Source organism: Aotus nancymaae, unplaced genomic scaffold (genome assembly GCF_030222135.1).
Source record: "Aotus nancymaae isolate 86718 unplaced genomic scaffold, 86718_ANA_hifiasm-v0.15.2.pri h1tg000003l, whole genome shotgun sequence".
Classification (NCBI taxonomy): domain Eukaryota; kingdom Metazoa; phylum Chordata; class Mammalia; order Primates; family Aotidae; genus Aotus; species Aotus nancymaae.
Genome location: NW_026988414.1, coordinates 67,014,737 through 67,303,094, shown reverse-complemented (window position 1 = coordinate 67,303,094; position 288,358 = coordinate 67,014,737). Strand labels below are relative to the sequence as shown.

General features: G+C 47.4%; 2 protein-coding genes and 1 long non-coding RNA gene across 5 annotated transcripts; 1 reads left to right on the top strand and 2 right to left on the bottom strand.

Annotated features, from left to right (window-relative positions):
* Window positions 1–118,790: 118,790 nt before the first annotated feature.
* ITGA11 (integrin subunit alpha 11) lies at window positions 118,791–272,746 on the top strand. Its single transcript, XM_064382029.1, has 30 exons — window positions 118,791–118,849; window positions 148,179–148,290; window positions 193,695–193,795; window positions 198,153–198,244; window positions 201,059–201,173; window positions 204,115–204,242; window positions 205,374–205,522; window positions 211,555–211,699; window positions 212,171–212,336; window positions 214,046–214,116; window positions 223,712–223,856; window positions 230,126–230,274; window positions 234,179–234,319; window positions 234,596–234,799; window positions 235,543–235,673; window positions 238,506–238,672; window positions 239,949–240,091; window positions 241,424–241,534; window positions 244,573–244,658; window positions 245,505–245,712; window positions 248,834–248,932; window positions 250,723–250,799; window positions 252,915–253,004; window positions 253,912–254,002; window positions 254,939–255,052; window positions 255,255–255,341; window positions 256,703–256,813; window positions 256,956–257,051; window positions 260,394–260,507; window positions 261,128–272,746. Exons 1-30 carry the CDS (start codon window positions 118,798–118,800, stop codon window positions 261,197–261,199), a joined length of 3,567 nt encoding a protein of 1,188 aa, XP_064238099.1. The 5' UTR covers window positions 118,791–118,797; the 3' UTR covers window positions 261,200–272,746.
* Window positions 255,167–268,942, bottom strand: LOC105716597 (uncharacterized). Of its 3 annotated transcripts, none has more exons than XR_010344376.1 (6): window positions 268,055–268,942; window positions 263,823–266,279; window positions 262,549–262,733; window positions 259,688–259,810; window positions 258,414–259,179; window positions 255,167–257,197 (listed from the first exon to the last, which is right to left on the bottom strand). It is a non-coding gene; the product is annotated as an uncharacterized LOC105716597 (long non-coding RNA). The 3 variants fall into 3 exon arrangements; XR_010344377.1 differs by having other exon boundaries at window positions 258,414–258,584; XR_010344378.1 differs by lacking the exon at window positions 259,688–259,810 and having other exon boundaries at window positions 258,414–258,584.
* FEM1B (fem-1 homolog B) lies at window positions 269,621–287,216 on the bottom strand. Its single transcript, XM_012451358.2, has 2 exons — window positions 286,294–287,216; window positions 269,621–275,721 (listed from the first exon to the last, which is right to left on the bottom strand). Exons 1-2 carry the CDS (start codon window positions 286,539–286,541, stop codon window positions 274,086–274,088), a joined length of 1,884 nt encoding a protein of 627 aa, XP_012306781.1. The 5' UTR covers window positions 286,542–287,216; the 3' UTR covers window positions 269,621–274,085.
* Window positions 287,217–288,358: the final 1,142 nt, after the last annotated feature.

Genomic DNA, 288,358 nt, shown 5'->3' with positions numbered 1-288,358 from the left:
ACAAGCGCTACACTCTCGGAATGTCTGATGTAAGGGAAGAAAATCGGACCATCCTAAGGAGGCTCCCCTTTTGAGGGAAAAATATAACTCCTGTACAGGGAGCTAAGTCTCAGGAGAAGAGGAAGTGAGGGAGCAGCACAATCTTGCCTGGAAGGTGAGGGCGAGATTGCAAGGGTAGCTAGGCCTTTGCACCAGGACCTTTGCTCCTTCCTTCAAGGCTTCCCCACCTGCACCCCGGAGTCTACCCAGTGCTCACCACCCAAAGCCTCCTTCTGTGTAGTCCTGGGACTCCACGAGCCCACTTCTTCCAAACTGGATGTCCCTGATAGACGCCAGGGAGGCACGGGAAGGGGTGGCTGGAGGACTACATCATTAAAGACTTTCTCCTCAGTTCCTGGGCCCCAGTACCCATTGGGTAGGAGCTTGACCCAGTTGGCCTGCCTTTAGGGTAGAGAAGGACAAGGCTGCGGGGGGATAGGGCACTTACAGCCCTCCCCCGAGTCATCCACATTCATACGCATGTGCACACACTCATGACACACACTCGTGGTCATGCTCACAGGCACCCATTTACTACATACACATTCCCACGCACACAGGCTCACGAAGCACACTAGCTGGATAACCGTGGCCTCATATACTCAGACCCACGGAAGCATGCTCCGCTCACACAGGCACACGGCCCTGCACATATTTGCATACTTGTCTACACTCTTTCAGCCCTGTACACGATGACAGACAGATCACAGTCACAACAAATCCTGTACACGCTCCCACCCTCTCTCAGGCTCTGGGTGTGCATGTTTCTCTGCGTGTTCTCCCACTGTCTGTATCTGCATGTCTGTCCATCCTCCACCTTCCCACCCAGCTGTCTGCCTCCCTCCCTGCAGCAAGATTGAGGGAGGAGGGGCTGGCCTGGTTTCCTCGACAACCAGGGACCCTCTACCTGTCCTGCTGGGCCCCAGTTGGCTGGAAGGAGAAGGTGCTGGGAGGCAGCGTTGGCTTGTCCAGGCACTTGCTCTGAGTGGGACTCGGGGAGAGGGCAGGGAGAGTGGGGAGGGAGGGATGGGTGACCATCTGGACCGGGGAGCATGAGCTGCAGGCACTGCCCAAGTGCTCCGAAATGGCAGATGGGCATCACTGTGCCTGGAGGAGCTGGGGGGGGGGCAGCCCAGCATAGCATATGCAGGAGCTCCCCCACTGCCCCAGCCCAGCCCTCTCCCAGCCCCTCCCCCTTACCTCCCGAGCACCTTCAGGCCTGACTGATGCTGGAAAAAGCCCTCTTCAAGCTCCCTTTCCTGGGACCCAGCCAGTATTGAGAGGTAAAGTTGTGCTGGGGCATAGGGGATGGGGGGTGGGGGACACACACCCCTTAACAACCACCAGAGCTCTATGCTGTCTGCGTGTCATTCCCTTGGGGGAAACGCAGCTCCTCCTAAATTCCCATTTTGGATCCTATCCCTGGAGGCTACTAGGGAAAATTACCCTGGCTGTGCCATGGGAAACTCAGAAGCGTGGTTCTAATTTGCACAAGTCCCACAAGATGGTGAGGAGAGCTGTGGCTCCGCGTCCTCTCAGCCCCTTGGGTTGTGCAGGCTTTTCCCTAGTACAGAATCCACTAGGAAGACGACCGGCTTATGCCTAGCATCCTGCCCTCAAGGTCCTGAAAGCTGGCCCTTAAAGGCAGGGGACTAGGGAGGACAGCTGGAGGGGGCCCCGACCAGCAAGAAGCAGAGAGGAGGAAGATGGGTTGCGTGTGGATGGTGCTTCCAGAGACAAGAGGCTGCACACCACGGCTGCTGGTGTTTCCCTTCAAGAAAGAACCTGCAGGCCAGGTGCAGTGGCTCAGGCCTGTAATCCCAACACTTTGGGAAGCGGAGGCTGGAGGATCACTTGAGGCCAGGAGTTCGGGACCAGCCTGGGCAACATAGTGAGACCCTGTCTCTACCAAAAATTTTAAAAATTAGCTGGGCATAGTGGCATGCACCTGTAGTCCCAGCTACTCCAGAGGCTGGGGTGGGAGGATCGCTTGAGCCCACGAGTTTAAGGCTGCAGTTTGAGCCATGATTGCACCACTGCATTCCAGCCTGGATGACAGAGTGAGATCCTGTCTCAGAAGAAAGAAAGAAAAGAAAGAAAGAGAAAGTAAGAGGAAGGAGGAAGGAAGGAAAAAGAGAAAGAAAAGAAAGAAAAAGAGAAAGAAAAAGAAAAAGAAAGCATAACAAAAAAATAAAGGAAGGAAGGAAAAAGAGAAGGAAAGAGAAAGAAAAAACAGTGAAAGAAAAAGGAAGAAAGAAAGAAGAAAGGAAGGAAGGAAAAAGAAAAAAGAAAGAGAAAGAAAAAAGGAGGAAGGAAAAACAGAAAAGAAAGAAAGAAAAAGAGGAAGGAAGGAAGGCAGGCAGGAAGGAAGGCAGGAAGGAAGGAAACAATGAATGAACTTGCAGACCAGCTGTAGGGAGCGCAGTGAGCAGCCTCCAGCACCTCCCGTCTGGCACACTCAATGTCCGGATCTTCCCAGGCAGCCCCCAGCCAATGCCTGAGCACCGCACGGGTGCAAGTGCCCGGCCACGTCATCCCATCGCGGGACTCTTCAAACCGGCAGTCTCCACCCGGATCTCCCTGCTGGGCTGGCAGAGACTTGGTCAGATCTGCATCGCCGTCTGAGGCGCTCTCCGCCAATCGTCCTTACACAGGTTTAAATCCCCAACAAACCTATTGCACTCCTAACGCCATCCCAGCGTCTGCTTACCAGAAGACCTCAACCCGCACAGATGCCAGGAGCCTCACGCCGTGTGCTCTCCGCGCGCGCGCGCGTTTGCGGGAGACGTGCTGCCTCCGAGGAAGAAAGCAGACCGCGCCCCCTGGTGGGCACCCCGTGGAGCTGCACGTGGAGCGGTCTAGGGCGCTGCAGCCTCAGACAGTTCCCTGGGAGAACCCCAGAGAGCACTGCACCAACTGGGAAACGGAGGCCCAGACAGGGAAAGGGTTAAGATGGAAAAAGACCGGGGCATCTTACCATCAGCACGCTTGTTTCCCCTGCTCCCTGTCTGGTTCCTGCAGCTTTTCCCGCGGGCCGGCTTAGCAGGGTCAACTTTGCCCTCCCCGCCCCCACCCTAGCCCCCGCCCCGCCATGCTCCCTTCTAGGTTTCCGGGCCCCAGACTGGGGCAGGGATTCTGCTTGCATGAGTGCTCCCTACCATTCAGATGCGCGGGGGTCTTCTGAGCGCACTTTAAGCACGATTGACCAGAACTTCTAAAATGGATGCCTCGGAGGCGTTTAATTCTGAGGGACGAGAGTGTCCCACACTCTCTGAAGGCTGTCTCTCTTCCTGCCAGTGGACAGGGGAATTAACCGGCTGATTATTTTTTCTTATGCAAATGCTCTCTGCAAAGCCAAGCCCAGGGTAATTTCTACCTCCGATTTTTAATGAAATGCGCTGTCACTTTGCAATAGCCCTGACGCCACTGAGCCAGGCCAGCTCCGTGCCCCTCTGGGGTGCCACTCTCCTGGCAATGCCTGGCCACATCTCGCACCTTTCTAGGCACTCACCCCTCCCAAGCAGGAAGAATGGCGTTTAGCACGTGGTAGGAGCTCGGTAAATATCTACTGATTAAAACTGAAGATGGTAAGGTAGGGAAAGAGAAACACGCTCATTCCTATGTGGCCGGCGTGGGTCGCCTCCTCACCCACGATCTCATTTTATTTCTCACAACACCTCCCTGCGGTGTGCATCAGGACTGGAGATGAAGGAACTGAGGTCGGAGAAGGGATGCAGCTTGTTCAGTTACTCAGCAAGTCAAGGCAGGGCCGGGACTTGGCCTGAAGTGGTTCCTTGCGCCTCTCCTGCAGCCTCCACAGAAGTCTAGGAAGGAGGCTGGTGGCCCCGTGTCCACCCACACTCCCCTTTATATCACAGACGACATCTGTCTGGAGTCAACAGGGAGAGAGGCCTGCATGGTGGCTCACACTTGTAATCCCAGCACTTTGAGAGGCTGGGGTGAGAGGATTGCTTGAGCCCAGGAATTTGAGACCAGCGCGAGCAACAAAGTAAGGCCTCATTTCTACAAAAAATAGTAAGTCACCTGGGGAATAGTGACGCATGCCCGTGGTCCCAGCTTCTCAGGAGGCTGAGGCAGGAAGGAGGATTGCTTAAGCTTGGGAGGTCATCGAGGCTGCAGTGAGCTGTGATTGTGCCACTGCACTCCAGCCTGGCTAACAGAGCGAGCTCCAGTCTTTAAAAAAAAATAAGTGGAGGGGAAGGGAATTTTTGCTCCCCCACCGTACCCTCACCTTCCCAGCCATCTGGGGTTCCATCAGGACCCCTGGGCCCACCAGGCAGGGGCAGCAGCAGACAGCTTCCTGAGAAGCTGAGCTTGGGTGTAGAGTGTTTGCTCCCTGCGGGGCTCACCAGCCCCCCCGTGTAGCCCTGCAGTGGGTCAGGGCACCAGCCTCACCTGTCAGTTTCTCGTCTGCCCTCCCACAGGCTGGCCCAGCTCACTGACTCAGACCTCCCAAAGCCTCTGTGCCCTTGCCTACCCTCCCAGTCATGCCACTGCCAGGCTGCCCTGCCTGCCATTGGGTTAAGGGATCCCCTAACTGTCAAAACACCCCAAAGGCCTATCACAGTGCCCAGTGCCCTTCATTTACCTTAAGATGTGTGTTGGGGCCTTCCAAAGTTTAACTGGACAGATGTAATATATTACCTGGGAGGTGTGGACCGCCACCAGGGCCTCGTGCTGAGTGGTGCTGGCAACCCTCACGCCCGTCATTTGCTGCACCCCCTCTTACCTAGCTCCTGAAAGATCATGACTGAGGCCATGGAGTCCCCATTAGCATGATGCAAACTGACGTCAGGCTGCCTGGGCTTTCATCCTGGCATTGCCACCTTGCAGCTCTGTGACCTTGGGCATTTCCTTAACCTCTCTGCGCTTCCAAGTGATGATGAATGGAATGGTTGCATGTAAAGTGCTTAGCACAGTGTCTGGCCTGTGTGAGGCCTCACTGCTGCTCTGATTAGCATGCTGCCTTCCGTTTGTGAAGCTGGGTATACCCAAGGCACACTGAGGTTTCCATTCCTGCTCTGCCATTTTTCAGATGTATGACTTTGGATAGATTGGCCCCCAAACCTCAGCTTTTTTTTTTTTTTTTTTTTAAGATGGTGTTTTGCTCTTATTGCCCAGGCTGGAGTGCAGTGGCGTGATCTCCGCTAACCCCAACCTCCACCTCCCAGGTTTAACCTCAGCCTCCTGAGTAGCTGGGATTATAGGTGTGCGCCACCATGCCTGACTAATTTTTGTATTTTTAGTAAAGATAGGGTTTAGCCATGTTGGTCAGGCTGGTCTTGGGCTCCTGACCTCGTGATCCACCCTCCTCAGCCTCCCAAAGTGCTTGGATTACAGACATGAGCCACCGTGCCCGGCAAACCTCAGCTTTTTTATGACCTTGGATAGATTGGCCCCTGAACCTCAGCTCTGCTATGACCGTGGATAGACTGGCCCCTGAACTCTGGCCTTGTTATGACTTTGGATAGATTGACCCTTGAACCTCAGCTTTGTTATGACCTTGGGTAGATTGGCTGCTCAAGCTCAGGTTTGATGTGACCTTGGATAGATTGGCCCCTGAATCTTAACCCTCCCAAGGTTCTGTTCAGAATTAAGCTCTGTAATATAACACTCTGTGTATCCCTTTCCTCTGCTGGGGGAAGTGCAGGCAGGGCAGGGTCCTGTGTTGAGCTGTGTACTCCCACCACCTCCTGGCAGAGGCAAGTAGGCTTTGCATTTTCTTACCCGAGGGGACATTTATGGCCAAACCAAAGCAGAAGTTCCCAGCAATAGCCATCTCTACCTTTTGACTTTCATTTTGCCAAAGCTGGAAGCCTGTGAAAGGGAGTGGTCATGCTGAGTCCTTGGGTGAGGTCGGAAGGGGGCTGATTATGACAGAAGGGAGACAGACTGGGGTGGGGGAGGAAGATTCTCGTGAGTCCCCTCCTCACCAGGAAGGGAAAAGAGGCCCATGGATCCCACAAGGAGAACTCTAGGAGGTGGCCAGGGCTTCGCAGAGGTGGCGCCATGACAAGGTCACGTGGGCTTGGGCAGTGAGGCCCTCAGCAGCCACGGTCACGAGTGAGTCCCTCAGGTCCTGGTGAGATCTGGGAGCCAGAGGAAAAAACCCTGAACAACAACCAAGTGGCCTTTCTTACCAGTGCGGGATGTATTCTCCGCAGAGTAGAGAAGATTTGGTGGAAATAGAGTGGGACTCCCCCACACCTGAGTTTGGGACTGGGCTTCAGCTCCGCACACCAAGCCCTTGTGCTCGGTGGGGCTGCCTTTGGGGGTCCTTTCGACCCTACATCCCTGGCCTGAGTGCTGTGGGTCCTGGCGTTATCAGCCTTGCATTGAAGGACCTTGTGGGTGTGGCCGACCCTCTAGCTGGGAAGCGGAACTCCTCCATGGTTTCACATCTGTATCAATGAAGGGAACGTGGGTGAGGAGCTACAGGGACTTGTTCGTGGCTGGAGAAGGGGAGGTGTGCCTCCAGCAATGACCCCACCCGGCTGTTGGTTGGAAGCCTGGGAGAGTCCTGCCACACTCACTCCCTGCCACTGGCCGGCGCTCCGAGAGGCGTGGGCAGTGCTCTTCCCAGCGGCCCCAGTGCCCATCACCCGTCTTTCTTCCTGTCCCTGTCATCCTGTGATGACCAGGCATTGTGGGAAGGTGGAGAGCTGGGTGGCTCTCCCTTCTTCTGTTCTTCCCTCCTTCCTCTGCCTGACCCTGTCCTCATCCTGTCTCTGGGTCTGTCCTCACCTCACCTTGTCCTGAGCCAGGCACTGCGTGAAGGGTGGGGACAAGTGGATTCTCTTCCTTCCTTCTCTGAATGCAGCTTCTCTTTGTGCCCACAACGAACCTTTCCAGTTCTGACAGTTCCAGACCATCTCCCACAGCTCCCAGGTCACACAGAGGGAGGGGCTGCATGGCCGGCCGCGGCCCTGGAGGCTGGCCCTGCTCATTTTGAAGCTTGGCCCCCAGCACGGACCCTCCTGTGGGACCCCAACACCTGCCCCCCTCCTCCCTGGCTCTGCCAGCTGGAATCAAAGCAGCATCAGAGAGAGGGTGCTCCCCGCCAGACGTCTCTGCGTTCTCCATGGGGAATGTGACCACATCAACTGCAGAGCAAAGTCATTTTCTCATTTTCTTCTGTAACAATTTAATATCATACATGGTTCATCAAGATGCAGACACAGAAATCTCCTACGACCACATCAAGTAACCTGGGCCCCTCCCCAGCATCCGGCACCCACAGACACCTGCCGGCAGCAGCAGAGAGTAAGGGGTGAGTCCCAGTCACAGGCTGCCACAGCCCATGGAGCAGGCAGCCTTCCCTCCCCCTGCCCAGCCCCCAGCCTCGGGGTGGGTAAGCAGTGGTTTGCCAGTCAGGGGCTGTGAGCTCTGATGTGACTTTGACGTAAGTGGTTTGGGAGCTCATTTTCTCAGTCCCTCTATTTGCTCATTTGCAAAAGAGGAGGCCTGGACTAGAGCCCTCTCCAGCCTTGGTGTGAGGGGACCAAGGAGGAAGCGAGCGAGGGTTTGTGCGTGGAGAACACACCTGGTTGGGGACAAGATGGCAGGGCCGTGCCTCCATCAGGACCCACTTTTCCCAGTCACCTGGGCAGGGGGTTTAACACAGCATCACTCCTCCTCTCCCAGTGCAGGGGAGGAACACCCGGCGTGGGGGTCAGGCAGCTACTCACGCAGCTAGGATGGAGCCCTGAGCGTGTGTGACCAATACCCACATCCTGCTGCTTCTCAGCCAGTCCCCCGCCAAGCTGAGCCGAGTCTATTTTGCAGGCAGCTTCCTTTTGCAAGGCACCCTCAGACCCTCCCGACGACCCGGCAGGAAGCAGGGCTGGCCGCAGGATGCTGGGTCACAGGCAGGGACTGAAGCTCGGGAACCAGGTGACTGACCTAGGATGGGGAGCAGAAAGCCAGGGAGCAGGGTCTGGACGAGGACTTCACGTGGAAAGTGAGGCTGCTGGGGCGCCAGCTTGGAGGGCGAAGCTGGGCTCAGCTCACACAGCCAGCGGGCTCAGCCATTGGCCAGCAATTCTGTCCTGCTTCCCCCACACAGACAGTGCCACGGGCCTTCTGAGACAAAGTCTCCAATGGCCGTGAGTGGGGGTCCTTGGCCCCAGGAGAGAGTTGGTGCCCCTGAAGAGCGAGCTACAACGTGGCCTGCCTAGGTGCTGGGCAGTGTGGGAAAGGGGCCGCCCACCCCAGTCCCAGCCCCAGCCCCAGCCAGGGGGTAGGGTGGGCCAGGGAGAGCCACCACAGTGCAATCCACTCCTCTCGGCACTCACACACCCCTGGGGATGGTGTCATGTTTTGGAGTCAGACAGGCCTGGCTTCAAATCCCTCCGCTGCCTTTCCCTGGCTGTTGAGGGTGGCCTTGTCTGACCCTGGCTGCACACCCTGGGGGCCTCTCCCTGCAGCCCTGGAGTTTGATTCTCTGGGAGGAGCCCAGGCCCCGCCCCTTCTTAGTCATGGGACTTGGGCAACTGACCTGTCGTCTCACTCAGCCGCTGAGCCTCGGTTTCCTCATGTATAAAGAAGTGAGAACAGCATCTTTTTAAAGAAGTGAATGAGAAGATTAAACCGATGATGCGGGTGAAGGGCCCAGTACTGGCCTGGCATGTGGGGAGAGGGTGAGAGATGGTGGGGCAGGGGGGCTGTTACTCTGCACATGAGGAGACCGAGGCCCAGCAGTCGTAGGACCTCACATGGGTCATTTCAGGTGCCCATCTTCTGGCTAGGTCTGCAAAAGGAAGGTGCTGGGCTGGAGGGCTGCCTGGGGGAGGAGGTAAAAGATCAGCTCAGGCTCTGGCAGCTGGAGGTTCTCCAGGTGGGATTCCCTGGTTTCCAGATAAACATCTACCCTCTTTGGGGTTGGCTTGGGGCCCTCAGCGGAGCTTGGGTGGGATTTCTGCTTAATATTACATCCACCTGCCCCACGTCCCAAGGCCGGGATCCTTGGAGGGGCCTTCCACAATGGGCACCTGAGTCCAATCCCCTCGATTTCGGCTGCTCATCTCCCCAAATATGACCAATGTCGCCACCTACTGGCAAAGCCAAAATCTGTGTTACTTGGCTCCTCTCTGTCTCCCCATACTCAGGTGGTACCAGGGCCTGACAAGCCCACTTACTGAGCCCTCCCCACAGGGGGCCCTGTCGCTGCCTCTCCAGCCTGTGTTTGCTGTGCTGTGAGCATCTTCTTCCTGGACTACTGCTCAGCCTCCAACGTGGTCTCCCCATCCATTCTTGCCCCGTAATCCTTTCTCCTTTCAAAAGCCAATGACCCTCCTAAGATTCCAATAAGACTGACTCAGCCAGCCCCCACTCATAACCTTCCATGGCTCTCCATTGCTCTCAGGGACACATCCAAACCCTTTTGATCTGGGTCCTGCCCTCGCCTCCTTCCTCCTCTCTGAGACCTTCATCTCCTCTCCCCAGCAAAATCTTCACTGTGCTGCTCGCGGGGCATAAACCCTCCAGGGGCAGTCCTGCTTCTGGCCTCTGCCCAGGCTGATGCCTCTGCTGCTTTGCTGGACTCACTCCTAGTTCTTTTTCTTTTTCTTTTTCTTTTTCGAGACAGAGTCTCATTCTGTCGCCAGGCACCAGGCTGGAGTGCAGTGGCACAATCTCGGCTCACCGCAACCTCCGCCTCCCAGGTTCAAGCAATTCTCCTGCCTCAGCCTCCCGAGTAGCTGGGACTACAGGCACACTCCACCATGCCCAGCTAATTTTTGTATTTTTAGTAGAGACAGGGTTTCACCATGTTGGCCAGGATGGTCTCGATCTCTTGACCTCATGATCCCCCCGCCTCGGCCTCCCAAAGTGCTGGGATTACAGGCTTGAGCCACTGTGCCCGGCCATCAGTCCTAGTTCTTTAAAACTCTTCTAGACATCACCTCCTCCAAGAAGCCTTCCACCTGTAACACATGACCACACACGTGGTGGTTTAAAACAACACAAACTTATTCTCCTACAGTTCTGGAGGCCAGAAGACTAGGATGAGTGTTATGGGGCTGAAACCAAGGTGTCGGCAGGGCTGCATTCCTCCTGGGTGGTTCGGGGGAGAATCTTACCCTTGCTTTTTTTGGCTTCTCAGGCTGCCTGCATGCCTGGCTCTGTCTGGGCCCTTCCTTGCATCACTCCAGCCTCTCGCTTCCGTCACTCTCCTCGCTCTCCGACCCTCCTGCCTCCTTGTTATAAAGATCTTGTGATTACATTTAGGGCGACCCAGATAATCTGGGGTAATCTCTCCATCTCAGGATCCTAACTGAATCACATCTGTGGAGTTCCTTTTGCTACATCAGGTAATGTTTGCAGTTTCTGGGGATTAGGACAAAGACGTCTTTGCTGGGAGCATCATTCAGCCAGCCACCCCTCTTTCTCCCAAGCATGGATGTGATGCCTTTCTTCTGTGCGTACATGGCCCCTGAGATTTCCTCTCTGTTGTACACATCCACGTCCACCTGTGTGTAACTGTCCTTTGACTGGTCTGACTCCCCTGCTGGTCCCAGTTGCAGGGACTGAGCTGTCCTGTGTGCCCGTGTTCCTGGGGCCTGGCGCAGCACCTGGAATAGAAGCACCATGGGCTGAATGTTGGATGAACACATGTGTGTCTCTCTGGCTTCTTCAGTCACCTGAAGACTGACAGCAAGAAGCGCAGCTCTGAGGCAGCCTCTGCCACTACCACATGTGGGCTGTCCGTGCAGAGGTGCGTGCAGAGGTGTGGAAGCCTGGTCAGGCTCCCGGCTTCCTTCCTGTCTGCTCCCAGGAGGCAGTGACCCCAGCAATCCAATAGGTTGGGAGGACTTTTTGAGAAAATGTCTGCCGGCAGGATCAGTGATGTTGAGATCAGAGGGGCTGATGATTTGGGTTAACTGAAGGAAGCACGTGATTCTGTGATGAGGAGTGATGGAGAAGGCAGGGGACGAGGCAGGGAGGGTCTTCATCATGGTACAGGGGTCTCACATGTGTGCAGGAGGCTGTCTGCAATGGGGGAGGAAGTGGCTCCAGCCAGCTGGTGCTAAAAAGACTGGATAGTCGTAGGCACACACTCTGCACACAGACTCCCTCTGATGGGGTTGTCACCGAGGCAACAGATAAAGCTGGTTACCCAGCAACAAGGCCCTGCCCCTCATTCCTATGGCCATAGCTGCCCCTTGGGAGTTTTATGCCCTTTCTAGATTGCACCAGTGTTTAGATGGAACCAGATCTGCTCCGTGTCCAAACACCAAGGGTGAGCAGGTGAACGGGGGTCCTTTTGTGATTGCTGGGGTCAAAGGTCATGGACTAGGCAACAGAAGAGATGGGGGCCAAGGTGTCCCAGGCAGGGAGAGGAAAACAAAGGGATGTTTTGGCCTCATGTTTCCTGGGTGCTTTAGTTTCTCCACGTTTACTGAAGTGCAGCGGGAAAAATGCCAGTCTGGGATCAGGAGACCTGGTTCCAGGGCCTGGATCTCCCTCTCACTTGCTCAGCATTTTGAGCAAACAGCTTCCCCTCCTTGGTCCTCAGTTTCCCTATCTGTGAGAGGACACTTTGGGGAAGCTGATGACCGAGGCCCCTTCTGAGTTCCAGAACCTCAGGGGTGGAGAAGGAGCAGGCAGCCCTGTGCTCCCTGCCAGGGCTCTGCCCACCCCACCCACCCATCCTTGCGGCCACATCCAGGTCGGATCTATGGGAAGAGAGGGGACGGTGGGCCACTGGCTCTGGGCCTCGCTTCCATGAAGAACCCCAAATAGACTTTAGATCTCATCACTGAAGAAGCTTTTAAGAGTCATTGTCATGTTTTATAAGTGAAAAGTATTGTCATTATAGACATTAAAAATAAACTGCAGTCTTTGTAACCCTATTTGCCATTTTTCATTTAAAAAATATACCTTAGTCTAAAGGATGGAAGGTGCCAGGCCTCTGTCCATCTTCAAGAGCCCTGGTTCCTACTGCCCAGCATCCCTCACAGGGGCCCTGGGGTTCTGGGCTGCCTTCTGTGGAAGCAGGAAGTGACACAGACCTTCAGAGGAGTGAGGTGGTCAGTCAGAGCCAGGGCTGCGGGCACAGGAGGGGCCGAGTGTTGAGGAGACTCACTCCTCAGGAGCGAGGAGGCTGGGGAGGCCCAGCTTGGGGAGAGCTTCGGGGAACAGCTGCAGTGAGTCACACCTCTGCACACACAGCCCAGTGGGGACTTTGAGGCAAGGCTCTCGAAGGTGAGATGAGCTACCCTTATGCCAGGTTGGGCCTGGGCCTGCAGGGAGGATCCCCGGGTGCCATTAGTGGGGTTTCCTAGTTTCCGGCCCTTTAAGAGTTAGGGGTGAGGTAGGCTGGAGGTCAGGCACTCACACAGAATGAGTCCCTGAGAGCATCCTGGCTCCATGCTGTGTGAGCTGCCCCTCTCTCCATCACGCCTTAGCTTCTCCCCACTGCACCCCTGTCTGCCCACTTCAGACACTGAGTGCTGGGAAAGGCTGAGTGAAGACCCCCATTCAGGGTCACCCGTGGGCTGTCAGACTGGGCCCTTTTCCCCCCAGAGTCAGGAACCTCCTCTCCACCAAGACACCCACCCAGTGTGCTGCGCGAAGCTGGTCATCTCAACCTCTCTGAGGATCCCGCGCCCATCCTGGGGGTGGGTGGGGTAGCCCATAGGTGGGAGGGAGACTGGAGGTGTGGGGAGACTCAGGTGCCCCCCTCTAGGAGGCAGGTGGACTGGTTTGAGTCCTGGCTCTCTCATGGCTGAAGAAACACAGTTTGCCCATTTTAGTCTTGGGGACCCCCTTTGGGAAACGAAGAGGCTGGACCCTCCAGAGCTCCCTTCATCTCAGATGTGCTCTGGCTTCAAAGCCACCACCTACCTGCCTCTCGGAGAAAACCTTCCCGCAGAGCGCCTGGGGGAGATTTGTTCTGAGACACCACCACCTGCTGGACATTCTGGGTAGGACGCCTCTCCCTTAGGTGATCCCAGAATCCCAGAACTCAGGGGCGACAGTAATAATGGCTCCTAAAAAGTACCATTGCACTTTCCATGCTTTGTATACTCGGATCATTTCATTCAGTCCTTACAATCGGCCACAAGAGATGGGTGCTATCGTGATTCAATGTTATAGATGGTGAAACTGAGCTTCAGAGAGGTTAAACAACTTGCCTAAACTGGTCGGGGTGTGGTTGAAATTCAATGTTGTCATTCTGACTCCTTAGCTCCTAAGATCACTAACCAGGCCTCTGGCTTTCAGAAGAGGTCCTGACGCCCGTGGTGAGTGACTTGCCAAAACGTCATGGCAAGTCAGTAACAAAGCTGGGAAACAGCCTAAATCAGCTAGCTGGGGAATTACATCCCGGGGGTTCTTTTAAGCTTGTCTTCGGGGTCTGGCTCACTCTGTATTTTCATGCTGGTAAGAAAGAAGCAGCTTCAAATCTGCCCAGGCAAGCGGGTTTCTCCTTAGAGCACCCCATTGCACCTGAGGCCCCGCCCCCTCCGGCCCCGCCCCTTGGCTGACTCTCCCTTCTCCCAGGACTGGAAGACCTATCAAGTGTGGTTTGCAGCCCCCAGGAAGCAGGAAGCAAGGAGCTTGCCAAGATTGAGAGAAGCTAAAGAACTTGCCCAGGTCACCAGCAACTTTCTTGTTTTATTTTTATTTATTTATTTATTTTGACACATAGTCTTGCTCTTTTGCCCGGGCTGGAGTGCAGTGGCGCAATCTCGGCTCACTGCAACCTCCGTCTTCCTGGTTCAAGCGATTCTTTTGCCTCAGCCTCCCGAGTAGATGGGATTACAGGAGCACGCCACCACGCCCGGCTAATTTTTTTTTTTTTTTTTTTTTGTATTTTTAGTAGAGACAGTATTAATTTTTTTTGTCTTTTTTTTTTAAATGACCATTTACAGTATATCTCCAGGTCACAGGGCATGCTGTGTAGTGTGTAGCTCTTTGAGAATTTGCTTTAGCACTTTCAAATTTTGTCAGTCTTCCTTCCTGGAGTTTACGTTGGGGTCTTCCATGATCTGAGGTTTTTGGGGCTTTTTTTGTTTGGTTGGTTGGTTGTGTGTTTTTTTGTCTTTTTGTTTGTTTGTTTCGAGACGAGGTTTCTCGCTCATTGCCCAGGCTGGAGTACAATGGCTCAGTCTCGGCTCACTGCAATCTCCGCCTCCTGGGTTCAAGCGATTCTCCTGCCTCAGCCTCCCAAGTAGTTGGGACTACAGGTGCGCGCCACCACGCCCAGCTAATTTTTGTATTTTCAATAGAGATGGGGTTTCACCATGTTGGCCAGGCTGCTCTCGAACTCCTGACCTCAAGGGATCTGCCCCACCTTGGCCTACCAAGCTGCTGGGATTACAGGCGTGAGCCACTGTGCTCAGCCACCAGCAATTTTATGCAGCAGCAGGGACCAGAATGTAGTGACCCAGCTTCCAGCCCAGGGCTTTTCCCATTCCATCGTCCCCATGGTCCCTGCACCCTGACCCACAGGAGGCCTAGGCTGGATCAACCAGGGCTTAGCAAGGGCCAAAGTGGGAGCAAGAGAGAAGGAGCTGGAAGTCCATGCTCAAGAGAGTAGGAGGTTTTGGTGCCGCAAGAACAGACACATTAAAACAACCAACCAATCCATAAAAAGACAAACAACCCTTGGGCACGGGGGCTCATGCCTGTAAGCCCTTTGGGAAGCTGAGGCAGGTGGATCACGAGGTCAAGAGATTGAGACCATCCTGGCCAACATGGTGAAACCCCGTCTCTACTGAAAATACAAAAATTAGCTGGGTGTGGTGGTGTGCACCTGCAGTCTCAACTACTCTGGAGGCTGAGACAGGAAAATCGCTTGAACCCAGGAGGCAGAGATTGCGGTGAGCCGAAATCACGTTACTGCACTCCCGCCTGGGTGACAGAGCAAGAACTTTGTCTCAAAAAAAAAAAAGACAAAAAAACAACCAACTAACCAAACAAACAAACAAAAAACAAACCAAAAACCCCAGATCATGGAAGATCATCGTAAACTCCAGGAAGGAAGACTGACGAAATTTGAAAGTGCTAAAGCAAATTCTCAAAGAGCTACACACTACACAGCATGCCCTGTGACCTGGAGATACACTGTAAATGGTCATTAAAAAAAAAAAAGACCAGGTAATATACCAATACATGAACAGTGGTTGCTTCTGAGTTATAGAATTGTGTTTTTTTCCTTTTCTTGACAGTATGTATATATTTTCTAATTTTTCTGTATTGCTCATATAATAAGAAAAAAATTATTTGTAAAAAGGAAGGAAGAAGGGAATCTCTTTATGATTCAGAAAAGAGGAGAAAGAATTTCTGAAACAAAGCATAAACCAATAAGAACAAATTTAACAAGCTAAAGATATTTGCCACTTATATAATCGACAAGGAATTGTGATATGATATATAAAGAAATTCTGTCAATCAATAAGAAAAATATATATAGCTTAATATAAAAAGGGCTAAGAATATGTATAGGTAATTTGCAGAAAGGGAAATCTAAGTCATCAATAAGCATGTGAAAAGTTGTTCAGCCTCACTGGTTGTACGATATCTCATTCATCATGTTGGCAAGAATGGAAAAGTCTGAAAGTATTGAGTATCTGGAAAGATTTGGAGACATTAATACTCTCATAAGCTGCTGGGAGGAGTGTAAATTAGTAAGACCACTCTGGGGAGAAATTTGGCAATAACTAGTAAATTTGCAAATGCGCATAGCAGTTTCATTTTGATATATATTCCTAGAGAAACTCTCGTATGTATGCACAGGGAGATGTACATGCTGTGGTGTGCTGGAGCCGACTTGTACAGCTTGCAAGACTGAGAGTGTTCAATTCTTCCCAACTCTGCATTTAGTGATGTCCTGTTGGCAGCTTGAAATCAGTCATGGCAGGACTATTTCAAGAGAGCTGACGGTTAAATATCTGCCAGCACGCCACGACAAATTGATTCTTCGCAGCTTTTATTTTAAGAGAAAAGCATTGGCTGGTCTAATGTAGACTAGCCATTAGTAGAAGAACAGGCAAGTAAAATGTAGTATTCTTATTCTATAAAATAGTGTGCAGAATTGAAAAGAAAATAATTAGATGTATGTATCAACACAGACTGATTTTTAAACACACACACACACACACACACACACTTTGAAATGGAGTCCCATTCTGTCACCCAGGCTGTAGTGCAGTGGTATGATCTTGGCTCACTGCAACCTCCACCTCCCCGATTCCAGTGGTTCTCCTGCCTCAGCCTCTCGAGTAGTTGGCATTAGAGGCATGCGCCACCACACCAGGCTAATTTTTGTATTTTTAGTAGACACAGGGTTTCACCATGTTGGCCAGGCTGGTTTCAAACTCTGACCTCAAGTGATCCACCCACTTCAGACTTCCAAAGTGCTGGGATTACAGGCATGAACCACCATGCCTGGCCAAAAACATACTTTTAAGCTAAGAAAGTGAGTGACTGAATGAAATATTCCATAAGATATGACTATGTAGATTGAAAGTAGTATTTAATATTATTGGAACATATGTCTGTATGTAAAATAACTTTTAAATTGACTGGGAGAATAAATACCAAATTTGCCATGCTAGTTGTCTTTAGGGAGAGAAGGGCTGTAGGAAGGAGATAGAAGACTTTATCTGAGGAGTTTTATTTCTTTCATTAATTTGTATAATAAGTAATGCTGGCAAAATATTAACAACTGTCCTTGTAGATGATAGAGTTGAGCGTGTTCGTGACAGTCTCTGTATTTTCTGTATTTTTAAAAAGGAAGCAGTTGTGTAAACTTTCTTGCTCTATTTATGATTACTATAATTAGGGAGGCTATGATTATGGGTACAATTAATTTATACAGAGTCTCTTTATTATGAAGCATACTTCCAGAACCGTTGAGTTTCTCTATGTGATTTGCCTTTATCTTAAGAACACCAAGGAAGATTATAACTAATCAGGCTGCTCTCTTTGCACTGGCTGGTAGGAAGCTCAGCTGCAGCTATTTGGCCTACCTCTAGAAATTATACTGGATCTCCCATTTGCATTGACCTCATTCCTTGTTTTACCTTCTCTTTCTTACTCTCACGTTCCCTTTACCGTGATTTCTGCATTTATTTGTTTTATAGTTTGTATCATATTTAAATTTAGACACTGCTTTGAGTCTTTTCTATAATGAAGCTGGTCATAAATTACTTTTCAGATCCATCAGGTATGTAAGATGGGATCTAACAGGATGAGGAGAAAGTCTCCTGAGTGCTCACTTAAAACATTAACTAATTTTAGGGGAGCATTCCCTCCTCTACAGAGCCAGGAGACGGAGTGAACAGAAGGTTGCAAATACCAGTTAAGATCAAGGCTAAGGTCAGCAGAAGAAAAGGCTATCATAAGACCAGAGGGGGCAGGTAGAAGGCAGGATCAGGAGCATAACAAGGCCACACTCATCATTCATTTATTCATTCACTCATTCATTCATTTAGTAACTATTGGGCACCAGGCACCAGGTCAGAGGTAGGCAGGCTGCAAGGGAGGAAGAAAATGTACTGACCTGGGCAGGGGAGGCAGGCCAGGCAGAAGGCCAACGGCAGCTCCATCTAGACACCCCAGGGTCTAGAATTACCAAAACCCAGCTGGGGAAAACCCACACAGAATAGCCAGATGATCTGGGCTGGAGGTGGCTGGTTGTTCTCACTCTGACAGGACTCCCCGTGGGCCCCTGGAAATCTTGGAATCCCTTGAGGTAGCTAAGCCAGGATTCAAATTTACAGACACTCGTTCCACACACAACCCAAACTGGTGCCTGGTATTGCAAAGGTGAGAAAACAGAAAAGATTGCAACTAGATGGTGGAATCTTAAGGCAACTACTGGGAAGCAAATCACTCACTTGGAGCAAATCACTCAATGTCCCTGAGATGAACTTCGTTTGCAAAATGGATACTACAATTCCTTGACTGGTCAATCTCTTGACTGCAGATGTGCAGGTAAGAGGACTGGAATATAATGGCCCATCCACAGGAGAGTGGTTTTCTAGCATGAAGAAGCGCCAAGTCAATTTTCTACCCAAGCAACTAGGGCGATGATGACAACCCACTGTTGGTTTCCTGCCCTCTGCAGTGAGTGACGTGAGTTGGCAAAAGAGGGAGGGCAGAGCAATGTGGGGTCTAGGGGTTTAGGAGACGCTGTGCTGAGCAAATGAGTCCCTTTGGGAGGAAATGCCAATCTCGGAGTGCCATTGGCCTTGACAGTTTTCCTGGGCCCTGGCACAGCTTTCCACTGCTTTCCCAAAGCCATACCCTTGAGGCTGGGGACTGGCTACACCCCCCTGATGGCAGCTCCTGCCGTCCCCAGGGCCACCCCCAGCCTCCCAGCCATGCCCCATTTACCCAGGCTCTTCCCACTACTGCACTGGACAATGGTAGTTTCTGTTCCAAGGAGCACTTCTGCCAGGACCTAAGGAAGGGGAGGCCTCTTTGGCTCCTTCAAATGCCATCCTGACTGTTGCCCAGTCCCCCTCTCCCAGTATTACCCCCTCCTGCCTCCCTGTTCCAGGCAGGGGTACGAAGGGAGGGGCTCTGAGACTGGTCCTGGAGCCTGGGGCCTAGCTTCAGGGAGCTTCCAGGATGATGAGAGGCCAATGGGGAACCCCCTTCTTGATCTCAAGAACTTTAAAATGTGGAGAGCAACCACACAACACACAACTCAATTCGAAGAACTGAATTTCCCACCAGGGGATGACAGAGGCTGAAGCTAGGGCAGGGGGTATAGTAGGAAGGCCATGAACTTTGGAGTCATGCAAATTTGGGATCTGACATTTATAATGCCACACGCCTTTCCATAGCAATACACATTAAAAAGTGAGAATAAATGAATTAAACACCCGTGTTGAAAAATTAGGGGAAAAACTCATGAAGGCTCCACGGCAAGGTTTTCTGAGGAGGGACGTCTACCATCTCCCACTTTCTCCTCCAGCCTGTGTCACTCTCAGACAGGCCCAGCCCTGCAGGCTTCATGTGGGGCGTGGGTGTCTATGGACACCGATTCCCACCTGTGTGAGAATGCGCCTTGCAGTCTTCCAACTGCAGAGAGCATAACCGATCCATTTGCTGTGCCCAGTGTTCTACTATTGTCAAAGCAGAAGAATAAGACCTCAGGTACATAGCATGCAGCCACTGATTTGGTGAATACGGTTTTTTTGTTTGTTTGTTTGTTTTTTCTATTCTGGTTAGAAAAGAGGATAGGAAACAGTTCACACTCAGTTGGGAACGATAAACTATTCATTGATGGTTTTGCTCTAGGACTGTAGGAACTGTCCCACTCACTGCCATGATACAGGCTGAAGATAACTGTACCACCTAGTCATCCTCAGAATCTCACACGACATCAGGGAGATGACATTACGTGTCTGGACAGGACCAGCCAGAAGTGGCAGATACGCTGGAGGCATTGGTAAGATACACGAGCTCCCAAGAGTGGAAGATAAACTCTAGAAGGATTCAGGGACCTGCCACTTCAGTGAAGTTGAGGGGTTCGGTGGTCAGGAGCTGTACTGAGATACCCTCTCCAAAATAAAAGACAAACTCTGCATCTTGCATCTTCTACCACAATGGGGGAAGCACAGCCTCAGATAGATCTCTGCATTCTGGAGGCCACACGTTTCACGTCAAGGAATATTGCTTTAGCACATATCCCGGGTAGCTGAGAAGACAGCAAGGGGTGGGACCCAGAGAAGGAGAACATTCTGCAGCAGATCCAGGCCAGGGTACAATCAGCCCTCTGTCTTGGGTCATATGATCTGGCAGATCCTATAGTGTTGGAGATGTTTGTGGTGGGAGAAGACGCTGCATGGAGCTTACGGCAAGCTCCAGGACAGAGGCAGAATGAAGACCTGGGCATCCTGAAGCAAAGCCCCGTAAGCCACAGCAGAGAATGACACTCCTTTTGTGAAACAGCTCCTGGCTGGCCTGTCATGAACTCTGGTAGAGATGGAACACTTGATCACTGGAGACCAGGTGACCCTTTGCCTGGAACTGCGAATTATGATCTGTGTTTTGTTCATTCCTGCAAATCATAAAGTCAGACCAAGAGTGATCCATTGTTAGAGAGAAGTGGTACGTCTAGATCAAGTTGGAGCAGGACCAGAGGCATGAGTAAGTTGCAGAAGCAGGCAGTCAGTCTCGACTCCCACATCACCTACCCACCTTGTACCAATGATCCTCTCCTAAATAGCACAAAGTTGTGTGTGTGTGTGTGTGTGTGTGTGTGCGCGTGTGTTGGGGGGTGTTCCCGTATGACTAGCAACCAGCTGAAAAGGAAGGAAAAATCTTGAGTGTGGTTAAAGATGGATCAAGTTAATATGTGGATACAAAGAGAAAAGAGATAGTGGCTGTACTACGGTCACATTCAAGGTGACTCTGAAAGACAGTGGGGAGGGAGTATCTTTCCGATGGATGGAGTTGTGATAAGTGCACCTGGTCCCCTTTGTATAGTGGGAGAAGCAGTCTAGAGTGAGAATATATACAGATTGTTGGGCATTGGCCAATGCCCTTGCCATCTGGTCAGGTGTGTGGCAGATCAAAGACAAGGACGTGTGGGGAGTGGTACATGAATGGGCATGTAGAGTAGGTATGGAGTATGAAGACTGCCATATGAAAGGTTAGTGCCCACCAAGAAACATCCACCACGGAAGAAGCACTGAACAGCCCAGTGGACAGAATGACCTGGACAGTCAACACTCACCATCCTTATCACTGGCATCCCAGAGCCAGCATGACAGGCCCGGGAGCAGATTGGCTGTGATGGCAGAGACCTGAGGCTGCTATTGGGCAGGCCAATGACATGGGCTCCCACCTACCCAAGACTGATCTAGCTCCTGCCACTTCTGAATGTCCAACTTGTCCATAATGAAGAACCAACATTAAACCCTTGAAATGGCATTGTTTCCTGAGGAGACCAACTGGCCCCTGGTGGTAAGCTGACCGCATCAGGATCCTCTCATCCTGGAAGATGCAGGAGGTCATCCTCTGCGTCCTCCGCCTGGAACAGGATGGATACCACCACATGGTCTTCAAACACAGTGTTTCTCCCCTAGTTGAAGCAGGGCTCTTTGAGGGCACAGATGAGTCCTAGTGAGTAGCTCAGACCCTGGCAAAAACCAGGGACTCAGTCCGTGTGTGCAGGGTGGATGGGCCAATAGACATTAAATGATGGCTAGTGTCACATGCCCATGCACGCACACTGCATATTGTTACATCTTGTTACTCTTCCCAGTAGCCCTCTGGGGAAGATATCATCAGTATCTCCCTTTTACAGATGAGGAAACTGCGCCAGAGAGAGAGATTGTCACTTGCTCAGGAGATATAGGGCTGGGTGTGGATCCACAGTGGGCCATCAGCACCTCTGCTCTGATCACTGCACAGTTGTCTGTCTACAGAGCTTGGGGAAGGAAGGCATGGGTGGGCTGGGGTGGTCACCAAGGCGGGGTCTGAGGTGCTCCTTAGATAATCAGAGGAAGGACTGGGGACAGATACTCTAGGCAGAGAAGCACATGACCAGTCCAGCAGACAGCTTGGTCTGAGTAGAGGAGTTGGGAGGGCTAAGGGCCAGGATCTGGAGTCCTGGTGGGGCTTCATCCTGTCGCCTGGGCAGCATGGGAGGCTGCTGGGCAGGAGGCTGGACAGGGTGAAGCCTGGTTTGGTCAGTCACTGCAGTGTGCATCAGGAGGATGGATGAAGGGACTAGGGCAGGAAGGACAGAAGGAAGATGTCTGCAGCTGTCTCGGGGGAGGAATGGAGATCCTGAGCTCAGAGGCAGGCTCGGGAGTTGATAGAAGTTGATTAACTCAAGAGTCATTACAAAGGACGCCTCTTCTGGAGGCAAACAGGAGGGTCTGTCTGTATGGGAATCATGGACTCTGCTCCTGGGAAATTGACCTTGCTGGCCTTAGAGCTGCAGTTTTTAGTTATTCTCACAAGCCCCTGGGGTGGGAGGAGGAAGGAGGGAACAGGGTAGGAAGATGAGAGTTGGGGGTTCACCAGCCCCCGTGCTCTTAGTGTCTGTCTCTGCAATGTCAGGAATGGGCTCAGACACCAAGATAAACAATGCGTTGACCTGGCCCAGGCTGAGAATGATGCTGATAGTGACTATGAATCAGCCCTAGGCTTTGGTCCAGGAGAGAGAGCCATTTCCCAGTCAGGGGGAAGGGAGCAAGCCAATCACTGCTCTGGAAATTTCCACTCACATTATCTCCCTCTGACAGGGGAGCAAACTGAGGGCTCCAGAGGGGACATGACTTGTTCAAGGTCACATAGCCGGCGAGAGCCAGTATTTGAAAATGCAACCCACTGTCTTGCAGGCCAGAGTCACTGCAACTTGTGGGGATTTCAGCCCAAGCAAGGCCCCGCCTCCCTGTTGGAATCCTTCCTGAGTTGTCTCCACCAGTCTAACCTGATGCTTTTTGGACTCACGTTGCCTGGAGCAAGGCATTCCTTTTCAATACATCGGGGGCTGACTCAGCAAGTCACACTTTGATTGCTAATTGTCAGAGCTAGAGCAGAGATAACAAAGGGAAGCACACACACCACCTGGGTGGGCGCTAGGGCTGCCGGAAACGCTCCCATCTCCCTCCTTCCTGGCACGTGGTAGCACTGCACACCTCTGCTCTTTTTGGAAGTCAAGTGAAACCGTATGACTTGCCCTCAACTATAAAAATGTGAGCAGAGGTGACAAATGACCCTTCTGGGCGGAAGCTTTAAGAGTCATAGTTGGCTATGTCTCTTTCCTGCTTGCAGGGATGAAAACAGGAGTTGTGACGGAGTCACAGGTGGTCTGGGCGCTGAGTGACTCCCATGAGGGAGCCCCTCCCTTCTGCTCCATATTGAAGCCAGAAATAAACTCTTACTGATTTTAAGGGGGGTTGTTGTTAGCACAGGTTAATCTAGCCTATTCTGACTGACACAGAAATTTGTACTTAAAATTGGAGTGCTGTTTTTTTTTTTTTTTTGAGATGGAATTTTGCTCCTGTTGCCCAGGCTGGAGTGCAATGACACGATCTCGGCTCATCACAACCTCTGTCTCCCGGATTCAAGTGATTCTCCTGCCTCAGCCTCCAGGGTAGCTGGGATTACAGGCATGCGCCACCACGTCTGGCTAATTTTTGTCTTTTTAGTAGAGACATGGTTTCTCCATGTTGGTCAGGCTGCTCTCGAACTCGCAACCTCAGGTGATCTGCCCACCTCAGCCTCCCAAATTGCTGAAATTACAGGTGTGAGCCACCACACCTGGCCCAGAAGTGGAGTGCTATTAAAGCAAATGAAAAACAATGAAAAGATGCAGTATTCTCTTAGAGATTCAGTGGCAGCAACGAGGAACTGACGTCGGAGGCTGGAGCATTTGGTGAAACTCTCACCTGTAACCACTCGAAGTGTATGCAGTGAAAGAAGTGTGAAGACAGAAATTTAGTAGTGTGGTTTGCTTGCTGTTGGCTGCATTTGGCAAAGTGCTGCGAACAAGAGATGAGCTCAGAAATTGACTAGGGATGGGTCAGCCTAATACATGAGTGCTTATGATAGGATCAAATTTGGATCCTCTGAGGTCTTTTGCTCCCAGCCAAGAAGAAGTAAGAGACTGGATTTACTGGCCCACCTGAAACAACTAAAAATATGAAACAATGATTCTCAAGACACCAGACCTCAGGCAACAAAGTCATCCCTGAGACGCAACAAACAAATGAGATAGGCTCTCTGACTGCCCCAACCTGCTGCCTTGAGAGAGTTTCCAGGCAACGCTGCAGGGAGAAGGAACACAGGCGAGTCCCAGAGGACCCCCTCGGTTGAGAAGATGGAAGGAACTGAATGTAAGGAGGCCCGGGCTGTCTGAGTTCTCAGGGCACAGGACTGGAGCAGACAGAGTCACATAGAGGAAGGACTCCAAAGAGCCACCAAAGGTCTCCCTCAGGCATTTAGCAGAGTTCCAATCAGCACCTGCATGTGGGGAAGCCCCATGCGCCAGCAAAAGAACCACACAAAAGGTTAGAAGAGATAGTACCAGACGCTCATGCGGGGCCAGGAATAGTAACTGTTCTCCAGCCAGACTGCCAAACCTCATAACTCTTAGGGCACTGGGCAAAGCACTCAGAAGGATCTTGCTTTAGTGGTTGGGGATGATTAGCTCTAGATGATGTTTTTGCTAAGTCACCACTGGCCCTATGATGATGGTATTGACTGCAGTGATACAGATGCCTTCGGGTTCAGCTTATTATCACCTTGTGTTGTGTGATGATCCAACTTCCCCATCACTTTTTCCTCTATCCAAACTACTGTAAAGCCTTTGCTCATATAGCATTTTTGATGTCACTGGGTGTGAACTCATTTATGAACTCACTCCTTCTAATGCTAGTCCTTAAAAATAAAATAGTACCACTTGGTGCCAATAGGACTCTTACTCAAATGAACATGATGACCCTGAAATCACATTATGGTCCTTAGTTATAAGATGTTAATTAGACCAATGATTTTCTTTCTTTTCCTTTTTTTTTTTTTTTTTTTTCTTTGAGGCAGCGTCTGGCTCCATTACCCAGGCTGGAATCCAGTGACACCATTTTGGCTCACTGCAGCCTCCGCCTTCCAGGCTCAAGGCACCCTCCCACCTCAGCCTCCCGAGTAGCTGTGACTACAGGCACACACCACCACAACACCCGGCTAACTTTTTAATATTTTTTTATAGAGATGGGGTTTTATAATATTGCCCAGGCTGGTGTCGAACTACTGAGCTCAAACTATTTGCCCGCCTTGGCTTCCCAAAGTGTTGGGATTACAGGTGCGAGCCACCATGCCCCTGCTGAGGATCTGAAAAGTCACTGCTATTTTCATAATCCTAACAAATGAGTGCCTCTTTTTTACTGTGTTAAAATGTGCACTGATGGTGTAAAAGCAAAGATGGATAAAACTGCTGGTGCTTTTAGCATGAATCAGGACAGACGATACTGACAGTCACTGACTCTGTGTGTGTGTGTGTGTGTGTGTGTGTGTACCACCATACACTTGCAGTTAAAAAAAAAAAGTCAATTTTACTTAAGAATGTTCTTGATGAGGCAGTTAAAATGATTCATGTTATTAAATATTGACCCTTGAGTACGTGCCACTTTACTCTTCTAATTCAGTGTGACAGAGTGGGAAAATGTAGGCGTGATGATTGTTTAAACGAAAGGGACTGGTGGGATTGAGCTGTGAGCCAAACCATGCACATTTTTCACTGAACACTCGTTTTACTTGAAAAGCAGATAAGGTAAAGTTAATCAGACTTGCGTATTTGGCAGACATTATCTTGAACATAAATGAAAGGAGCCCCCCACTTCAAGGAAAAGAATTGACAATCGTTGTTGCCAATTATAAAATTCAAAATTTCAAGTGCAAATTAGAATTTGGGAAAACTTGCATTTGCCGCTGTGGGATTGACAGCTTCCCAATACATTGTGATGGGTAGTGAAGTTAAATAATGCTGTTTTTTAAATATTGTATAATTAAATGTGTCAACATTTGGAAGATCTACATAATTTAGTGAACCAATGTTTTCCAAGTGATCAATGTATGATGTTTCAAAATCATGCACAGGCAAAAATCCATTTAAAGTGCAAGGTTGATAAATGGTTTTAATATTACAGAGGATGAGAAACATACTGATGCGATTTCAAATTCCACATTGCAACTAATCTTTAAGAAACTCCTACTCGTTGAGTTTTGGTGCATAGTTAATGGAGAATATCTACAATTATCTTCAAAAGCTGTTAAAACACTCCTCCCTTTTCCAACTACACACTTGTGAAAAGCCAGATTTTCTTTATATATTTTAACAAAAACAACATATCACGATAGATTGACTGCAAAAGCAGGAAGGAGAATCCAGCTATCTTCTCTTAACCAAACAGCAAAAAGATTTCCAAAACAATGTGACTCATTTTATTACTTTTGTTTGTTTGGGAAAATACAAATATTTTGATTAAAATATGTTAATACATAATACATTTAATGCTATTTTTTAAAATGCATTAAGTATTTCAAAATTTCATTTTTCTATTTGATAAATAATATTATTATTACTATTATTTATTTGAAACAGGGTCTCGCTCTGTTACACAGGCAAACTCAATCTCAGCTCACTGCAGCCTCAACCTCCCAGGCTCAAGTGATCTTCTCACCTATGCCCCCTGAGTAGCTGGGACTACAGGCACACATTGCCATGACCGGCTATATATATATATATATTTTTTTTTTTTTGTATTTTTAGTAGAGATGGAGTTTTGCCGTGTTGCCCAGGCTTGTCTCGAGCTCCTGGGTTCCAAGTGATCTGCCTGCCTCAGCCTCCCAAAGTGCTGGGATTACAGGTGTGAGCCACTGCAACTGCCATGATAATTATTCATAGGCATATCTCATATATTCCACTTATCAATTTACAGACTCTCAGTTCCAAATTTATCCTTCACTACCAGCTCTGCAAAAGTGCAGCTGGGCCCATTAAATATTTTTCTTCTGCGGGCTGGCACAGTGGTAAGCTTTGTCCATTGTCAGTTGGAGGTGCTACAGAGATACAGCAGAAAGAAGGGATTTTCCTCCCACTGTGTTTTCTTGACAGGCTACAGGCTCCTGCAGCTTGTGGCTTCTCTAGTGCCCAGCTCTGCTGCCTTGTGACTAGCCTTTATCATTTGGTTACTGGACTGTATCTAATGCCTCTAGATGCCTGTGGGCATTAAGTAGCTTAATACAATTCAATTATAATGCAAATATTTGAATTTTGACACAAGAATTGAGATGTAAAAGTGTGATTACCATTCTGTGGTATAAAAATGAAAACGGATTGATGGTATTTCAAACCATAAACACTTTGGGACTTCAGCCAACTGACCTCTTAGAAATGAAGATTCTCTGGCCATATCCCTTCTCCAGGCTGCTGGAATGACACCTCTTTAGCGTATGAGAAGTCTGAATAGGTCCAGGGATCCTCTTCTTCCCCTCCAGTAGGTCTAGGCAGGTTGGGAGATGACAATAAAGCTGAGGGTTTTTTTGTTGTTATATTAATAAATCTGTGAGTTTCTTCTCTCTAGGTAAAAGCTTGTTCATTTAAAGTGAACTTGAAGACTGAACTTTAATCAAAATAATGAACTCAATGGACCAAAATGGGGCCAAATCAGCTGGCACAATGTGAGCTCTGACCATACAGAGAATAAAGGAGAGCAATTCATACATCGAAGCCACCGCAGACTCCAGCAGTAGATACCAGGGCAACACCCAGGACCTCTTCACAGTTACCAGCCCAGGGAACACCCAGGACCAGGCCCACTGCAGTTGAGGCCAGCGGTTCCAGGGGACACATACTGTGTCAGCCTGAAGCACCATCTCTCCTGTACTGCCACATCCTGTGTATTTTTACCTGATGAAGCCAAGCATAACTTTGAAAATAGACATTATTTTATGCAATTAAAAGTTACTGGGGAGCAGGTGGGCCTCCTGGAAAGATAGGGCTACTCTCCTCTTTCTTTGCACACACCAAGAGTGTCAGCGAAGGCAGAGAGAAAAAAAAGGAGAAAGGAAAATATGCATTGGTATAAATTAAATTGTAGGATTTCTTTATTTCTTTATTTCTTTTTTGAAACAGAGTCTTGCTCTGTCACCCAGGCTGGAGTGCAATGGCACGATCTTGGCTCACCGCAACCTCTGCCTCCCAGGTTCAAGCAATTCTCCTGTCTCAGCCTCCTGAGTAGCTGTGATTACAGGTGCATGCCACCATGCCAGCTAATTTTTGTATTTTTAGTAGACACTGGGTTTCATCATGTTGGTGAGGCTGGTCTTGAACTCCTGATCTCGTGATCCGCCCACCTCGGCCTCCCAAAGTGCTGGATCACAGGTGTGAGCCACTGCACCTGGCCTAAATTGTAGGAGCTTCTGTCACCCAATGGATAGTGATTTGAAGGAGCTCAGGTCAATTACTAGAGAAAAAAACAAAATTATATATTTCTGTGAACATTTAAAGGTAACATAAGTAAATGTCTGACCTTGCTACTTGGATATACTTCATTGTTCCACCTAAATGATACCCACTGTTATGAATAAGGCTCCTCCCCACACACCAGAGAGCTGATGCTCAATAGATATTTATTAAATGGAAGTTACTAAACTCCAACCAGATATTTTATAGCAGGTGTTGGCAAACCTTTTCTGTACAGGGCCAGATAGTAAATATTTTAGGTTTTCCCACATATAATCCCTGTATCAACTACTCAAGTCTGCTGTTATGGCTTAAAGGCAGCCACAGACAATATGTAAACAAGGCCATGTTCCAAGAAAACTTTATTTAAACACCGCATGTTCTCACTTATAAGTGGGAGCTGAACAATGTGAACACATGGGCACAGGGAGGGGAATGACAGCCACTGGGGCCTATGGGGGAGATGGGGGGAGGGAGAGCATCAGGAAAAATGGCTGACGCATGCTGGGCTTCATATCTAGGAAATGGGTTGACAGGTGCAGCAAATCACCATAGCACACCTTTACCTATGTAACAAACCTGCACACCCTGCACATGTACCCTGGAACTTAAAAAAAAATTAGCAAAAGACCCCAAAACTTTATTTACAAAAACAAGCAGTGGGCCAGTCTGACCCATGGGCTGTAGTTTGCTAACCTCTGCTCTAAGTCATAATAATAGCAGCCAGAGTGCCCATGCTATTGCCTAATAGTCTCTGGAGAATAATGGCCTCTCCTCTTTCATCCTCCAGATCGCACATGACTGCCCTCACAGCCAACTCGAATCCAGAACCAGCCTGAAGGGAATTCTGGGAAATGTAGTTCTTGGCTTCTCCTCTTCAAGAGGATGGCAGTGATGCTAAATTGACAACAGGTAATCCAGCATACCAAGGTGTCTGAATCAACTAAGATTTATAGGCCAAGGTGCCAGGATGATAAAAACCAAGTCTCAGAATCACCTATTGTTCTTTGGATTAAAACACTAGATTAGGCTTGCATGTGAGTGACACAGAATCCAAAATAGAAGTGCTTCAATGAGGCAATTTAATTCTGTCTCATATCAGGTAGGTTTGGGGTGGTGTTCCATAATGGCAGGAGCTCAAGCTCCTTCAATCTCAATACTCCACCATTTGTGGCTTCCCTGTCAACACCACTTCCTGGCTCCAGGTGGCTGCAGGAAGTAGGCCAACATTCCAGCCAATAGGAAGGAGGAAGGGCTGAGGACGGGCATAGCCCCTCAATCTACAAATATTTTCCAGAAAGTGTCTCTGCCACTTCTGTTTCCATGTCATTGGCCAGATCTTAGTCACAACAAGGACAAACAGCTGCAAGACAGGATGAGAAATTGAGTTTTTATTTCAGTTTTTATTCAGAAATTTAGTTTTTAGCTGGCCATGTCACAGCTAAAAATCAGTGGTCTCTGACCAAGGAAGAAAAAACAAATACTAAAACGCTATCAGTGGTCTTTCACATACCAAGGTATCACAATCACACTTTGCAAAGGCTAAGATTCTGAAACCACATCACGTTATTACAGGCCAATGTTTCATAGTTGCATCATATTCTTACTGGCCAATGTTCTGAGATGCTGTGCTATTATAGACCAGGGATTCTGAATCACTTAAGATTCTCATTGGCCAAGGTTCTAGAATTAAATAGCAGTTTTTCAGGCCAAGATTCCAAAGTCACATAAGATTCCTACAAGCCAAGATTCAAAATCACAAAACCTAATAAACCAACTTTGCAAATCACATGAGATTTTTGTGATCAAGCATTCAGAAATATATGAGATTTCTACAGAACAAGTTTTAAAACTTATGCAAGATTCCTACCGGGCAAAGTACATGGAAATCAAGATTCCAAAATTAAACTGAATGTCTTGTAGACTAGGCTTCCAGACTCACAATATTCTTGTAGAGCAAGTTTCTGAAGCCATCTAGTGTAATTATAGTGCTATTCTGACAGCTATGATCCTGGAATCAAGCATATTTCTTTCAAGCCAAGGTTTCAGAATCACATAATGTTTTAATAAACCAAGTTTTCAGAACCATGTAAGTTTATTATAAGTTTGCAGAAGCACACAAGGTTACAAAATGGCATAACATTATTAAAAGCCAAAATTGCAAATCACATATCATTTTTACAGGTCAATGTTCCAGAATCACCTGAAGTTCTTTCAACCATTGTATCTAGAAATATACAGTATTCCTAGAGCCTAATGTTCCGTAACTCCATACAATTCTTACAAACCAAGTTTCCAGAATCAAATGTTCTTAAATAACCTGGGTTCTTGAATCCTACATAATTCCTGCAGATGGTATTCCTGATCTCTGGTTCCTAAGTTTCCCAAATGAACTAGCAATTGAAGTTGACTGTGTCTTCTTCCAAATTAGGATTCACAAAATACTACCTTTCTCAATGCTAGTGGCAGGTGCTCTCCCTCTCGGGAATTCCAACTATTGCATAACATAACAGATTCTAGAAATGTCCTGTGAGAGGCAGGAGGACCAAAGTGGTATCAACACCATATGAAAGCTTAATAATAATAATAATTAGAACAACATTTATTCAGTGCCTACCATGTGCCTCATATGAAGTTCCTGACATACTTCATCTAATTTAACCATATGTCCATCTCAATAGATGCAGAGAAAGTATTTGAAAAAACTCAGTGGTGATTTATGATTAAAATTACTAATGAACTAGGAATAGAAGAAAACGTCCTCAGCTTGATAAAGAGAATATATGAAAATCCTACTACCTGATAAAGGGAATCTGTTAAAGATAAAAGACTGTATGGTTTCCTTCCAATGTCAGAAACAAGACAAACTATCTGCTTTTATTACTTCTATTCAACATTGTCCTAAAGATCTTATCCAGTGCAATAGGCAAGACAAAGAAATAAAAGACATATGAATTGGAAAGTAAGAAATAAACTGTCTTCATTAGCAGACAACATAATTGTATACACAGGAAGTTCAAAGGAATATATGTTTTTAAAGGTATGAGAACTCATAAGTGACTTGGTGACTTTAAGATGACAGGATGTAAGACCAATAAGTAAAGATCAGCTGATTTTTTTTCTACTAACAACAATAGCTAGAAATAAAAATCTACAAAATACCATTTACAGTAACATCAAGTAATAGGAAAAACTTTGGGATAAATTTGACAAAATGTGTGTAAGATCTATACTTTGAAAACTACAAAATACTGCTGAGAGAAATTTTAAAAGAACTAAATAAAGGGAGAGCTATACTATGTTCATGGATTGGAGCATTGCTAGAATGTTAATCCACTTTATATTGATTGATAAAATTTCAGAGGAAAAGTAATTGACAAGCTTATTGTAAAATTTATATGTAAAAGATTTAGAAAATCCACAACGATTTTGAAAAAGAAAAACAAAGTTGGAGGACTTATATTACCCTATTTCTGTGCTTATTAATAAGCTACAGTAATGAAGAGTGGGGCACTGGCATCAAATTTGTTATACAGATCAATAGAACAGAATAAAGAATCAAAAATAGACTTACAGATACATTGGTCGATTGATTGTTAACAAATTTCAATAAAGGAAAAAAGAATCTTCAACAAATGGCACTGGAATAATTAGATATTCATATGGGGAAAAAAATAAATCTCACATAAAAATGAACCCAAAATAGGAAAAAGGTCTAAAGGTGGAAGATAAAACTATTAAACTGTCAGGAAAAAAAGGAGAAAATCTTTTTAACTTTGGGGTAAGCAAGAATTCCCTAGCTGGGAAAGAAAAATAAAAAAAAACACAAAAGAAAAGATCAATAATTTGATCATTCTATTAGTTTGCTAAGGCTTCCACAATAGAATACCACAGACTGGGTAACTTACATTACAGTTACTTGTTGGGGGCTGTAAGTCCAAGATCAAGGGGCCAGCAGGTTTGGTTTCTACTGAGGCCTCTCTCTTTGGTTTTCAAACAGATGCTTTCTCACTGTGTCCTCCCATGGCCTTTTCTCTATGCATGCACCTCTGTGGTGTCTCTTCCTCTTTTTGTAAGGAAATCAATCCTATTGTATTAGCGCCCTACCCTGTGCTCTCATTTAATCTCGCTTACCCCCTTCAAGACCCTATCTTCAAACACAGGCACACTGGAGGTTAGAGCTTCAACATATGAATTTTGGGGGAAAATGATTCTGTCGAAAACAGAACTTTAAGTTGGTGCATTCCACTAGGTACATATACACAAAGACACTATATTTTAATAAAGTAAATAAAGTAATCTTTATTAAAATTTAAAACTTCTGCTCTTTGAAAAACATCTTCAATAAAGGATGAGACAAGCCATAGGCAGGGAGGAAATACTCGTATAGCTGACAAAAGCTATATGTAAAGGAACATTATATCCTGAATTTATAAAGAACTCTCAGAACTCAATAATAACAAAAATTTGAAAAATGCTCAATAGATTTAAAAAGATGGTTCTTGAAAGAAGATGCATGAATGGCCAATAAGCATATGAAAAGATGTTCAGTGTCATTAGTCATTCTGGACATGAAAACCTAAACCACAGTGAGATATAACTGCACACCCATTAGAATAATGTTAGTACTTACAAGCTGACAATTCAAGAACTGGAAGGATGTGGAGCATTGCTGGTGACAGTCTAAAATGTTATAGCCCCTTCAGGAAAGTTTAGAAATTTCTTGTAAACTTAAATATACATTTATCATATGACCCAGCAATTCATATGACTCCTAGGCATTGACTCAAGAGAAATGAAAACAGTCTGTACAAAGACCCATCTGTGATTGTTATAACACCTTAATAAAATCCAAAAACTAAAACCAGCCAAACTGTACATACATAAACTTGTGAGTGGATAAATAAATTGTGGTATGTGCATACAATGGAATCAGGCTTAACCATAAAAAGTGACAAGTGATACATGCAACCACACGGATAAATCTCAAAATAATTACGCTGAATGAAAGAAACCAGGTATGAAAGAGTATATACTTATGATTTCATTCACTAGAAACTTCAAAAATAACAAATCTATGTTCCAGTGACAAAAAGCTGATTGGTGGTTGTCTTAAGCTGATTGTAAGAATGATTGATTGGGACAGAACATGTGCCAACTTTTGGCAGAGAAGAAGTGTTTTGTATCTTTATTTTGATGTTGCACGTGAGTGTATACATTTGTAAAAATTCATTGCACTGTCAACTTAAGCTGGCACATTTAACACATACTTTAATAAAGTCAATAAAGTTAATTAAAATTATTTTTTTTTAATCCAGAAAGCCAAGTTTGACTCTTTACCCAGTAGCTCATTCTGTAAGCAAAGCTGACAATTTTGACCCTTGTGGGGGGGTTTTGGTTTCTGTGCTGGGGATAGATATGAATTAGGCTGAATTTGGGACAAGAGTTTGGAGATTTGTATTGAGTGAGCAAGTAACAGAAATTGCATTTCTACTTTTTAACAAATGAAAAACATTTTCACTAAACCCTGCAAGCTCTGTCAAGAATTGAGTTAGTCCTCAGCTGGGTAAGTTACAAAGCCTTCTTGAGTCCTCCCATGACCCAGAATAAGGGGAAGCTGTCCTTTTCCAAATTTTGACAGACTCACTAGTAATTTGCTTCAAAAAATCTGTAGTTCTTCCTGACTTTTCCAGCAATGTTTCACAGAAAGCTCTTCTTTTCTTTTCAAAATGCTTCAGAATTTACTTTGAAAACGAAGTTTGTATCTGCCTCCTGCCCCCCACCGGAATTTTGAGTGACTTATTTCAGAAATGGCTTCAATTTACATGCCTGTCATTTTAGACCATAATAAGCTGCATTAACTGTTGTATGATGTCAGTTTGCTTTATTTTTGTTTTTGGGGTTTTTAAGGGGGAATGGGAGGGGACGTTAAGCTGCCTGTCTGAGAGTGGCAGATTTGGCTGATTTAGTTATACCCAGATGTGCCTAAATATAAGACAGAGAAGAATAAATACTGAGTAGGAGTTTTAGTGAATTTATGTTGTACTTCTCATAAATTCCTGCGGGTTCCTTTGGCACCAGAATTTAATTTATTATTCTCTGTTCCTTTTTAAGTAAAATCTGATGCAACAGTTAAGGGCCAGTGTCAGGCTGGGAGTCTCTGCCTCTGATCAGCTGCTGCAACATAATATAAATCAATTCAGCAAGTAATGCCAGAACATCTACTATAAACTTAGACCTTTAGTGAGTCCTGTGGAGTGTTCAGGAAAAGGTTCTGGCTTCCGGGAGCCCACAGTGGAAAAGAAGCATGAATGGTGACTAGACTTTGAGCTGGAAGAACTAAGTTTTAGTTAGGATTCCCCTACCTAATTACCAGCCTTAGAAGAATTTATTTAACTTCTTTGTTAAAGAAATTTTTATGAGCTTCGATGTCTTCAGTCGCAAAATGGAAAAAATGATCTCTACTTATTCCACAGTATCAGGGCAGGGTTCAAAGAAGGAAATGCTTAGGACGGCACTTTAAAAAATGCACATGTCATAAAATGGTGACGTTCATTTATTAGAGTATGATTGGGGAGATAAGCCCAAGACACCTCAGCAAAAAGTTCATGAAAGGATTTGTGATTTAGTTGTTTATTTTCTCACAGAACAGCAAAAAGGGATTAGGGAAAACAATAGATTTTATTAACATTAAAATCACAATCATTAAAACAAGATTTTCAAAGCTATAAGAGTTATATTTTTACTTCTGGTTACAATAAAGTAACTTGCATCAGACCAAAGTTTCTACTGAAATGAAATTTCGTTCTTCTTGCCCAGGCTGGAGTGCAATGGCGTGATCTCGGCTCACCGCAATCTTTGCCTCCCAGGTTGAAACGATTCTCCTGCCTCAGCCTCCAAAGTAGCTGGGATTACAGGCATGCATCACCACGCCTGGCTAATTTTTTTGTATTTTTAGTAGAGACAAGGTTTCTCCATGTTGGTCAGGCTGGTCTCAAACTCCTGACCTCAGGTGATCCGCCTGCTTCGGCCTCCCAAAGTGCTGGGATTATAAGAGTGAGCCACCGCACCTGGCCAATTTTTTTTTTTTTTAAAACAGGGTTTTGTTCTGCTGTCCAGGCTGGAGTGCAGTGGCACAATTATAGTTCACTGCAGCCTCCATCTCCTGGGCTTAAGCAATCCTCCCATCTCAGCCTCCCAAGTAGTTGGGGCCACAAGCATGTACCACCATATCCACCTAGCTTTTAAATTTTTATAGAGATGAGGTCTCACTATGTTGCCCAGGCTGGTAATTCCTGGGCTCAAGCAATCCTCCCGTCTTGGTATCCCAAAGTGCTTGGATTACAGGCATGAGCCAGTGTGCCCAGCCTTAGAAAAAAATATTTTTAAAAATCTCTTTGAAGAGTTGTAGGAGCCATTACTTGAGGGGCCAAGATTTTGGAGAAAAAAAGAAAATTCCTTGAAAGATCTCAACATTTGGGCCGGGCACGGTGGCTCATGCCTATAATCCCAACACTTTGGGAGGCTGAGGCAGGCAGATCACGAGGTCAAGAGATCAAGACTATCCTGGCCAACATGGTGAAACCCAGTCTCTACTAATAATACAAAAATTAGCTGGGTATGGTGGCATGTGCCTGTAGTCCCAGCTATTCGGGATACTGAGGCAGGAGAATCACTTGAATCTGGGAGGTGGAGGTTGCAGTGAGCTGAGATTGTGCCTTTGCACTCCAGCATGGAGACAGAGCAAGACTCTGTCTCAAAAAAAAAGATCTCAACATTTGGTCATCCCTTTTCCCCTTGGGATGTGGGAGGCTGCAGGGCCTGGTAGGGTTTACCCACATAGAGACAGAGAAGCCAGCAGAGCTTTAGACTATCTCACAGAGCAGAGAAACAAAAAAAGACAGTTCTAGGCTCTCAAGGCAGCTGACTTGAGAGCCAAGGTCCAGGAGACAGTGGAGGCACAGAAAACTAAACCTGACAGTTGGCATTTTTCTACTTGAGATATTTGTCAGTTCTTGGCTGTGCAGGGTGGAACGCTAATAAACTAAACAAAAGGCAGCTGGGAAAACTTTCACAGTCTCTGGGAGACAAAAATTTGAATTTAGGACCAGTACAGTGGCTCATGCCTATAATCCCAGCATTTGGGGAGGCCAAGGAGGGAGGATTGCTTGAGCCCAGGAGTTCAAGACCAGCCTGGACAACACAGGGAGACTCCCATCTCTACAAAAAAGTAAAAGATTAGCTAGGCATGGTGTAGTGTGCCTGTGGTCCTAGCTACTTGGGAGGCTGAGGTGGGAGGATCACATTGAGCATGGGAGGTGGAGGTTGCAGTGAGCTGCGATTATGCCACTCTGCTCCATCCAGCCTGGGTGACAGAGTGAGACCCTATGGAAAGAGAGAGAAAGAAAGAAAGAGAGAGAGAAAGAGAGAAGAGGAAGGAACGAAAGAAAGGAAAAGAAGGAAGGAGAAAGGAAAAAAAGAGAAAAAGAGAAAGAGAGGGAGGAAGGAAGGAAAGAAAGAAAGAAGGAAAAGAAGGAAGGAAGGAAATAATTTAGGATTTTTTAAGAATGAGTGACCCACACAAGAAACATCCCTGGACCTAGAAACACTGAAAATCTGTACTCTTGGAGGAAAATTGACCAGAGAAAGAACAAATTTGTAAAGACTAAAACCAACTTCAGATCAGTTCAGTCCTTGATTGAATTGAGGTAGACAAACAGCCCCTACTCTAACTGCTTGCCAGAGAATAGAAAGAATCCTCTACAGAAGAAGATGCCATCATCCAAAGCCTCCACAAGTTTTAATATAAACTCTCCAGCATTCAATAAAAAATATTAAGTATACCAAGTTACAAGACCAAGAGAAAAAACAGGCAGGAAAAACCAGCAGGGAAAACAAACCCATATGCGACTTAGCTATTAAAGTTATCAGACATTAAAACAACTCTGATTAATATGCTCATAAAAAGATATAACAAGATGAAGAATTTTGCTTGGGAACAACAATCTATTTTTAAAAATCAAACAAATTCCAAAACTAAAAGGGAATATAATTGATGAAATTAAGAATTCAATAGATGGCTCAACAACAGAGTGGCACAGCTGAGGAGGATTAGTTAAGTTGCATGTAAGAGACATAGAAGACTCGGTTGAGGGTTCAAATATTCATACAATTGGAGTCTCAGAAGAAGAGAGAAGAATGGAGAAGAAGTGGTATTTAAAGAGATACAGAAATAATGACTAAGAATTTTCCAACAATGCCAAGACATCAAGCTAGAGATTCAAGAGTGCTACAGAGTCCAAGCAGGATAAATAGAAAGAAAATCACATCAGGCCGGGCGCGGTGGCTCACGCCTGTAATCCCAGCACTTTGGGAGGCCGAGGCGGGTGGATCACGAGGTCAAGAGATCGAGACCATCCTGGTCAACACGGTGAAACCCCGTCTCTACTAAAAATACAAAAAATTAGCTGAGCATGGTGGCGCATGCTTGTAATCCCAGCTACTCAGGAGGCTGAGGCAGGAGAATTGCTTGAACCCAGGAGGCAGAGGTTGCAGTGAGCTGAGATCGCGCCATTGCACTCCAGCCTGGGTAACAAGGGTGAAACTCCGTCTCAAAAAAAAAAAAAAAAGAAAGAAAAGAAAAGAAAATCACATCTAGAAACAGCACTGCAAATCTTTGAAATTATAGGATATTCTTTAAAGGAGTCCATGGGGCCAGGTGCAGTGGGTCATGCCTGCAATCCCAGCACACTGGGAGGCTGAGGTGGGAGGATGGCTTGAGTCTAGGAGTTTAAGACCAGCCTGGGCAACATAGGGAGACCTTGTCTCTACAAAATATTTTACAAATTAGCCAGGTGTGGTGGCACATGCCTTATCTGTAGTCACATCTACTCGAGAGGGAGGGGAGTTGCTTGAGCCTGGGAGGTCAAGGCTGCAGTGAGCCATGCTCACGCCACTGCACTCCAGCCTGGGTGACAAAGTGAGATTCTGTCAAAAAAGAAAGAAAGAAAGAAAAGAAACAAGTCCATGGTGAAAAGACACATACCTTCAAAAGCACAACAAAAAGACGAAAGCCAGAAGACAACGGAATGACATCTTCAGATTTCTAAAATAAACATACTTGACCATCTAGAATTCTATACCCAGTGAAGAAACTTTCAAAATGTAGGTAAAATAAAATTATTTCCAGACAGGCAAGAGCCAGGAGAATTCAGCACCAGTAGACAGGCATTAACATAAACACTAAAATGAGTTTTTCAGGCAAAAGTAAAATGACCCCACATGGTAAAAAGGAAACGTAAGAAGGAATGAAGAACAACAGAAAGTGAAACACGTGGGTGCATCTAAATAGACATTGACTTTACAAGAACATAATGTAATGTGACATTCAAAACATATACAGAACCAAAATGTGTGACAATAATAGCACAAAAGGAGGGGGAAGGAGTTAAAGCGTTCCAAGCTTGTCGCATTGTCCAGAATTTACAGAAGTCCTACTTTATATTAGACTCCAATGAGTAATCTATGGCAATCTCTAAAATAATAGTAAAAGAATGTAAAACTGACAAGCTAACGGGGGAGATGGAATAATGAAAAATATCATTCATTCAAAAGAAGGCAAGAAAAGGAAACATAAAACAGGTAAGAAAAATAGAAAACAAATAGCAAAGATGGCAGATGTAAAACTAATCAACCGAAGAGCTCAACACTCCAGTTAAATGTAAATGAATTCAATACTCCATTTAAAAGACAAACTTTTTTTTTTTTTTTTTTTTGAGATAGAGTCTTGCTCTGTTACCCAGGCTGGAGTGCAGTGGCACGATGTTGGCTCACTGCAACCTCTGCCTCCCAGGTTCAAGCGATTCCCCTGCCTCAGCCTCCAAGTAGCTGGGATTACAGATGAGCACCACCACGCATAGCTAATTTTTGTATTTTTTTTCAGTGGATACTGGGTTTTGCCTTGTTGGCCAGGCTGGTCTCAATCTCCTGACTTCAGATGATCCACTCGCCTCAGTTTCCCAAAGTGCTGGGATTACAGGCATGAGCTACTGGGCCCTGCCCTCTTAGGACTAGATTTTTAAATAATATGCTGTTTACAAGGGTCTTTAAATATTAAGTTGAACCACATTAATGTGCTGATATTCAACCACATTTGACTTATAAAAATAGCAGTTTCTTATAGTTTAACCCAAAATGAGGGCATAGTGAAGCTGAGTGTGAGGCAATCCTGGACCCCGCATGCTCTGCTTTGATCCTGTATGTGCAGGTTCAGGCCTGGAACAAGGCAACTTTTATCTGAAATCACTGTCTAGAGAGCAGAGGCCCAGCCCAGGCTCCTCCTCATAAACTAGAGGTCTTCCCAGGTACTCAACCAGGGATCTGGAGTCCTAGGGTGTGAGGGGCCAAGAGCAGACGACTTGCTCTGGGTCTTGCTTAATGTTTATGGCTGTCAAGAAAAGAAGCCTCTTTCCTTCAGCAGCCCCCACCCCTGCTCCCTCTCCATCAGAAAGGAGCAAGGGAGGGCATCACAGCGTCCCCAGGAAGCCCCTGGGGAGCCCTAGGGTAGCGATCAGCCCAAAGCCTGTTTCTCCGGCCACAGCCGAAGCTGTGCCCAGAAGGCCCCAAGTCTGGCAGCAAAAGTGCAGTGCTACTGATTGGACTCAGCTTGGAAGGCAGAAGCTGGATGCTGCTTCCCAGGCAGCAAAGGGGGAAGAGAGCCAAAGGGAAGGGGAGAGAAGAGAGCAGGGAGAAGGTAGGAGGGCTGAAAATGGAAATGGGCAGGGAACAGAAAATGGAGTGGGAGTGGGCAAGACAGAAGGCAGGGAATGAGGACAGGGGAGGGGAGAAGAAAGGAGAAGGAAGCAGAGAAAGAAAAGCTCGGTCCTCATCCCTGCCACCCACACCTTTCATGAGCTGCCTCAGGATGATTTGCATTTTACCAGGGATGGTGCCTGGAATCCTAAAGCATGAAGCATTCATGATGGTATTTCAGGCACAGCACTCTCAAATGCAGGAGACTGCCCTCAATCCACATCTTGGAGGCCTCTAGCTTCCCTGCTGAGGCTTAGGATTCACTCCAGGAAGCCGGAGCCTACCCTCTGGCAGCTGAGAGCTAGAAATGGGAGAAGCTTTTCTTGCGTGTTTTCAAAAGGCTTTGCTCTTTCAAAACAACTTCTTTTCCACGAGGACCTTGAAACCCAGAATGACTCCCAAAGGATAAAACTACCTCCCCACAGCCCTGTGTTCTAGATCGCAAAAACTTCTCTTGACCTGGGACCTTGGGCTCAGACCCTCCCCTGGCCTTATGAGGGCACATAGAGTTTGAGGAATATCATTCTACAGTCAGGACAACTAGATTAATAATAAATCACCATTCAGCATGTATGGTTTGGCTCGGAGGCTGTTCTGGGGATGGTGACTCAAGGTAAAAGAATCTGCCTTAATGGTTTTTCTGATGGTCTCAGTCCTGTGTTTTCATGATTCTGGCCCTCAGAGACACCCCTTTGCTCCTCACCTCTCCAGGCCTTTAGCCAGGACCAGCCTCCTCTCCCTGGGCCCTCAGACTCTAGGACTTAAGCTGGTCTGTGGCCTGAGAGGCTGGATGGAGGAGGCGGTCCCTCCTGTCTGGAGGAGGAGCAGTAAACACTGCCCAGCTGCAGAACAGGGCGCTCCAGCAGGGCCAGGCGGCAAGGCAAAGGTGGATTTCCAAGTGGAAGGCAGTCAGAACTATGTTGGAATCCACCTCCAGAGTCACGGAATTTTTTTTTAAATGTCCTTTTCCAACACATACTTTGAAAAAATATTTAAGGGCAGGGGAAATTAATTAGGGTCCTTTGTGCTGGAATCACCTTCCACAGCGTTCCTTTAGCAAGTAAAGTAAAAATAGAACATGTGAGTGTTTGAAAATGCACTGCACACAGAGCTCATATTTAAGAGCCCAGCTAGGCATGACTATTCAAACAGGAAGAATGGAGTTAATTATTTCCATCACTGCAGGAGGGAAACAGTGGCGGTCTTCTGGGGTCGTTGGAAACAGCCTGAACACTGGAAAAACCCGTGGGAGGCTGGGAGGAGAAGCCTTTCCAAGGGACAGACCCTGCTTGTGCCCCTTAGAATAATCATCACTTTTGTCCTAACTTTGTTACTGATGAGGAGTCAGGAAATCAGGAAAAATGAGTGGAGAAAAGGAAAGAGTTTGGAGGTTATTAAAAATCCCTCCTATTTATGCAACAATTTGACTTCTTTTTTTTTTTTTTTTGAACACATTTTCCCATTCATTTGCTCCTCAACTAACCCCCGGGAAGCAGGCTTGGTAGGCATTTCCATTTTCTATAAATGAGAATGCTTGATGAGTCTGAAGTCACACAAAGATGTCACTGGCTGGCTGAGTAAGGCCCAGAAGTCAGGTGGTCTGACTCTCACCTGGCAAAATTTCAGTGTGACACAGTGGTGTGAGTGTGGGCTTCGGAGCCAGGAACATCTGAGATGAGGTCTGGCAAGCCACTCCTGCTCTCAGCCTTGGTTTCCAGATCTGTGACAGTTTTCCTGAGACTTTAGAGCCTACATAGTTTCCCTTTTAAGGGTTGTCCTGAAGATGAAGTGAAATGATTTGTCTAAATAATTAAGCACAGTGCATGGCCAATAACAAGCATTTGGTCAGCTGTTGTTATAATTGTTATCATTATGCTGTGATGAGGATATCAGGAGAATACTCTGGAGAAGGGAAGGATAAAGCAGCCATCAGAAACACTCCACACAGAGGCAACCAGTGTCATGGCACAAGTCCTCAAGCAGGAGTCATGTGACCTTGGGTAAATCATACAATCTTTAAGACTCCACATTCTCATCTGTAAAATGGGGATCATGATACCTTCTCTGGCCAAGGTAAGGCCATGTGTTTACCATGCCATTTCTGCTTCCTGGGTTCACAGTAGAAACGACATTTTCCAGCTCCCTTGTGAGACCAAGAGCCCTGTAATGATCACCCTTTGTAGTCATTGTCATTGTCATCAACATCATCGCCATCCCCCACCCTGTAATAGCACCTTACAGTTTTCACAGTAGATTTCCACATTTGATCCCATTTCATTCTTACAGAAATTCTGATTCCTATTTTATAAACAAGAAAACATAAGTTTGAAGAGAGCAAATGACTTTGCCCACTCTATGGAGGTAGAAGTAGGACTTGAACACAGGACCCTTGCCTCCGCAAAGCAGTGACCCTGGGTAGCACACTGGGGCATCTTCAGACTTGCCCTAAACAGACACATTTTCCTCCATGGCGTCTCCTCTCTTCCTAGGTTAGCCCCCCAGCTAGCTTCTAGGGAGGTAGGTGGGGACGGGGGGCACCTAGCTCTGGGTGAGCTGGGCAGGGCTGCCTCCCAGCAGGGCTACCTTGCTGTGTCGGAAGCAGAGTGATAGGCAGCCCCAGGCCTCTAAGTGGAGCCCATATGAGAGGCAGTGCCAAGGTTTGCCATGGCCTGGGGTGCTAAGAGGGATCTGCCAGAGCATATGCTGTAAGGACAGCCAGAACAAAAGCTGTCTAGGCAAAGGGATCAGGTGTGGGGCTCCCTGCACAGGGTGGGGCGGGGAGAGCTGCTCATCGGGCCAAGGCTGGCCTCAGGTCCCACATGGGCTGCTCTCTGGTCCGTGGTTCCAGCCACACATTGACTCCTAACCCTGGCTATGGAATGACCTCAACCCTGGCCACAAACGAACCCTTAAAACCAGGCACAAACCAGCTCCAAACCTCAGCACAGGCTGACCACAAACCCAGTTACAGTTACCCCACCAAGAGACTGACTCCAAGCATGAACCATACTTGAATATTGATCCCAATCCTCAAAGGCTACTCCTCACTGCCATGAACTAACCGCTCACTGACCGCAAACTGACGTCTAACCCTGGCCCCAGAGTGGTTTATTGTACTCTGGCCAGACTCACCCTAGATCAGCAGCTCTCAAGCATATGCCATTGGTCACACAAGCCAGAGGGGACAGGTGGGTCAGCCCAGCACATCTTCTCTCAGAACACTTAGACTCCCATAGGGCTGGGGAGGGAGACCCAGGGTCATCTCTGTAAATGGATATATAACCGGAATCGTACAATTTGGTTTTTCATTTCTGTTTGATAATACTTGGTACCTTCCTTATATTACCATATTTCAATTATAAGAAGCACATTTTAACATTTCTGTAATGAGGGTGTGTTTATAATCATCAATGAATCCTTGTGAGTTACTGCTGGCCTGGTGGCTGCTTTGATGTTATTAGACATGTAGGAATCTGTCCGTGGCTGTTCATGTCATTGGCACTTCAACTGAGCACTGTTTTTCATGGTTGGTACCACAGATACTCAGCTCAATTACTGTTTAAAGTATCTTTTAAAAACAACAACTGTTATTTGACATTTAAACAAAAAGGTACTATGCTCAGAGAAAGGCATGGTAAGAGGGCAGCAGATGGTACTTTGATTTTAGTGAAAGAAGTTGGAAGAATGATAATAATTTTCCCATTTTCTTTCACGTAACAACTGAATGTTTTGCAAGATCCAAGAAACTCTATATGGAGTGTATAAGGAAAGCATAGATGATTTCACTTATGCCCTAGTTACAGCTCTTCATAAAATATTAGTAAGTTATTTTTAAAATAGCCAATCATGACTAAGAAACATTTATTCCAGGAATTTAAGAATGGTCCAGTATAAGAAAATCCATCCATGTATTTCACCACATTAATAAACTTAGGGAGAAAAATCACATGATATCTCAACAGATGCAAAAAAGTATTTGATAAGTTTAACATCTCTTTGTGATAAAAACTCTCAGATACTAAAAACAGACAAGAAATTCTTTAACTTGAGCATGGCTCTCTACTAAGATCCTACAGCAAATAAACTTAAGAAAATGTTTAAAATTTTAGATACATTTTTCTTATGTTTAGGTCCAAGACAGGAATGACTGCTATTATCCAATATAGTACTTGAGGGCCTGGCCAATGCGATAAAATAAGAAAAGGAAAGGAGGATTGTAATATAACTATTGTAATGGAAGAGATAAACCTATCAATTGTGGATAATATCATGATCTACAAATAAAAACTAACCATCGCACACAACTTATAGAACTGCAATAAATAGTTCTTCAAGAGAGATGGTTAGAAGATCAACCTAGGAAATTCATTAGCACTTCTCTAAAATAGCAACAAATTATAAAAGTAGAAAATAAACTTCTAGCCAAAATAACAGCAAATTTACAAATCATCTAGAGAAGTGTACTATTAACAAGACATTTGTGGATCAAATTGTAAAACTTTATAACAAAGATAAATACTAGCTGGATGTAAAAGGTAAATCTAAAAAATATATAGAAGACATACTAAGAATAGTAAGACGGTCTCAGAATATCTGTGATTGGGGGAACGCATTTGTATGCAAGGTCCCAAAGGTACAAACTTTTAAAAGGGAAAAGCAATGATTTGTCTACATCAAAATTAGCATTTTTTGTTCAATAAATAATACCATGTACAAAGTTAAATTAATGATAACTTGGGAGAAAATAGTTTAAATGACTAAAATAGACTAGATCTGGAAAAAGACATAAGAAACTCTTGCAAATCAATGAGATGTCAAAACCCAATGTCAATCAAGAAATTGGGAAAGGAGATAAATAAACAACTCACAGAAGAAAAATGCCAAATGGTGAGAAGTATTTGAAGTGATACTTGAACTCATGGCCCTCAGAGAAATGCAACTTCAGACAAATATGACATGCCTCCTTATACTCATGCTACTGACAAAAATGAGAAAGTCAGATCATCTCAAATATTGATGGCAAGGTCGGGGAACAGGAGCCACAATGCCTTGCTGGAGGGATTGTAACTGGGGGGCATCTATTCTGAAGACCAGCCTAGTAGTACTTAGTGAACGAATTGTGTGCATTGCTCAGAGGCCAACAACTGCACTTCTGGGCATACAAGAAGTGTGTAGAAACTCTTTTACAAGTCCATGAAAGAAATGCTTGATGACGTTCACCTCAGACATGTTGGTGGCCCAGAACATTGGTGCAAATCTTAGTGTTCTAAGTAGATTGTGGCTGATGCGTACTCTGCAGCACATAGAGCACTAGGGAGAGATTTTAAAAACTTAGCTTTGAGAGAACAATGTAAGGAAATGTAAGAGCTAATATACAATAACATTATGTCAGTGAAAAACATATACACATAAAAGCACTGTATATTTCCCTTGTATCTAAAAACATATTAAATATCTAAAGACATGTATTGAATACATTGGAATGGGGTCAATGTGAGGAGGGGAATTAGATCAGTTTGGGGGACAAAAGCAAAAAGTGAAACAAAACAAGATAGGGGATGTGTTTTCCTATTGCTGTCATAACAAATTTCCACAAAATTAATGGCTTAACACAAAACAAATTTATCACCTTTCAAGTGCTGGAGGTCAGAAATACAAAATCAGTGTCACTGGGCTAAGGTCAACCTGTCGCCAGGGCTGACTCCTTCTGGAGGCTCTGAGAAAACACTGACTTCCTTGTCTTTGCCTTTACTTGTAGAGGCTGCCTATATTTCTTGGCAGATGACTGCTTTCCTCCCCTCTCTAGCCAGCAGTATCACTTTGTCTCATCTCCCTGTCTGACTCTTAGCCTCCGGCCTCCCCGTTTTAAGAACTCTTGTGATTGTAAACGTGTGCTCTGAATGAAGAGACCCCCTAAACAGGCTTTGTGTGTGCAACAAGGCTGTTTATTCACCCGGTGCAAGTGGGCTGAGTTCGAAAAGAGAGTCAGTGGAGGGTGGTGGGATAGGAGTTCGTTTTATAGGTTTGGGGTAGGCCATGGAAAGTTATGGAAGTTACAGTTCAGGGAGGCTTTTGCAAGCTGGGAGGGGGTCATAGGGTCTGGAGTCATGAGGTTGACCAAGGTTGGTTACAAAGACCAGTTGCCTTATCAGTTGAGGCAGGAATAAGGAACAATAGAGGAATGTCTCAAAGTTAATTAGGTGCCACAGGGGTTGACCATTCTTCTCCTTTTTGTGGTTTTCCAATTACTTCAGACTTTCTAGTTCCAGGAACTCATCTGGAGTGTACGTGCAGGTCACAGAGGTTACCATGGCATAGTCCATGGTGCAGTCAGTCAGTCTAAAAGACCTTACAATGATGACACTGGGCCCACCCTGATGATCCAGTATCATCTCCCATCCTTCACTTAATCATGTCAGCAAAGTTTGTTTTGCTGTATGAATGAATACATTCCCAGGTCTCAGCTTGAACAGAGAGGCAGAGAGAGATAATTCAACCTCTCTCTACCTTTTTATTCCACTCAAGCCCTCAACAGGTTGAACAATGTAGACACTGAGGGGGGCCATCTGCTTTGCTGAGCCCAACAATTCAAATGCTAATCTCTACCAGAAACGCCCTTATAGACACATCCCCAAATAATATCTAACCAGGTATCTGGTGTGCATGTGTTCCCCAAAAGTTCATATGTTGGAAACTGAATCCCTCTGCTCTCATGAATGAATTAATGGGTTAATGAGAGCTCTCTCTACCTTGTGAATGGATTAATGTCAAGGTCACAGGAGTGGATTTGTTATTAGGAGTGGATTGCTTATCAAAGTAAGCTCTCTCTGACTCTCTGGCACTTGACCTCTTGCCATGTGATGCCCTCTGCCATATTATAATGCAGCAGGAAGGTCCTCACCAGATGCCTGTGCCATGCTCTTGGACCTTCCAGCCTCCAGAACCATGAGCTGAATAAACTTTTCTTTATGAATTACCCAGTTTCAGCTGTCAATTGAAAAAAAAATGACAAGACAAGTCCCAATCACTTAAGGCTGTTTATTTGCCAAAGTTAAGGACACATGCCCAGGAGACAGGTCTATGCCTTTCTCTGAAGATGATTTTGAGAGCTTCAAATTTAAACAGGAAGGGATGAGATATTGAGAAGTACACAATTTTCATGTAAGAGGGGGTAGGGAAAAATAGTCATTCATGCCTTTGTCTGGCTCAGTGAATCTGCATTTTTTTTTTTTTTACTAAAGATAACATAGACAAATGGGGTAGAGGAAAAATGCAGGGAATCTGCATTTTTACATAAGATAACATGGACAAAATGGGACCAGAGAACATTCAGATATGCATTTGTTTCTGGTGGGCAGAGCGGGGGTGACTGCACCTGTAAAGATAAGCTATCAATTTACATTACCATGGTGAAATTTTAACAGAAACACTTTAGGGTGAAGATCTTGGTGCTTACTAGGAATTTCCTTGTGGGAAAATTATGGGAGAGGCATGTAGCTTTTTATCTTGTAGCCATCTTATTTAGGAACCAAAAAATGGGGAGGCAGGTTTGTGTGACCCAGTTCCCAGCTTAACTTTTCCCTTTGGCTGAAGGAATTTCCTTTCACACAGGTTTTCTGATATAGCAACAGAAAACAGACTAAAACATCTGGGCATCCCATGCGCCAGTCAAGTTGACACATAAAATTAACCATCATTGGCTCCAAGCAGTGGAACTTGCAGAGCAGCCTGGCAGGAGGAGAAGCAGTAGATGCCCTGTCCTGGGAGTCAGAATGTAAAGGGGGATGCTGGCCACACCTGGAGAATCAGGGCTGAGGCTGGGCTGCATTTGTCGGGGGACTGAGCCGGGGTGGGGGTGGGGGGGTGGGCGGGGGCGGGTGCCTTCTGGCTGGATGCCTAGTTTACAGGAATTGGATCGGGCCCTGAGGCCTCTAGGAAGGTGGAAAAGGCCTCAGGGAGCCTGGCGTGGGGATTCTGGGACTCTGAGGTGATGGCGTTGGAAGGCAGAGAGCCGCTGCACACAGGAGCTGGAAGATAGGCCTTGGGGCCTGTAAATATCATTATCCCAAAGAGAGGTATCTGGCTGTCCAGAATTTGCAAATCTTTTGATGAAAACTAACCTGTTCATGCTTCAAGAATTTGCTGGCTGGCTCTGCAGCAGCCCACTCCTGCTTCTTCCCTGGGGATGGAGTTTCCTGCAGAACCAGGCCAGGTGTGGGCCGTTGAGGATGAACAGGAGGGGTGGTGAGCTGCTGTTTAAGGAGCGTGAACTAGATGGGGGTTGGGCACAGCCTCTGTGGCCTGAACTGGCTCCAGAACTCAGAGTGGACGTTAACATCTACTTGGAAAAGACAAAGAAAAATCCCTGCTGGCAATTTACAGAAACCTGAAATTCAGTGGAGCAAAACGAAGAGGAAAGGTACATGAAGGCGGTAGGTCAGATGGGAACTGGAGCCTGCATAGCAGCAAAGATGATGGGCGGTGTCCTGAAAGATACTGGCTGTTTATTTCTTCAAGCCTTTGCTTCCACAGTTCCTCCCGCTCTTACGTCCTTCCTGCCTCTCTCTGACCAAATCCTTCAGTTTTTCAAGGCCTTGCTTAAAAGCTACCCCATTTAAGGAGATCTACCTTATTCCCTAGACTCTCCCATTGGTGCACTCTGAATAGGTCACTTGTAAGAGCAAATAGACACACCCAGGAAACGCATGGCCAGCCCCACCAAGGACTCTCCAGTGCAAGCCCACATTACTCTCACAACTACAGGTTCTGTCAGTTTTAATCCCCAAATCCTCCCACCTTCCATCTGCTCAGAGCAGAAGCACCGTCTTCACCCTGTCCCTGTGTTAAACACATGCTCTGAATGAAGAGACCCCTCTAAACAGGCTTTGTGTGATTCACCCAGGTGCGGGCAGGCTGAGTCTAAAAAGAGTCAGTGGAGGGTGGTGGGATAGGAGTTGGTTTTACAGGTTTAGGGTAGGCAGTGGAAAGTTACAGAAGTTACAGTTCAGGGAGGCTTTTTGCAAGCTGGAAGGGGGTCATAGCGTCAGGAGTCACGAGGTTGACCAAGGTCGGTTACAAAGGTCAGTTGCCTTATCAGTTGAGGTGGGAATAAGGAACAATAGAAGAATGTCTCAAAGTTAATTAGGTGCTGTAGGGGTTGGTCATATATTCTCCTGTTTGTGGTTTTCCAGTTACTTCAGACTTTCTAGTTCCAGGAACTCATCTGGAGTGTATGTGCAGCTCACAGAGGTTACCATGCCATCCACGGCATGGTCAGTTGGTCTAAAAGACCTTACACCCTGTAGAGTTCAAGGAGCTCTGCAGTTGGGCTATGAACATCTAAGCTTCTTGGCTGAGTGTCCAGTCTAATGGAAATATGACATTACCATTCACAGTTCTAACTTCTCTGAATCGTACCCTTCACCTGCCCCCTTTTTTGACCCCAAACACCTCTGGGTCCCTGCAGTAGCCATCCTCCAAGATAGCCCAATGGCCTGCCTTCTCACAGCCACACCTGCCATGGTCTCCTCCCCCTCAGTACCAGGATTGGTCTGTGTGAACAATAGAGGATGGCAGGCCTGAAGGTGGGAGGCTTCCAAAATTCAGTTCTACGAGACACTACAACTTCCTTCTTCGTGTCCCTCCCTCGCTCAGTCATCGTTCACTTTCAGGGAAGCCAGCTGCCATCTCGTGGAGCAGGAGGGACTGAAGCCTCCTGCTGACAGAAGGTGAGACTGGAGGAGCTCCCCCAGCATCCCACAAGCCCTGGGAAAACAGCTGCCCTGGAGACAGCCTGACCTAATGAGAGGCCCCGGGCAGAGCCACCACTGAGCCGCCCCCAGATTGCTGTCTCTGGGAAACTGTGGGAGACAAGAAATGTTCACTGTTTTAGGCTGCTGAGTTCTGGGTGATTTTTATGCAGCATTAAAGAGTTAACACGGGGGTTTGGGCTTGCCAGGGAGTGCACATTCAGCTGCTAGCACAGGGAAGAGGGGAGGAAGGGAGGGAGGGGAGATTTTACTTCCCGGGCTGGCGGTGTGATTGGGAAGAAGCCCCAGCTCTGGCTTTGTTCCCGTGCAGTGGCAGCAGCCCCTGCAGATGCAGGGCCCTGGCTGAGTGTGTGGGGCGTTTTCCTGGCCAAGGCCTAGTTTTGCATCACCACTCCATGGGAAAGGCACCCCTTTTTGGGGTGGTGATGACCCATGCTCAGTAAATCGCAGTTGCTACTGTAACGGACTGTGCTATGCTCCTGGTTTGGGCCTCTCTGAGATTTTCTTTGGTAGGAGGGTGTCAGGTTGCTGTAGGTTCTGGAAGGTCCAGCTGTTCAGAGCAGGCTGGGCAAGCATTGCCAGAGTCCACCGCTGTGGGGAGGCTGCCATGGGCTGAGTGAGGCAGGTGTTTGTTGCACGGGGCACTGCAGGGTTTACCAGCGCAGTGAGTCCATGGCCGTCTTGCAAGTGAGACCAATGGGTCAGGGAAGAAAGAAGCCAGGCCTGCTCAGTGGGCTCATCATCTGCACCCAGGCTCACCAGGCCCCTGAGCTCTGCAGGGCAGCTAGCCCTTGCCTGGTGAGACGGGGGATCCTAGAGGACACAGAGCCAGCCCGTGTTATGGGTGAAGGGGTCTGCAGCACTGTGGCCAAGCAAAGTTGGAACTGATAGCCACAGGGTCTGGCCCTGTGCACAGGCCTGTCATGGCAGGGCCAGTTGTCCAGCCCTCCTCCACGCTGGTCTGAGAAGACGTTTCCAACTGTGGCACTGTGTGGCAGTGAGGACCCTTTCAGTCGCTGGTGGAAGGAACCCAGCTCAAAGTTGTTAATAGATATTAAGGAAGACCAACATGCTTAGAGCGTGCATTTGCTTCAGGTACATGAGCTCACTTAATCCTCACAACAGCCTAGAGGCAGACGTTCTTACTTCCATTTCACGGATGAGAAAGAGGAGTCAGAGGGTGGGCTTAGCTCAGATCTCACTGCTGGCAAGTAATAGAGCAAGAGTTGGCCAAGGCAAGCTGGCTCCACACCCATGTCCTTAATCCCCAGTGAGAGGAAAATCCAGACAGAGAGCTTTCTTCAAGGAAGGCTGCATCTAGAGGCTCAAACCATACCCCTAGTGCCCACTTCCCTTGCCATCCCTCACTGGCCCTTGGCATGGCTGCAGTCTCTGCCAGGCCTCTCCAGGTGGTGGCCACCAGCTGCTCAACACCTACAGTACCCTCTGTGCAAAGAAGGTTCCAGAAGTCAGTCTCTTTGGGCTCCTGGGGTCACATGCTCCCTCCCAGCCGCCTCTACAGCCCAGGGCATCTGATGCTTTAAAGGGCCAGAATCGGGTCACAGCCTTCACCTGGGAGCCAGGTCTGGCATCAGAACCTGAGAATCTTGTAACCTGGGCGAACAGGTGTCACACAGGCAAACAGCATATGTGCCTGAAACAGTATCATTTACTACCAGTATTTTTTAAAGGCAGGGAGTGGGTAGAGGAGGGGATCTAACACCACCGTTAAATAATGTTGTAGAAGCACACACACCGCACTGTGCCTCCAGCCTAACATGATAGCTCTTTTTCCTCTTGGTCTTTCCCTCCAGGCCTTGTCTGCCCGCACGCATCCTTTTTCTTTTTATTGTACTTTAGGTTCTGGGGTACCTGTGCAGATCATGCAAGATTGTTGCATAGGTACATTCACGGCAAGGTGGTTTGCTGCCTCCATCCCCCCATCACCTATATCTGACGTTTCTCCCCATGTTATCCCTCCCCACCCTCCCTCCCACTATCCCTCCCCCCCACTCTCCCTCCCCTAGCCCCACCAACGGACCCCGGTGTGTGATGCTTCCCTCTCTGTGTCCATGCTGCACACATCTTTTGAGGTAGTTAGAAATGACAGTCCAATTCTCTGGCCTCAGGAGAGAGCTTGAGAAATGATAGTTAGCCTGGGACGGTGACTGATTCCTTTCATAAAAGACTTTGGGAGGCCAAGGCGGGTGGATCATGAGGTCAGGAGATTGAAACCATCCTGGCTAACATGGTGAAACCCCTGTCTTTGCTGAAAATACAAAACATTAGCCGGACATGGTGGCATGTGCCTGTAGTCCCAGCTACTTGGGAGGCTAAGGCAGGAGAATCGCTTGAACCCAGGAGGCGGAGGTTGCAGTGAGCCGAGATCACACCACTGCACTCCAGCCTGGGCAACAGAGCAAGACTCTGTCTCAAAAAAAAAAAAGAGAGAGAGAGAGAAAGAAAGGAATCTTCTCACTCTGGGCCTCTGATGCAACCCTACTGTTGCATGTTGGGTGTTTGGGGTTTGCTTTCTAGTGTTGGGATCCTGTCCTGTGGCTCTGGGACAATGAGGGCAGGTTGCTTCTGCAGTGCTGGGATGAATGAGGCTGGGAAGTGCTGGGTGGTAGCGCTACCTGGACCTCCCCACACCCCATGCCAGGCTCCTGGGCAGGGGTGGCCCTTACCTGTGAGCTTGCAATGTGAGACCCTGCTGGGCACTTGCCTGGGATCAGCTCTCAATCCCTGGTCTGCAAGCTGCTGGCTGAGACCATTTTGAAGCTGAGTGTCACGGCAGGAATAGGAAGCGTGGTGCCCTTTCTATCCTCCAAGCACTGCACAAAGCCTTCTGCCACACTGTTTCACTGAGGTCTCGTGTCCATGCTGCCACACGGGGATGTACTGTTATTACCTGTCTCACATGAGGAAACTCAGCCCAGAGAGTTAAGCAACACCATCAAAGTTACAGAGTTAGGGAAGGCGCAGCCCTGGTTCCAACCCCAGCAGTCAGAGCCCACATCCACAGCCACTTTGAGACGGGGAGCAGAGGTGAAAGGGCACGGGCTGCTCAGAGCTATATCCAAGCTTTGCTACTGACTGGCTCTGCGCTGGTTACTCAAAATCTCTGTGCCTTAGCTTCCTCATGGGTAAAATGCGGGTAACTTTAGTGCCACTTCATAGGGTTATTATGAGGGTACATGAATTAATGCCCATAAAACACATAGACTCTGGCCAGGCATAAAGTAAGTGCTCAGTAAATGCTAGCTGTTAGTACACAGTGTTGCAAAATTTGCACCAAAGGGGCTGAGTGCCCTGTTCTAACAGAACACTGTCCCTGACACAGGTGGGAGTGCAGGAAGGAGAGATAGACCCAGAGATACGTGGGTGGGATGACAGACAGGTAGGGTGAACTCTAAAGCAAGGCAGACCATGATTTATTCTGATAAACCTATCAAATGGGTCATCAGAGACAAAGAAGTTGCTCAATTCTGGGTAGAGATCTGGAAGGGCTTCAAGGAAGAGGCAACTTTTGACTTGGACTTTGATAGAACCATGTAGGAAGATGAGGTGGAGACATTTGAAGCACAGACAAAGAGGTAAATAAGGTGGATGGGAGTGTTAGATCTTGGCACGTGGCGAGAGGAGGCTCAGTGCTGGGATAAGAGGAGGGAGGAGAGAGAGATGGGAGGAAATAGGGGAGGAACTCTGAATGTCCAGCAGAGACCCCCACCAGGATCTTAGGAGTGCTTGCTCAGAGGGGTGGGCTGCCTGGTAGCGGACAGGGTGTTTATGATGAAGCCCTTCAGCCTGGGCCGAGCTTACTGCCACCCCCGTCTCTGAGAACTCAGGGCTCGTGGGCTTCAGAGGCCCGTCCAGTGCCACCTGGGTGGGCTGCGCTGCTTGGCACAGGATCACTGGCATCCCCCACTGTGCAGTGCCCAGGAGGGAAAGCAATCACTCCACTCAGACTTGATCCCTCTACCAGGCCCCTTTCCTGAACAAAGCCAGCATTTACGGTTCGGCCACGCTGGGGTAGGGTTACCCGGGCTGTTTATGGCTTGGGATAGAGCATTTTCCTGGAGAGCAGAAGTCCCTTCCTGTCCTGTTTGAAAGCTATTTGGACCTTTGGAAAGGGTCTGGGCGATGGCATTTTGCCCTTAAAAATACAGTGAAGACTAGAACCTGGAAGGAATTCTGATGAAGTCATTCCTCCTTCCCAAGAGCTGATTAGGTCCTGATGCCACTCCCAGGTTTCAGAAATTTGGGAAGCCCTCAGAGAGTAGCAATTTCAAGTCAGGAGAAGCTGTCATCCAGGACAGGGACCCACAGCATCACAGCAGCAGGCCAGCCTGCTGGGATCGGCGAAGAGAGCTCCAGGTCCTCGCCATGTGTGCCCGGCGTCCCTCTCCTCTCTGGCCCAGATGCTTCTATGAAGGAAGATGAGGCTGATGGACTGCTGAGCTCTCAGGCCCTCCTTGTGGCCTTCTGAAACCCCTTCAGGCCAGCACGGGAGGGCATGGGGAGAATTTCCAGCTGTGTCCACCCTGTTAGTGGGAATCATGGCAGGTCTTTTGGCTCAGAGACTCATCTCATGTCCCTGTGGGCTGCCCAAGAATCCAAAGGCGGGGGGAAGATGGGCGACCTGTAGTTCCCCTGGTCCTCGCCAGAGCATGCCCCCAAGCTGTCCTCACCTCCTACTGCACTGTGTGATTTGAGGGGCTCCAGAAAACCTTTCCATTCCCAAATTGTTCCTCCAAACCCTGCATGGGCCTGCTCTGGGGGCCAGAGATTCCCGTGGTCAGACTCACAACTCAAGGTCCAGGGTCGGTGTCTCCAGAAGGCTCCTCTTCCAAGTAGGCATTCCATGCCAGGAAAGAGCAAGGGTGGATTTGGGGCAGGGGACTGGGTGAAGAAGGCAGAGCCTGGGAGGATCTGGCAAACTCAGGAAAGAGGGAGTTTGGAGAAGCCTTTTGAGCAGAGTTTCAAATCTGCAGGATGCTGAGAAGTGGAGAAGAGAGGAGTGGAAGCAAGCAAGGGAGGGAAGAAACAGAAACTTGAGGAAAGAAGCCGAGAGGCTGAGAACCAGGAGGCAGGAGGCTGGAAAGGGGGAGGTCAGAAGGAGGGAGTGGGAAGGGATGGAAGGGAGTATCCGGGGAAGCGGGAGAGGAGAAGGCAGAAAGGGCAGCTCCGGGACCCTGGCCCACCCACTCTCCTAGGTGCAGCCATGGTAGGTCTTGGGGTGCAACCTCACAGGACACTTCTCCCCTGGGGTCTGGGCCAGAGACTTTCCTCACTCACTTTTTGATCTGGGCCTGGTGGGAGCTTTTTATCTCCGTCATCAACCCACCAGTTTATTACCCGCAATCAGCCCCTCTTTCCCTTGGGAGGGGGTGGGGAGGAGGAAGGGGGCCGCTCTCCTCCCATGGAGATGTCACAGGTGGTGTTCTGTGGTTCTTTCTACACCTCTTTTCCCCATTTCTCATTCCTATGTCTCAGCCTGAAATTCCACCATGAGCTCTTCCATCTTTTGGTATTAAGATACTATTTCCTAATCAGAATATAAGTATTCCCAGGAAAGTACAGCTCATTAACTCTGGGGCAGACACTTCATTACCTATCTGACAGGCACACACACACAACACACACTCATACACACACTCCAGGCCTGCAGCGCCCAGTAGCGTAGGCATGTTACTCTGTATTACAAAGGACAGTCACTGCAGAAAATGCTACTGTGCAGCTCTGCTCTAGACTGTTGCCAGGGCCCTTACCTTGCTTAGGTACTCACCTTCCCATGTGTTCTGGAGGGTGATGCCCAGCCCCAGGCCCACCCTAGGAGAGGACATTGATTCGTCTAAGCCAGTCTTGGTCATTCTTTCCCCTTTGCCAGTGATGCGTTTAATCTGAGCATGTGATACAGCTCTAGCCAATGAGTCATAAAGGGGAGGGGACTAGCGACTGGAAAAGCTTCCTCGTGAATATAAAGAGACACACGGCAGGAAACACCCTGCTTCTTCTCTGAGCTCATTCTGCCTGCATGAATCCCCTGGAACTGCTGCATGCATCCTCCTGCTTGCTCATGGTGGCACTGAGCCCTGTATTCACTAACCCTTGGGACTAGACTGCTTGTGTGTGATGTCACATTTTTCCCTCAGGTTTTAGATATATATTACCTGTAGCCAAAAGCATCCTAAGAAATATAAGTTTTTAATGTAAGTATTAAAAGGCTTTCAAGAAGGCTGAGAAATAGGGACTGACTGATCCAGGTACACGATGGATGTTTACATGGGGAGGCAAATTTGGTCTCTGTTGCCCAGGCTGGAGGGCAGTGGTGCGATCACGGCTCACCTCAGCTTCAACCGCCTGAGCTCAAGCAATCTTCCTGCCTCAGCATCCCAAGTAGCTGGTACCACAGGTGCGCACAACCATGCCTGGCTAATTTTTTGTACTTTTTGTGGAGACGGGGTTTCACCATGTTGCCCAGGCTGGTCTTGAACTTCTTGGCTCAAATGATCTGCCTGCCTCAGTTTCCCAAAGTGTTGAGATTACAAGTGTGAGCCACTGCACCTGGCCTCAGTGGCAAATATTTGATTTCTGGCGAACATTAATGGACCACTTAATGGACGAACATTAAACTTAGAACAAACAGAGATAAGATCTAGACCTGACTCTCCCCGCACTGTAGCCTTGGACAAGTCAAATATTATCTCTGAGTGTTCCCACCTGTGAAGTGCAGAGGATAACACATCCTTCTTAAGAAAGGAATGGGATGGCCTGGTACAGTGGCTCACACCTGTAATCCCAGCACTTTGGGAGGCCAAGGTGGGCAGATCACTTCAGGTCAGGAGTTCGAGACCAGCCTGGACAACGTGGTGAAACCCCATCTCTACTAAAAATACAAAAATTAGCCTGGCGTGGCAGCAGGCACCTGTAATCCCAGCTACTTGGAAAATTGAGGCAGGAGAATCACTAGAACCTGGGAGACACAGGTTGCAGTGAAACAAGATCTCACCACTGCACTCCAGTCTGGTTGACAGAGTGAGGCTCTGTCTCAAAAAAAAAAAAAAAAGAAAGGAATGGCATGGGGTGTAAGGCAAGTATTATTACTACTGATATTAATATTTTCTTTCCGGCCGGGCACAGTGGCTCACACCTGTAATCCCAGCACTTTGGGAGGCTGAGGCAGGCAGATCACAAGGTTAGGAATTTGAGACCAGCCTGGCCAACATAGTGAAACCCTGTCTCTACTAAAAATACAAAAAAAATTAGCTGGGCATGGTGGCGCGTGCCTGTAATCCCAGATACACAGGAGGCTGAGGCAGGAGAATTGCCTGAACCCAGGAGGCGGAGGTTGCGGTGAGCCGAGATCGCGCCATTGCACTCCAGCCTGGGTAACAAGAGCGAAACTCCGTCTCAAAAAAAAAAAAAAAAAAATACAAAAATTAGCCAGGTGTGGTAGTGGGCGCCTGTAGTCCCAGCTACTTGGGAGGCTGAGTCAGGAGAATCATTTGAGCCTAGGAGGTGGAGGTTGCAGTGAGCCGAGATCGCGCCTGGGAGACCAAGTGAGACCAAGTCTCGAAAATGAAAAATTCCCTTTCCTTTGTACAGTTGACAAATCATTTAGTTATCTGATCTATAAAGACCCTATTGAGATGGGAATTACTGCCCTCATTTCAAAGAAGAGGACATCGAGGCCCGGAGCGCCTCAGGATTTTGCCCAAGGTCACAGCTCTTGAGTTGCAGAGCTGGGATCTGTAGCTAACATCAAATCCAGGGTGCTGTCTACTCTGACCTGGGAGGGCGTGAGTGGCATTCATGCACTGTTTGGAGTGAGTTAGATTCAGGCTCTGTCCAACCGATGCTTAGTAGCTGAAAACCAGCCTCTAGAAAGAGGTCAAGATTGGGGAAGAGGCGGAAGCTTGCAAGGTCTGGAGGGCTGGCTCCACTGAAGGATAACCTAAGGAAAGCAGGCAGGCGAGCCAGCCCAGGTGCTAGGCCATGTGAATGTGCATGGGCCACCGCATCCAGGCTTGGGGGCTGGCACCTTCGGGTGTCTAGTGTTGAGAAAAGAGCATTGGGAAACCAGAGTTCAATTCCCAACTCTGACCTTTCTAGCTGTGTGATGGTGGGCAAGCTCCTTAACCTCTCTGAGCCTCAGTTTCCCCACCTATAGGATGGAAACAATAATTCTTGCCCATCCCACATTGATATTACACAGGTCAAATGAGGTGCTTTATGGATCATAAAGCTTTAGAGAAATATAAGCAATTGCTTGAAGGGGGAAGAACATCGAGGAAGAAGAGCTATGTATGTTGGCAGACAAGGCACAAGACCTCTGCTTTGGCGGGGTTTGGGTCCTGCTTTGGGGTCATCAGGACTTATCCCAGTTCCAGGACAAATAGTTTGCCTGGAAAGCGTTGACAAAGAGCCAGAGCCCACTGAAGGGCAGCTGATTAAAAACCAACCTGGTGAGGCTCTGCCGCCGTTAATGAGGTGTGATTCTGAAAGGGCAAGACCTGGGTGGATTCTGCAAAAAGCCTGTTGGCTTTGATCCCCCTTCTCCTATAAAATGTTATTTCTGCTCTTGGCCCCTCAAATTCCTAGACGGACGAATCAGTCTGGGCTGCCTGTGGAATTTGCAAAGAATGAGTTTTCAAAAAAACCACGCTTGGGAACAATAGTTACCAGAAGTGTCTGGGTCTCAGAGGAAAAACAAACACATTTACCCCAGTCTGCAAGTGTTTACCAAGCATCCTTCCACCTAATGCCTTCCCCCATGCTGACACCTAACATGAGGCATGTCATTTAATGAGGAGGTAGTTTATCCTGTGCTTCTGAGCCACAAAAAGTAAAACACCACCAGACACAGCAGCCACTGGCTTGGAGCAGATTCCCCACATCCCCTTCCCTAGGGAATGAATGGCCTCAGTAGCAGCTGGGCCCAGACCTCAGGGTCTGCCAATTGGGAGGGACAGCAGTTAACTTGCCTTTTACCTATTTTTACATTTTTTAATTTAAATTTTGATTTTAATTAAAGCAATGTATGTTTTTAGTTTTAAAAAGCCAAATAGGGCCAGGTGCAGTGGCTCACGCCCGTAATCCCAGCACTTTGGGAGGCTGAGGTGGGAGGATTACCTGAGGTCAGGAGTTCGAGACCAACCTGGCCAACATGCTGAAAACCCATAGCTGGGTGTGGTGGCACATGCCTGTAGTCCCAGCTCCTGAGGAGGCTGAGGCAAGAGAATTGTTTGAACCTGGGAGGCAGAGGCTGTAGTGAGCTGAGATCATGCCAGTGCACTCCAGCCTGGGTAACAGAGCAAAACTTTGTCTCAAAATAAATAAATAAATAAATAAATAAAATAAAAAGTCAAATAGTACCATAAAATTTATAAGAAAAACAACAGTCCTCTGTATTCACCCCTCCCCATCCACAAGAGGCAATCATTTTTAACACCTTTTGGAGTATTTCACTGCATATTTCTATATAACAAGCTTGTAATTCTGACCCTTGATTTTTTTCTGTTTTCCTTTCATTATTTTTTTAAATTGACAAGTAAAAATTATGTATATTTATAGTATACAACATGACATTTTGTATACATATACACTGTGGAATGGCTAAATCAAGCTAACATATGCATTATCTCACATGCTTGTTTTTGTGGTGAGAACACTTAAAAATCTACTCTCAGCACTTTTCAAGTGTACAGTATACTGTTATTAACTATGCGCCATGATGTACAATAAGCCTCTTGAATTTATTTCTCCTGTCTAATTGAAATTTTGTGTTCTTTGACCAACATGACCCCAATCTCCTCAACCCCCAGCCCTTGTTAACCATCATTTCAAACTCTGTTTCTATGAGTTTGACTTTTTTAGGTTTCGCCTATAAATGAGATCATGCGTTATTTGTCTCTCTGTGCCTGGGTGGTTTCTCTTACCATAATGTCCTCCAGGTTCATTCATGTTGTTGCAAACATCAGGATTTCCTTCCTTTTCATGGCTGAATAGTATTCCATTGTTTTCTTCATCTATTCATCCATTGAGGGATACAAGTTGACCCCATTGAAGGAAACACATATATTCCTTTCTGGAACACTGGCGATTGTCAAGCTAAAGAAGATTAAAACACAGGGGGACACTCTGCCCTCCCTCTGCTTGCCTAATAGTGATTTACGGGGGCAGGTCTTCCTGCCCTCCTCCCTGCCTTTTGCTCCCTAATGAGGGGCTTCTTTCCAATGCTTGCTTGTCAACTCAGAGAGAGCAGTGCCAGAAGGTCGAGCAGACTTTACTCTTCCCATAAATTTACCTTCCCACATTTTCCTCCTTTTGGAAGCCAGCGGCTGCTCTCTTCTTTGTCTTGTCACTATAGGATTTATGGCTACTTTAAAAAATACTTTTTAAGTAAGGCCCCTAAGCCACTGCCTTGAGAGAGAAATATTCCCTCTCCCCTGTGATGGGTACAGCACACACCAATACACTTCTGCTGGTTTTCTCTTGCTAATTTCAATTTTGTTTACAGGAGAGCATCTCAGATAAGAAGCTATGAAGGAAAAAAAAGAAATTCTATTTTCTCCCCTACATTCTATCTTGGCCATTGTGAATCATGCTGTAATGAACATGGGAATGCAGATATCTTATCAGCATTGATTCTTGACTTTTCGTTTTTTGACATTAGCTGTAACTGTCAAAGATGATAGCTTAGCTCTCTTATACTTCTCCCCTAATTCTAACATACACATACATACACATGTGTGCACACACATGCACATGTGCACATGCAGACACACTTCCCAGACTCTCATCCTTTCCATATGATTGTATCACAGTTTTTACCTGTCTCTTATTCAGTATTGACATGATTATGATCATATAAATATTGTTCACAGCTGAGCCACCTAGTGTACTATGACTATATCTTCTTTCTTTTAAACAGCTTTTGTTTTTTCAGTTAATAATTACTTTTCCCTTTAATCTGTTTACTCTCTAGGAACCTATGATTAATTTAGCCCTTAACTTTGTCCAGAACTGTAAACATTTCTCTATGGAGTTAAATACACTGTGTAAGCTTAGGTTCCTGTTTCCTGGAGCCATTTCTATTGAAACCTTCTGTCCACCTGCTCCCTCTAAACCAGATACATGCTAAGCCTCTGTAGATCTGTCATCAACAATGACAGGACAATTCAGATAAACAGATTTGAGAACAACAGCCTATGATGGTTAATTTTATGTGTCAACTTGACTCGCCAAGGATGCCCAGATTAAATATTATTTGTGGGTGCCTCTGTGAGTATGTTTCTAGATAAGGTTAGCATTTGAACCAGTGGGCTCAGGAAAGTGGATTGCACTCGCCAATGTGGGTCTGAATCATCTTTTTGTTCTGAGAACAAAAAGGCGAAGGAAAAAGAATTTGCCCTTTTGCTTCCTGCCTGCCTGTTGATCTGGGACATCTCATTTCATCTTCTGTGTCCCTTGGACTGGGATTTATACCATCAGCTCCCCCAGTTCTCAGGCTGTTGGACTTGGACTGAAATATACCCCTGGCTTTCCTGGATCTCCAGCTTGCAGACCGCAGACTGTGGGACTTGTCAGTCTCCATGATTGTGTGAGCCAATTCCTCATAGTCAATCAATCAGTCCTTCTGGTTCTGCTCCTCTGGAGAACCCCGACTAATACACTACCTTGATAAGCAGATTCTACATGGGTAGGAACAGAGTGTGAGGGCCAAATAGAGAGTAGCCTACTAGCAATGTGTTCTTCAGAAGAAATGCAAGGTGTTGGCTAGGAGTCAGGAGGTTATAATGAGTATGTTATAATCAGGTTGGCTGGGAATGGAGAGTAGGTAAGTGTTCTTTCTGACTATGGAAATCAGAAGGCTTCCCAGTGGAGGTGATGTGTGAGCTAGGCTTCGGGTGACTAGTAAGATTTCGATATATAGAGAAATGGAAAATGCACAACTCAATTGGAACAGAGGAAGCATTCTGAGGAAGGGAGCAGAGACTGGAAAGTGAACTGTAAGGAGTGGTGTGTGCTGCCAGAGCACAACACAAGAGGAACTCATGTGCTGGGAAATGAGGCTGGAAGGGCAGCCGCTGAGCCTGGTCCCAGAGGGGAAGACATGCACCCAAGGAGTGCGTGCAAGTGATGGAGGTACCATTCATTCTATTCTAATCATCTCGTGTGCTCTGGCAAAGAGTCTGCGCTTTATCCTTGCTAACATGGAGCCACTGAATATCAAGATTGTGAGCAACAGTGTCCCTCTGCTGCGAAACAGGACACACAAGGAGAGGGTGGAAGGGAGAATTCAAGCAAAGCCAGGAGCTGGAGGATAGCCTCTGGCTCTGTAAAATGGAGTGTGCAAAAAATGTGCTGTTATTTTCTGAAAGTCTGTCTTGTTTATCATTGTGTCCCCAGGACCCAGATACAGTGGGGTTTTGGTGACTGTCTGATGAAAGAATGCATCTTTGAAGAGGCTGGAAGCCTCCCTAGGCAGACGGTACAGCCATTGACCCAGGAGTGTCCCCCAACTCACACACACACAGATTTTCAGCCCCTTTCCTGAAGACTGGAGAATCTTCCACTCTCCGTGGTCACCTCACCTTCCACAAGCACTGTCTGTGCCTTTGTCTGGCACCATCTCTTCCATAAGCTTGGGCTTTCTCAGAAGTCTGAAAAGAAGATTGCTTCCAACACACTTCCCTCTCATCTTTGCACACAGCCCTGCAGAGAGGGAGATCAAAAGTCCAGCTTCAGTCTCAGAGTGGGAGAAAACTCGATGGGAAAAATGAAAGCCAAATAGACCTCATCCTCCTGATTCTTCCACAGAGCAAAAGCAAACACGAATCGGTATCTGCGCACTCAGCCCCGTGTCTGGCACGTGGTGGGTTCTCCAGCCTTTCCATTGTTATTTGTAGCTGCTGCTAAGTCTGTCTGAGTTCACCAAAGGGGCCAGCCTTGGACCCTCCCTCACTGTCTGACCTCCTTCCCTTCCCTATCTGTCAGCGGCAGAGACTGGGATTGATGCCAGTATCAGGGTCAGTGCTCCTGGCCACCCTGTTGAGGTCTTCACTGGCCTGACCTCTCTGCACGCTCCACTGAGCCCCAGGGAGACGTTTATGAGGTCACCTCTGGCGAAGGTTTTTCTAGACACTCCCCTCCACATCCTCCTTTCCTTGAGTCAAAGCAACCCGTGATTCAGCCTCCAGGGAAGAGGAGTGAAGAGCAGCTTTGGAAACAGCCTGCAGGGCAGGAGGCAAGAGGCCGGCAGCAGGACTGCCCGAGCACTGACGGGGCACAGGCAGCAGGTGGGAGCTTTGCTTCTAGACACAGACAGATCACAGATCAAATGCCTGTTCTCTGCAACTTACCAGTTTTGTGAGCCCTTGGATAGTTCTAACCCTCTTTGAGTCTCAATTTTCTCATTTCTAAATTGAGATTCGTAGTCCCTAACTTTTGGGTAGCTGGAAGTTTAAAGTGGACGAATGCCGGTCCCTGAACGATGTTTTTACTGGTCTGCGGTGAGATAAAAATAGAAATGGAGAGTAAGGGTTCAAAAACTTCTACAGCACTTTAAAAATGCCTGACATCCAGGCACAGGCTCCATGGACTTGTCTCATTGAACAGGATGGAGACCAAAATATTGCTCTTCACTGGACTGAAAATGCGTTTTAAAAACAAAAATCCTGGTTCTTTACCACCAATAGTTTGGGAGGCACCATCACGAAGAATCTAGATACCCAATAAACACATGATGATCAGAACACGGGAGTGCTGAGTGGCACTGGGTTTGGTGTGGTTCCTCTCTCCCCAGGCTGTCCGGGTTGGTCTATGGCAACCTCATCCTTCCTTTTGTGAGATCTGCTCTGCACCTGTCACTGGGCTCGGGACAGGAGAGTCACATCACCTTTGACTCATGCCTCCAGCTCAGCCCTCACATCCAACCAGTTGCCAAGTTCTGCCTCCCCTAGAGCCAGTGTGTTTCCCATTTCTGCCTCCTTCCCTCCAGCCCCTCTGGCCCCAATAGGACACAGATCCTTGCCACCAGTAGGATGGTGATGGCCTCCTACACATGCTCTCTGCATCCTGACCCTCCCACTCAACTCCATCCTCCACACTGCCTGCAGAGGGAGTAAATGTTTTTATTCAAATAAACTCATTTGAGAAGAGTTTTCTGTTTACAGAAAACTTGCAAAGATAATACAGAGTTCCCATAGACACTTCACCCAGTTTCCCCTATTGTTAAATGCTTCCATGCATTTTCCATGACTAATGAACCAACACTGATACATTACTATTAGCTAAACTCCATACGTGTTTGGGTACCATCAATTTTGTTGTCCTTTTTCTGTTCCAGGATCCCATCCAGGACTCATTGCATTTAGTTATTATGTCTGCCCAGCCCTCTCTAGTCTGTGACTGTTTTCCAAGAGAGGGAGTATTTCAAAGCAGACCTCACAGGTTTCCACTGTGCTACAACCTCAGTGGCTCCCCCATTGGCTTACATGACCTGGCCCACACGACTCACACCTCTTCTTCCATTCACTGTATTCTTCACCCATCCTGAGGCCAACATACAGACAGCCCTGTGTGGGGCTTGGCTCCTGTAACTTTCCCAGGCATGACTTCCTCTTTCCTGCTCAGTATATGAAAATCCTTCTTGTCGTTCAAGAATTAGCTGGAATAAAATCTTAGCCTTCCTGACCATCTCCACCTGGCTGCCCCATGGCTCGCTGCTTTTTCCTCTATTTACATGGATTCTGTTCTACTGCCAAGTCTTTCTCCTCACTAGACATAAATCCTCATAAGCCAGGTGGCTGTAGCATAGTGGCTATGCAGCAGGAGAAATCCGACTATGTTACATTGGGCAAATGTCTCATCGTCTCTGACTCAATTTCCTCATCTGTAAAATGTGGCCAAAGATACATACATATCTCTAAGCGTTGAGGTAAGAGCTAACATAACCAATGTGTTACATACTAAATCCTAAACAAATGGTTATAGAATCAACCTAAGTGCCCATCCGTGGATGAATGGGTGAAGCAAATGTGGTACATATGCACAGTGGAATAGTACTCAGCCATAGAAAACAATGAAATCCTTTCGTCTGCCAGTAACATGGATGGAACTGGATGTCATTACATTCGGGGAAATAAGCCAAGCCCTGAAAGATAAATATTGCATGTTCTCATTCATGTGGGAGCTGAAAAGTGGATCTCATGAAAGAAGAGAGTAGATTTGTGGTTACCAGAGGCCTGGAAGAGGATGGAGGAGGGGGGAGATAGACAGAAGTTGATCAATGGGTACCATACACACTTAGGTAGAAGAAATAAGACCTTAGGTTCGATAGATAAGCAGGGTGACTATAATTAACGTTGTTATACATTTCAGCTGGAAGATAACAATTCTAATGTTCCCAGCAGAAAGAAAGGATAAATGTTTAAGGTGATGGATAGCCCTGATTTGATCTTTACACATTTTATGAATGTATCAAAATATATCATGTACCCTCAAAACGTGTACAAATATTGTGTCAGTTAAAAATTTTTTTAATTGAAAAAATGGTATAGTTATATTACTGTCATAGTTACTACTTTTGCATGTGCCTCAGCCCCTCTGTGCAGAGGCTGGCACATAAAAGGCAATCAGAAATTGAATTTGGGTGGGTGCTGTAGCTCACACCTGTAAACCCAGCACTTTTGGAAGTCGAGGCAGAAGAGTTGCTTGAGCCGAGGAGTTTAAGACCAGCCTGGGCAACATAGTGAGACCCCATCTCTTAAAAATAATTTCATGGTGATGTGCACCTGTAATCCCAGCTACTGGAATGCTGAGGTGGGAGGATCCCTGGAGCCCAGGAAATCGAGGCTGCAGTGCGTTATGATTGTGCCACTGCACTCCAGCCTAAGTCACAGAATGAGACCTCATCTCTAAAAAATAAGTTTAAGGAAAGAATTGAATTTTACTTAAAAGCTCCATCACTCCACGAAGGCTTTTAGCATTTCTACAGAAAACCCACCAAAGGAAAGGGCAATGCTAAATCCCATGGAATAAATCACAAATGGCGGAATTTCAGGCAGCAGCAGAAGACATATTTGGGGAAAAAGCATTTCCTGTCTCTGCTCCTAGAGTCACGCCCATCTGCATTCAGCCATGAATCCTGGCCACAGAGTCCTTTAGTGCAGCTACCCTGGCCCTAGAGAATCCTAACCAACTCCACAACAATGCAGCTGGAACTGATTCCCATGATCACAGTGTGAGCAATTGTCTCTAGGGCAAAATTACCCAGACAATACAGAAGTCAGCTTTGGAGACTGACACACAGGCTCTGTTTGGGCAGACATGGCCAGCAGAGTTTCCAGTCACACAGGCACACTGCTGTCGTTAGTCATCAGATGTCAGTGAGAAAGAGGCCCTTGGACATTACCTTGGTGGACAGATGAGAAAACGGAGGCCCAGAGAGCAAAAGGGCATTTCCCAGCCTCAGTTGCCATCCATCCATTTATTTGTTAACCCATTCATTCCATAAACACTTGAGGAACATCTTTTCTGAACCAGATCCCATGCCATTGGAGACAAAATGATGAATGTGATTTTACAGTTTAAAAAATGCAGCCCAGGCTCAGTGGTGCAGAGACGTCTCCAGGATTCCTTTCTGGCAACCTCCCCCCGCCTTGGGGGTAGAGTGACTTAGCTTGCTGTGGAAGGTGCATGAATGGTTCTGGTCAATCTGCTATGGAGCCTGAATCTCCCAACAGGTGCCATTCCTTCCAGTTAAAGCTTTGACTCCTCATTAGCCACGGTCCAACAATTCTCTTCACTACCCTTAATCCATTCTCTGCCCTTCCATGTGCCCTGTGCCAACTGTATTCACCCCTAGGACCCTAGCATCTAGAACAGCGCCAGCACATGGGAGGTGATACGGCGTGGCTCTGTGTCCCCACCCAAATCTCACCTTGTAACTCCCAGAATTCCCACGTGTGTGGGTGGGACCTGGTGGGAGATGACTGAATCATGGGGGCAGGTCTTTCCCTCACTGTTCTTATGATAGTGAATGGGTCTCACCGGATCTGATGGTTTTTAAAATGGGAGTTTCCCTGCACAAGCTCTCTCTTTGCCTGCTGGCATCCATGTAAGACATGACTTGCTCCTCCTTGCCTTCTGCCATGATTGTGAGGCTTCCTTACAATCCATTAAGTTCATTAAATCTCTTTCTTTTGCAAATTGTCCAGTCTCGGGTATGTCTTTATCAGCAGTGTGAGAAGAGACTAATACAGGAGGTGCTCCATAAATATTTGCCAAGCTAATGGAAATGCTCTCAATAGCACAATGCAAGTACTGGAACCAGTAGCAAGCTTCCAGGACCAGAAAGGTCACATGTGGTTGTGTTCAGTCAGCGTAGCTGCTAGGGCGGGCCTGGGTTCAAATCTCAACCCAGCTTCTGACTAGACAACTAGTCAGGTGATGGAGGGAAAGCCACTTCCCTTCTGCAAGCCTCAGTTTCCTCCTCTGCCTCACAAGATTAAATGAGATAGTGCTTCCTAAAACACCTGGCATTTTGTGTACCTGTCACGCAAGGGATACCAATACAACAATTTGGTTACATTTGGCTTTTGTTGCTTAGTTTGTTCTTACATAGACGGGCAGCTTGACGTTAGGGAAGAACAGGGACAGAAAATAGATTCCATCCAGTGGCTTTCTGAAAATTCTCCATTGTTATCAGCCACTGAGAATTTGGGACTGTTTGTTATCACAACGTTACCTAGTCTATACTGACTAATACAGGGGCACTTTGCGAATCTGATGGGAGTTCAGACCACGAGACAACTGCATATTCATGCAAAATTAAGAATCTCTCAGCTTTAATGTCTTGAGATTTCACTGTGTTTCTAAGATCCTTGATGTCCCACAGCCTCCTCTTCTCAGCCTTGGAATCTGAGGCACCTGGGTTGTAAGTGGTGCTGCGTTGGGGTTCACAAACGTTCACAAGGCTGGGATGTGGCAGAGTGGAGCTGACCTTGACACTGTGGAGCAAGGCCCACGTGTGCAAATGAGTCATGAGCTGAGAGGAAAGAGCTTGAGCCTGAGCTTGGTTTTTTTCTTTTTCTGATGATTTCTTGAGTCTGAGCTTGCTTGCCAGATGCTTTCACTAGCCTAAGCTTGTTTCGTCAATGCTTTCTGCTGCCAGCTACTTTATAGCCCCTCCTGTGTGACAGCATCTTGCCATCAAAGGGCTGCAGAAGAAGGGGTGCTTGTTGCTATTGTGAGCAAACACTGCATAAACAATCGGCTCACATGTGTGTCCCAGAGCATATGACCAATGACCTGGAGAACTCTCAGGCTGTGGGGTGGAGAGAAGGCCATTCTGAGGTCAACTGAAACCTCACTTGAGGGGCAGTTCCGTAGACGGGAATGAGGAGAGAGTCATGGCCACAGCCACAGGGCCAGGGAGAGAGTCATAACTGCCAGACGGAGCTGAGGATAGAGGGGCTTCAGCAGCACGAACAGTCCACACTCAGCCAGAGTTACTCTTGAACCCTCTCTGGGACACACATTTCTCTCTGGCTGAAAGGCTGAGTGCTCCAGGGCCAGCTGTGAGGTCAGACAGCCACTCAGGGATGTCTCTGACCACTAAAGGGTGTGTACTTCAGAGCAGTGAAGGGTGGGATGGGGGCAGGGGAAGAAAGGACCCTGGCCTGGGGGTCAGGCCTCTTGGTTCAAATCCCAGACTCACCACCAGCCTCATGGGGAATCTGGGGCTGTGCTGCCCCTCTCTGAGCATCTCATTATGTGGGCCCCTGATAGCTTTGAGGGGCAGAGGACCCCTCTTCCAGGCCTAGGGTCAGAGCTGGCTTCTCCAGAGTTGGCAAGTGGCCGACTGACTTCTCCAAAGTTGGCAAGTGACTGGGGCTTGAGCACCTCTTCCTGTCAGAGGCTCACACCTCTGTCCCTGGGCAGGAGCCACTCTCTGCACTATGGAAGCCTCCCTGCTCCCCAGCATCTTCCCCACTGGTTATTATTATTCAATGCAGGAAGCGGAGGCCAGTCACCTGTAATTTCAACAGCCACAAAAGACCTGAGGTTCCATCATCAGAACTCCACCCCCTAGGAAAGATGCAGTGTTTCCTGTAAAATGCAAGTGCTCCTGGGCAGAGGTAGCTCCTGAAGCCACGATCAGTTATGTACACCTTAGTGGGAGCTGATTAACAGACCTTTCACAAGAGTCAGCTGACAGGGAGCACACTGGGGCAAAAGGGAAGAGGAAAACTTGGGTGCCTGGAGGAAAGGAACAAATGTGAGTGGGAGCATGGTAATAACACAGATAATAGCAGACGTTTACACATCGCGCCTGTGTGCCAGGCACTGTTCTAAGCACTGGATAGGTAGACAGTTAAGTGGAGAGAGAGAGAGAGAGAGAGAGATGGATGGATAGATGGATGGATAGAGGGATAGATGGATGGATGGATGAATGGATGGATGGATGGATGGAAAGAGACAGACAGACAGACAGATAGATAGGTTTACTCATTTAGTTCTGGCAATTGTAAATCAGGAAATGGAGGCCCAGAAAGTTCATGTGTGCTGGTCTTTGCCCTCCAGACCCACCCTCCACCTTTATTCTCCCTGCTCTGTGCCCTGAGGGCTGATCTCTGCCCTCAACGTTACCCACTGCCTTGTCCTCTGGCTTCCAATTGGACTTAGTCCAGAGGGGCGTTGGCAGGAGTACGAGGGGTCAGAGTATTTGCCCAGCTCCCTTCCTGCCAGCCTTCGCTTTAGCAGAGCTGCTTTCCTCTTCCTCTGGCCACAGGTCTCACCCTCGGCCCCTCTCCCAAGGCTCCAGCTGTCACCACTTTCCTCACATGACCCTCGCTCCTTGCTCCTGACCCCTTGGGTCCCAGAGGTGACACAACCTTCTGGGGCGGCCCCATGCTTTGTGAGTTCTGCACACACCTCTGTAAATAGCCCCTCCTGCAATCTCTGCTCAAACATCAATTTCCTGTGGGACCCTGCTCAACATCACTCACCTGGTAAGAGGCAGAGGTTGAATTCAAACCCTGGCCATCCAGCTGAAGGCTGTTGGGAGCCTCTCAGCCACGATGCCCATGCCTCTCATCAGTTATCGTTGGCAACTCCTGGGCCTGCTGTGCACCAGGGTCTCTGTGCATTGCTCTATGGAATGGGATCCCATAGGACTTGGGTCCTGGGGTTAGTGTCTGTGATAGAACGTGGCATTTGTGACTTTACACATCAGTTGCGCTCAGCAGGATGGACTTACCTGATGTTCACAGGCCTGAAACTGACCAAGGGTCTGGAATCTTCCTGACACTTGTCTTGTCCTCAGTCCTAACTGCGTCTTGAGCACTCAGCCATATTTGAGCACAATAGCCACATCTGAGCACAATAACCATGTCAAAGACGAAAATCAGACCAGGCTCCTTGCTTTACCAAGGGGGAAACTGAGGCCCAAAAAGGGGTGTAGCTTGGGCCAGGTCGCCTGGCTCCATATGCCAGAGGAGGCATACAGCTCTGGGCAGGAAGGATGACTGTTTCCGTAGGAGAGCACCAAACGCAAGGCTGGCAGGAGGGGTTGGAGCTCAGCATCCTCGCCGCCGCTGACATTCCAAGCCTCCTCCGTAGGAAGCTGTGTTTGGAGCCCAAACGCTGGTAACTGGGAGAAGGCAGTGACTCATGAACCAACACTGTTTTTGTTTTTCCTCTTTCTTAAAAATCTCAACTACTGGCTATTTTTATTTCAGAGCCAGATTTGATTTCGTGGTTTTCTCTCTCCCCTTCTGGGATTTTTTGCCCTATTGCCACAGAAACCCTGGGCCCCTTCCCCAGCTGTCATGAAAGTGCCTGAGTGATGGTCAGAGAGATGACCGGAGGGGCCCACCAGCCGCCACAGCGGCAGCAGCCAAGGCGGGACTGAGCCTCCACACCCCACATCTCACTTGTGGCCAGCCCGGGACGCCTGCCTCTCCTGCCCTGTGGTGCTGCTGTCCTCACATGACCCCTCAGTCCCCCGACATGTGAGTCTCCTGGGGACCCGGACCTGCAGCTCCTCACTCAGCCTCTGCCTGGGCACCCCTCCCACCAGAAAGTCTCCTCCACAGGCCCCGGCCTGCCGCCCTCCCCACAGACACCCCCTGGTCTCCCAGCCTCCCCACCTCTAAGCTCTTCACTTGTGTTCTTCCTCCTCATGGCTACCAAAGTCATTTTTCACGTCTAATTTTTATTTAACCAAAATATCACGTAAGCACATTATTTTCAAAAATAGTGCTACAAATTCAGGAATGCAAACTAGGACTATAAATAAGCTGTCTTTTTCTCTCTTTCTCTCTTCCCTCCCTCCCTCCCTCTCTTCCTTCCTTCCTCTCTTTTTCTTTTTCTTTCTTTCTTCTTTCTTTCTTTCTTTCCTTCCTCTTTCTTTGTTTTTCTTTTTCTTTCTGTCTTTCTTTCCTTCCTTCTCTCCTTCCTTCCTTCTTTCCTTCTCTCTTTCCTCCTTTCTTCTTTATCTCTCTCTCTTTTTGTTCTTTCTTCATTCAAAGTCTTGCTCTGTTGCCCAGGCTACAGTGCAGTGATACAATCATAGCTCACTGTCGCGTTGATTTCCTGGGCTCAAGTAATCCTCCTGCCTCAGCCTCCCTAGAAGCTGGGATCACAGGAGTATGCCACCATACCTGGCTAACTTAAAAATTTTTTTAGAGATGGGGGTCTCACTATGTTGTCCAGGCTGGTCCTGAATTCCTAGTTCCATTCCACCTCAGCCTCCCAAAGTGCTGAGACTACAGGCATGAGTCACCACACCCCGCCAGAAATGAACTTTCTTAATCTGATAAAAGAGTACCTAAAAAATCCTACCGCAGACGTGATACTTGGAGTACCATCGAGAATGAGACCGGCATGGTTGCATTGCCACCTTTATTCATCACTGTACAGCAGGTCTTAATCACTGACATAAAAAGGGCAGACAAAAAGGTATGCAGGGGCCAGAACACATTTCCTAAATTCCCAATATTGTAAAAACAGTTTTAATTATTTTATTACTTAAAAAATAATATAAACTACCTCAAATCCTTAGAGGGAGCAAGGTAGGTGTGGAAATTAAAGATGCCACCAATTCTTTGCCGCTGCTCTGAGTCCAATTTCTCTCTCCTTGAAGCTGGGCTGGCTTTAGGGACCTGCTTGGGCAGAACATGGTAGAAGTGATGGACTGGGACATAAGAAACCTTGAGAATTTCACCTGACCCTCACTGTCTCTGGGAGCCCTGAGCCATGATAGAAGAAGTCCTTCCTGTATTGAAGATCCCCGAGACCTCCATTACTGGAAAGGGCATGTGTCGATGCTCAGACCAACAGTCCAAACTGAGCTCAGTCTGCCAACTCGCCATGCCAAGATGCCAGAGGCGTATGTGAATGAGGCCCTTCTAGACCCGCTGATAGCTCATCACCCAGCTGACTGAGTAACCTCCACCAACTTCAGGCCGAACACAGAACTGCTGATTTGAACTCTGCCTAGATTTCTTGGCCCACAGAACAAGAAGATATGATTAAAAGGCAATTACTTAAGCCCCTACGTTTTGTAATTTGTTTGACAACAAAAGATAACTGGAATATAGATGTAACAAACAGTGAAAACTGTAGCTTCTACATAAAGATATACATGGATATTTTCTTCTTTTTTTTTCTATTTTAATTGGTTTTAGAACTGGAGTCTCACTCCGTGGCTAGAGTGCAGCAGAGTAATCATAGCTTACTGGAGCCTCAAACTCCTGGGCTCAATCCATCCTCCCACTCCAGCCTCCTGAGTAGCTGAGACTATAGTCATAAGCCGTCGTGCCTGCCTGATATCTTCTCTTTTACAAAAATTCATGAAAAGCTCCTGCCCCCTCGACCCTTGATTCCTCTCCCTGATAAGAACCAACTTTCAATTCTTTTAGCTCTTTCTTCTGGTTTTGATTTCCAAGTTTTTAAAAATAAATACATATGTGTTTATAATGTTATTACTTGAATTACTTGTTTTTACAGAATCTCTTCACTTCCTGTCCTGGTAGTCTGGGATTTATCACTTTACCTGTGACTCTCCCACTTCCTTTATTCCCATATTTCCAAAATCACACATTTTAATTAAATCAGTAAGCAGCATTTCTGTTACTATACCTGTGTAGAAATTATTCCTACACAGGTCACGTCGTGACTATGTTTATTTCCTTTGGTGTTTAACTCTTTCTCACCCGTTAGACCTGGCCCTCGGGATTCCTGTGCTGGCCTTCCTCTGACTGCACCTCTCCAGAGAGGTTGAGGAACTCCCAGGGCCAAAGGGATGTCCTTACCTGGGGCCCCACGCCTCCTCTCTAGTCACACTTTGAGTCCCTGAGACTCCTGAATTCCCTGATCAAATGTCCACAGGCCCATTGCCAGGAAGTCCTCCCCAGAACCACCCCTCCTTAGGAGGGCACACACCCCTGGCCCCTAAAGGAGGTCAAGAGGTGGGTGCGTTCTGGAGGGGTGTAGACAGACTGGAACCTGAAGGCCAATGTGTCCCCACACACGTGCACCAGGACCCTCAGGAGGTAAGACATGGAGACCAGCCTCTCCAGGAGCCTGCCCTTGGTCTTGTGCAGGGCCAGCATTAGAATGAACAGCTTTCTCCCTGTCCCCACCCGCCTCCATTGACTTGGTTTTCTAAATTCCCACAGCCATTTCTCCATGGTGTTCCAGACATATCTGTCAAGTGTCTATCAGTGATTTCAACAGATGCACTGGTACCTCAAACCATCTCATCCATCCATTTCATTTCCCCTTTTTGTGCAAAAAAAAAAAACACCAAAAAACTAAAGAATAAACACTCAATAACGACTAGGTGCCAGGCAGTGTGCCCAGTGCTGGAGCAGGTGCGATGCATAAGGTCGGCTCCTGTCCTCAGGAAGCTTGCAATCTGGTGAGAAGGAAATAAAGTTTGAGGTTATCTCCTGAAGCCTACTGCTGCAGGATTTTTCCTTGGCTCAGCTAAAGACGGGGTTCTTTGTCCCATGACCATGAAAATTCAGGCTCTCGAACAATTCGAATGGTGAGTAGAGAGGGTTTTATTGGGTGAAAAGGAAGAAAGGAGAGAAACAGGGACTCTCACTAGGCTAGTCTCCCTTGCTGGAGGGCTTTTGCTGGCAGCTTGAATCCCAGATTCTACACGGGAAGAGGAGGGGCCAGGGTCCTCCTTGCCGCAAATGGTGCAAACTTCCTCAGACTCCACCCCAGGGCTGGAGTTCCTTGGGGGACCCGCTCCCACCTGGCTGTCTCACTCCCTACACAGGTCCAGGCTCCCAGAGTGGCTGGGGGCACCAAGATACATAAAGACAGGCAGAACGGGATACACGGTGGGATGCTTTCATCCTGGGAATCCATAAACTTCTTCATGTAAAATTTGTTCAAATTGAATGGGAAAAACATAAAACCAACAGGAGAGATAGAAGTGAGCTGTTTATGGAACCCTATAAACAGGGGCGGCTCAGAACACAACGTGAAAATCACTTTTCCAGGCTATTATACCAAGGGGTTTATAGCCATGTCACCTTTTTTGCAACTAGAAGCACCAAATAGGAATGCGCTTTTGCTTCTTTCTCCATGCATGAGTTGAAATTAAGGCAAGGCTTCATTTACCCAGGGGGACAGAGGTTCTCTACCCTACCTTAACTCAAAGCAGAAAATGGCTAATAGCAGGTGCAAGCAAGGGGTTAGCACCCCTCTGGGGGCTGTTTGATCAGGGGAGTGGGCTTCTATGTTCCTCAAATTATATCATGAAGACAACCACCTACTCCAAAAAGCACCAGGCACCCTGTCTGGTACCCATCTCTCCATCTTTTCCTCCATTTACTCACTCAGCTCATACATTTGGGGAGCACCAGGTTGTCAAGGTTCTCTGTTAGGTGTTTGGGACTACTGCGGTGAACCAGATACCCGCCCTGGGGTCAGTGAAGAAGATAAGGCCTGTGCCACAAGAGAGGCACTGGTAGAGTGTTACGGAACTCAGAAAGGGAAGAAATCCCTGCCAGCTGAAGGAATCAGGGAAGGATCCTCGTGGGAGACGGCACTGAAGCTAAGTGTTGAAGTCTGGTGGGACCTGGGCATGGGGAATCAGAAGAAGTCCATTTCAGGTCAAGGCCCTGGTTGGGGAAGACCCAAGGTTCTTTTCTGCCAGCCAGAGCACAGTGGGAATGGAGCGGGTGGAGCAGTGGTGAAATACACCCTCTCAAAGCTGCCCCGAACTGAGGCCCAACTGGACAACGCCTGGCTCATATGTGTGCCTGTGTCACCTGGGACCATTTTCCAACATTTGCCATGTGTGCAACCTGTCCAATCAACTCAAGTGAGAGCACCCCAAGGACCAGGACTATTTCATCTTCCATGGAGACAAGCCACTGCACGGAGGTGGAGCATGATAAACGCTTGCTTGCTTCTTCGTTCATGCAACAGACGTTTATTGGGCACCTACTATATATCAGCCTCCATTCTAAGCACTGGAATAGAGCAACGAACAGAAGAGACGCGGCCCCGCCCCTGTGGCACTGACGAGGCAGTGAAAGCTGCAGGCACAGGCTCTTTTCCGGCTTGCTAGACTATTGTTCTCCAACTCACCGTGAGGACTGAGAAGAACAAACAAGGGTTCTCATCCGAGCTCTCTGCTTAGCTGTGCGGCTCAGGGAAAGCTCTGTTACGCCTCTGAGTTTGCATCCTTGTTGATAAAAACAAGGTGTTCATGATCCCACCCCACGCTGGGGCTACCATGGAATGACGTGGGGATAGAACAGTCTGTGAGACGTACCCAGCACGGTGCCCGGGCCTTGTGGTACCTCTGCTTTACAAATATTAGTCCCTTTCCCTGCCCCACGCTAAGGCCTCGGTTTTCTCATCTTTATAATGAGGCCAGTTCGGGCCAGAGCCTCTGCTCTCAGAAGTGCTTCCCGTAGCTGTAACACTCTGTGATTTCAAAATTCCAAAAAGGCAGGAGCAGTGGGAGGGCTTGTGTGTTATTCCTCACAGTCAGTCAGCCCCCGTATGAAGTCACCTCGCCTCCCTGGCACTCCTCAGGTTTTCCCTTTATGAGGTTTGGGACCTGCCAACTCCTTTAAGCCACACCGGCTGCTGCTTTGCGTGTAAATGACTTTACCATCCGCGAGCGCAGCTTAACCGTCCCCCTGCAATCCCGCGGGAAGGAAAACGGCCCCTTCTTGTGCAACCCTGTCTGGAGAGACAGACAGCAAATGAGCACAGCTAAAAATATTACATTTTCATGTGTGGTGGGGGGCCAAGGGGGGGTTGTGGGAAGGTGGGTGACATTCCAACATGCTCTGGATTTTTATTTGTGTTTTGCTAGGAATATAAAAAATAAGAACACAAGAGTGGCAGCTCGGGCCGCTGTGAATCCATCCCACAGTGCTCTCCGTCCAGGATTCTGAAATGTCCTCCTCCTCCTTCCTAGATAATGCACCCAGCCTCAAGGTTCCAGCCAACCCCATTAGTGAACAACATCGCTTCCTGCCCAGACTCCCTCAGATCTCACCTTCTGGCTTTTTGGAGATTTACTGCTAATGGCAGCAACTGTGACCTTCAGAGCAATGTTCTTGGACACTGGCACAGCCTCACCACAGGGAGACCTGGACATAGGAAGGATTGATCCCCACCCACCCAAACTCCATAGCCAATGCCTGCCGTCTCAGAGCTCCCCCTGGGACCAGGCTGAGCATGGGACTTCACATGCCATGGAACACTTGCTTAGCTTCTTCCCCTAGCCAATCCTGTCTCATCCACTTCCTTAGCACTCCTCCATGGGAGCACACCCCAGACCAATCCATGGCACCTGAATGTTGGCTCCGGGTCTGCTCCTGGTAGAAGCCCGCCTATGACGCCTGTCCTTCAGGCGTCCATCCTGACTCCAGACCAGCTGCCTTTTCTGCACTTTCCTGGCGGCCAGGCCATCACAGCCTGGCCTTTCCATTATGGCAGCAGGAAGAGTCCAAGCACTCCCTTTCCATGGGCTCTAACCCTCTTCTCCAGTCACTCATCCAGCAATTCTCAGGGTGCAGCACCAGGATGACCGGGGTGTTTGTAAAAAGAAGATCTGCGTTGTGATCAGACTGCCCACTCCTCAGGTTGTTCTTAAGCACTCTATAATCCTGTCTAGGAGATTCTTGAAATATTCCTTATCTCTGTTGCCAGACTGCAAGCTCCTTGAAAAATAATAACTAGTTTTGTGCAAAACGCTTCGATATTCATCAAGCCATTTGATCCTTCCATCCACACCATGTATCCCACACCCCAAAATGTGTTAATATCCCTTTTGTAGAAAACACAGCTCGAGAGAGTATTGAATAGGTGGTCTAGATGGCCTCTCAGGTCTCCTCTAAGTATAACCTTTTAATCTGTTCTTTTCTAATCTTCTCTATGACTCTACCCAAATTAATCAACCAATTAGCAATGGGGAAAGGATCACAGATCTATGTGCTGATCTATTAAGTACAACAATCCAATGAAATTGCTATTATTATTACTTATTTTATTATTAATACTTTATTATTATTTATTTTAGAAATAACACAACAGGCTCAACGTGGTTAAAGGAAGTAATAATCATGACTTTTTCAAGTGCCAGTGACAGAAACCTCTTTCAAATTAGCATAAGTAAAAAGGGATATTAATTTCAGTATTTTCCTTGAGGCCTGGCTGGATCTAGGAACACTAATAATGTGAAGTTACTGCTTCTTCCAGGTGGCTGAGGAAGAAGATTCTAGGCAGTTCCTTGTGATTCTTAGGGTCTGTGGCTCCAGAGGAAAAGAAGGTGCCCTTTCTTATGGCTCTTGGGGGGGAAGGAGGAAGAGGAAGAGGCAGCTTGAGGAAGACTCTCTTTAATCTTGCCTTGATCACAGCCTGATACCAGAATCAGTCATTCTGGCTAGATCAGTGAGTCCCTGATTGGCCTGACCACAGCCCTGTGGCCATACTTGGCCATCAAGGACAGGTCAGCCCCGTCTTAATCACAGGGAGTCGAGGAGAGAAAGAGGGAAGACCATGGCACTGAGTTAGAAGTGACTTACCAAAGGCCAAGGAGTTAGTAAGTGATAAAGTTGAGATTTGAACCCAGGTGCTCTGTCTTGATGCTGAGGGTTGATTTCATTATACCACAGCTGTGATCCACAATGCCTGTCCAGTACTAGGGGCATCTCATGGTCAACATCTGCAGCCATGACACCCACTAAATCTATAGGACATCTTTAACCTTTCAACTCACTTTGACCAACGCTCTCTTTTTCTCCATCCCCAGAAAACTGCAAGACATGTAGACTAATTGTAGATTCATATGCAGTTCTGAAACAATACTGGGAGATCCCAGGTATCCTTTACTCAGTTTCCCCTAATGGTAACTATGGTATGCTATCACAGCCAGGAAATTGGCACTGGTATAGCCAAGATGTTTCCCACCACAAGGATCTCCCATGATGCTCTTTTATAGCCACGCCCACCTCTTTCCTATCCTCGCCTCTTCCTTAACCCCTGGAAACCACTAGAGAATCTGTTCTCCATTTCTATAATTTTGTCATTTAAAGAATGCCATATAAATGGAATCGTATGATCTATAACTTTTTGGGATTGAGTTTTTTCACTCAGCATAATTCTCTGGGGATTCAGCCAGTTGCTGCGTGTATCAATGGCTCATTCCTTCTCCTTGCTGAATAATATCCCATGATCTGGATGTACCACAGTTTGTTTAACCATTCATTTACCTGCTAAAGGACATCTGGATTGTTTCCAGTTTGGGGCTATTACCTATAAAACTGCTGTAAACATTCATGTATAGTTTTCGTGTGAACGTGAGTCTTCATTTTTCTGGGATAAATGCCCAGGAGTGCAATTGCTGGGTCATATGGAGTTGCATGCCTAATTTTTAAAGAAATTGCCAAACTTTTTTAGAATAGCTGTACCATTTTTTTTTTCATTCTCACCAGATTTGTATGCATGAGCCAGTCTCTCAGTACTAACATTTTTTATGTTAGCCGTTCTGAAAGTTGAATAGTGTTGTCTCATTGTAGTTTTAACTGCATTACCTTAATGGCTAATGATGATGTGCCTCTTTGCCATCTGCATGTCCTCTTTGGTGAAATGTCTGGGCACGTCTTTTGCCCTTTCCTAACTGGATTGTTTGAATATTTTACTGTTGAGTTTTGAGGACTTTATTTCAGATACTAGTCCTTCGTCCGTGATGTGGTTTGCAAGTATTTTCTCCCAGTCTATAGTTTTTCACCCACTTAGCAGGGTATTTTTCAGAGTAAAAGTTTTTAATTTTGATGAGGTCTATGTATTAGGCCATTCTTACGTTGCTATAAAAAATATCTAAGACTGGATAATTTATAAGAGATTTAATTATCTCATAGTTCTGCAGGCTATACAGGAAGCGTGATGCCAGCATCTGCTTCTGGTGAGAGTCCAGGAAGCTTTTCCTCATGGTGGAAATCGAAGCAGGAGCAGACACTTCACATGGAGAAAACAGGAGCAGGGAGGGAGGAGGGGCCACACACTCCTACATTAGCAGATCTCATGAGACCTCAGTCACTATGGTAAGGACAGCACCAAGCCATGAGGGATCTGCCCCCATGACCCAGACACCTCCCACCAGGTCCCACCTCCAATGCTGGAGAGTACATCTCACCCTGAGATCTGGAGGGAACATCCAAACTGTATCAGTACAAATGATACATTTCCCTTTTTATGGATCATGCTTTTGGTGTCAAACCCAGGGACACTTTTTTTTAAAGCCCTAGATCACAAAGGTTTCCCCCATGCTTTTTTCTAGAAGTTTTCTCATTTTATGCTTTGCATTTAAGCAATTTTTGTATAAGGTGTGAGGTTTATAACAAGTTTCCCCCGTTTTGGCCTATGGATATTCAGTCACCCCAGCACCATTTATTGAAAAGGCAACTCTTTCTCTATTGAATTTTTGCATCTATGTTCGTCATGGATACTGGCCTGAAGTTTTCTTTTTTTGTTGAGTCTCTGCCGGGTTTTGGTATCAGGATGACGTTGGTCTCATAAAATGATTTGGGAAGGATTCTCTCCTTTTGGATTGTTTGGAATAGTTTCAGAAGGAATGGTACCAGCTCCTCTTTATATGACTGGTAGAATTCAGCTGTGAATCTGTCTGGACCTGGACTTTTTTTAATTGGTAGGCTATTAATTGCTGCCTCAGCTTCAGCCCTTGTTATTGGTCTATTCAAGGTTTCGACTTCTTCCTGGTTTAGGCTTGGGAAGGTGCAAGTGTCCAGGAATTTATCCATTTCTTCCAGGTTTACTGGTTTATGTGCATAGAGTTGTTTGTAGTAATCTCTGATGGTAGTTTGTATTTCTGTGGAATCTGTGGTGATATCCCCTTTATTGTTTTTTATTGCATCTATTTGATTCTTCTCCCTTTTTTTGTTTTATTAATCTGGCTAGTGGTCTATTTTGTTGATCTTTTCAAAAAACCAGCTCCTGGCTTTATTGATTTTTTGAAGGTCTTTTTTTTGTGTCTCTATCTCCTTCATTTCTGCTCTGATCTTAGTTATTTCTTGTCTTCTGCTAGGTTTTGAGGTTTTTTTATTATCTTGCTCCTCTAGCTCTTTCAATTTGATCATAAGTTGTCAATTTTAGACCTTTCCTTGCTTCTTATGTGGGCATTTATTGCTATAAATTTTCCTCTAGACACTGCTTTAAATGTGTCCCAGAGATTTTGGTACATTGTATCTTCATTCTTGTTGGTTTCGAAGAACATCTTTATTTCTGACTTCATTTCATTGTTTATCCAGTTGACATTCAGGAGCCGGTTGTTCAGTTTCCATGAAGCTGTGCGGTTCTGAGTCAGTTTCTTAATTCTGAGTTCTAATTTGATTGCCCTGTGGTCTGATTAGACTGTTTGTTATGATTTCTGTTCTTCTGCATTTGCTGAGGAGTGATTTACTTCCAATTATGTGGTGAATTTTAGAGTAGGTGCAATGCAGTGCTGAGAAGAATGTATATTCTGTGGATTTGGGGTGGAGAGTTCTGTAGATGTCTATTAGGTCTGCTTGGTCCAGATCTGAGTTCAAGTCCTGGATATCCTTGTTAATTTTCTGTCTCGTTGATTTGTCTAATATTGACAGTGGAGTGTTAAAGTCTCCCACTATTATTGTGTGGGAGTCTAAGTCTCTTTGTAGGTAGTTAAGAACTTGCTTTATGTATCTGGGTGCTCCTGTATTGGGTGCATGTATATTGAGGATAGTTAGCTCTTCTTGATGCATTGATCCTTTTACCATTATGTAATGCCCTTCTTTGTCTCTTTTGATCTTTGTTGGTTTAAAGTCCATTTTATCAGAGACTAGGATTGCAACTCCTGCTTTTTTTTTTTTGCTCTCCATTTGCTTGATAAATCTTCCTCCATCCCTTTATTTTGAGCTTATGTGTGTGTCCTTGTACATGAGATGGGTTTCCTGAATATAGCACCCCAATTGGTCTTGACTTTTTATCCAATTTGCCAGTCTGTGTCTTTCGATTGGGGCATTTAGCCCATTTACATTTAAGATTAATATTGTTATGTGTGAATTTGATCCTGCCATTTTGATGCTAGCTGGATATTTTGCCCATTAGTTGACACATTTTTTTCATTGTGTCAATGGTCTTTACCATTTGGTATGTTTTTGGAGTGGCTGGTACTGGTTGTTCCTTTCTATGTTTAGTGTTTCTTTCAGGAGCTCTTGTAAGGCAGGCCTGGTGGTGACAAAAATCTCTCATCAATTGCTTGTCCATAAAGGATTTTCTTTCTTCTTCACTTATGAAGCTTAATTTGGCTGGATATGAAATTCTAGGTTGAAAGTTCTTTTCTTTAAGGATGTTGAATATTGGCCCCCACTCTATTCTGGCTTGTAAGTTTTCTGCCGAGAGATCCACTGTGAGTCTGATGGGCTTCCCTTTGTGGGTGACTCGACCTTTATGGCTGCCCTTAGCATTTTTTCCTTTATTTCGACCCTGGTGAATCTGATGATTATGTGCCTTGGGGTTGCTCTTCTTGAGGAATATTTTTGTGGTGTTCTCTGTATTTCCTGGACATGAATGGTGGCCTGGCTTGCTAGGTTGGGGAAGTTCTTCTGGATAATATCCTGAAGAGTGTTTTCCAGCTTGGATTCATTCACTCTGTCACATTCAGGTACGCCTATCAAACGTAGATTATGTCTTTTCACATAATCCCATATTTCTTGGAGGCTTTCTTCATTTCTTTTCACTCTTTTCTCTCTATTCTTGCCTTCTCATTTTATTTCATTGAGTTCATCTCCAATCTCTGATATCCTGTCTTCTGCTTGGTCGATTCGGCTATTGAAACTTGTGTATGCTTCATGAAGTTCTCATGCTGTGTTTTTCAGCTCCATCAAGTCATTTATATTCTTCTCTAAGCTGTTTATTCTAGTTAGCATCTCATCTAACCTTTTTTCTAGGTTCTTAGTTTCTTTGCATTGGGTTAGCACATGTTCTTTTAGCTCTGAGAAGTTCATTATTACCCACCTTCTGAAACCTGTTTCTGTCAGTTGATCAGATTCATTCTCCATCCATTTTTGATCCCTAGCTGGTGAGGAGTTGTGATCCTTTGGAGGAGGAGAGGCATTCTGGTTTTTGGTGTTTTCACCCTTTTTGCGCTGGTTTCTTCCTATCTTAGTGGATTTTTCTACCTGTGGTCTTTGTACTTGGTGACTTTCGGATGGGGTCTCTGAGTGGACGTCCTTTTTGTTAATGATGAAGTTATTTATTTCTGTTTCTTAGTTTTCCTTCTAACAGGCCCCTCTGCTGCAGGACTGCTGGAGGTTCACTCCAGACCCTGCTCACCTGGGGATCACCTGCAGGGGCTGCAGAACAGTAAGGGTTGCTGCCAGTTTCTTCTTCTGTTATCTTCGTCCCAGAAGGGTAGCTGCCAGATGTCGGCCTGAGTTCTCGTTTATGAGGTGTCTCTTTGGGTATACAGGGGTCGGGGAGCTGCTTGAGGGACAGTCTGTCCTTTATAGGAGCTCCAGTGCTGTGCTGGGAGCTCCATTGTTCCATGCAGAGATGCTGGGCAGGTACATTTAAGTCTGCCTCAGCGGAATGCATAACTGCCTCTTTACCCAGGTGCTCTGTCCTAGGAAGGTCGGCTTTATTTATAAGTTCCTGTCATGCTGCTGCCTTTTTTCATAGATGCCCTGCCCCGTATGGAGTAGTCTAGTCACAGTCTGCAAGCAGAGGTGTTGCTGAGCTGCCGCAGGCTCTGCCCAGCTGCTGTGTGAACTGCCTCGGTAGTGGTGGTCACGCTACCCCCACTGAGCTGCACCATCCTGGGTCCAGCTGCGCTTGCTGTGAAACTCTCAATCCAGAGCATTTCAGATTGCTTGTTTTGTCGGGGTGGTACCTGCTGAGCCAGATCACCTGGCTCCCTGCCTCTGCCCCCTCCCTTTCAGTTAAATGGGCGGCTCTGTCTTCCCAGGCATTCCAGGCGCCAGTTGAAACGGCCGCCCAGATTTGTGTGAGTTTCTGTACGCCATCCCGGCACTGGCTGAAACTGCCTTGCTGAAAACTCATGGCGCTTTTCGGCCAGGAATCTCCTGGTCTGTGGGCAGTGAAAATTTATTTGGAAATGCGGTGGGCACTCACCCTCCGCATTGTTCTTGCTGGGAACTGCACTCCGGAGCTGTTCGTCTTTGGCCATCTTGGATCCTCCCCCTTACTCAAAAGGTAGCACATTTTATATGCCTTTTGTGCCTTGATGATTGTCACTTAAAAATGTCTTCTGGAATTAATTCCGTATCAGTTCATAGAGGTCTTCCCCCGCCCGTTTTTTACAGTGGTGTAGTACTCACTCTCTCAGATTGCCATGGAGAGTATAAAACAGTTTGTGGCCAGGTGCAGTGGCTTATGCCTGTAATCCCAGCACTTTGGGAGGCTGAGGCAAAATGATTGCCTGAGCCGAGAAGTTTGAGAACAGCCTGGCAACATAGGCTGTTTTTACCAAAACTACAAAAATTAGCCAGGCGTGGTGGCGCATTTTTGTAGTCCCAGCTACTCGGGAGATGAGGTTGGTGGATCACTTGAGCCTGGCAGGTTGAGGCTGCAGTGAGGCTGGTACTGGTTGATCCTTTCTATGTTTAGTGCTGCTTTCAGGAGCTCTTGTAAGGCAGGCCTGGTGGTGACAATATCTCTCAGCAATTGCTTGTCCATAAAGGATTTTCTTTCTCCTTTGCTTATGAAGCTTAGTTTGGCTGGATATGAAATTCTAAATTGAAAGTTCTTTTCTTTAAGGATGTTGAATATTGGCCCCCACTCTCTTCTGGCTTGTAGGGATTCTGCCGAGAGATCCGCTGTGAGTCTGATGGGCTTGCCTTTGTGGGTAACCCGACCTTTCTCTCTGGCTGCCCTTAACATTTTTTCCTTCATTTCAACCCTGATGAATCTGATGATTATGTGCCTTGGGTTTGCTCTTCTTGAGGATTATCTTTGTGCTGTTCTCTGCATTTTCTGGACTTAAATGGTGGCCTGACTTGCTAGGTTGGGGAAGTTCTGCTGGATAATATCCTGAAGAGTGTTTTTCAGCTTGGATTCATTCACTCTGTCACATTCAGGTACACCTATCAAACATAGATTATGTCTTTTCACATAATCCCATATTTCTTGGAGGCTTTCTTCATTTCTTTTCACTCTTTTTTCTCTATTCTTGTATTCTTGTTTTATTTCATTGAATTGATTTTCAATCTCTGATATCCTTTCTTCTGCTTGGTCGATTCAGCTATTGAAACTTGTGTATGCTTCACTAAGTTCTCATGCTGTGTTTTTCAGCCCCATCAAGTCATTTATGTTCTTCTCTAAGCTGTTTATTCTAGTTAGCATCTCATCTAACCTTTTTTCTAGGTTCTTAGTTTCTTTGCATTGGGTTAGCACATGTTCTTTTAGCTCTGAGAAGTTCATTATTATCCACCTTCTGAAGCCTGTTTCTGTCAGTTGATCAGATTCATTCTCCATCCATCTTTGATCCCTAGCTGGTGAGGAGTTGTGATCCTTTGGAGGAGGAGAGGCATTCTGGTTTTTAGTGTTTTCATCCTTTTTGCACTGGTTTTAAATAAAATAAAAAGATAATTCAGACTTCACTCTGGCATGGGGTTTTCAAACTGTGTTTCATGAGGGTAGTTTGAAAAAAGCAGCTTCGCAACCTGTTACTAGATAAAAGTAAAACTTCAGCCAAATTAAATTTAAAGGAGTTTAATTGAGCAATGAATGATTCATGAATCAGACAGCCACCTGAGCCAGAGTAGAAATGGGAGACAGAGCCACCCATTCAACTGAAAGGGAAGGGGCTGAGACAGGGAGCCAGGTGATCTGGCTCGGCAGATACCACCCCCACAAAACAAGCAATCTGAAACGCTCTGGATTAAGAGTTTTGCAGCAAGTGCAGCTGGACCCAGGACAGTAGTCGGGGAACCATCCATTACCAAGGCAGTCTGCCACTACCAAGGCAGTTCACACAGCAGCTGGGCAGAGCCTGCGGCAGCTCAGCAATGCCTCTGCTTGCAGACTGTGACTAGAGTACTCCATGCGGGATCACCTGAGGTCAAGAGTTCGAGACCAGCCTGGCCAACATGGGGAAACCCCGTCTCTAATAAAAATACAAAAAGATTAGCCAGGCATGGTGGCAGGCACCTATAATCCCAGCTACATGGGAGGCTGAGGCAGGAGAATCACTTGAACCCAGGAGGCGGAGGTTGCAGTGAGCTGAGATCACGCCACCCTCACTCTAGACAGGGCAACAAGAGCAGGACTCCGCCTCAAAAAAAAAAAAAAAAAAAAAAAAAAAGATGTGGCCGGGTGCAGTGGCTCACACCTATAATCTCAGCGTTTTGAGAGGCCAAGGTGGGCAGATCACAAGGTCAGCAGTTCGAGACCAGCCTGACCAATATGGTGAAATCCCATCTCTACTAAAAATACAAAAATTAGCTGGGCATGGTAGCGGGTGCCTGTAATCCCAGCTACACGGGAGGTTGAGGCAGGAGAATCACTTGAACCTGGGAGGCAGTGATTATAGGGAGCCAAATTGTGCCATTGCACTCCAGCCCCGGCAACAGTGTGAGATTCTGTCTCAAATAAATAAATAAATAAATAAATAAATAATGCAGGACCCACACTTTCAGTGACATCCCCTGAGGGGAGTCTCAGGGAGCCCTGTGGATGTGGGGTGGTGCTGGCACTGCCAGGGCAGAGGCTACAGATGCCCTGCATGGCTGGGCCACTGCTTCCTCCTGCATGCTCAGCAGAGAATGCCTCAGCCTTGCAGAGCCCACACGACAGAGGGGCTCTAAAACTGAAGCCTCAATAGCTTTGCTGCCAATCACCTCTGGAACCAGGGCTTGTGACTAGGCCAGTTCTGCTCCTCTGAGGTCACAAAACCCTAAGGGATGGCATTGGTAGTGGTTGCTGTGTCTCTCTGGGGCACCCAAAGGTGGACAAACTGCAGCTTGGTTGTGTCACTGAGAGCACGAGAGAAGCCAGGCTCAGTGACCCCAGCCTTGCTTTCTTGAGTCATTTACTCAAATATTTGGTGAGCATCTACTATGTGCCTGGGTCTGTGCTGGGAACTGGGGTACAGTGGACCTGATGGAGCTAATCTCTTCCCTATGGGAGCTTCCTTCAGAGAAGAAGGCATTGGTTTAAGTCTGGGCACACTTGCCTGTCAGAGTTAAGTGTCCCCAACCTTAGGCCTCCTCCGGCTTCTGCTTTTCCTCCCTCAAACCATCATGTGTCTGTTCCATGCACACTGGACACATTGGTCCATTTACTCCTGGGTTCCTGGTGCCCAGCACAAAGCTGGCATCAGCGCATTTGTTGAATGGAGCGAGCTGACCAGAAAAACCCAGGACAGGGAGACGTGGAGGCAATATGATAATGAAGGAAATTGAACTAGGACTTTCGCAGTCACCTTAGGAACGTCCCCAGCTTGTTCTGAGTTCTGAAACCAGCCACATGCAAAGTGGCTCTCTCTCGCTTCTGTCTTCACAGTGCAGGCAGCAGGGAGAATCTGATCTGCTGGCTCTTTCCTGGGGAGAGGGAGTGGGTGAAAGAAAGAGCGTGGTCTGGTGGTTGGGAGCAGGCAGTGCTAGATTCAGATCTCTGCTGCACTACTCTCTGTCCTGCGGCCTCCCTGAGTCTCACACAGCCACAGGCTCATTCTCTGCAAAAGATGACAGATGCCAGGCACAGTAGCATCTCCTGGAATAACATCTGGGAGGCCACACAACTAGAAAGTCCACAGAGGTTCAGTACAAGATCCCAGCTCTACTGGGCATGCAAAGCCTCTCTGCTCTCAGGCCTGACCTTGCACTACGAGTGAGCTTCAGGAGGGCTGGGCTCATCCTTACCCCCATGTATCCTTAGCATCTAGAACAGGGTCTGGTGCACAGCCAGGACAAGATAAATATTTATCCAAAGATGAAAAGATTATACTGCAGAAATAGAATAAATACAAAATTTTATTGTCAAAAATGACACGTCACTAGACTTGTTGCTTTGGTTAAAACGACTTCCTGGCTATAAAACATCTGGCCTCAAAAATGTGTTTTCCACTTTTCAGGAGGACTAAATGCCAGTTCAGTGCTATTTGAAGAGCTCTCTCCTTTGCTGTTTCTATTATTACTAATTCACTGTGAAATGTTCAATTGCAGACTAGAGAAGTAGAGAGCTGGCCCGGAATGAGATTGTCAGCTCTGCTCACATGGCAGAAAGCTGCAAATATTCCCCCTCCTTTCACTTCTATACTTCAGATGTCCCAAACCAACCTGCCAGCAGTATTTATCACCCTGCCTTCCCTCCAAGCCACCCTTAGGAATCTCAGCATAACAAAGGAAGGAGGGTGACCTTGTGTATGTGAGTGCGTGTGTGAATGTGTGTGTGTGAATATGCCTGAGTGTGTGACACTTCTCTCCCCATAAGGTATTCAGAACCCAGGCTTCACCTGGACCTCCTGTGAGCTCTGGAACCACGTTCTCCACTCTGTCATACCACAGTTGCCAGGAGAAGGGCCCAAGCACCATGTCCAGTAGACCTGGAACGCCATAAGGACGACCCAGACCTGCAGATTATCTGCCTGGAGTTTCCCCAGCCCTGTCCAGGTGGCCTGGACCCACACAAAAGCCCTGTCTCCCTGGAAATGTGGCTGTATTGCTCACTTCCCTAAATATCAGGTACCCCTTCCTCAACTTGGCATTCTCTTCTCTCTTTATTCCCATACCCCCAGCTGCAGCTACTACCAGCCTATGTGGGCCAGCAGTCTACTGCAGGAGTCCTTGCCTCCTCTGGTCTCACATAAGATCCAGCCTTTCCTCAGTCCCTACTCACCTTTAGAGTCTTCCACTTCCGCCTCCCTCCTCCACCCTGGGACTTCTCCTTTATGACCTCCTCACAGGTCATCCCTCTCTGTTGTTATTCCTTAACCCTACATCCTATTGCATCCTTTTGTTTTGTTTTGTTTTGTTTTGTTTTGTGTTTGAGACACAGTCTCACTCTGTTGCCCAGGCTGGAGTACAATGGTGTGATCTTGGTTCACTGCAACCTCTGCCTCCTGGGTTTAAGCAATTATCCTGCCTCAGCGTCCTGAGTAGCTGGGATTACAGTCACCCGCTACCACGCCCAGCTAATTTTTGTATTTTTAGTAGAGATGGGGTTTCACCATATTGGTCGGGCTGGTCTTGAACTGCTGACCTTGTGATCTGCCCACCTTGGCCTCCCAAAGTGCTGAGATTATAGGTGTGAGCCACTGCGCCTGGCCACATCTTTTTTTTTTTTTTTTTTTTTGAGGCAGAGGCCTGCTCTTGTTGCTCAGGCTGGAGTGAGGATGGCACGATCTCAGCTCACTGTAACCTCCGCTCCTGGGTTCAAGTGATTCTCCTGCCTCAGCCTCCCACGTAGCTGGGATTATAAGTGTCTGCCACTATGCCTGGCAAATCTTTTTGTATTTTTATTAGAGACAGGGTTTCCCCATGTTGGCCAGGCTGGTCTCAAACTCCTGACCTCAGGTGATCCACCCGCCTCAGCCTCCCAAAGTGCTGGAATTGCAGGTGTGAGCCACCGTGCCTGGCCTCATTGCATCTTACTGCACCAAAGTAATGAACATCACTCATCTGCTGGTGTCTCTTTTCTTCCTCTTTGTCCTTGTGGGATTATTCCTTTTCTACTATAAGGTAAGCTCCATGAGGGTCTATTTTACTCATCAAAGTCTCCCCAGTGCCTGGCATAAAGTAGGGGCTCAGTAAATATTATTGAACACCAACAAATGCATAGTCTGGTTGAGCAACTGGCCAGTGGGTTTGGAATTAGTTCAATTCATCAGCTTCTGAAGCATTTTTGGAAATCCCAGTAGCTCCAGAAATAATGTTACTAAGGCCTCAGGAAAGGAACATTCTATTACTTGATAAACAACTACCAACTCCATCAAGAATTTCATCCTTCTTTAGCCAAATCCACTTGGGGAGAAAGAGCAATAGAATGTGCCAGGTGTCCCCATTTTACCAGGTACATCTCTGGTTTCCTTAAGAGCTCTGGTTTGCAGTTTTGACTGGGCATCATAATTCCTGGAGAGTTTGTTTATTCCTGAGCTCTGTACCCAGAGGCTTGGCTTTCCTAGATCTGGGATGAAGCCCAGAATCTGCATTTTAATAATCTCCCTATCCAATTTAAAAGCGAGTGGCAATCTCCCATCTCAATTTGAAATACTATATCTTAGAGTTTATAGTAGCAAATGGAAATTCAGAAAAGATATGACCTGTCATGAAGGAGGCTAAGGGAAGTCAGTTGATAAACCAAGCATCACACATTCTCAGGAGCCACAGCTGAAGAAAGGACATTATGAAAGCTGAAAGGACAGACAGACACACAGCCAAGAATGAATCGCAGAATAAACTGATGAATGCTTTTTAAAGGAAATGGATGTGAGTTCTTAAGGATTTGTTTTGTGAAGCAGAATATGGACTTCATAGGTATTTCCCCAGGGGGTATGAGTTACAGGGAAACAGATTTCAGCTCAGCAGAAGAAAGAATTTTATCACAGACTCACCCTGCAATATACTGGGTTAAAAGATTTGCTTGAAGATTGGCACATCACGTGACCTGTGTTGGAGGCTCTTGGACCACAGGCGTTTGGTACCAGGCAGACTCAGCATTTCCTTCTCCCACACTACACATCTTGTATGGGCACTCATTCCAGGCCACACAGGGTGCGAGGCACCGGGGATATAGGAATGGGCAAAAGCAGACAAGCTCCCTGCTCTCATGGAGGAGACAGAAAATCAAATAACCACACAGACAAACATGCAATTGCACCGTGACTGCTGTGATAAGGAGGTTTGTGGTACTATGAGGGCAGTAGAGCCTGAAGGCCTGGGACTGAACTGGGTTTGGAGACCCAGAGACCAAGGTCTGAGGTTGAGCAGGTGCTGGTCAGGTAACAGATGGGGAAGAACGCTCTGTGCAGAGAGAACGACTGGAACAAGGGCCCTGCAACGGGAGGGAGTGTGGCCCTGGAGAACTGGCTGAAGCCTGGTGAGGCCTGAGCAGCCATCGGGGTGGCATATGGCCTACAAGAAGCTGGGGTTAAGTGAGCTGGCCAGGCAGGTATCATGACAGAGACAATTCTCGAGAGTAGTATGGAGCCGTTGGGTTTTAACAGGGAGACCAGACAAGTCAAAACAGATTTACATCTCAGGAAGCAAACTCTGGCTTCAGTGTGGGATAAAGACAAAGGGGGACTAGTGGGGACATGGTGAGTCCTGCTGGGCAGTGACTATATGGGCCAGGGCCATCACCGTAGAGATGATGGTGGCAGTGCCAAGGTCTTTTAGGACACCGGGTCTCCCCTCACCAGCCCGAGTCCTCCGTCCCTTCTGCAGGGCACTGGGGCCCCAGAAGGGATGGTTAGCTTATTGTCCCACCTAAGAAAGCAGTAGGTACCTGAAGGCAGTACAAAGTCCCTGTTTTGTCCTCCGAAGACCATCTCCTCTTTGGCTCAGCTCAGGCATTCTGTGAAATGGTGGGGGAGTGGAGGAGGGTGAAGAAGAGAGGCAAGTTCTCTAATTTCTGGGCCATTTTCCCATTTTTTTGTGGGAAAGTGCCCTGCAGTTATCTGCATAGACTGTCAGATTGTCTGGCAGAAACCCCAGCCGGGGCCCTCTGGGGAGAAGAAATGCATGATTCAGCCAGTGGAATGGAACCAGAAAGGTTTGCAATTGATGAGGGAGGCCGGAGGGAGGCTGGCGGAAGTGTAGGGAGTGAGGGGTATGGATTCCTCCAGGCAAGAGAGCTCTGGGGAGCAGGACAGGAGACTGCGAGGAGACCCCAGGCAGGCCAAGCAGAGGGCGGACTCCTGAGCACTACTTCCCGGAGGCAGAGTTGTGCCACCAGGGAGCCAAGAAATAATAAGATAGGACTGATCAAGTGACTGATTCAGCAGTGGGGTTGCTCTTGGTCCAAGCCCAGCCTAGAAATTACAGGCCTGGGTTGCAGCTTCCGGGACAGCTACTGGAATCAGGGGCCTGCTGGTGATTGTGGTCAACAGCCACACGGCCCTGCCTTGCCTTCCTGGGCCATGGTCATCTCTGATTGGGGGAGGAGCTCTTGCTCACGGACCAGACTGGAGAGCTGCTCCCACGGAGGCCCTGCCAGGTTGCCCCAGCAGCACAGATGTCAGGGAACACTCCATCCACTCAGCACTGCAAAAACTAGCCTGGCCTCACCTGAGTCTACAAGACAAGGATGGGAAATTCAAAATCTCCATGCATGGTGGTTGTGAAAATGCAGGTCTTCAGGAGTGCTGTCATGTGCAGAGGAGACAAAAAGCGGCTTTCTAATCCTGGCTCTGCCATTGCTGTAGGACTTTAGAAAATTCACTCCCCCTTTCTGAGCCTCAGTTTCCCAATCTGGAAATGGAGACAATTGTATCCACCCTGGCTCACAAGACTTGGGATGGCCAAATTGCAACACTTTGAACAAAAAAAAGTAAGACTGTAATGACTAACTTCCATCACACGTGCTCATCGTCACAGTCCATCTGACTTTCCACCCTATTGTAGAGATGAGAAAGCTGAGGTCATGGAAGTTAAGTGTCTTGATTAAGATCTAGTGGATGGTGAGAGGCTGAGCCAGCATTCTACACCCATCCACCGATCCCAAGACCATGGTTTCCTCCACCACCCCCACAGCTGCCTGTGGGTTATTCTGGAGCCAATTTGCATTTAAAGAGGTTTTTACAAAATATTAGTTCCGAAATTCAGAACCAGAGAGAACAGTTGCCTTGTTAATTTTCAGACCTAAAAGTAAGACACAGTCAGCTCCCAGCAACTTCTCCGTGAACTCCAACCAAATAAAATACCTGAAGCTTTGCCCTGCAAAAGCTTTGAAACAGGAGCAGCGAGGTTAGAGCTGGGTGGGTTTTTTTGTTTTGTTTGTGTGTTTGTTTTGTTTTCGTGGAGATCACGCAGAGCAGGAACTGTAGAGATCGGGTACTTGCCCTCCACCCATCTTACAGATAAGGAAACTGAGGTCTATAGAAGACAGGACCCAGTGTGGTGTCACTCGTCCAGTTAGAGGCAGAGCTAGGATGAGACCTTGAGTCTTTCTTATTCTCCATATGATGCTCTTTCCAAAATGGCAACTGCCTCATATATTAATCGCATGTGGCTGGGTGGTCTGAGCGGGTGAGGGGTGAGACTTTCAAGAAGCCCTTCAACAGGTTGCAGGGAATCCTGGTCTCTGCTGGGTGCAAAGACCTCTTTACATGCAGATTCAAGGCCCATCCTTACCCCATTGGGTCTCGTCACCTATCCTATCATCCCTCATCTCCCCAGCTCTAACTTTATGCTCTGGCCTGGAGGGCTTCTCACCAGCCAGCCACCACCTTCACCCACCCCTCTCTATCCCCTGCCTCAGTTTCCCCCATTGCTGCCATCCTTCCCACATATCTAATTTTACTCTGCTTTTAAGGGAGACATTGTACCTGCTCCATGAAGCTTATTTTAGGTTCTCCAGCCCCCCTGCCTTTTCTGAACCATGATAACATGATGATTATTATTATAGTCAAGATTTAGGGAGACTTAGTACATGCTAAATGCTGTGCTAAGAGATCACATCGTGTAAATCCTAGGTGCATTACTGCTCCCCAGTGGGTACATACATATGTATGGGGTGTGATCACCACCTCATCATTAGGCTACTCTAATGAGCACCCTTGGCTGCACCGTGACAGCCAAATAAGCATTGTCAATGCCAGTAGCCTCTGGCGCATGCTCCCTTGGGAAATTAGACCAGGGCAGTAGTAAGCCAAGTGACCTTCAGAGACAGATCGGTCCCCACATCAGCAAAACTGAGTCATGTCCTGATGGAAAGGTCCAAAGAAAGAATGTGTAGGTCAGATCGGGGACGGGCTGGCTGATCACAGAAGAGTGAAGAAAGATGATGTGCCCAGATCAACACTGGCAGTGCCCAAGAGGGCAGAGGAGAGGCAGCCCTTGCCCGTGGACTGGCCACATTGCCATTCACATAACAAATCCATGTCATTCAGTCTCTTGTCGTTCATTCATTCACTGGCCATGCCTGTGCCAGGCACTCCTCTAGGGTCTAGGATTGGTTGGCTCATGGAACAGATGGGTTTCCCTTGCATGTATCACATGTGTAACTTTATTTTTAGTGGCTTCTTGGTTGTATCTCACCTTCATGGTTGGGCTTTAAGCTCTCTTCTGTTCCATGCTGTATCACCACTGCCCAGGATGGAATCTTCTCCTCGGTAGCAACTGATAAACGTTTGTTGGTTGCATGAAGGACAGGTCACCGCTATTGAGGAGAGAGAGGCAGGACATTTTATCAATGACCATGAGCATGCAACCTCACTGCAAGGCCACCCAGGTGTGACAGGGATATGCCTGCTCCACTTGAGCACACGAGGCCACTTCCTGATGGTAATAGTGGCCCTCACTCAGTCCCCTTTCAGGGAGGCAATGTGAGCACCCCAGCGTGAGTGCTGAGTCGTCCTTGCAGGTGAATAATGCAGTATTTAGGTTTATTCCTCAGATTCACAAGCTTTATTCACGAGAATACCCTCTCCCACACCAAGAGGCTCTGGCTGGGGGCCACAGGAATGTGCCTGGTTGAGAGGCCTCGTGCTGACAGCTCCCCTGAGGCCTTCCAGGGGGCGGCCAGTCAGCAGATCCCAGAGACCACCCCTGAGGCCAGCCTGGCATGGAACCTTTCTGTTGGAATGTCCACACCAACAATGGGTACACTGTAGCTCCCCAGCCTGGAGCACCGCCGCATCTGTGCTTAATCCTCCATCACTTCCGCAGAGCAGGAGACCATCTGGGCAGAGGACTCTGGGAGGTCATCCTAATCCAACTCCCTCATTTTATAGTAATTATCTATTATGATATACATCGTACATAATGGGAGTGCACAGAGACAGGCATACAGTTTATACAGTCACCATGTACACATCCCCTGAACTAGGAAAAGAAACAGTGCTGACATATTAGAATGTCCCCCTGCCCCCAACATTCCCTGTAGTCACTTCCAGCCTCCACACACCAGAGGCAACCATATCTTGGTTCTTAGTTAACCAGTCTTTACTTTTAAAAATAGTTTTACCAGCAGGGCACTGTGGCTCACGCCTGTAATCCCAGTGCTTTGGGAGGCCAGGACAGGAGGATTGCTTGAGGCCAGGAGCTCATGACCAGCCTGGGAAACATAGTGAGACCACCAACTCTACAGTAAAAAAATTTAAAAGTAGCCAGATGTGGTGGTGTGCGCCTGTGGTCCCAGCTACTGTGGAGGCTGAGGTAGGAGGATCGCTTGAGTCCAGGAGGTTGAGCCTGCAGTGAACCATGGTTGCACCACTGCACTTCAGCCTGGGTGACAGAGGAAGACCCCATCTCATAAACAAGTAAGGAATTAAGTTTTACCTTTTGATATGTATTTTTTATTATGATTGAGATGTAACTCACATTTCCTAAAATTTACCCTTTTACAATGAACAATTCAGTGGTGCTTAGTATATCCCCACAGTGTGCAACCATCACCACTATGTACCTGCAGATCATTTTTATCACCCTCCCAAAACAAGCCATGCCCTCATCAGCAGTCACTCTTCGTTCCCCTCTCCCCATATCTCCCGGCAACCACTAATCTGGCTTTCCATCGCTATTTGCCTACTCCAGAAAGTTCATATAAGCAGAATCAGATGATGTGTGGTGTTCTGTGACTGGGTTCTTTTACTTAGCATAATTTTTCAGGGATCATTCACGTTGCAACAGATGTCAGTGTTGGATTATGAAACACATCAATTTGTGATAATAGTTACATGACTGTGGTTGTCAAAAGTCATGAAAGTATGCATTAAAATGGGTACTTTTTAAAAATAAAATGGAAATAAATTGAATTGTGCTGTAGGAATTATTCCATGACTTACTGCTTTCACCCAGCATTGTTTTGACATTCATGTGTGTTTTTACACAGCTGTAGTTTGTTCACTCCACCTCTGTATAGCATTTCCTTGTTTGAACATGCTGGAATTTATTCTACAGCTGATGGACATTTGCACTGTTTTTCTTTGAGGGCTAGTACAAACAATTCTACTACGAACATTCTTTAAAGTGGTCCCTGGTGCACGTGGACAAAAGAGCCTTTATAAGAGGAACTTGAGTCATAGGGTTTTTGCATGTTCAACTCTACTAGCAAAATTATTTTCCAAATAGTTTCATCAATTTATACTCCCATTGGCAATGGAAGATGAGTTCCATGCCTCCATATCCTCACCAATACTTGGTGTTGTCAGACTTTTTAATTTTTACCTGTCTCATTAGGGTGTAATTTTGTATCTCGTGGCTTTCACTTGCATTTCCCTCATTACTAATGAAGTTGACCCTCTTTTCCTACACTTGTAAGTCATTTATATCTCCTATAAAATCTGTTTATATCTTTTGCCTTTTTAAATTGTCATTATTTTCTTGTTGATTCTTGTTTATATACTCTAGATGCTACTCAATCTTTTGTTACTTTTATGTGTTTCAACTCTCTTCTCCTAGTTTGTGGCATGTCTTTTTATTCTCCTCATGGGGTCTCTTGAATGACAAGATTCTTAATTTTAATATAGTTACATTTATCAATCTTTGTCTTTATGGTTTGTATTTATTGTGCTTTACTTAAGGAATCTTTTCCTACCCTGAAGTCATAAATATATTCTCTTATATAACTTTCCAATAGTTTTATAGTTTTTCCTTTTATATTTAAGCCTTTATTCCATCTGGAATTGATTTTTGTGTATTATATAAGGTAGGAATCTAATTCCCCCCTTTTTGTCCATATGGATAACCAATTGTCCTAGCACTGCACATCTGCAGCATCTGGTCTGTCATATATCAAGCTTCTACATATGTGAGGCTTTATTTCTGGGCTGACTTTTTCATTTCATTTCTATGCTAATATCACACTGCCTTAATTACCATATCATTGTGATAAATCCTGATACCTGGCCTGGTAAATCCACCACTGGTTTGATGATTCTTTTTAAAATCAGAATGTGTTGGCTATTCTTGACCATTTTGCTCTCCCATATAAATCTGAGAATCAGCTCGTTAAAGAAAATAATATTGTTGAGATTTTAATTGGAATTACATTAAATTTACATACCAACTTAGAGACAAATGACATCATGATGATATTATGTCTTCCTATCCAAGAACATGGTCTATCTCTTCATTTATTTAGATCTTCTTTAATGTCTTTCAATAACATTTCACAATTTTATTAAGGGCTAGCCCATCTCTGTTAGATTATTCCTAGATTTTTTTTTTTGGCTCTTTTCATATTTGGTAATTTTTCAACTTTTAAATTGATATACATTAGTAAAATACATATATCATAAGAGCCCACTGAATTGCTACAAACTGAACACACCCATTTATATAGCACCCAGATTAAGAAATAGACTATCAGCTGGGCGTGGTGGCTCACACCTGTAATCCCAGCACTTTGGGAGGCTGAGGGGGGCAGATCACCTGAGGTCAGGAGTTTGAGACCAGTCTGACCAATATGGTAAAACCCCATCTCTACTAAAAATACAAAAATTAGTCGGGCATTCTGGCAGGTGCCTGTAATTTCAGCTACTTGGGGGGCTGAGGCAGGAGAATCACTTGAGCCGGAGAGGTGGAGGTTGCAGTGAGCCGAGATCACGCCATTGCACTCCAGCCTGGGCGACAGAGCCAGGCTCTGTCTCAAAGAAAAAAAAAAGAAATAGACTATTAATAGCATCCCATAAATCCTTCAGGTCCTTTGCCAGTCACTAGAGCCTCCAGGGGTAAGCACTAACCCAACTCCTTCTCACCCAACTAAGTATCAATTTATCTCACCCATTTGTGAACTTCATTTAAATGAAATTACATGTATATACTCTTTGAGACCTGACTTCTTTACTCAACATGATATTTGTGAGATTTACTCCTATTGTTATGTGTTACTGTAGACCACTCACTCTCATTTCAACACAGTATTACATTGTGTGAAAATGCCACAATGTATTTATCCATTCTTCTGTTCATAAGTACTTAGTAGTTTCTAGCTAGGGGTTATTATAAATAGTATGGTTAAAAACATTCTAGTCCATATCTTCCGGGAATATATTCTGGAGCGGAATTCCTATTATGTCTAACTGTGGGAGACACTGCACTGCCCAAGAGTTTTCCAGAGTGACTGTACCAGTTGACATTCCCACCAGCAATGCAAGAGCGTTCTGGATACCTGTTATCCTTGCCATCAATCCACATTTTCTGTCTTTCTCATTTCAATATTCCAGCAGGGATGAAGCTGTATCTCATGTGTGTCTGTGTTCAAAGTGCTTTATTGAGACATAATTTACATACAGTAAAGTTCACCCACTTCAAGTATACAACCCAATGGTTTTTAGTTTATTTATAGAGTTTTGCAACCATCATCACATTCTAATTTTAGAACATTTTCACCGTCCCCAAAATCAAAAAGAAATCTTGCAACCCATTAGCAATCACTCCCCATTCTTCCTCCATTTGCTCCTCTTTCTATTTCAGCCCTGGGCATCACTAACCTAATTTATCTCCATGGATTTACCTATCCTAGATATTTCATAAACATGTAATTGTAAAATATGTAGTCCTTTATGACTGGCTTCTTTCACTTATATATATATATATATATATATATATATATATATATATATATTATAAGTGAAATTCATTTCTATGCTAATATCACACTGCCTTAATTACCGTATCATTAATTACCATATATATCATGATATAATATATTTATCAGTACTTCGTTCCTTTGTATTGCCAAATAATATTCCGTTGTATGGATGTGCTGCATTTAATTTATCCATTCATCAGCTGATGGACAGGACGCTTGTGTCTTTTCTGCTTTGGGCTATTACAAATAACTCTGTTATGAACACACATGTATAAGCTTTTGTGTGGATATGTTTTCATTTCTGTTGAATAGTTTCTGTGAATAGAATTCTAGATCATACGGTAAACCCACCAGGAATTGTCAAACTGTTTTCACAGTTCCTGCAACATTTTCACTTTCCAGTCCCAGCAGCAATGTATGAGGATCCCAATTTCTCCATATTCTTGCCAATACTTGTTATTATCTATTTTTATCATTAGTCTAGCGGATGTGAAGGGATATCTCATTGTGATTTTGGTTGGCATTTCCCTAATGATTAGCAATGTTGAGCATTTTCGCTGTGCTTATTAGTTATTCGTATGTCTTCTTTGGAGAAATGCGATTCGAATCCTTAACCCATTCAAGAAATTAGGTTATATGTCTTTATTATTACAGTTGAATTGTGATTTTTTTAATGTATTCTGAATACAAGTCACTTATCAGATTTATAATTTTCTTTTTTTTTTTTAATTGTACTTTAGGTTCTGGGGTACATGTGCAGAACATGCAGGATTGTTGCATAGGTACACACGTGGCAATAGGTTTGCTGCTTCCATCCCCCCATCACCTACATCTGGCATTTCTCCCCATGTTATCCCTTCCCAACCTCCCCACCCCACCGCACTGTCCCTCCCTTGGCCCCCTGCAACAGACCCCAGTGTGTGATGCTCCCCTCCCTGTGTCCATGTATTCTCATTGTTCAACATCCGCCTATGAGTGAGAACATATGGTGTTTGATTTTCTATTCTTGTGTCAGTTTGCTGAGAATTATGGTTTCAGATTTATAATTTTCAAAATTTGTCCCATTCTGTGAATTGTGTTTTACTTTCTTGATGATGTCCTTGGAATCTCAAGGGTTTCAATCTTGTTAAATTCCAACTTAATCTGTTTTACCATTTGTGCTTTTGGAGCCACATCTAAGAAATACCTGATTGATCCAAGGTCACAAAGATTTATGTCCATGTTTTCTTCTGAGTTACACAGTTTTAGCTCTTACATTTAGGTCTATGATACACTTCAACTCAATTTTTGCGTATATGTGAGATAAGGATCGAAATTTATTCTCATCTTGGTTTTGATTTGGAAAATCCTTTTGAAGTGACTGGTTCATCATATACTTTACCCATTTATTAATCGATATGTTTGTTTTTTTCTTACTGATTTGTAGATGTTCTTTATATAATCTGGATATGAGTACTTTGTTGGATAACCCATTTTGTGGGTTACATTTCCACTCTCCTGATGGTGCCTTTTGCTAAATAGAAGTTCTGATTTTTAGATGGTTTGATTTATCATTTTTTCTTTTATGATTTGTGCCCTGTTTAAAAAAATCATTGCCTACTTCAAGACCATAAAAATATTCTGTAATATTTTCCTCTAATCTCTTTATTGTTTTGTCTTTTCTATAATCCCTCTGGATTTGTCTTTGTATATGTTTAAAGTAGTGAGCCAATCATACCTGTAATCCCAGCACTTTGAGAGGCCAAGGCAGGCAGATCACAAGGTCAGGAGTTCAAGACCAGCCTGGCCAATATGCTGAAACCCTGTCTCTACTAAAAAAAAACAAAAAAAGGCTGGGTATGGTGGCACACACCTGTAGTCCCAGCTTCTTGGGAGGCTGAGGCAGAAAAATCGCTTGAACCTGAGAGGTGGAGGTTGCAGTGAGCCAAGATCGTGCCACTGCACTCCAGCCTAGGGTGACAGAGCAAGACTCTATCTCAAAAAAAAAAAAGGTAGCCAAATACATTTTTTTTACATGTAGGTAATCAATCAACCTAGCACCATTTATTGAAATGACAATCCCTTCTCATGCAACACTATAGCATGTCCTTTATCATAACAACTAACAGAATCTTTATGAATCTGTTCATGGGCTTTCTTATCTGTTCCATGGGTCTGTTTGTATGTCTACGACACTGCGGTAACTACTATAGCTTTATGATAGCTTGTTACCCGGTAGTGAAACTTCTTCAGTTTAGTTGTTAGAGATTGTTTTAAATATTTTAGATCTTTTGTATTTGTAAGTGAATTTTAGAAGCAAGTTGTTTATGTTCACCAAACATATACATACACACTGATTTTGATTGGAGTTATATTGAATTTATATATTAATTTGGAAAAACTGACATTTTTACAATAATGAATCTTTCCATTTTCAATCTGTGAACATGGCATGTTTCTCCCTTCACTTAGGACTTTTAAACTTTTTCTCAATAATGTTGTGTAGTTTTCAGAATAGATCTTGCACACATTTTGTGAGACTTATTCCTAAGCGGTTGGTGTTTCTTGATACTAATGTAAATTGTGTCCCTTTAAAGTGCCATTTCCTCTTTGTTTCTGAGCTATAGAAAGAAAATAGATTTCCAAAAGTTAACTTTGTATACAACAGCCTAGCTGAGTTCACTTATTAATTTCAATAGTTCGTACATTCTTTTCTGATTTTCTAGCTCTACATTCATGTCATCTGTGAATACAATTTTCTCTCTTTCCAATTCTTGTACCTTTTATTTCTTTTTCTTGTCTAAGTACTTGGTAGGACCTTCAGTACTACGTTGTAGAGATGAGATAGCAGGCTTCCTCTTCTTGTTACTAATCCAGGGAGAAAGTATACAGTATTTTATTTCTAAGCATGAGGTTTGCAGTAAGGACTTTGAAAAGATACTTTTAGCAATGTAATGATGTTTCCTCCTATTTCTAGTTTGATATGAGATTTTATCATAAATAGGTACTGAATTTTGTCAAATGTACTTTCTGAATCTATTAAGATGATCATAAGATTTTTCTGTTTTCATTTTGTAATATTGTAAATTATACTAATTGTTCTATTTTTGTTTTATGAGGTTTTCAGCTTTATTGAGGCTTAAGGGACAAAAAAATTATACGTTCTCAAGGTGTATAGCATGACTTTTTATATACATACACATTGTGAAATGATTACCACAATCAGGCTAACATATCCATCCTCCCACATAGTCACAGTTTTCAAGTGTGTATGATAAGAACACTTAACATCAAATTTCTTAGCAAATTTCAAGTATATAGTATAGTATTATTAATATCACTATGCTGTGCAAGTGATCTTCAGAATTTATTTATCCAGCATAACTGAACCTTTGTACTTTTTGACAAATGCCTCCCATTTCCTTCACCTCCTAGCCACTGACAGCTACCATTCTATTCTCTGCATCTATGTGTTTGACTTTTTTAGATTTCACCTGTGAGATCATTCAGTATTTGTTTTCCTGTTCTGGCCTATTTCACTTAGCATCATGTCCTCCAGGCTCATCCATGTTGTTGCAAGTGGCAGAATTTCCTTCTTTTTTAATACTGAATAATTCCATGTCTCTCTCTCTCTCTCTCTCTCACACACACACACACACACACACACACACACACACACTGCATTTTCTTTGTCCATTTGTCCATTGACAGACACAGGTTATGACTATTTTGAATAATGCCATGATGAACGTGAGCATGCAGATAACTCTTCAAGGTACTTACTTCATTTTCTTTGGATATATACCCAGAAGTGGGATGGATGGATCATATAGCAGTTATGTAATTGTATGCAGAGATTTCATACTGAATGGCTGTACCAATTTACATTCCCACCAACAGTGTACAAATGTTCCCTTTTCTCCACATCCTCACCGACCCTTCTTATCTCATCTTTCTGATAACAGTCATTCTAACAGGTATGTCTCTGTGGTTTTGATTTGGGTTCCTCTGATGATTAGTGGTGCTGAGCACCTCTCCATATATGTGTTGGCTATTTGTATCTCTTCTTTTGAGAAATGTCTACTCAGGTTCTTAGCCCATATTTTAATGGTTTTGTTGTTGTTGTTATTGAGTTGTTTGAGTTCCTTACATATTTTGGATATGAACTCCTTATCAGATATATAGTTAGCAGATATTTCATCTCATTTCATAGATTGCCTTTCACTCTGTTGTCTCTTTTGCTGTGCAGAAGATTTTAGGTTTGATACAATCTCACCTGTCCATTTTTGTTTTTAGTGTCTATGCTTTTGGTGTCATGTTCCAAAAAAGTAGTGTCCAGACCAACATCAAGAAGCTTTTCTCCTATGTTTTCTTCTAGTAATTTAATCGTTTCAAGTCTTACATTTAAGCCTTTAATCTGTTTTGAGTTGATTTTGGTATATGGTGTGAGATAAAGATTCAATTTCATTCTTCTTCATATGAATAGCCAGTTTTCTCAACACAATTTATGGAAAGAAAGAGAATATTCTTTCCCCATTGTCTGTTCTTGGCACCCTTGTTAAAGATCAGTTGACTGTAGATACAAGGGTTATTTTTGTTCTCTTTATTTTTTTGGTTTATATGTCTGTTTTTATGCCAGTACAATACAGTTTCAGTTACCATAGTTTTATAATATAGTTTGAAATTGGGCAATGTGATGCCTCCAGCTTTGCCTTGGCTATTCAGAGTCTTTTGTAATTTTATATGAATTTTAGGATTTTTTTTTTCCTATGTCTGTAAAGAATACCCCTGAGATTTTGATAGTGGTCGCATTGAATGTTTACCACTTTGGGTAGTTTGGACATTTAAACAATATGAATTATTCCAGTCCAAGAACACAGAATGCCTCTCCATTTATCTGCACCTTCAATTTCCTTCATCAATGTTTTATAAATTTCAGTGTACAAGTCTTTCACCTCACTGGTTAGGTCTAACTAAAAATTCCTAAGCATTTTATTCTTTTCGCTGCTCTTGTTAATGAGATTGCTTTCCTAATTTTCTTTTCAGAGAGATTATTGCTTGTGTAGAAACACAACTGATTTTTGCATGTTGACTTGGTGTCCTGCAGCTTTAATGAAATTATTAGTTCTAACAGATTTGTTGTCGTTCTTAAGTCTTTAGGATTTTCTACATATAAAGTTATGTCATCTGCAAACAAGAGATCATTTTACCTTTTTTCTCTCATTCAGATTTGATTGCTTGTTATTTATTTTTCTTGTCTCATTGCTCTTGTCTCATTGCTCCAGTACTATGTTTAATAGAAATGGTGAGAATGGGTGAAGTTTCCTTGGGTGGCTAAACAGATGAACGGATTTCACATTTCTGAACTTCAACTTTCTCATCTGAAATTTCTCATCTCCATGTACCTTGCTAGAGGCAGTTTTTCAAAGAGGTTAAAATAATTAACTTAGGAACCAGATTAACTAGGCTTAAATTCTGGCTCCACCAATCACGTAACCTTGAACAATTTCCTTAACACTCTATGACTGAGTTTTGCCATTATAAAATGAGGTCTAAATGACTTAACATATATAAGCACTCAATGATGTTAGCCATTATTATTTATTTGCATGGTTATTTTTGAAGAACATATTAGAATGCATATGTACAAGACCCTAGAGGATTGTGGAATGAGTGGTGGGTCTTTGGTGATGTCCCACTTCTCCCATCAATCATTTGAGATGGACACTGCCGGCTGCCTGCCCAAAAACCATTCTGCTCCTTCTCTCTTCCTTCCTAACAGAGCCTAAATTTTGTTAAGGAATTCGCCTCTCCTACAGACAACTAGAAGAAACACGGCCCCATCCCCAGCCACAAACACTGTCCATCAGGTGATTCTCTAAGTCTATCAGGTGATTTTATTCCCTTTGCCAATGACTGGTACAAGCAATGGGATTCAATTCTGTCCAGTGAAAAGTGAGGAGAAGTGTGCCAGGGGCTTCTGGGGAGTTTCCCTTTTTTCCTCTGGATGTCACCATGATGGACGTATTTCAGTGGAACACTAGCTGCTGTCTTGTACCAGCCAGAGGACTATGAAAGAGCAGAAGAGGAGCCAGGGTTGTGATAATCTCTGTTTAAGGTTCCTCTCCCTCTGCACTTCTATCAGGGATAATACACTCACTCATTATTTAAGCCCATTTGTGTTCAGTTTTCTGGTTCTTGCAGACAAAGCATCATAACTGATATAATTCTTCTTGTATTTGGCACTCTTACCCTCTTCCTATTGCAATCGATAGTTCTCAATTTTCCTCTCAATCTCTCAGGCATTTCAGTTGTAGCTTTTTTTTTCTTTTAATTTGTCCTTCTCTCTGTCTAGACATTAAACTTTTTGAGAAAGGGAGGGTGTTTGTGCTCCCTAGATCAGTGCCTGGGACATAGCATACACCCAACAAATATTTGATGAATGAATGAATGAACCAATCTCCTAGTCCTCAAGTTGTTCTTAGATAAGACAGAATAAAATCACTATGCCAGCAGTAGTTGGTTTTGAATTGGAAATTCTAGAAGATTCGCCAAAAAATTCTTGCTGAGTTTTACGAGATATTATTAAAGGCCATCATTAGGAAATGACATTGTCATATTTTGAATTTCGCTTCCAAGTTTGGCAGCTTGAGTAATCTAAGTAAATTCTTCCTCTAAAGGGAACTTGAAAAACTGGACAAAATATTTTCCAAAACTCATCTCGGAAGAATGAGAAAACTATTAAGGTAGCAGAAAAAAATTGTTGGACTGAGATGTGAAAGAGAAAGGAAACTGAAAGATGTAAGCCTGGCATTTGGGGTTGCTTTTGCCCTGGAGGCATTTGCAAATCTGGAAGATGCAGCTGAGACTGGGAAACATTTTTGACAATATTTGTGGGTAGGAGAAAAAGTTGTACTTCAGGTTCTGCCAAAGTGGGGATCACAGTAAATCCTTAACACCTTAAACTCTAAAGGGTCATTCTCTAAGAGTGAGAGGGACCCATCAGTACACCAGTCATCTCATAGACTGTGACCCAACCTTTAAACATCTGGGTACCCAAGAAAATCTCAGTTCCTACAATATTATTAACAGGATTAAGGTGATCTGAGTGGTCTCAAGAACGTAGCCAAGCAAATAGTTCTCTTTGGAAGATAAAATTCAAGTTCTCAATGTATTTTTCACAAATAATTTTCAAGTATAATGACCTATGCACAAAGATAACGAGGAAACAACATACAATGTAAATAAATCATGAGGACTCCAGTTTCTCAGATCCAGACTTTAAAATAAAAATTTGTACTGTGTTTGAGGAGATGAAAGACAAGATTTAAAATTTTAACAGAGAATTTATAGAGAACCAGATGGGAAATTTTAAACTAAAAAATTAAATAATCAAAATTAAGAACTTAAAAAATAGATTTTGACTCAGCTAAGGAAGACTTAATAAGTTGAAAGATAGGGAACAAACCAGAGGAAGAACAAACTGAAAAATGCAAGGAGAGGATAAGACACAATAAAACATGGTTAGAAATTCTGACAAGTGTTTAGCTGGAGTTCCAGCGGTAGCAGAGAGAGAAAATGGGATGGTCACAATGTTTGGAGAGGTAATGACGGAGAATTGTCCTAAACTGATGAAAGGTTTAAATCCACAGATAAAAGAAGCCAAAATGACCAGGTGCGGTGGCTCATGCCTATAATCCCAGCACTTTGGGAGGCAGAGGCAGGTGGATCACAAGGTCAAGAGATCAAGCCCATCCTGGTCAACATGGTGAAACCTCGTCTCTACTAAAAACACAAAAATTAGCTGGGCATAGTAGCACACGCCTGTAGTCCCAGCTACTCGGGAGGCTGAGGCAGGAGAATTGCTTGAACCCAGGAGGCAGAGGTTGCAGTGAGCCAAGATCGCGCCATTGCACTCCAGCCCGGGTAACAAGAACGAAACTCTGTCTCAAAAAAAAAAAAAAAAGGAAGCCAAATTAATCTCAGGAAAATAAGTAAAAATAAACCCACAACATACCAAAGTTTCTCTAAACCAAAATTAAAAAGAAAAATCTTAAAGGCAGCTAGAAGGGGGAAAAAGACATTTTACTTTCAAAGGAGCAATGATTAAACTAAAAACGGGCTTCTCAACTAAAACAAGAATCAGAAGACAATGAAATGATAGTTTCGATGGGTTAAAAGAAAAAACAGTGCTGGTCTAGAATTTTATGCCCAGAGAAAATATCCTTCAGAAATAAAAGTGAAATAATGGCATTTTCACACAAACAAGAATGAAGAGAATTTGATACCAGAAACTCTGGTCCTAAAGAAAACACTAAGTAATATTCTTCTGGCAGAAGAAAAATGATTTCATATGGAAAGTCAAAGAGGCAAGAAAAGCAAGAAAAATAGTAAATATGTGGATAATTCTAAATTTTGACTGGCTGCAAAAAAATAATGTCTCCTGGTGTTTAAAATATAGGGAGAATAAACAAAAATACTTGTTTCTGAATCAGGAGGGCAGCAACTGTGGTGTAAATGTTCTGATATGCTTGCAGTGTCTGAGAGGAGGATAAAATTAATATTAGCACTTCAGCAAGCTGGAATCTCAAGGAATAGCAGAGAGAAAATAGAATAACTACAAATGATCTATCCAAAAGAAATGAAGAAAGAAAAAGGATCATGAAAGACAAATAGAAAATTCTAAGATAGTAGAAGTATAAAGGCAATAGAATTAAATGTAAATAAACTAAGTGCTCCAAATAAATTGAAGAGATTAAATTTAAAAAGTTATATGCTGCTTACATGAGATAGGTCTAAAACACAGATATAGGAAGGTTGAAAGGAAAAGAATGGGAAATGGCAGACAGTCCATGCAAACACTAACCCAAAAAAAGCATTTAGTGATGCTTTCTGCCTTTCAGTCTACTTTGATATGGTTATGATATGGTTATCAGACAAAGTAGACTGAAAGGCAAAAAGCATTACTAAAGATAAAGACACCTGTAATAATAAAAGGTTCAAGTCACTAAGGAGATATGACAATTCAAAATCTGGATATATCTAACTACTTAGCCTAAGCATCTATAAAGCACAAATCGACAGAGACAGAACTACAAGGAGGGACACAATTCTACGATCTTTGTGGGAGATGATTTTGTTTTTTATATTTGTATAATAGCGCTTTGTTACTATGTGCCAAGCACTTTCCCCAACATGTCACATGTGCTCGCTCACTGAACCCTCGCGAGTGTGGCGTGCGGTAGGTACCCTCACTTACTAGGTGAGCATTCTGAAGCACCGAAAGCTTAAGTAACTTGCCCAAAGTCACAGAACTGGTAAAGTATCAGGGCTGAGATTTGAAACCAAGCGTTCTAGCTCCAGAGTGTTACTGGCATGCAGCGGGAGACATTAACCGTATTCTCTTAGTGACTGCAAAAGCACACAGGCAAAACATGATCAAGGCAGGAGGTTTGGGCGTAGTCCTATATTATGACGGTAGCTCTTCTAAGCCCAAATTTTATGGCACAATAATGTCTCATAGTGGATTGTCATGAGGTTGAAATGAGATCACATGTTTCTAAACTGGAAAATGCTGTAAAAAATGTTACTTCTGTTGCTTTACTCTTGATCTCCTACTTTATTTTCTTTCTAGGTGATTTTATGTTTGCAGTATCCACTTTCGTTATCATCCCTTCACATCCCTATTGATAAATTGTTGTATCACAGTTTATACAGCTGAGTATCAAAATGTTTGTGTAAATAGAATCTGAGTTAAACACATTAAAGGGTCACATACTGATGATACTTTGGCATTTTTTAAATCCCACGTGTTGTGTGATTCCACTTCTAGGATATCAATACAGACTTAATGAAGGATGGAATGACCGGAGAGCTGGTGTGGGACCCTATGCAAGTCCCTGACCTTCTCAAGCCCATTGTAAACTGCCCACTGCCTTCAAGGAGAGTTACAGGAGACATAATTGGGAAAGCCCCTTGAATTAGATACAGAGCTAAACAAATGTCAGGCATTGTTAAGAATCTCAAAATGATATGGAGAGTTCAACTAGTCTGTTGCCTGCTGTTTCATATGTTGTTAATAATAATAGCTAACATTTATTGAGAGCTTGTCACGTGGCAGGCACCGTGCCTAGCTGCACTTCATCTCTTCCTCACAGTGACCCAAGATGCAGAGTGGTCAAGGGCACTGCAGCCAGATTGCTGGAACACCATCTCCAGGCCCCACCACATTACCAGCCAAGCGTCCTTTCGTGCCTCAGTTTCTTCATCTATAAAATGAGAATCACAATAGCGCCAACTTCATAGAGCTGTGATTATCGGATGAGTTAATGTTATGTCAAGTGCTTAGAAGTGCTTCTGGCACTTGCTAAGTTCTCTGTGAGAGCTTGCTATTTTATCACTTGTTTTATAGGTAGTAAATGGCTACAAGTAAATGGCAAGTCACCCAGCTATCGAGGGGCCAGGCTGGGATTCTAATCCAGGTCTCTCTGACCACACAGCCTACATTTAACTACTAAACTTCCTACTCAGCAGCCCCAGGAGCAACTTCAGAGGCCATCAGACATTTGCAGAGCCTGTTTTGAGGCTCTGCAAAGACCAGGAAAATGCTATCTCCATTTCCCTTGCAACAGTCGCCCAAATGATACTTGATTTTTAGCCTTAACTGAAGGGGACACTCCCAAGAGGCCTTAAGCCCAACACTTGCACCCACATTTTTCTCACTAATGCTCAGCAGAGAAAAAACTACTCACAGAAGCATTTGTTACCCAAACATTAACGAAAACACCCACATACATCATACCTTCTCCCCTCCTCCACACCACCACTTGGCCTCTGCCCCCAGCTGCAAATTGCTTGGGATATGTTTATTTCTGAGACATGCTTGGGGATGAGCAGCAGCAGCTGGGGCAGTCTGGGAGAACCTTCCCTGGAAAAACAAGAATGTTGTCCTCTTTGCAGAAGTAAGTGTAGACAAGCAGTCTCTCAGCCTAGCAGGCATTTGATCACAGGAACAAGACCAGCCCTTCAATCCTGTGACAGAAGGGGAAGGAGAGGATGGCTGCATCCTTTTTATCTTCTGGCCACGGGGCTAGTGAGGCTGACTAACAAGGCTGGCTGGAGGTGGAGATTAGCTAGTGGGTTTCATTAGTGCTCATTGTCAAACCTTTTTACGGTTTGTCTTGTGTTGTGCTCTTCTCCTCTTTGACTTCCAAGATCAGTTATGCAACTTGTGATATTCAGAAATTCCTGCATGCCCTTCCAGACCGAGGACACCAGCCCAGAAGGCCAGGACCAGCTCCCAGCTAAATGGAGAAACAGAACATGATAATTTTCATCATCCCCTCAGCTGCCTTTCTAAAGGTCTGCTTTCTCCTCCTGGGCCCTGGAGCTGCACAAGGGCTGGTGCTCCTGACCCACACTCCCTGCAAAATCATATCCTTTCTCTTCCCTATTAAAACTCCTCCTCTGCTCAGGGACCCTGGGGAGGAAAAGGATGTGATAAATAAGTTCACGCTGTAGGTGAATGCTGATATTAGTTTAATAGGTTAATCGACTTCCCAAAGGGGATATTCTTTGTCAAGGAGGGTACCCGGAGCCAGAACTCAAACGGCAGAGTTTCCGGCATTCCCAGACATCCCAAGTGCTTGGGCAGATGTGAGCAAGTCGGGAGCCTGTAGAATCAGCATAGTTTGGAGGCACTATCAGTGTTCCTCCCACATCCCCGGGGTTCAAATCCTGACTCTGCCACTTTATAACTATGAAAATTGGAGCAAGTTGCTTCACTTTTCTAAACCATTTGCCTTAGGTTGGACTTTCTTGAAAGTAGCCTCTGATACAAGGGCTTAAGTGTAAGTTGTCTTTTTGGAGGAAGTGATCCCAGAGAGCACTGGCAAAGCAATGAGGAAATAAGACAAGGAAGGAAGCTGATAAGCGTGGAGCAGTGAACAGGTCACCACTCTGGGTGGCTGGGGTGCAATCCCACTGCACACTGTTGGGAGACTGTTGGAGAACACCCCTCAGAGTGCTCCCTTGGAGAGGAGGGAGCTGGGGTGCTTATCCACCAGCTCCCATCAGTTATTGGTTGAGGACTGCTCCTATTAATGCCCCACCACTCCCAGTCACTGGGTGGTGCTCTAGGGGCTGGAGAACACCTTCAGGCTTGTAGCTGGAGACTATAGGGTCTGGCTTCCACAGGAATGGTGAATGCCAAGGAAATATATTGGAATGTTGACAGAGACTCAATGCCATCCATTCAGTGGGAATAAAAAGACCCACTGCATGCCGAGGGATGAAATGAGGTCAGGGAGAGCATGCAGCACAGTGCCTGGTCCATGGACAGGTCTCATCAATCATGGTTGTAGGTCCTGTTATTCATATTCCGGGGATGCTGAGTACTAGCAAGAAGGGAGTACGTGGTTTGTTTTGGAGAGAGGCAGGAAAGAAAATGAGGAAGGCAGGAGTAAGCCCCCATTAAATAAGGCCTTGAAGGACAGCCAGGGCACAGATTTGATCCTGTGAGCAGCAGGGCTGGGAGGTGGTGCAGGGCACTCGGGTGAGCAGACGGTATGGGCACCTGGGGAGCCCAAGGTGGGGAAAGGCAGCATCTTTATGGGGGCCCAAGCACCCCAGCTCCCTCCCCTCCAAGGGAGCACTCTGAGGGGTGTTCTCCAACAGTCTCCCAACAGTGTGCAGTGGGATTGCACCCCAGCCACCCAGAGTGGTGACCTGTTCACTGCTCCACGCTTATCAGCTTCCTTCCTTGTCTTATTTCCCCATTACCTTGCCAGTGCTCTCTGGGATCACTTCCTCCAAAAGACAACTTACTCTTAAGCCCTTGTATCAGAGTCTACTTCCAAGAAAGCCCAACCTACGGCAAATGGTTTAGAAAAGTGAAGCAACTTGCTCCAATTTTCATAATGAGAAAGTGGCAGAGTCAGGATTTGAACCCCGGGGATGTGGGAGGAACACTGATAGTACCTCCAAACCTTGCTGATTCTACAGGCTCCCGACTTGCTCACATCTGCCCAAGCACTTGGGATGTCTCGGAATGTTGGAAACTCTGCCATTTGAGTTTCTGGCTCTGGGTACATTCCTTGAAATCACAAGATGCCTTTGGGGACTGTAAGGAGGCATCTGAAAAATGACCCATGAGGTAGTGACAACTCCCTCACAGAATCTTCCTTAACTTGGTAGAAAGGCCACAGGTTTCTGTCCTGACTGCTGTGGACACAGTCCAGCCCTAGTCTCCTCCATCTCCTTCAAAAATCTCCAGAGGCTTCTCATTACCTACCAAATGAAAGCCATACTCCTCATTATGGCATTAAAAATCCCCCACAATGTGACCCCAAATTATTTTTTAACTCTTATCTTTTATCACTCCTTTCCCCCCAAAAAATAATTTGATCAGCCCCAACGTAATGAAAAAAATTAAAATGTAAAAACTTTATAAAATGTAAAAAGCTTTATTTATAACCAGAGAGTGTCTGCCAGGGGCTCTGTCCCTGGCATTTGAGACATGGCTGCTATGACTCATAACTCTTAGGCAACATCTGAAAGTGGGAGAAAGAACCATGAGAATCCAACACTGCTCTGAGAAATAAAGGAAAAAGGTATCTTCAAACATGTAGAGTCATCTGTACATTTGAGGTTTACTTAAGGAAACGTTTCTCTTCCTCAGCATGGATTTGGATTGTGCTGGATCTGAAGAATATTGTTTATTATTGGTGCGTGCGTGCGTGCGTGTGTGTGTGTGTGTGTGTGTCTTCCCGTCATGCCCACTGAAAGCCCACAGAGAGGGGGCAAATGTATACCTTGCTTCCTCTGCCAATGGAGAGACTTATAATTGACCAGACTTAGACCAAAGAAGTGGCTTCCAAGGGAGTCAGGAGTCAGGAACCATGAGGCAAACTTCCTTTCTCCAGAGGGAGTTTACCCTTACTCTTAAAGGGGCGGGAACCTGAAACGGGTTTACTCTGTTCTCACACTTCCGCCACCTCTAACTATTCCTCACTCCCTGGAAACAGATCAAATGCTTACTCTTTTGCACAGAGTCTGGTATGTTTGCACTTCCTCTACTTAGAATGTTCACTTCACCTCTGAAAAACTCCTACTTCCAAGGCCCCCTCAGAGGTAACTTCCTTCTCTGGCCCTCCTATGTGCTTCTCTGTTCACACTTCTATTTAAGCCCTTAGCACAGTCCCATTTACTGTCCAGTGCCAAAAAGCAGTGAAGCCAGTGGTTAGGAGCTTGGGATCTGGGATCAGACAAGACCAGGTTCAAATCCTGGGTCCTCCTTTTACAAGTTCTGAAAGCTTACCTCTCTGAGCCTCAAGTTCTTCCTCTGTAAAAGGTGGATAGTAATTATACTACTCTGTAGGGCTGTCATAAGATTAAAGGAAATAGGAGGACAGCATCCCGCACAATAAGTGATCGATAAATGGGAGGCGTTGTTTTGATTATTACTGCTCATGTTTGTCTCCTCTCCTAGATTTGGAGCTTTGTGGAGAGGCAAGAACACATCTGGTTGGTCCCTCCATCCCCAGCAGGGTGCCCGGTAAATGCATTAATAGAATGGCTCAACTCCTGCTCCCCTGCCAGTCTGCACCCTTGGCCCCGAACCCTATGCATTGTGGGAATTCCTCAGTCTGCTGCTGCATGCCTTGTTTAATATCATGACTGTTCCCCAAGACAGTCTTCTTTACCCCTGTGCACCACATCCAGACCCTCACTTTCACGGCTTCTCCCAGACATCTCAGCCCAGCCCAGGACCAGGATGGAAGTCCTGAAACCCCCCTGGGTGGTGCTGAGGACTGAAAAAACAATACAAGAGTTGCCGTTAGCTTATATTAAGTGCTCAGTTGAAGGTATTCTTCACGTTGTAGTGACATTCTATTCTGATGTGGCTCTTCCAGTCTGGTACAATGTCAAGGGTTTAGCCCACCTAAACCCCATCAGAAATGACCTCTCATCTGGAACTTTGACTGACACCTCTAGACTTTTAAAGCAATTTGTATTCTCTCATACCCTTTGACATACTTTTTCTTCAAAGAGATGTTTCCCTATCCATCCTGCGTGTCTTTCTGTACTGTTCTCCTTCCCTTTGATATCTTCACTGCAAATGTTGTACATATTTGTGGCTTGAGAAATGGAGATCACAAAATAACTTTCCAGATTCAGTATAGATTGTGTACAGGGCTTGATCCTTGTAGAAATTCCAGTCACTGACCTGCAGGCACAGGATTAGGAAGAATGGCGGCATCCACCCGGCTTGAACATTTTGAATTCGACTTTGAAGTGGCTGGGACAAACACACGCTACTGGTATAAACACACTTCTTCAAAGTTAACCCGCTTCACTTTGCTGTTGGGGATGAGACCTGGCACGATGAATAAAAACCAAAAGGCACCCTCTAAGCCCACTTGTGCATGACAAACGCAGCCACCTCCTATCACAGAAGTCATTGGTCCAGAATGGTGGCACGCATCATTCAAACAGCAGATAACAAGGCAATCTGGTGGCTTTTTTTTTTTTTTTTTGCCTTTTGCCTTTGGAATTTATTATATCGCTTTTTGGCAGAAGATATGCCTTCTCAGTAACTGTAAGTTTGCTTAAGTTTATCTTTGAAAAAAAGTTTGCATTTCCTAAGCACAAACCGACAGATAGTACAGGGAGGAAGCAAGATCCATGGGGGGCCTGTGAGGGCAGAAAGGAGCCCAGAAGCCAGGGAGTGCCTCAAGGTGGAGCCCCCATGCTGATTATGGAGACTGGCTGCATTGGGGGTACCCAGGAGCAGGGCAGAGAAGGGCGAAGAGAAATAACCAGAGTGGGAGAGAGGGGGGAGTGTTGGAGAAGAAAGTTGGGGAAAGTGAGGCAGACAGCCTAAGATAGACTCAGGGAGACCAGTTCATCCCAGTTTGCCAGAGACTGTCCCCCAGTGTTGACACTGACATCCTGCATTCTAGAAAACCTCTCAGTCCCAGGCAAACAAGGACAATGGATCACCCGAGGTCAGAGAGGTGAAAAACTCAGAGAAAGGGTAGAAAGAGAGAGGCACTTCTCTGAAATGAGTGCAGATCAGGCCACCCCAAGAACTTTTCTGGAAGAAGAGTGCATTGGGACCAGGCATGGTGGCTCCTGCCAATAATCCCAGCACTTTGGGAAGACAAGGCAGGTGGATCACTTGAGGTCAGAAGTTCAAGACCAGCCTGGCCAACATGGTGAAACCCCATCTCTACAAACACACACACACACACACACACACACACACACACAAATTAGCCAGGCATGGTGGTGGGTGCCTGTAATCCCAGCTACTGAGGCAGGAGAATCACTTGAACCCAGGAGGCAGCAGAGGTTGCAGTGAGCCAAGATCGCGCCACTGCACTCCAGCCTGGGCAACAGAGCAAGACTCCGTCTCAAAAAAGATTTAAACAAAGAGTGTATTGGTCCTAACTAAGCCAAGGCCTCTGCCGTCAGTGCTCTAGCCCACTGCTAGGTTCCTTTAGAGAAGACAGCAGCTCCTCGCTTTCCCTACCTAGAGAAGCCAAGCTCCTCCCAGAGGAGCGTGCTCAGACTGAAAGCTTGGGAGCCGCAGGAGCTGCCCATAGGACCTGTCTCTGAGCTGACCATGCTCACACAGTCTTTGCTTAAAATACCTGCTTCCTCCACCCAGTTGGGATGTTGAGATTAGTTCTCAATCTGCTATCCGAATGTCTGGGTTCCAGTCTCAGTTCTGCCACATAGATGCTGTGGAATCTTGGGTGAATCTATTGCTACTTTGAGTTTAGATTTTTTGGAAACTATGGATTTGTCTGTCCCATATACTTTGCCATCCCCCTTTTTCTGGTTTCTTTAGGAAAGTCCTCTCCTATAATATGTGGTTCTGGTGGGGCTGTCAGTCATGGCGCCTTTCTCCTCTGAAGTCATGGGGCTGGGTGTGTGTCCCAGACTGAGCTAACTATAGCACCGTATCCTTTAGACACTAGGACTGGTTCAGGGGTGGGCATGAACCAAAGCCCTAGACTTTTCTGCTGGATCTAGGAAGGGAAGGCTATCTCTCTCCCTTTAGAATCTATAAAGTATAAGCTTGGAACTGCTAGACAGGCAGAAAAACTCTTCTGCTGCAGGAAAGGGAAATGGAGTGAAGCAAAACTAAGAGAAGACAGAGAGAGAGCAGTAACATTGATCTGAGACCCTTGATCCAGCCATACCTGCAGACAGAACACCTTTGCACTTCCTAGTTACACGATCTTTTACATTGTATTTTCTGCTTCAGTTTGATTGTGTTGAATTTGTCACTTGCAACTGAAAGGATCTTCAACTACACGATTTCTTTATCTATAAAAAATAAATACAATTTCGTACAAGACTGTTGAGTATTAAATTAGATCATGGGTGTGAAAGGGATTTTTTTTTTTTTTTTTTTTTTTTTGAGACGGAGTCTCGCTCTTGTTACCCAGGCTGGAGTGCAATGGCGCGATCTCGGCTCACCGCAACCTCCGCCTCCTGGGTTCAGGCAATTCTCCTGCCTCAGCCTCCTGAGTAGCTGGGATTACAGGCACGCGCCACCGTGCCCAGCTAATTTTTTTGTATTAGTAGAGACGGGGTTTCACCATGTTGACCAGGATGGTCTCGATCTCTTGACCTCGTGATCCACCCGCCTCGGCCTCCCAAAGTGCTGGGATTACAGGCTTGAGCCACCGCGCCCGGCCGTGAAAGGGATTTTAAAAATAGTAAAACACTGTACATAGCACTCACACATTGTTGGTAGGAATGTAAAATGATGCAGCAACCGTGGAAAACAGTTTGGCAGTTCCTCAAAACATTAAACATAAAATTACTATATGACCAGCAATTCCACTCCTAGGTGTATACCCAGGAGAACTGAAAACATACATTCATACAAAAACTTGTATGAACATTCTGCTAACATTATGCTACTATGTTCACGAATGGTAGAATTGTTATCAGCAAGACCAGCAGCACAATGTCATAGCCACATTATTCATCATAACCCAAAGTGGAAACACCCAAATATGCATCATCTGATGAATGGATAAACGTCCATACGATGGAATGTTACTTGGCAATCAAAGGAAATGAAATACCGATGCATGCTGCAACATGGTGGAACCTTGGAAACACCATGCTAAGGAAAAGAAGCCACATTCAAAAGGTCATGTGTTGCATGATTTCATTTGTATGAAATGTCCAGAATAGGCAAATCCATAGAGACAGAAAATAGATTTGTGGTTGCCAGGGGCTGCTGGGAAGGAAGGGGGAGTGTCTGCTCACGGTTACAGGGTTTCTTTTCGGGGTGATAAAAATATTGTGAAATTAGTGTGGATGGTTTTACAATCTTGTGAGCATACTAAAAACTACTGGATTCTATGGTACATGTTATGGCATGTGAATAAATCAGTTAAAATGCTGTATACATGCAAAGAGTTATTACTATTATTATTATTATTCAACAGAAACCGTAGCTTTCAGAAAGCCCTTCACCCAATTCTCTGCAGTTCTTTAGCCTTAGAGTGTGGATTGTGCATTTGTCACTCATATGCTGTTGCCTTGGGTGCGATTTAAATACTGTCTGATAATGATGAAATAATAAATGATTTAAAATATATTAATAAATAATAGATTATGATTAGATAAATAAGTATGTGGTTACGTCTAGTCTCCTCGGCTCCATCACCAGCTCCCTAGTGCAGGCTGCAGGGCACAGGGGCATAGTAGGCACTCTGTAGGATTTGTTGAAAGAACAAATGAAGGCATACCTCTCCCCTCACCCTCCCATGTTACACAAAAGCACACATAGCGATCCTCTGGACCCCCATTCCCCAAGCCCCTGTGAGGATGGTGAAGGTGAATGAATGGTAGAATTGTTACCAGCAAGACCAGCAGCAGCGCAGCCAGGACAGCCACCACAGCGCGCCCTTTCAGCAAGCAGCGTGCAGACTCTGAGCGCAAGCTGCAGACCACCCACATGTCAGAGGTGCCCAGGGCGCCCACCAGCACTCCCTGATCCTTGGGGACTTTGCAGTCTTTGCACGTGCTCCAGGTTATTCTGACACACCTGGAGATTTGTGCAAGGCAGGGACATGGGCTGCAGCCCATTCCCTAGCTGTGAGCGTGTTCTACATTCAACTCAACTGGCTTAAACTCAGCTCAATAAAGGGGACTCACTGTCACATAACTAGTAAGTCCCAAGGGGAACAGGGTAAAGGGGTGACTTCATTCAAGGGTTCAACAAGATTCTCCATTCTGTCATCCAGTGTCCACCTCGTCCCAAGGCCAGATCCTCCTTCCCTACCCTGACCCCGTGAACTTCTGAGACTACAAAGTTCCTTGTCCCAGCCTAGGAGAGGAGGCAGGAGAGGGAGAGAGGGAGACGGGAGGAGAGAGAGTTAGTTCATCTGTCTGTTCTAAGAGCTCTTTTAGAAAAGCAAGAAAGCTTGCTTCCTGGACAATGTTTTTCTTTAGGCTTTCTGAAACTATGGGCTGGGAAGGGTAACACACTGATTCATTTTAGCCTGACCTGCATACCTCCCTCCACACACACACACCCCAGGGATGGAATCACCTTCCCTGAGTCTGTGGCTGAGTGGGAGAGGTGAAGATACTGAAGTAAAAACCCAGATAGCCACCCGAAAGAGAGTGAGGTTGGTAATCAAACACAATGCCACATCACTCATGTGAACCTGGACCTTCTCAAACTCCAGCTTATCTTCAGGGGCCCTGACTGAGCAGCACCCCCTCTGGGAAGCCCTTCCAATACCTCCCAGATAGAAAACTCCATCCTCTGTGCACCCACACACCACCTGTACTCACTTATCCATCCACCCACCCACCTACTTGGTTCCTGGGTGTTGGGGGCTGAGTACTCCATTGTGAACCGGAGATTTCTACCCTGATGGTGTTTTCAGTCTGCACAGGAGAGAAGAGTTAATCAAATGATCACACCAATTGATGTCTAGCTTCTCCACTAATTACAACGAAAAAAAAATGAGGGAGAGCAGGATGGGGACTATCAGCATGTGTCTGCGACCCCACCTGGTGAGGATGGTAATTGGGGTGAAAGAAGGCTTGCCTGAGAAAGTAGGGGAAGGGTGCTCTGCTGTGGCTTTCCCTGCACCCTGACCTTCCTACCCTCTGCCTCAGCTTCCACCATTGCTGGAAAGGCCAGCCTCAGTATGTGGGATGGAGGTCCAGAGCCTGGATTTAAAGCTCTTGAGATACATGTGCATTGAATTTAACTGTCAGTGATTACAAGGGGGAAAGAAGGTGGCAGGGTTCCAAAGAAGAGCTTCGTGCTATGTTAAGAGCGGGTGCGCAGTGCACCTGGGTGCTTTGGAATGCCTCAGGTGTGGAGGTTTGGGGAGGATGGCAGTGGAGGCGAATCTGCACGTGTTCCAGGGTCAGGAGAAACACTGTAGCCTCTGCAATTCAAGCTTCAGGGTGCAAGGAGACACGGGGATGTCTCAGAATGGACCTTTGAGGGACATCCACTCACTTGGCCAAGGGGACCTGAGTTTTAGCAGGTGTTCCTGAGCCAGCTCGCGTGCTCTGAGTTTTGTGGAGCGCTTTTCACTGAGAAATGGGAATAGAAACCACTTTTCCTGAGCAGAATCTGACTGAGGCGGTTGGTGCTACACTGCTGAGGGGGTTCCCAGGAGCGGTTCTCTGGAGTATTCGCCGGAGGATGAGGTCGGGTCGGAGAAGGAGCGCTGCGGAGGCGCGTCGAGTCAGCGCGCCGCCTGCCCAGGTGGCAGAGCGGCCGAAACTGGCCGGGAGCCCGAGCCGGCGTGGTGTCCGAGGCCCCTCCTCGCGGCTCGAACCCTCCCACTTCCTCTGAATGAGCCGCAGCTGTCAGGGAGCCGCGCGCCTCGCGCAGTGCAGGCTGCAGGCGCCGCGCCGAGAAGGCTGCCGCTCTGGCTCGCCGCCCCCCGCCGCTGCTGCACACCGGACCCCGCCGCCGCGCCGCGGGACATGGACCTGCCCAGGGGCCTGGTGGTGGCCTGGGCGCTCAGCCTGTGGCCAGGTACGTGCCCAAACTCTGCCTCCCTTTGACTCTCAGAGTCTCTCCCTGGGCCCTCGGGGCTTGGATCCAGCAGCCAGGACCAGGACGCGACGCGCCTCCTAGGGTCAGACCTTGGCTGCTCTTGGGGACGTTGGTCCCCAAGGGACTGGCCGCAGTCTAGCGGTTCTGTCAAGCTCAGCAAAAGAGGGCGGTGCGCGGAGGCTATTGAGAGCCGGGACTCTTTGGTGTGTTTGGGAGGAGTTGAAGAGGCTAGAGTTGAAAAGCGCCCTGATCTGGTGGCACTCCTGGGTGCCTCCAAGGGCCACGCCCGGGTTCCCGCACCGCTGCCAGGGGCACTCGGATGTGCCGGGAGCTCCGAGGGCGCGCGGCCACGACTGGGGAAGCGGACAGAACGCGCCGAGCGAGCGTGCCCCGGCTGCCATCCTGCCTGGCGCCGGGGAAGCATCTCAAAGTTTGGAGACCGGGCGCGGCGGCCCCGGAGGGCTAGGGAGTGGGGGTGGGGGCTGCCCAGAGTCCCCCGGGCAGAAGACAGAGCAATTTCCCGGGGCGATGGCCCGTAGGCGGGGGCTAGCCCTCATCGGCCCGGCCAGCAGCGGCGGGACGCAGCCGCGCAGCACAGGACCCCCGGAAACGTTACCTGACACTCGGGGTAGGGACCCGGCATCGCTTCCCAACCCGCGCTCGGAATTATGCAATTATTCAATAATCTGGGGAAAGCCGCCGTCTCCTAGACGCGCGCCGCCGCCTAATGCACTCCAGGTGTAGGGGCGCAGCAGGAACCTCCGGCCCGAGGGGCGCGCGGCCGGTAGCTGGAGGCCAGCCCTGGGTTCTCCGCCGAAGGGTACCCGGGCCCGGTCGTCCCACACCGGGCACCCCAGCCCCACCCTCCACGAGGGGCGGCCGCCGGTGATGCTGTTCTGCAGAAGGCGGCCAAGTGCTCCGGCAAGGGCTAGCGCCTCGGGTACTGGCCGGGTGTGGGTGCTCGACCTGGCCTCTCCTTCTACGTGGGCTCCAGTCCCAAGCTGGGGCCGGTAGTGGGGGACAGATGCAGTGGTAGCGGTAGAGGCGCCCTCAGGGAGCTCAGGTGGAGACCCTCATCCCGACTGCCGGATAAGGATCTCCACCTGAGCTCCCTGAGGGCACCTCTCCCGCTTGCCCCAGTGTCGGCTTACAGAGGAGCTTCTCAGAGGGCCCATGGCTGAAAGGGCCTCTGGCTAGTGGAATCCTAGAGTCGCAGTTTAAAGCAATCATTGGTGCACTGAGTTGTAGGGGGCTTGGAGGGGAAAGCAAGGGAAGAACTGCCACCAGGCCAACATGCATCTAGAAGCCAGCTGCAGCAGGGGGCCAAACCCATCTAGGTGTATTTAGACCGGAGGGGAGAGGCTTCTCCAGGACCTGTCCTCCTATCATGAGGAGATCCAGCCACAAGAAAAGAGGTGCACTCCTGTGTGATTCCAGATAGGTGGCTCCGTCAGAACCTCGGGAAGGAGTGGCTGCCTTAGGGGCTAGGGACCGCCTGGACCTCAGGAAGCTAAGAGCAATGGCTTTGGAATCAGACCTGGCTTCCACTTGGCTCTGCACCCCGCTAGCTGTTCGATCTCGGACTGGTTATGCAACCTTTCCAACAGGTTTCCTTATATGAGGAATGGAGATACAAATTCTGAGTCCGTAAAGTTGTCAGAATGCTGTAAGGCACGTAAGAAAGGCCCTAAACACAGGGCTGGGTGCGCAGTAGTCTTTAATCAATGGTTGTTAATGTTGTTTGTTACTCAAGGAGGAGGAGGGGAGGAACAAAGACTTTAAAGGACCTCTGAAGACAGGATTTGTGAGTCAGAGCTCCGCTTATATGGCGAAAACACTCCTGAGTTATGTCTGGTCAGTTGCGTTGTTGAAATATGGGATTCATTAAACATATCAATCAATGTTGGAACAACGACATCCGCTAGCAAGGAGCTGGGGGTGGGGCCCAAGCATGTGTGCCATCTGGGTCCTGCCTGTAACTGAGAACTAGCCAAGGCCAGGGAAAGCTAAACAGAGGGACCAGGGAGTGAATGGCGTGGGGAAACCAGGGGCTGGGTGTTCAAATAAGAGAAGTTCAATTTCAGCCAGATAAGGAAGGCTTCCTGGAGGAGGAGATATCATTCGAACTGGCCCTGAAAAAGTGTGTAGAGTGTGAGTGGGCCTTAAAGTGGGAATGTTCATATTTTGGAATGTTATTTTCTAGGACTAGTTGAAGAAGATGATGAATATTTTAAAACCACTCTGGTCAGTTGAAGACTAGAAGGGTCTCAGGGATCATTGGGTTCATTCCTCAGGCTCCAGGACAAGACTGATGTTGCTCTCTGATCCGTGCCTCACGTGGATTCAATGTGAGGATTACCAGGAAGCTTGTCTACTGGTGATAGCAGTTTGGCTGAGCAGGGGACATGTCAGAGACCAAGGGAGAGTGAGACCTCAGCATCTACTCTCCCAGAGCTCCCAGAGGTCCAGCTGCAGGTTGGACAGTGTGATGGGGTAGACAAAACTATCAGGAAAGCCTGAAAAAAAGAAGTAATCAAGTCCAAAAACAGAGGAGATCCACTGACCAGAGTTTTATAGTCATAACCTATCTGTAAGGGTGATGATTCTTAGAAGCACAATCTTTGCTGAGCACCTGTTATCTGCCAGGCTCCATAAAGACACAAAGTGAGATCAGACACAGTGTAAGGGTGAAGGCCCTGGAGTTTCACTGCCTGGGATTAACCTAGGCCCTGCCAGTTAGGGCTCTGTGCCCTTGGCAAGTTACTCTATGGCTCTGTGCCTCAGTTTACTCACCTACAAAGTGGGGGTAGTAATAGAACTTAGAGTTATCACAAAGATTAATGCTTAGAAAATGCCAGGCACATATTAAGCACTCATGGCGATTGTCTGTCTTCTCTAGCATCAGCAGCAGCACTCAAGGTATTGACTATTCAGGATCTAAAGACACACGGAGATGTAACTTTCAAACTCAAGTTCATAAGAGAAGTTTAGAGGAAGTGTATTGAAGAATCAGCAGAGATATACATGCCAGGGCCCCAAATAAGTGAAGCCTTTCCTAGCCCCTCCCCCAAAGCCCTGGCCCAAACTCTTGATCATAATAACAACTCAGCGTTGTTTTGTCTGTCTGTTTACCATCGAGGCTGTCTTGAAGTCAGTATGTTCTTGATGTGGGTGTACTGTGGTGTGGCAGAGGAGAAGGCCCATACCACACAACATGGCCCTTGTGGGTGGGGGTCCTACCCAACAGAAAGCCTCCTGTGGAGAAGCACAGTGCTACACACCGCAGGTGTGCAAAGGCTGCAGAGGTCCAAGTCCTGCTCCCAGCCTCTCCTTCCCAGTGGACAGCAGGGAAGAAGGGAAAGTTTGTCACTTTGCCACCCCATCGCCCACCTGCTGGGAACTTGTCAGCCAAGCGCCTCAGCTGCCATTAGTGAAGAGCTTCTGGATCTTTCCATATCACAAACAGGCCCTGGAGTGAGTCTCACTCTCTTTCTGCTTACTCACCATGCCCCCATCTCTACCCCACACTGGACCCCCAGAGATGGGATGTTCAGCTCCATGCTCTTCCCACAATTCCCAGCCCATCCAAGCAGGGCTGTGAGCTCTGGAAGAACTCAGACAATATCTTACCTCCACCTTGCCCTCTCTGAACTTTTTTTTCTCCCCTGCTGTAGTGGGAGTTCTTCCTTCTTAACAGCAGGGACATTCCCTTCTATTCTCCCTCCCTTCCACCAACACCCCCAGATCCTATCACTTAGGATAAAACTATGTTCTGAGCTGCACTGGCTTGGCTCTTGCTATGTAGAAGGGAATTTGGGGAATTTTAAAAGTCCCTGTTTCTTCACAGCGCCTGGCTTTGGGTGTTATTGTCTCACCCTGGGCTTCCAAAGCTTATTTTGGGACTCAAAGTTGAACATAGTTCTAGGATCCATCATAACCCTCCCCAGGCAGTGATGGGCTCTGGCTGACTCAGGGAGGGTCAGCTACAAAATCAGCCTTAAAAATCCTCTAATACCATTCAAAAATGGCATGCTGCTGATCCTCATCACTTAAATCCCCTTCCCTGCTCACCCACTCCCCACCAACTGAGGGCTACCAGCAAGGATTCATAGGCATTTGGAACTTTCCTCTAAGCAGTTGTGAGCTCCAAAGACACCCACACACCTTCAGCATGGAGTGCTTGCTGTAGGAGATGTGGTCTAAGGCCGACCCTCCCCAACCCCAGCATGCAGATCCTAACTGTGTGAATTCTTCGTCAGACGCCCAGAAGTTTGTTACCAGTGACGGGAGAAGGAGAGGAGGAGGCTGGTGGTGGTCATCTTGTAAATCAAAAATCAATGAGCTGCAAAAAAATTCCATGGAGGGTTTTCATGCTGTATACTTAAGACCTGAGTCCCAAGCCCTGTGAAATCCCACCTGGAGGAAAAGTCAGTGTGGCCGAACCCGCTCCCTGCTGTCTCTCACTTCCTCCTTCGCCGAAGCACACACCAAGCAGCAGAAATAATTGGTATGTGCGTGGGCTCAGGACCCAGACTTCCCGGATACAAATCTTTTCTAGCTGGGTGACCCTGGATGAGCCCCCCGGGCCTCATTTTTTCTCAACTGTAAAATGGGCAGAATAACGACTTCATAGGCCAACCATCGGGTTCAATGGTCCATATGTAACGCATTTGTGTCAAGTGCTGAGAACAGTGTCTGGCACCCAATAAGCCCTCAGCTCGCAGAAGCATTAGTACTCTTCCCCTCATTTAATTGATGCCAGGCACTGTGTCAAGCACTTTCTCATATCTCAGTAAGGCCTCACTACAGTTGCACGAAGTCACTACTGCAATGCTGCCATTACCGGGTTACACATAGGAAGTTAAATGGCTCATTCAGGGTCACATCCATAGAGTAAGACGCGTTGTCGGGATTTGTCTGACTCCAAGGCCACTGCTTTTTTTTTTTGCTTTTTGCTTTTTTTTTTTTTTTTTTTTTAAGACAGTCTCACTCTGTCGCCCAGGCTGGAGTTCAGTGGCACCATCTAGGCACATTGCAACCTCCACCTCCCGGGTTCAAGTGACTCTCCTGCCTCAGCCTCCCAAGTAGCTGGGATTACAGGCCTGCACCACCATGCCCAGCTAATTTTTGTATTTTTAGTACAGATGGGGGTTTCCCCATGTTGGCCAGGCTGGTCTTGAACTGCTGACCTCGGTTGATCCACCCGCCTCGGCCTCCCAAAGTGCTGGGATTACAAGGGCCGCTGCTTTTAATCCATGCACCATACTCTTTTAAAGAAATGTACCATGAGGGCACAGACAGACAGTAAGTGGTTCTTGTTGAAGGAGCTGTCTTAAGGGGAAATGAGATCGGTATGCAAACACCACTCCCCCAGGGACACCGGCTTCTAGGCTCATCTATACAGTGATTCTTCCAACAAGATGCTGGCTTAGTAGAAGTGGTCCTCTTATGGTGCCTGATTATGTGAGAACATCTGTCCCCCTCCCGTCTCCCCACCTGGCTCAGGGCCCACTGGGCTCTGACACCTGCCCCCATATGTCCAATGCCCTGGAACACTGTCTGCCCAACTGTCACTCCAGCCCATTCTCAGGGTCAAGGTTTGGCAATCTCCTCCTCTCTGCCCTGCCTGCTCCCGTTCTCCTAATCAGAACCTGCTCTGAGCTTTAGGCCTAATGAGTTAATTCATGCTGAATGGAACTAATAAGTGATGACAACGTGATGTGTTCCACCCAGAGGGATTTCCATTTCAACTGGCTGTGCCTTGAGCCCAAGGAATAAAGGGCTAATGGTGGGATGTCAGGCACCAGGGCCAGCCAGCAGGTTAAATAGGTGAGGCTGGACCTACCTGGTGTAGTCCAGCTACTCAGCCTCCTACTCTATCCCTGGTCAGATGAGACCTACATAGCCCTTGTTGCTGATGGGCAGCCTCGTTCTATAACGTAGAAGAACCCAGCTTGTGGCTTGGGTGATGAAGCTCTAAAGCGGGCAGAGGTTTTTCCACGTGGCATGTGGGGTGAATTAGGCAAGTTGCTATAGCAATGCACTCCAGGATTCCAAACAGGATGACACAGAGAAGGGGTTCCTGCCTACACAGCTGGGGCTGACAGCTTTCTTCCCCTCCGGCAGCATCACTCAGCTGGGCCAGACGACCAGAAATCCTGACCCTGCGGATTTTCAGGGCCCGTTTCTTCCATGCAGATCAGAGGACTGGGTCTCAGGAAGGCCATGGAAAAATCGTGAAATGGGCAAGGGGGTGTAGCTCTCACCAGTCTACAAACAGCACTCCCAGATGTTCCTTCTATGAGTCAGGCCAGGCCAGCTGAGGCCAGAGATCCTGCTGAGACAGGTGTGTCCATTAGATGGATGGAGAAACTGAGGCCCTTGCCCTCACCTCCAGTCTCCATTCCCTCTCCATCTCCTGGAGTTGCTCTCTCCCTGGCACTCATAGCCCCTGCATTCAGAGATCAGTGGCCCTCATAAAAGTCCCACGAGTAGTTTGTAGACAGGGTTCTCTGAGTTTATTCAAACCACATACAACACATGCAGGACCAGTTACTTAACCAGAAGGACCCAGTGCAAAATGAAAATGTGAGATCCCTTGTTTTAAAATGATTAAGAACTTCTAGATGGCCACAGTAGGGCATTCATTCAGCACAGGGCCCTTCTGAATGCAAGGCCCTCAGCCACTGCCCGTGCCAATCATTCATCAAACCAGCCCTGCTCACACGGCTCTCCCCATGGGCCTGTCATTTGGCAAGGAAGACACCATGATCCCACTTTACAGATGAAGAAGCCGCGTGGCCTGTCCATTTCACCAGCATGTGCTGAGCACCCACTAAACCCAAGGCACCTCCAGGTTCTGGGAATTCCAAATTAGATAAAGTGTAATCTCTGCCTCAAGGAACATGGAGAAGGCACCCCAGAGATCCCACAGACTGTACGGCTCATGCCAAACACTGATGGTGTCCATGGAGCAGTTCTAAAGGCACACACCAGACTGTGAGGTCATCTTTAAGCCGTGGAATTAAGATGCTTCTGTCTCCAGTTACTGCCCCAAGACTGCTTTGGGAACCTTTTTAGGGGATCTCTGCATCTTCAACACTGGGCTCTGGAGCTTCCACCTTGGCAGACTTGAGAAGCTGGGACTTAAAATTCCTGACCGTTTGGCAGCTCCAAGTATTTGTAGTGGCATGGTTTTCCAGGGCCAGTACTTCTAAATACGGGGTGACTCCTGTTCACCTGCCCACGTGGGCCTCTCATCTCATTCTGTCATGGAATTGTAGAGGGTCAGTGCTAGGAGGGAAGGCAGGGACCAGCAGATCCAGCGGTCCTCCATCCTAGGCAAGCATGAGAATGATGATGTAGAAGAAAACTCTCGTCCAGGCCCCGCCCCAGAACACAGCATCACTTTCCACACTGGGACCCAGCAGGGACATTTTTTCAAGCTCTCCAATAATTCTAATGGGCATCCAAGATGGAGGATCACTAGAATAATCTAAACCCAGTCCCCAGTCAAGCAAAAAAGCAAACACTCTCCAGGGAAGGGAAATGACTTGCCGAGGGTCACACAACACCAGTGGTAAAGCCAAGATTTAACCAGCTATCCTGACTCTCAGTCCTTCTGGAACTGCCTGGCCTGCAGCGCCACAGGATTCACAGCTGGTCTGGGCTGGAGACACAGCTTGAGAGTTTAAGAAGCTGAGTGCAAGGTGGACTTTGCAGATTGGAGTTGGTCGGTGGGGAGTGATGCATTGATGATACTCTCTGTGTACCCTACAAGGCATAAGCTGCCTGATCCCTGTGTGGCCCCAAGGGGGAGCCCAGGAAAACCAAAGAGGAGCTATAGACAGATTGATTTGGCCAAGGATGCCAATCAAAGCTGTCCACAGACAGATACGCCAGCACTGGAATGGAGGGTGATGGGAGGTGTTGGCAGGGGTTGGTCAAAGTCCATTAGGGTCATGCCAACCCTGTGCTCCTGGGCCATGTTGAAGTTGAAGTGAGCGTTCAGGTGAAGGAAGCACCTGACTCAGGATGGGGCACTGGCAACGCCAAGCCCAGGCTGGGTGAGGAAGGACTGCTCCATCACCCAGAAGGAGGAGGCTGGCCTGGGGGTAGGCTGAGCAGGGGGACAGTCCCCAGCTCAGGTTTCATTGTCCTTCCTGCCCCCTTCATCCAGAGCTTTCTCCACAGCAGCCAAAGTGAGGCTCAAACACACACAGAGTTGTCTGTCTTTCCTCCTTAAATCCTCAGTGGCTCCCTATCATTGGGTCGAGTCCAGACTCTCTGAAAGAGCCAACCAGACCAGGCAGGAATGGCCCGCCCTGGCCTGCACTCAGGACTCACCTCTAGCAGAGCCATATGTATGGGCACCTGCACACCCCAACAGCACCCCAACGAGCCTGAGCTGCTTCGTTTCTTAAACACACTGAGCTCTCTCTGGCCTTCACTCCTGTTGTCTCTGTCTGATTCTACCCACCTGGCTACCCCCACACACACACTTATTCTTCAGGTCTCTGCTTGGTCACCACTTCCTTCTGAAACCTCCCCTAACCCCCTCAATCAGTCAAGTGGGGCGCCACTTGTGTGATTCCAAGGTGTCCTGTACTTCCCCCATCATACAGTATTCCAGCTGCCTGGACCCTCCCCCACTGCAGAGGGAGCACCAGGAGAGCAGGGACCACATCTCTAATCAGCCACTGTATCCCAGGTCTTGACAGCACCAGACCAGACATGGCAGGTGCTCAGTTAAGATGTGTTGAATGAATGAAAGAACTCTCTGCCAAGTAAATGGAAAGTGATTTAACGGCAGGATAGATGTCTTAAATTTCTTTGCACATGCACTCCAGGAGATAATAGCACAATAGCCTTCGTGAGTCAGGCCCTGGGAGGTGCTCTGGGGATAAAAGATGAGAAGAGAGAACTCCTGCCTTTCAAGGAGCTTATGGTTTAGTAGGAGAGAGATTTTTTGATAAATAACTACAGTGCAAGGGAGGAAATAATGACTATGAGAGAGCTACAGATAAAGGACTCTGGGATTTGAGAGGTGGGAGAGAGATCATTTGTAAATGCAGGAAGAACTGGATCTGGCAGCAAGAGGGTTGGGTAGAGAGTTCACCTGGACACACTGCCTGAGGTTTGCCGGATGCTGGAGTATGTGCTGTGAAGAATGGCAACCACAGAACAGTGGGCTGAGGCCACCGAGAGGAAACCGAAAGGCAGCTAAGGCATTTGGATCTAGCAGATGGGAGCCATGCAAGGTTTTTCAGAGAGAGCAGTGACATGTTCTATCTGTGCTTGGAAGAGCTTTCTCAGCGGGGAAAGGGAGCAGGTGGAATGATCAGATGGCTATTGCAGCTACCCAGCAAGGGAACGCCAGAGTGAAGTGAGGTGGTGAGATGCAAAAGGAGTGAACCCAGGGGGACAGAATCTAACATGGCCCAGTTACCAGGGAAGGAAAGGTGTCTGGGAGGCCAAGGGCAGTGTCACCAACCTGAAGAGAGATGTGAGAGGATGAGAGGTTTGAGAAGGGAAGTTGAGTCAGGCCTGGACGCTGACTTTGCCGCGCTCGTGGGCGGGTGGAGGTGGCCCTCAGACGGGGGGGATGTTGCTTAGGAGCGTGCGAGTGAGTGGTCAGATTCAGAGTGGTTTGACCGGGGGCTTTCACACAGACGTGCCTCAGTGGTGCAGGCCTGAGTGAGAGGGGGCGTCCCACGGCATGGAGCCTCCATCCCTCCACCCCTTTCCAGGCCCAGAAGCAGTGATTCACGCCCCAGACTTAGAGAGAACTCAAATTCTGACTTTAAAAGCCTTTCAGAGCAGAAGAAACCAACCAGAGGGCCATGCCAGACCACAAGCCAAACGTCAGCTGTGGAATGTGCTTGTTGCTGACGGTGAGGACAGCCAGGGCCAAAGGCACAGGCAGGCTCTTCAGCAGGCCCTACCATCGTCCTGAGCTTGTCCCAGTTGCCACTGAGTATCACCGCTCTTTCTTTTTACAAATTTTTAATAAACACATAATCATGATTGTACATATTTCTGGGGTACATAACATCCTCTCTTTTCAGTGTGGATCTGTCTGCATTCTAGCCCATCTGAAACTCAGCCCCTCACCCCCACCCCCACCCAGCTGGCCCCACATCACCCTTGTGTGAAGGCTATGATCTCCCATCCATCTTCCCCACTCTGCTCAGCCCCAAAGACAAAGACCAGGAGGCAGCCTGCATGAGGGGTCAGGGGACAGAAAAGCTCCCATGGCCTGTGGCCACAGCCCCCTCACTGGCTCCTTACATCTGCCCTTGTACCCAGCAGCCAGAGGGCTGCCACCAGAATATAGGTCACATCATGTCATGTCCCCGCTCTGCTCCGAAGCCTCCAGGGCTCCCCGCTTACTCTGAGTAAGAGGTCCCATATGACCTGGCTCCCCTGCCTTTCTGACTTCATCCTCTGTGCCTTCCCCACTTGCTCACTCTGCTCCACCCCCAGGGCCTCCGGGCTGTTCTTCACACACGCCAGGCACCCTGGGCTTCGCACTTGCTGTTTCTTCTGCACAAATGCTCCTCCCAGAGAGCCTCTCTCACTTCCTCAGGTCTCTACTCCAACATCCTTCTCCCATGGAGGCCTTGCCTGGGGCTCCTGACTAAAATTCAACTTCCCTGCACGCACTCACATGCGTAACCTCCCCTCCTATCCGCCTTCCCTGCTGTAGTCTCTCCGAGGCTTCTAATACTCTCTCACATTATTACCTGTTTTATTTATCCATGTTGTATATTGCCTGCGCCAATGGAATGTCATCTTCCTGAGAGCAAGGATTTTTGTCTGTTGAGTTTACTCATGCATCCCAGGGCCCAGAGCAGCACTTGGCCAGAGTACACAAGTGATAAATAGTTCAAGAATGAATCAATCAATTGGTTAAAATCTCCCTACCAGGCTGTCACAGTTGCTACAAATCCCATTCACTAATCAATCACCCCTTCTAGATAAGCCAATCACCCTTCTTAGGACCCCAGTCGACTAGGTGCGTACACATTCCGTCCTGGCTTTTCCCTGGCCATCTGGTATCAAAGGCTTGCTTTCCAAACAAGAAGAGGTTGAGGACCATTGAGCATCATTTACAAATGGGCAGGGCAAGGGAAGTTGCTGGAGGGAGGAGGGGCTCTGGAAGGGCTGGAACCATAGAAAGGGGCAGATTGGTTCACAGCAGGCAGTCCAGGTCGGCCCAGCTGGCCCCATGCTGTTCATCACTATTTACTATGGCTCCGAGAGGACACAAGGAGACAGGAAAGGCCTTGTTTCATTTTTTTTGCTTGTTTGTTTTATTATACTTTAAGTTCTGGGGTACATGTGCAGAACGTGCAGGTTTGTTGCATAGGTGTACACGTGCCATGGTGGTTTGCTGCACCTATCAACCTATCATCTACATTAGGTATTTCTCCTAATGCTGTCCCTCCCCTAACCCCCCACCTCCCTACAGACCCTGGTGTGTGATGTTCCCCTCCCTGTGCCCATGTGTTCTCATTGTTAACTCCCACTGTGAGTGAGAACATGCAGTGTTCGGTTTTCTGTTCTTGTGTCAGTTTGCTGAGAATGATGGTTTCCAGCTTCATCCATGTTCCTGCAAAAGACATGAACTCATCCTTTTTTATGGCTGTGTAGTGTTCCACAGTGTCTATGTGGGAAAGGCCTCGTTTTGATACAGTGAAAATCTAGGTATATAATGGGACTTCCCAGGAAACAAGGGGGTGGGGGGCATGCAGCAGAAGTTTAAAATGCCTCATTTCCCACAAAAGGCATCATCCATATGCCACAGAATGTGGCCATGTCATTTAGCACCCAAGAAGGAGCTGGAAGTGCCCAGAGAAGGTGGTGGGAGCGGAACATAGACCCCAGATTACAGTCCAATCCCTGAGAACCACAACACCAGAATCTGCCCTGGTGGCTTGGGAGATGACATGAAACCCATTGCACAGGTGGGGAGACTGAGTCTGAGCCTAACAGTCCATAGAGGAGCCTGTTCCACCGCATGGGGTTTCAACACTGGTCTTGACACTTATTAGGAGTGTGCCTTGGGCAAGTCATTTCTTCTCTTTAGAATGCATAACAAAAATTATAATACTTTCCTTGTAGGATTAATATGAAAAATGAGGAAAAAGATGCCCCAAAACAAACAGAATGTCTGGCAGGGATGAGGTGCTTGATAAACATTAATGGTGACAGTAATACTAGCTATAATAGAAGTTAAATGACTTAGCCAAGATCGCCCGGGTGATAAAGTCACAGCCTGGCATTTGAGCCAGGCAGTCTGACTCCAGAGACTGCGATTCTGAGAGGTCAAGTGTCTTGCCCAAGGTCATACATCTGCTGCTAAGCAAGAGAGCCAGAATCGAAACCTCTCAAGACTTCCATTCGATCACTTCTAAAATCAACGTTTGGCCTTCTTGTTTCTAAAAGCCCTTTAGGGGCTGTGCTTCCATGCTTCCATGAACATTTCCTGAGGCAGAGTCTCAATTCTGATTATAAACCCAGAGGTAACAGGAGACAGAAGTTGACAACAGGGACTCTATTTCCAAACAGTGGGTCCCCCCAGTACATGGTTGCCCCTTCCTCATCCACACGTTCAGGAGGGGTCCTGTGCCTCAGGGGCTCCCTGAGAGGCCTCAGCACCAAGTGTCTGCCTGGGAGGGTCCTTAACAGAGCCTGAACATCCCAAATGAAGGGCCACCCTAGGCTTGCGTCCCTCCAGTGACGGGGACTCACCACTTTGCACTGTAGTCCTGCATTTTCTAGCAAAGGCAGATGGAGTCATGAGCCCTTGACTCCTTTAAGAACCTAAAAGTAGCAGCAGACATTTGAGATGGTTTTGCAACCCTGAAAAATTGGCCTGTACCGAAAACCAAAAAGACCTCTGCATAACTCTCAGAGAACAAAAATACTCCACTCCGCAAAGTCCCCCATTCCCACCAAGCCTAGACAATGGCATCTGGTGAATCTATGCTTAATTCCATGCAGCCAGAGAACTTTTCAGATGGGTGTGGGTACATCCACTGTAGGGCGGGCCCTGCAGGCTTAGAAGGGAAGGGCCCCCACAATTCCTTTTTTTAGTTTGCATTCAAAGAGCAGGGCAGACTGGCTCAGTAGTTCTCTGGGTCCTCTTCACCCTACTTCCTCTCGTCTGAGGGAAAGCCCTGCCGCAAATTGCATATCCTGAGCCTCGTCTTGCTCTTATTTCGCCCAAACACTCTCTGGGCTGCGGCTCATCCCCCTTGCACAGGGCTCTTGATCCACACACCCATGACAAGCAGGAGACAAGCTTAGGAGCTGGAAAACCAAAACCAAACTGTCTGGGCTCTTTGAGATGGTTAGTATGCCAGGAAAGGGAGGGACTCACTGTCCGATTCAGCTCCATCTGAAATGGCCTGAAGCCAGAATCAGTGTGGGCAGGGCCGCCACGTACAGCTGTGCTGGCTGTGCACTGCATGATTGACATCAACTATAATGTAAACAGCATCCTCTGCAGCTGTGTAGTAAATGACCTCAGGAGGGGATGAGGGGAAAGAAAGCGGTACAGGTGCACACAAATGGGCTTTTAAAAATCCGACACAGGGACTTAAAGCATCTAGTCCTGTGTGTGCTTTTCACAGATAAGGAAACTGAGGGCCAAGCAGAGTAAGGCATTGGTCCAAAGTTGCAAAGCAACTTAGAAACCATACTGGCAATAGAACCAGGACTTCTGAAGCCAAATCCAGTACTCTAAGTTCCTTCCCTCCCTGAGGCTCTATCACTTTCCCCTTTAACCCATTGTTGGCAGGTTAGTGTCTTAGAAGCCTGAATACTTCTATTCATTCTTTCCGTCTCATTTAATAAATGTATATAGTTCACCTATTGTGTGTTAGGCATTGTTCTAGATGCTAAGGATAAAGTGGGGAGACAGACACATGGATCCTGGTTCTTGGGATGGGATGGAAAGAGTTCCTATCATTCTTATTCATAATATTTGCCAATTGCTGTGATGTAAATCCTCCCACCATGGTCAGTTTCAAGCTACCAACATGACATCACTGAATGGAACGGTTGCACACAATCCGCTCTTGTATGCAGACTCCAGCACACACCAGTCCCTTTCCTTGCAGAACTTCACCTCCAGTGGAAGAGGAGACAGTGTCCAAGTAAGCAAACGCCCCTTATAACCACCTGTAATCATGTTTAATTGTAAAATACATAAAGAAGATGCTGTGCGGGAGAAGAACGGATTCTCCATAGCATGGATTCTCCTTTCTCAGAGGCCATGATGTAAAAACTGGAGGTTGAGAAGGGGCCAGCTGGGCAAAGTTCTTGGGGAAGAATGTTCCAGACAAAGGGAACTGCAGGTGCAAAGACCTCAAGGTGGGAAAGAGCTTGGCGTATTTGAGGAACAGAGAGGAAGGCGGTGAGGTTGGAAGGTAGTAAGTGAGAAGGCAAATCCGTAGGGCCTGGTGGGCCCTGGGAAGGGTCTAGAATCTATTCTAAATGCAATGGAGGGACTCTCGGGGGCTTTAAGCAGGGCCAGGATCTGGTTGACACTTCTGAAAGATCACTGTGGCTGCTGTGAAGAGCACAGCTTGAAGCTGAGCAAAACTGGAACGAAGGGCCAGTTGGAAACTCTGTGCAAGTCCAGATACAGAATGAAGAGGATGGCTTAGTTCAAGTGTGGCAAAAGAGACAGAGAAGAGTGGGCACTTTGGAGAGGAATGGAGGGCTAGAACCTGAAGGATTTGCTGAAGGGAAGTGAAGGAAAATCATGAGGAATGACTTCCAAGCTTCTGGCCTGAGCCATCTGGTGGGTGGTAATGCCGTTTCCTGCAATGGGGGAAAAGCCAATTCCGGAAGAGAAAACCTGGGTTCCTTTTCCATCATGTGAAATGTGAGATGCTATCAGACATTCAAGTGAAATGTCCCATAAGCAGCCAGGAAATTGATTGTGGGGCTCAAAGGGCAGGCCTGGGCTGGGTGGGGTGAAATATGGCGCTAGGGCCACTTTGAGGCCAAGGTCCCATACGCTCGCTCAGGTCCTGTCTTGGCAAGGTCCCACAGGTGTATATCTGAGGTCACATCTCTTGAGACCTCAGTTTTCCACACAGCTTGGGGGAGTGTTGTATGAATGTGTGTGTTATGTGTGTGCGTATGCGTGTATATGTCTGTGTGTTTGCATGTGTGAGTATGTGTGTACATGGATATGTGTATACATGTGAGGATATGTGTATATATGAGAGTGTATGTGTGTATGTGCATTTGTACTTGTGTGTATGTGTGTGTTTTAGTCAAGACTTTATTATACTTTAGGTGAACTTATAATGAAGAGATTCATAATATCAGTATTGATGTTTATGTATCTTCATAGCAGCCCTTGAAAGCTTAAAGAACGAGGTCCATTTTGATCACTTTGCCTATACAGAGAAAATGATAAATGATGTAGGACAGAAAAATACACTAGTTCTCATAAAGCCATGACCCTTGTTCTTGAAGGAGGTGATCCACTGTCTGAAGACATGAGATGGCTGTCCAGGGCTTGGAGGAAAAGCAGTGTTAATTACAGTCAATCTCAGCGTGCTGTTTGCTGCTTTAAAGTTTGAGGCCTGTTTTCCTTGAGCTTGACTTCTGCTTAACCAGCCCATTGGCAAACCCCTGATTTCTCAGGGAAAGATACAAAGGGTGGCCAAGGCTCTCACCAGCACTTGCTTGTTCTCTGTCTCCCTGTCTCTGGATGTTTCTCTGAGCGTCTCTGTTTCAGCCCATGTGCCCCCTACCCTAGCCGGCGTTTAGTCTCCTCAGCCACCCCAGCAAAGGGACCCTCACTCCTCCACAGGCTGCCCAGCCCCTGATGGGTTGGTTGTTTCTGATTTGGAGAATTCTTCCTCATACAGAGCTGCAAATGCCTCAGTGGCTGAGGGGAGGCTATAGTGATAAGTCACTCATTGACAAACACTAGTTTATCTACCACAGAACAGGACATGGAGGGGATGGGTCAGATAACAGGTAAGGCTTTTGATGAGATGATAAGACTGAAGTAGGAGGGAAGGAGGCAGGCCAGGGCCGGGGTGCTCCAAGGTTGCAGGCACCCAGTGGGTGATGAGCACACGCCAGGGCCTGGCTGAGAGAGGAGAGGTAGAATTGACAGAGGACAGCGGGTGAATGGCAGGCCACCCTGCGTCCCTCTGCTTAGGCCCTTCTTGGATGAATGTCAAGTTCATCTGATAAACTCACCCCTGGCGGCGGCTGCACCTGCTTCTTTCTTTCTGAGCATCCACATCAAGGCCATCTGAGTCTTCAAGACTCTCAGCTGAAGTGGACCCTGGAAATCACCTAGTGATGGCTCCCAGCCCCATAGGAGACACATGAGAAAGGGCTCTGCTTCCCAGTGTGTTCTTTTTCACATGCTTAACGTTCAAGGGCACCTCCCTATCTAGGGATCTTCCTCCCGGGGAAGGTGGACACTGTGGCCGTAGCTCCATGACACAGGGATTGCCTCAAACCACTGGCCCGCTCGGAGCTGCTCCCTGCCAGAAGCAGCAGTGGGTGTGGACTGGGGACGTGCTCTTTCCCAAATGAGATCATCTCCCCCAGAGATCCCGCTAAGAAATGAGTGCTGTGCTCATAGCATGGGGACAGATGACACTTTTCCACGGAAGCCCCCATGCTGCTGAAATCCTTCTCCTTTCCCAGTCTCTATCCAGTCTTCACATGAACAACACCCTCTATCCCTTGAACCCCTCCCCTTTCTCTAGATTCCATCAGGAGAGAACATTTCTTCCTCCCGTTATTCCTCCCCATCTTCTCCAGTGAGCTGCGTTCTGACCTGCACAGAGGCTAGGGAAGCCAAGAACCACATCCAGAGATGAGGAAGGCCGGTGGCTGGCGGTGATATCATGGTTGGAGGAATAAGGAGCAGGAGAGACTCCGCGGAGCTTCCTTCAGAGAAAAAGGCAGGGGGATGAGGCCCAGTTAGCAGAGACAGGCAGTCCACCCAGGGGCAGTCATTTGGGAGAGAAGTAAGATGCTGATGAGTTGATCAGAGAAGCTAGAAAACAGGGAGGTCTTTTGCAAGAGTAAAGAGGAGGGATGCATTCCTCTCCTGGAAAGACCCAAGTTTGAGCAAATTTTCTCTAGCACACAGGAGGGTATCAGGGTTGCAAGAACTAGCTTGGCATCACCAGGCCAGCCCCAGTGGCAGCCTGCAACTCTAGCAGCAGGGCAGGCCCGGCTGGGTTCTACGCTGTGGGGAGAGGGGTTACAGCTCACCTTCACGAGGGGCTTGAGGCTGAGGGACACTTTTCTGGACCCAAGTGCTGGAGGGGAAGGAGGGGATGCCCTCAGTCCCAGAAGCCAATCTGATAGAGGCTTGCAGAAGCACTGGCCATCGGGCTGCCCAAGGAAGTGCCCCCAGTGCCCATCTGCCTGCTCCTCCCCTCTGAGGGGAGATGGATTGGAAATAAGTCCAGAGGAGGAGGAACACACAGACTCAGAACATCACTACTGGAAATGTTTGTAGACCGCCTGGCCCCACTTCCTCATTTTCTAGAAGAGGAGACAGAGGCCCAGAGAGGGAAAGTATATTGTTTCAGGTCACACAGCCAGTCGAGAAACCAGGTCTTCTGATGTCCAGCCTAGTTCTCACCACAGTGGTCTCAGCACTCAGGAGGGGGAGTTATACTCCCATGTCCCCTTTGCTGAGTCCTGGAACCAGCTGTCCCAAAGTCAGAAGTTCATCCTGTGGCCTTTGACCTTAGCATTCTGCCCTCCAGTCTCGTCTCCCCAATAACAGTTCCTAGAAGACCTCAGGGAGAGAGAAGCTTCTGTCATTCCAAGGCCACAGTCATGCCTCAAGGAGCTGGTGCTCCCTGCCTGCCGTCCATGAGTTTTGAATTAAGAGGGGGTCTGATGGCAGCCATGGTGCCCTCCTGCCCACTTGCCTTAAGTCACCTTCCTGAGGTTTCAGCAGCACAGCCCAGCTCTGGGGCTAGGCTGGGCTTTCCATGGAAAGGTGACCACATTGCCTGGACCCTCACCAAGGCCTCTGTCTTTCTGACATCTGGGTGTGTCCAGAAGCCCCAGCCAGGGCAGAAGGGCCCTGCGGCCAAGTCTCCATGGTGCAGGCAAGAGGAGAGAGAGAGAGAGCTGGGACCTGGGTGATACTGAGCGTTCGATGGTGATTTTCTTTCTTTCTTTTCTTGGCTTGGGAATGCAAAATATTATCATTTTTGCCTGGAGATTTCCCTTCCTAAATGCACTTGGCTCTGGCCAACATTAAGATGAGTTTGCATTCCTCCACACTGCCTGGTTTCCAATTCTAAATTGTTTGCCGAGACTCAAGACAGATGCTCGAGTGCCGACAACTGGAAGTCAACTGCACATCTGCGCAAGGGAACCTCACTGACACGGGCCGGGGTGGGTCTTCAATGTTACAGAGCAGGAGCCTCTCATTTTACAGATGGGGAAACTGAGGCCCAGAGAGGCATCGGGGCTCTCAGTGGAAGTTAATGACAAAGCTGAGATTAGAACCCAGATCACCCCACCCACGTCCAAACTTCTCTTGACTTCGCTTCACGCTCTGTCGACTTACAAACAAGTCTGTTGCCTACCCAGCGTGGCTGCAGGCTCTGAACACCACAAGTGGTGTCTCAGCCAGCTTGGTGTCCCCACCTCCTATCATGGAACCTGGAGCTCCATGGACTCCAAATAGAGGTTTCTTGATGTGAAGGGCTGTAGAGGGGAGTAACACAGAAGGAGTGGTGGTGAACGTCGATAAGTATGAAGACAGGCTGGTGACCTTGGACATATTGCCACCTGCTCTAAGTCTTCTCACAGCAACAAGGGTTTTAAACCCAATAGAGTGGTTCTCAAACTGTGTTCCAGGAAGCCCTAAGGTTTCAGTGAAGTATCTTAGATCTGCTACTGAGGGTGGGAAACTCCCTAGCCCCTAGTCCAAACCCCAACATCCAATTCTCGTGTCTGTTTTTTATGTATATAGTTTATTCAAAAAATGTGGGATTCACTATAGAAAAACAAAGTTTGGAGGCTAATAGATTATTTGATCTGGAAGATTCCTACTTGTTCTTAAAGATAAAATCATGGCTCATGCCTGTAATCCCAGCATTTTGGGAGGCTGAGGTGGGTGGATCGTTTGAGATCAGCCTGGCCAACATGGTGAAACCCCATCTCTATTCAAAATACAAAAATTAGCTGGGCGTGGTGGCACGTGCCTGTAGTCCCAGCTACTCGAGAGGCTGAGGCAGGAGAATTGCTTGAACCTGGGAGGCGGAGGTTGCAGTGAGCTGAGATCACACCACTGTACTCCAGGCTGGGTGACAGAGTGACACCTTGTCTCAAAAAAAAATAAAAAACCTAATGTTACCCCTCCTTAATAACATTTGCTACACACCACCTTTGACCCAATGGTAGCTTGTCTGGTGGGCAGTTCACGTCATGCCCCCTGGCAACTGGAAAGAGAGAAAATGGAAGCTCCATTCTGCGCAGAGCTGCTCCAGAGCCCAGAATCCATGTGAGTGCCTGGCTGGCTGCTGGTCTGTGTCTGCCATTCTCTGAATGATTCAGGACAACCCAGCTATCAGACCTGGTGCATGGCTGAGGCAGGGAGAGGCCATGACTTGCTTGTTAGACCACAGGCTACGTCCGGGCCCAGCCCTGCCTGATGTTGGGCCGTCCTGATGAGATCTTGAAAAGGCAGTGATTGGGGTGCTACCCCAGAAACCACGAGTCCCCAAAGATCCCCAGCTCCTCTTTTCCTCACCCTTGTCCAGTCATTCTGTAAAACTCTTTCTCCTCCTCCCTGATGGCCCATCACTTAAGAGCTGAGCTGCATCAATTACCAATTGCTTTAATAATGTCCTATAACAAGTAATACTCCCAAATCTCAGCAGCATACAATAATAATTGTTTAGTTCACATGTCTGTGGTCAGCGAGGGGTGGGGCAGTGAACTGGTCCAAGCTAAGCTCAACTGAGTGGCTCTGCTGGGCTCACTGGGCTTGCTCGTGGCTTTGGGGGTGCTGACCTCACTAGGGTGGGCTGGGGCAACTCAGCTGTGGCAGCTCTGCTCTGAATATCTCTCACTCTTCCTAGGGCCAGTGGACTAGCCGTCTCACGCTGCTGCCAAAAGTGTAAGCCATCAGAAATAGACAAGGCGTCCTAAGGCCCAGGCTGGGAATGGGCACACATTATTCTGCTCCTATGGCCTAGCCCAAAGTCAAGTGGTTGGGGGAAATACACTCTGCTCTTTTAGAGGCAGGAATTGCAAAGTCCCAAGGCTAAGGGTGTGCATACAGAGAAATGAAGAGTGGAAACTAATGAGCCAAGCTGGAGCAGGACCACTTGGTTTCATATCCCAGCTCTGCCACCCACTAGATGCGTGACTTGGGGCAATTTACACGATCCCTGTGCCTCTAGTTCCTCACTTCTGCCGCAAGGTCATCCAGACTTTTAAGCCTTTGGGACTCTGGCTCTGTCCTTCTGGTATACCTGGTCTTCTGTGCTCTGCCTGTTGTGATCAGGGAGCCACCACTCAGTGCTGTAGCGAGCAGAGGGCATGGGCCCGGGATGGGTGAGTTTTGAAGAAGAAGGGGTGTGTGGGAGGGGAATGAGCCTGAGCGAGGCCACTCTAGGGTCGTTGTTGTTGAGAATGTGTTGTTGTTGTTGATGTTGTTAGAGCTGAGTTTTCTACTTTAGCTCAACACATTTTCCTGAGCACTTTGTGTGCCAGGACTCATGGTGGGATAAAGGGATAAATAGAACCCAGTTCTCCTCCTCACATTGCTCAGTCCTAAGACGGGGAGAAGACTGCAAGGAATCAGCTCTGCTCGGCATACACGTCTAATCCTATTACTTAAATATTCACTCTACACCCTCTGTGTGGCGATACAGGCAGAGTTGCTACCCGTGGGATGCTCATAGTCCACTGTGAGTTCCCTGTTGGCCAAGCAGCTGCCCATGGGGGGCGGACCTGCACACTCTCCCCACCTGCCTGGGGGCTTCCTGGGGTGAGGGCATAGTTACTAGGTCTCCTATGAGAGTAGCAGGTCCCCAAGGACAGGCTTTCTGCTTCTCCCCAGAGTCAGAGGGTTCCCCGAGCTCTTCTCCAGTGGAGGCCTTCTTCCCTCATCAAGGTATCAGGGAAGATTCCCAGGGGAGGATGTGCATTTGTGCTGAGGGTTGAAGGTGATGGGAAGCTCATCAGAGAGGCTCGGGCAGAGGACATGGCGCGTGCAGAGACCCTGGGGTGGAGGAAGCAAGGTGCATCTGGGGGAGCAGAAAAGGGACCTAGAGGAACTCGCACAAGGCATGGCTGGGGAGAGGCTGAGCGCCATGGGGCCACATGGAACATTTTGGACTTTCTCCCAAGATCTCTGGGAAGTTATTTGGAAGGAGGAGGAGAGGCAGGGAAATGGAGCAGCCCAGCAGAGTCTCCTTAAGCTGGAGCGAACGCTCCCCGCAGAGCTATTGAATGGCCTTAGCCACGTGCTGGCTAGCAGCCCTCAGCACCTGGGACCAGGACTGCCCTGCCTGGTGGTAGGCGGCGGCCTCCACCTTAACCTGCTGGGAATGGAGTGGCTTTGAGAACTGTGAGCCCCAAATGATGCTCTGGCTTGATGCTGTGGTTTCCATCCCTTCTTGAGAAGTGCTAAGTGCTCTTGCTAGAAGCTCCTCTGTTGCGAGGACCACGCCCCCTCATTCCTCCCTTGCTCTGTCTCACTAGGGCCTATTACAGGAGCCTAGACTTGGGTCCTTGGGCTTCCATTAACACTCCCAAACCTACCATTGCCTTCCTTCCTAAATACCTCTTTGAAACGATGGGCTTGGGCAGAAAGGCAGGCTGGCTGGCAGCAGAGCAAGAAGCCCCGTGTCTTCCTTACTTGCCGGGGCAGAAGGGGCAGCAATGCAGAGCATGTGGAGAGCCAGCAGTCTGAATTTCTTCCTCACTTTCGAATGGGTGGTTCTTTCCCCCATAGCAGCAAGAGGTTCGCTTTGCCGTATCTCTTTGCCTAGGCCAGTTTATGGTCTTTTCTCCCTCCTCCTCTCCTTATCTGTGATTTGCTTTTAGACGTGAAGATTCCTGGGAAGAGGGAGATCATACCAGAGATTCCTGGTGATAAACCCCGCCTCCCTCACCCCATCCCAGTGTTCTCCATCCAAGGAAAATGAAATCTCTTGCTTACACAGGTGCAGCTGCAGCATGGAGCAGAGCCCAAAGAACTGGAGACCTGGGGCTGGGCAGCGGGGAGACTGCTGGGAGGTGTTCATGCTTAGGTTCCACAGAGTGGCTTCCTCTGGTCATCAGCTCCAACCTGGTGCTTCATCCAGACCTTCAAGGCCCTTGGGACTCGGGCTCTATCCTTCTGGTATACCACTTATTGTGATCAGGGAGTCACCAATCAGTTCTGTATTGAGCAGGATCTTAGAGCATGTGGCTGGGGTGAATGAGTTTGAGTGTGTGGGAGGGAGACAAGCCTGGGTGAGGCCACTCCAGGGAGGACTCAAGTGACTGAGGACAGTGGGTGGCTGAAAGGGGAGAGGACGAAGGCCTAATGGTGATGGGCTAGACAGCATGGGACCTATGAGGCCTCAAAGTCATCCGGGCGCTTCCTAGCTGTATGACCTTGGCCAGTTGCTGACTTTCTTTGTGCCTCAGTTCCCTCATCTTTAAAATGAGAATAATAATATACTTGCTCCAAAAGGTTGTTATAAGCATTGACTGCATTTAGAATAGAGCTTGGTACACAGTAAGAGCTTTGTGCATGTGCGCGATTATTTTTATTATTGCTATCTAAGTGGTAGGGGACCATCAGTTCCTAAGTCAGGGAACTAGGAGGTAAACTAAGGCTGGAGGAGCCAACAGGCACTGATTGTGAGAACAGATCTAGTAGGCAAATCTATCTGCATCTTTCAGGTACTGGGCAAAGATAAAAGCCATTCATGGATCTGGCCTTGAATAGCATATAACCTAAGACAGCAAGGCAGATGGGGAGGCAGCTGTTATCCAAGGCAGGGAGTGGCAGAGCTATGAGCAGCCCACGCTGAGGGCCCCAGAGGAAGGACCACTTTGTAGCAGAGGTATCATCAGAAGTGGGCCTTGGAAGTGTAGGACAAAGGGAGGAAAGGCCTTCCAGGCATGGTGAACCACATGGGCAAAAGCACTGAGGCCAGCCCAGAGAACATCGTGATCCAGTTCAATTCAACCAAGATGGATTGAGTGCCTTCCCTGCACCAGGCACTGCCAGAGGCTTGCTACTCCCTTTAGTCTTGCCAACCACTTTTCCGGATATTATTATTCCCATTTTATAGAAGAGTAAACTGAGAATCAGAAAGGGGGAGTAACTCCGCAGGGTCACCCACTTAGTAATGAGTGCTGGAGCCAGTCTTCTAACCAAGTCCTCCCTGAACTGAAAGCCCCCTTCTCTTCATGCCTGGTCTGACTCTCAAGGAGCCTGGCAGGATGGCAGGAGGAGCCGGGCAATTCCTGACACCTCCACCCAGGTAGGCTTCTTTTTCGTGGCTCCACATTTGCTCCAGGAAAGCCTGCCTAGCACCTTTGGGCCACTTCACCTATTCCTCCACATGGCCCTTCAAGGCCAGAATCGCACCTCCAGAAGCCGCCTGAGCACCCAGCCCACGTGATCCTTCTCTCTAACAAACATGGCGTCTGCTTACAGGGCACACTTGCACTCCACGTGCTTCCTGTGAGCCACTGTCCCAAGCTGGTAGGACCCATCCTCTCTTCTTGTCTTGCCCTCCACTCATCCCTTGTGCTAAGTGCCAGACCTAGGAATGAATAGCGGATAGACCCCATCCTGCCCTCATGGAGCCTGGGTCCCGATGTGGGAGATAAGAGTAATCGGTCACATCCATGGAGTACAATTACTGACTGATAAGAAAAGGAGAGGTCACCAGTCACCCATTAGTAAAGCACAGGGGTGATGAGATCATTAAGCAAGAGCTGCTGTAATCAAGGTATCAGGAAAGCTTCCCAGGGGAGGCCAGGGGAGGATGTGCATTTGTGCTGAGGGTTGAAGGTGATGGGAAGCTCATCATAGAAGCTCAGGCTGAGGAAATGGCGTGTGCAGAGGCCGTGAGGTGGAGAAAGCAAGGTGCATCTGGGGAAGCAGAAAAGGGACCTAGAGGAAAACTCACATGAGACAAGGCTGGGGAGAGGCTGAGGGCCACGGGGCCACATGGAATATCTTGGATTTTCTCCCAAGATCCCTGAGAAGCATTTTGGAGGAGGAGAAGTAGGAAAATGGAACAGCAGAGCAGACACTCCTTAAGCTGGAGCGAACGCTTCCCGCAGAGCTGTTGAGTGGCCTTAGCCATGCGTTGGCCAGCCACTCTCAGTACCACCGCCTGGTGGTAGGTGGCGGCTTCCACCTTAACCCGCCAGGAATGGAGTGGCTTTGAGATCGGTGAGCCCCAGGCGATGCTCTGGCTTGATGCTGTGGTTTCCATCCCTTCTTGAGACTGACTGATGCTTTTTTCGAAAGACAGACAAGATTCTATGAAAGGGAGCAACAGTTGACGTAACTTTGGCCACGGCCCACAGGAGAGCAGCCCAGGAATTGTGGTTTTTTTGCCCCCTCTGTCATCAATATCAAGAGCAGAACAGTGGCACGCTGCCCAACCAGGCTCCCAACATCTCTGCAGTCGGTCTGTTCATTCCCATCAAAATAACTTTATTTTGTCTTGTTGGTATTTGGAGGTCATCAGTCTCTGAGAAAAGCACATTTCCCAAACATGAAACCCATCTGCCATAAAAGGAGGAGGCCAGAGATCTTGTCAGGACCTGAGGTCAGAGACGGACTTGACTGACATCATTTTTAGGAAATCTACTCTCTGGTTGGTTCGGTTTGGTCAGAAGCAAATACCAACTGGTCTCTGGGCAAGAAACCAGCACTTCGTAATTTAATGCCTCTTCCTTGTGGCCAGATTTCACTAATCCTGTCCCCAGTGAGGTTGGGGCTCTGTCTAGGACTAGTCCCGCCTCCCCCTGGGCCCCCAGCACCCCCTCATTGGGCACCTCACTTTGGCTGCAGGATGGAATGCAGGTGGCCAGCTTTCTCTCCCATTGAATCTCCCAACTGGAACCCAGAGGCAGAGGCGGTGGGATCTAGGGCAGGAAGCGGAGACCCTCTTCTCTGAAAAGAATTTTCCCTTCTCCCCAGTGAGTCCTTCTTATGAAAGGCTGATCTAGAGAGGAAAGAGAACACATTACCCTGGTACCCTAAGCTATGTGGTCATGTTTCTAGCTAATCTGTTCCCAACTGAGTGATTTGGGGCAAACTATTTAATCTCCCAGAGGTGTGATCACATCTGTCTCACAGGGTTGGTGTGAGATTTAATTGTTAATGTAGAACTAGTGGTTAGATGCCTGCAATCATGCCTGGAATATATCAGTGCTCCGTGTTCCTTCCTTTCTCCTTTTCCTCACTGAGGGGAGAGATGGTCCCAGCCAAATGAGGGTCATGGTCTCTAACTCTTTAGTCAATCAGTATCTATAAGCTGGACCTTCATTCAAGTACGGAGGATAACAGCAGTGAGGACACAGCAGAGTCCCGTGGCACTTAGTGACTATAGGAATATTCTAAATATCAGCCACGTAACAATAAATAAATGTCATGTATTTGTGATAAGTGCTATGAGGAAAAATGGGGTGCAGGAAGGTATCCCTGGGGTGCTGTGGTGGCCTGCTGATGGACAAGATGGCATTGAAACAGAGATTCTAAGACTGGAGGGAGGGAGCCTTGCAGGTAATGGGAGGAAGAGCATTCCAGGAAGAGGGAACAGCCACAGCAAAGATACTGAGCAGAGAACGAGTCTGACGTTGGAAGGACAGTGAGGGTCAGTGTGACTGGAGCAGAGGAGAGGATAGAAATTAGTTGGGCAGAGTGAATGGGGTGAGGTCATGGAGGGCCTTGCAGTGAGGAGTTTGGCCTTGGCTTCGATGGGGTGGGAAACTCATCGATAGAGGGGATGGAGCTGAGGGGTCATGGGGTCTAACAGGTCTTGGAAGGGTCCCTCTGGCCATGGTTGCACAAGAAGCACCGATAGAGGCCATGGGGTGGACAAGACCCCAAAGACACGATCTGTGGCTTCATCTTCACTGGCCCGCACCCCTCTGTAGGCCTGGAAGTGGTAGGTTGTCTGGATTTCCTGACAGCTAGAACATACCTTCCTCTTCCTGCTGGGATCAGACGCAGGAAGGGGAGGACCTAGTCTCTAGTGTACACCAGGAAGCCAAAGTGTTGTCCACAATCAGGGTGTATGTGGCCTGTGCATGTGTGTGTCTGTGTGTGTGCACATGTGTGCATGTCTGCGGGCGTATGAGTTGTGCGCATGTATGTGTATGCATGTGTGTTCATTCCTGGGACAGATTTGGAGAGAGAATGAGTTTCTCTCTTCCACTGCAATACCACTTCTGAAACCCCCGTGCCCACCAGGCTCCCAGCTCTGCACAGGTGACACTGGTGCCTCTGTTTCTCTCCTCTGTGACATGGCTTCACCGGCGGGGACCTGTGTTCTTCATGACCCTGTGCTCACCTGACCAGAGTCCTCTTCTCCAAGGCTGCCTGCTGCTAACCAGGCTATTAAGTTCATTCATGGCATGGGCTTTGTAAACAAGACACTAACAGGTCCACATACGCTTCCTTCCCAACCCCCACTCCAGGGCCGTGACACTTAATTCACGTGGCAGATTAGAATGGCAAAGACAGAGTTGGCAGCTACGGTCACTTGTCCTCCCCTGTACCCATAGCTATCAGTCACACTCTTGCCCGCGGAGCCCAGACTTGACCTCAAAATCTTTCCTCAGTGCTCCAGAAATGCTAATGATCAATTGCATGTTCAATAAGATAACAGGTACCTAATGTCCCTACTTGTAGGTCCCTCAGTTTGACCTCTGGGGACTTTAATTCTATGACTCTAATGATGGAACTTTTGGTCACTGTATCTGTTTGCTGAGCATAAAAAGGCGGGGTGGGGGGGCAGTGCTGTGGGAAAAATCACTTGTTTCTGTACAATAGGCTTTATTCAAGTAGGTGCCTCAGGGCTTCACCCTTGAGTACTGAACAGGGGTTAGTGCCCAGGGAAAGGAGAGTGGGGCACTCGCAGATCCAAGCCTGACGTTCAGAGCCCTACCCAGTGGGCTTGGGGCCACGGGCAGGTCAGTTAACCTCTCTGACCCTGGGTTTTCCCTTTCGGCCCACCTTACGGGGTTGTCATGGAGATCGAATGATAACATACACTAGAATCGTCTTTGAAACTTACTGAGTACCCTGCATGTGAAAGGCGCTACAATGATAAAAGGCCTATTCTGTCAATTCATTTTCACTTATCTAAAAGTTTTGGCTCATGGCAGGATTCCATCCCTCGTATTTAATGCATCCCAAGTTTGATGGTCTTGCGAATGGTGACAACCAGGATGGGTATCAAGGCTAGATGTGCCCTGAAAATGCCTTGTTGGAGGGGAGGCATCATAGAATAGGTATCTGAGGTCCTAGTTCTGATGTTACCACTGACCTGCCGTGCACCCCTGGACAAACCTCTTAACCTCTCTGGTGCTGTACCAAGTGCATCCGCCAAGTGAGTCACTCATTCTCCAAGGTCCTGTGAGAGCAAAGGATGGCAGATGTGAGGAGGCCCAGAAACCAAAAGTGCTGTACAGATGTGAGTTGCTATTTTGTTTCTTGTGATTTGCCCAAAGGGGTAAAGCATTTGGCTCCACACAGGCTTCCCGCCATGAAGAATTAGTTAATTGGCCAGTGACTTAAACAAACAGGGTCGACCCTTGGGGCCAGAGCGAAAGGGTCGTGGGGCTTTCTCTGTGCTCTGCTTTAGCTGCCCCAGCCAAGCAGAAGCCCCTGCCAAAGCCAGATGAAGCTCTGCCAGCTGGTTCAGAGGGAAGTGGAGAGCCCAGTGCTGGAGCCCGTGGCCACTAGGACCTCAGGCTTGCAGGGGAGGGGGAATGTCAGTTCCCTGACTCTTCAGCAGATAGGGGAGGGGGTAATGAGGGCAGGAGAGAGGAGGAAAAAAAAGAGGAGACCAGCAAAAGCCAGAAGAAGCAGGTGGGAGGAAGGAGTGATGGAGAAGGAGGGAAACTGGCAGTGTCGGGAGTGCTTCTCCCCTTTGGGCAAATCACAAGAAAGAACAAAATAACAGCTCACATCTGTATAGCACTTTTGGTTTCTGGGCCTCCTCACATCTGCCATCATTTGCTCTCACAGGACCTTGGAGAATGAGTGAGCATCATCCTCACTTGGCAGATGCACGTGGTACGGCACCAGAGAGGTTAAGACGTTTGTCCAGGGCTGCACAGCAGGTCATTGGTAGCGTCAAAACAGGTTGATGAGAGCAGGTTTTATGCCTCCCTTATCCATGTACAGGGTCTGTATCAGGCCTTTCTTTGTGGGGCTTACAGTAATACCTGAGACTGAGTAATTTATAAAGAAAACAGCCCAGCCAGCATGGTGAAACCCTGTCTCTACTAAAAAATGTATAAAATCAGCCAGGTACTGTGGCATGTGCCTGTAGTCCCAGCTCCTTGGGAGGCTGAGGCACAAGAATCGCTTGCATCCGGGAGGCGGAGGTTGCAGTGAGCCAAGACCGAGCCATCGTACTCCAGCCTGAGCCACAGAGTGAGACTGTCTCAGGGAAAAAAAGAAAAAAAAAAAAAGAAGGAAAAGAAAAGAGGTTTATTTTGGCTCACAGTTCTGCAGGCTGTACAAGAATCATGGCACCAGTATCTGCTTCTGATGAGGGCCTCAGGGAGCTTCCACTCATGGTGGAAGGAAAGCGGGGCCAGCGTGTCATAAGCAAGAGTCAGAGCAAGAAAGAGAGCGGGGAGGCCCACCCTCTTAAACAGCCAGATCTATGGGAACTCAGCGTGAGAACTCACTCATCACCAAGGGGATGGCACCAAGCCATTCATGAGGGATCCATCCCCATGACCCAAACCCCTCCCACTGCGCCCTACCTCCAACATTGGGAGTCCCATTTCAACGTGAGATTTGGAAGAGATATGCATCAAAACCGTATCAGGTTCCTACAGGACAGGGCTGGGATCTCTCCCATCAGACTGTGGGCCCTTCCAGGCAGGGACCATGTCAGCCACCTCATCCAGGGACGCCCCAAGATGAAGAAACATGCTCTCCCCACAGCCAAGACCCTCCAAGGTTCATGACCTGCCAGTGGGTCCTGACACAGCCCAAGGCTACACCTCTGCCTGTCTGACTCCCTGCTTCTCTTCTCTTCTCTCTCCTCTTCCCCTGCCTCAGGGTTCACGGACACCTTCAACATGGACACCAGGAAACCCCGGGTCATCCCAGGCTCCAAGACCGCCTTTTTTGGCTACACGGTACAGCAGCACGAAATCAGTGGCAATAAATGGTGAGTGAGAGCGGCCGCCCACACGCAGCCCTGCACCATTCCACACCGGCCCCTCCATCCTGCCCCTGTGCCCCGAGGCTGCCCTACTGGCCCTCACATGGAGACTGCCATTGCCAGTGACTTGACTCTGTCCCAGCAGGTCAGAGGCTGCACAGGCTCTGCTCCTGACTATGAAGGCTTCAGCGTTCAGTCTGTCAAGCCCTCTATCTTCTCATCCGTGAAATGGGGATGAATGAGCCCTACTTCTCTAGGTTATGTGACAGCACAGGTAGCAGGCACCTGGGGACCAATCGTTAGCCCCTGGTCCTGTCCACCTGGAGAGCTGCTGGAGGTATCTCTCAGATGGTGGATGTGTGTGTTCTCAAGCTGAAACCCAGGCAGCGATGGGGCAAAGGGGAGGGAGAGCCAGACCAAGTGGAGGGAGAGGGCGGGAAAGATCCCCAGGAGCCCTCCAGGGCAGGAGCAATCAGGAAGAAGAAAGGAATCACCTGCAATTTTAAAAGTAACTTTATTTCAACATATTTTATCATCTAATTCACTCATTTCAAGTACTCAAGTCAATGTTTTTTTTAAATGAAAATCTACCATGTTGTAAATCACAAAGCCATCCCCACAAATCAGTTTCAGAATATTTTTATCACCCCAGTAAGACCTCTCACCACATGTACTATTAGTATTCCTCCTCCCCACTTGGTCTTTAGCCGGCAGAGGCAACATCTTCCTTCCTTCCTGGGATGGAGAGGCCAGGCCTCTGCATGACCCTTTTAGAAGCCCTTGCACGGTCAAGTGACCACATGTACACTGGTGACCAATGTTCTCCGCTGCCCTCTTCCCACTCTGGCCCCTGTCTACCCTCCCCAACCTCTTCCACTTCTTGGGCTCCCCCGACCCCCTTACTCGTGCTCAATGCTCCAGCCGCCTGGCAGGATCGCAGCACTCCCGGTTCCCCAGACCTTCTTCAAACATGCTCTTCCCTTCTGTGACGCCCTCTCCTGACTTCTCTGCTCACCCCACCACCATCTGGCTAATTCCTTCATATTCTTTTTGATTTTTGTAAAGAAATATCTTGCTTGTTATCTTTCTACCTAGGTAACATACATACGATAAAGTGTAGATATCTTGAGTGTAGGGCTTAGTGAACCTCCAGATGAAATACACTCATGCAGTCACCTCCCAGAGATATACACCATTTCCAGCATCCCAGAAGGTGGTGCCCAAGCACTCCACCCAGCAGCGCCCCTCCGGGTACCCGCTATGCTGACTCCTATCGCCATGGATTAGTTTTGAACTTGGCATAGGAGAAATCATGCAGTCGGTGCTCATTTGACCTCTTTCACGCAACGTTGTGCCTGTGAGGTTTACATGTGGTTAAATGTACCATACTTCATACTTCCACTGATGAGTAGTATTCCCTTATATGAATCTACCGCAATGTATTAAAGTTTAGTGTTTATTTTACTCTCTGTGAATTGTTTCCAGTTTGGGCTGTTGTAAATAAAGCTGCTATTGGCATTCACGTACCTGTTTTTTGATGGGCATATGTACTCAGTTTTACTGGGTTTATACTCAGGGATAGAAATTGCTGAGTGAAAGGGAGTTATGTGTTTAACTTTAGTAGGACTTACCAGGCACTGGTTTCAAAGTGGTTTACCAATTTAAACTCTCTAGTAAAATAACAGAGTTCTGGTTGTGACATGCCTTCACTAACACATGACATTATCTGTCACTTTCATCTTCGTCATTCTAGTTGTGTTTGGTGGCATCTCGTGGTGGGTTTAATTTGCATTTCTCTATTTACTAATGATATTAAGCAACTTTTCTTAAATTTAATGGCCATTTTTATATCCCCTTTTGTGAAATGCTATATCAGGTCTTCTGCCTATTTTAAAGATTGTGTTGTGTGTCTTTTTCTTATTGATCAAAGGACTTTAAATATATATGTATATTCTGTATACATAGCCTTTGTGAGATAGAAGCTTTGAAAATATCTGTTCCCAGTCTGTGGCTTGCCTTTTCATTCTCTTAATGGTATCTTTTCATAAACAAAAATTCTTCACTTTAATGAAGTCTAATTTATCAATATTTTTTAGAGTTAGTGCTTTTTGTGTGTCCCATTTAAGAAATCTTCACCTCTCCCCATATCATGAAGATATTCTTCTGTTTTGGAGGGGGTGGTTGTTTTTGTTTTTGAGACCGAGTCACGCTGTGTTGCCAGGCTGGAGTTCAGTGGTGCCATCTCAGCTCACTGCAACCTCTGCCTCCCGGGTTCAAGCGATTCTCCTGTCTCAGCCTCCTAAGTAGTTGGGATTATAGGCTCTCGCAACTACACTCAGCTAATTTTTTGTATTTTCAGTAGAGACGGGGTTTCACCATGTTGGCCAGCCTGGTTTCGAACTGCTGACCTAGTGATTTGCCAGTCTTGGCCTCCCAAAGCGCTGGGATTACAGGCATGAGTCACTGCACCGGCCATCTCTGTTTTCTTCTAGAAGCTTGATGCTTTGACCTTGTCATTTAGATCACTGATTCATCCCAAATTAATGTTTGTGTAAGGTGTAAGATAAAGGTCAGAGGTTTTGTTTTTCATTTAGACAGCCAATAGATCTGGCACAATTTGGCTGTTTTCCCCATTGAGTTCTAGTGTCATCTTTGTTGAAAATCGGGTGACCGTAGATATAAATGGGCCTATTTCTTGACTCTATTTGATTCTATTTGTCTATTTATCTAAACTTGAGCAAACAAAAAGCTGCTGTTTTATTTCAACTTTTATTTTAGATTCAAGGGGTGCGTGTACAGGTTTTTTACATGGGTATACTGCACGGTGCAGAGGCGTGGGGTACACGTGATCCTCTCACCCAGGCGGTGAGCTAGCCAATAGGTAGTTTTCAACTCTTGTTCCCTCCCTCCCTCCCTCCCTCCCTCCCCCCCCACTCTAGCAGTCCTCAATGTCTATTGTTCCCATCTTTATGTCCATGTGTACCCAGTGTTTAGCTCCCACTTATAAAAGTGAGAACACGTGGCATTTGGTTTTATGTTTCTGTGTTAATTTGCTTAGAATAATGGCATCCATGTTGCTGCAGATGACATGATTTCTTTTTCATGGTTGCATAGTATTCCATGGTGTATATGTACCACAGTTTCTTTATCCAATCCACCATTAATGGGCACCTCGGTTGATTCCATGTCTTTGCTATTGGAATAGTGCTGTGATAAGGGGTAAATGTGATTGGGGTAAATGATTTACCTTCCTTTGGGTATACACCCAGTAATGGGATTGCTGGGTCAAATGGTAGTTCTATTTTTAGTTCTCTGAGAAATTGCCAAACTCTGAACTAATTAACATTCCCACCAACAGTGTATAAGCATTTCCTTTTCTCTGCAGCCTTGCCAACATCTGTTATTTGGGAGCATTTTAATAATAGCCATTCTGACTGTGTGAGATGGTAGCTCACTGTGGCTTTCATTTGCATTGCTCTGATGATTAGTGATGTTGAGCATTGTTCCATGTTTGTTGGCTACTTGTATGTCTTCTTTTAAGAAGTGTCTGTTCATTTCCTTTGCCCCCTTTTAATGGGTTTGTTTTTCTTTGACAAGAGTGTTTTAGCTATGATAGATCCTTTATGTTTCCATATGAATTTTTAAGTCAGCTTGTCAGTTTTCCTCCAACAAAATTTGCTGAGATTTTTATTGGAGTTGTGCTGAATTTATATATCCAAGTTCATGGATAAATTTAAGGGAAAATGAAATCTTAATAATATTGAGACTTCCAATCCACTAACATGTATATCCTGCCATTTATTCAGTTTTTAAAATTTCTCTCAATAATGTTTTGAAATATTCAGTGTAAGTTTTTACATATCTCTTATTGCATTAGTAAAATATAAAATATATTTACATTTTATACTATTAAAAATGAACTATTCTTATTTCATTTTATACTATTTATTTCATTTTACACTATAAATATATTTACATTATGTTTAATATAAATCATATATTTAATGTAAATATGTTTATATTCCTATTTATATTTATGCTATTAAAAATATTTTATGTCATTTTCTTTTTTTTTTAATTTATTTAACTTTAGGTGCATACTATATCTGGCATTTCTCCCCATGTTATACCTCCCCACCCTCGCCTCCCTACCCACCCCCTGCTGTCTCTCCCCTGTCCCCCCACCAACTGCCCCCAGTGTGTGATGCTCCTCTCCCTGAGTCCACATGTTCTCATTGTTCGACACCCAACTATGAGTGAGAACATGCAGTGCTTGGCTTTCTGTTCTTGTGCCAGTTTGCTGAGAATGATGGTTTCCAGATTCATCTAAGTCCCTACAAAGGACACGAACTTATTGTTTTTTATGGCTGCATAGTATTCCATGGTGTATATGTGCCACATTTTCTTTGTCCAGTCTATCATCGATGGGCATTTGGGTTGGTTCCAGGTCTTTGCTATTGTACACAGGCCTGCAGTGAACATATGTGTGTGTGTGTCTTTATAGTAGAACAATTTTTAGTTCTTTTGGTATATACCCAGTAATGGGATTGCTGGGTCAAATGGAATTTCTATTTCTAGATCCTTGAGAAATCACCACAGTGGTTGAACTAATTTACACTCCCACCAACTGTGTAAGAGTGTTCCTATTTCTCCACATCCTCTCCAGCATCTGTTGTCTCCAGATTTTTTAATGATCACCATTCTAACTGGCGTGAGGTGATATCTCAATGTGGTTTTGATTTGCATTTCTCTAATGACAAGTGATGATGAGCATTTTTTCATATATTTGTTGGCCTCATATATGTCTTCTTTTGAAAAGTGTCTGTTCATATCCTTCGCCCACTTTTGAATGGGGTTGTTTTTTTCTTGTAAATCTGTTTTAGTTCTTTGTAGATTCTGGTTATTAGCCCTTTGTGAGATGGGTAGATTGCAAAAATTTTTCCCCATTCTGTTGGCTGCCGATTCGCTCTAATGATGGTTTATTTTGCTGTGCAGAAGCTCTGAATTTTAATTAGATCCCATTTGTCTATCTTGGCTTTTATTGCCATTGCTTTTGGTGTTTTAGTCACGAAGTCCTTGCCTATGCCTATGTCCTGGATGGTTTTGCCTAAGTTTTCTTCTAGTGTTTTTATGATGTTAGGTTTTATGTTTAAATCTTTAATACATCTGGAGTTAATTTTAGTGTAAGGTGACAGGTAAGGGTCCAGTTTCTGCTTTCTGCACATTGCTAGCCAGTTTTCCCAACACCATTTATTAAACATGGAGTCTTTTCCCCATTGCTTGTTTTTTCCAGGTTTGTCAAAGATCAGATGGTTGTAGATGTGTGGTGCTTCTTCTGGGGTCTCTGTTCTGTTCCATTGGTCTATGTCTCTGTTTTGGTACTGGTAGTATGCTGTTTTGATTCCTGTAGCCTTGTAGTATAGTTTGAAGTCCAGCAGTGTGATGTCTCCGGCTTTGTTGTTTTTGCTTAGGATTGTCTTGGCTATGTGGGCTCTCCTGTGATTCCATATGAAGTTTAAAGTGCTTTTTTCCAGTTCTGCGAAGAAGATCATTGGTAGCTTGATGGGTATAGCGTTGAATCTGTAGATTACTTTGGGCAGTATGGCCATTTTCATGATATCGATTCTTCCTAACCATGAGCATGGAATGTTTCTCCATCTGTTTGTGTCCCCTCTTATTTCCTTGAGCAGTGGTTTGTAGTTCTCCTTGAAGAGGTCCTTTACATCCTTTGTTAGTTGTATTCCTAGGTATTTTATTCTCTTTGTAGCAATTGTGAATGGGAGTTCGCTCTTGATTTGGCTCTCAGTTTGTCTGTTATTTGTATATAGGAATGCTTGTGATTTCTGCACATTGATTTTCTATCCTGAGACTTTGCTGAAGCTGCTTATGAGTTTGAGAAGATTTTGGGCTGAGACGATGGGGTCTTCTAAATATACAATCATGTCATCTGTAAATAGAGACAGTTTGACTTTCTCCTTTCCTAATTGAATACGCTTTATTTCTTTTTCTTGCCTGATTGCTCTGGCTAGAACTTGCAATACTATATTGAATAGGAGTGGTGAGAGAGGGCATCCTTGCCTAGTGCCTGATTTCAAAGGGACTTCTTCCAGCTTTTGCCCGTTCAGTATGATATTGGCTGTAGGTTTGTCATATATAGCTTTTATCATTTTATGATACATTCTGTTAATACCTAGTTTATTGAGAGTTTTTAGCACGAAGGCTGTTGAATTTTGTCAAAGGCCTTCTCTGTATCTATTGAGATCATCATGTGGTTTTTGTCTTTGGTTCTGTTTATGTGATGGATTACATTTATGGATTGGTGTATGTTGAACCAGTCTTGCATCACTGGGATGAAGCCTTCTTGGTCATGATGGATAAGCTTCTCGATGTGCCGTTGCAATCTGTTTGCCTGTATTTTATTGAAGATTTTTGTGTCGAAGTTCATCATGGATATTGGCTTGAAGTTTTCTTTTTTAGTTGAGTCTCTGCCTGGTTTTGGTATCAGGATGATGTTGGTCTCATAAAATGAGTTAGGGAGGATTCCCTCCTTTTGTATTGTTTGATACAGTTTCAGAAGGAATGGAACCAGCTCCTCTTTGTACATCTGATAGAATTCGGCTGTGAACTCGTCTGGACCTGGACTTTTTTTGGTTGGTAGGCTATTGATTGCTGCCTCTACTTCAGCCCTTGTTATTGGTCTATTCAGGGTTTCAACTCCCTCCTGGTTTAGTCTTGGTAAAGTACAATTGTCTAGGAATTTATCCATTTCCTCCTGGTTTACTGGTTTATGTGCATAGAGCTGTTTGTAGTAATCTCTGATGGTAGTTTGTATTTCTGTGGGATCAGTGGTGGTATCCCCTTTATCATTTTTTATTGCATCTATTTGATTGATTTTTATTAATCCCTTTTCTTTTTTATTAATCTGGCTAGTGGTCTCTCTATTTTGTTGATCTTTTCAAAAAACCAGCTCCTGGATTTATTGATTTTTTAAAGGGTTTTTTGTGTCTTTATCTTCTTCAGTTCAGCTCTGATGTTAGTTATTTCTTGTCTTCTGCTAGGTTTTGAGTTTTTTCGATCTTCCTCCTCTAGTTCTTTCAATTTTGATGATAGGGTGTCAATTTTAGATCTTTCCTTGTTTCTCATGTGGGCATTTATTGCTATAAATTTCCCTCTCGACATTGCTTTAAAGCTGTCCCAGAGATTCTGGTAAGTTGTGCCTTCATTCTGATTGGTTTCAAAGAACATCTTTATTTCTGCCTTCATTTCATTGTTTATCCAGTCGACGTTCAGAAGCAAGTTGTTCAGCTTCCAAGTGGTTGTGCAGGTTTGAGTGTGTTTCTTAATCCTGAGTTCTAGTCTGATTGCGCTGTGGTCTGATAGACTGTAATGATTTCCATTCTTTTGCATTTGCTGAGGAGTGATTTGCTTCCGATGATGTGGTCAATTTTAGAGTAAGTGCAATGTGGTGCTGAGAAAAATGTATATTCTGTGGATTTGGGGTGGAGAGTTCTGTATATGTCTGTTAGATCCACTTGGTCCAGCTCTGCATTCAAGTCCTGGATATCCTTGTTAATTTTCTGTCTCGTTGATCTGTCTAATATTGACAGTGGAGTGTTGAAGTTATTGTGTGGGAGTCTAAATCTCATTTTAGGTGGTTAAGAACTTGCTTTATGTATCTGGGTGCTCCTGTGTTGGGTGCGTATATATTTAGGATCGCTAGCTCTTCTTGTTGCATTGATCCTTTTACCATTATGTAATGTCCTTCTTTGTCTCTTTTGATCTTTGTTGGTTTGAAGTCCATTTTATCAGAGACTAAGATAGCAACCCTTGCTTTTTCTTGTTCTCCATTTGCTTGGTAAATCTTCTTTCATCCCTTTATTCTGAGTCTATGTGTGTCTTTGTATGTGAGATGGGTTTCCTGAATATAGCACACCAATGGGTTTTGACTTTTGATCCAGTTTGCCAGTCTGCATCTTTTGATTGAGGCGTTTAGGCCATTTACATTCAATGTTACTATTGTTATGTGTAAATTTGATCCTGCCAATTTGTTCCTGGCTGGTTTTCTTTCCCATTCGTTGACTCATTTTCTTCATTGCATTTTTGGTCTTTGCCCACTAGTTTGCTTTTGCAGTGACTAGTACTTGTTCCTTTTCATGCTTAGTGCTTCTTTCAGGAGCTCCTGTAGGGCAGGTCTGGTGGTGACAGAATCTCTCAGTAATTGCTTGTCCGTAAAGGATTTTATTTCTCCTTCACTTATGAAGCTTAGTTTGGCTGGATATGAGATTCTGGGTTGAAAGTTCTTTTATTTAAGGATGTTGAATATTGGCCCCCACTCTCTTCTGGCTTGTAGGATTTCTGCCGAGAGATCTGCTGTGAGACTGATTGGCTTCCCTTTGTGGGTAACCAGAACTTTCTCTCTGGCTGCCCTTAGCATTTTTTCATTCGTTTCAACCCTGGTGAATCTGACGAGTATGTGCCTTGGGGTTGCTCTTTTTGAGGAATATCTTTGTGGAGTTCTTTGTATTTCTTGAATTTGAAATTTGGACTCCCTTGCTAGGCTTGGGAAGTTCTCCTGGATAATATCCTGGAGCGTGTTTTCCAGCTTGGATTCATTCTCCCTATCATATTCTGGTACACCCATCAAGCATAGGATAGGTCTTTTCACATAATCCCATATTTCTTGGAGGCTTTGTTCACTTCTTTTCACTCTTTTTTCTCTTGTCTTGCCGTCTCTTTATATTTCATTGAGTTGATCTTCAATCTCTGATACCCATTCTTCTGCTTGATCAATTTAGCTATTAAAATTCGTGTTTGCTTCATGTAGTTCTCGTGCTGTGTTTTTCAACTCTATCAAGTCGTTTATGTTCTTCTCTAAGCTCGTTATTCTAGTTAGCATTTCGTCTAAACTTTTCTCAAGGTTTTTGGTTTCTTTTCATTGAGTTAGCACATGTTCCTTTAGCTCAGAAAAGTTTGTTATTATCCACTTTCTGAAGCCTGTTTCTGTCAATTTGTCGTACTCCTCAGTCATGCTGTGATCCTGTGTTGTTCAGGAGTTGTGGTCCCTTGAAGGAGAAGAGGTGTCCTGGTCTTTGATGGTTTCATCTTTTTTGTGCTGATTTTTTCCCATCTTTGTGGATTTACCTGACTGTGTTGTCAGGGAGCTGCTTGATGAGATCGCTTGTCTGCCTGTGGAGGCACTACTGGGTTTCTATTTCATTTTTAAATATTTTTTACTAATACATAAATATACAATTGATTTTTGTATATTTACAATACATCCAGCAACTTTACTAACATCATTTATTATTTCTAATAACTTGGTTTTGGATTCCTTTGGACTTTCTATGTATACAATCAGATCATCTGAAACAATTGCAATTTTGTTGATTCTTTTCCAATTTTCCTACCTTTATTTATTTTTCTAATTGCACTTGCTAGGATCTTCAGTGCAAGGTCAAAAATAAGTGACTGTACTGAATATGCTTATCTTATTTCTGCCATTATAGTAAAATTTTCCAATATTTCATAATTAAATAAGATGTTAACTCTAGTTTGTTCATTTATTTGCTGTAGATATCTTCAGATTAAAGAAGTTTTTTTCTATTCATAGTTTTCTGAGGTTGGTTTTTTAAATATTGTGAACAGATGCTGAATTTTATCAGTTGATTTTTCTGCAACAACTGACATATGGTTCTCCTTCATTCTGTTAATGGGGTTAATTACTTTGATTGATTTACTTTTTACTATTAAACCAAACTTGCATTCCTGAGATAAACCTTATTTGATCACTCTGTATACTTCTATGTACATATTCTCAGGACTTTTGTTTCTATTGGGGTATTTGTATCTGTTTGTTTCGTGAGATATTTTGACCTGTAAATTTTCTTTTTGGAAATGCCCTTATCAAGTTTTTGTATTACAGTTATTCAGACCTCATAAAATGTGCTGAGAAATGTTTTCACTTTTTCTGTTCTCTGGTAGAACGTAATGTCTATATTATTGCTTCTTTAAATGTACAGCATCTCTAGGGTTGTTTTGTGGGAAGATTTTTAATCATAGATTCAACTTCTTAAAGATAATGGATTATTCAGATTTGCTATCCTTCTTCTGTTAATTTTAATAACTTGGGTTTTTCAAGTAATTTGTACATTTAATTTAAATTTTATCCACAAATATTTGTATTAGCTTTCCATCATCTTTTCAAAGTCTATACAATATATAGATCCTCTTTTTCATTTCTCTTTTTGGTAATTTCTGTTGTCCATCTTGTTTTTGATCAGTCTTGCTATGGGTATGTTAATTTTATTAATGTTTTCTAAGGATCAACTCTGGGCTTTATTGATTTTCCCTATTGAATCTCTGATTTCTCTTTCATTGGTTTCTATTTTAATTATTCCATTTTTTTGGATTTAATTTGTCTTTTTCTAACTTCTTAAATTGTTGACTTCATGACCCTTTTTCTTTTCTAAAATATGCATATAAGGCTATATATTTCCTCTAACATTGCTTTAGCTGCATCCTACAAATTTTGATGTTTTCATTACCATTCAGGTTAAAAATAATTTCTAATTCTCATCATGATTTCTTCTTTGGACCACGGGTTATTTAGAAATGTGTTTTTAATATCCAAATATTTGGATATTTTCTAGTTATCTCTCTATTATATTTCTAATTCAATTCCATGGTGGTCAAAAGAGATGCTGTATAATTTAAATGCTTAGATATTTGTTGGCAATATTTTAAATTACTGATTCAGTCTCACTGCTTGTGATTGGCCTGTTCAAAATTGCTATTTCTTCCTTATTCAAGCTAGGATGGTTGTATGCTCCTAAGAATTTATCCATTTCCTCTAGATTTTCTAGTTTGCTTGCATAGGTGTTCATAGTAGTCTTAAATGGTCTCTTACACTTCTGTGGTATCAGCTGTAATATCTCCATTTTCATTTCCAATAGAGCTTTACAACCTACTTGCAATTAGTATTCTTACCACTTTCTAAGCAACACAAGAACTTTACAACAGTTTGATTCCAGTTCCCTGTCCTGTCCTTGGTGTTATTGTTGTCATGTATTATACCTTTGCATATGTTATAAATTTCACAAGACATTGTTATAGTTGCTTTAAACTGTTCGTATTTATATCTACTTACCCACATAGCTACCCTTTCTGGTGTTCTTCATCTTGTTCATATAATTCTGTGCTCTCATTTGAGATAATTTTCTTTTACCCAAGAACTCTGCTTAGTATTTCTGTGGTGTGAGTCTGCTCACAATAGTTCTTTCAGCCTTGGGAGTTGGGTTTTCTGTTTGTTTGTCTGAAAAGATCTTAATCTCACCTTAATTTTTGAAGTATTTCTTATCTAGTTTTTCTTTTAGCATTTTAAGATGTTGTTCCATTCTTTCAGCTTTACAGTTTCTGTTGAGATGTCAACCATCAGTTTTATCATTCTTTTGAATGTAATATGTCATTTTCCTGTGGTTGCTTTCTTCTTTGCCTTTAACGTCAGCAGTTGGACTATGATGTATCTAAATGTAGTTTTTTTGTGTTTGTTCTGCTTAGGGTTTCCAAAGCAGCTTGCATCTGCATTGATATTTTTAATAAGATTTGGAAAACTCTCTACCTTCATTTTTTTAAATATAGCTTTTGTCCCATTTCTTCTCTTCTTTTCTTTCTAAACATCAATTCTGTGTGTATGTTAGGCCTTCTTGCCATGTTTCTCATATTCCTGTTCAGTTTTTTATTCCACTTTTCTCTTGCTCTGCTACAATGTAGATATCCTCTATTCATCTGTCTTCAGGGTCACTAAACCAGCTTTCTGCTGTATCCGACGTGGGGCTAACCCCATTTGATATACTCTTTATTACAGATATTTTATTTTGCTCCTGAATTTCCACTGGATTCTTTTTTTTACAGATTCTAATTCTGTCACAATAATCTGTCTTTATCCCATTCGTCCATCTTTTATTCTATTTACTTTAACATGTTAATTATAATTATTTTGAAGTTCTATTTGGTTAACTCTGATATCTGGATCATCTGTGATCTGCTTCTAGTGACTATTTTATCTCATAGTTATCCATTGTTTCCTGAGTATTTACTTATTTAGTAAATATTGTGAACATTGTGGATGTCACATCATAGAAGTTATAGATTACGTTACCTTCCTTTAAAGAAAGCTATGTTTTCTTTTGAGAGTCAGCTAAATTACTGGTGAAATCATCTAGATCTTACCAAGGTATTGTTTGGGCCTTGGTCAGGAGAGATCTAACCTAGTTTTGCCCTTATTCCTAAGATGTGGTCTTTACTCTTAGAGCATAGATTTTCTGGGTACTCAAATGAAAGCCCAGAGTATTCACGAAGGCCTCTCCTTTCTGACTGGGCATGAACCCCACCACCTCCCTCCAAGACTAGGAGGCAACCTCTAAAAATCTCTGCTCCCACTGGCTATTTTCTGATAGATTTTTCCAGTGTATCACACTATGCATGCACAGCTTAGGAGTCAGCCAAGAATCTGAGGGTAATTTTAACAGAGCTTTTGAGTCTCTTCCTGTTAGTATCTCCTTTCTAGTATCCTACCCCTCCCAAATCCTAGTCCTCTTTGCAGCCCCAACTCCAATCCCTGTTTTCTCTATCCAGCAAGACGGCTACTCTCTGTATTCATTTCCCTGTGCTGCAGCAAGGAAAATGCCCTCAGAGGGAAAGCTGGGGTGAACAGGGTTCAGCTTCTTGCAAGTACTGAGCTCTGCTTTGATTGTTGTCCAGTGCCTGAAAATAGTTGTGCAGTTTACATAGTTGTTTATGGCTAGAATTGAAAGTCCTCTTTCATATTCTTTTATCAACTTAGATGTCACTTGTGTGGACCCCGCCACAAATCCTACTTGGTTTTCCTCTGAGAAACTTTCTCTGACCATCCCTTCCCATCACTATATAAGCTGCCCCCAAAGAATTCTGTTTCCCTTTTCATGGCATTTATCAAATGGGATAGTAATTGCCTGTTATCATTATCTTTCTTCCTGAAGGCAGGGGTATAATTCCTGGCATTTAGTAGGTGTTCAAAGAACTTACTTTGACAGACTGAATTAAGGATTTGAGCGTCTTTCGACCAGTCCAGACATAAGACGCGTGACATCCACATCGTTTACCTGGTGTGAAAGGTCAAAGACCAAACCGAACTGACTTTTCCGAGATAGAATTTATTTTGACCAATATTTGTTTATTAGGCATCTGTTAATGAGTTTTACTAGACTCGGCAAAATATTGGTATGAGTAAAACATGGTTTCACTCTCAAATAAGTCACAGACCAGTTAAGGAGGCAACATTAATACCCTTGAAATAATTTAAAACCAATGCAAAACAAAATATGACCTGGTATTAATTACAAGCATCTTTGAGGCTACTTTCTCCACGAAGGCTTTCTGAATCTTTCTCCTAGCCTAAAATGACCTCACCCTCCCCACGCCTTTTCTCTGATGACACATGTCACTTCCCCTTTTGTGTTGGAGTCACTGAGGTCCATGGCCCATCCCCACCATTGGACACCAGCTTCATCTCCCTGCAGCCCAAGAGCAGTCAGCACAGCATCTTCCTCACAGCAGAAAGCTGGCCAGACTCTGAAATGAGAACTCGCCGTGCCTGGGGTCTCTGGGAGGGCTCCATAGAAGAGGGCATTTGAACATGGTCTTGGAGGTTGGGCATAGAAGAGCAGAAAGATGGCAGAACCAACTCCTGGCAGCTTTTGCTGATCTGAGTGCAGACTGGAGCACCATGGGACAGAAAGCGTACCTCAGGTGGGCAGGTCCCACCCATTGCATCCACTAGATCAGAGCATGTTACTGCCACAACTAAACTGAGAGGAACAGGGTGGCCTTGGGGACCCCGAGAGCTAAGCCACCTCCAGAATGGACAGAAGCACACTGGGCCTTTCTTGAATCTCTGTCCCCACTTGTGTGGACCCCACCACAAATCCTACTTGGTGTTCCCCTCCCTGCTTCCTCTTCTGGCCCCATCTTCCCTGTCATATGGGCAGTATTCCAAGAATTTGACTCAGACCTAGGACCCTATGGGTATTGATCCTGGAAAGGAGAGGTTGGTGCCAGTGTCATTTAGGAGACACTGGCTGACTATTAAGCATGACCCCAGGGGGACGTACTGATTAAGCTCCATGCCAGGACGTACCTCAAAGGAAGGACAGGAGCAAAGTTTCAAAGTGCAAAGCCTCTGCCACATGGAGGAAGAAGCTTGGGAGAATCTCTGCCAACCTTCCCGAACTTCTGTTCGCCCCTGTGTAAAATAGGAATGGGTGTACCTGTCCCAGGGAGCCAGGCAAGCTCAAAGAATACCCAAAACATGGTTGTAATTTGTAATCAGTAAAACAGTAAACAAGGATTGAGTCATTGCAGGCCACTGGTGACTCGATCGAGAGGCTCCCTCTGACCCAGGCTCTCCCTGCCTCTGTGGTGTGGACCTGGATTCCAACACTTCAGGCAGAGTTCGCGTGCCTTGGTCTGTATCTCCTGGGCCTGTGGGGGAGGCCAGGGGACTCTAGCAGGGAGACTGTGACCCCCGAGATCACTGTCTCCACTGAGCATGTAAGACAGAAAGATTCTAGGGAGAAAGAACATCACTCCCCAGCCCCAGCCCCAGCCCCCAAATCCAGGTCCCAGCATTGCCCCCAGGGAAGAACCCACCACTGACTCCCACCTCAGGCACCAATGAGATATGCCCCGTTTACCACGCCGTGCGCCTCCTTGAACGTCGAGGGCCTGCAATAAACAGCTAGAGGGTGAGAGGAGAGACCTGGTGGGGCAGTCACTTTATTTTCTTAACCTTTCTCCTTCTGCCGACCTCACTCCCAGCTCAGAGCTCAAACTTGGCAAAGCTGATCATCCCCCAACGCTTCAGACATCTTGAACAGTTTTCCACAAGCCTTGCTTTTAACAACAATAACAACACTCGCCGATACACCAAAAGGAAAGAGAAAACAAATTCCTCTTGGGCTGAGTGTGCTCTGCCCCTGCTTTTTAAGCCCTTGTGTATTTTCAGAGAAATTTAATCCACATGACTCTATCGCATTTACATTGAAATTATTAATTCAGTGGGTTTGAAGACCATTTGATGTCCCAGCAGCTCTGATGCAGGGTTTGCAGAAGTCCTCTCTGAGCCTTTGGTCCCCTGAAACAGGAAGCCTCCTGGTGCTGAGATAGGGGCTGGGCCTCAGAAGTTTCCCATTTTTCTCTGAAGCTCTCACCCCTGGAGAGAGGAGAAGCCTCAGCTCTCAGCAAGGCGGAACATTTCTCCTCCCCTCCTTGAGAGCGCTGGAGAGCAGAAGCCTGCCAGTCCCCATTGAACTCCAAAAAGGGACTCTCTAGGAACGTGGCGGGCTCTGAGAACGAGAGACTATGGTGAACTCCCTGGGTCCAGGTGTACAGACAGGAGCAACTTGTAGGGGAAGTAGGTTTGTCCCCATTTTAGAGGCAAAGCAACTGAGACTCCAAATGATGACATAATTAGTAAATGTCAGAGGCAGAGGCAAGACTGGAGCCCAGATCTGTCTACTCCTGAGTACCTGTGATGAGTTCTGGAAACTCAATGACCAATTGAATTGCAAGGTCCCTGCTCTGATGGAGTTTTTCTTCTAGAAGAGAAAAACATATGATTAGTTTGTCTATCATCTGTCAGATGGTTATCGATGCATTGGAAATGCATTAAGCAGGGTAAGTGGGCTTGGGAACGGTGGTTGAATTGAGGGCTCTTTATACAGGCTGTCTAGGAAGGCCGCTATGATAGGATGATAGTGATCAGAGACACGAGGGAAAGGGAGAATCTGAGAGAATCATGGTTATCTGAGAAAAGTATATTATTCCGGGCAGAAGGAATGGAAAGTGCAAAGGCCCTGAGGTAGGCACATGCTTGAGGTGTTCAAGGAGCAACAAGTGTGGCTGGAGTAGAGTGAGCGAGGGCAAGAGCAGAAGAAGGCAAGTCTGGAGATGCAGGAGGCTGCAGGGTGACTGAGGACAGACCTTGCTTGACTAGGAAGACTGTGGCGTCCTTTACACAAAAGCAAAATCTGGCAACAGGGTGCAGGCTTTAGGAGTTCAGGGGAGCTGAGCTTCGGACCCACTGGTTTGAAGGATCCAAGGGCCATCCAGGGGCAGGGGAGGGGGCATTCAGCTTGGCAGGGAGATTAGGGTTGAGGCCCAGATGTGCATCAGGAGAGCTCCATTCAGCAGGGAGGAGGAAGCAGGGCTGGGGAAGAACTGCAGAGTGCAGGACGTGCATAGGTATAAGTAGGGAGGAGGAGGAGAAGGCTGAGGGAAGGGTCAGAGGAGGTGCTGTGTCTGCAGGCAGAAGACGGGAGTATTCTGAGGAAGATGAAGGTGGTTGCAGCATTGTGAGGACTTCCAGCTCTAGGAGGGAAAGCTGCAGCCAGCAGCACCTGTCCCAGAAGCAGCTGAAGGGGCCTGGCTGGGCAGCATCTACCAGGACTGGAGCCTGAAGATGTAAGGGAATGTTTGTAGTAGACATTAACACACACACAAAATCTCGAGTCTTTGCAAGGATTTGCTGTCACGTGTGTCATATGTGAAGATTCTGGAATTAACAACTCCCCAGCAATGATTCTCAAACCTTAGCGTGAATCCCTGGAAGGCTGGCTAGATGGGATTGCTGGGCCCCACCTCCAGAGTTTCTGATTCAGTAGGTCTGAGTGAGGCCTGAAATCTGCTTTTCCTGAACTTCTCAGGTGGTGCTGGTGCTGCAGGTCTGGGAGCCACACTCTGAGAACAGACAGCGGTTGCCATTCCCCATGTCTTAAGCTGATGGCAACAGGCGGAGGCAGAATCACTGTGTAGATGCTTCCATGTGTGAGGCCATGGAGAGCCCAGAGACAGCGGGGGTGGGGCTGGAGGTGGGTGGGGAGGACAGGGCACTATTTTTGAGGCGATCTGCTCACTCTTTATTCTTGTGATCCATCCAGAGGCCCCTTCCCTCTCTCCCTCTTATCCCGTCCCCTACCATCTTCCACTTTCCCATTTCCCTTTTCCTTCTCTTTGTCTATTTCTACTTCCTGGTTTCTGGGTTTTTCACCTTACTTTCTCAACTTTTCTCCTCGTTCTCCTCCCTTTCCCCCTCATTCTCTCCTCCCGCATCCCTTCTCTTTCTTCCTTGCCCTCTTCACTCCTGGATACGGTGTCCAGGGACAGGTTTGAGGAAAGGGCCTCCGGGGCCTGTTGTTTGAGCAGAAAGATGGATCTTACACAAGTCTGCCCTTCTTTGTCAGTGACAGTGCGGGCTGCTGGGCCTGGGGCAGCCTTGGTTGTTGCTGTGGAAGCCTTTCTGAGGAACATACTTTGCTCTTTTCCTGGCCTGGCCCCCCAGAACAGGCTCCCAACACCACAGCACATAAATGTTATCTGCTATTTTCTCTTGGAACAAATAAAATCTGGCATCATGACTCATTCTGGTTAAAGGATAAATCACTACAGAAGCAAAGCCCAGGATAGGATGAAACCACCCAGTGCACGAGAGAGAGAGAGAGAGAGAGAGAGAGAGAGAGAGAGAGAGAGAGAGAGAGAGAGAGAGAGAGGAAAAACTGCATTCGTGGGGAAATGTTGGCCCAGGGCCCCAGGCCAAGCCACCCATTAGACCCTGGCAGGCATACACAGACAAAAAGAAAATGAGCTGCAGAGGGCTGGGAGAGTGGAAATCCAGACACTCGTCCTCACTGGCAGGAGCTGGGGCATCTCCAGGCCCTCAAAACACAAAGCAGCAGTGAGAGTGACCAAGGAGAGCAGGCAGCCCCAGAACCGAGAGTGAAGTCCGGGGCAGCGTGGATTTAGGATGCGGCCTGCAAACAGCTCCAGGGCTCCTTGCATCTCTCGGGTGATGTTTTTTCTCTTTTCTCCTTGCTCTTTCATTCTGTGTCCTTTTTTTTTTTTTTTTTTAAATGTCAAACCACACAAGAAAGTCCCAGAAATTGAAGAGATGTCAGTGAGGGTCCAGAAAACTTCTGATACACACACAAACTGGTCAACCAGAGATGGAGCTAATCTCAGCTCCGTCCTCTAAGGCCAGTCCTCAGGGCCATGGAACATCCTTAGGGCTGACCTCGGAAAGGCAGGGGGCCAGCCATCGCATGCTTTTAGGGGTCAGACACACAATCTCAGTAGCGGAACTATTGAAAGTCTCCTGGTTACTAGCTTCCAAGAAAGAAAATAAATTTAATGTGGGCAGTTCAGGGAAGCCAGAGGGCTTTGCCAACTCAGCCTCTTTTCCACCCGTCTCTTCCCACTCCCCCACCAGCCTCTCCCTACAGCAGCAGGTGGGCTCCCCACAACCTCCCTTCCGTTTCTGAAGCCAACACTCTTGATTCTGTGATGTCAGCATCCTCCCAAAGTCCAGTGCAGGAGAGGAACGGGGAGCTTTTTATATGAGGTGGAGAATAAACAAATGTTGAAATTCCCTATATCTTGAGAGTGGCTTTCTGTAAAAGGTTTGAAGGTTTAAGATCGGTACCGTTTTGAATTGCTCCTTGGCACGTTCTCTGCAATGATGATAATTGACACTAGAGGGAGCAAGATAGCCCTCTAGTGTCTTCTCTAGTCAATCGCTGAGGCTCCCCATAGATGTCGCTCAGGGTAGCATGTGCTTCCATTCACTTAGGCTATAAAATGTGAAACACAGAATTTCTTATTGAAAACCACAAAGTGTAATGTGTATGTTTTAAGGTTTTATACAATTAGAAAAACAAACGCATGTCCCATAAATGTCTTTTCTTACTAACCTTAACTATAGTTAATCACTATCTAACCTAACCCTGGTTTTCTGCAGGCTTGGATAAAATACCTCCTTCTAACTTTCCCTGACTCCTTCATGAGGAATCAAGGGCTGCTTGGGATTTCAAACTCTTTCAAGTCTCTTTTTCAGCACCTTCTCTTCTAAGCAGCCACAACACTCAGACACACAGCCAATAGCAAGATGCTTGTTATCAACCTGAGACCCTGTTGACAAGGTTCCTGTCATCTGTTGAATTCCTACTTTTGCTCTTGAATCCTTGTTTATCTGTGATGAGTCACCTTGAAACAGTAATGTAGAGAGCTGTGGAAAGAGAGTTGTAGAAAAAGCCCATCAACAAAATGGAAACTGGAATGGGAAAAGGAGAGGAAAGATGAGATGGAAAATAAAATGCTAACCAGAGAGAAAAGAGGGAAGGGGGGCTGTGAGCCCCAAGGGCAGGGCTTGCCTTTATTCATCTTGGCCTCCTCAGTGTTGGCATAGGCCCACAGATGGTGAAGAAGAAAGGGAGGGAGAGAATGGTTCTAGAACTCTGGATATGACCCAAAGTAAATCTTGGGGAAGCCCAAAGTTGGATGTCCTTATATTAAAGGGTCTGGGGACCATGGCCCCTGGATGGGAGATGTTGAGACTTTTTTTTTTTTAATTTTCCTTGCAAAGCTTGGAAGGGCCCAGCTAAAGTGAACTCAGGCAGGAGATCAGGTGAGTGGTGACTGGCCTGGCCCAACCCCGGGACGGCTCACCCTGTGACAGCAGCTCTTCTCTGCAGTGTCTCTTCTGCCACTTCCCAACTGCTGAGCTTCCCAACTCCTCCCAGGACGGGAGGACGTTTCCAAAAATGTAATGACATACTTCACCCTCCAAGGAGGCTAGCTCACAATCTTTTTGTTTCTTTATGGCTTCTTGAAATAAGAATAATTTTGTAAGAATGGCTATTAGTCACACACAGAGGGAGAGGAGGAAAATAAATCTGAGCTTTGAACCAGACAGAAAAGACTTCAAATGAGTCCACGTAAACAGTGATTCCCTGGTGCAACCCAAGGCTGGCTTCTGCGTCCTCTGCTCTCCTGCCCTCCATCCACCTCCCAGAGGTAGATCAAGGCCCAGGTAGGAGAGTGAGGCCAAAGAGCTGCCCCTTAACCAGCTGGGTGACGTTGCCTCTCTGTGCTGTAGTTTCCTCGGCTTCAAAATTGGAATGTTGCTGGGCGCAGTGGCTCACACCTGTAATCCCAGCATTTTGGGAGGCCAAGATGGGCAGAGCACCTGAGGTCAGAAGTTCAAGACCAGCTGGGCCAACATGGCAAAACCCCGTCTCTACTAAAAATACAAAAATTAGCCAGACATAGCAATGGACACCTTTAATCCCAGCTACTTGGGAGGCTGAGGCAGGAGAATCACTTGAGCCCGGGAGGCAGAGTTTGCAGTGAGCTGAGATCACACCACTGCACTTCAGCCTGGGGGACAGAGTGAGACTCCATCTCAAAAAAAAAAAAAATTGGAATGCTGTCTGTGCCTCAGGGTTGAGAAGATTAGGTCAAAGTCAGAGACATCCCTAGCACGATCCCAGTACATAATAAACTCCCCCCAAAATATCCATTCACACATCCATTTATTTGCTTATTCATATGAAGTGCTTTGAAAGAAGAGGAACGCATGTGTCCGTGTTTAGTTCTGGGTTGGGCATCCTGTCCTCTTTTCCCATATGATCTGTTTTCCATCATCTGAAAGCCTCGTGGTCACCTGATAAGAGAATCCAGGGGTTCCTAAAGCTGGCCACAAAACAGAATCACCTGTGAGAGGTCAAAGAGAATCCAGATATCTCAGTCAAGTCCAAGAATTACCAAGACAGACCCTCTAGAGGTGGTGCCTGGTAATCTGTATTTCCCCAGGTGAGGCTAATACCCAGCCAGGTGCTGGAATCACTGACTTAATCCTAAGTGGTCTGTGAGTTCCCATGGATCCATAGGTTAACTCTGTTCCAGGCTTACACTGAGAGTGGCCCTCAGTGCCTGAATCCAAAGTGGGAAGACCAACGGCAAGAAGTTAAGAACCCCAGAAAGCAGGTGGGGGCAATGTGACCGGGGACAGTGCTGGGCTTGTCATCCGTGTAGGCATCTAAACATCTGTCTGTACTTAGGGCCACTTTAAGTAGAGCTGTCTGGACAAGTGAGGCAAGAAGGGAGAGGACTGGGAACGTCAGGAAGGAGGAACAGGGATAAACCTCTCGAGGACGACTGCCACAAGCTCCATGAAGGCAGGGACTTGTCTGTCCCTCCGGATCTCACCTCAGGCCCAGCCTTCATCATGGAAGGCAGCTTAGAAATAATGCACCTGAGCACTGGCACCATGTGGGACCCTCCCTGTGAGCCACAGCCCTTTTTTTTTTTTTTTTTTTTTTTTTTTTTTTTGAGATGGAGTCTTGCTCTATCACCAGGCTAGAGTGCAGTGGCGTGATCTCAGCTCACTGCAACTTCCACCTCCTGGGTTCAAGCAATTCCCCTGCCTCAGCCACACCCAGTTGTTTTTGTTTTTGTGTTTTCTGTGTTTTAGTAGAAATGGTTTCACCATGTTGGTCAGGATGGTCTTGATTTCCTGACCTCATGATCCGCCCGCCTCGGCCTCCCACAGTGCTGAGATTACAGGTGTGAGCCACTGTCCCCAGCCAAGCCCCAGCCCTTCTTCACCTGAGCGACACCTATTTACCATGCAAGCCTCTGACCAGGAGTTGCCCACTCCAGGAAGGCTTCCCAGACAGCAGAGCAAGAGCCCTTCCTCTGTGTCCCGCCACACCTGGACACCCCTCTTGGGGGATGTTCTCCACACTAAATTCATCAGGTGTAGGTCCCCCTGCTCTCACTGGGATGGGGTGAGACTGTGCTTCATTCATGTTTATGTTCAGAGAACCCAGCACATAGCAAGTGCCCATTGATTCTTTCTTTGAACTGAACCTGTCCAAGTCCCTCATTTTACAGATGAGGAAACTGAGGCTCAGAGATGGCAGGAGGCTCACCGTGGTCACTTAGCCCATCTGGGGATAGATTAGAGCTAGCCATGAACATGTCAACAGGCCCAAGAACGAGAAAAGAGTATCTGTCCTTTCACCTCCGGGCCATCTCCTTTCTCCACGTTACCCAAATCCCTGTGGCTGGTGGGCACAGCTGGAAGCATGAGGGTGCCGGCTGTGGCTCAGCCTCTACCTGACCGTGTGATTTGGGGCCGATCCTGACATTCTCTGGGCCTTGCTCTCTTCCCCAGTTCAATGGGAATGTCTTCCTTGCTCAACCACCTACCTGGCCGTGGTTTGCTGGAGACAGTAGGGCATGTACACTTCACTGGCCACATTTAAAGAGAAACCATCCTATTTATGAGCCAAAGCAGGCACACTGGCCTGGATCAGAGAGCAGGGAATGCTTACGCCCCTTCCCTTCCTACCACGCGGTAGCGGAGAAGCCACCAGACTCACACATACCAGAAATTAAAGCTACACATTCTTCTGAGAAACATCTGCCCAAACTATTCCTCTGCTTACATTTCATTTTTGGAGGAGAAACCTGCTACAAAATGGAAAAAAAAAAAACCTCTGAGCATGACTTGGAAAAATAAGCAAGGTTTTGTCAGGCATTTTGCAAAGAGAAGGGAGAGGGTTACACTGCATGTCCAGCCTCTCTGGGGAACAGACCACAGCCCCCTCCTTCCTGAGAGTGCTGGGCCAAGGGCTCACCAAGGCTGGTGGTCCACCTGCAGACAGGACCTGGGAGAGCTCGGCCCAGCTCTGCTTCAAGATAGACCCCAAGAAGCAAAGTCAAGACTCAGCTTGTCTTTGCAAAATGAGCAGCCTATTCCATCTGTCCATCCATGTATTCACTCAACACAGCTTTTGAGCTTTGACTGTGTTCAAGGTATCTGATCAGCACTGGGGGGGAGATTTGAAGATGGATCAGGGTCTTCTTCTGCCCCTCTCTGCTCTCTACAGGCAAATTATCTAGAGGAGAGAAAAGAAACAGACAATAAAGGTATAGATAGAGCATCACAGGAATAGAAAGAGCTTTCAGCTAAGAGATCAAGGAAGGCTTCCTGGAGGAAGACGCACTAAAGGGCGGATGGAATGGGGATAGACAGAGAGTCTGGGTTGAGGAGACTGCTCATGCAGAGGTAAGAAGGTGGGAGTGCAGGCAATGCTGAGATACAGATAGACGAGCAGCCACATGTGGCATTGGGGTGTGAGATGGGGCGGGTGTTGAGAGATTGCTGCTCGAATGTCAGACACTCAAAAGGGCACAAACTGGCTACTTGTATTCCGCATAGTCAGTAGCCAGGGTTCTCATTTTCCCTCCAAATGGGTTGAGAACTTCCTTTGCAGTCATTTTGCTTCACTCTTCCCTCTTCTAAGAACTTCTGCAACTTAGGAAAAAAGCACTGTTGGGATGTCAGCTGAGGTGAACCTAAAAGTTGCCAAGTGCAAACCAGAGAGCTGAATGTCAATTACAAGCCAACGTTTGTGGCGATGCTCGTTAACAGGCGTGTGCCCAAGCTGAGAGGGGCCGCCTCTATGTCCAGCCTTCAGGATAACATGTGGGCTTCGCATCTACTGACTTCGTGGCTACACATAGCTACTCATGCATGGAGGCCTTTTATTTACCAGTATGGATAAAAGGTATGCAATAGAATTTTTTAAAATTTTTTCTTTTAGGGACAAGGTCTCTCTCTGTCACTCAGGCTGCAGTGCAGTGGCACGATCATAGCTCACTGCGGCCTTGACCTCCTGGACTCAAGCGACCCTCCTGCCTCAGCCTCTCGAGTACCTGGAACTACAGGCACATGCCACCATACCTGGGTAATTTTTTATTTTTTAGAGATGGGGTCTTGCTATGTTGCCCAGGCTAGTCTTGAACTCCTGGTCTCAATTGCTGCTCCTGCCTCAGCTTCCCTAGTAGCTGGCATTATAGACACGTGCCACCATGTCCAGCTTCAAGAAAAATTATTCACAACACCTAAACATTTATCAATAGAAAGAGGGATGAAACTATTTAAGTACCCCTGAACAGGATGATGGTTAAAAAGTATAACACTGTCCAACCACTATAAAGAATGAGGCGGAACTATGTTAGCTGTCTACACCAGGCCCACCCCTAGCATCTGAGGGGCCTGAGGCAAGAAGGCAAACAGAGGCTCTGGCCCACGGCCTGCCGTCTTTTCTTCTCACCTACGGATCTCTCTCAGTAACTGGGAGGCATCATGCATGTAGACACTCCAGCCTGCACACCCAAGCTCTCTCTACAGCCCTGCAAATGGCCACTCCTAGCCTACTACCATCAGAAGTATGCTCCTCTATCAGAAAGACAGGTCTAGAGGAGAGGCCTGCACAGGCCCTGGAATCAGGCCCAGGCTATTTGGGCAGGAGAGTCAAGCATCCCAGCCACCTACGGAAGACAGGGGCTCTAGGTGTCCTGTCCCCTTGACCCCTAGGACTCCTCACCCCATAGGAAGGGGTAGAGCTAGAGAAGGGTTGGAACAGAACCAATAGCAGGGGCCCTAGACACATAGTCTAAGAGGGGCATTGATATTAACACAGAAATATGTCCACACGCAAGATAATTAAATGGAAAAAGCATGTTACAGAACCATGTATGTGGAATGATTCCAGCTTTTAAATTCTGGATTGTACTCTAGATCGTCTGCACCCCAGCTGCTAGAATAGTTTTCTGTAGAGGGCTAGATTGAGAAGGGGAAGGACACAGCTTTCAAGTTTTACTTTGGGCTGGGCGCAGTGGCTCACACTTGTAATCCCAGCACTTTGGGAGGCTGAGGCGGGTGAATCACCTGAGATCAGGAGTTTGAGACCAGTCTGGCCAACATGGTGAAACCCCATCTCTACTAAAAACACAAAAACTAGCTGGGTAGAAGTGCTGCTCCACTTGGCCAGAGGGCCTCCTACCTGCTTCCTCAGCAGAGCCCTCGAAGTCCTGCCGGTACACCCCAGAGGATCTGGAGATTCCTGGGCCGTGTCCCAGACTGGCTGAGTCAGAACCTTCAGGAGATGGGGTTCAGGAACCTGCATTTGTGCCTCCCCTGGTGATCCTGATGACCAAGGGTGGAAACCACTGCCCCTCAAAACCCTGAAGCGTGAGCAGCCCAGGTACATTCAGTCCCTTTGGGTAGATGAGAACACTGAGGCCCAAAGCAGTTAATGACTCTGTCTTCTTCCGCCAGAGCTTGCTCTACATGCCCAGCTAGGTCGACCCGGGTTGGAAGACAGAAGCAAGCAGCTGGCAGCCAGTGGTCCCAAGCTGCTGGCTACTGGGTCACAGGCATCCCGCTAAGCCAGGTGATTCGCCAATTCATGCAGAAGCTATATTTCAGAATCCACTCTGTGCCAGCCGCTGTTCTGGGTGCTGGGGTATTTGTGGCTGCAACCTTGACCAGCAAGGTCCTAGCTCCCTTGCAGCTTAAGTCCTATAGGGAAATAGGGACAGTGAGAAGTTATGCAAAGAAGCCAGCATCAGACACTGCAAAGTACTTGAGGAATGCAAGGCAGGTTGGTGAGACGGGAGTGACAGGTCTTCAGGAAAGGCCACTTGAGGGAGCTGGCCTTGGAGATGAGCCCTAAATGATGGCTGAGAGGACCCGGCTATGCACAGGGCTTATAACAGCCCAGGTAAAAAGTGGGAACAGAGAGGACAAGAATGAGGTGATGCAGAGCCTCAGAAGGTGTGGTGGAGAGGGTGGATTTTGTTGGCATGGATCTGGGGCTTTGAGCACAGTGAGAGTCACCATGCCTCTGTTTCCCCCGTATAAACATTCCTGACCCTTCTCAAACTTAAGCATGCGTCAGTGTCTCCTGGAGGGCTTGTGAAAACACAGGCACTAGACCCGCCCCAGTTTCAGGTTCGGTCGATGGTCTGGGGTAGGATCCAGGGAGAATTCTCTTTCTCAAGACAGGGTCAGTCATTTTGTTCTGTTCAGCCCTCCACTGATTGGATGAGGCCCACCCACATCAGGAAGGGCCATTTGCTTTCCTCAGCCTACAGATCTAAGTGTTAATCTCATGTAAAAAACACCCTCACAGAAATACCGAGAATGATGTTTGGCCAAATATCTGGGCATCCCATGGCCCAGTCAAGTTGACACATAAAATTAATCATCATTTGTATGTACCTGTTTAAAATGCACACAAAGGCTTCCCATGCCTGATAGGGCTTTATGCAGCAAGAGTAAGGGATGTGCAGAGGCCCTCATTTTCCCAGCCCCCACGAGGCGAGCCTCACCAGATGTGTGAGCCAAGGTGAACCACAAGCCCCTGCAGTCAGCCCAGGAAGATCTGCAGGTGCCAACTTCTCCCCTCGGGCAGGTCCCAAACCAGACTTTCCCTCCACACCCAACCCCCAGCCAGGGCAGCCCCGGGGCCCCCACCGGGCAGGCATTTGGACTTGCTGCGCTCAGCACTTCCCCAGCCCCATCTTGAACCCATTAGCCACCAAACTCACAGGGGCTGGAGGAGATTCCATTTTCCATGGAGAGAGAGGGAGAGAAAGGCCTCCTCGCTAAAGGAATAATCTCTCCTTTGTTCCCTCAAGCTCTCAGCTCCTCCAGTGAAACCCCTCCCTGATGCCCCTATCTGATTTCAGAAAAAAGAGACAGAAACCCCGTGTGGATTTGAGGGGGTGGGGACTGTGCTGAGAGAAAGGAACAGGTGAGGAAGGGAATGGGGTGAGAGAGGAGAGAGGCCCCTGTGGGGACAGGCCCTGCTGGCCCTAGAGAGGGCAGGCCTCACCCCACTCTGGGTGCTGGGCCTTCTGGTTCTTCCCAGTGGGAAAAAGAGCACAGGACGTGCATGGAGTCCTGGCTGTGAAACTGACCAATGTCTCCCTGCAGACTCATCACACCTGCATTCTGAGCCTCAGACGCAAACTGCTCTGTCAGCCTCAAAGCTGTCCTGGAGTTCAAAACCAAGTGTAATTAAATTGCACTGAAAGTGATTTATTCAAATGAAAAGGATAACCAATGATCATTGGATTTCCCAGGATGTGAGGTTGAGGCCTTGCAGAGGGAAGCCATGAGGCCCGTCAGGGAGGGGATTGAACCCACGTTCTTCCCTTCCTGGGCAGTCCATGCCAGCCTCTGGTCTCAGGACCTCCTCCAGAGGCAGGCCCATCCTTGGAGGCTCCTTCTTCCTTCCCCTAGCATCCAGTGAGCTCATTTCATGCCCTTGGGCTCATTTCTTCTGCTGGGGAGCTAAGCTGCTCCCGCCTGCCTCAGCAGACACAGCTTATAAAAGGCTGACTGGGCCTGAAGCCCTGGCCCTTGCCTCTCGGCTTTCTGCCCTCCACGGCTTGGGGGAAGCGCTGCCCCGGGAGCCAGGACACTGTGCACTGTCCAGCTCTGCCATGGCCTGCTCTGAGGCCTCAGACACAGCACTTCTCACCCTGGCCTTGGATGCCACATCTGAGGCCGGCCCAAGGAAGCTGCGTGTTCCCTCCCAGTTCTGATGGGCTCAAGGCCTGTTACCAGGTAACCAGAAACATCTGGCATGCAGGGTTCCCTGTCTAAGCAGCTGTTGTAAGTGGGATGCACGTAGAACAAAAGGGTTTCTGTTCCCACAAGGCTAGGCCAGGGGAAAGTTTCATGCATTCAGTTAAACAAGAGAGAAATAATATACATGGTGCTGGCAATTCCATCCACCACTCGCTCAGTAAGTCCAGCCCCAGGTGGAGCTTGCACTGGGGGATATGAATCTGCTCCTCCCTCGCTGGTCTTGGTTGCCATGTTTCTCTTACAGCATGACAACATAGGGAATTTCTAAGAGTAATTTTAACCATGTGCACTTTCCTGCCTTGTATACTCTAAATATTAGGATGTTTTCAGTTATAAGTACCTAAAAACTCACAGACTTATTATGTAGTAAAAGGTAGTCATTGCTCAAATGTCTGAGAAGCCCAGGGGTAGTTAGGCTTCAGGTACAGTTTGATCCAGGGGTTCGCAGCATCAGCAGGACTTTAGCTCCTCCTCTTCATGCCTCTCTCAGCTCTCCTCCTGTCAATGCATCAGCTCATACCCCTCATCCTCACAAGGGACTACCAACAGTTTCAGGCCTTGCGTTCACTAACTATGGCATCCAGAGAAAAGAGACCACTCTGATCTCTGCATCCCAAGCACGAGTCTTGAGATTCACTTTATCGGAGAGATTTAAGTCTTTGGTCCACCCTGACTAATCACTGCAGCTGGGGGATAAACCTTCCTAACCTGAGATGTGTACTCCATCCCTGCAACTGGGAATAGAGTCAGATTCCCTGGATCCTCAAACAGAAATGAGTCCTGTTGGGAAAGGGGAAATGGAAACCAGGGAAGCAGTCAACATGGACTTTAGCACAGAAGCTGGGCCACTCCATTCTATGCAGGGAAAATACTTGATTTCTCAGCAGCCCTCTTTCCAGTGATTAAATTCGCAGCATCTCTTAGGCCTGAGGCAAAGCCAAAAGCCCCCACACTTGCGCCTGCTGCAGACCGTCATATAAAAGGTTAGGTCCGTCTCTGGGCACCTCTTTGCCAAGTGCCTTCAGACACAAACTGCTATGCCAGCCTCAAAGCTGTCTTGGAGATCAAAATCAAGTGCAGTTAAATTGCATTGAAAGTGATTCACTCAAATGAAAAAGCTAACCAGTGATCATTGGATTTTCCAGGATGTGAGGTGGAAGCCTTGCAGAGGGAGGCTGTGAGGCCTGTCAGGGAGGGTACTGAACCCACATTCTTCCCTTCAGACACAAACTGCTCTGCCAGCCTCAAAGCAGACCCTATGTTGGTGCAGCAGGGCAGACCAGGACATCTTGGACCTCAAGGAATCATGATGCTACAACACTGGCCACACCAGACAGCAGGGATTACAGGCTAGTTTATGTGAGAAAACCCAGGTTAATCACCAGGGTCTTCCTGGAGTAGGTGGGAATTTATGCTGGATTCTAAAGGGATGGTCTCCAGGGTGGGGTACACACGCCACCGGGACTGTGCTGGACTATATCCTAGGGTACAGAAATAAAATAATTTTAATTGTATTTAGGTTTATATTTTATCTGGAAAAAATAGAATTAACAATATACAGTTTATTAAAATTGGACAGTTTATGCTGGTATAATTTACATATACACTTATAATTGGGGGCAGGTCATCTTTTTTCTGACAGGAGATTGACTTTTAAAAGTTTAGAGACCAAAACTGCCTGGAAGAATGGAGCTGAGGATAAGCAGAATTCAGGATGAGTCCCCAAAGGGCCTTGATGGAGAGGGTGTGAGGTAGCGTCAGGTGGGAAGGCTCTGGAGTCAGGAGCCCTTTCTCTGAGCCTGGGTCCTTCAGGGACCCCAGGATCCCAGCACAGGGCAGGGCCATCCATGCCCAGCCTTCCACAGCGGCAATCTCCACAGGGACCATCCTCTCTTGGCAAGGCCCTTCTTAGAGGGTGGTCACCAGGGAAAGGGTCCTACAGGGCTGTGGCTGGAATGTCTGCTACCCATTCTCCCATCCGCCAAAGCCTGGCTCCCTGCGCCTCGGCAGGAAGAATGCTGGGATCCCGCAGCCAGTGATTCACAGCACACAGCCCATGGAAAGGGCCGGATGCTCGCCGCGACCTTTGGGGTTTGCTGTGCCGTCTGGTGCCCACACCAGGAGGTATAGGGTATCCAGCCCCCGAGAGGAGCAGCAGGCCCTGAGGCTGCAGATCGCTATATAAGGCTGAGGCTGCAGGGGGTGGCAGGGGCTGCCAGACCCCAGGCAATTTGTCTGGTCTCGGTGGTGACGTGAACATTTTCCCTGCGCTTCAGCAGTTATCCCCTCAAACTGAGACTGAATCATGTCCTCAAAACCTCAAGCCCAACAGGCACACGTAATGCCCAGACTCAAGAAGGGAGAGAAGGGCTGACCCAGGCCCTCCCTTCATGGCAAAGAAACATTTTGGGCAATGCAGAGAAAGCTGTCCCAGGAGAACTCCTGGCCCGGCCCTGCCACCAACCAACTGTGGGGTCTGGGTCAGCTCCCCTCTTGGGGTCTCGGTTTCTGCACCTGTATTATGGGGACAGTAAGCCCTGCCCTCCTACCTCATGAAGTACTATGGTCTCCCAGAGAAGTAAGGTCTCAGAGAGTGGAGATGGGACCCAGCGAGTGGCCCTTGTTCTTTGAAAAGGACAAAGCACATCTCATTGCAAATTTGAGGTTGCAGTCACTTAGTGAATTTACTGCCAGATTGTCCCATCTCAGCCACTGCCAGGACACATGACTTCCGGGAAGCCACCAGTCTTTGTGCGTAGCTTGCCTAGATGATATGGCCCCTTCTGTTTCTCAGTGCCTTTTTTTTTTTTTTAAATATATATTTTATTGCATTTTAGGTTTTGGGGTACATGTGAAGAACATGTGGGATTGTTGCATAGGTACATACATGGCAGTGTGGTTTGCTGCCTTCCTCCCCATCACCTATATGTGGCATTTCTCCCCATGTTATCCCTCCCCAACCCCCCAACCACCGCTGTCCCTCCCCTATTTCCTCCCCACAGACCCCAGTCTGTGATGCTCCCCTCCCTGTGTCCATGTGTTCTCATAGTTCAACACCCACCTATGAGTAAGAACATGCAGTGTTTGATTTTCTGTTCTTGTGTCAGTTTGCTGAGAATGATGGTTTCCAGGTTCATCTATGTCCCTACAAAGGACACGAACTCATCGTTTTTTATGGCTGCATAGTATTCCATGGTGTATAGGTGCGACATTTTCCCTGTCCAGTCTATCATCGATGGGCATTTGGGTTGGTTCCAAGTCTTTGCTATTGTAAACAGTGCTGCAATGAACATTTGTGTGCATGTGTCCTTATAATAGAACAATTTATACTTCTTTGGATATATACCCAGTAATGGGATTGCCAAATGGAATTTCTATTTCTAGGTCCTTGAGGAATCGCCACACTGTCTTCCACAATGGTTGAACTAATTTACATTCCCACCAACAGTGTAAAAGTGTTCCTGTTTCTCCACATCCTCTCCAGCATCTGTTGTCTCCAGATTTTTTAATGATCGCCATTCTAACTGGTATGAGGTGGTATCTCAATGTAGTTTTGATTTGCATTGCTCTAATGACCAGTGAAGATGAGCATTTTTTCATGCTTGTTGGCCTCATATATGTCTTCTTTTGAAAAGCATCTGTTCATATCCTTTGCCCAGTTTTGAATGGGGTTGTTTTTTTCTTGTAAATCTGTTTTAGTTCTTTGTAGATTCTGGATATTAGCCCTTTGTCAGATGGGTAGATTGCAAAAATTTTTTCCCATTCTGTTGGTTGCTGATTCACTCTAATGACTGTTTCTTTTGCTGTACAGAAGTCGTGGAGTTTAATTAGGTCCCGTTTGTCTATTTTGGCTTTTGTTGCCAATGCTTTTGGTGTTTTAGCCATGAAGTCCTTGCCTACGCCTATGTCCTGAAGGGTTTTGCCTAGATTTTCTTCTAGGGTTTTTATGGTGTTAGGTCTTATGTTTAAGTCTTTAATCCATCTGGAGTTAATTTTAGTGTAAGATGTCAGGAAGGGCTCCAGCTTCTGCTTTCTGCACATGGCTAGCCAGTTTTCCCAAAACCATTTATTAAACAGGGAATCGTTTCCCCATTGCTTGTTTTTGTCACGTTTGTCAAAGATCAGATTTGTTGCGTTGCCTCTGAGGCCTCTGTTCTGTTCCATTGGTCTATATCTCTGTTTTGATTACTGTAGCCTTGTAGTATAGTTTGAAGTCCAGTAGTGTGATGCCTCCAGCTTTGTTCTTTTTGCTTAGAATTGACTTGGCTATGCGGGCTCTCTTTTGGTTCCATATGAAGTTTAAGGTGGTTTTTTCCAGTTCTGTGAAGGTCATTAGTAGCTTGATGGGGATAGCGTTGAATCTATAAATTACTTTGGGCAGTATGGCCATTTTCATGATATTGATTCTTCCTAACCATGAGCATGGAATGTTTCTCCATCTGTTTGTGTCCTCTCTTATTTCCTTGAGCAGTGGTTTGTAGTTCTCCTTGAAGAGGTCCTTTACATCCTTTGTTAGTTGTATTCCTAGGTATTTTATTCTCTTTGTAGGAATTGTGAATGGCAGTTCATTCTTGATTTGGCTCTCTTTAAGTCTGTTGTTGGTGTATAGGAATGCTGGTGATTTTTACACATTGATTTTCTATCCTGAGACTTGCTGAAGTTGCTTATCGGTTTCAGGAGATTTTGGGCTGAGACGATGGGGTCTTCTAAATATACAATCATGTCATCTGCAAATAGAGACAATTTGACTTCCTCCTTTCCTAATTGAATACCCTTTCTTTCTTCTTCTTGCCTGATTGCTCTGGCTAGAACTTCCAATACTATATATATGTTTTTTAATTTATTTGTTTAACTTTAGGTGCATACTATATCTGGCATTTCTCCCCATGTTATCCCTCTCCACCCTCCCCTCCCTCCCTACCCCCCGCTGTGTCTCCTCTACCCACCTCCCAACTGCTCCCAGTGTGTGATGCTCCTCTCCCTGAGTCCACATGTTCTCATTGTTCCAACACCCACCTATGAGTGAGAACATCTGGTGTTTGGCTTTCTGTTCTTGTGTCAGTTTGCTGAAAATGATGGTTTCCAGATTCATCCAAGTCCCTACAAAGGACATGAACTCATTGTTTTTTATGGCTGCATAGTATTCCATGGTATATATGTACCTCATTTTCTTTGTCCAGTGTATCATTGATGGGCATTTGGTTTGGTTCCAGGTCTTTGCTATTGTACACAGGGCTGCAGTGAACATACGTGTGCTTGTGTCTTTATAGTAGAAAGATTTATAGTTCTTTGGGCATATACCCAGTAATGTGATTGGTGGGTCAAATGGAATTTCTATTTCTAGGTCCTTGAGAAATCGCCACACTGTCTTCCACAGTGGTTGAACTAATTTACACTCCCACCAACTGTGTAAGAGTGTTCCTATTTCTCTACATCCTCTCCAGCATCTGTTGTCTCTAGAATTTTTAATGATCGCCATTCTAACTGGTGTGAGATGATATCTCAATGTGGTTTTGATCTGCATTTCCCTAATGACCAGTGATGATGAGCATTTTTTCATATGTTTCTCGGCCTCATATATGTCTTCTTTTGAAAAGCATCTGTTCATATCCTTTGCCCACTTTTGAATGGGGTTGTTCGTTTTTTTCTTGTATATCTGTTTTAGTTCTTTGTAGATTCTGGTTATTAACCCTTTGTCAGATGGTTAGATTGCAAAAACATTTCCCCATTCTGTTGGTTGCCGATTTGCTCTAATGATGGTTTCTTTTGCTGTACAGAAGCTCTGAATTTTAATTAGATCCCATTTGTCTATTTTGGCTTTTATTGCCATTGTTTTTCGTGTTTAAGTCATGAAGTCCTTGCCTATGCCTATGTCCTGGATGGTTTTGCCTACATTTTCTTCTAGTGTTTTTATAGTGTTAGGTTTTCTGTTTACATCTTTAATCCATCTGGAGTTAATTTTAGTGTAAGGTGACAGTTAGGGGTCCAGTTTCTGCTTTCTGCACATTGCTAGCCAGTTTTCCCAACACCATTTATTAAACATGGAATCCTTTCCCCATTGCTTGTTTTTGCCAGTTTTGTCAAAGATCAGATGGTTGTAGATGTGTGGTGCTTCTTCTGAGGTCTCTGTTCTGTTCCATTGGTCTATATCTCTGTTTTGGTACCAGTACTATGCTGTTTTGATTCCTGTAGCCTTGTAGTATAGTTTGAAGTCTGGCAGTGTGATGCCTCCAGCTTTGTTCTTTTTGCTTAGGATTGTCTTGGCTATGTGGGCTATCTTGTGATTCCATATGAAAATTAAAGTGGTTTTTTCCAGTTCTGTGAAGAAGGTCATTGGTAGCTTAATGGGTATAGCATTGAATCTATAGATTACTTTGGGGAGTATGGCCATTTTCGCTATATTGATTCTTCCTAACCATGAGCATGGAATGTTTTTCTATCTGTTTGTGTCCCCTCTTATTTCCTTGAGCAGTGGTTTGTAGTTCTCCTTGAAGAGGTCCTTTACATCCTTTATTAGTTGTATTCCTAGGTATTTTATTCTCTTTGTAGCAATTGTGAATGGGAGTTTGCTCTTGATTTGGCTCTCAGTTTGTCTGTTATTTGTATATAGGAATGCTTGTGATTTCTGCACATTGATTTTCTATCCTGAGACTGCTGAAGTTGCTTATGAGTTTGAGAAGATTTTGGGCTGAGACGATGGGGTCTTCTAGATATACAATCATGTCATCTGCAAATAGAGACAATTTGACTTCCTCCTTTCCTAATTGAATATGCTTTATTTATTTTTCTTGCCTGATTGCTCTGGCTAGAACTTCCAATACTATATTGAATAGGAGTGGTGAGAGAGGGCATCCTTGTTTAGTGCCTGATTTCAAAGGGAATTCTTCCAGCTTTTGCCCGTTCAGTATGACATTGGCTGTAGGTTTGTCATATATAGCTTTTATCATTTTATGGTGCATTCCGTCAATACCTAGTTTACTAAGAGTTTTTAGCATGAAGGGCTGTTGAATTTTGTCAAAGGCCTTCTCTGCATCTATTGAGATAATCATGTGGTTTTTGTCTTTGGTTCCATTTATGTGATGGATTACATTTATGGATTTGCATATGTGGAACCAGCCTTGCATCACTGGGATGAAGCCTTCTTGGTCATGATGGATAAGCTTCTTGATGTGCTGTTGCAATCTGTTTGCCAGTATTTTATTGAAGATTTTTGTGTCCAAGTTCATCATGGATATTGGCCTGAAGTTTTCTTTTTTAGTTGAGTCTCTGCCAGGTTTTGGTATCAGGATGATGTTGGTCTCATAAAATGAGTTAGGGAGGATTCCCTCCTTTTGTATTGTTTGATACAGTTTCAGAAGGAATGGAACCAGCTCCTCTTTGTACATCTGATAGAATTCGGCTGTGAACTCGTCTGGACCTGGACTTTTTTTGGTTGGTAGGCTATTGATTGCTGCCTCTACTTCAGCCCTTGTTATTGGTCTATTCAGGGTTTCAACTCCCTCCTGGTTTAGTCTTGGTAAAGTACAATTGTCTAGGAATTTATCCATTTCCTCCTGGTTTACTGGTTTATGTGCATAGAGCTGTTTGTAGTAATCTCTGATGGTAGTTTGTATCTCTGTGGGATCAGTGGTGATATCCCCTTTATCGTTTTTTATTGCATCTATTTGATTCTTCTCCCTTTTCTTTTTTATTAATCTGGCTAGCGGTCTATTTTGTTGATCTTTTCAAAAAGCCAGCTCCTGGATTTATTGATATTTTGAAGGGTTTTTTGTGTCTCTATCTCCTTCAGTTCTGCTCTGATGTTAGTTATTTCTTGTTTTCTGCTAGCTTTTGAGTTTTATGATCTTCCTCCTCTAGCTCTTTCAACTTTGATCATAGGATGTCAATTTTAGATCTTTCCTTGTTTCTCATGTGGGCATTTATTGCTATAAATTTCCTTCTCGACATTGCTTTAAAGGTGTCCCAGAGATTCTGGTAAGTTGTGTCTTCATTCTGATTGATTTCGAAAAATGTCTTTATTTCTGCCTTCATTTCATTGTTTATCCAGTCGACACTCAGAAGCAAGTTATTCAGTTTCCAAGTGGTTGTGCGGGTTTGAGTGTGTTTCTTAATCCTGAGTTCTAGTCTGATTGTGCTGTGGTCTGATAGACTGTTTGTTATGATTTTCGTTCTTTTGCATTTGCTGAGGAGTGATTTGCTTCCGATGATGTGGTCAATTTTAGAGTAAGTGCAATGTGGTGCTGAGAAAAATATATATTCTGTGGATTTGGGGTGGAGAGTTCCATATATGTCTATTAGATTTACTTGGTCCAGCTCTGCATTCAAGTCCTGGATATCCTTATTAATTTTCTGTCTCATTGATCTGTCTAATATTGACAATGGAGTATTGAAATCTCCCACTATTATTGTGTGGGAGTCTAAATCTCATTTTAGGTGGTTAAGAACTTGCTTTATATATTTGGGTGCTCCTGTGTTGGGTGTGTATATATTTAGGATAGTTAGCTCTTCTTGTTAGGTTGATCCTTTTACCATTATGTAGTATCCTTCTTTGTCTCTTTTGATCTTTGTTGGTTTGAAGTCCATTTTATCAGAAACAAGGATTGCAACCCCTCCTTTTTTTTGTTCTCCATTTGCTTGGTAAATCTTCTTCCATCCCTTTATTTTGAGTCTATGTGTGTCTTTGTATGTGAGATGGGTTTCTTGAGTACAGCACACCGATGGGTTTTGACTTTTTATCCAATTTACTGTCTGTGTCTTTCGACTGGGGCATTTAGGCTGTTTACATTCAGTGTTACTATTGTTATGTTTGAATTTGATCCTGTCGTTTTGTTCCTGGCTGGTTTTCTTTCCCATTCATTGACTCATTTTCTTCATTGCATTTTTGGTCTTTGCCTACTGGTTTGCTTTTGCAGTGACTGGTACTTGTTCCTTTCCACGCTTAGTGTTTCTTTCAGGAGCTCTTGTAGAGCAGGTCTGGTAGTGACAGAATCTTTCAGTAATTATTTGTCCATAAAGGATTTTATTTCTCCTTCACTTATGAAGCTTAGTTTGGCTGGATATGAGATTCTGGGTTAAAAGTTCTTTTCTTTAAGGATGTTGAATATTGGCCCCCACTCTCTTCTGGCTTGTAGGGTTTCTGCCGAGAGATCTGCTGTGAGTCTGATTGGCTTCCCTCTGTGGGTAACCTGACCTTTCTCTCTGGCTGCCCTTGGCATATTTTCCTTCGCTTCAACCCTGGTGAACCTGATGATTATGTGCCTTGGGGTTGCTCTTCTTGAGAAATATCTTTGGAGTTCTCTGTATTTCTTGAATTTCTTGTCTTGCCTTCTCTTTTTATTTCATTGAGTTGATCTTCAATCTCTGATATCCTTTCTTCTGCTCGATCAATTTGGCTATTAAAACTTGTGTTTGCTTCACGTAGTTCTTGTGCTGTGTTTTTCAACTCCATCAAGTTGTTTGTGTTCTTCTCTAAGCTGGTTATTCTAGTTAGCATTTCATCTAACCTTTTCTCAAGGTTTTTGGTTTCTTTGCATTGAGTTAGAACATGTTCCTTTAGCTCAGAAAAGTTTGTTATTATCCACCTTCTAAAGCCTGTTTCTGTCAATTTGTCACACTCCTTCTCAGTCATGCTGTGATCCTGTGTTGTTCAGATCCTGTGTTGTTCAGGAGTTGTGATCCCTTGAAGGAGAAGAGGTGTCCTGGTCTTTGATGGTTTCATCTTTTTTGCGCTGGTTTTTTCCCATCTTTGTGGGTTTACCTGGCAGTGTTGTCAGGGAGCTGCTTGATGAGGTCGCTTGTCTGCCTGTGGAGGCACTACTGGGTTTCTAGGGACTCCTTCAGGTTACTAGGGAAGCTTCCTGTGTCTTTTTTGTTTATACTGGAAGATTAGGCCCGCCTCTTCCACTGACCCGTAGGTGCTGCTGGGTTGTCAAGAACGCAGTCCCATTGCTATGTAGGCTTCCTGTGTTTTTTGTTGAAAGATGTAGCCCAGTCCCATCCCTCTAATGGTGGGTTGTGCCCTTCCTCCACTGGGCTGGATCATTCAGAGTTCAGCTCAGACTGTGACACTGGCTGTGCAACTCGCCAAAGTCAGAGCTTCAGCCCTCTGGGGTTTGTGGGGGAGGGTAGGGACCTGCCCAGCAGCACCCGGCCGTCTACCCCCACTTTCAGCTTCCTCTCTCTCCAGTCATGGGGTAGGGACCACCCAGCCGCTCCCGCTTACAGCTCCCTCTCTCTCTGGGCAGGGGGAGGGGGCAATAGCTCAGTCCGCAGGTTCTCCCGGCCGCCTTTTGGGCTTATGCGTCTGTTTAGGTCTGTGCGCCAGTCCGGGACACTGTCCTGGATTATTTAACTCCCCGCTTGTAATTCCCAGCGCTTGACTGGCAAAGATCCCCTGTTCTATGTATCGCTCAGGCTTTGGGGGAAGCGCTGTATCTGGACCAGAGTGACAGAGGGGGACCCTCAGACTCACCGGTCAGATGCACTTTCTGGGTGAAGCAGCACCCCTCCCCGCCTCAGTCCGCCCTGAGTGGGCTTTGCTCACCATGGGACCAGACCCATTGAAATACACCTGGTACCTCGGTTGGAGCTAGGAGATCTCTGGATTTCTGCGTCTCTCTTGCTGGGTATTGTGCGCTGGAATTGTATCCATTCAGCCATCTTGGATCTGCCTCCCAATACTATATTGAATAGGAGTGGTGACAGAGTGCATCCTTGTCTAGTGCCAGATTTCAAAGGGAATGCTTCCAGTTTTTGCCCATTCAGTATGGTACTGGCTGTGGGTTTGTCGTAAATAGCTTTCATTATTTTGAGATACATTCCGTCAATACCTAGTTTATTGAGAATTTTTAGCATAAAGGGCTGCTGAATTTTGTTGAAGGCCTTCACTGCATCTATTGAGATAATCATGTGGTTTTCATGTTGAACCATCCTTGCATCCCCGGGATGAAGCCTACTTGATCATAATGGATAAGCTTTTTGATGTGCTGTTGCAATTGGTTTGCCATATTTTATTGAAGATTTTTGCATCTATGTTCATCATGGATATTGTCCTGAAGTTTTCTTTTCTTGTTGAGTCTCTGCCTGGTTTTGGTATCAGGATAATGTTGGTCTCATACAAATGATTTAGGAAGGATTCCCTCTCTTTGGATTATTTGGTGTAGTTTCAGAAGGAGTGATACCAGCTCCTCTTTATATGTCTGGTAGAATTCAGCTGTCAACCCATCTGGACCTAGGCTTTTTTTGGTTGATAGGCTATTATTTGCTGCCTCTACTTCAGCCCTTGTTATTGGTCTATTCAGGGTTTCAACTCCCTCCTGGTTTAGGCTTGGGAGGATGCAAGTGTCCAGGAATTTATCCATTTCTTCCAGGTTTACGGTTTATGTGCATAGAGCTGTTTGTAGTAATCTTTGATGGATGGTAGTTTGTATTTCTGTGGAATCTGTGGTGATATCCCCTTTATCGTTTTTTATTGCATCTGTTTGATTATTCTCTTTTCTTTTTTATTAATCTGTCTAGTGGTCTATTTTGTTGATCTTTTCAAAAAAACAGTTCATGAATTTATTGATATTTTGAAGGGTTTTTTGTGTCTCTATCTCCTTCAGTTCTGCTCTGATCTTAGTTATTTCTTGTCTTCTGCTAGCTTTTGAGTTTTTTTGATCTTGCTCCTCTAGTTCTTTCAATTTTGATGATAGGGTGTCAATTTTAGATCTTTCCTTGCTTCTCATGTGGGCATTTATTGCTGTATATTTTCCTCTAGACACTGCTTTAAATGCGTCCCAGAGATTCTGGTATGTTGTGTCTTCATTCTTGTTGGTTTCAAAGAACATCTTTATTTCTGCCTTCATTTCATTGTTTATCCAGTCAACATTCAAGAGCCAGTTGTTCAGTTTCCATGAAGCTGTGCAGTTCTGGGTTAGTTTCTGAATTCTGAGTTCTAACTTGATTGCACTGTGGTCTGAGAGACAGTTTGTTATGATTTCCATTCTTTTGCATTTGCTGAAGAGTGATTTACTTCCAAATATGTGGTCAATTTTAGAATAGGTGTGATGTGGTGTTGAGAAGAATGTATATTCTGTGGATTTGGGGGTGGAGAGTTCTGTAAATGTCTATTAGGTTTGCTTGGTCCAGGTCTGAGTTCAAGTCCTGGATATCCTTGTTAATTTTCTGTCTTGTTGATCTGTCTAATATTGACAGTGTAGTGTTAAAATCTCCCACTATTATTGTGTGGGAGTCTAAGTCTCTTTGTAAGTCATTAAGAACTTGCTTTATGTATCTGGGTGCTCCTGTATTGGATGCGTATATACTTAGGATCATTAGCTCTTCTTATGCATTGATCCTTTTACCATTATGTAATGTCCTTCTTTGTCTCTTTTGATCTTTGTTGGTTTAAAGTCCATTTTATCAGAGACTAGGATTGCAACTCCTGCTTTTTTTTGCTCTCCATTTGCTTGGTAAATCTTCCTCCATCCCTTTATTTTGAGCCTATGTGTATCCTTGCATGTGAGATGGGTTTCCTGGATACAGCACACCGATGGGTTTTGACTTATCCAATTTGCCAGTCTTTGTCTTTTGATTGGGGCATTTAGCCCATTTACATTTAGGGTTAATATTGTTATGTGTGAATTCGATCCTGCTATTTTGATGCTAGCTGGTTGTTTTGCCCCTTAGTTGGTGCAGTTTCTTCATTGTGTTGGTGCTCTTTACCATTTGGTATGTTTGGAGTGGCTGGTATTGGTTGTTCCTTTCTATGTTTAGTGCTTCTTTCAGGAGCTCTTGTAAAGCAGGCTTGGTGGTAATGAAATCTCTGAGTAAGTGCTTGTTTGTAAAGGATTTTACTTCTCCTTTGCTTATGAAACTTAGTTTGGCTGGGTATGAAATTCTAGGTTAAAAGTTCTTTTCTTTAAGGATGTTGAATATTGGTCCCCACTCTCTTCTGGCTTGTAGGGATTCTGCTGAGAGATCCGCTGTGAGTTTGATGGGCTTTCCTTTGTGAGTGACCTGACCTTTCTCTCTGGCTGCCCTTAGCATTTTCTCCTTCATTTCAACCCTGGTGAATCTGATGATTATGTGCCTTGGGGTTGCTCTTCTTGAGGAATATCTTTGTGGTGTTCTCTGTATTTCCTGGACTTGAATATTGGCCTGCTTTGCTAGGTTGGGGAAGTTTTCCTGGATAATATCCTGAAGAGTGTTTTCCAGCTTGGATTCATTCTCTCCGTCACATTCAGGTACACCAATCAAATGTAGATTAGGTCTTTTCACATAATCCCATATTTCTTGGAGGCTTTGTTCATTTCTTTTTACTCTTTTTTCTCTAAACTTGCCTTCTCATTTTATTTCATTGAATTGATCTTCAACCTCTGATAGCCTTTCTTCTGCTTGGTCAGTTCAGCTATTGAAACTTGTATATGCTTTCGAAGTTCTTGTGTTGTGTTTTTCAGCTCCATTAATTCATTTATATTCCTCTCTAAGCTATTTATTCTCATTAGCATTTCGTCAAACCTTTCTTCAAGGTTCTTAGTTTCTTTGCATTAAGTTAGAACGTGTTCTTTTTAGCTCAGAGAGGTTTCTTATTAACCACCTTCTGAAGCCTGTTTCTGTCAATTCATCAGACTCATTCTCCATCCAGCCTTATTCCCTTGCTGGTGAGGAGTTGTGATCCCTTGGAGGAGGAGAGGCGTTCTGGTTTTGGGTGTTTTCATCCTTTTTGTGCTGGTTTCCTCCCATCTTTGTAGATTTATTTACCTGTGGTCTTTGTAGTTGGTGACTTCCAGATGGGGCCTCTGAGTGGACAGCCTGTTTGTTGATGATGAAGATGAAGTTATTTCTTTCTGTTTCTTAGTTTTCCTTCTAACAGTCAGGCACCTCTGCTGTAGGACTGCTGAGGTCCACTCCAGACCTTGCTTGCCTGGGGATCACCTGCAGCAGCTGCATAACAGTAAGGGTGGCTGCCAGTTTCTTCTGCTGCTATCTTTGTCCCAGAAGGATACTCACCAGATGTCAGTCTGAGCTCTCCTTTGTAAGGTGACTCTGGATATACGGGGTTTGGGGAGCTGCTTGGGGAGACAGTCTGTCCTTCATAGGAGCTCAAGTGCTGAGCTGTGAGCTCCATTGTTCCATTCAGAGCTGCTGGGCAGGTACGTTTAAGTCTGCTACAGCAGAACTCATAACCACCATTTTTTCCCAGGTGCTCTGTCCCAGGAAGGTAGGGCTTTATTTATAAGTTCTGTCATGCTGCTGCCTCTTTTCAGGGATGCCCTGCCCAGTGAGGAGGCAGCCTAGTCACAGTCTGCCGGCAGAGGTGTTGTTGAGCTGCTGTGGGCTCTGCCCAGCTGCCGTGTGAACTTCCCTGCAGTCCTGTTTATAAGGGTATTGTTAGAACTGCCTTGGCAATGGCGGCTCACCTCTGTAATGGCAGACTCTCTCTGTAATGCAGACTGCCTCAGCAGTGGTGGGCTGCCTCAGTAATGGCAGACTGCCTTGGCAATGGCAGACCACCTTAGCAATAGCAGACTACCTCCGTAGTGGTGGACTGCCTCGGTAATGGCTGACACCCCTCCCCCACAGAGCTGGACCATCCTGGGTTCAGCTGTGCTTGCTGTGAAACTCTCAATCCAGAGCATTTCAGATAGCTGGTCTTTGTGAGGGTGGGACCAGCCGAGCCTGATCACCTGGCTCCCTGCCTCAGACCCCTTTTTTCTCAGTTGAATGGGTGACTCTGTCTCCCAGGTGTTTCAGTCACCAGTTGAAATGGCACCCAGATTTGTGTGAGTTCTTGTGCAGAGACCTGCCACGCCAGCTGAAATGGTACCTGGACCCATGTGAGTTTTTGTGCAGAGACCCACCACGCTGGCTGACAGAGCCGCACTGGAGACCCATGGCTCCACCTGGGAGTCTCCTGGTCTGTGGACGATAAAAATCCGTCTGGAAATGCGGCAACCACTCACCCTCTGCACTCTCACTGGGAGCTGCAATCCTGAGCTGCTCCTACTCAGCCATCTTGGATCCCTCTAGTTTTTTGTTTTTTTTTTTTGAGATGGAGTCTTGCTCTCTTGCCCTGGCTGGAGTGCAATGGCATGGTCTTGGCTTACTGCAGTCTCCACCTCCCAGGTTCAAGTGATTCTCCTGCCTCAGTCTCCCAAGTAGCTGGGATAACAGATGCCCACCACCAAACCAGGCTAATTTTTTGTATTCTTTTAGTAAAGATGGGTTTTCACCGTGTTGGCCAGGCTGGTCTCAAACTCCTGACCTCAAGTGATCCACCCGCCTCAGCCTCCCAAAGTATTGGGATTACAGGCATGAGCCACTGCACCCAGCCTCTCAGTGCCTTTTAACATCTGTGCCTTTCCTTAGTGACCCTGGGAGGTCGGCAGTGCAGGAATTATTCACTCCATTTCACAGTCAAGGAAATCAAGGTCACACAGAAAGCTGGTGACAGATCAGAATGAGGACCATCCCCTGAATTCTCAGCACAAGAATCTCACCCTCTCTTGGGGACCCATCCAAGTGAGCCAGTGGGGCCTCAGAATTCCACTCTAGAAAAGGGTGGAGTTGTGAGGAATCTGCCTTTGTCAGACTTTGGGGGTGTTTTCTAGAAGACACATAAGGTTAGCTGTTCTAGAAGATGGCCATAGCTTTTCTTTTTTCTCTTTTTTTTGAAACAGGATCTCACTGTGTTGCCCAGGCTGGAGTACAGAGGTGTGATCACAGCTCCCTGTAGCATCCACCTCGGGCTAAAGTGATCCTCCTGCCTCAGCCTGCCGAGTAGCTGGGACTACAGGCATGTGCCACTACACCTGGCTAATTTTTTTTTATTTTTAGTAGAGACAAGGGTCTCACTATATTGCCCAGACTGGCCTCTATCTCCTGAACTCAAGCAATCCTCCCACCTGGGCCTCCCAAAGTACTGAGATTGCAGGCGTGAGCCACTGCGCCCAGCCACCCGTGGCTTTTCTAATCTAGAACATGCTGCACCTGATTCTCCCAGGGGCACCCTGAGAGGTGCTCCTCCATCCAACAGCAGTGCCCAGGAGGAACATGTCCCTCGGAAGGCTTGGCCACATGTCAGGTTAACCTTGAAACTGGAGCAGCCCCAGAGAAGTAAGCTTAGAGCCCAGGGTTCTCCTACTGACCTTTTTCTTTCTCTCTCTCTCTTTCTCTCTCTCTCAAGAATGGAGCAGCCTTGACCATACAATCACTTGCAGAATTAAATAGCCAGAAATCACCTCGTCTAGACAAACAGATTTTATGGGTCCTATTAATTCCTGCCAGTCAAAAATAGGCATGCTTAATAAGGGGATATATATAGACTCTGTCATTATCTGGCTCCCCCGGGGGAGAAACCTCAGCTCTTATTTCATAGACGCTTAATTTCAAACAGAGTTCTGTTAACTCCCACTTCAGACCTGGCTTTCCTTCCTGACAGCACCAAGGTGGACCAGGGCAGGGAGAGCAAAGGGCCACAAGAAGCCACTTAACTCCCGTGCAGCCCAAGGCTCCCGGCCACCTCCTCCCAACCATCTAAGTCAACCAGCATGTGGTGGCTTCTTCTTCGGGCCATGTCACCAGGCAGTGAGAAGCTGCTGGAAGAGCAGGGTCTAAAGGGCTCCAGAAAGTCCCACCCGTCCCTACCCGAGGTCCCACCATCATCTGTTCTCTATCCCTAGGGATCGGAAGCCTTCCAGGGCTCTTGTGGGCTGTGGCATCCCCTCCCACACAGCACCGCTGTCCCTGGGAAGGGTTACCATTCTCAGCCACTGTTGGCATATGGCCTGAGTAGAGAGCCAGACTGGCACCCAAGGCCTACAGGGCTCCAGGTATGCCAGAGTCACATGCCACAGAGCTGGTGGGCAGGTCAGAATCCTGGGCACTCTGGGCCCCCGTGACAGGGCTGCTCTCTGGTGGGTGGGAGATGAGGCATAGGGGACCTGGGGAGCACTAAGGACAGGGCCTGGGGACCCTCCAGTCTGAGGTAGAACTCTCCCCAGCCTCAATGAGGGTAAGTCCTCAGCCGCACCCCAGGGTCAAAGGCTTTTTCTCCAGGACACGGCCACTGGGGCTTGGCCGGACCAGGAAGGAGTAGCTGCTCACTTTTCCCTAGATATAGCTAAGCAAGTAAGCAAGGTGCGTTAGTTCCTTAGGGCCATTATAACCGATGATGACAACCTGGGTGACTTAAAATAACAGAAACACATTCCCTCAGGGTCCTAAAGGACGCAAGCCCGAATCAAAGAGGCAGCAGGTCTGCACTCCCTCCAAAGGTTCCGGCGGAGGACCCTTCCTTGGTTCTTCCAGCTTCTGGTGGCCGCCGGCACTCCTTGGCTCGGGGCAGCACCACTCCTAACTCTGCCTCTGTCTTCTCATGTCTCTCTTCTCCTCATGTCTCTCCTCTGTGTTTCCTCTTCAGGACACTTGTCATTGAATGTAGGGTCCACCCAGATAATCCAGGATGATCTCAACCCCTGAGTCTTAACTTAGTTATATCTGCAAAGAAACTTTTTCCAAATAAGGTTGCAAAAGCATAGGCTCAAGGCCGGAGTCCCAGCTGCATGGGGTCCTCAGCCCACGGGCTCCCTTGTCCACCCTGACCCACTCTGGGGCACCAGCTTAAAGGCCTCCCTATAAGATGAAGAATGAGGCCCCTTTCAGGTAATGACAGGTGGCCAAGACTCTGTGGCTCCAAAAGCATCGTTCCTCTGTCAGAATGACTTCCATTACCACCCTCTCACCATTCGACAAACTCATATTCATCCCTTAACACCCAGCCCAAACATCGCCCCCTCCTCTACCAGGGATTTGCCTCCATCCCATTTGTTGCGGGGCCCATGTGGTCTTCATCTCTGTACCCAGGCAAGGGCCTGGAAGGGGCCACAGGTCCAATGACTTTATGCCGAAAGCCCAGCAACCCTCCCCCAGGGAGACAGTGCTCCCGCCTGAGGGTCTGCATGTGGTCACTCCTCCAGGATTCCCTCCAGGGTTCCCTCCCACCCTCCCCACCCAACTTCACCTCCACACTGCCTACCAGGCTCCATCCTCTGCCAGGAAGGAGTGCCTCCCCCAATGTCTTTGCTCGTCTTCTCTTCCTTCCCAGGCTGGTCGTGGGTGCCCCGCTGGAAACCAATGGCCACCAGAAGACGGGAGACGTATACAAGTGTCCGGTCATCCACGGGAACTGCACCAAGCTCAACCTGGGTAACGTGGGCTGCTGGTCCCTTCACAGTGAGGCCAGTGGTTGTCTAACACGAGGCAGGCTCTGATGCATGCCCATGTCCACAGCCACGTGGCTCCTCCCTGCTACCCCAAGAGGTGACCCAGCTGATATCACTGTCCCCACTTTCCACGTGAGGAAGCGGAGGCCAGGGAGAGGAGGCAACTTTCCCACAGTCACACAGCTTGCCTGGGGCCCCCCAGGAATCAAACCCAGGCCCCAGCTGTCCCAGGCCATTGCTCTTTCTGACTCATCCACTGCCCCCAACTCAAAGTTTTCTCTCCCAGGAGAAAATAAGGACTTCCTGTCTTTTTCCTGATTTTGAAGTAATAACAATAGCTAACATCCAGATATCTTAGATAATGTTCACCATGTGTGAGGCACATTTGGACTCAATTCTCACAACACCCATGTGGGATTTAACCATTTAACAGATGCGAAATGACAGCGTACAGAGGTGAAGGGGCCTGCCCAGGGTCACTCAACTCACAAGAAGCAGGGCCCGGAGTCCAGTCCACACAGGCTATGACCTCCCTTTAACCACCATGTGACACTGCCCTTCAGAAATGCAAGCTTTTTCTTGCCCACAAGCTTTCGGGCATATTCTGGAACAGGGAGAAGCTGTGAGCAGCCCCAGCCTCTGAAGCCCTCCCAAAATCCCCTCGTGTGTGTTTGCATGCACGTGTGTGTCTGCTTATGTCTGTGCAAACGTGTATCCACCAAGCACACACGCCAGGTCACTAAAGTGCTCCCACTCGTCCTAAAGGTCAGACAGCTGAGCCATTGCTCTGCTCTCAGAAGGGAGAAAAAGTTCCATTTTGGCTGACAAACTGCAATTCTAGGCCTTGCCCTGGAAGACTGGCCTTCCCTAGGGCCCAGACCCTGGGCCTCCCTCCTTGGAGGAGGGGGACTGCCACCCCAGAGCAGTGGGCCAGGGCTCCCTGGGAGATAGGGGATGGGACGGGCAGCAGGGTCTCACTGGGCAGGAACGGCAGAAGTTCAAGAGAGAAGCTGATGGATAAAAAGGTCAGCATCCAAGAGAGAGCCCAGAGAACCCCCAGGGCAGCCAGCTGTCTGTCACATGGTCCCGGAGGCTCCCGCTGTCCACATCTGCATCAGCACCATGGGTGGGAAGTTCAAAACCTAGCACAGCTGGGTCCAAGCTTCAGTGAGGAACTCGTCTAAGGGAAGAGAGTGCCTGCTCGGTGGCGTATGGGTCCAGGTGGCCAGCACCCTGAGAGCACAGGCTCCTGAAACTGGCTAAGCTGGGGGTCCCCTTCCCGCTGTACGATTTCCTTGCTGTGTGTCCATGGGGAGCTCACATCCTCTCTCTGAGCCCGTTTACTCACATATAAAGCAAGGAGGCTGGACTCAACAATTCTTAAGATCCATTCCAGGATAGGGTACCTGTCCCTGAACCTTTAATGAGCACCTTGCGTGTTACTAGTTATTGGGGATACGGCAGGGAACAAGAGGCCAGGGAAGGAGACAGTCGTGGGGTAGACGAATTAGGAAGCAGGATAATTTTAGGCAGGGATCGATGCTGTGCCATAAGCCAGGAGCTGTAACACGAGTGTCTAGCGGGCAGTGGGGGTGGAGAGGGATTTCTGCCTTAGCAAGCTGGTCAGAGGAGGCCTCTCTGAGCAGGTGGTTTTTGAGGTTACAGGTGGGGGTGGAGCACTCCAGACAAAGGAGGAGCAAGTGCAAAGGCCTGAGGTAGGAACAAGCCCGCCCTGCTGGGGAAGGTAAAGAAGGGCCACGTGGCTGGGGCAGAGGCAGCGAGGTTGGTGGGCGGTGGCAGAGTGGGCACTCCACGCAGGGCCCCAGCCACCGGGAGAGAAGCTCCTGGTCCAGGCAGGGACGTGGACTCGTGAACCAATCATTTTGCTTTCTCTGTCGCAACGTGGACCCCATCTCTCTCCAGAGGGAGGAGCAGACATAAAGCCATCAGACCCTGGAAAACATTTCTGAGCTGGGGCACAAGCCCAGGAGGCAGGGGTGGCAGAGTGAGTTGGGACAGAGGAAACTTACTCTCCATTTGAGGTGTGGTTCTCTCTCTCCCACTGAGAAGAAAACGCACGGCAGAAAGAACATCTGTCAGTTTCGCCCCACAGTGGAAAATGCAAGGCTGGGAAACCTGAGTCCTGGGTTTTCCTATGGCTGTTCCAGGCACCGGGCAGCAAGGTGCCAGGAATGTTCCTTCCTCTCTCTCCAGGGAAGGCTAAGTGGGTGTCAATCATTCACACCTCGGTGGAAAAGGGTCTACCGCTGGCACTTTCCTTCCAACACCTGGACAAAGTCAGGGTTTTAAATGAGGGACTTGGGCTGGGGCGGGGGCCGGGGGTGATGCGATTCTCAAAGCCAGGCCCTGTGGGGAGGGGCTTGGGCCCAGGACACTCACCCAGACCTGCTGAGGAAGGCGTGAATCTCTTCTCCCACTCACAGAGGGGTGGGGCAAAGCAGGACTTGAACCTGAGTCTGTTTAACTCCAACACAGTGCTCTTTCCTCCCAGGCCCCTGTGACTCAGTCAGTTTCACTACAAACATCAGTCCCCAGGGCAGGGAAGGAAAGACAGGGGCAGGGTGTTGAGGGCTGGACCCCTTAAATAAATGGAGGGCAGAATTCTAGCCAGCAGAGGGCGAGGGTTACCCAGCCTAGTGGAGCATGGAGCTGCCTCTCTGGTTCCCACTACCACCGTCATGCCATCAGATGGGAAAAAAACACAGGACTCAGGATAAAACATCACATGGTCTGGGCTAAAATTCTTGCTCTTTAATTTGCCAGCAAGTAACCTTGTGACAGCCACTGACCCTTTCTACACCTCGATGTTCCCATCTGTGAAATGGAATGATGACCCCTGGGCTGAGGGGTCCTGCAAGGGCAGGTGTGCATGGTGCTTTGTAGATGATAAGACATCTCAGAAACACCAGGCCTTTACTGGGGTTTTCTCTCCAGCCTGTTTGGTCAGACAAAAGAGAAATCAAGCCCAGTCATTCTTAGCACAGCCAAGAAGGGCGGATTTCAAAAGGAGCCTTGCTACAAACTGAGGAAAACCTAAAAGGAAAAACAACAAACCCCGCCCCCCACTCCAGTCTACAAAACAGCCCCGTATCTGACAAGCTGGGCTCTGCCGGCGGCCCACCCCAGACTCCTGCAGCAGCAGACCTTGCTGACCTGTGTGCCCTGGGAGCCAGGCCCACTCTTCACACTTGCAGTCACCGACACAGCGCAGTGCCAGCCATTCTTGCTTGAGGCCTCCTTAGAAATTGCTTGAGCCTGGGAGGCAGAGATTGCAGTGAGCTGAGATGATGCCACTCCACCCTAGCCTGGGTGACACAGTGAGACCCTCCCTCAAAAAATAAAAAAAAAGAGAAGGAGAAGGGAAAGGAGGGGAAGGGAAGGGTGGGAGGGGAGGGAAAGGAAGATGAAAGGGAGGGAAGGAGATAGGAGGGAAAAGGAAAAAAAGAGAAAAGAAAAGAAATTTCTCCTCCCCCGGGCAGGGAGCCATCCAGAGCTGTCCACACTGCAGGTTAGGGTTGACACTAGCTCCCCAGCCACCCACTCCCTCTTCCCGTACACATGTACACACACACACACACTCTCACACACACACACTTCTAGGGAATTCAGGCTCACTTCCTTTCCTTCAATGGCCTCCAGGATGATCTGGTAAAACCTTAAGCAATGTAATTTTTTTATGGTTCTAAGCTACTGCAGAGCCAACCCTCTCCCTACTCCCAGCGGGCTGGTAACCTAGCTCCCAAGCACCTCTCCTGGCAGCCACCTTCTGAATGGCATTCCTGGGCAAGGCCTGGTAGCTCCGGAAGGCTCTTGTTGAGTTGGCTGTCTGTTACCCATGAGACCCATGAGAGGGGACCCTTTCAGCGTCACCTGTTGGTGGTTCAGATGAGCAGAGAAGCGAGCACGGAAAGAGTGGGACACGGGACTGGTTGAGTGTGGATGGGGGTCAACTTGGAGGAGAGCGTGGCGGGGGCACTGCACAGAGGAAGCCAGCCCAGGTGGGATGCCAGGGCATGTTTGGGGGCACACAGGGGACTGGAGGAGGAAGAGCTGTGGACCGGGAGATGGAAGGCCCTGTGCTTACTGTGTGACCTTGGGCAGGTTGTTTGACCTCTCTGAGACAGTTTTCTCATCTCACAGGCAGTTGTGAGGAAGTCATGAGAGTACATCTGGGGAAGGCCTTCGTAAACCCTGAGAGCCGGAGGTCCCCAGGGTCAGGGAGAATCGGGGAGGTACCTCGGGTGACCAGAGCAGCCGCAGGCTCTGGGCAGAGGGCGGGCAGGAGGGGGCTGCAAGCTGAGCTTCTCCCCCCACCCCAGGAAGAGTCACCCTGTCCAACGTGTCCGAGCGGAAAGACAACATGCGCCTCGGCCTCAGTCTCGCCACCAACCCCAAGGACAACAGCTTCCTGGTAAGAGCCACCTGCCACTGCTTGGGGCCAGGAGAGGTGGGGGTGGGGGCAGGGGCGGAGCATCTCCTTACATGCCCTCCTGTGCATCCTACACACCCCATCTCCCCGACTCCATCCACCAAGCCGCCTGGCCCCGCGTGCTCCCGGAAGCAGCTCCCCACCAGCTCCCTGCTTACGCCATTCTGGGTGTTTTGGCAGGGACAGTCCAGGCAGAAGAAACTATTGAGCCCTTTTGTGTGCATACCCTGAGGGAGGGAGGAAGAGCCAGAAAAGGAATAAACACAGATAGCCAACAGTCTGATGGGGGACCGTTCCTGCCCTTGGGGAGCTAGTTATCCGGGGTGGAAGTCAACTTTCTCCTCTAGGTTTGAAAAAAGGAACAGGTTGCACCACACACCCAAAGAAGACTGGAAGGGATGCTGTAAATGAGTCAACACAGATTGACCACCCCCGAGGGAAGGGCTCCAGAGTGACAAGCCGCCTCAGCTATCCGGGATTAGATGAAGAAGGCTGGGGGAGGTTTCTGCTTTGTTTTAAAGAAGAAACAGGCCTTCACAAGGAAGAAAGAAAAGGGGATGTCTGGGTTGAGGTGGTAGAAACATCCGTTCATTTAAACAACAATGTTTCTGAGCACTTACTATAGTATGTGCTAAGCCAAGTGCTGAGCATTGGGATGGAGCAGTGAACAGAGACCCTTCCCTGCTGGAGCTTACACTGTGGTGGGAAGAGAGGCGACAAGCAAATGAGTAATGTCTAATAGGATGTTGGGAGATGGACAGCAGTGGGCCCTGCTCACAGGTCTCTGTTCTGAGCCCAGGCAAGCACGTGCGGGCTCTGCACACAGCAGCAAGTGTGGGCGGCATGATGGATTGGCACGCCTGCTCCTTGCCACCACCTTGGAGTGAGCTGCCTTGAGTGTGGGCGATGCTTGGGGTTCAAACAGGATCCTTCTGAGACTGATGGTTCCTAGAAACAGTTGCAAGAGAGGATTCCAAAGAAAAAATTACCCCAGAAAGCCCAGTACAAAGCACTGCCCACTTTTAGATGGGGGTGCTTGTGTCACTCTTTGTTCTGGTCTATTTCTGCTGACAGATGAGACATCTGGGGCATGAATCACCAGACAACAAGTTAAGAAGATGACTAGGATGCAAGGGTTCTTGAGTACCTAGTGGTCCTGCCAGGGAAAGTCATGAGGTGCCTTGATGTATATTCAGCCCACAGCCCTTCAATAGCCGTAACCAGGGGCAGAGCAGGACCCCTGGCCCTGTCTACACACACATCCCTCGGGGGCTTTGTCTCTACTCCCTTTTCCCTCTCAGGCTCCTTATCACATTTCTTCTTCACAAGGTACTATGCAGGCCTGAGAGGAATGGTGTGACATATTCTCTGGGGCCTCTGAGTAGGTTAATCCTTGGTTTATAAATAGTCACCTATTCATCGATTCACTCATTAGTCCATTCCCCTATCAATAATTCGCTCCCCCATTCATCTATCCAACCATCCATGCATTCATCTATCCATCTGTCTATACATCTACCCACCCTCAATCTCCCATGCAGTCATTCATCTTTCCATTTATTCTTTCCTGCATCCATCCATCAACCTCCATCATCTATCATTCATCCACTAATCAATTCATCATCCATCCCTCCATCCATCAGCCATCCATCATTCATCCATCCATCCATTCATCCATCATCTATCCATTCACCCATTCATCCATCAACCTTCTATCATTCATCATTATCATTCATCCACCCATTCATTCATCATCCATCCACTTATCCATCCATCATCCATTTATCATTCATTCACCCATTTATTCATCATCCATTGGTCCATCATCTATCCACTATCCATCATCCATCTATTATCCATTCAGTTATCTGTCCATCCATCCACATCTGTCCATCGTCCATCCATCTTCCATCTACTTCATCCATCCATCCATTCTTCATCCATCCATCTTCCATCCACTTATCTATCATCTGTCCATCCATCCATCTATCCATTCTTTATCCCCCCCACTTCCAAAAATTATGTTCAGCAGCTTCGACAAAGGACACAGATTAAACATAACCTTTAAGGTCTGGGCTTAAAAAGAAAGTAATTAAAGAAAGGGATTGGAAGTAGAATAATTACTCCCCTAAACCAAAGGAAATTACAGCACAAAATTTAGCCCTGGGTTTCCTGATAGCAGGATAACAATGGAAGCATGGAGCTGAGCTTTCATTTTTAATGTAAGTGACTCTGAGAATATCTCATCACTCAGTCCTTCAATGGGGGCTGACATCAGTGTTTTTGGTAGAACATTTCACAGACATTCTTCTCTTCCCCTCCCCCAGTAAGAGCCACGGCATGTTTTTGGGACCCAGTCCTGGAACTTTGCCCAGTAAGGCCCTTCAGGAGACCTCTCAGACAGAGGAGTTATTCTAGTGACCCTTGAAGGGTCCACTTCCATGGATGAAAAGGCTTCCCCAGATCCTGTGTGGTGGGTGGGTGAGTGGGGTGAGCAGGTAAGGTGAAAAAGCATCACAATCTTAAATGATGAGATGGAGAACGGGGCCTTGAAAAAACAGTGAAAGAGACTCCAAGATTAGTTGTTCTCCATTAGACCTAAAACGAAAGGCACTAGTCCACATTGCAGCAAGAGAGAGTTCAGTTAGACTCACAGAACACCCTCTCACCCCCTCGCCCCTCAGATAAGAGAAGTCTGTCTTGGGCCATGGAGGATGGGACTGGGCCTCAGGCCATTGGACCTGAATCCTCTCTGAGGCCCCCTCACTGACTAGGGGTCTGCACTGTCCTCCCCAGGCCTGCAGCCCCCTCTGGTCTCACGAGTGTGGGAGCTCCTACTACACCACAGGGATGTGTTCAAGAGTCAACTCCAACTTCAGGTTCTCCAAGACCGTGGCCCCAGCTCTCCAAAGTAAGTGTCTTCAAATCTGCAACCTCAAGCTGGGCAGTGAAAGGTCCAGCGAGGCTTGGGCCCTGAGCACTGCTACCTGTGGCTAGAAAGCAGCGTTTGGACTCTAGCCCTGCCCTGCCCCAGCTCTCTGGATGACCTGGAATGTATCACACCACCTCTCTGGGCCTCTGTGGGAGTCAAAATCCTGGCCGGCCTCTCCCAAGTGTGATGGTGGGGAGCAAATGAGCTAAGGTTTCAGAGACAATCCCAGCCTCAAGGGAGGCTCACTGCAGAAACCCCGGGTAAATAGGAGGTTACCTGACTAGCACATGTGGCAGGCAAGCTGTGCACTGCACAATTCTGGGGGTATCATTCACTTACACTACCATGTGAATGGCGCCCCCTGATGTTGTGCAGTGCAGTAACCCTGTAGATGAAGGACCTTAGTAATAGTTCCACCAAACCAGTGCTCCTACACAGCAGGGAGCCCTGTCCAGCCCGTCCAGAGCCTCTTGGCCCATAAAAACCTCTTGCTCATTGCCCACCCGCCAAGAAAACCTGGGGAATTACTGCTCAGACCTTGCTCCCACAAGCCCAGACTTCTTGGCTCTGAGCCTCACTATTTCCCCTGCACTAGATACCATCACCCAAGCAGCTGCTGCCCGTTTTATGGAGGATTCGGGAATTAGCACCTCTGGCTTGCCGGCAGCCGCCCTTCAGACGACAGGGCCCAGCCAGATGGGGCTGGGGAAGGGAACAGGAGGAAGCATCGATCCAGCAGGGGTGGAAAGGCGGTCCTCCAGTGGGATAAGGAGAACTGGATTCTATTCACACAAAATGACAGAGGGAATGGCAGAGCCCGGGCACAGGAGGAGGCCTGAGGTCAGGGTACGTGAGGGCATGGGGAATGTCCACTGGGGAATGTCACCATCCTTAGAGCTAGTCCCTCCAGGCTAAGATGTGACTACCCTAGAGTCTCTGAACATCATGTGATGGAGTTCTCCTCACCTGGCTGACCAGCAGCAGTGCTCTGAGGCTTATCAAATGCAGATTCCAGGGCACCCCGTGTGGGTCCTAATTCAGTAGGAGCATATATGTGCGTGTGTGCATGTGTGTGAGTGTGTGCGTGTTTAAGCTCCCCAAGGGAGTGTTCAGCCATGTTTAGGAACCGTAGCCCTCAATCCAGTTTGTTCCCGAGGTGTCTTAAAAAGAAAAATATGAAATTGTAAGAAAAATCAACAATCACAATTCTAATAATAACGCTGGCTTAAAATTTTTGAAAAAAAAAAACCTGTTGAAAGATGATGATCTCCTCCAAAGCAAGGAATTTCTGCCTCGGTCACCCCTACGGCCGCCTGCACCACGCAGAGCTCCTGGATACGACAGGTGCTCAGTCCACGTTATAGATCTGAACTAAACCTGAAAAGGACAATGTATGATGCTATGCCAGGCCCGGAGTGTCAGGTCACCACATGCTGTACACAGTGTGCAGGTGGGCATTCGAGTGGTCCAGATGCTTCTAGAATGCTCTACTAAACACATAGCCCTCAACAGGCACCCCAACTCAAAGCCACCCCCATCTTCCTCTGTCTCTTCAGCACTGACTATGACATAGTGACTCTTTGCCATGCAAGAACGTCTGGAACAGTTAACACACAAAAGGATCATGCAGCATTGTTATAAAGTAGATTTCATAACAGGATAACAACTCGCCAATAAAAATGAGCAGACGCCCAGACACAGAGTGTATGCAATATTTCAAAGTATCTCCAACTGTTGACAAACAGAAAGAAATTACTTAGATTTTAAAAGAGGAGGGTTTTTTTTTTTTTTTTACATTTCTTACAGCCAATGTTTCCTGAATTTTCTCTGTTGATTTTTATTATTCCTTTTAATTTAGGTTTGTTTTTTTTTTTTTTTTTTTTGAGGCAGAGTCTCGCTCTGTCACCAAGGCTGGAGTGTAGTGGCCCAATCTTGGCTTATTGAAACCTCTGCCTCCTGGGTTCAAGAAGTTCTCATGCTTCAGCCTCCCAAGTAGCTGGGACTACAGGCAGGCATCACCACTCCTGACTAATTTTTGTGTTATCAGTAGAGATGGGGTTTTGCCATGCTGGCCAGGCTGGTCTTGAACTCCTGACCTCAAGTGATCTACCCACTTCGGACTCCCAAAGTGCTGGGATTTTGGGTGTAAGCCACCACTCCCAGCCTAATTTAGTATTAAAGTTACAAGAACATAAACCTTTATATTCAGAGGCAGAGATAACAGCATGAGAGCTTGGCCTGATGATATCAGTACCATATTTACCCAGTGGTTTCCTTTGGGGAAAAAAAAAAAAAAGCGAAACCAGGATCAGCTTAAAGTTATTGAGCACTTGCTTCGTGCTCAGCCCTGTAGAAGCATCTTCTCATTAATTCCTCATGACAACTCTTTATATCACTGTGCCTCTTTTACAGAAGAGAGAACTGAGGTTTCGTGACTGGCCCCAGGTCACACAGCTAGGGAGTGCCAACGCCAGGAGTCAGTGTGATGCCACATCCCACATTTCTATCCACGACATCATATCTCCCTCCTGAAAACAGAAATCCATTCATTTAGGCTGAAAGTGGTAAATGCCAGCCTGCTCATTACAGCAAAACAAACGATGATAGGTAACTGATTTGAGCCATGCTGGCTGCCTCGGAAGCATTGGCCTGTGGGTGGTGGTCAGTCCCTGATTAGGAGTAGAAGTGATCAGGCTTAATTTAAGCTTTGTTCAAACAGACAGCAAAGTGGTGGAACAGAGCCAGGAATTCTGGGCTTATTCACGCTGCCCAAATAAATGTCCAGCCCAAGGACAGCTCCCCAGCCCAAGGAATTACACGCATGAAGCAGTCACTCAGTCGTCCTTGCAACAATCGTCCAGAGAATCAGACTCGAAGACACTTCTCCTTGGGTAGTCGTAACTGTGTCCCCACTTCCCAGGGTGCCAGACCTACATGGACATCGTCATTGTCCTGGATGGCTCCAACAGCATCTACCCCTGGGTGGAGGTTCAGCACTTCCTCATCAACATCCTGAAGAAGTTTTACATCGGCCCAGGGCAGATCCAGGTGAGCATGTCTGGGGCTCTTTCCACTTCTGAACAGGGCCATCCAAACCTATGGCAGGTGCTGCCTTAGGGCTAGGTGAGATCTTTGCACGCACGAAGGAAGTGTAGGTAAGAGGGCAGAGACGATAGGGCCAGCCAGCACCGGGGCCCTGCAGCCCAGGGCACCCATCTCTGGTGTAGCACTTCAAGGGACAGTTTGGGGAGGGTCTCACTTCATGGGTCAGACACAAGACACCACCTGTGAAGACTTAGACAAGCTAAAAAGTGAGAAAGAAGGTGGGAATGGTTGAGTGAACACTAGAGCCCTGTTGAGTGAGGCATGGGGGAGAATTAGATTGATTGTGGAGGGAAGATGGCAGGAGAGGAGGTCAGAGCTGCTAGCTCATATATCTGAAATGTGCCTGGCTAAAGTGAAGGTAGATTTATTTCCTTTCATTCTGCCTGAGTGAGGACTAATGACTAGAAGTTACTAGATGGCAGATTTCAAGTCAATCTAAGAAATTGTTTGTAACAATTAGGGCTGTTAAAAAGGAAGTGGACTTTCTCACAAAGTCATGAGTTCCCCACCACCAGAAGATCATCCTTTGGAGTGTTGTGGGTGAAAGTCCAGCATCAGAAGGGCACGTGTGCCAAATAAACCCTGTGGGCTCATCCAACAGGAACATTTCATTATTCTATCCATACTATAAGTTTTTGTAGCTTTCTGTTTATTTTGAAGCTATTGATATTGTCATTATTTTATCACCTATGGTGATAAAAGAACCTCTTCTCTTCCAAGTTTTAAGGACCCTCAGTTTTGGAGTTTGGTAAACACTGTGGCCTTCCACCCACACTGTTCATAATATTTTGGACTTAGATTCTCTGTTCCGCTTTTGTTTTGCTAAGAAAGAAGCACAATTGTTTGGCCTTTATTTCAATCGCAAAGTCTTCATTCTCTACATGCACCCCTTCTGGTCCCACCAACCTGTTCATTTATTCCCAGAACTTTGCAGAACCCACTTCCCATTGGTTGTGGTTACTCAGCCTTCCTCCCTCCTGAATCATCACACAGAGGCACTCCTGGGATCCTCAGTCTCAAAGTCTAAGTTTCAGAGTGTCAAGATGTTCTGCTGCCCTCTCCTCTACCTTGCAGGTTGGAGTTGTGCAGTATGGAGAAGATGTGGTGCATGAGTTTCACCTCAATGACTACAGGTCTGTAAAAGATGTGGTGGAAGCTGCCAGCCACATTGAGCAGAGAGGAGGAACAGAGACCCGGACGGCATTTGGCATTGAATTTGCACGGTAAAAAAAAAGAAAGAAAAAACTTTTTTTAGATCTTAGATGTTATTCTAGTTATCTATTGCCAAGTAACACACCACCACAAAATTTAGTACCTTGAGGCAATAATTTCTAAATTCCTCAAAATTCTGGGGTTTGACTGGGCTCAGCAGGTCAGTTTTCTTTCAGGTTCTCTCAGGTGGTTGCAATCTGGTGTCACCTGGAGACGTTGTCATATGAAGGTTCTCACATGGCTGGCAGTTGTTTCTGGCTGTTGGCTGACAGCTCAGCTGGGACTGGTGACCTGAGCACCCACATGTGGCCATGTGGCTTGGTTTCCTCATGACATGACAACTGGAGTTTTAGAGGGAGTGTCTGTCCCAAGAGCAAGCTTCCCAAGAGACCCAGGCAGATCTGAGAGACTGCCTATAACCTAGTCTAAAAGGCCCAGAATATGACTTCTGCCACATTCTTTTGGTTGGGCAAGTGACTGAGGCCAGCCCAGACTCAAGGGGAGGGGAATTTGGTTCTGCCCCTTGGTGGATGAATAGCAAGGTCATTTTACAAAAGAGCATTTAGGATGGGGAATATTGTTACAGCCAACTTTGGAAAATAGCTTCTCCCAAAGACACTCTGTAAGAAGTAGCTTCTGTGAGAGTGGGATCTTCTTATGGAGTGTTAGTCATCAATGGAGTGTAAAGAACACAGTCAAGTCTGACACCTGAGACTGTAGAGTAGTGAGGCTGGTCCCCTAAACATCACACGAGAACTCACACATCCAGGTACATGTTATCCCTTGACATTGTCTACGCAGAAGGCTGCATGCTTATTCCAGTAACGTTGTTGCTCAAAACAATGTGCTCACCTCCACTAAAATTAGCTGATTTTGAAGGCAATCCCCCGGGATCTCGAGCCAAGGCCTAAACTCATAAGGTGACTCTGTGTCAAAGGCATTTTGATTTTAAATGTCTAAATTTTACACCTATAAATAGGAGCTCTGCTACATTTGTTAAGACTACAGACCTGTTACCTAATAATCTCACCTTATATAGGGTGAGTTGATGTGTTTTAAAAAATTCTACAAGGTAAGAGCTATTCAGGCCAGGTGCGGTGTAATCCCAGCAGTTTGGGAGGCTGAGGTGTGAGGATTGCTTGAGCCATAAGTTTGAGACCAGCCTGGGTAAAATTGTGAGACCTCGTTTCTACAAAAATTAGCCAAGCATGGTGGTGCATACCTGTAGTCCCAACTATTCAGCAGGTGGAGGTGGAAGGATCACTTGAGCCCAGGAGGCAGAGGTTGCAGTGGGCCAAAATCACACCACTGCACTCCACCTAGCAGGCAACAGAGCCAGACCCTGTCTCAGAAAAAAGAAAATAAAAAAAATAACTAGTAGTATTGTGATTTCATGTGCTCAAAAGATGGAGATTTTTCCAACCCATAACTCTTTACAATTAATTTATTGCTCAGCTAGCATGTCTCTGTTTGCTGATAAAACTTGCTCAAGCTTTTCCTAAATGAGCATTTCTCCATGTGGAGGTGGGTCTCTTACTCATCCTCACGAGGAACGCGCCGTTTTTCTGTTTTTGTTTTGCCTTCATCAGGGTGAGGCCTGAGACTCCCAGCAGGCCCTTGTGAAATGGCTGGGGCAAGGGAGGCAGCGCATAACCACCAGCTGTCGCTTTCTCAGCGCGAAGCTAACTGACTCATACAGGGAGAAAGCCCACTGGTTGGGCTTCACTTTAGAACCTACCAACCTCAGGTCAATTATTCGTATGTGACTCACCAGGTAGTTTGAACCATCAGTGACTCATAAGCACTGCTGAGGTTGCAATCTCCACCTCAAATGAAGTTTGGAATTCTACTCTTCCCAACCAACCTGCCACATTCAAGTCCCAAATTGCAGCTGGTGCCTCTTAAGGTGAAAGGTTTTCTGTCCACACTCAGTTATTATTTTTCGGGGGGAGGTGGAATTTCACTCTTGTTGCCCAGGCTGGAGTGCAGTGGCACGATCTCAGCTCACTGCAACCTCCGCCTCCCAGGTTCAAGCAATTCTCCTGCCTCAGCCTCCCAAGTAGCTGGGATTGCAGGCATGTGCCACCACGTCCAGCTAATTTTTGTATTTTTAGTAGAGATGGAGTTTCTCCATGTTGGTCAGGCTGGTTTCAAACTCTCAACCTTGTGATCCGCCTGCCTCGGCCTCCCACAGTGCTGGGATTACAGGTGTGAGCCACCACACCCAACCTCAGTTTATTCTTAATGCATTTTCCTATGTACCTACAAAAGAGCAAAGATTCAGGCCATGAACATGAGGGCTTAAAAAGACGTCGGTAACCTGTGGGTCCGGGCCATGGCAGCTCACAGTCTGATGCGGGGGCTGTGACAAGTGTTAACCCTAACCCTAACTCAGTGAGGATGAGAGAGGGAGGGGCCCCCGTGGAGGGGCCAAAGAGAACTGTCAGGAGGAGGCGGCACTGGACCTGTCCTGGGAAGACCCTGGGATCCCAGCAGAAGGAGGTGGACAGAAGACGAGCCACACAAGACATTCCACCCTGATAACAGCAGAGGAGAGGGGAAGTCAAGGAGCCCTTGCATTCAGGGGTGTACTTCTTTTGACCATGGCAAGGGTTTCCTGTTGGTAGGAAGTGATCCATGTAAAGATGGTGGGCGTGATGTTGGTGTCGTTAAAACCAGCATGGTGGCCGCTGTAGGTTCTTGAGTACAAAAGTGTAATCATCAGATATGTACGTTAAGAAAATTAGCCTGGCAGCTACATACAGCAGGAAAGCGGGGAGGGCACCACCATGTGGTGTGATCCTAGGTTTGTCCACATCACACTCTTTATTGAGCACCTACTATACGCCTTACACTCTTTCAGGCACCAGGGCTAGATCAGTGAACAAAACGGGTACAAATATTGCACCCTAGTGAGCCGACATTCTAGAGAGGGAGGCAGACAGAACGGGTACAAATATTGCACCCTAGTGAGCCGACATTCTAGAGAGGGAGGCAGACAGTAAACAAATAAATAACATAGCATACTAGAAGGAGATGGATGCTGTGGGGAGAATGGAGTGTGGTAGCGAGTGCAGAGGGCAGGTGTGGAATCGGCATGAACAGGGTGGTGGGGAAAGGCTTCACTCACAGGTGGCCTTTGACTGGAGACTCGAAAGGAGGTGAGGGAGTTATTTGCCAGCAGATGGCTGGGAGGGAACAGCTCAAAGGCTTGGTGTGCCTGAGGCCTTCCAGACCATGAGGAGTCCAGTGTGGGTGGGGGTGAGTGAGCAGGACCAGAGGCTAACAGAGGCAGCGGGCCAGATTTCGGAGGGCCTAGTGAGCCATTTTCAGAACCTGGGCTTTCCCCGAGAGAAGGAGGAAGCTGTGCAGGTTTTGAGCAGAAAGGAGCTATGACGTGGCCCAAATCTCCACGGGCCACTCTGGCTTCTAGGCCCATGGATCCCGTTGTGAGTATAAAGCTCTTACCACTCTCAAGGAATGTATAATCTAATTTACAACGGAACAAATCCAAGTCCCTTTACCCAGTGCAAAATCAGAACTTAAAATCTGGTGAGTCATGCTGATATTCACATGATGACAGATTCGTATAGACATTCACACTATTCCACTCTGTGGAAATATGATCCTGACATTTTTCCTGGCTCCATATATAATAAAACCTGTTTTGCTCCTGCCATGCTTTTTTGCAGGGTGTTTTTTTCCTGGGCCTGGCCCTTCCATGCAGTCATGGAAGCATCTAGAATCTCCTTGGAAAGAACAGCAGAGTTCTCCCGCTACTGGGTTGAGCTTGAGCTCAAAACCTGCTCTCGTCATGTGGCATGTGCGTCTGCAGGCTTCTGTCCACAGCGCATACTAAAATTAGTGGGTTTTTTAAGGCAACGTATCCAGCGTATTGGAGCACTGCTAAGAGAATGGCGGATGTATTTTCTCTTCACTGGTAGTTTGAAGATGTTCTAAACTAACTTATTCCAGCTTTTACGAATTTCCCAACGCCTAAACCATACACCTCAGTTCTTCAGTGTGCTGTGTAAGAAGAGATACTTCTGATACCAAAACCATGTGGTCCTTTAACCTGCCACTACAGAGCTTAACTCTATGGCCTGTACTGCCTTGCCATGGGTCACACCCATGAGGAATAACCTCTGAGTCTAAGAGAACATTTATCTTTAGATCCTTACTGGCAAATTCTAACTTCTGGGCCAGACTCCTCGGTGAGACCATGCCTATACTCCCAGAACCTCACGGTCTGAAGGAGGGCTGGCCACAAGGGCACCAAAGGCCAGTGGTGGTTTGGGAGCCAGTTTTTCACGCTTTGTAGCCCGATGGGCTGCTGCGAGAGCCTCTGCCAAGCTGACGGTCGAGGTGCCAGCCCTGCTGCCCCCTGGGCTGGATTGCCTGATAGGTGGGTCCAGCTCATGCTCCGGGTACAGAAAACAAAATAAAAAGTGAGAAAGAGGAAAATGTGTCATGGAATTTGATATTTAATATTTCCCAAAATAGAATCAAAGCAGTCCTCGTGAGGAAGTCAGAGCTCTGTCTGGCCTCATTGGATGTCTTTTATGGGTTAGTGTTGTCTGGGTGCTGAGTCACCCCAGCACATCCTGTTTTCGGTTCTAAGGAAAGTGAGTCTCAACTCTGGATGCGCACCAGAGTGTTAGAAAATACCGATGCCTGCCCAGCGTGGTGGCTCACATCTGTAATCCCAGCACTTTAGGAGGTAGAGGTGGGAGGATTACTTGAGGCCAGGAGTTTGAGACCAGCCGGGCCAACATGGCAAAACCCTGTCACTATTAAAAATACAAAACTTAGCTGGGCATGGTGGCACATGCCTCTAATCTCAGCTACTTGGGAGGCTGAGGCACAAGAATCGCTTGAACCCGGGAGGAAGAGGTTGCAGAGCTGAGATTGTGCCACTGCGCTCCATCCTGGGCAACAGAGGGAGACTCTGTCTCATCAAAATAAATGGAATCTCAGGCCATTACCCCAGAGATTCCAGTTTTGGGGATCTGGATGAGGCCTGGGTATCAACAGTCATGTTTTTTGTTTTGTTTTGTTTTGTTTGAGATGGAGTCTCACTCTGTCACCCAGACTGGAGTGCAGTGGTTTGATCTCAGCTCACTGCAACCTCGACCTCCCGGGTTAAAGCAATTCTCCTGCCTCAGCGTCCCAGGTAGTTGGGATTACAGGTGCAAGGCACCACACCTGGCTAATTTTTGTTTTTAGTAGAGACAGGATTTTGCCATGTTGGTCGGGCTGGTCTGGAACTCCTGACCTCAGGTGATCCATTCACCCCAGCCTCCCAAAGTGCTGGGATTACAGGTGTGAGACACCGCACCCAGCCAAGAGTTTTGTTTTTGTTTGTTAGTTTGTTTGTTTTTTGAGACAGTCTCGCTCTGTCACCAGGCTGGGGTGCAGTGGTGCAATCTCGGCTCACTGCAACCTCCACCTCCCGGGTTCAAGTGATTCTCCTGCCTCAGCCTCCCGAGTGGCTGAGACTACGGGCATGCACCACCATGCCCAGCCAATTTTTGTATTTTTAGTTGAAACGGGGTTTCACCATGTTGGCCAGGATAGTCTTGATCTCTTGACCTTGTGATCCACCCGCCTCGGCCTCCCGAAGTGCTGGGATTACCGGTGTGAGCCACCGCATCTGGCCAACAGGTTTTAAAGACCCAGAAAAGCAGCTGAGGTTGTGAACCACTGACTTAATGTCTCTAGAGGGTGCCCCCTGCCCTTGAACTACCTTCTCAGGTCCACCTCATCCCTTTGGCCTGTCCAAAAAGGCAAGGTCAGGACTCCAAAGGGCCTTTTCAAAGTATCATTTAAAGACAACAGATCTAAGACCCCTCTGAGCAGCTGGTGAAAGGGTAGCCCTGGCCCTCTCAATCCAGGTACTTCTTTGGTTTGAGGTCCTGGCATCTGTTGGGTTGCCCAAGGAGGACTCAGTCCCGGCTTCTGTGGCTGCCCCTCTGCAGGAGCGTCGGGGGCTGCCCCAATCCCACTTCCCTCTCATGGCCCTGCCCCTGTGCTTGGATTCCAGCTCAGAGGCTTTCCAGAAGGGTGGAAGGAAAGGAGCCAAGAAGGTGATGATTGTCATCACAGATGGGGAGTCCCACGACAGCCCAGACCTGGAGAAGGTGATCCAGCAAAGCGAGAGAGACAACGTAACGAGATACGCGGTGGCTGTAAGTCCCGGCCCGCCCAAGGCCTTGCCATCAAATCCATGGGCACTCCAAGGGACCATTTCCAGGCAGAATCATTTTGAGGCAGGACCATTTCACAAGTGTCCAGGCCCTCAGAAAAACCTCCCATTTCATCTTCTAAACAACAGGTTGAGAATCTTCCTGCACTGCTCTGGCCTATCCACAAAAGCTTTGGGTTCCTCCCCCGCCTCTATTGCCAGGGAGGGTCTGGAACCTCAGAAAGCTAGAATGTACCTCCAAACCTCCCAGCTCCCAGGACCCTCGCTTAATGCAAGGGCTTTATCTTACCCCTAAAAGAGAGTCTATTCCAAATGCAAATGGCATCATAAGGAATTCCCATGGCCACCGGCCCTGGCTCCGGCCCGCCATGGGGTCCCAAGGTCTAGGCCTGTGATGTGTGGGAAAGTCTGTGCTATGTTCTGGCTTGCCGTTCCTGCCCCTGTTCCCTGGCAGGTTCTGGGTTACTACAATCGCAGGGGGATCAATCCGGAAACTTTTCTAAATGAAATCAAATACATCGCCAGTGACCCCGACGACAAGCATTTCTTCAATGTCACGGATGAGGCTGCCTTGAAGGACATTGTCGATGCCCTAGGGGACAGAATCTTCAGCCTGGAAGGTGAGCAATTCATGCTGAGAGGGGATCCACTCTCTCCTGGGCTTATATCATCAGGTAAACCCCATAGAGCACAACCCAGTCCCACAAAACAGAATGGCTTAGCAAGGATCTTCCATAATCACAAATGCCAGGCCAGGCGCAGTGGCTCACGCCTGTAATCCCAGCACTTTGGGAAGCCAAGGTAAGCTAATTGCTGCTGTTCAGGAGTTCAAAACCAGCTTGGGCAAAAAAGCGAAACCTCATCTCTTAAAAAAAAAAAATGCAAAAATTAGCTAGGTGTGGTGGTGCACGCCTTTAGTCCTAGCTACTTGGAAAGCTGAGGTGGAAGGATCACTTGAGCCCAGGAGGTTGAGTTTGCAGTGAGCTGAGATCACGCCACTGCACTCCAGCCTGGGCAACAGAGCCAGACCCTTTCCGCCAAAGTAAATAAATAATAAATGTCAACGATTGAGTGTTACTCCTTGCCGGATGTGAGGCTGTGCACTTTATGAACAATGCTGACAGGCTGCTTTGCTAATGTGCTCATTTTACCGCTGGGAAAACTGAAACTCATAGGAACTCGGTGCCAAAGCTCCCACAGCTTGGGAGGGTGGTGGGCTTTGAACTAGGGTTGCCAACTTTAGCAAAAATAAAACACAGTGGGTGTGGCAGGCTTCGGTTAAAACTTATTTGTTGTCTGAAATTCAGTTTTAACTGGGCATCCTATATTGCATCAGGCAACCCTAGCTTGTACCTTGTGGGGTCTGACTCTGTATTCTGAAACCCTTAACCCCCATATGCCAGCCACTTCCACTCCACCAGAAGCATCTTTTTTTGGCAGAGTCCTTCAGGTGACCTCTCTCCTTGTGATTCAAACTCCATTTTTGATTTGCACAAATTTCATTTGTACCATAAATTGCTATAGTGGGCCCTTCCAATATCAGGCTTTGGGCATATGGGAGGATTATAAGAGGAAATAGAAGGCAGTGTAAAGCCTTAGAAGGCTGCAGTGCATTGGAAATGACAAGCCACAGACACACGAGAAGAGACTAAAATGGCCCTCGTAAACAAGGGCAGATGAATATAAAGCATGAACGTGAGCTTTGACACCCACTCCAGAACTTAAATATCCAAATCTGTGTATTTCTCCTCAAAATGGTCGCCTCGGGTGATGAGAACATTCGTTCCAACGATGTGTTCCGGGAGCCCCCTCTGTCGGGAGAGGCTTTCAGCACTCATGCGATTTCTTACGCAAATCTGCAGTGGTGACACACCTCCCTCTGAGGGTCCATTTGATGTTTGAGATCCATCCAAAGGCATCTGGAACCAAAGCTGGTGAAGAAAAGGAATGAACAAAGTGGGAAATTCCATTTCTCGCCACAAACGTACACCATTTCCGTGCACCTTTGCTTGCTTCCTCCCCAGTTTTAGCAGCCTTATGGTATGCAGGTCCTGTAATAGAGCTTGTCCTGAGCCCTTTTCAGAAGTGGGTTCTACCAGTAACAACCCACATGGGCACCTGGAAGGGGTGTGGTGCCCCCCACTGCCCAGGGTGCTGGGGAGGGCTGAGGAGGCTGGCACACTACTGGCCTCAGCCTCACAGCCCCCCTCGAAAGAGAGCCCCACTTCCTGATGATGCCCCCAGGAAGCAGGAGCTGTGGGTTGAGGGGCAGCTCTGTCTGTGCTAAGTGATTGGGCATGGAGCTGACATCTCTGTTACTCTGTTGCAGGCACGAATAAGAACGAGACCTCCTTTGGGCTGGAGATGTCACAGACAGGCTTCTCCTCGCACGTGGTGGAGGTACGTGGTGGTGGTATGGGCGCAGAGCCCCCACCTGTCTCTTGAGGCACGCTCTTCCCCTTTCCAGCTCTCTGGATCTGTCATCCACCTTCACAGACGGGCTGACTCTTCTCGCTTTCTCTCTCTCTTGGGGTCTCTCTGCCTCCTGTCTTCTGTGGGCTCGAAGAGGGCAGTGGAGGTCATCCACCTATTGATACTGTCTTAAGCCCTCTTTAGAAGTGAATGGACTACAGATAACAATCCCATATTTCACCTGTGAGGTGCAGGGTACACCTTCCCATTCAGTCCACAGAGCCTTGTGTAAAATCCAGTGCCCTGCATGTGCCAGGGCGCGTCCCCATGTCAGTGTCGGGAGGGTCTCCATATGTTCCAGCTGTGCTCTGGCAGGTGACCAGCAGGGCCCCTCTCTCTGTGTGGGTGCTGCATCAGATTGCAGAGGTCCCAGGGGACCTGGCCCACAGAGAGAGGGGCACGTGATGTCACAAGCAACACGTGACATCTGGGGCTCTGCGTCACTCATCCTCTGTGTGCTTCACCTAATGCTGGTCTGTAAGAAGGGGCTGGAGACTCCCAGGATTGCAAGAGGGACAGGGGAGTCGATGTCTGTGAATATGCTTAACATGCTGCAAAGTCCTGCCCAGGATTGCCACGTGGGGAAACATACCAACTGCACTTGTCAGTATAGATGCGTGCTCCCGTGGGTGTGCTTTGCACGGACAGGTGTCCCAAGTGCGTGTGTGTGTGGAGAGGGGGTGTGTTCTGCCTGGGCTGGCACCATGGGAGTGTACCCATTCCTCCTCATTTGCCAGAAAAGGCCTATTAGTGCATCCTAGTTGTGTCACTTTCATCCTCCCGTTGCCCTCTCCTAACTCCTCTGTGAAGCAGATAGGGCAGGACTCCTGGTTCCTAGTTTACACACAAAGACTTCAAGTCATGAGAAGGTTAAGTGACCTGCTAGAGAAAAATTCATCAGAAAAATATTAGTCTCATGCTCTTTCCTCTATGCTAAGCAGCTGCTCTGTGAGAAGGAATCTCTGGGGATCTGAGTCAGAGCTTCCAAACTGGAGGGGAGGGGGACACGTGCATGACATGCAGCTGGCAGATGGACAGAAACGCCACTCACACTCAGACTTTTCTGAGCTGCATCTGGACAGTCTCATGCCCACTGTCTTGAATAACAGCAAGATGTAAATGTAACTGCCCTACTCTAATAACAGCCCTGTTACATGTGCACAGCGGTTTAAACCTCTCCAGGAAATTCCTGCACCTCATTTCAAGCTCAGAACAGCCCCACGAGGTTGGCAGGTGATGCTAGTTATCCTGTTTTAGGTGGTTTACATCAGCCACTCTTTTCAGTGCCTCCTCTGTGCTGGGTCCTGAGCCTGACACCAGGAGAATCAGAGGTGGGAGCCCTGCCCTCAAGGAGCTCACAGTCCTACAGTAAAGAGCCCAGCACAGAGAGGTGAGGGCATCTATTCACAGTCATGTGCTCTGGCAGAACCAGCCCTGGTCTCCAGTCTCCGAGGTCAGAGCTGGTTAGGAAATGCAATTTAAGTAAATCTAATAAGCATTTGTCATATGCCACTCAAGTGCCAAAAGGACCCAGAAATGATTCTTGCCACCAGGAGTCAACTTGCAAACAATCCTGAATGGTGGTTCTCAGCTTTGAGAGTAGGATGAAAGAAACTAGAGATGCCTCCTAGGTAAAAGTGTACAACACCTGGAGGCCTCCCCGGTCTGAAGATCCCCTGTGAAGACCCGTTGCTCAATCCGGGGTTTGGGGGAGACATGTAAACGTCTAGTGCTTACCAAAGCAGCATGATCAGGGTGGTACAGAAGGAAGGGCCTCTGCTAAAAGAAGGGGTGATCTGGCCAGGCACAGTGGCTCATGCCTGTAATCCCGGCACTTTGGGAGGCCAAGGCAGGCAGATCACGAGGTCAGGAGTTTGAGACAGCCTGACCAACATGGTGAAACCCCATCTCTACTAAAAATACAAAAAAAAAAAAAAAATTGCCAGGCATGGTGGCAGACGCCTGTAATCCTAGCTACTCAGGAGGCTAAGGCAAGAGAATCACTTGAACCCAGGAGGAGGAGGTTGCAGTGAGCCCATATCATGCTATTGCACTCAAGTCTGGATGACACAGTGAGACTCCATCTCAGAAAAAAAAAAAATTGCTGGGCCCGGTGGCTCACACCTGTAATCCCAGCACTTTGGGAGGCCAAGGCAGGCAGATCGCCTGAGGTCGGGAGTTTGAGACCAGCCTGACCAACATGGATAAACCCTGTCTCTACTAAAAATACAAAACATTAGCTAGGTGTGGTAGCACATGCCTGTAATCCCAGCTACTCCGGAGACTGAGGCAGGAGAACCGCTTGAACCTGGGAGGTGGAGGTTGCGGTGAACTGAGATCCTGCCATCACACTCCAGCCTGGGCAACAAGAGCAAAACATCTCAAAAAAAAAAAAAGAAGAAGGAGGAGGAGGAGAAGGGGTGGTCAGAGAAAGATGCAGGGAGGGCTTGGCACTCGAGCATCCCCTAAAGGACCAGGATTTCGGCAGCCCCAGGAGGCAGTAAGCAGGAGAATAGACAGCATTGTGCACACACACTGGGCAACATCCTGGCACAGCTCAGAGGTCAGCCCTGGTGTTGGAGACAGAAGAGAAAATGAATGTCCCAGTGTTTTCTTTGTTCATTCTTTGAGCGTCTTCGTGTGTGTCAGGCTCTGTACCAGGTACATTAAAGAAACATTTCAGCTGACAGCCATTTGTAGCCTACTTGGGAAGAAAGACTCTTAAATAATAAGTTCACTGTCCTGCTTCTAAAATCATGATCTGTGTATGTCTAGGATTCAGAGAATCTAAAAAGAAGGGGACATTAAGATGGGCTTCAGGGACTCAGGGAAGCTTGAGCTGAGCCTTGCAAATGGCCCACGCTGTTCAGTGTTGAGCAAGGTGTGTCCTTGCAGGACCAACAGGTTCCCCAGCTTCCAGAGCGGGGAGACCCAGGAGCTCACAGCCCCAGCTCGTTACTTCAGTCAAGGTCATGACTGCCCTGTCCAGCTCCCTCCACATATGCTCTACAACTTTTCTGTTCACCAGGCAGAGGGACCCCGCTTGCCTCTCCCGTGTACCCTAGTTCTTCCATCCCTCCTGATATTTTCATCTGATCGGACTTTAAAAGACAACAATCGCATTTGAATCTGAGACTCTTTAGTGTTAAAAACAAAAACAAAAAACTTTCAAATGCACAGGAATGGTGCAAGCGTGATAGGCTGGCTGGCGCCGTGACCAGCCACTGGGTGGCTATTTTAGAGCACAGAGGTCTTTCAGTGCCCACCTGCTGATGTCATCATGATTGGCCACAGCCATCCTGTCCCCAGGAGTCCAGCACCTCAGTTCTCAGGGTCAGTCAGACCTCTCTGGGGATCAGAGCTAATGGGTCCAGCTTTCTGTTTTGCCCTGAGCACGTCTGTCTCTCAGGAAAGCCCCCAGGCTCCCTCCCTGCCAGAAGCGCCACAGATGGTCTCAAACAGCTGCTGCCAGAAAAGATGCTGAAGGATCCTGAAGCTTCCCCAGGCCTGTTTAGTTCTGGTAGAGGCAGAGGTCCCTGGTAGAATGCTCTCAGATGCAGAAGAAAGGCCCTACTACGCCTCGCTTGGTTTGTTACTGCCTTAATGAGCAAGGGAACCGGTCTTTGAATTAGCAGGGTAAAAACAATAGGAGAGGGAAGGGACCAGAGCCCAGGGTAGAGAGGAGACCCCAAGACATCACCTGGACGCCCACAGAGTCCAAGTCCCCAGGCCACCAAACATTACATTCCAGGCTGATGGCAAAAGGTCCCAGCCATTGGGAAAACCCAGGGAGCTAGAAACGCTAGTCTTGATTTGCAGAAAGGGGAAAGAAAATATTCCAAAAATTACCGTCAGGAAGGCTAGCTGTGGTTCCCTGGTCAAACTTTAGAATAGATTTTTAAGCTAATGCTTCCATTAGCATTTGGAAATGAATGCAAAGGTCACTAAGAGCCGGAGTGACCTCTGTTAGTGCCGGCTGTCTGCTGAGGTAGTGAACTACCTGCCAAGCTGGGTAAGCAAGCAGGAGCTGCATGAATCTGCCAGAGAAGGGATTCATACCTCCAGAGGGGGACCAGACTCTAAGACTCCATGATCCCATGGGCCTTGAGGGGAAGATGCAGAGGGAGAAAGAGGACTGCAAATAATTGATGCGCATTGCTGACGGTGGGGCAGAGGAGCTCTCCCACACGGGGCTCAGCTGCAGGGATTTCACATCCACCTTCCTATGCTAAAATCCTAAATCTGCCCCAACTCCAAACGTTTACAGAAGGAAGCAGTTTTATTAGAGTAGATCTTGCCTACACGAAATCCTTGATGAGAAGAGATCCTTTTTCTCATGTACCTAAAGGTGCGGTCTCTTACCCCGCACGTGATGACCTGATGGAACCAGTGCTCAGTCCTGTTTTGAAACAGGCCAAGTTCAGGGAGCCTCCAGCATCCCAGATGAGTCCTCCTGGGACTGAGGACTGGACAAGGAAGGGTGTTGGCTGTTCTCTAAGGTTCTTAGTGGCTGAAGCTCTAGAGGCGTACTTTTCCCCTAAGGCTTTACCATTTGAACTGGTGTCGCGTATCTGATTCAACAAAAAACGAGAGAAGCTGATTGATGATGGCGAATTGAGAGGTTGACCTGGGGAGGCTGTAGACCCCTCCTGCGCCCCCCTAGACCTAAACAGTGGACTCCTCCGCCTGCCAGCTTGCACAGCCAGTCAAGACCCCTGGCCTCTCCCCAGGAGTCTAGGACACAGCGGCTGAGGTCCTCTGGCAGTGCTGGTCCCGCTGGTTTGTAAGTTGACTCCAGTGGTGGGAATCATTTCTGGTTTATTCGGGTCCTCTTAAGTCTGACCCCATGTCCTCAGGCTGTGCCCTAGTGCCCACTCCTGGGCCTCCAACTCTCTAATGGGGCATGAGCAGTCAGCGTAGCGCGCCCCCATCCCTGCCGCCCCTTCTGCTCACCCCAGTTGCCAGATTCCAGCGCCACACTTGGCAAGGACCTCTCCTCCACAGAAAGGCTGAGGGCCTGTGTCTGGGCCTTTCCTGCCCACACCACATTTAAGCCTCCTGGCCATTCATCCCTTCCTCAGGTCCACTTCCAGCCTGTTGAAACAAGGCGTCTAAGAATCCAAGCAATGAGTGAAAACATAATTCACCCTCTAAATGGTGTATGTGCCTTAGAAGGGGCTCTTAGGAGCCTCACCCCCCTACAGCCGCTCTGACGTGGACTCTCAGGACTCTGGGGAGGAAGACAGCCTTGTGTCCTCTCGGGGGTCTCCCGTCACACCAGCCACAGCACCGCCAGCAACTGCCTCTACCTGGCTCCACAGTCATGCCTCGCAAAAGCCAAAAAGAGCCAGAAGGAAGAACCGCTGGCAGCTGGTATCCTGATTCCATTACTGCTGGGCAGGAGGGAAGTACCGCCTGGCAGTGTGGGCTCAGAAAACTCATCTGACCTCTCTGGACTTGTCTCAGTAGATGTCTGAAAAATATTTGTGAAATGGAATCAAGGCTTGGAACTGGAAGTGTTCATTTTGAGACTTACTAATAAATCAAGTAAGGTTTTCCTACAAGCCTTTCCTAACCCCACTGCGCGCTCACCCCTCTCTCTGTTGTTCCCCTGCCCCTGGGACTCCCAAAACAGCCGGTCCCTGACTCCCTCGAGCACTTCTCACACTACCACAATGACGGGCGTGACTGTGACACCTGGCGCTTCTTGGACTCCCAACCACCCGGGAGATGCTTACCGATGGATTCGCGAACGAGAAAACTACCGTGCACCAAGTACTCACTGACTGCCAAGCACCCTGCTAAGAACTTTAAATGCCGATTCTCACAGCAGAACTATTTTACAGCTGAGGAACTCAAGGCTCAGAGGAGAGAGAAGAACTTGCCCGGGATCACACGGCTAGAAGCTCTGAGCTAGAAATGGAACTCGGAAGCCTCCGACTCCAGAGCTCCTTCCTGCTGTCACCACTGGGCCAGGGATCTTCCATCTCTGCCCTGGTGCCATCTTGGGCTGGATACCTCTGCCATAAGGGACCATCCTCGTGCATGGGAGGATAGTTAGCAGCTTCCCTCGCCTTGTGGCATCTAGCATCCACCAGATGCCAAGAGCACCCCCACCACTACCCCCAGCTGTAACAACCATCATCACCTAGGGCATAAAACCACCCCGGCGGGGAACCACTGCCCATAGACCTTGCTGCCTCCACCGCCGGGGCTGTGGTCCAACCCTGGCTTGGGGCAGGACTGGCCGAAACACAGAGCTTTGAGAGTTACAGTCACACACCCTGGGAGCATGCAGCTTAGCTGGGAAGACAAGACTGTCCCAGAGGCCAGGTCAGAAGCCAGCTGAGAGCTGAGCTGGCAGGGTCTGGTGGTGGGAGCTACGCACACTCCAGGTGGTAGAGCTACAGTGTCCTTGGGGACCCTGCCATCTGCAAAGCCAGAAATTCATCTTCAAAGGCCTGTCCACAGGCATGGCCTCAGACCTTCTGACAGCTGTCAAGCCTGCGACCTCACGTCTGCACGGCGCGCCAGGAAAATCAGCCTGTGGGGAAGGTCCACCCATGCAAGGCCACCCACGCACACCCTGATAATATCTGACAGGAGCCCGGGTGGCCCCAGATAGAAAAGGAGGCCATAAAACGGGAAGCCCGTGCCAGGCCTGCGGAGTAGGGGACACGGTTCTTCCCAGGAATGCCCACTGTTTGCCAGCTGGGCCCACATGCCTGGCTTCCTATTAAGGATTTGGTCCCTTCTCTTGTTTTGTCCCACCATTCTAGATTTTTCTAAACTCAAAATGTCTGGGCTTCCCCAGCTGGGAAGATTGTGACATACTGAGGTTTGCTTTGGTGGCATTAACCTGCCCACTCCTCAAGGTGTACCCATCCTCAGAAGACTCTCCCTGCCCGCAACAAATTCGCTCTGAGGAAAGGGCCTCCACTGCAGGCCCCAGACTGCAGCTGCTGCCAGGGTTGAAATGGCATAAGGTGGGAGACTGGAAGTGATCACCTGGCTCCACATTGCCAATCCTAAAAGTCCCGATGGAATTCCCCAAGCCCCCACAAGGAGAGTCAGCGTGAAGGGTTTCCCCAGCTGAATCCCAGGCTCCCGGGCCAAGCCAGCCCTTCTCAGTACATCACAGGGGCTCCCTGCCATCTGCAAAGCCAGAAATCCATCTTCAAAGGCCTGTCCATGGAGCACAGAAGCCTGGTCTGCAGTTACAAACTTGGACTCAGCAGGTAGAGAGAGGGAGGAAAGGAAGGAAGAAAGACAGACCCCAAATAGCATGCTCCTCCCTCAGGAGGGTTCAGGTGGAAATGGAAAGCAGGGGCCGGGTGCGGTGGCTCATGCCTGTAATTCCAGCACTTTGGGAGGCCAAGGCAGACAGATCTCGAGGTCAAGAGATGGAGACCAGCCTGGCCAACATGGTGAAACCCTGTCTCTACTAAAAATACAAAAATTAGCCTTGACATGGTGGCACACGCCTGTAGTCCCAGCTGCTCGGGAGCCTGAGGCAGGAGAATCTCTTGAATCCGGGAGGTGGAGGTTGCAGTGACCTGAGATAGTGCCGCTACACTCCAGCCTGGAGACAGAGCGAGACTCCATCTAAAAAACGAAAGAAAGAAAGCAGGATCCACAGCAGCCTTTGGAGAAACAGATGTTTTCTTCTCTACCCTACTCACCTCTCTGGTCGAAGCCCCAGCCCTGCCTCTGACTTGCTGTGTGACCTTGGGCAAGCCCCCTCCCCTCTCTGAACCTCAACAGCTCATTTGTTAAGTGCAGATAATGAACATCTGTCCTTCTGATTTCACGGGGCCTCTGGGCCCAAATGGACAGATGGATGAGAAAGTACTCCGCAAAGAATAGAGCACTCCCCACGTGCAGGAATGTTGGCAGTGACTTTGTGGACAGTGAATAGTTGAGTTCCTGGCTCCCGTCCTGGCCAAGACAGACTGTCAGAGAGGCTCAAGTACAGAGTAGGAGGAAGAAGGCTAATTGGAAAGTGCAGCATGAAACATAACCAAGCTCATTGGCTCTCCCAAGACCAGCTTATTCATAGTTGTAAAAACCTTCTGTCTGAACAGTCAGTTCTACCTCTCGAGGGTTAGGATTTGTTAACACTTTGGTAAGATCAGTTTGACTCTGTACAGTGGTGGGAACCTCAAGCTCGGCCAGGCAGCCAGGCTCAGGGAGGGCTCCGTGGTGACTTTACCAGCCTGCGTTTTGAAAGCCCAAAGCTGGGGTCCAGACAGTCTGCCTCCACCCCTGTAATGGCTAAGGTCGCCCAGAAGGCAGCCCTTCCCTGCTTCCACCGCCTTCCTTGGGCCCCTCATTGTCCCTGATCATTTTCCTTCCCCTTCCAAGTGCTGGCTCTTTGTCTGCCTGTATCCATTAGTTATGTGGATTGCTGAAGCGGGGGATCGGGGGTGCAAGAGAGAGAGGGTGAGTAGACCCCGTCCTCAAGAAAGGGCCGTGGGGTTAATAACCTAGAAACTTCCCCTCAAGGAGCCACAGTTTCCTGTCTTCCTGCCCAAGCATTGAAGCTTCCCCTTGTCCTGCAACTGGTAGGTAGAACAAGACCCTCAAAGCCCTGAGAAACAAGCACAAGCAATAGTACCCGGGGTGCTGGCTAGCATGGAGGTGGCCCTGGCTTACCCGTCCAGCCTCACCTCAAGGCTCTCTGCACCTCTGACTTGGTGCTCCAGCCCCATCAAACAGCATTCAGTTCCTTATGAGCAAAGGCTCTGCACTCTCTCCAGCCTCAGGGCCTTTGCATGGGCTGTTCCTGGCCCTTTTCTCCAGCTCCTCTTTCTCTCTGGCCCCACCCATCTTTCAGGTGCATGGGTACACGTGATGTCCTGGAAGACTTCATGACCTCCATCTCAATCCAGATTCAGCCTCACTGTGGGGTTTCCCTGATTGCACTGATCACAGTTTGCAACGGCATGTTGTTTGAGTCTTTTTTTTTTTTTGTATCTTCAAGCTCTATGGGGGCAGGGACAATATCCCTGGCACCAAGCAAGTGCCTGGCACAAAGGAGACCTCAGTGAATGTTTACTGAAGAAACCAAGGAGTAGGGTTTACATACACGGAAGCAACTCAGACACTGCAAAGAAATATTGAAGAAGGGCAATTGGAGGGGGGACACGTTCCCTCCCTCAATAAGCGTCAGAAGGAGTGGGACAGTGGCGAGAGGGTCCCTAGAGGGTTTTGAAGCTCAAGGAGGGATGGAGGTTTGGCCCTGGATTTAGAGTTTGTTTCTAGAACATTCCTTTTTTCCTAAATTCCTGTCCTTGGGATCGGCTCGACCCATTTTGTGCTAAGGATGGGATGAGGCAAGAAAGTCTCCTTGGCTCATTCAAAAGCCAAGAGCTCCCACCAGAAGTTAGGTCGCTAAATGATGCACCGGAAGAAGGTGCCCGAGGTGGCTGGTGGAGGCTTCACTGGTCACAGGACCTGATGTGACTCCTGGCGACAGGCCCATGAGGATAGGTGCTGATGTGTGTCCGCTTCCCAATGCCAGGATGGGGTTCTGCTGGGAGCCGTCGGTGCCTATGACTGGAACGGAGCTGTGCTGAAGGAGACCAGTGCCGGGAAGCTCATTCCTCTCCGCGAGTCCTACCTGAAAGAGTTCCCAGACGAGCTCAAGAACCATGCTGCCTACCTGGGTAAGAGCCCAGAGTGAGGGGAGGCGGTGGGTGGCGGGCAGGGAGGGCACCCAGGGGCTGCAGAACCCCCAGCCCACACACGGGTGAGGGGCCTGCTGTGTATATTCTGGGCTGATTCAAGCATTCAACCCCAAAGATCATCCCTGGGCCATTTCCTCTCCACCCTGGTATCCACGGCGCCCAGCACCATGCCCAGCGTGTAGCAGGCTCTCCATAAATAGGTAGAATGAAGGACAAGCAGCTCCCCGCCCCCTTCAATGTGTTTCATTTGGTGCTTATAGACTCTGGGTCAGCTGTTGTTATGCCTTTAAAGTTGTTAAGGCTGACTAGGGTTCCAGTGCACTGAGCCTGCCTCTCTAAGGCAAAACACAAGTTGAGTGGTACCTGCATTCATTTTTGTTTTTTAATGTTCTCAATCAAGGCAGAAGTCACTGCCCAAGAAGCACTTTGGAAGTGAGTATCTAGAGAGAAGCACAGATCATTGATGGCGAAGGTCCCAGCCGTGAGGCCTTAGCCTGCTGGCCTAAGTCACTTTCCAGCTCTGCAGAAGCAGTCACCTGGCCATCCCCAGCCATGTCCCATTCACCATGGCTTGTTCCTTTCTTTATATATATATATATATATATATATATATATATATATAAAATTGCGTTTTAGGTTTTGGGGTACATGTGAAGAACATGCAGGATTGTTGCATAGGTACATACATGACAATGTGGTTTGCTGCCTTCCTCTCCATCACATATATCTGGCATTTCTCCCTGTGTTATCCCTCCCCAACTCCCCACCCCCTGCTGTCCCTCCCCTAGTTCCCCCTGACAGACCTCAGTATGTGATGCTCCCCTCCCTGTGTCCATGTGTTCTCATTGTTCAACACCCGCCTATGAGTGAGAACATGCGGTGTTTGATTTTCTGTTCTTGTGTCAGTTGGCTGAGAATGATGGTTTCCAGGTTCATCCATGTCCCTACAAAGGACACGAACTCATCGTTTTTTATGGCTGCATAGTATTCCATGGTGTATAGGTGCCACATTTTCTCTGTCCAGTCTATCATTGATGGCATTTGGGTTGGTTCCAGGTCTTTGTTATGGTAAACAGTGCTGCAGTGAACATTCATGTGCATGTATCCTTTTAATAGAACGATTTATAATCCTTTGGATATATACAAGTAATGGGATTGCTAGGTCAAACGGAATTTCTATTTCTAGGTCCTTAAGGAATTGCCACACTGTCTTCCACAACGTTTGAACTAATTTACATTCCCACCAACAGTGTAAAAGTGTTCCTATTTCTCCACATCCTCTCCAGCATCTGTTGTCTCCATCTGTTGTCTCCAGATTTTTTAATGATCACCATTCTAACTGGCGTGAGATGGTATCTCAATGTAGTTTTGATTTGCATTTCTCTAATGACCAGTGAAGATGAGCATTTTTTCATATGTTTGTTGGCCTCATATATGTCTTCTTTTGAAATGTGTCTGTTCATATCTTTTGCCCACTTTTGGATGGGTTTCTTTGTTTTTTTCTTGTAAATCTGTTTTAGTTCTTTGTAGATTCTGGATATTAGCCCTTTGTCAGATGGGTAGATTGCAAAAATTTTTTCCCATTCTGTTGGTTGCCATTTCACTCTAATGACTGTTTCTTTGGCTGTACAGAAGCTCTGGAGTTTAATTAGATCCCATTTGTCTATTTTGGCTTTTGTTGTCAATGCTTTTGGTGTTTTAGTCATGAAGTCCTTGCCTATGCCTATGTCCTGAATGGTTTTGCCTAGGTTTTCTTCTAGGGTTTTTATGGAGTTAGATCTTATGTTTAAGTCTTTAATCGATCTGGAGTTAATTTTAGTGTAAGGTGTCAGGAAGGGGTCCAGTTTCTGCTTTCTGCACATGGCTAGCCAGTTTTCCCAACACCATTTATTAAACATGGAATCCTTTCCCCATTGCTTGTTTTTGTCAGGTTTGTCAAAGATCAGATTTGTGGCCTCTGTTCTGTTCCATTGGTCTATATCTCTGTTTTGGTACCAGTACCATGCTGTTTTGATTCCTGTAGCCTTGTAGTATAGTTTGAAGTCAGGTAGTGTGCTGCCTCCAGCTTTATTCTTTTTGCTTAGAATTGACTTGGCTATGTGGGCTCTCTTTTGGTTCCATATGAAGTTTAAAGTGGTTTTTTCCAGATCTGTGAAGAAGGTCATTGGTAGCTCGATGGAGATAGTGTTGAATCTATAAATTACTTTGGACAGTATGGCCATTTTCACGATATTGATTCTTCCTAACCATGAGCATGGAATGTTTCTCCATCTGTTTGTGTCCCCTCTTATTTCCTTGAGCAGTGGTTTGTAGTTCTCCTTGAAGAGGTCCTTTACGTTCTTTGTTAGTTGTATTCCTAGGTTTTTTATTCTCTTTATAGCAATTGTGAATGGCAGTTCATTCTTGATTTGGCGCTCTTTAAGTCTGTTATTGATGTATAGGAATGCTGGTGATTTTTACACATTGATTTTGTATCCTGAGACTTTGCTGAAGTTGCTTATCAGTTTCAGGAGATTTTGGGCTGAGACGATGGGGTCTTCTAAATATACTATCATGTCATCTGCAAATAGAGACAATTTGACTTCCTCCTTTCCTAATTGAATACCCTTTCTTTCTTTTTCTTGCCTGATTGCTCTGGCTAGAACTTCCAGTACTATATTGAATAGGAGTGGTGAGAGAGGGCATCCTTGTCTAGTGCCAGATTTCAAAGGGAATGCTTCCAGTTTTTGCCCATTCAGTATGATACTGGCTGTGGGTTTGTCATAAATAGCTTTTATTATTTTGAGATACGTTCCATCAATACCTAGTTTACTGAGAGTTTTTAGCATAAAGTGCTGTTGAATTTTGTCAAAGGCCTTCTCTGCATCAATTGAGATAATCATGTGGTTTTTGTCTTTGGTTCTGTTTATGTGGTGAATTACGGCTTGTTCCTTTCTAAAGGAAGGGCCAGAGGGGAGGGCAGCAAAGGGGGTGATGTTCAGTGTCCCCATTGCCTCTGGGTCTTTCTGAGTTTCTGAAGCAAGTCCACCGTCTGTGATGTTATTCCTCATTAAAGCCTCCTGGGACCCCAGTCCTCTCCTCCATGCTCTTAGGCTGCCCAGAGTGGACAGCAGATCTGTCCAGGTGCCCATCTTCTCTCTGATGCTCCATCCCATCCTGACCTTTGTTCCTCAGCTCTTTAGCCATCACCCTGCCTATGACTCTGCCCACACTGTGGTTACCCCATTTTCCATCCCCAACCTTAGGACCCTCAGGTGACAAAAGGCCAAAATGCTGGAATCAGGACTGTGCTAGAAAATTCAGAATTGGGCTGGGTGCGGTGGCTCACGCCTGTAATCCCAGCACCTTGGGAGGCTGAGGCGAGCGGATCACGAGGTCGGGAGATTGAGACTATCCTGGCCAACACGGTGAAACCCCGTCTCTACTAAAAAATAGCTGGGTATGGTGGTGGGCACCTGTAGTCCCAGCTACTGTGGAGGCTGAGGCAGGAGAATCACTTGAACCCAGGAGAGGGAGGTTACAGTGAGCTGAAATCGCACCACTGCACTCCAGCCTGGGGGACAGAGCAAGACTCTGTCTCAAAAAATAAAACAAAAAAAAGAAAATTCAGAAGTATAGATCCCTAGAAGTTTCCCAACAGCATCTGGCCCTAGGGCCTGCATTCTGTTTAGTTTGCAAGATGTTAATTTAATTCGCAAGGTGTTAAACCAGAACAGCATAGCACCTGTGGTTGATGCTACGCGAGCTCCATGGTGAGCAGGACACAGCACCTGCCCTCAAGCTGCTTCCCGGCCCGTGGGAGACACAGACACATGCACAGATAATTACAACACAGTTGAGGTAGGAGATCAAATAAAACCACAAATAAAAAGAGAAAAAGATTGGAGTCCTTGCCTTGGCAAATGCTCAAACACTGGGAAAGACGCTGGAAGAACAAAGACTAGCACCCCTTTAACTAGAAACTAGAATCACTCGTGTTTCTTTGAGATTCCCTCCAAGTCCGCAGCACTGCGCTGAAAGTGAGGAAACCAAGGAGGGGGCGCAGGTACGGGCGCCACAGGCATTCAACAGCAAGGCCGATCACAGCAGGATGTCCCAGGGCCATTGAGAGTAATTCCAAGTGAGTCAGAGAAACGGTGTGGTCGGCCATGGCCCAGCGAGCTGGCACGCTTGGGACCCACTGTGTAGGAGCTGGAGCCTACCCCAGGTCTCCACCGCAGGGGACGTTTCAAACAAGCCAAGGAGGGCCAAGTAAAGGAGGGAGGTGTGGGAAGGTTATTTCAGGACCCAAGAAGTAGAAGAGTGTGGCTGGCGCAGGGGGAGAAGTGGGAACATGGAGGAGATGGCAGGTTAGGATAGGCTGTAGCAGGAGGCCTCGAATGCCAGGTTAAGCGGTTTGAGATTTTTCATGCTGACAATAGGGAGCTATTGAATGTATCTGAGTGAGAGCACAGCAGGATGACTATCCCCCTGGCCCAGCAGAGCCACCCTGCTTTGCTTCCCAGAAGACCCTGGAGGGCTGGAGCTTGGCTGAAGGACATTCATGAGGCCCACTGTCCTGCCTTAGCCAGTCACCGCCTTGGGTGGGGGTCTTGAGGAAGTGACTTTTCTCTTCCTCCTCCTCCCTCTTGGAGTCATCCAGTGAGAGCAATTTCTGGGTTCTCTGCTGGGGCCGAGATGCCTGCTGGAAGATTCCTCCCATGTCCCAAGGGAGAGGAGCACTACAGGGGAAGGAGACCGGGGGGCCAGCTCCCAGCCTCCACAGAGGTGCAATACAGATTTCAGGCCACACCCCTTCCCTTTCATCAGGCCTTCGAGGAGGCTGGCCTAGCCTCAGATTGGCCCTTCCTGCTGTCCAGAGAGTTGCCTGAGAACCAAAGATACCACCCACAGACAGCTGGAAGGCAGGAAGCCCTGTGAACTTTGAGAGCTGGCCCACGCCTGCCCCTAGGATACTTGGCCCCCAGCTTCATGTCAGTGCCCCCCTTCCAAAGCCCAAAAGCCCAAGGCTGGCTGAGAACATTGTTGGTAGTGCCACGGAGGGCTTAGCTCAGAAGAAACCTTTGCTCCACACCACAGGCTAAGCCCACCCACCTGTATATTTATGGTTGCTCTAAATACATGGCCATGTTAGCCACCCCCATGTGAGGTCTTGGTCTTATGAACCTGTCAAGCCTCATTCCCCAAAGTACACCCTCAAGAGTAAAAACTGTTGTGTCTGGAGCCAGAGAGGCTCAGCCCCAGGCACTGAGTCAGCTCACCTGTACACCCTGTAGCCCTTCTGGAAGCAGCCAGTGGGACCCAAGTGACAGTGTTACACACACATGCATACACACACACACACACACGTGCACTGCAGGAGACATCTGTTCCCCAGAAACAGCCCAGGAACTGTCGCCAAGGCCCAACACCCATCTCAAATCTGGAATCCAAAGTTGTCTGGCAGAAAGCGGGATTCTGGGATGCCACAGGCTCTGCGCACCTGCTGGAGCCCACTTTCAGGAGAGTTGCCTGAAGAGCTGCACATTTGCTTCCTGGGTACTGGGTGGGCGACTTGAGAATCACAGCGATCAGGCACAGCCATGCCAGGAGCAGGGATTGGCAGCCTTTCCAAAACAGCCGCTGGGGTTCCATTTTCTCTTTGGCATGCTGTATGTATGGGACTCACAGGAGCTTCCTCCTTTCAGTCTGCAAAACTTTGGAGCTTCAAGAATCCCTGAGACCCCATGTAAATATCTGAAGCTGATCAATTCCTTCCACTTTCATGGCTAACTCTCTAGTCCTCGGTGAGCCACTTAGCAGGCATTTGTGGTAATAAAGAGGATACTAGTTAGTTCCCAAGGGTGAAGATTGGTGAAGAACAAAAACAAAGTCTGCCCAATATTAAATGAAGTGAGGCTAGAGTCTGCCCTCTGCCGCGCTCATGAGCGGGTGAAGGAGGGATGTATGCATTTCAAGTTAGTGATCTCTTTTAGCAGCCCCACCTGGCTCCCTTTATTTTCTCCAGCAAGGGCTGGGGTGCAGTGAGTCCTCCCCACCCTCCAAACCCACCTCCTGGGCCTTGCCTCTTCCAGGCCTCCCCAGCTTCCCCTGGGAATCACAGCCCTGCACGATTGAATCTGCCTAGCTGGGCCTGAACCTACCCCATCACTGGCACATCCTCTGGCATGGCCAAGTCACACACCGGGCCCAAGCAAGGTCTGCTGAGGACATGGTGCCAAAGATCAGCCTGTTTCCTCCTGTGGCAGGGTACACAGTCACATCGGTCGTGTCCTCCAGGCAGGGGCGGGTGTACGTGGCTGGAGCCCCCCGGTTCAACCATACGGGCAAAGTCATCCTGTTCACCATGCACAGCAACCGGAGCCTCACCATCCACCAGGCTCTGCGGGGCCAGCAGGTAATGAAGGGGGAGCCTGGGGCGGGGACAGACGGAAGAGGAGGTGGGTCAGACAAACGGAGGGCAGTGAATACAGGCATGCCTGGGCCACTGGGTGCCCCAAAGGGCAGTCATGTTCCCCAGCCATCTTCATGCTGTCAGGAGTGGCAGGAGTGTGCGTCCACCCACAGAGGCCCCATGGGTCCTCCAAGATGCCAGCTCCTTCCCTTTTCCTGGAAGGGAAGCAATGCGGAATGGGAAGGCTGCCAGTGGCACTGCCCTGCAGGGAGGTGGTTGGCAGCCAGACTGTGTGCTAAGAGTCCCGTGTTGAACAGTGATGGATGTACATTGGAAAGCTATGGTAAGAGTCATTGGTGGTGAAAACAGGGCTCCAATCCAACTCACTTCCATCACAGAGGGAAACTGGGGTCCTGGGAAGCAGTGTGGCTTTTCCAGGGTTCTCTGGCAAATTCAGGACACCCTCTTGGTAGTGCTGCCTGCATCATGCCACCTCCTGGCCCCCAACAACCCCAAAACCAGGCCTGGGCTCCTCCTGACCCCCAACAACCCCAAAACCAGGCCTGGGCTCCTCCTGACCCCCAACAACCCCAAAACCAGGCCTGGGCTCCTCCTGACCCCCAACAACCCCAAAACCAGGCCTGGGCTCCTCCTGACCCCCAACAACCCCAAAACCAGGCCTGGGCTCCTCCTGACCCCCCAACAACCCCAAAACCAGGCCTGGGCTCCTCCTGACCCCCAACAACCCCAAAACCAGGCCTGGGCTCCTCCTGGCCCCCAACAACCCCAAAACCAGGCCTGGGCTCCTCCTGACCCCCAACAATCCCAAAACCAGGCCTGGGCTCCTCCTGACCTCCAACAACCCCAAAACCAGGCCTGGGCTCCTCCTGACCCCAACCACCCGAAAACCAGGCCTGGGCTCCTCCTGACCGGCAGCATCCGTACTCTCTCTAGGCCGGAGCTGAGCGCTGTCCAAGCCCTTCTATGTTGTCCCAGGTCCCCATCAGCTCTCCTGAGCCTGAGAACAGCCCTGTCTCCTGCATCTCTGACTTCCCTTGGCCTGTCACCGTGAGAACCCGCTCCTCACCGAGTCTAACCTAAATCCCTCTAGCTGCAGAGCGCCACCCTCCTGCCATTCCTCCCTGTCTCTTGGGCTTGGACCATCCTGGGCGGCTCAGCTCTCACCCTCCGCCCTGCCCGCCCACACTCACCCAGGGTCAGCTCTTTTGGGAATCGAGGGCTAGACCTTGAGAGGTGGAGGGAATTTGCTGATGAATTTATGACATTTTTCCGGCCCAGTTCTGCCTCCAACATCCGAACGAGAAACCGCAGTGCTGAAGGCAGCTAAATTAAGTGGATTCCAAATCGCGGTGACCCACATAGCTGAGGCCACATATTTAGACAAATTTCTCCCTCCCGTCCCTCGCTCGCTCGCTGTCTGCTTCTTAGTTACTTTATGTAGGCACATGGCTTCCCTCTCCCTCCCATGTCTATTATTTCCCTTTCCTCTCTTCTACATTTTTATCTTTCTCCTCAGTTAAAAGCTTTTAATGCTTGAGAATAGATTTCTTCTGAAAACACGCCAAGCCAGAGATGGGTGGGGGAGGCAGAGTCATGGGCCAGGGTGTCAGACAGACCCCAGTTCCAGGCAGCTTGGCGGTGACCAGGTGACCAGCCTTCTGACCCTGGCAAGCAGCTCCCATTCTCTGAGTTTTGGCTCTTTCCCTGTAAAATGAGGATGACCCTCTCTCCTAAACAGCGTGGGGCTCACATGAGCTAACCCAAGGCCATAAACCATCCCACAAGGGACCTGTCCACGAACAGGACACATTCCCCTTTCCTAAGCAACCTAGTGATCCAATAAGCATTAATTAAGCACCTTCTGTGGGCCAGGCACAGCACCCTGGCCGAGAGGGAACAAAGCAGGCTCAATGCCCACCCTCTTGAGGTTCCTAGTGGAGGGAACGGGGGCTGGTGGGAGGACTTTGGAGCAGAGGGCATGGAAAAGGGACAGGGAGCAGAAAGGAGAAAGAAGGTCAGGGACAGTTTCTAGCAGGAAGTGACACTTCAGCTGAGACCTGAGGGACGACAGGGGATGATCTGGGGAGGACGCATGCAAGAGAAAAGCTTGTGCAGAGGGAAGCCTGGAAGCCGGCCAAGGCCTGGGGCTTTTGGAGAAGAGAAACAACTCAGTTTGGCAAGAGCCAGGAGCACTGCATTGGGAGCTGGGGCTTGGGGAGACAGAGGCTGGGAAGGGAGGATGATCCAGCACAGTCCTGCTGGACAGTTTAGATACTAACCCAAAAGCAAGCGGGGGAGTGGTGTCAGAGGCCACGCCAGCTGCCATGGGGGTGGGCTGAAGGGGCCAGCGTGAGGCTGGAAGGCCCTTCGGAAGGTGCCTCACCTGGGGAAGAAGCGGTGGGCAGCAGTTGGTGAACTGGCACGCACCAGGTAGGACTTGCTGGCAGGTTTGCGGGTGGGAGAGGTGGAGGGCAGAGTCAGGGTTTCTGGGTTTCTGATGGGGGGGTGAGTACTGCCCTCACTGAAGTGGGGAGGACTGCACCCCAAGCAGAAGGGGACCACAGCAAGTGCTCAGACACTGAAAGAAATCATAATTTGCCAGCCGCGATGCTAATGCCAGAATTATTTATAACATCAAAAATTAAAAAACAGTGCCTCATACCTGTAATCCCAGCACTTTGAGAGGCTGAGCTGAGAGAATCACTTGAGCACAGGAGTTCCAGGCCAGCCTGGGTGACATAGCGAGACCCCATCTCTACAAATAATTTTTTAAAATAGCCAGGCACGGTGGTGAGTGCCTGTGGTCCCAGCTATTCAGGAGGCTGAGGTGGGAGGATCGCTTGAACCCAGGAGTTCGAGACTGCAATGAGCCAAGATCGCACAATTGCACTCCAGCCTGGGTGATAGAGCAAAACTTTGTCTCAAAGGAAAAAAAAATGTAAAACAAACTACCTGTCCACCAATAATTGATTAAATACATTATGGGCCGGGCGCAGTGGCTCGTGCCTGTAATCCCAGCACTTTGAGAGGCCAAGGCGGGCAGATCTCGAAGTCAGGAGATCGAGAGCATCCTGGCCAACATGGTGAAACCCCGTCTCTACTAAAAATATAAAAATCAGCCAGGCATGGTGCCAGGCACCTGTAGTCCCAGCTACTTGGAAGGCTGAGGCAGGAGAATCGCTTGAAACCGGGAGGCAGAGGTTGCAGTGAGCTGAGATCGCGCCACTGCACTCCAGTCTGGCAACAGAGTGAGACCCTGTCTCAAAAAAACAAAAAAAATATATTATGATACATGCATATTTCAGAGCCCTGTGGAATCATCAGTGATCATGTTGTAGACAAAAATATAACACATCATAGAAAAGTGTTTGTGACATATTGTTTTATTTAAAAATCAGTATATAAACTATATTTGCATTCTTACCCCAATTTGTAAAAATAAAAACATACATACACACATGTACAAATAGGCAACATGCCTCAGGGGAAAAAAACTAGAAGAAAATCCACAAAAACATTCATGGCGGTTATATTTGGATGTCAGGATTGTGGGTGACTTGTTTTCTTCTTCACACTTTTAAACATTTTCCTTATTTTTTGTCATTACATCACTTTACACACAAGATAAATGGCCACCAATAAAATTAAACAATAGAAGAGTGGGGAGGGGATGATGACAGAGGAAAAGAGGAAAGAGAAGGGCAAACGGAACAGGCAAGTGGGCTGCAAGGGAGAGTAGAGGGGGCGCCCGAGAAGAGGGGACCCGTTTGTTCAAGGAGAATTCTGAGTCACAGGATGGCCTTGGCTTCCCTCTGCTGGCGCGGCAAGGGCTCTGGGCTGAGCGAGCTGGCAGCCAGCCCGCTCCTCTCCCCCATCACGCGCGCAGATAGGCTCTTACTTCGGGAGTGAGATCACCTCGGTGGATATCAACGGCGACGGCGTGACTGATGTCCTGCTCGTGGGCGCACCCATGTACTTCAGCGAGGGCCGCGAACGAGGCAAGGTGTACGTCTATGAGCTGAGACAGGTACGGCTGGGCGGGGGCTGGGCAGCCTCTCAGGGGCCCCCAACCTCTGCTTTGACTTGGGTAGCCACGAGGGAAATGGGTTACCAGCAAGGCCAGTGCTGGAGCCAGGCCTGGGAAGAGTCAGAGCCTCCTCCGTGGCTGGGCTCATGTACCAGAGACGGGGCTCTGGGGGAATGGAGTCGGGAGAGGATGCCGGGGCAGCCCGCAGAGGGAATTAGGAGCCTGAGGAACTTTTGCCAAGCCCTCCCCAGCCTTTTTCTGCCCCTGGTTTTGCAGAACCTGTTTGTTTATAACGGAACGCTTAAGGATTCCCACAGTTACCAGAATGCCCGATTTGGGTCCTCCATCGCCTCGGTTCGAGACCTCAATCAGGATTCCTTCGATGATGTGGTGGTGGGAGCCCCCCTGGAGGACAACCACGCGGGAGCCATCTACGTCTTCCACGGCTTCCGGGGCAGCATCCTGAAGACGCCAAAGCAGGTCAGGCTCCCCCCCACCCCCGGGGAAGTAGGCAGAGCAAACGGGACTGCAGGAGACCCAGGAGCTTCTGGGCCTCATCTGGTTCGGGATTTTCTTCCGCGCCCTCTCACAGGAACGGATTCCAGTCTACCCCGGCCATGCTTCCCCTAAGCGGAAATTTTGAAAAGGGCGAATTTTACCTGTAGGATCCTCCCGTCACCCGCTTTAGCACCCTCTTCCTGCTTGCCTTTATCCCCCCGCAACAACAAACAACAGGTCCCTGGCACCTGACCCTCACTCCCCGCCAACACACAGGCATGCAATTGCCCACCAGCGGAGAACCCCTTCTGGGCTCGCCCTTCTCTGGAATTGCTTCATGCTAGAAACTGCTCATCTCAAAACCCACCTATCTCAGGTCCCACCCACCGAGGATCATCCTTTTGGGCGCACAGATTTATTAGTAAGAGAGCCTCACAAAGAGACCAGCGTGAGAGACATGGATGGGCCGCCTGCCAAGTCACATGTATCCCCACTTAATAGGGAGCTCTTTTAAGACACAATATCTTAATCCAAAAGAATGACTTGAATGGTAGGAATTTCAGGTGCCAGGACAGGCCAGGAGAGGAGATTGCTTTGGGTTGGGGAGGCTTCTTGGTGGTTTCAAACAGGCTCCTGACTGTTCCTGCCGCTCAGGGCCGCCCGACCCCAACTCACAGCATGCATGCCCCCCTCTCTCTCTCTCTCTCTCTTCCCACTCCCTGCAGAGAATCACAGCCTCAGAGCTGGCTACCGGCCTCCAGTATTTTGGCTGCAGCATCCACGGGCAACTGGACCTCGATGAGGACGGGCTCATCGACCTGGCAGTGGGCGCCCTTGGCAACGCTGTGATTCTGTGGTTGGTTCCCCACTGATCCCGCCTCCTGGGCTCTTCTGAAGGTCACGATGAATGTGGGGGGTTTAAAGATAGGCTTCAGGACCTTTGTCCCTTGTCTTGAGCCACCCTCAGCTAGACTCACCCTGTTCTTAGTCCATCTTGCTTACACATTTCTTTTCATGAAATCAGTGTAAATTCAATATAAATTGAAGTCCTGTCCAAAAGCCCCCGCTCTTAAAATTGGTCCTAAAAGTTCTGGCTACTGAGCTCTAATACTGTCAGGAGCAAGTTGGGCATATTTTTACCAGCTGGCAGGACCTTCCATCTCCCCCGGTGTGGAGGAATATTTAGTACAGAGATTTCTTTCTTCCAAAGCCCTCTGACTTCTTGTTTCCTTTCTTCAGGGGCTCATTTTCATGCTTCCTAAACACCCATTTATTTTACCATATGTTGGCTACTTTTTGAGCCAAAAAACCTTGAGTATTTTTTCAAATATGTTGATGAGACTTTTTTTATCATAAATACGATAACATAAAGAACATTTATAAAATAAGGGAAAAAAATCACTCGGCCTGCCATCACCTTACCAATGCCACTGTTAACGTTGTGGCGTATCTCCTCCCTGTCCTTTTTCCCCTACTTAGGATTTTATACAAATGCAATCGTATGTGCCCTATAACTTTAAAAAGGCATTGAGCAGAGATCTGTAACTTCACAGGGAGAATACAGGAAAGACTGGGCTCCTGTTCACGAGACTACTACAACCCAAGGGGGAGACGTCTTCCTCCAGCTTCCCTAGAAAACAGAGCCTGAGGCAAAAGCCTCTGTGAATGCTTTGGGAGTGGGGTGCAATCCCAGAAGCAGAGTGAAGCTGGAAGGGAGCGCAGATGGCGAGCGGCCAGCCTGGCCTCGCCACGCGTGCAGCTCTTTCCAACGTGGCATAAAACAGCCCATTGTAGGGGAAGAAGGGGGAGCAGCAGACTCATGGCTCCTTCAGATCCCTCACTTGTCATGGCCAGAGCATCTGCCACCCCACACTCCTGGTGATGTCACCTGGCCCTCTAGGCAGCACTGGGAAGCCATGGCCAGGGCAGGTGCAGCCCAGTCAGTGCCCAGGAGCATGACTTGTCTCTCTTCGAAGGTCTGTGCCACATGTGGGGGCTCTTAGGTCCTTGGTGGTGGTGGTGGTGATGGTGGTGGTGATGGTGGTGGTGACAGCAACAGCAGCCTGGGCTTGCAAGGCGTGGTAAAGGTGTTTACTGTGTTGGTTCCAGTCAAGAAAACAAGGCAAATCACCAAGGCCTCGGGGAGGCGGGTACACAGAACCTAGCAGGTCTTTAAAGTAACACATAAACTGGCCAGGCACAGTGGCTCATGCCTGTCATCCCAGCACTTTGGGAGGCTGAGGTGGGCGAATCACCTGCGGTCGGGAGTTCGAGACAAGCCTGACCAACATAAAGAAACTCCATCTCTACTAAAAAACACAAAATTAGCCAGGCGTGGTGGCACATGCCTGTAATCCTAGCTACTTGGGAGGCTGAGGCAGGAGAATTGCTTGAATATGGGTGGCGGAGGTTGCAGTGAGCCGAGATCGTGCCTTTGCACTCCAGCCTGGGCAACAAGAGCAAAACTCCAGAAGCAAGATACACATATGCACACACACCCCCCAGGAGAATGTTTCACAGAAATGACTGGATCCAGCTCTAGCTTTTAAAGTCTACACCTGTGTGCTACCTGATGAAACTGTGGGCCACAGGCCTCTGGGAAGACTTTGTGGTCAAGCCCCATAGTTCTCAAACATGACTGCCCTAGATCACCAGGGGAGCCTTTAAAATGTCATTGCCCAGGCTTTACCCAGACCAATTAAAACAGAATTCTGTGGAGGGACCCGGGCAGCAGTAATTTTTTTAAAACTCCCCAAGTAATTCCAATGGGCTGCCAAGTTTGAGAACTTCAGATGTAACCTACCGTGCTGACACAGCATTCCACACTGTCAAAGGACATTCTCACCTCCACTGATCCTCACAATCCCCCATCACAGAGATCCTGTGACCTGCCAAGGTCTAGTGAGGAACCAGTGGAACGCAGACTCAAATCCAGCCTTTCACTCTACAGCACAGAGGCGCTGTCCCGCTCAATGCTAAGAACAGAGTATCAGCACAGAGCATCTAAGCCACTCCACTCGTATTTCTTTGTATACACATTCATGGTTGGGAGAGACGATAGATTCCTAATTACATTTCACTTAGACGGATATAAGGGTAAATCTGTATTTCCTTGGTTACCTGGATGGGGTAGTGTGGGGGTGCATGGTGCTGGCTGCACGCTGGAGTCACCTGGGGAGTGTTAACACCTCCCTCTTTCAAAGTGTGGTCCATGGAAGTTAGCATCACCTGGGAGCTTGTTAGAAATGAAAAATCTGTGCCAAGCTATTGGATCAGAATCTGCATGTTAACACAATCCCCATGGGCGTGCAAATGTATGAAAATTTCAGAGGTACTGCTTTGAAACCTGCTAAGGCCTGATTCTGATGTGATTTTGCCTAGAATGTAGCCGAGGCAGCAGGATTTTTTTAAGCTCTTCAGATGACTCAGATACACATCCAGGGTGGGAAGCACTGCTGTAAAAGGTGATGAGGGACAAAGGGAAGTGAGCAGGGGCTGCACGGGGGACCGTGAGGTGGCTGAGCTCCTCATCCCCCGATCACTCTTGCCAGTCCTTTGACATCCGAAGCCCCCTCCATCCTCCACCTCACCCCCTCCAGTGGCTTTGCAGATCCTGTCCTTCCCCATGGTCACAGCAGGGCAGCCTGAGTCCCTGCCCCACCCCAACTCACTGGCCCTTCTTCTCCAGGTCCCGCCCTGTGGTTCAGATCAATGCCAGCCTCCACTTTGAGCCCTCCAAGATCAACATCTTCCACAGGGACTGCAAGCGAAGTGGCAGGGATGCCACCTGCCTGGCCGCCTTCCTCTGCTTCACGCCCATCTTCCTGGCACCCCATTTCCAAACAACAACTGTTGGTAAAGCAGGCCCTTCCTTTCCCCCCATCCCCCAGCTCCAGTCTCCCCCCTGCAACTTGCTCTATTTCAAAGCCTGGGCTTTTCCCAAAATGGGCACTAAGTGCCAGGTCACCCTAGAGCCACTTTAGGTGACTGCTGGATCCCATTTGGTGCTGTAATTCCAAAGGACAAAGAGGGGATGTCAAGCCAGAGTGAGGGTGGCAGTGAGCAGGGGTGATAATGACAGAGAGGACGGGAGAAGGAGGACACGGTCTGGGCACAGAGTTTGGATCAGAACACAGGAATGATGGCAGTGGAGCAAAATGGATATGGCAGCGCAGAAGTCCTCCTGGATGCAGGGGAAGAGGTAGACCCAGGAGTCTACAGAGGGGGTGCGGGAAACCTGGAGGCCAGGCCACTGAGACCCCAGCAGCAGGGAGCCCCACTCAGAAGTGGATGTGAGCCCCCAGCAGGGCAGTTTCCTTCTGAGGTCCATCACTTCCAGCTAAGTCTGGAGTCAGACACCTACTCATGCCAGCCCCGGGCCCAGGTGGTCTCAAGAAGTGAGCTGCAGGTTCCAGGACTACTGCGCTGGCACAGGAAATGGGGACTCAGGGAGCGTCTCAGCCAAGCAAGCAGGATCAGACAAAGATGAGAGCAAAAGCGGGCCAGGGACTGTGCCCCTCTCAACATCCCTCCCTGAGAGGAGACAGATAGGAGGGCCTCGGGCCAGGAGCAACCTGCGGGCGGCTGGGACGCAGGAGAAGGGACTGAGCCTTTCCTGGAATTGGCAAACCCTAATGGAAGGGGAGGAGGCTGCAGGCTTTATGCCCCAGAGTGGAGTCAAAAGTTTGAGGGTCCAGCGGGAAGGGGCTGGCCAGCCCTCCTTGGTGTGAGAGGAAGCACCCAGCAAAGCCTCTGACCAGCCCTAACGGGGATCCGAGCACCCAGGGAGAGAGGGAAGGTGAAGGGAGAGGCAGAGGGGGGTGTTGACGCAGCAGGGGGACCGCCGTGCCCCACGTCCTGTCCCCTCGTCTGCGATGTTCACTTTCCCTCCATTTCTTCCTCCTGCTCTTTCTCCACCCTCCGCCTCCCCCCTTTTCTTTGGTTCCTTCCTTTCCCTTCCTCATGCAATCATTTGTTCTCCATGTGGGAGTTTCCCACCCGCCCTGGGCCTTGTGAGAAGAGAGGAACAGCTGTCCCCTGGCCAGCCTGGGGGGGCTTCCTGGAGGAGGCAGACAGTCTTGGGTATGCATGTGGCTCTGCCTCTGTGGTCTTGCCCTCTCCCCTCCTGCAGGCATCAGATACAACGCCACCATGGACGAGAGGCGGTATACACCGAGGGCCCACCTGGATGAGGGCGGGGACCAATTCACCAACAGGGCCATCCTGCTCTCCTCTGGCCAGGAGCTCTGTGAGCGGATCAACTTCCATGTCCTGGTGAGCTGGCAGCCGCACCCGCAGAGCCCAAGCTCCTACAGGAAGGAGCACCTGCCGAGGGAGAGGCAGAGAGTCCACCTCGTTACTGGCTGGTTCTGAGCCCCCAGCAGACCTCAGGAAGTCGGGGACAGTGTCCCTGACCTTGGCTGTCCCACATCCGCATACCCTCAGATGCTGAGGGGAGGAAGGTGGGCCCAGTAGGTCCAGCAGAGAAAACTGGGAGCAGCTGGTGGGGAGCACAGCCCCAAAGGAATGGATAAGCAGGCAGCAGCTAACAATGAAGGCCAGGTCCAGAAGGCAGTGGCATGTACAAAATGGGAGGGGAGACGGACACCCTGTCACGAGCAGGGTAGTGGCCTGGTGCCCCATTTTCTAGCTAAGGAAGAGCATGAGAGGTTTACTTCCATCCAGAGATACCAAATACCCAGCTCACAGCTCCAGCCTCAGAGACACAAGCAGGGGCCCTTGAAACCCACCTGGCCCCAGGAGTTCAATGGCCAGAGGTCAGAGACGTGAGCAGGTGTGAGAAGGCGCGTGCCTGCTAAGGGGCCCCCCACACATCCACACCAGCAGCATCTTCATCCTCCCCCTAAACTTGGAAATGCGCATGTTCTGACTCAGAAACTCTGGGAGTGGGGCCAGCAGCCCATGTTTTAACAGGCTCCCGGGGGACCCTGATGCCAGCTCAGGCTTGAGAGCCACTGCCTTTATAAAATCAGGGATTGCAGCTTCCAGGGAGGACTTTTTAGGCAGCTCTAAGCAACCCCTTTACTTACCATCTGTGCTCAGAACCAGCCTGAGTGCCTCTGTCTTGCCCACGAGTTTGTTCATTCACCAATTCCACATGCTGAAGCCCTTACCACAGTGCTGGGGCCCTGCTGGGAGGCTCCAGGCCTCTTCCTGGCTTGGGAGGGAAGTGACACACAGTCAGACGGTTCAAAAGCCAGGTGAGCAGCGGGAGTAACTGGTCTGAACAGAGTGGTGGGTGGGGTAGGAGGCGGGCCGGCGCTGCCAGGCTTCCCGGAGCCGAGAGGCCAAGGCATCTGGGCAATGGGACCTGGCCCTGAAGGATGCCCAGGAGCTTGGCAAAATGGCCAGGCAGCTGGGCTGGCATGAGCAGAGCTTGGAGCTCCTTTCATAGAGGCACAGTCTTCCCACCAACAGACCTGCTAGGAACCTCCATCCACCCACAGACTCATCCTGAGGGGACAGGGCAGCTGCCCTGCCGCCCTGCCACCTTAGCAAGGTGGCAGTCTATCTCAGCATCCGTGGTCCTGGCCCAGAAAGTAATATTCTCTCCTCCCTCACTCTTGCCCTCCTCTCCACCCCCAGGACACTGCTGACTACGTGAAGCCAGTGGCCTTCTCAGTCGAGTATTCCCTGGAGGACCCTGACCATGGCCCCATGCTGGACGACGGCTGGCCCACCACTCTCAGAGTCTCGGTACATCTCGGTACAGGGCACGCACCTCGAGCACGAACCCCACCCCCACCCTACCTCCTCCCCAAAGCCCAGAGCCTGAGTGTGCCGGGTACAGAGGACACCATCCCTCCCCTCGCCTTCCTACCTTCTGTCCCGGCAAACTCGCAACGTGGCTGGCTCCTTCCCTCCTCCCTCAAGGCCTGTGCTGAGTATTAGCAGATCGGTTCCTTGAGGGCAAGGCCCAGGCCTTCTGTTCAAGGTTCCCCATATCCCCAGCACAGGGGAGCAAGGGGTGAGCTCCGGAGAAATACAGTGAACCACTGGATGAGAAGGGACCTGAGATCTTAATCACCCACCTCCCTCCTCAACAGATGAGGACAGTGGAGACCAGAGAGACTCAGCCCCTCAGAGCTGGGGGTTCTGCTTGTTAGATGACTAACTTATTCACAGAGTGACTGAGTATTCCAAAAAGAAGTGGCCCCATCCCTCAACCACACGGTCTAATCCCTGGCTCTAGAGGCATCCAAAGTGTTTGGCATCTAACATTCAGATGCTCCCTGCAGCTGCAGCTCCATGTAAATCCCACTCAAGGAAAATGTCAGGCAGTGTTCAATCCTGCTGCTGTGCTGTGAGAGCAGGCGAAGTTGTAAAATGGAATAGCTAATGCCCGAACCTTGAGGATTTAGGAAAACAAATTTTGAACACACCATGGCGCTCTTAAGCCATTCTGTGAGGTCCAGTCACTGAGCTATGTCTGTATGAGTGCCAGAATCTGGCCAGGAAGCAGTTTCAGAATGACTCAGCTTCTTACGTGCATTTCTTCAACACCAGGAAAGGACTGTATAGTCCACAGCAATGCCCCTAAAAGCCTCCCCTTCTCTCCTTGACACCCATCATCCCCTGTGGCTCCCGCCCACACCGCAGACTCCCACAGTCCTCTGCCAAAACCCCGTCCTCACACCTCCCCCTTTTCTCCTAAGTCTGCAGCCCTGGGCTGGCAATGCTGGATTCCTCGTTAATGAGCCAGGAGAAGGGGAAAGCTGGGTGCACTAAGTCATTTTGGTCCTCTCACAGTAATTACAAAGTCACTATGGCAAATGAATGAGTACATGGCACTCACCCCACAAGCATGCTGAAGCCCACAGTGCAGATTAACACACAGGGCAATCCCTGCTCTCACACCGATGAGCACCATGCAAGGTAGTGATGAGCAGCCCAGGCCACGTGGGAGGCAGCATACACTCAGAGGATGAACTAAGTCCCTTTCCCACCACTCTCAGAGTCTTGGTACATCTCGGTACAGCTCCACAGTGACCCCTGGATATGGCTCTGCTGGTTGCCATGGCAGCTGGCCTGCTTCTAGCTGCAGATGCACCATGCGGTGGGGAGCCGAGGGGCAAGATGGGTAGAACCATGACTAAAGCAAGAGCACGTGGATCTGAGTGAGGGCTGGAGAGCTCTCCTTCAAGGAAAGTTAATGAATTTAAGATACACATGACTTTGTGACATGTTTCCTCGCCCCTGGTTTGGGCTGTGTCTTGATAGTCACAGTTACTGCCCCTCGGCTCCAGGCTTGAATATCTAGCTGCCTGCTGAGGTCCTTACCCCGGGTGGACCACAGGCACTTAGAACTCAATGTGCCCCCACGCCGAACTTCTCCACTTAATCCCTGCTTTTTTTTTTTTTTTTTTTAACGGAGTATCGCTCTGTTGTCCAGCTGGAGTGCAATGGCGCAATCTCGGCTTACTGAAACCTACACCTCCCAGGTTCAAACGATTCTCCTGCCTCAGCCTCCCGAGTAGCTGGGATTATCAGTGCACACCACTACCATGCCCAATTAATTTTTGTATTTTTAGTAGAGACAGGGTTTCACCATGTTGGCCAGGCTGGTCTCAAACTCCTGACCTCTAGTGATCCGTCCACCTCAGCCTCCCAAAGTGCTGGGATTACAGGTGTGAGCCACCACACCCAGCCAACCCCTGCTTTTATTAACAAATGGCATGACCATCCTTCAAGACACCTAAAAAGTAACTCGGCCGACCCTCCAGACCCCTTTCTCCCTCGGCCCCGACAACCTCCAGGTTCCTATGGATCCTGCCTCTGGGGTCACTAAACTATTTTCTCCTCCCTTCCCACTACCACACCGACACCAGCATCACCTCTTGCCCAGATGTTGCGGCAGCCTCCTCAATGGTCTCCCTGCCTCCAGCTTCCATCTTCTCACTCCATTCTCCCACAGCAGCCAGGGCAGCCTTCAAAATGCAGGTCTGTCGGGACACTCCCTGCCTGAGGCGCTTGGCGATTCCTACCAGTTGCAAGGCATGACCCCAAGGCCCTCAAGGTCACAGCCCCCTGCCCATCTCTTCATATCCCCCACCCCTGTCTCTTACCACAGCAACACTGACCTACCCATCATTTCCCAGACTCACCGTGTGCTCCTGCCCCAGGGCCTCTGCATCAAGCCCTCCTTCCTCCTGGGCTTCACCACCCTCCACCCCAGTCCACCCAGATACCTTGACCGTTCTTCAAAACTCGGACCCACCGTCACTTCCCTGAAGGCTTCCCTGACTTCCTACAGGCCAAAACAGCTATTTCTCTTCTCTGCCTCTTCTGTTCCTCTTCTCTGCCTCTTCTATTCCTCATGCACACTTCTTTTGGGTTTTTTTGCACATTTTACACGAGTTATTTGTTCATTCACTGATCTTCCCCATGAGCTGAGGGCAGAAGCTGCTTCTTGTTTCATATCCCCGGTACTAAAGCCCTTGCCCACACACCGTAGATGATCAATCAATGTTGACCAGAACTGCTCTGCTGGGTGAGTGGCGGGGAGGCGGGGGGTCTGTGCTGTCAGCTCAGTTATGAACTGGAAGGGAAGCAGGAGGAGCTGAGTTTTGAGCCTCATTTTAAAGAGGGAAGCATCTATGCAGAAGCACAAGAAAAAGCAGTTTGGCATCTGGGGAAAGTGCAGGAAAGCCAGCCCATGTCTAGTGTGGTGGAGACAGATGCGAGGCGCTGTGGGTCCCTACCCTGCTGCCCACACCCGGCTCTCCCTGGCCCAGGTGCCCTTCTGGAACGGCTGCAATGAGGATGAGCACTGCGTCCCTGACCTTGTGCTGGATGCCCGGAGTGACCTGCCAACAGCCATGTGAGTCGGCTCCTTCCACCCCCACCCGTGCCCCTTCCCCTTCACTGCCAGAGGCTCCGGAGCTCCTGGGGCCCTGGATTGTTTCCTGGACATCCTCCTCACAGGCAGTGTGGATCAAACACTGAACTTGGAGCCTGTGTTCTAGCCCAGGCTTTGCCTCCAACTCAGATGAGGTCATCTCTAGGGCCCGTTGGCTGAACACTTTGGGCTTTCCAATCCTTCTAATGGAAAGATGCCAGGGACACCAGCAGAGGGTGAGCAGGAGCTGTACAATCCCCTGGAAGAGACAAACTAACATACAAGGGAAAGTAATGAGCAATATCATATTTTAAATTTATGTAATATATTTTCCAATAATTTATGCTCAACTTTGATCCAACTATGAGATGACTTAGGTAGAAAACATATATAACCATGACATAGACAATAAATCGAAATAGTACATCCAAACCTTGTAGGAGGATAAGGGAGCGCATATTCTAACCAGCTAGGCTAAAATCAGGATTCTCTCTACATCAGTGCTGAGTTTCCTGACAGCCAAGGCCAAAAGGGAAACATGATGCATGGAGTGGTGATGCGTGAGTGGTGAGGTCAAATAAGAGCTCTGGGTTCAGAGGAGGGTATGATGTCTATGGTGGGAACACCAAGGGCCTTTGAAATAGGAAATGGTCTTGAAGGGTGAGCTCTTTCCAGGCCTGCCATCATTTCCCCTCCTCCTAGTGGCTCTTCCCATGAGCAGAGGCCAGTCAAGTGCCCAGAGCTGCCTTTCTGCCCTAACCCGGGGGTTCCTCTCTACCCCTGCTCTCCTCATTCCACCTGCCCAATCTCTGGTGCTCTCGTTCTCAGGGAGTACTGCCAGAGGGTGCTGAGGAAGCCTGCACAGGACTGCTCCGCATATACGCTGTCCTTCGACACCACAGTTTTCATCATAGAGAGCACACGCCGGCGAGTGGCAGTGGAGGCCACGCTGGAGAACAGGGGTGAGAACGCGTACAGCACGGTCCTGAATATCTCACAGTCAGCAAACCTGCAGTTTGCCAGCTTGATCCAGAAGGTAAGAGCTCAGCCAGCTGCCCAGACTGCCTGGCACAAAGGAGAAGGAAGGCCAGGTGGGGTCCTGGCTACATGTTAGAATCACGAAAAAGCTGGGCGCGGTGGCTCATGCCTGAAATCCTAGCACTTCGGGAGGCTGAGGTGGGAGGATCACTTACTTGAGCCCAGGAGTTTGAGACCAGATTAGGCAACATAGGAAGACCCCATCTCTACAGAAATATATAAAGTAATTAAATAAAAAAGAATCAAAGGAGAGCTTTAAAAAGCCTGCCCCCAGACTCCTCCTCTGGAGATCCTAACTGATTTGCTCTGGGGTTGGGCCTGGCATCGGGAGACTTTTAAAGCTCTCTAGGTGACCAGTGTGCAGCCAGGGCTGAGAACCACCGGCATTAGGGGAGTCTGAGCCCTTTGGGAACATGGGGAGGAATACCCTTCAGCCCATCTCCTGGGCCCTGGTCAGGGCACACACCGCACACGTGCTGCCGGCCATCCACACCTCCTACTAACAGCGCACCCTGCAGGCTTGCTCAGAAGGCCCTTCTGACAAGAATCGGAACCGGTTCCTCCCCACCTTAAAACTTCTGATCACTCCCAGCTGCTGTCAGAGCAGACTCCAGGCTCCCCACTGTGGCAGCCAATGCCCATCCCACCCACCACCTGCCACTTCTCCCCTAAGCCTGCCACAGGCCACCTTGTTTCCCAGCATGCCCTGCTCGTTCCCACCATGGACCCCACCTGAAGCTCCTCTCTCCACCGCCCAATAGGCTCCTGCTCCTACTTGGTGACCATCCACCTACTGCCCACTCTAGGCGTCCAGCGCTGTGCTGGCACTTGGCATGCGTTCAACCCTTGCAGCAACCTCAGGCATAGCAGTAGTGGTGGTGGTGTTCCCATTTCACAGAGGAGGAAGCTGAGGCATGGGGAGGGGTTAAGGCCTGCCTAAGACCACACAGCTGATGAGCGGCAGAGCAGAATTCCCGCCCCACAGCTGGCGCCCGAGCCTGAACTTCGTGACAAAGCATACCCCTCATGCCCTGCCCTCTGGGGATCCTTCCTGAAGCCCCCCAAGGCCACAGGTGGCCCTCCAGCCTGCACAGCATCCAGCACAGCCCTCCACGAGCTCCAAGTGCTGGCCTGCTGAAGCCCTCGACCCCCAGGGAGCAAGAGCCCTGCCCCTTAGTCTGTGTCAGAGCTGGGCACATAGAAGGCCCTCAAGACACATCTGTTGAGTCAACTCAGACGTCAATGTCATGAGTGGGTGTTGGGGTCCCAGGGCCCTCAGACACAGCCTCTGTCCCCAAGGACGTCAGTGTCATGTGGAACGCAGTGTGCAGCCAAGACAGGTGCTGAGCCAGACTGTCCTCTCCTCCACCCACAACCACTGCCCAGCACCCCTCCCCAAGGGCCCTCTTGCTTGCCACACACACAGGAGCAGTTGCTGTAGCCAGGAGAAAAACCTGAGTGGAGGGAGGCCACCCCAGGAAAGCGAAGAGTTGCCTGCTCGGGTCCCCCCTTCCTCCCCGCAGTGGGCTCCCCCATCCTCAGACCTCAAGGCCTAACTGCAGCCACAGTCCCTTCTGTCAGGCCCAGGCATGGTCCCCAACCCCACTCCCTCTCCACTGCCCAGAGTGACAGCCCAGGCTGATGATGAAGAGCCCGTGTGATGGACTCTCAAAGTCCCCTCCTGCCCGGGGACTTGTGTCTGTCTGGATTTCAGGTACACAGAGGGAATCGAGCCTCACACGGCATCCGTCTTCCCCTGCTGTCCTGGCCCAGACTTCACAGGGCCAGTCCCGTGCCTGCTCCTAAACCAAGGGGAGGAATTGTGGAGCTTGTTTCTGTGGCTCAGAAGGGCTTTTGGAAATGAGAGGAGATACAGAGAAGCGGGAGACACGTTCTCTGGTCCCCACACACAGCAGGTGGGGTGCAGGGCTAGCCTGGAGACTGACTCCTTCACAGGTGCCGCCACCCATCCCCAGCCCAGGCTGTGAGATCGGCTTGCCTCTTCTCTATCTCCCCAGCATCCAGCCAAGGGATACTCTAGTAGAGAAAGCACCCCCTCAGCCAAGTACAGATGTGTCAGTCTGATCACACACACTGCGCAGCAGGTCACTCACTGGCTGTGGCCCTTGAGAAAGGGGTGGCTGAGTTGAAGGGGGGAAACATTTTTGGCTGGGTGTGGTAGCACATGCCTGTAATCCCAGCACTCTGGGAGGCAGGGGCAGACAGATTACTTGAGGCCAGGAGTTCGAGACCAGCCTGGCCAACATAGTGAAACCCTGTCTCTACTAAAAATACAAAAAAAAGTTAGCTGGGTGTGGTGGCGCTCACCTGTAATTCCAGCTACTCAGGAGGCTGATACAGAAGGATCGCTTGCTCCTGGGAGACAGGTGGAGGTTGCAGTGAGCCGAGATCATGCCACTGCACTCCAGCCTGGGTGACAAGAGTGAGACTCTGTCTCAAAGAAAAATTTTTTTCTGATTGTCATTCATCATTCTATGTATTTATGGGACACAATGTGAGGTATCAATACACTTATACATTGTGTAATGATCAAATCAGGGTGATTAGCATACCCATCACCCCAAATGTTTCTCATGTCTTTGTGGTAGGGACCTATAAAACCGCCTTTTGTAGCTATTTTGAGATACACAATCTCTTATCGTTGCCTATGTTTGCATCTCATTTTGCTTATCTGTTAAATGAGGATGACAGTAACTACCTCATCTAGTTGTTGGGAGGATTACATGTTCCCATCCACACCTCCCGCCTCTGGGCCTCAGTGTCCCCAGCTATAATGGGATGATCGGCCCGCATTGGGGGAACCAGAGTAAATGACAAAGCACATACGTGACCCCTGCCTGCCATTCTTTCCCCAACCTGACAGCCTCTGAGTATGCCCCGCCCCGTGTCATGCCAAGTACCAGGAACCAAGCCACACCCCTGTGTCTGGAGCCTCTGGGGTCTCAGACGTCAGAAGGGCTGTGGTCCGGGCTTCCGTATGGGTGTCAGAGGTTGAGGCGGCCCCTGGGGAGGGGCTGCAGGCTGGGGGTGAAGGAGCCTCCAGACCTGGTCCCAGGCCCCACCTAACCGCTGGCATGATGTCTGCCACCCACCTCCAGGAGGACTCAGACGGCAGCATCGAGTGTGTGAACGAGGAGAGGAGGCTCCAGAAGAAAGTCTGCAATGTCAGCTACCCCTTCTTCCGGGCCAAGGCCAAGGTTGAGGCTGGGGACGGTGTTGGGGAGGGCCAGGGTGGGCACTGGGAGGCACAGGGAGTTTCGGGAGGGCAGCAAGAGCCACGGGAGTGAACAAAGAAGATGAGGGAGGGGTGGGAGGCCTGGGTCGGCTTTTGTTTTTTCTCCTATGAAATGACACTCAAGTGACCTAATTAGCCAGTCAGCCCCAGGCTGGCAGCCCACCGTTTAACTCAGAGAGAATTCCTATCACTCCCAGCCACTAGTCTCCCGCCCGCCCTTAGCCAGTCCCAGTGTTCTGCACCCTCACAAGTTTTTCCCATTCCTGGTCTCTGCCTCTGTGCTGTGTATGGGGAGGGATGGGGAGAGAAACTACATTTCATGAGCACCTACCACCCAGTGGTGCTTAAAAGCACATGTGAGGTCGGGCGCAGTGGCTCACGCCTGTAATCCCAGCACTTTGGGAGGCCGAGGCTGATGGATCACAAGGTCAGGAGTTCAACACCAGCCTGGCCAAGATGGTGAAACCCCATCTCTACTAAAAATACAAAAATTAGCCGTGAGTGGTGGTACATGCCTGTAATCCCAGCTATTCGGGAGGCTAAGGCAGGAGAATCGCTTGAACCCGGGAGGTGGAGGTTGCAGCGAGCTGAGATCGTGCCACTGCACTCCAGCCTGGATGACAGAGCGAGACTCCATCTCAAAAAAAAAATAAAAACCGCATGTGAAAAGAAGGTCAGTGTGTGAAGGGAGAAACAAAGTAGCTGAGAAAGGGAGGGAGATGCCAGAATGCGGGGAGTGTTTGGACATCAGCCCTGGGCAATGGGCAGCCACAGAAGGTTCTGGAGCAGCAGAACTAATTGAGGCCAAGCCTCTTGGACTTGGGAATCAGAGAGGAGCTGTGGCAGGAGCCAGCTAGGCAGCAGCAGTGCTCCCAGGAGCAGGGTCTGCACGGCTGGGGAAAGACAAAGAAATGGGAGCGGGGATGAGGGCTCCTTAGAAAAGGACCTTTCCGGTGAGACAAGTTGAAGGAGTAGTTTCTGGGTTGAAGCGCAGACAACCCCAGGAGCTCTGGAGTGGGGATGGAGCAGGACACAGCCCAGGCTTCCCCACCCACCCCCAGCCACTCCTGCTGAGAAGGGGCCTGCTGAGGTCTCCTGGGGAAACCCCTGGAGGGGGAGACCTGGGAGAGCAGCAGGGGTCTGTGCAAAGCCCCAGTAATGCCCCCAGGTGGGGCGGGGAGGAGGCAAGGAGGGTCTCGTGTTTCCCCACGCTGGGCGAAGGGGAGCATCAGGGCCCAGGCAAGCAGTGTGGCAGGAGTGCTGCCAGAAGAGGGCAGATGCCCTGTTGACCTGCCGGGTGGCTGCCAACCTTTGGGCCATCCCCTCCCTGCCACACACACAGAAGAGGTGGACGAGGCAGTCCTACCAAACGCTTCTGGCCCCTACATCCTGTGGTACATGGCAATGGCGATTGGCCCTTTCTGCCATGAAAATCCTGCAGACCGAGTGTGGAGCTGGACTCGCTGCTTTCTGGTTACTTTTGTTCAAAACAAAAGAAGAGGAAGAGGGAGAGGGGCTGACTCAGCCCCGAGACACCCCGTTATGGGAGCTGTTGTCTTTGGCTGTGTCCCCGCAGCAGCCCAGAAGCTCAGCTCAAGTTCTCTAGCACCTGGCCCTCCCTTTCCCAGCCTGTTCCCAGCCAGCAGCCCCCCAGCCCCCAGCAAGCTCCCCGTCCCCAAGCCGGCAGGGTCTGTGGGGAGTGGGCGGGGCTGGTCCAGGCAATGCCCAGACGCGCAGACTGCTTCCTTGCAGGTGGCTTTCCGTCTCGATTTTGAGTTCAGCAAATCCATCTTCCTGCACCACCTGGAGATCCAGCTCGCTGCAGGCAGGTCAGGGCCGTGACTGCTCCTTCTCCCCCAAGCGCGTTACTCCGGGGCCCAGCTCTCTGGCTGCTAGCAATTGCTCCTCCGGGCACCAAATGCGCCGCCGACATCAACCCTGTCCCTCACTGCTCCAACCATGGGTGGAGGGAATAGGGTGGGGAGGTGGGCCGGGATCCATCCCAGGTGTGGGCCAACCTGCTGCCCCCTGTGCTGCCACCACTCTTCATTCTTTGGATGATAAATAATACTGTCAGCCCCTTACTTTTAGACAGCCCTATATACAGCAGTAATTCACAAACCCTATGGCTATAAAGCACAGTACAGGCAAAAATCCCAGTTCTCACAGTGGTCTCTTAAGATCAGCAAAGCAGCGGTTATTCCCCACCCCATCCTTCAAGTCAAGAAAAGAGAGGTTCAGAGAAGGTGAGTGCATTTCCCAAGGACACACAGCGGTAAATTGTGCAGCGGGAAGCTGAATGCTAGTTGTCCTATTCCCCATCCAGGGCTCTTCCTCCCCTAGTCACCTCTCCCTCCTGTTTCCATTTTTAAGAGGCCTTTTCTTACTGTGTGGGTCTTCCTGTCTGTCTCCCAGGTCTCCCAGAGGTAGCTTGCTATATGTTGACACCATGAATCACTTTGTGTCAGTAGTACATACACTTCTCTTTTTGGCAGAATTACCTCTGTGTGGGGAAGGAGGGAGGGATTCTGTCCACTCTGGAGCCTTAAAAATGGCCCAAATCCTTAGCTAAGAAATAAATACCAGCTGGGCACGGTGGCTCACGCCTGTAATCCTAGCACTTTGGGAGGCTGAGGTGGGTGGATCACGAGGTCAAGAGATCGAGCCCATCCTGGCCAACATGGTGAAACCCCGTCTCTACTAAAAATACAAAAATTAGCTGGGCGTGGCGGCGTGCGCCTGTAGTCCCAGCTACTCAGGAGGTTAAGGCAGGAGAATTGCTTGAACCAGTGAGGCGGAGGTTGCAGTAAGCTGAGATCGTGCCACTGCACTCCAGCCTGGCGACAGAGCGAGACTCCATCTCAAAAAAAAAAAAAAGGAAAAATACCCCCAGGCAAACTGAACACTAACATTTCAGCACACACACACACGGGTCAGAGGTCACAGAAGCACTGGGGACTTACACTCCGCATGTCCTCACATCCCAGCTACAGTTAAATGAATTGTGCATTCTGGCAGAATTCTCACACGCCACGTGGCAAACCTGGCAAGGCCTCCCTCACGCTCTGCCCTGCTCTTAGAAAGCCCAGTCCCATCTTCACAGGAGAAATGAGCGCACTTCCAGAGCAGTGTCTGGCACAGCTGTGGGGGTGTCTGAGAATTAGTGTGCGTTGGAGGGGGCTCTGGGGACACGTCTGTGCGTGTTGGGTCTCCCTTTTCTAACCAAACCCCTATCCTGGGGTAAGGCTTCCAAAGAGAATAAAACTCAGTCTGTGTGATGAGCAAGAATCGGACATTTTTACGTCTAAAATGACTTGCCCTGGTAGTTTGCAGTGCTCAGATATAAAGGGAGGCACACTGGACAGAACCCCGCAGATGTCTCGGAATTTCACTTCTAGCCGTCTTGCCTTCTCAAGGCAGGACAGTGCCCCTGGCAGCCCTGTAGGAGCTACCCCTTCCCCTCCCCCATCAGTCCAGGGATAAATGACTCTACTCTGAATTCCCCACCGTGCCTCCTCCGTGGGCAGAGCCTTTGCCCAAGTAACATCTCTCTCAGCCCCTGAGAGTCCAGCAGGCAGCAGGATTGGCCCGCCTGACAGACAGGGCAGCCCGGTGAGGAACCACATAGGCTGGCAGTCTGGTCCATGCCAGGCCAGGCACAGGCCTCCCAACTCCAGCCCAGAGCCCTCCCCTGACTCCACCTAAAGGAACAGGGGGAGAGCTTGTGTCATCCATCCCCGCCTCTGGCCCTTCCTCTCCTAGGAGATGCCTCAGGTTCCCTGGCTGGCCAGTCTGGTGCCCATCGGCCTGATAAGCCAGCGTGCTCCTTCCTCAGCCCGCTCAGACCCTTCTTGCGTCTGTGCTGGCTGTGCTGGCTGTGCTGGCTGAGCTGGCTGTGGGTGGGAGGGCCCCTTCCCAACCCTGCTGACTGGCTCTCCTTGCAGTGACAGTAACGAGCGGGACAGCACCAAGGAAGACAACGTGGCCCCTCTGCGCTTCCACCTCAAATATGAGGCTGACGTCCTCTTCACCAGGTGGGCCGGGCTTGGGGGGTCCCAGGAGAGGGAAGGGATGGGGAGTGGGAGGAGGGAGGCCTAAGAGGGAGCCCCCTCTGATGGGCCCTAATAGGGCCAGACCCCAGCGCTAAGGGACTATGGATGGAGCCAAGTGTGTCCCTGATGAGTCAGAGAGTACAGCCTCCCCCATCCAGTGTGGGAAGGGGATATCAAAGTAGAGGAAGGAGGAGACACAGGCCTGGCCCGGGGAGTACCCAGCAGGGGCAAGAAGGGAGGGGTCCAGTGGGAGGTGTCCACCCCTGGCATGGGCAACAAGTGAATGCATGGCCTATAGAGAGTTTCGCAGTAATCATACGTATCAGAAGTCAATCTGCTTTTTATGATCACCTTACGCCAACACATCTAAACAACCTCAGTGGGAAAAGACTCTTCCCTGAGGGACAGACTGCTCCCACCCCGACCCCCTTGATATGCCACTGGCCCCTGATCTGACGGAAGAAACAGTCCCTGTCCTCTGAGAGCTCACAGGCAGATGGAGAGGTTAGGGCAGAACAGCAGATACGGAAAGGAAGCTCAGGTCCTCCCACGCCAGCCATCCCTGAGGGTGGAAGGGGGCACAGTGGCAGGGTCACCCCAAAAAGCAGCTACAGCCCTAGGCAGGCTGGGCCAGGGGTGAAGTAACTGGCTCTTCTGATTCATGCCCACCCACACACGAGGCAGACATTGCTCACAGATAGCAGCATAGCAGCGTTGATTCCTGCTAAGGCTCAGAATCCTTCCAAGCAACACTCTCAACGGACACAAGAGGGAACCCGTTTTTTGTGGCCCTGGGGAGGCCGGGACCTGCCCTCTCCCTCTTTCATTCATCTGTCCATCCAGCCAGCACTGACTGAGCTCACGATGGCCCTGTCCTCTGTCTCTGCAGGAGCAGCAGCCTGAGCCACTACGAGGTCAAGCCTAACAGCACGCTGGAGAGATACGATGGCATCGGGCCTCCCTTCCACTGCATCTTCAGGGTAAGGCTGGAGGGGAGGCGGTGGAGAGGGAAGGATGGGATCTGAGCAGCCCCATCCTGAAGGGGAGGAATGTGGAACCATCACTAGTGCCCAGAGTCCAGGCTCAACCCTGCCACCCATCCACTGTGTGACTTTCGGCAAGTCACTTCTCATCTCTGGGCCTCTCATTCTTCTTCTGAAAAACTGGACTGCAGTGGAGGATGTATCGGTGAAGATAAGGTGTGGCTGCCTAAAATTCTTAAGACATTTTTTTTAAAAAACAGTGGTTTAGGCCGGGCACGGTGGCTCACACCTATAATTCTAGCACTTTAGGAGGCCAAGGCAGGTAGATCATGAGGTCAGGAGTTCAAGCCGTGTGTGGCTTGTTCTAGAGACGTCTAGTAAGCTGCCCGGGGCCACACAGCTCATAGGTGACAGCAGCAGGCCCAGGATTGGATTCCTGGTCTTTCTGATTCCGAAGCCCTGCTTAGAATCACTGCTACTCTGGCACTGAATGTGGCACTGCTAGAACGTGAACAATCGCATGCTCGCTATTTAGTAGCATATCCTTTGTTAATTAATGATTCCCTTTCATCATGTATTAATTGCTGTCACCATCTTCACCCCTGACCTCAACAAAATCCGCCCCCAGCCAGGAAGAGTTGAAAATGGAGGTGGCCCCTGCTCTCCGGCCTCAGCATCCCCAGCGACTTGTCTTCAGCTTCCAGTCACCCACCCCCTTTCAAGGCTCTCTTGCACTCCTCAGGGCAGTCCCCGGCCACAATTTGACAGAGCTTAGGAGCCTTCACAGCGAAAACACCAGGGGCCTTGAGTGGGCCTGTTCCCCAGCACTGGCTGGGGGGATGGCCACCCCCAGGGGCTGCTTAGCCCCTGTGGACCTTGTTTACCACCCCCTTCAACTTACCTGTACTGACCCCTTCCCATCTCCGGCCACAGATCCAGAACCTGGGCTTGTTCCCCATCCATGGGGTGATGATGAAGATCACCGTCCCCATCGCCACCAGGAGTGGCAACCGCCTGCTGATGCTGAGAGACTTCCTCACCGACCAGGTACCGATGCCCTTGGGAGCCAGCTCAGCGGAGGGGACCGGAAGGAGACAGACACCCCCCCACTCGCCACGTGTATCCCCAGGTTCCCAGACCCCAGCTCCCTTCTCGCAGGGCCACGGCTAGAGGAGGAGAAAAGAACCATCTCTGGGAGCCTAAGTGGGCCAGAGCTGGTTGTGAGGCTGTGTGTGTGTCCTTTATTTAGACAAACACATCCTGTAACATCTGGGGGAACAGCACTGAGTACCGGCCCACCCCAATGGAAGAAGACTTGAGTCGTGCTCCACAGCTGGTGAGTGTCCCTCAGACCGAGAGCCACAGTAGTTGGGGTGAGAGGCGCGCCACCACCTTTGCTCCGGGGGCCATTTCCCTCCTGATCCAACAGCTTGTCAATTAAGAGCTTACTGAGCACCTACATGTACCCAGCCCCAAGCCAAGAAAAAACTGAAGGAGGAAAAGACTTCTTGGCATATGCGAGTCCCCCATCTCACAGGGAGTGGGGCAAACACACAGAGTGAGTGCCTGAGGAGCCAGGGTCACAGCCTGTGGAGTGTCAGGCAAACAAGAGAAAGGGGTGGGGATAGTGGACTTGCACCTGGGCCAAGCGGGCTGGTAGGATACAGAGAAGCAGAGAGAAGGGGACGAAACCAGAGGCAGCCAGAACACCAGAACACACACATGGCTTGTACTGGAGACATTTGGCCGCGTCAAGCTGGGGCCTCCTGACCTGGAAGTGGAATGCAGATCGGCTTCAATTTCCAGAGCCTTCCCAAGACACCTGCTCATTTCCAGTTTGCATTCTCAGGGTTGCCCCTGCCTCCAGACACCAGATTCTCAGCCCACTTCCACTGTTCTTTACCTAGACAACAATCTGAGCTGTTTGAGTTGTACTTCCCCAAAACAAGTGCCTCCCACAAAGCACTGACTGGGGGTGGTGTGCTTTACCAGAGATTCGGGCTGAGCTGGGGCTGGGGCGGGCAGCAAGGCAGCTACACTCGTAACTTTCACCCAGTATCTTGTAATTGGTTGAAGGTTTGTTCGGGTTTCCCATCAACGTTAGTTTCTCCATTTAATCCTTTCAAACTGGTGTCTTATCCTTCTTAGTGCCTCTAACTAGATCCTGTTCACAGAGGTTACAAGTTAGTACGAGTTTATTCTGGTGAAAAGTTTTGGGATCCATGCATAGTCTTTTCGTAATACATGTTTTCTGTGAACTTGAGGAAGACCCCTTTTATTGGATTCAGGAAGTTCCCTGGGAGTTTTTTTTTTATCATGAACAGAAGTTGGACTTCCTAAAATACTTTTTCTGCATCTGCTGCAGCGATCATATAATTTTTTTACTTTTATGTGTTTATATGGTGATGGGAAACATTTATAGATCCCCTAACGTTGAACCAAAGTTCTGTTCCTAGAATATACCCAGGCCGGTCATGATGCAGAGCTTCAAAGAGCATCAGCTATGCCATCCATCATTTGTCTTTCAGTCATCCCCTGGCAGGCGTAGGGCACATGTCCCCCACTCCCAACTCTGTCCTCATCCCCCGTCCTCTGTCCCTGCCCCCAGGAACAGAGCCCCAGTTGTTCAAGCAGAGCTGCCTCCCTCTGCCCCACCTAGCCCAGCAGCTCAGCCCTGAGACCCATCCTCTCTTTCAGAATCACAGCAACTCTGATGTAGTCTCCATCAACTGCAATATACGGCTGGCCCCCAACCAGGAAATCAATTTCCATCTACTGGGGAATCTGTGGCTGAAGTCCCTAAAAGCAGTAAGTAGAGCCCTTGCGCTGGGCCGGAAGGAAGAAGGAAAAGGGGGTGGCTATTGGGATGTCTTCCAGCTGGGGCTGCCTGGAGAGGGAACGGGAAGAAAGGCTTCCAGGCCAGCTTCCAACGAGGCTTCCGATTGCACAGCTCAAGTACAAATCCGTGAAAATCATGGTCCACGCAGCCTTGCAGAGACAGTTTCACAGCCCCTTCATCTTCCGTGAGGAGGATCCCAGCCGCCAGGTGAGTCCCTGGGAGTCCTGCAGAACCAGGCTGAGGCCGGACAGCTTGGGAAAGGGTTGGCCGATCCTCTAGAGTTTTCTACAACCCCTGGCCGCATGTCCCAGCAGGAGAGAATCAGGCAGACCTAGGGGCTGTTAGGGCAGCCGCTGAGGAGAGGGGAAAAGCAAGACAAATGGGTCTTCGGGGGCAACACTAGGGAAGGGCCAGAGGTCTGGGGTGAACTGAATTTGTCAAGACCAAAGGATGTGAGATTCCTCTTTTTTAGTTGGGTAAAATCAGATTGTTACAGATCACACTGGCTTCAATCAGGGTCCGGGAAAGGAGTTAGGCTCTGTGTGAGACCCAACGAGAAGTGAGGTCTTAAAGAAAAGCCTATTCCTGGAAGAAGTGGCAAAGGAAAAATAAATTTGTAAAAGAAAGCAAGCCAGCAAAACCCAGTCCTGTGGAAACAGGGCAGCTGGGCGTGGCACACCGCTGCCCTCCACTGGCCATACCCCAGAAATGCCAGCCTGGGCTCCAGCCAAATGTTTCTGTTACAGAGGCAGAGTAAGTGCCCAACCCCACCCCAGGGAGATGCTGGAGCGCAAAGAGGCAGGCAGGGTCAGGAAACAGCCCTTATAAAACAATTCACCAAAAATCAATCGCAACCAGGGTGGGGGCATGCCAGGCAGAGGGGTATCAGGACCCACCTCAGGAGCTTTTTTGTTCGTTCATTCATTTGGTATTTGTTGGGTATCTTGCCTACGACTCCAGTCCGAAAGGGAACCAGAGATGAATTAGGCAGACAGGAAAATAGTGACAGTAAGTGGGTGTGTGCAGTCTGAGAACAGGCACAGGCCTGGGGGAAGCAGTTCAGTGCAAGAGACACCCTCGCAAAGCTTTCTGGAGACAGTTTGCTTGAACTGAATCTTGAAAGATGCTGGAATGTTCCAGGCATCCAAGAGAGGAGAGTGTGGTACAGGCACCCCCCTACATACCCTGCACACACACACACACACACACACACAGACGAACCTTCTTCCCACATTGATGCTTGTCTTTTAGGTGACTTTTCCTTCTTCCGCCCCCGACCCAACCCCCCAAAAAACTCCTCTTATACTCTCTGGATGCCTCACTTCTCTTTTAGAAATCCAGCAACCCTGAAATTAAGCCCCTGTATGCTGGGCTCTGTGGAGGCAGAGCCAGGTCCCCGCCTTGAGGGACAGAAAGAGCACACATAAGGGCCCTGACACTTGCTGGCCCCCAGCTGTGTGCCGAACACAGTGACAGACCTCACAACACTATGAGCCACCGTCCCCACCCCCATCTCTCAGGTAGGCACACTGAGGCATGTGAGATGAGACAGGAGGAGCAGGGACTCACCTCAAGTTGAACATCGAGTCAGCGCCCAAAGCAGGGCTCTGTCTGCTTCTGCAGGTGGTCATTTCACTCCATAGTTAACTGAGCTCCTGCTGTGTTCCCAGCACGGTTCCAGGTATGGAGGATAGAGCAGGGACAAACAGACAAAGCTCCTGCTCTCCTACAGCTGACATTCTAGGTGAGCAATAAACATGAACATAGACATCATCAAGTGGTGATAAGAGCCATCCAGAACAAGGCACACATATAAAGGTGAAGTGCCAGGGGCTGCTGTTTTATACAGGGAGTTGGGAAAAGCCTCTCCAATAAAGTGACATCAGACAGAGACCATGAGGAAGACAGGAGTGTCTCATGGCTGTGTGAGGGAAAGCCTTGCAGGCAGAGGGAACAGCAGTGCCTGCAGCAGGCATGCCATGGCGTGCATGTAGGAGGCCAGGCGCCTGGAGGCTGGAGTAGGGCAAAGGGGAACAGGAGGTAAGGTCAACAAGACAGCTGGGACCCGAGAGGGGAGAGCCTTGCAGGCCAGGGCCAGCACTGCACTTTTTACGCTGAGCGAGCTTGAGCAGAGCAGAGCATAGGCCTACCTTCCTATTTAGAAGGATCCCTCTAGCTGCTGTGCTGAGAACAGACTGCAGAGAGGAGGCAGTCAGGTGGCGGGTGGCATTGCAGTCTCTAGAGGAGATATGAGGGCGCTCAGGCCCAGGAGGGGGAGGAGTGGTCACATTCTGGGTGTTTCCAAGGTCAAGTAGACAGACTTTGCTGCTGGACTCTGTGTGGATGTGAAAGTTAGGGTCAGTGATGGATATGTGGTTTCTGGCCTGAGCAGCGAGGAGGGATGGTGCTGCCATTTGCTTAGGTGAGAAAGAACTGGAAGGAGCAGGCCTCGGGGGACGGGCTTGTTAAGAGCACGGTTAGGGGCCTGTTACAGTTGCCAGGCAGGCAGGAGACGGTTGGTATGAGTCTGGGGAATGTGCACGCAGTCAGAGTACAGACAGTGAAAGCCACAGGACTGAGGGAGCTGGCCTGGGGTTGCTTTCTGAGCTTCGAGGCCATGGCCACTTCTGCCTTTGGGGCACCTTCCCCCATAGGAAAAAAAATATTACAAATTATGGTTTATAGCCAGGTATGGTGGCTCACACCTGCAATCCCAGCACTTTGGGAGGCTGAGGCAGGCGGACCACCTGAGGTCGGGAGTTTGAGACCAGCCTGGCCAACATGGAGAAACCCTGTCTGTCTCTACTAAAAATACAAAACTAGCCAGGCATGGTGGTGCATACCTGTAATCCCATCTACTCGGGAGACTGAAGCGGGAGAATCACTTGAACCCGGGAGGCAGAGGTTGCGGTGAGCCAAGATCGTGCCATTGCACTCCAGCCTGGGCACCAAGAGTGAAACTCCGTCTCAAAAAAAAAAAATTACGGTTTATAACTGTGTTGGCATAAAGAAGAAAAATGTTATCCAAGCTGGAGTCTATTCCATTTTTTCCTCTGATCTTAAAAGAAATGTAAACATTTTCATGGTCTCCTAAAAGTGTTATGAGCCTTGCCACCATGCCTGCTGTGAATCGTGGGAAAGTCAGCCCTGAGTTCACCTAGGGAGCAACTCTAGAAAAAGAAGGGGTGCAAGGACTGAACCATGGGCTGCACCGACCTTTAGCAGTGCAGAGACCATGTGGAGGCAGCAAAGTGAGGAGGGGCAGCCCGTGTGGTGGGAGGAGGACCCAGGGAGTGTGAGTGGCCTAAGGCCAAAGGCAGCAAGTGTCTTAAGGAGGCAGGATCAACTCAGCCACTGAACCCCGAACCCCGTGCTGGCTGTGCAGGCGCTGCTTGCCCTGAGGCCTCAGCTTGCCTGTTCACCCATCCCTCTGGCATCCCACTGAGGGGCCCCCATCAGGCACCAGCTGTCTGTACCCTCCTGCCCCTCCCGGGCTGCCACCCCAGCCCCAGAACAGTAATGCTGTTGGCCTGGCCCCCACCCTTGCAGATCGTGTTTGAGATCTCCAAGCAAGAGGACTGGCAGGTCCCCATCTGGATCATTGTGGGCAGCACCCTGGGGGGCCTCCTGCTGCTGGCCCTGCTGGTCCTGGCACTATGGAAGGTGAGAGCCCCTGCAGGGGAGGGATGGAGCAGCATCCTGGCTGGGGGGCCCAGGCTCCAGCCCCTGGAACTTTGTGGCCACTGCCATGTTCTGTTGAGGGGGGCTGGCACCCTGCCCCTCACCACAGCAGGCACATTGGTTAGGGCCAACAGAGGGCACCCAGGCCATGACTGTGACCTGGTTGTGGGTGCCTTTGACAACCTAATGAAAACTAAGGTTCCTATTAGAGGGGGGAAAAAAAATAGGCACTAACAACTGCAGAAAATATCTTCAACAATGTCAAGCTGTTAACCCCCCAAAGTCCATCCCTGTCCCTGAAGTTCTGGTTACAAAACCCTGGTCTCAGCCTCCTCATGTTACAGATGGAGGCCCAGAGAGGGATGTTGGCTGGGGCTGGTCACACAGCAAGGTGGTGGGAGCCAGCATGACTTCTTACATGCCGCCCAGGGCCTCATCTACTCTGTTCCAGTCCACAGAGGCAGTTCTGGAGGAGAGGGTATTCAGAATGAGCTGGGGTACTCAAGGAAGCCCCGAGGGAGGAATCCCGAGAAAGGGTAGTGGAGGGACAGCAAGGGCAGACCTTGTCCACCTCTGAGACATCTCCCTTTGCCTCCTCACAGCTCGGCTTCTTTAAAAGTGCCAGGCGCAGGAGGGAGCCTGGTCTGGACCCCACCCCCAAAGTGCTGGAGTGAGGCTCCGGAGGAGAATTTGAGTTGATGGGGGCCAGGACACCAGTCTAGGTGGTGTGCAGGCCCAGGCCTGCGGCCCCACCGAGCTGGAGTGGAGAGGAAGCCAGCCGGCTTTGCACTTGACCTCATCTCCTGAGCAATGGCACCTGCTCCCTCCAGAATGGAACTCAAGCTGGTTTTAAGTGGAATCGCCCTACTGGGAGGCTGGGACACCTTCAACAACACAGATCCCTAGGGATTTAAAGGGGCACGCCCACCCCAAGTCCTCCCTCAAACTCTGTAGAGGGCATTTGCTGCCCCAGATAATAAGGTTCTAGGAATTCGTCGTCATCCCCATCCTACAAAGAAACCCAGAGAGGAAGACTGTAAATATGAACTCAATCTGCACACTCCAGGTCTCTAATTCCAGAAGGATCCAAGACAGAACAGATCTAAATTCTGCCCTTTACTCTGACCCTCCCACCCCTCCATTGGCTCCCAGGTCTCACCCACCCCCTTCCCCATAGATATAGTCCCCTAGGGCTCCCCAAGAATGAACCCAAGCCCAAGAGCTTGATGGTGACAGCCGCAAGCCAGGGATGAAGAAAGAAAGACTGAGATGCAGAGACTGATAGCCAGGCAAGTGGGACCAGGATACCACACTGCCCTGACATGAGAGGCAGCCGGGCACTGCGCCCACGTGCATTCGCATTGACCGCGACTCACACGTTCCTGCACCAGCTGCAGCCCCTTGCTCTCAGCTGGCAACCCTCCCGGGCCACTTTTGTTCCCAGGTACCTCATGGGAAGCATGTGGATGACACAATCTCTGGGGCTGTGCATTCCTACATGTCTTCTTGCTGCAGCCTGCCCCTAGACGTGGACACACTGGCCCGGCTGCAGCTGGGCAGCAGAGGTAGGGTAGGGAACCTCCCCTCCCTGTATCACCCCCTCCCTACACACACACACTGCCTCCCATCCTTCCCTTATGCCCACCAGTGCAAAGGGAAGGGCTTGGCCAGCGCTGTTGAGGGGTCCCCTCTGGAATGCACTGAATAAAGCCCGTGCAAGGACTCCCAGAGCCTGCGCAGCCTCAGTGGCAAATATCTCATCCACCGGCCCCCAGGACAAGTGGTATGACCAGTGATGGCGCCCCAAGGACAAGGGGCATGCCTGGTGCCCAGCGGAGTAATTTATGCCTTAACCTTGTTTTGAGGTAGAAAGGGGGACACATCAAAGGCATCTGTCCCCGTGCATAGTACGACCTTTACTGTCGTAAATATTTTTGAAAAATTAAAAATACAGTGTTTAAAAACAACCAAGCACTGACATCCCATTCTGTGGGTAGAGCACATCACAGTGAGCTGCACTTACCTTTGAAGGAGAGGAAGTAGATGAGGGGTTCCTTGCTTCCTTCCCTCCTACCTCCGCATGTCAGAAGGGACTCATCCACCATCTGCTGCCCACATCATGCCCTCCAAGTAGCTGGCTGGCCTCCATGCGACGTCTCCAGTGGTGGAGCACTCTCCCTCCCAAGACTGCCCTTCCATCTTTGGCCACTGTGGACGGTTAGGACCCAAATGTTTCATTGTAACTTCCCCGCCTTGCTTCCAGCTCTTCCCACACATGCCTCCCAGACTTCTCCAGGCCAGTTTCATTGTTGTTAACCCTCTTACACTCTGACTTTAACCAGGGCATCTCCATTCTATTCTTGTGCCATTCACATCTTCGAATCCCAATTAGTAGAACCTTGGAAATTATTTGATCTTGTTTTTGCATAAATTAGGACACTCAGAACCAGAGGGAGCCCTAGGCTCCCACAGCAAAACCTAGACTAAACCTAAGACTGCTATCTCCCAAGCCAGATTCTATCATTCAAGCCCAGCCTCAAAAGGGCTTGATGCAGAGCAAAAGGTGAAAATGGTGAAACTAAAATTTCAGTATCAAAACCCATTGCCTTCTAATAGAATCAGAAGGAACTGTCAGATCATATTCCATTTCAGTCATCACCCTGATGAATGGGGTAACCTGGCTAAATGAGAATGAACTCACACTCCTAAGTGCATGGTTTGATTTAGCACCAAGTCTTCCATCAGACACCATCAGATCTGAGAGAATGCTCTTATGAAAAATCTAATGTTTAGAGGTTGGCATTCATATTTTTAAAAACAGCCACCTGTGACCACACTGCAGGCCAAACAGAATGTACCTGCTGGTCAGAGGCAGCCCAGAGACCACACTGATTGCTACCTCTGGACTCATGGTCAAAGGCAGGCAGTCCTTATTCCAGAACTCCACAGTCCCTTCACACCCTTCCCCAGACCTACACCAAGACCAACCAAGTGGTCAAAGGTGGACAAACAGAGTTCTATCAAGGCCTTTAGCCTCTCAATTTCTCTTATCAATTCTCCCTTTGTAATCCTATTTACTCTGAAGTATAAATGTCCCAGATGAGCCTTAAGAGTGCCTGGTAGGTCAAACAACGATGCATCTTATAGGGAGCAAAGTCTATGCTAACACAGTATGTCTCAATCCTGGCTGCACCTTAGAACCATCTGGGAGCTTTAAAAGTGACCACTCCAAGGGCCCTACCCACTATGGATTCTAATTTCATTGGTAGGGAGGGGCCAAGTTTGTGTCCAACTTACCCAGGTGACTCTAATGGCTGAGCGTTGCAATCAGCAGGCAAATGAATATCCAGGCTAGAAGATGAAGAAACGGGGGTTCACAGGCACAGGTTCTATGAATACCAGAAACTTGTCTTCAGTGTCAAGTTAACGGGGCTGCAGCCTGGAGTCGGGAAGGCCTTCGTGTTACATACAGCACGTCTTCAGAGAATTTGCTGCAGATTTTGCCCAGTTTTCCAGGGTCCTCCGAGCCCCCAAGGGGGGACTTAGAGCAGCTGAACAGCAGTCTCTAAAGACAATTTTGGCATTTAGAGGCAAGCAGCCCAAAGTGCAAGAACAAATCAATATTAAAATTCATATTGTGGTTCACAGATTAATGTTAACAGCAATCTGTTAAGAATAATTATGGAGCTAAGGGTTACACTCTGTGTTAACAGGAAATAACCACTTTAAAAACTGTCTTTTAAAAGCATTATTGGCTCATCTCCCCAAAAAAACAAAAAAAAAGACAAAAATAAAAGCATTATTGGCCCATCCTAGACATCACTCTAAACAAGCTGCTTTGATTTCCTGTGGCCATGTGACACTTAAGAAATTCTGCAGCAAACTTAAGTGCACTGGAGAAAAACATACTTGGGGCACAAAATCTCCAACAGATGATGGTTTTAGAATTTGGTCCTTGGATTGTCAGGATTTCTAAATCCTAGGCTCACTGGATAGTACAGGAGACAAACCTCCACAGGGAATTGTGTGATGAGACGTGCAAGATGTCCTGGGTGACTTCACAGGTGACTCTAACACGGTGGGCCAGCAGAGTCCTATCCGCATGAGCCCCACGCATCAGCTGGGGCAGGTCCTCAGAGAAGACAGTCTGGCGGGCAGACCTTGTGTAGATGCAAGAGAGGCCTCTGTTCAGTGTTCTTCAGGGAAGTGCATTATCGATTAGGGCAGTTCCAGACAGCTGAGAGCTAGGAAAGAGAAATCTTGACAAGCATGCTTCTTGCTTCTGGCATTAGGTGGTGTGGGCATGCAAGCTTGGCAGGCAAATTGTGCCCCATAAAACATATCTCTGCAGAGCTGAGTTTCTCAAAGAGTGGTCCCAGGGCCACCTCAGTCAGACCACAGACTCGTAAGTTCCTCCTCAGACTTCACAGATCCAAGTTCTGTGAGGTAATTCTAAACACATTAAACTTACAGAACAGCCATCTGGATTTAATATAATAGCTATAATATTATAGTAATATTCTGCTATTCTCTTTTCTTCAATATCAGTTTCCTAAACTGTCAGGCCTGTCTTAGATGCCCTTCAGCTGTGTTTGGGCCTATCTTGGTGGCAGCCAGCAAAGATAATCAGCAAAAAAAGCCCAGTGGAGTTTCTGGGTTTTACTTCTGTTAAGGAAGGTGATGTTTCTTAACGAGACAGGTATCTAGGTGGAAAGGGCAAAGTGCTAACAAAAACAGCAGAGACAGTATGCAATCGCTCTACCCAGGGAGATACGGAAAAGCTTCTGCGAGATGGTGTGGACCTTTCCAACCCTCGAGGTGTTTACAAGATAAATTGCTACCTCCATCAGTATTCAAAAGATTTTTAGCATCAATATTGTCTGAGAATAAGACACTAGACTTGAGTCGGTCCCCTGGCTTCAAGCCCAGGATGCCAAACAGCCTGTAATGTAGAATGCTGGCCTACTCGTGCTCCTTTCCCGCTATCATGGCTCACTGCACCCATGCCTCACCCCCAACAGTCTCCGCACCACCCAAATGTGCCTTGGGTGACTTAAATACAGCCATTAGTATGAATGGCCCCGTTTTTATTCAACACCACACTGGTCTGTGCTTTTACCTTCAGCTAATGTGGTTCCAGCCTTTTATTCTGCACTCCTTATGATTAAAAAAAAAAAATCACAAACTATGTTAGTATTAACATCAACTAGGTTCTTCTCAAAGGACAGCCAGGCTAATTGGCCACATTAAAATCTGCAGTGCTTTTGTGTCACTGTCTATTATTCTCTTAGCTTCAACATCATGCTAAAATAGGACAGCATGTTCCAAAACTGAAACTGAAACAGGAACAGAGCCTTGCCGGTTTAGCATCAAGAGGGAATTAGCAGCCTTACACCTGGACTCTAAAACCTTTCAATAATGTATTCTAAACTGTACCTAGCAAACTTACCAGGTCCAAAGTAGAGTACAAGCAGAAAGTCATTTTTAAAGGAGGGGCACTACTCCTTGAGGGACTTACCCTTTCTCGTCAGCTTTGCGTGGTTTGAGACAGTGTTCTGTTACCCAGGCTGGAATGCAGCGGCACCATCACAGCTCACTGCAACCTCCACCTCTTGGGCTCAAGCAATCCCACCTCAGCTTCCCGAGTAGCTGAGACTACAGGCACACACCACCACAGCCAGCTAATTTTTGTAGAGACAGGGTCTTGCCGTGTTGCCCAGGCTGGTCTCGAACTCCTGGGTTATCTCCCTGGCACTGCATTAAAAAAACAAGAGCAGCAACTTAGTGATGTGTCTGAAATGTTTTCAGAAGATGGCCCAAGCCAAAGTCAAAGAATACCTTAAGTTTTTATTTGGAAAATTAGAGGAAATACAGAAAATCAAATTTCAAATAGGTGCATCTAACTGGAGAACGAGCTTATCAAGGGCAGAGACCATTTTTTGTATTTCTTACTTTTGAGACAGGCTCTCGCTCTGTCGCCCGGGCTAGAGTGCAGTGGCATAATCACAGCTCCCTGCAACCTCGACCTCCTGGACTTCAGTGATCCTCTCACCTCAGCCTCTCAAGTAGCTGGGACTACAGATGCGCACCACCATGCCCAGCTAATTTTTTTTTTATTTTGTGGAGAGAGGCTGGTCTCCCTTATTTTTGTATGCATATCTGTGGTGCAGTGCCTGAAATAAAGTACGTGTTCAGTAAGCACCAATTTCCAAGAGTGCCTTGCCATTGATTAAGGCAAAAGCAAAACTCCAGTCCTCCCCTCTGATGGACTGAGCACATCAAATTTTTAAAGCACAGGCAAATTAGAAAATATAATTTTGTCAAAACTTGCCAACAAGCTAAGGTTTTGTGAACGGCCTAAAATTTGCCTCTCTCATATTGAAATGTTCTAGGTCAAGTACCTGAAGGAACATAACTACTACCAGTATTTTCTTTAGCCTAGTCATCTGTATACAGCAGACATTACTTCAAACAAAGAAGGACATGTTTTAAAACCCGTCTGGATGATTTCTGCAGTCTCGCTAGCCATTGCAGTCAGGGAGCAACTTGGCAGAGATCCGAAGGTGCCCTTCTCTAGTACTGGCATCCCATAGTGAAAGAGCAGTGCTCCATGGGTCCAAAGACCCAGAGCCTACTCCCAGTTATGACACACTTAGGCCTTGTGTGGCCTTTCTGGGCTTGTGTCCTCAACTATAAAACGAGAGGACTGCACTAAATGTTTTTTTCAGATCTCTATAGAGACTCAGAATCTAAATTTGAAAACAAACATGTGCTGAAGGTGTGCTCCAATACCACCCTTTGATACTCTCCTGGCTATCTTAACCACTGTAATTAGGTACAGGAAGTAAGAGCTGTGAATGCTGGAAACGAGAAGGGAATTATCGTTACTTGCAAATGATTCGTGTATCTGGAACATCCAAAAGAAGTAACTGAAAAATTATTTCTAAAAAAAAAAATCCATTACAGTGCTTTTGTAAAAACATTAATATTTAGAAGTATGTGTAACGATACAAACCTATTGATAATAAAAGAAAGATAGTTGTAAGACCTTCATTAAAAAGAAAAACCAAAACCAAAAACAAAAAAAACAAAACAAAACCTCTGGATAGCAGTATATGACTCACCTAGCCAGGTATATCTTTCTTTTGGATTTAAAAAAAAAAAAAGCTCACAAGTGCACAACTATTCAGATGTCCCTAAATCTATTAATTCAATGCTAAACAAAATAATCTCTTAACATGATAAAATGACACCAAATTTCATCTGGAAAAATAAACATAAAATACTGGAAAAAATTAGCCACTCCCACCTCCCCACTTAAAAAAGACAAATGAAGAAATACTAGTCCAAGGCCACGAGTGGTGGCTCATGTCTGTAATCCCAACACTTTAGGAGGCTGAGGTGGGAGGACTGCTCGAGCCCAAGTTCAAGACCAGCCTAGGCATCATGGAGAAACCCCAACTCTACAAAAAATACCAAAAAATAATAAAAAGAAAAAAAAAGAATTAGCTGAGCATGGTGGCACATACCTGCAGTCCCAGCTACTTGGGAGGCTGAGGTGGGAGGATCACTTGAGCCCAGGAACTCGAGGCTACGATAAGGCATGATTGCACCACTGCACTCCAGCCTGGGTGAGAGAGTGAGACATTGTCTCAAAAAACAAACAAAAACCAAACAAATTATCAGAAAATCAAAATTTTAAACCAAAGAAGAGAAGGAGAAAGAAGGGAAGGGAAGCCATAAAAGTGTCTTATTCAAATAGATCATGGGTTAAAAAAAAATGTATAACTTGTAACTAGGACTAGAGACAGCCTTACAAGCAGGATATAAAACCATTTTTTAAACTGTGGTAAATTTGACTATATAAAAATGTAAACTTCGGATACAAAACTACCATATTTAAAGTAAATAAACTAAAACTATTACACGACAGAAAATGTCCTCAAACTTCTAAGGAACGTCTAGCAAGTAGTTAAAAAAAAAAAAAAAAAAACCCATTGAAATAATGAAGACTGGTTAGTGATGCAAACAAAAAAAGAAAAAAAAAAAGCCCAAAGCAAACAGTCAATACATTTATGAAAGTGTTCAACCTTATTCATAATAAAGGCACACAAAGCAAACCATGAAATATTGTTTTTCATTAATCACAACTTTGTAAAAACTAAATGATTAGGTATCTGATGCCAGTAAAGATTTAGAGAGATGCAAGGCAATTTGATAACCTCTGTCAAAATTTTAAGTGGTCAGTAAACCAAGTTCCAGTACTAGGAATGAATTTGTCCTATAAGTATTGTACATAAGGACATTCACTGCAGCATTATTTGAAATATCAAAAACTGAAAACCTAAAAGTCCATCGATAAGATCTAAATAAATTTTCAGTCAACAGAATTAAATGCTATAAAGTTATTGTTTTAAAAATCTACACATTTAGAAATAGAAAATGCCTAAGATATACTAAATGAAAAAGATAAGATGCAGAATAGTGTTGCAAAGGTAGACGTTCATTTGCATTTTAAAAAACGAAAAGGAGGGAGCCTCGGTGGCTCCGGACGGTTGTCCTGGCGCTTGAGGAGGCGAGGCTATGCATTCAAGGCCAAGCTGGGCAATATGAGAACCTCTCATTCATTAAAAAAAAAAAAAAAAAAACGAAAAGGAGAAATAATACATATGTGCACAGAAACATTCTGGGAAGCTACTCAAAAAACTATTAATAGTGATTTTCTCTGCAGAGTCCAAATGGGAGGCGGGGAGAGATGGGAAGGGAACCTTTAAAAAATATTTTTGAATTTTTCTTTACTAACTGAATTTTTTCCCATGCACATATATAACTTTGATGACTTTTTTTTAAGGAATTCAACAAAAGAACATCGCAACTTAGGCACACTGAGTAATAAAGACACAAACCTCAAAGAAGTTTTTTTCAAACATTTACTGAACACAAACACCATTTTTTCCTTTTACACAGCAAGATTGTTAGTTTCAAATTAGCTGAGCTATTAGGACTGTCAATTGCCATGAAACTAAAAATGACTCTACATGTCAAACTCAAATAGAAAATGCCATGCAATATATGAATCACTAATAGACCTCTGGTGCAGTCAGCAAGTTTACTATGTTTATTAAAGTCACATAAATGGTTTGACAAAAGTGCACAATAGAATGACATCACTGGTTTGTTATAAATCACAGTGAATTACTAGAATACAACAATGTAGTTCCTCTACACGGAGGACTGCAGGATGGGGTGAAAGGACAGGGTCTTTTCCATCGATTAGGCCAGTCAGATTTTACTCCCCAACTACGTACCTCTGAAAAGATTGGTAAGGAAAGCTGAGTCTCTTTCCTCATCTTTTCTTCTCTACCAGTTACTAAGCAACAACAAAAAAAGCCATGCACAAGTTTTTAACACCTGATAAAAAATATACAAAATCTTGTTCATTTCATCACTTGGCAAGCTTGCATCTTCGCTCTTTCATTTTTCTGCTTAGGCCATTCATCACATGACTCACCCTAGATAAAAGTTGTTAATAATTTAGCAATACTCACCCCTGTATGGACATCAAGATACACTCCCCATAACCATCAAGTCACTATCCCTTCCCTACACATTAACACAAAGGTACACACCACAAACCTAGACTAGAGACCACATTTACTTTACAGTTTAAAAAATGAATATATCTCCACTATCAATAGTGTAGTATGTATTTCAGATCCCATATTTGGGGGAGGGCATGCTGTACAACCCAGCTCATCTAAAGATTTGGGCAAGTCTGCCAGAAATACGTAAGAAAGCCCTGCAATGTGATATACACATAGAAGTTTTCTACTTTCAAGAGATGACATCCAGAACAAAGCTATGCATTTTCAGAGCAGGAATGGACACACAGCTTAAAACCTCTGGACTAAATGTTTCGTAGCACAAAAGGCAGAGTTTTGTTTCCTTTAACCCCTTTTTAATGATATAGTATAGTCAGTGAGAAAAGCAGAATAGTCGTGTGTGCATCAACACATCTGACTAACCTGAAAAGGAAGATTTAAGATTCTTACAGAAAATCTACCATAAAAACAAGTCCTTTATACTTTCATCCATCTACTCACTAATTCAGCCACAGGCCGTTTCTAAACCAGCAAACTGTAATCAAAGGTCTAACAACTCACTCCTCACCCCACCCCATTCCAAAAAAAAAAAAAGAAATGCTTCTGCTTCAATAACCCAAAGTGGTCTTATTCATAAAGTAGCTGCCTCAACTATGGTGGAAACTCTTAACAGGGTGTTGCTCCCTTAAAATTTTAATTTTCAAAACATTTATCAAATAGAGTTGGTATTTAGAAAGCTGCTGCCCCCAAATCAAATGTTACTTCAATCAATGCTATCATACCTAAGTTCTCACAATTACCAATTATTAGTCCACTATTAGTATAATGAAATAAAACCCTTCTCAGAAACAAGCAAGACCAAAGCTTACAGATGGTCTGCTTTGGAGTTTTGTTTATGTAAAATTCCCACAGCAAAGAACCTTAACGTGGTTGGGCTGTGGCCTACTAGAACAACCAAGGTAGACTGAAAAAAGCTATGTTGTCAGTGTCAATGCTAATGTAAAAAATATTCCCCCTTCTTTATCAATGGAGGGAATGGGTTTGCTGCCCATTTCTTGAGTTAAATTGTTAACCTAAACTCCATAGTTCAATTTTGCCAACTCTATTAAGAGCATAAAACCCACTTAAGTTTCTCATGATTTGCAAATGAAAACATCCACCTGGGCCTCCCTAGCTCATCCAGATTTATATGACAATTACTAAACAGGACAGAGAAGTTTTGGTTGAACCTATAATACCATCAATGAAGTTACAATTCGAAGCATAAGTATATCAACAGTAAACATCAAATGACCAAAGTGGCTGCAAAATGGAGACAGCCTGAGTTCACAGAGGGCTGAGATATAGAACTATCATTTTCTTACCTATTTTCCTTTTTAAAAAAAAAAAAAAAAAAAAAAAATTAAGTTTGGGAAGGGTCTGGCTAAATACAGTATTTTAAAACAATTCTACTAAAAACATTTTTTTAAAAAACAGGCATGTAGATCACTTATTTCAAGAATGATTTTATACAGGTGTTTCACAATACGCATTTGGATTGATTTTACAAGATAGAATTAGATTCTCAGCAAGATACTACACAATTTACTACTATACTAAACAAAGGAAAAAATCTAATTACCATTAGCATAGTTCATAGTTTATTCCACTGTCTTCAAATTCGTCCTCCAACCTGTCAGCATTTCAGTCAACAGTTTTACTTTCTCCAGCATTGTCTTCCCCTCTCAAAAACAGAATGTCATTAAATTTTGATGTCTGAATATGTACATATAATCATTAACCTCATTTTATAAATAAGCAGTGTCTTAAATAGTGCTGGTCCTGGGTAGCCAAAGGGATGAAATGTGTTTTTAAAACATGCAACATTATCTGATATTTTAAGTTTTGATGTTTAAATAAAAATAATATACATTAATAATGGAACCAACTGAATACTAAGTATCAAAGCTATTCCTCAGACTGTCCCATAAGTAGGCCTTGTAGTTTGAAAAATAAAGGGTCTGATCCGAACCATGGAAAAAGCATGATTCACTCACCTTGAAGAAGTACATTTCTCTTGCAGGCCACAGAGAGTTGCTAAGAGCAAGGTACAGTATTTCCTTGATTCATACCAGGAGGATCAAGTTTGGTAATTTTCAAATTAGGGCTCACTCAAATACCTCCCTTTAAGCCATCCTAAAAACCTTCCTTGTAAAATCTCAGGTTAGGAAAATAGAAATCTATTACCATGACAGAATTTACCATCAAAACATTCCTAACTGAAGCAAGAAGACACACAAAGTATAACAACAACTGTAAAAAGTATCTTGCATCCTTGGGGGAAAGTCCCCCCTTCTGTCCCCTCCCACCCTTCAAAATATTTCATTTTGTGGGGTATTTCTATTTTATTTAAGGCCCTAGGTGCTGATTTTGGCTTGGTCATTGTTTTATACTGATCCAACTGCAACCTTTCTCTTATACTTTACAAAGCATTATCCATAGGTAAAATGTTAATTAAAACCTTATTTTTTTTAAGTTTATATCTGATGCTACTACATCATTATAATGCTTTTCATTAAAGAAAAAAAAAGCTGCAGGTCTTCACTTACAGTACCATGCACTATGAGTAGCTAAGGCATTCATTTGGCACTAGAGAGAAAATTACAGATACAGCTAATTTTGCTTTCATTATCATTTTTAACATCAATAGAAATAAGTGTGTAACTTTCACTTGAATTTCTGCGATGCTTAAAAGATAATCACAGAATACCCTTTTAGTTTGACAGTTAAAATGTTGCCATTAAAACAAAACAAAGCGAAAAACCATAAAGACCTCTGTATAGCCTGTCGGAATAAGTGACATTTTGTGGTTGAAAAATTTGCAGCTCTCAGACAAAATTACCTTTCAAGTGGCATTGAGAATTATTTTTATCATAAAAAATATGTAAGTTCCTATACCACACTAGTGATATTTCTACTTCTTGTCACAGACTTAGAAAGTGAAAAAAATAAAAAATATCCAGGTTCCTTTTCATCACAAATAAAATACCTTCTTAGGGAGGAACACATAATGACTTCTGGAAAAGTAGTTTCAAAATTTTAAAAGATACAGGAGGAAAAGGAAGAAGGGGACAAAAATAAAATGTATAAGTATACTGTGACAATTTGTTTCATAAGAAAACAGCATTCATAATTTATACATGTCTATGAGCTGAATCAAATAGACTGCTGCAATTTAGATAAATTTCATTAAAATAGACTTTGAAGAATTCAAGCCTAAAGGCAGAATCCATCAAGATTCTCTGAAAAGTTGATTTACGATGATAACCATTTTGTATATACTACCCAGCATAATGCAACAATTTCAAATGGATTTAACTTTATAAATGTGTAACTATTATTAAATTAGCACATTTTCCAAATTAATCTGCAGCTATTTTTTAAAAATCCTCCTGAATGCTAAAATGTGCTGCATCATTCCATATAAATAATGGACGAGTGAAAACTATCTACAGCAGTTTGGCATGTGCACAACACCTGGATATCCCATTCCTTTTAATATTCCTTTTTAGTTTTTTCTTCATGAAATCCTCAAAACTGCTGCATGGATAACACGCTGACATAGGCTTAACAGAAATACTTTTGTAAGCAGCTGTTTAAAACATTATCAACCTGAAATTATAAATGTCCCTTGTTACATAAACATTTTATATCTGTTCCTTTAAGAAAAGAAAGACAAATAGGTGACCAATATCCAAATACCTTATAGTTACACCAAAACAATGATGTGGCTTTGTTTAAAGTGTCTGAAATCAATTACCACGAGGCAAGAAAAACAAATAGAGAACTAAGGAAGGATGGGATGGGAGGAAGGGTGGTGGAAAGAAAAGCAGAATTTATGAACACGTAATTCTATTGTCTGTGATTCAAGTCCTTTACTTTTTAGCACCACATTAAACGATTTTACATATCCAGTCACTTAATGAAATCCAACAAACTCTTCAAGAGTTCTGGGGATCTGGTCTTGGTAGTTAATGTCATTAGCCCGAACTGCTCGGGCAGCCAGGCACTTGAGACTCATCTTCATTTGAGTTTTAAGTAGTATTTCAGATACCCCAGTTGTACTTTTGTCTAGCGGAGTCTTATTCTGTTTATTCGTCATGTCAGTGTGAGCTCCAGCTTCAACTAGGCTAATGATGATAGAGTGCAAGGTCAAAAAATCACTGATGGGCCTGTTGTACTGAACGATAATATGAAGGGCGCTGTTTCCCTCATTGTCCACGGCATTCACCTCAGCACCACAGTCCAGCAGGAGCTTTGTGACAAGTGCATTTGGAAAGCTGCAGACGTCATTGGTGTGGAAATCATCAACTGGAGTATTGGAGTTGACAGCTAGATGCAGCAAGGTGAAACCTTCACGAGTTCTCGGATCAAGGTGAATCAGGTTGTAGATCTGCTTGTTAATTTTGCACTGATCTTCTTCGCTGCACTGTGTTTTGGTAGAGATGCACACTAAATACAGAAAGGTATAGAGATTACATTCATAATTGTCCATAGCATTGTGGACATCAGCATCTGAAATATTTTTCACTCTGTTCATACTTTGTTCTATTTCCAAAACACTGCATCTCAAAACACATTCTATGTCTGGGGCCTTCACAGTTTCATTCAAATGTATCATTTGTGAGAAAACTTGAGCAAATCGAAGAAGATCTTTGTGGGTGTTCCTGTTACCTTTCTGTCTAAGATGCAAGGCATGAAGCCACAACTTGATACACTGCTCAAATTCCATGTTATCCGCATAAACAGCCCCCCTGTAAATGATGGGATGAGAAACATCAATATTGTCAGCACCTAAAATCCGTTCCCGAACTATAAGGCCTTCCATGTGAAGAGCATCTCTGTCTTGCCGAATGGATTCCAGTTCCTGAGGATTTCTACATTCAGTTCTATTCCCATAAGCATGGATTGGTGGAAGAACCTCTTTTTCAAGAATGTTATCACCATCTTGAAACCGCTCTAACATGGCTAAATATAGATAGTGGTATGTCTTCATGATGTCATAGTTCTCACGGTCATTTGCAAAGGAGGCACCCAAGAGTTCCAAAGCTTCAATTCGACTTCTTCGGTCACAATCAGCATGAGAGAGTAACAGTTCAACAACATCTGCTTTACAGCTTTCGGCAGCTACTTTCAATGGCGTCATCCCATGGCCATTCACTACTATAGCAGCACGCCATTTTATCAGCTCTTTCACAATATCTATGTGCCCAGCTTCAGCTGCAAAGTGCAATGCTGTGGCTCCACAATGTGCTTTAGCATTAGGATCAGCACGCTGTTCTAAAAGGTATCTGACCACATCAGTGTGTCCCTTATATGCTGCAATCATTAGGCAGGTGTTGTCGTATTTGTTGGCAATGCTGATGTTGGCATTATTTTCAACCAGGTACTTCACAATGTCCAGTCTGCCATCAAAGCATGCTGCCCGCAGGGGGGTTGAATTAGTTACTGTGGTATGGTTCACATTGGCTCCATGGCTGACTAGAAGTTTAACAACTTCAAAATGTCCTGCTCCAGCTGCACACCAAAGAGCAGTGGCACCATCAATGACATACCTACATGTGAAAAGAATAAGCAGTTAGATAATGGAGGCCACAGCCTAACATACGTTTAAAGGATGTATTCACTTGCACCAATCAAGACCTCACTCTCCAGAACATTAATGAAACATAACTTCTCATGAAAATAAAAACGGGTAACTTAAGAAAAGCACTTTGCATAGTACTTGTACCTAATATAAGCTCAATATATGCTAGTTTTACTGTTATCACTAGAGCATATAATCCTCAAAAACAAACCTGAAAAATCACTAACGTTCTACTAGCAAAAGTAAATACATTTCCAAAGGCACAGAGAAAACGTATGGAGGTAGCTTCTTCACCACCAAGTTGATCCACTGGCTCCCAGTAGCCTCCAAGTAGCAGGCAGTTTCTGACAATTATGAAAGCCACCCCTGTATTCTACTGTGCTAGAAGCAGAATATAGCACCCTGCATTAAAGCTGTATTTAGACACTGCTTTAAGGAAAAAAAAAAAAAAAAAAGCCGGGCGAGGTGGCTCACACCCATAATCCCAGCACTTTGGGAGGCCAAGGCAGGTGGATCACAAGGTCAGGAGTTCGAGACCATCATGACCAACATAGTGAAACCCCGTCTCTACTAAAAATACAAAAAGTTAGCTGGGCGTGGTGGTGCATGCCTATAATCCCAGCTACTCGGGAGGCTGAGGCAGGAGAATCGCTTGAACCCTGGAGGCAGAGGTTGCAGCAAGCGGAGATCACGCCATTGCACTCCAGCCCAGGCAACAGTGAGAAACTCTGTCTCAAAAAGAAAAAAAGCAAGCATGTAGGTTTTCCCTAAGCTAAGTGAGTACTACACTACAGCAATGAGAATGAAATAATTACTGCTCCATACACAATATGGATAGATAACATAAACCTGTTGCTGAGGAAAAGAAGTTAGATGAACACAGTAGATATTATATTATTACATTTACATAGCTATCCGCAGTGTTAGAAGTGAGGATACTGGTTACTTTTGGGGAGAAGGAGTGAATGAGAGAAAGCACAAAGGGGACTATAGTAAACTTTGTGAACTTTTTATACGTTTATAATTAGCACATTTTTCTCTAAGTTATGTTATGCTCCAATTTAAAAGTTTTAAAATACACATGTATACATGCATACATATACTGCTTGTCTACGTGTGTTCCTCAATCAACCAGTATAGGGAAAAAATATTAACAACAGGAAATAATTAGCACTTTTGGAAAACCTAAGCAGGTATCTTCTCTGACGTGACTGGACTTGTGGTTCCATATATATCACTTACTTACTGAACATCTGATATGTGCTAGGTTCACTATTTAACGTACAAAATTAGACTATTGCTAGAGTCCAATCTTTCCTACCTTTCTACTGTCAATTTTCCCCAACCTCAATTTCTCAATTTTTTGCCAGTAACCAAAAGACCTGATTTTATTTGAGATAGTCTAGTGTGCTAGAAGCAGAAGTATATTTGGAAGTGTTAAGAAGAAAGGTTGATCAAAGCAATATCCACTACAGTAATTAAATATACATACCAAAACCCTCACTAGTGAGCTTCTCACTACACAATCTCACAACACTCGTCAAATTATATCCCCCATGAAGTAAAAAAGAGTATAATGCTCCTGGAGCTATAGTTTAAATGTGTCCTCACCAAAATTCAGGTGTTGCCAATGTGAATAGCATTAAGAGGTGATGACAAGGTGATTAGATCATGAGCGCTCCTCCCCTTGTGAATGAGATTAAAGACCATATACAAGAGGCGTTAGGCCAGGTGTGATGGCTCACTCCTACAATCCCGGCACTTTGGGAGGCTGAGATGGGCAGATCACTTGAGTTCAGGAGTTCAAGACCAGCCTGGCCAGCATGGTGAAACCCTGTCTTTACCAAAAATACAAAAATTAGCTGGGCATGGTGGCACACGCCTGTAATCCCAGATACTAAGGAGGCTGAGGCAGGAGAAATCGCTTGAACCTGGGAGGCGGAGGTTGTAGTGAGCCAAGATCACACCACTGTACTCCAGCCTGAGCAACAGAGCAAAACTCCATCTCAAAAAAAAAAAAAAAAAAAAGGCGTTAGCAATGTTCAGCTGGCTTGCCTTTTTACCTTCCACCATGTGAGGACACAGCATTCCTCTCCTCTGGAGGATGAGGCCCTCACCAGACAACTGAACCTGTCGGCACCTTGATCTTGAACATTCCAGCCTCCAGAAATATGAGAAATAAATTTCTGCTCATAAATTACAGTCTCAGGTATTTTGTTACAACACAACACAACAGACTAAGACATATAAATATCATGGTTTAATTCCAGTTAACATCACCACAAAAAACAACACCCTTTATCACTTCTACTGAAAATAGTCATTTTATAATAATTTAAGCAATTACTTCTTCATTTTCAAATAATGACACAAAGTGTTTATAACCAAAAGCCTTTTCTTATCAAAAGTGGTTACCTACAGAGAAGAGGCTAGGACTGGCTGGGAAGAGACTTGAAGGTAATGGAAATGTCTTATATTTTGATCTGTGTGGCAGCCACGTGGATGGATAATTAGGGGAAAAAACGTATCAAACTGCATACTTAAGATCTCTGCAGGGGGAGCAAGGCAAAAAAGAAAAAAAAAGATCTCTGCATTTTACTGTATGTAAGATATACCTCAAAAAAAAAATCAGAAGCCTCCTGAAATTGTTTTAATTTTTATTTTTAAAAATGCACTGTTAATTGATTTTTTAAAAAAACTAAAACATAACTCAGGCCAGGTGCAGTAGCTCACGCCTATAATTCCAGCACTCTGGGAGGCCAAGGGGCGGATCACTGGAGGTCAGGAGTTCCAAGACCAGCCTGGCCAACATGGTAAAACCCCATTTCTACTAATAATACAAAAAATCAGACAGGCATGGTGGTGCATGCTTATAATCCCAGCTACTCGGGAGGCTGAGGCAGGAGAATCGCTTGAACCCAGGAGGCAGAGGTTGCAGTGATTGTACCCATGTATGCACTCTAGCCAGGGTGACAAGAGCAAAACTCTATCATAAAAAAAAAGCATCAAAAAAATAAGACACTACAGCAGTGATGCCAACTGTATGTTTTGCAAACAATTCAGTTTAATTAAAATTCACTTATTATGTTTTTATTGTCATGTTTATATAAAGTTCAATAAACATGTTTCCATTGTCAAAAAATACCATTTGCAACAGCATCCAAAAATACCAATATCTAGTAATAAATCTAAGAAAACATATGCAAGACTTCTACACTGAAAACTACAAAACACTCCTGAGATAAATAAATGAGAAAATATTCCATGTTCATGATCCAGAAGATTCTATAATGTTAAGGTGTCAATTCTCCCCCAAAATGATCTATAGATTTGATATAAGCCAAATCAAAATCCCAGCAGGTCGTGTGTGTGGGGGGGGGCGGGGGTGTGTGTGAGAGCCCAAGAGGTCGAGGCTACAGTGAGCCATGATTAGGCCAGTGCACTCTAGCCTGAGAAACAGTGCAAGACTCTGCCTTAAAATGGGAGAGGAAGGAAAGAGAGGAAGGGAGAAAAGAGAAAGAAACAATTGACAGACCAATTCTAAAAAGAATATGGAAATGCAAACAACCAAGATAATCTTCAAGAAAAATAAAGCTGGAGGACAAACTACAGTAATTAAAATAAGTGCTAGCATGAGGATGAAATAATATTATCAACAGACAAAAAAAAAACCCTCCAGAAATAGATGCACACATACAGAATCCCTTGATTTCTGACAAAGGCTCCAGTGACATTCAGGTAGAAAACAGTCTTTTTAATAAATACTTCTGGAGCAACAAGATAATCTATACAGAAAATAATTAACCTTGATTCCTACACCTCACAGTACATACAAAAATTCAAGACATAGTATAGACCTATACTGTAAAAAGCAAAATAAAACTTTAAAAAAAAAAAAAAAGCCATAGACTAATGAACTTAGTGTTGATCACAATTTCTTGAACAGAATACCAAAAAAGCATTAACCACTAAAGAAAAAGAAAGTATTTACTGGATTTCATTAAAACTAGAACTTCCATTCATCAAAAAACATTATAAAGAAAGCGATTAAGTGGCCAGGGGCAGTGGCTCACACCTGTAATCCCAGCACTGTGGGAGACTTAAGAAGATTGTTGAGCCCAAGAGTTCAAGACCAGCCTGCACAACACAGCAAGATCCTGTCTCCACTCTATTTAAGAGAAAAACAGGAAGTAAAAAAAAAAAGACTGAACAAGTATACTTCACAAAAGATATCCAAATGGCCAATATGCATATGAAAAGATGCTCAAGATAATTACCAAGGAAATGCAAATTAAAACCTGTTTAACAATATATACACCCAGCAGAATAGCTAAAATTAACAAGACTGACAGGGTAATACTAAGTGTTGACTAAGATGTGGCAACTGAAATTCTCATTGCTGGTGGAAACTGCAAGTAGGAATGTAATTTGGTTGTGAACTTCAGGGAAACTATTTGGCAATATCTGTTAGTTAAACAAACACCTACCCGATGACCCAGCAATTCCACTCCTTGATATATACCAGATAACTAAATGCAAATGTCCACCAAACAACACACACAAATGTTCACTGCAGTTTTATTCATAACAGTCAAGCACTGGAAACAACCAAAATATTAATTAACAGGAAAATGGATAAACCGCAGTATATCCATGCAATGGAATAACACACAGCATTAAAAAAAGAAACTACTGATACATGCAAGTACATGGATGAATCTCAAAGACACCATGTTAAGTGAAAAAAGCCAGACAAAAAGAGTACATACCACATAATTCTGTTTATCGGAAGTTCAAGTACAGTCAAAAGTAATCTGAGGTGACAAACTTTGTATTAGTCTGTTTTCACGCTGCTGATAAAGACACACCCGAAACTAGGCAATTTACAAACGAAAAAAAGGTTTATTGGACTTACAGTTCCACATGACTGGGGAGGCTTCACAATCATGGCAGAAGGCAAGGAGCAGCAAGTCACGTCTTACATGGATGGCAGCAGGCAAAGAGAGCTTGTGCAGGAAAACTCCCCCTTATAATAACCATCAGATCTCATGAGACTTACTATCACAAGAACAGCAAGGGAAAGACCTGCCCCCATGATTCAATTACCTCCCACCAGGTCCCTCCCATAACACTTGGGAATTCAAGATAAGATATGGGTGGGGACACAGCCAAACCCTAACTGAAATCAAACATAATCATTACCTCTGGGAAGGGAAAGGGAGGAAGCTGAGTAGGGGTACAAGGGAAACCTTTAGATGGATAAAAATGTTCTACACATTGATCTAGAAAACGACTTGATGGATGTAAATATATTAAAAATTCATTGTACAGTATTGTACACAAGAATCATGCACTTCACTGGATATGTTATACCACCTAAAAAACATATAATTAAAAAGAAAAACAAGCACAAATGACTTTAAGGAAAAACAGTTTAAATGAATACGAGTAATTTATACCAAATACTTCCATTGTGCCAAGCACTGTATAATTGCTGAATATGCAATATATCTCACTTAATCTTCACAGTAACTCTATGAGGTAGGTACTATTACTATGCCTTTTTTACTATTATATTATAGTTTAATATAACTATTATGCAGAAAAATACAAAAGTACTTGGAATATCATAAAATGCATCAAAAGGAAACATAGTACACATCATTGTTCAAACATTTGTTTCAATTTAAAGTACATTTCCAAACTGGTTAATGTAATCAAAAAATACATAGTTAATACATAGTGACAGTTACATAGTTACAATGTTTCCTTGCACTGGATTTATTTTGTTTTGAAACAGGGTCTTGCTCTGTTGCACAGGCTAAGTACAGTAGCACAATCACTGCTCACTGCAGTGGCATAACCACTGCTCACCACAGCCCAGATCTCCCAGGCTCATGGGATCTGCCTGCCTCAGCCTCCTTGTGTAGCTGGGACTGCCTACTACCTTTTTGCTTTGTTTTGTTTCATTTTTGGAAAAGATGAGGTCTCACTACATTGCCCAGGATGGTTTCAAATTCCTGAGCTCAAATTTATTCCCACCTCAGTCTCCCAAAGTGCTGGGATTACCGGTTTGAGCCACTGCAACCGGCCTGGTTTTTAAGACATCAAATTATTATGTGCCAGGGAACAGGAATCTAAACTACTTCAAACTCAAGAAATGTTAGATTAAAATAGGCAATCACACACATTATCTTTAGCCCTAGCAATAACCCTACAAGCAAAGCATTACCCTCATTTTAGAGATGAAAGAGACAAAAAGTGATTAAAATATTTTTCTGATCTCAAACTTCTCAGAATCTATGATGTAAGAGTAAAAAATTACAAGTATTCATTTGGTTTCTATAATGGAAAGTACTTGGTCAGTTTAATATTCTTCCTGGTATAGTCTAATAATTTCCATTTTTCCCCTTGAGGTACAGTAATTTGACAGGAGCCTCAAAAAAGTTCCAGTTACCTATCTCTATTGAGGCAATTAAAAATTGTAAAGATATTCTGTGACCAAAAAAATCAATGCAGAATGTTTCACGATAAGACTAGTCCTTCAGAAACATTAGCCTTGGTAAATTTAGAATTTCTACATCTAAATCAAAATATTAATCAGATTAAAGAGAATTATAATACAAACATCTATGATATTCCTCCATCTATAAAATCTAGCTAAAATTATAAGACTATACTGCCTCAAAACAAAATACCAAATGCATTTAAGAGAAATTAAAGATAAAATAAAATTAATGCAATATTTACTAAGTTCCTAGAGGATAAGCACTATAAAACAATTATCTTTCTTGGCCCAGTCCAAAATTACAATTCAAGTTCTCTATTATGTATTCATCTTCAAAACAAGAAACTATAACCTGATATTCACCTTTTCAAACAAATTGTATGCATCAGATGATGGAAACTTTTCACAATAAGAGATAACATTTCTGATCACAAGGCTAAGCTCATCTATTACCTGGTTCAATTTGAAATAGAAATGCCTGGTTCAAGCATTTGAAATGGAAATAAAAATTCATTCAATATAAATGATTCCCACTTTATTTTAACCAAAATCCTTAAAAATCATGTATTACATTAAATGTAATTCCTTAAAATATATATTGCCAGTGACTTTCTAAATGAAGTCAAATACTGTTATGTCCATCACGCCTTTCCTCTACCTGAACATTTATCAGAAGTATTAGTACTAGCACTGACTTTAAAAGTAACAACACTCAACAAAAAGCCTCAAAATTCTCGGAAGTCCTATTCTCCCCATCCACATCAGCAAACCTTTTCAAGGACAGGTGGTCCCCCACAAACTCTGGCAGAGAGCAGTCACACCCTCAGAACTCAGGCCAGCATAATATTCCATGGTCACATGACACCTCCCCCTTGTTCTGTTCCATTTTTACAACATTCTTAACAGCTTCCCACTATTCAACTAAGGGATCTTCTTTCATTCCTACTCGTGACTTTTCTTGTACTCATGTATATCAACATGGTATTCACATGTTAAGCCACAATAAAATCATCTCAGATGTTACCACTAAAAATGTGAACAAGAACTCAAATATCAATGGCTTAATCTAGGTGGGTGGTCCCTTTCCCCTTGAGGCTCTATCATGAATCCACCTTAGTTTTCTAAGGTATTACCAAAGTTTTTAGGTAGAACACAGACTTTTTTAAACTTTTTGTAATATTTATTTTAATGTCTGTCTCTCTCACACACACATAGAAAACACATCAAACCGATAATTACACAGAAACTATTACACAGGATGAAGCTAAGAAGTAAAACATTCTAAAGACAAAGATAAAGCAAATAACAGAAAATTTAAAGAAAGATATTAAGTAAACAGCAGGATAGTTAGTGAACAATTTGGCCAAAAATTGTGAAGATAACATGTGAATGACTAAAAATTAGAAACACTAATCTACTTCAAAACACACAGAGAACCTGTTAATCCCCACCTGGCCATGGGTCTCAAGTGCCAATGGGGGCAGGGGGGCTGGACATGTATTTTTCAAAGGTCAGCCCCCAAGAGTCAAGTGAGCTTTCTACTGTCAAAAGTACTCAGGCTAACATTTTCACAATGTCTGAAATAAATGCAAAGTGAAATCATCACACACTTTTTTCATTCTAAAATGCTAAAATGACTTGGCTAAACTGTAAAATAATCTCACAGAGAGTGTGAATGGGCAGAGAGGTGACTAGAAACATCAATACCTCTTTTATTAATTAATTTGTAAGCTTCTCAAAAGTAGAAACCTTTAATTTCCTGTACCTTTCATTTCCTCCAGAACATGACACAGGCTAGGCCCATCATAAGCATTTAATAAAGATGAAACTATTTTTACATAGCAACTAATAAATTCATAATTGTAATAATCCATAAGCTAAATTGATATATAGAATCAAGGAGATGAAATCATAAATGAGAGAAACATTTGAGATTGCAGTTTCACCTGTCTTACTCTTAGTACTTTATTCAGGGATCATCAAAATGCAGTCTCCAGCTCTCTCCAGTCTCCCACAATCTCTTTCTTAATTGCTCCAACTTGAATCCCTTCTTGCAACAGCACTGAAACACCAGTCACTGCAAGAGCACCATGCTGCTGCCCCTCCCCTTCACATCCTACTATTCTTTAAAACACAGCTCCAACAACATCACCTCCTCTGTGAAGCCTTTCCAGATTCTCACGCCCCCCTCCCCCATAAAACTGAACACTTGCTTTCCCTGTTTTCCCCCAGTAATCCAAAAGATTTCTACAACCCGAAATGGCATGGCATCTGTGAATATTCAGTTATATTACTTCTCTCCCCCCACCCAGACTGTCATCCTCCACGACAGAAGAATATGTTACCCATCTCTGCATATTCAATCCCTACCACAGAACCTAGCACACAGTAGGTGTTCAATAAATGTTTACTTACCGAACCCATTAATTTCTCTGGTCGTACAGAACACTGGGCAAGATAAGCCACTACACAGGCTCAATGCTACATTTCTAGTCATTTCAAGTTCTTTTAATTGCCACCTCAAAACACCTCTTTGACGACTGAGAAAGATGGTAATAAGCAAAGCCTTTCTAAATTCTCTAGAAAACTCTTTTCTCGCCCCACTATTCTCCCTTATGCACATTGCCTCAGCAGCAGTATTCCCAAGCAGCTGTTATTACAGAAATTCGTATCTCAATGACTGCATGTGCCTATACAGCTGGAATGGTACTGGAGGTTCAGAGGTCATTGTGCTTCACTCCTCTAAGTATGGGAATGCAAGGAGTTACAGAGAGGACACGGAAACCAGTAAGGAAAAACAAACATGAATCAGGTTGCCATCTTTGGTCAACATGAAAAAAACCATCTCCTTAACGTGTATAATGGTGATACCCAAGATATAAGCCATTACCCAGAGGCTACCATTTCATTAGGATGTAACGCTATGAATATTTTCCACTCATCTAAAATAAAAAGCTTTTATTGTTTAAACCTAAAAGAGAATCAACCAAAACTGAACATATCCCTAGTCATCTTAAAGAAATGCTTTTTCAATCGAGTTTTAGCCAAGCAGTTTTTAATCACCAAAACTAAAGATATGTATTTGTATGCTCAGATCCTATTTACTTCAAAAAAAAAAAAAAAAAGCTAAAATCGCTTATGTACTAGCACAAGTCGACCAAAACAAATGCAGCAAAATAGTTATGCAGTTGTAATCTGTGAAACATGTTACAATCCTCCAGCACAGAAAAGAGGATAATGTCAAACCTGACAATTCTGGTCAAACATCCAAAAATCCGTACAATTAAACTCAAAGGGCAAATCTTAGGCATAACAACGTGCATTTTTAAACTTCCCACCTCGACTAACAGTATGATCAAGTTTCCCACAACATCACAGGGTAAGATGTAATTTAAGAATGTCATCATCTCCCACACCTGGTCCAATGCCATTTTTGTAGCCAAGGTATCTACACCCAGCAACGTGGAGGAATCAGAATCATGTCTTGAGATGGCTGGCTGCGTGACAATCCCTCGTGAGGCTGCAGCTGCTGCTCGTTCTAGGTGCTTAATTTGACATTAAGGCCCAAGCAGCCCACTGGCGGTTTTATGGAACCACTCACTTGAAGGGGATAAAAATGGATGCCCAAAGAACTCTTTCGGAGTTCTTCAATGTTAACTGCTGACCTCCTTAATTTCTGATCGGTTACGACACCGATTCCATTAAAAGTAAAACCTAGAAAAGCAGGCACCTCCTTCAAATGGCTTGTTCACAGACTAGTAGAGAAGACGACTATTAAATCTCAAGGCCGAGGGTGTGGTTATCTCCCCACTGAGGGAATGAGGGGTAGGGGCTGTTGAGGACGGGCAGCAAAACGTGGGATGGAGTATTAGCCGTGGAAGATGAAGTGGGCATTAGCGGGGCAGGAGGTACAAAAAGGGGAGAAGTGAGTACCTATAGGAAGAGAGGGTAAGAGAGGGTGAGGGAGAGGAGGGCCCGTGAATTAATGAGTCCGAGCGCGTCCGAGGGGACGCTGGCTTGGGATGTACCTACCCGTCGAAGCGGACGGTGCCAGTCTGCTGAGTCTGCACCCGGTAATGTTCTAACAGCAAGCGTACCACCTTTGCATGTCCATTGCGGGCTGCAATGATGAGGGGCGTGGAGCGCTGCCCACCCTGCTGGCTGACATAGCCCAGCAGATAGCGGATGTCGCTTTCAGACCGGTTGAGAAGCAAGGCGGCCAGAGTCAGCACCTTGCCCTCGCTGGCCGCTTTGTATACATAGCCAGCCAGGCCCTCCATGGCCGCCGCCAACTCCAAAACCCGTTTGGTCGCCACCGCTGCTGCTGCCGTGCGCCCCCGGAGGCCGCGTTCGCCAGCGCTTCAAACCTGGGCCCTCACAGCCCATTCAACAGGGCGCCGCCGCCGCCGCCGCGCCCAGGCAGCACTGCGGCCCGGGGAAGGCGGAGACGCGGAGGAGGCCGAGTGCCGCGAGGGGCACGTCCGCGACCCAGCCCAGGCAGGGAGGAGAGCGGTCAGGGCCGCCCGCCAGGTCCCAGAAGCCGGTCCTGGGCCGAGGGGATCTCCATAGCGGCAGCCGCCCCGGGCCTCAGGCCGGACCACTCCTTTCTGCGGGATGCGACAGGCGCGTGCCCGAGCCTACGGGTCGCCGGCGGGGTCCCGAGAGGGTCACGCGCACCCCGGATGGCGAAAAGATGGGCGCGTCTCGCGTGACCCGGCCTACCCGGCCTGAGGCCTAACACGGCCTCCGCCTGCGCTTTCTGCTCTTCGCCGTCCCCAGCTGGAGGAAACCTGCAGGCTCTCGTCCCCCGCGCTCAGAAGTGCCGGACGCTGCCAGCAGCTTCCGAGATCCTCGCGTGGGGGGCCCCGGGGCGGAGCGGAACGCTCCCGCAGGAGCGGCGCCGGAACTTGGGCGGGGAGGAAAGCGAGCCTTCGCGAAGAGGGCGGGAGCGGGAGGGACGCTAAGTGTGGTGTCTCCGCCTAAGCCGACCGGCGGGCACACGCGGCCCCGGTGGAGAAAGGTTCTGCTGCGCGCAGTTGGCCCAGCCCCAGTTTGGGCCTGGGTGTCCTCAGTGCCCTTGACGCCTGGAACCTTCTCCTGGCCCCTACACGGCCCTGAGGGTCTCCAGCCAGGGACGGGGGCGGAGTGAGGACGCTAAGCCGGTGGGCTAGGGGGAACCACTCTATTTTACCGTAGACGGTGCGGGACCTCTTTCTGCCCCTGATCGGGGGTCAGGGAAGGGGTTGCGCGCACTCTGAGGGTCCCTTTCAGGAAAAGGGCGGCATCTCTGAGTTCCGGAAATGTGGGAGGCGTGAGAGCCACAGCACCAGGCTCTGAGAAGGGACTGGAAGTCCATCCTGCCCTTCCCGGAGAAAGGGATTAAGGGTGAGAGGAAGATGGGAGCGAAGGGGAGCTGCGCTGCGGTGGAAGGGGCGAGGTATCCCGGGAAGGAAAGCGAGTTCAGACAGAGCAGGAATCTCATCCTGAGCCGGCAAAACCTCCGTTTTCTCACAGACCTCAAAAGATTGTTGTCAGGATTTGAAACGATGATTTATCCAACGAATACTAGAGGTCGACTGTGTGCCAGGCTCTGCTTAGCACGAGGGATTCAGTAATGGAACAGACGTCAACAAATGATAGACGAGATCGGTTGAACTAAGTATCATTACCATTTGCTCTGAAGCAAATGAAATAGAGTGATGGGGCACTAATTTGGGTGATCAGACAAGACCGCCATGACAAGTGACAAGAACAGAGGTGTTCTAGGCAAGGGGGACAGCTAACATAAAAGCCCTGAGGAGGGAACAGTCTGGTGAACTCAGGAACAGAAAGATCAGTGGTGGCTGCAGCAGAGTGGACCACGGGAAGAATGATAGGAGATGAAGTCAGAGGATGCAACTGTTAGGACCTAATAACCCACAGCAGAAGGTTTAATTCTACTCTGTGATGGGGGCATTTGAAGAGTTTTAAAGAAGGAAGTGACAAGATGCTATTTGTGTTTTTTTTTAAGGATCACTCTGGCTGTTGTGTAGAGAATAAACTCTGGAAGGCAAGAGAGTAGATAGGAGGAAAGGCCTTGGATTAGGATGGTAGGAGT

What these genes read in the sequence shown, in the direction of transcription:
- ITGA11 (XM_064382029.1), top strand. Translation starts at nt 118,798, where the DNA reads ATGGACCTGCCCAGGGGCCTGGTGGTGGCCTGGGCGCTCAGCCTGTGG. An exon ending in GGCAACGCTGTGATTCTGTG is followed by an intron (nt 235,674 to 238,505) that starts GTTGGTTCCCCA and finishes CTTCTTCTCCAG; the next exon opens with GTCCCGCCCTGTGGTTCAGA. An exon ending in CCACCACTCTCAGAGTCTCG is followed by an intron (nt 241,535 to 244,572) that starts GTACATCTCGGT and finishes TCCCTGGCCCAG; the next exon opens with GTGCCCTTCTGGAACGGCTG.
- FEM1B (XM_012451358.2), bottom strand. Translation starts at nt 286,541, where the DNA reads ATGGAGGGCCTGGCTGGCTATGTATACAAAGCGGCCAGCGAGGGCAAG. An exon ending in GGCACCGTCCGCTTCGACGG is followed by an intron (nt 275,722 to 286,293) that starts GTAGGTACATCC and finishes TTTCACATGTAG; the next exon opens with GTATGTCATTGATGGTGCCA.